Source organism: Leptosomus discolor, chromosome 3 (assembly GCF_034619465.1).
Source record: "Leptosomus discolor isolate bLepDis1 chromosome 3, bLepDis1.hap2, whole genome shotgun sequence".
Taxonomy (NCBI): Eukaryota; Metazoa; Chordata; class Aves; order Leptosomiformes; family Leptosomidae; genus Leptosomus; species Leptosomus discolor.
This window is the reverse complement of record NC_141393.1, coordinates 80,344,412-80,555,421: the sequence shown is the minus strand read 5'-3', so window position 1 is coordinate 80,555,421 and position 211,010 is coordinate 80,344,412. Positions and strand designations below refer to the sequence as shown.

The following is a 211,010-nucleotide window of genomic DNA, read 5'->3' as shown; positions in this document are numbered from 1 at the left end:
AATAATACGTTTATTCCAATGCATGGTTGTGGGATTTTTTTCTAAGTAAACTGACATTCGTCTTCTAAAGAAATGCTATCAAAAGTACAGGCCCAAAGTTTGAACAAATTGCAACTGTGGTATGAAGAGAGAGACAGATGATCTTTAAAAGTCCCTTCCAACCCCAACCATCCTACGACTCCTGGGATTCACGGACAGAAAGTCCTGTGTTCCCCCTGCTGGTTTAGCAATTAACTTCGAAACACTGTTCCTAGAGGTAGGCACCAAGGCGCTAGGGTATTAAAAGATGTTTTGCACGCCAGAGAACAAAAATTGAAACTTACTTATTAAAAGAAATCACATCCGCAGTAGGTGCCCTTTACATACTCTGACTAGATGAGGCTCTGGACACACCAAGACGTGCACCAGAATCAACGACCAAACAAGACGTCCCCAGAGAGAGAAAGCGTGGTAGAAGAGAAAAATTTGAAGTGTCACTTTAAACTTAACAAGGTTGGACTATAGCAAACAATTGGGGGAAGCAAGTTTCAGAGTAAAGGACTCTTCACCGAAGGAAGCCAACAACCTGCCCCCCCTCCAACACCCGTCCCTCCCTTCCTCCCCCAGCTAGCCGGGGATGCCAAGCATCGGCTGCAGCGGCTGCTGTCGGCCCAGGTCTGCGTCCTAACAAGGGCAGCTCCTCCTCAGCTAGAATTCAAGCCCTGTAAGGGGTTAAACGGGAGCTCTTCAAACGAGTAGGCATCTTCCACTAACATTTTGCTAACGCTCTTGTTGAAAACCCTTTGACGGGACACCTGTGCAGCGCTAAAACCCAGCTACCAACTCAGGTTGTCCCTGGCACCTGTGGAAAAACTGTGGGCTGTAAGGGAAATAAAGTATTCCTAGCAAGAAGTGATAAACAAATAGATTTTGTCTTTGGAAGAAGTTGCATTTACACGTGTGGTTTTAAAGTCCTCTGTGTGTGAGACTACGGCAGCGACAGTGCTCCGGGTCGCTGGGAGCAGAACTTAATGGGACTCGCGGCTGGAGAGGAGGCGGCGCTCTCACTTTGAGTTTTCTCCCCAGAACGGGTCTAATATCAGCCTGGCCTCATCCAGAAAAAAAAGTAAATAAATACTTAGTTTGGTGTAAATACAAACCCAACTAGGAAAATTCCTTTCTTAGGGCAAAACCGTGGCACTCTTTCATCCAAGTTTTTCTCTAGCAGGCTATAAACCCTACCAAGAGGTTTCTGTTGAAACTGAACTGTGTTGGTGATCATATATGTGAGAAGAATAAATGACGGCAATTAAACTGTAACAGCTACAGCTTAATAGAGCCGTGATAAGTAGCTTTACATCTGGTTACACCCGCAGCAAGTGCGAAAGGCAGAACCACGCACACAGCCATACCTGAACTCCTTTCTTTTGAAAAAGACAAGAAGTGTCACCTCCCACACTGCTTGACTTCAGTGACAATAACTTTGGAATTACAAGTGTATCTGAAACTGGGGAAAGTTGAAGGAGTTACTTAAGTGTAAGTTAACTTTAATGGCACTGCTATCGCTGGGAGAGACGTACTCGGAAACAAATCGACCCCGGTACGTCCCCTGCAAAATACATCACCGGCAGATCCCAGAGGCCAGGGACTCCTCAGAGAAACTGTAACGAAGGGACACGACACCGGCCTTTGTGTCCTTCTCACACACGCCGAATTCCCCGCCCCCCCCCCCCCGCCAGCACCTCGCCGGGCTCCCGGCTGGCCCCGTTAACCGGCCCCGATCCGCACAGCGCCGCTAGCCAAGGAGCTCCCCGGCTGCCAGGGGCGCTCGCCCAGTGACAGCCCGGCCCGAGCGGGCTCGGCCGGGACACCTGCCGCTCGCCCTCGCCACACGCCCGCCCCGCGGCTCCCCGCTCTCACCCGCAGCCGGCACGGCTGCACGGCCCGGACGGCCGAGCCGCTCCCAGCCTTCCCCACCTGCGGCCCCGCGGGGACGCTGCCCCGCCCGCCCCCTCGCAGGTCCCGCACCCCGGAGGCCAGCGGCGACCCCCGGGGACCCTCCCGCCGCGCCCACCGCCGCCGCTGCCCCCGCGCACTGGGACATGTCGCCGGGCGTACACCCCGCGCCCGACCCAAGCGACGGCGCATCCCCGCGGGGCTCCCGGCGGCCCGGCCCGGCCCGACCGCCCACGGGATGGGGGTCGCGGATCCGCCGCACCTACCTGGCAGCGGCTCTGGCCACGCCGCGTCCCGCGGGGCGGGGGCAGGCGCGCAGCAGCGCGGCTACGCCATGGGCACCGCGGCGCCGGCCGGGACGGGACGGGACGGGACGGGACGGGACGGGACGGGACGGGAGCGCAGCCCTCGCCGAGGCCGCCCAGCGCCGGCCACTGCCGCCCGGCCCGCGGTGCGCGGGAGGAGGCGGAGGAGGCGGAGGCGGAGGAGGCGCGCGGCCGCCCGCCCGGCCCCCAGCCCGCCAGGAACCCCATGGCGCGGCAGCGCCGCGCGGGCGGAGGGCGGGGCCGGGCGGGAGGAGGGCGGGGCCGCGCCGCCATTGGGCGCGGGGCGGAGACGGCGCCGTGACGCCCGCCCCCAAGCGCGCGGCCCCGGTAGCGGCGGCCGGTACCTGAGCACGGGGGCGCGGGGAGGGGCGGGAATCCGGGCCCGGCGCACACGCGCCCTTCTCCCGCCGTTCACTGGCGACGGCGTGAGGTCACCGGCGAACCGCGGGCTCCTGCGTAACGCCGGAGGGTGAAGGCGTGATGCGGGACGAGCTCTGACCTCAGCACCCACGTAACGCCGAGGCACCGGCCGCTGAGCCGGGTGGGCGAGAGCCCCCGGGCCCGGCTCAGCCCGCACCGCACACCCCCCCCCCCCCGAGTCTGGGTCATCCCGGGGTGATCGCGTCGTGACAGTGAATGACAGAAAGCGATCGCGCAATGTACGGGTGTCCCTCAAACAGGTATCAAAAACAAACGTATAAACACACCAAAACCGCCTTTCTCCCTCCTTCAAAAGTCAGGGTCGGCCTCAGCACCGCGGCCGCAGACACCAACGCACCGCAGCTCCCGCCACCGCCCTGAGCCCCGACCCCGCTGTTACCCAAACGAGCCAATACCCCTGGCACCACCCGGCTGGGGGGGGGCTCTGCCGACACCCACTGCAGAGAAATGCAGAGTTTTGGAAGGATTCCACAAAATTTCACCAGTTTATTCTGCTTTCTTACAGCTGGGAGTGGCGATTTTTTCAGAGCGCCGTTTGACCTCACCAGCACTCAGGCCGTTTGTCCCCCACTTGCCGACGCTGGGCTCTTAGACCTACCCAAGAGGTGTGCTCAGAGAGTTCGGACACAAGTTCAGCCGCTCTTCAAATGCCAGTTTGCAACCTAGAATGACCCATTGCCACTTAATTTCGGTCTCTACCTATTTGCACGAGTCTTACTCGTGCTGCACGTACCATCCACCTGTAAATCGTGGGGTCCTGGGAAGTGCTGAGCACCCCCAAAGACGAGGCGTCAAAACTTGGATATTACCTGCACGTAAGAGACCTCTAGGAAGTAAATCAAAGGTTGCTTGTAATAAGCATTTATTCTACATTAAATATTTCATGGACGAGGCGTATAAAACCTGCAGAAACAGGTCAGATACAAGTTCAGACTGTTTGTTGGCAGCCTAAGCCCTCTTACACCATTTTTGATTTATTTTTAGTCTTTGAAAAGCTGTGCATGTTGGAGCATGACATACTCCTCTCTTATCACTCTCAGTCTATATGTAGGATGCAAAGCCTGCAAGAGCGATGTGGAGGTGGGGGAAGTCCCTTCAACAAAGAAGAAAATTAATATTCGACAGCACTAAATGCAACGTATGTATTTCAAGGCATATTGTGTGTCTACTATATTTCCGCCAGCTGAAATTCCAGAGCGCTGATTAAAAATGGGATTGAAACTTCAGCAAACCAATGATTTTTATTTTAAGTACTCATTTAGGTCCCATTCCCACCGAGATTAAATTAAACAGATTAGGTTCATTCAAATGAGCAGCCTTGAGAGCTGTGCAAGTGTGGGAAGTCAAACGTGTGCACAAGCCTTGGCAAAATCAAATTCTTTCTACAAAGGTCTGGCCCCAGACAAATTCTTTTTGCTTCAGAGTTGATTCTTGTCCTCGGAGCCAGCTCTGTTGGGTACCGAGCATCCTCGACCATAATTCAGACCTTACACTGCTTCCCCTGGTGCCTGAAAAAGTTCCAAGACTTTCCAAGACAAGCTCAACACTGATTTTCAGTTATAAACGAATGCATAGCTCAGCTGAGAGTCGATGTATCTGAAGTTCAAGGGCTGAAGACGTGAAAAATTGCCACATAAAAGTACAGTTAGGTGCATGGGTTGGCTCACCCAGGTACACAACGATTTACAGTTGGCTTTGGCAAGCTTTTTCTTTTACATTTCATGGCAGAATAAACAGAAAGCACCTCATTTCCTATTAAACCCAAGGAAAATTGCTGTAATCTTAGCTATAGTGTCCAATCTTTGCCGCTGTGAAACACAATTATATATATAATTTATAATTTTACTTACTTTTGAAGTATTTGCTGATCTAGTAATTAACTTCTTGTCCAGGACAGGATCATTTCACTCAGCAGGCACTGGCCCAATCCAGCCATGTAATGCATTATCCTCACCAAGATGTATAAAAGCTGTGACAGTTCATTTTTGCAAGAGGTTTAGAGGTTTTCAGAGTGCTATAGAATTAAGCCTAAGTAAAAGTGAATTCTTACCTTAAAAACTATCCACCAAGTTAAAACTATTAACAACACTTGGCAGTTTTAATTTCTTTTTTTCCTCTTTTTTTTTTTTTTTTTTCCGGACAGCATCAGTTCTGAGTCAGTAGCACCAAGGCTTTTACGTGCACAGGCCCGTGACATTCAGTAGGGATACTTCTGGTGGTAACCACTACTCGTTCACTACTCGCACAAAATTAATGGCCAACTTCAATTGCTAGCTTCACATTATGGTCACAAAGCTCTAACCTGCACTGAGGAGTCAGCTGAGTTCACATCACCCAAGCCAGAAGCCGTGTCAATCCATTAAAATGGCATCCAGGCCAAAATAACTAATCCTTCCCGGGGAGAGGGCTTATTAGTTCGGATATTCCTCCATATTCATAGAATAGTTTGGGTTGGGAGGGACCTTTAAAGGCCATCTAGTCCAACTGCCCTGCAGGGAGCAGGGACATCTTTAGCTGGATCAGGTTGCTCAAAGCCCTGTCCAACCTGACCTGGAATGTTTCCAGGGATGGGGCTTCTGCCACCCCTGGGCAGCCTGTGCCAGTGTTTCACCATCCTCATCATAAAAATTTTCTTCCTTACATCCAGTCTGAATCTCCCCCCCGTTTCAGTCTGAAACCATTACTTTTTGTCCTATTGCTACAGGCCCTGCAAAAAGATTGCCCCCACCTTTCTCACAGGCCCCCTTTCAGCACTGGGAGGCCGCTCTAAGGTCTCCCCGGAGCCTTCTCTTCTCCAGGCTGAACAACCCCCAACTCCCTCAGCCTGTCCTCATATTCTTTTAGACCTTTACAGAAATAAGCAGCATACATACACCAGCCTTCATCAGTCCTAAGCCAAAGGTCTCCACATCCCACTCTGTTACAAGGGGCAGACACGTCCCACATGACTCTGGGTCTACATGAGCCTACCGGCCTTGGCATCAGCCAGGTGAGTGCCCAGCATGCTGGATATCCAGCAAGGAGCTCAGCTTAGCACATTTACCACTGATTCGACCGATAACTTCAAGCACATCATTTTAAGCAGACGCTAGTGAAGATCCTACAGTGCTATTTGTAGTTAAACAACGCCGATTTATTGAACCAAAGCCACAGCCATCAACTTCTTGTGAAATCAAATTTCACAGAAACTAACTTTTTTTAATACATTGCAGTTTAACAACAGAATTAGAGTTCATTTGTTCCCAAAACCTTACCATACTGAAAACATTACGGCTTGGGTAATTTCCAGAGTTTTAAGAAACACAGAAAGCTCTCTGTCTTCTGTAATGACACTAGACTGGGGCCCGGGGACTAAACATGGAACGAGGGTCTACGTGCCGTAGTTGGTACGGCATTGAATGTACTTCCTGCTAATGAACATACTCTTATGATGAATCCACTGCCACAAGTACAAGTGGGCTTTAAATAGTTGCTGCAGGATGCAGGCATCTGATGATCACTTGCCTATTTATAGCACTATTTAGAAGTACTTTACCCACCAAAAGAAAGGGAGAGTACAATAGCTCTACAAAATGTTTATTCTCAAATTGACTTGGAGATTCTAATCCTGAAAGCACAGGCTTCCATAAATGAGCAACTCGGTATGAAAATGTTTTCTTGTCGTAAGGTATTTCAAGATCACAGAAATTATTCTCAGACAGCAGTAAGGACTAATTCTCACAAAACTCTGTCTTACTTCATACAGCAGTTAGAATCTTTTCAAGGGTAAAAGAATGTCCCAGCCACATTAAAAAAAAAAAAATAAAATCAAAGATAGGAAGGACCACACTGTTCTAAGAACTGTTCGACTGTTTGCCTTCAAATTTATAGATCATGTTCTACATTAAGCCAATACAGGTTCTGTAACCCTGGATCCAGAAAACAGGCCAGCAGCCACGCTCTTGAAATGCTAAAGAAGCATTGGTAGTTTTGAAAGTCCAGAAAAAATTCCTAATTCAGAACAGGAATGGATGAATGGGCACCCTGCAAGGATATCTTATACAAAAGACTGGTTTGGAATTGGGATCAAGCACAAGGAGTATGTTCAGATGAGTGCGGTTATTGCCCAGGTCACTCATTCTGTCCCTCTCCGAGGTAAAATGCTATTATTTAAAATTAACTTTGCGATTTAAGCTGAAGTGTATTATTGTGCAGCTGGAGGCAGGGCAAGGGAAGGTCTAAAAAGCCTTAACCGTAGCTTGCTGACTGGGTATGGGTTGTTATGCTGCAGTAACTCCATCATTACAGTTATATGACTCTACCCATACAACCTCTAATATGAAGGTTCAGTTAATAAAATTAAACCATTAAAAGCTTCTTAGGAAATAACTCATTTATATAAATTAATGAGGTAAAATTCTACATTCCTTACTGACTGATCCTACATTCCTTGAACACCTAAAACTTTCGCCAAAGGTAAGTAAACGTTAGTTATGCTTGTCTACACTTGAAAATTACTTTGGATTAAGGCAGGGAATGAATTTCAAGTGCAGTAGCAGCAAATCTGGAATAATTCCAAGCACAGATAAGTCATATACGACCCAATCCTGGAAGGTACCATGCGTTTTTGAAATCAAAACTGATGCTACATATCCAATTCAAATAACACATTCTTAAAGATTTCAGATTAAAAAAAGGGAAGGAAAAAGACCAAAACCCCCCAGCATGATTAACCATCCCCTTCGTGGCTCCCATTCTTGCCTGCACATCTTGCACAGGCTCCCCTATACCCAGCACTTCTCTTTCCTGACTCCGATATGCCCCTTACCCTCCTTCCAACATTTTTCTGATAAGATGTTTATAGGCCCTCAACCTCACAAGTGCAAACACAATAGACCAGAAGAGGGAGGAAAAAAAAAAAAAGAGAGATTGTATGAGAGAAGGGAAAAAGATCAACAAAAGATCAAACAAGAAAAATGTGAAACTAGCATACCTTCACTGCTCAGTCACTTCGTTTTGGCTGGATCCCATTCCTCATATTGCATGTTGTCTGTTTAGAGCCCAATCCAAAATCTAATCAAATAGGCAGAAGTCAATAGGTGGCTTTAAAGTCTCCAGTTTGCTTTACGTTTGATCATAAGACACCTAGAACTTAGACATATTAAAAAAAAAAAAAAAAAAAATAACATACACACATACTTTCAGATTCAAGCCCACATATTAAATAAATTCACCCCCGTTAATACTCCAAGTACGGAATTATACGTATGACTAAAATTACACATGTGGTTTGCAGGATCGGGTCCCAAACTGCTGTACTCTGTCTTGAACTTTATCCTGCATGCTTGTGGTTGCAAGACTGTATTATGGGTGGAATTCTTTGCAGCCAAGATGTAAATATCACAGGCTAAAATCTTCTCATGTACACAATGGCCTAATTACTTTATTATTTTTTATTTATATAATATCCACAGGGTGCCAAATATTTTACTGAAAAACATCAAGGCAAAGCTGCTGCATAGAAGCGAACGACTTCAATTAGCAAAGGTGAGTGACAGAAAGGAATGCAAGACAAAGTAATTGAGCGCTCAAGTTTGACACACTGTATTAGTTACGTGGCTTGGATACTTTCTTTTAGCCCTTTTGGTCTTCTGTTGATTTGTTTTTCTCTTTTTCTTCGCTTCCCAATCTGATTCGATTGCAGGGACACAATCCACTGTGTCATGACATAGAAACAGAAGGAGATTCAAGTACAGCCTGCCTCAGAGATGAAGTGGAGCCAAAAATCAAGCAGCTAGATACATGGTCATTATCTTTTACAATGCAAATTTCATCCAGCACAGTAAAAATGCCTGAAATAAGACTGCTTAAGCTCTGTTTCTGTCCCAAAATAAATAACTTGGCTAGATGTTCAGGATCTAGCTATAAATCCCAGTGAAATTAGAAAATTTCATGTGAGGTAAATAAAAATGAAATAAAAAAGCCACACACAAGAAAAAAAAAGACGACAACCAAAAAACCCAGAAATTGCAAGCCCTTATTTTATTAAATAAAGGTACCATTTTGTATCAGCCTGTTTGCAAAGGGGCTTGAGGATGAGGAGGTTTATAAGGTGATACAGCATGATATTTTTGAAGCCAAATTTAGGTAATCACATTTTAAAGTGGAACCATAAAATTAGTCTCTCTTTAGTATACAGTTTGTTTCCAAAATTGCCCCCCTACAAGGAAAATTCACCCATTTAAACCTGCTAGCTACATGATACTGTGGCAAGATGTCTGGATTTGGGCACCACTGAGTAACGTATCGCCCAGGCTCCGATTTATTTCTTGTTTGAACTCCAAAAGTTTGAGGAGGGACTCCTGCACTGCTGCTCTGTGCTCAGGTTTAGAACTGCTCCTGGAGAACACACCTTTATTTTCCTGCTGCAATGGAAACTTAGAATACTACTACAAAATAAATGGGTAAAAATACTTTATTTTGTACTTTCCTATGTGATTTACAGTTTAGATCTAGCTGGAATTATGAATTAATGTAAAAGTTTTTCCTTCACATATACTGTGCAGCGTTAACTACTTCAGAGGACATATTCTTTTTTCTTTGTGTATATGCATAAGAATTAGAGTCTTTTTGCAAGCACTGGATCTCAGTTTCATCCCTCCAAGTGATCTATAATACGTTAAATTCCTTATTTTGCTTTAGACCGCTACTGATTAATGCCGTATGTTGGATATTTGTTTGTTTTTCCCACATGTTAGTTCATCGTCCTTGGAATTACAATAACACATGTGCCAGGGAATGTGACCTATCAGTCTTAACTGTCCTTCATTGAGTCGAGTGGAGATGTAAGACAAGTGCATACATACAATATTTGAAGGGTTTACACTTAAATTTGACACATAATATGCTGCTGGAAGACTTGCATGTCATACATAGATTCATAAAGTATCAATTATTTACGTGTAGATGCCTGTGAATTGCTATCAAAATCCATTCTTTCTTGCCATTCACACATTAAAAAAGCCAAACGCAAGTTTGTTTTTCCTTTGCACATACACAAAAGATCAAGAGAGGTCTTGAGAGAAGAGAAAGGGGAGGAAAACTAACTCAACCGCCTGTCTGCTCCTTTACCAAACCTTGAGTGAAAAGATTGGTCTTTCCAGTTCTTGGGTCTCTTGATTGCACTAGTGACAATGGGGCTTGTGGAGAAAGACAGTCTTTCACACCAAAGTCCACGCAGATACGTTGAAAGCAGCTGCAAGCACCTTGAAACAAGCTGACGGACACCAACAATCATAGAAGAGATCCAAGGACAAAAAATGTGAAATATCAGCTCCACAGCAGTCCAGAGTATATTCAACTAGCTGTATTTTCATTCATATTGCTCACTAAGGGCCCAAGCACGAGCTTGGTAATTCTCACAGCTGCTTCTTGTAACCCACCAACATTCCCTGCCTTGCACAATTTAACAAGAATTTTATGTATTTCTGAATTATTTGTTCCACAGAACTGGCAATGTCAAATAGGCAGGCGATAATGAGCTGAAGGACATCAGCAAACTAAGTACATCAGAGCCAGTGCCCTCAACGTTATCACATGGAAATTGCTTAAAAGCAGGGACAACCGAGGCTCCGCCATATCGCAGGGCCAAGAAGCTTTTGTACAGAACAGGTTGCTTACACTCGCCACGTGTCAGCTGTGCATCTGTTGAACCATCTGAAGTTTATCAGACAGACAACTAAATTCCACACTCCGTGCTGCTGAAGACCATGGACGAAAAGAAATACTCCAAGGCAAGTTATACTTTTAGCAGAGGTCATAAATTTATGTATCCAGTAAATTTGCTATTCAGGTCTTTCAATTTTGCTGTTGCCTTAAGGATAAATTTTATCTCAAGGACTAGGAGTTCCATCTGCACCAAAATCTTTTTTCTGAGGTATTTACAGGCTGGCATGGTAGGTGTCCACTGTGGCAATACAGATCTGCAGGAGGTTTCAAAGCTCATGCTGAAAAATTCATGCTTTTCTGTACTAGTCAAAATGTACATAAAAAATTCAACTCGCATAGGGTGTAAGAGACTAAACTTACTAACAAAGAAACACTATGTGCTTGCATTTTCTTTGTGATACTTCTTTCATTTCATTCAATTGCTCTTTGGGGGGAAAAAAAAAAAAAAGATAAAAACCACAAACCGTTTCTACACAACATATGCTTTTTAAAACATGGAAGGATAACATTTACCTGCTCTAGAAAATATACTGATACATCCAAGTATGCACAAAAAGACAGGAAAATCTATAAACCAGAGAGCTCTTTGTTATCTCACAGATAAAGAGAACGCATTTTTTCATGTTACTTAGATATCTATATATTCAGATGTCAAGATAGTTTGATATCAGGAGGCAACAGAAGCAGAATAGTTAACTACGTTGAAAATTGTTCCTAATGTGTGAGCCACAAAACTATCACTATGAGGGTGAGAAAGGCCTCATGCTAAAGAACATTGGCTGGCCTCCATCTGTCTCATCCTGTTTCTCCCATGAAATAGACCAACCACTTTGTTAATGAACAGTAATTAATTCCAGAAGGAACAGGAGACACAAGAACAGATTCCCATAATCATCTTTAAAAAGAGCAAGACGTGCTAATGATCAGACTGTGGGTATCTCTCCGTTAACAACGAGCGCAGTACAGCGGGAAGGAGTGTACAGAACAAAACCGTATGTGTTGAGGGTCTGATGTCGACACTACACACAGCTGATGAGGAGTTATTTCCAATCGGCCCCAGTGTGAACTGCACAACCATTAGTTACTAGGGCATGTTAGGTCCTGGGTCACAGTTTAATTTCACCCAGGAGGAATCCCCTTCATGTACTCTCAGACTGCAAACCATCTTGCGAACCGAAGCCCCACAGGTGGGAATGACCAGGGGGCTCATTTCCAAAGGCCACTCCTGATCCAACCTAACATGCTGAAGCAGGCACACCCCAAATACCTCGCAGGACACAATTTGAGTCTCACGGCTGTACAGGGACACACATGGGGCCAGAGAAACTTACAGACAAGACACTGCAGGGCACTGACAGCGCTAACACTTGCTGCCTGCCAAATAGATGCATCTAATACTGTTCTAAGATGTTCACACTCAAAGTGAATTCAAATTCATGGAAGGTTTTTAAAGCCCTGCTTCTAAGGGTTGAAATCTATGCCAATGCGGAGAAACAGCTTTCATGTTCCACGCTCTGCCCTTCTTTATTCCTATTTTGCCTCCATGTGGTGTCCAGGCTTTGTACTGGCCCTCTGCTAGGGAGAACTGTAGAATCCCTCTCCCCAGACCTCTTTCTCCTCTCAAGCAAAACACAATGGACTCTTCCGTTACACTTGGAACCTGACATATCCACACGTGTCTGTGCGAGGCAGACAGACCAGAGGAGATACTGTCTTGTGCTTGCCTTTGTTTCCTAAATGCTTTTACTTCTTCAGGGTAGAAATATTCAACCACGGTCCTGTTTCATTGTACAGGATGGAATTCAGATCCCTGAAGAGAAAGCAGCTGAATTCTTTGGGTCCAAAGTTTCAGTGTTAGAAATACAAAAGATAGCAAATTCTCTTCAATGCAGAAGGGATTACAGAGGTAATTTCTTAACAGCTGCATAATAAACTGACATACATTCATGATAAAACAGACTTATTTAGCATAGGTATGAGAACACCTTTTTCTTTTACCTTTTATGTAACAAAGTGTGATGGCAACAAACGAAACCATCCATCCAGCAGAACGGCTAAGCTAGTGACTCTTAGGTCAAGTTAGCAAAAAACAGCCAAAACATACGACCAGGCTGCTCTCTGTTGTAACTACAACAAACGTAGTTAATGTTTGAGAGTAATTCCCATCCCAGGTAGTAAAACTAAAGCCCATGTTATGTTTTGTGTATTTGTTGAATTTCTGTGGGTAAAAGAAAAGTCCGAACCAACACATTCAACCATTTAGTTGAATTTTCTTGTTCTACATGTAGTTTTTGAAATACAGGTTTGTTGTACTACTCAAAACTTAGTCCTTGGTAACTACTAGCATTTTATTAACAACGCCGATATGTACGTTTTTCACTGTAACCATATATATCTCTCATAGGGGCATAAGCTGGGGACCATTCTTAGCTCATACTTGTTTTCCCCGTGCAGCCACGCATGTGGCGAACAGCTGTAGGAGTTGTAAAACTGTCTTTACACATTGCACACGCTGTTGAATACGATACGCATACACGTTATGTATGAAGCAAGTCCTGAAGCAAAACAATGCATTGAAGATTTCTTTTTACTTGCTTTTGTAAATATTTGACTTTATTTAAAGACAAATGTTTCCTGCTTAAATTTTTTCAACAAACTAACAGTACTTAATTATTCAGAATTGCAGGTTTACCAGTTCTTACCACGAGCGAGCCCTTCAACCACCTCCACGATGGCAAAGGATCAAATGCTGTCAAAAGCGAATCTGCAAAGCAACTGTTACTATGGTATTGTGACCAGCTCCGCTGCAATAAAACATAGAAATGAAAATGTAAATTGTTACTTAGATATACATTTTTCTCCAGGGTGCTATAAGCAAAAATTGAAAACAGCTGACACTGAGTCACCCTTCTAGATAATAAATATTGCTAATAGGAATCTGATGTGTTAAAGGGTGGGAGGAAGCTCCAGAGAGTAACACTCCCCTTGTTAATATTCTACCACCGAATTGAAAGAAAGGTGGGGTGATTTCCCCGTCTCTGGTGAGAGCTTGGTTTTCTGAATGCAGCAAAATCAATCCCCACAGAGATATCTTATCTGCAAGGCTCATGAAAAATATCTGAAGAGTAAATGGTTAGCATTTGGAATGGACCACACTGCGCGAAGTAACAGTTATTTCATCAGAGATTTCCCATGGTAGATATTCCCAAACCCAACTATGAGGTCTTCACTCCCACACCCACCACAAGTGATATTATTTGAATGCTGAACTATACTATTAATACGCTCAGGGCAATTTTAAGCAACAAAATACATACAGTCAAGCACAGTAAAAGGATACCTTATTTCTTGGTTATTATTAAAAAAGAGAAAGCAGATCCATTTAAATGAGAAACACCTCCCTCTGCTCCCATCTTCCATCTGCCAACAAATACAGATATTGCACACGGGGCTTATCACACACCAGCAAGGAAAGCATTCTACAAGCCCGCTGTTAATTTAGCTGTGTAAATGTGAGCAATCTTTTTTTAGTTCACCCTTGCTTCTACTTTCTTACAGTCCTTGTAACATGTTCAAAAGAATAAACGTTATTTTGAAAACTTTTTAAATTATTTGTACTTTTTAAATTATATTTTGACCAACTATATAGTGTAGAAACGTACTATCACTTTGATTTTAAAGTTAGCACGGATGAAAAGAAAAGCAATCAACTGCACACACAAATTGTCTGCAAGTCTTTTGCACTTATCTACCACACATGTTTTCCGCATACACTAAAACTGGTCAGATTAAATTTAAATACTTATCCTTTCAAAAAGGCAAAAGTCAATTTAGTTTGATTTATGGATCTGACAAAAGAGCTTACAACAATGGTCAGCTAATTTGAGAAATTTCACAAAACATTTTCATTAAAATATCTAACTACATCGCGCTCTCCCTTTTCTGTACACTACATGTCAAAAAACCCCACCATCTTGTACAACGTGGGTCATTTTACTACTTTTAGTACTGACTGATGTTTGTTCTGCCTGCCAGAACCGCGCATGGAATATTCTGGTACTCTGATTTAGGGTACTGTCTTACCCACCTTTCCCAGTTAAGTTTTTAGAGAACTTTATCCATAACACACATCTTCGTCAAGCCCCAATTCAACTAATTACCAATGTGTTTACCAATAAGAGTTAATGAAAATGCTTGAGTGCCCAAGTTGCGTTGATTAAAGCTGTAATGAGGTCATCTGCCTGGAGAGATGCAAGTTGAAACTCCTCACTATTTCAGTTTACATGAGTTCAGATCTCCTAGTAGTACAAGCAAACAAGTACTAGCCAACAGCCAAGACTCAAAGGTGAGACTCAGGCCAAAATAAGCAAAGAAAAAAGTACATACTATTTTGTAGGATGCCGCGTTTTGTCCCTTGTAGGATACTGCATTACTCAGCCGAGGCCCCAATCCTGTTAGTTCCACTTACTAGGAAAATTCACACATTATTTGACACAAGGAAGAGTGACCAAATCAGGCCACTTCAGATTAAAGAGCCTGTGAACTTTACCATTTAGACATATGTCCACCAGACAGTTTGCTCTCCTAAAAGTTAGGTTTTTTCTGTTATCACAGTAATTGTCATGTAGTTAAGCCATTGTTGATACGAAGGAGAGAGACTGGACTTCTACCATAAGGATTATCTGCATAGCTACTATAAGAGATACCAGAACCAGTTTCTTCAAACATACAGGGTCTGGCTTTTTCTCCAGCAGAGATGAGGGAGAAGGGGAGGAGGGGAGGGTTGGAGAGATCCTTCAACCAGGAATGTAACTTCCAATAATGACTTACAGATGTCAGAGTAATGTTCTAGGATCTTCCTATTAGTCCAAAGCTATTATTTGTAACATATGCAGGAAAAAAAAAGCCCCTTGCATAAGACTGTAAACAAATTTCTCGACTGAACTAGCTGTGGCTAAGCCAATTTCAGCCCTGGGGGCAGGGAGGGGCAGACCGGGTAAAACGGGCCTAATTTTGCAGTATCACAGTTTTGCTTATGATTTTACCATTACTTTAGAGATGGAATATCTCTACTGTTTAGGGTCCAAATCACCACCACAAAACTATTGGAAATGCCAATGACAAAGCGAGTAAAACCACATCAGCGTTAAAAGAGAGATATTTGAATTCAGACACGCAACAGCAATGAGAAAAGGTGGGAGTTTTCACTTAGAATGTATGAAATTCGCTGCCAAAAAGAGAATGAAAAAGCATCCAAGTTGGGCAGCTCATACATATCGAGGAGAGTTTATGTTTAAGTGCATCCAGCTTTCGTAGTAAATATTATAAATAAATTCTAAATAAATAAATATATAATTAATCATATTTCAGCAGTAAATACTAAGATGCTGAATACCTCATTTACTGTAAAGCTCTTTCAAGGTTTCAAGTTCCAATAGTCTCATTCATTGAAGCTGTTTAATAGAACTTATTTGTGTAAATTAAAATTAACATTCGATCTTCATGCTAGTTTTAATTACCACATACAACTCTTAACAGTGTATCTTTGATGTAAAGCAGGGGCACATTGGAGGTGACACGTTTCCTTTACACACGAAAACATTTTACAGTGTGTGTCACCACAGAAGAGATTTGTCACCACATGCACTTCAGGATCAACAGGAGACAATTTGATTGCATCAATCAGGCTTTCACTAGGATGCCAATCAGCATTTTTATCAGCAAAAAGACACTAGACTGTGCCTGGAAGCATCACCTGTGTCTGTCACCAAGGTTTGCTGAAAGGGGAGGAGATAAGGAAAGAAAAGGCGCAGCTGGAGTCTCACAGACCCCCACAGTGGAGGTTAGCAGAAGGTGGCCCGATAATCCCAGCCCTAAGCAGTCACTACAGCAAGAGGTACCTGGCAGTGCCCTGCCTCTGCGGAGGGACATGGGCCTCCCAGCAGGAGGAACGGAAGCTCCTGCTCCCCAGCAGCTCCGCGGGAGTCAGCAGAGTCTGTCCAACTCATGTACCTGAGCTACATTTATGTCTCCAAAACTGCAGCAGCAGTTTTTAACACTTGGTGCTTCTACAAGGTAGTGCAACGTCGGAGGTTGGACTTCTCTTACCTGGTACGACCTGGGAAACTGCCCTCTTTGCAAACACGTCGATTCCCCCTAAAACTAGCAGGTGTCAGGGCACTGTGAGGGCCTCATTCTCCATCATGGGGGAATTACTGCCGTCGGAGCGGAGGCGTAACAATCGCTGTGCTGGATCAGGCCCGTGGTTCAGCTGGTGCAGAGCTTTGTCCTTGGCCACAGCTGTTTCATAAAGCTTGAAGGAGTTTTGCAAGAGGTAGTTAGATCACATCTGCCTCAGGTGAAGATCCCTCTAGACCCTGTGAGTCAGTGGCATAAGAATTTATCTCTTTTCTAAAATACTTAATCCTTTACTTAACAGTTCGTCAAATCTGAGTAAGCTTGGGGTTTACTTTTGTTTTGCTGAGTTTTTTGTCATTGTCAACTCCTTTTCCAGATCCCAATAAAGTCTAGATATCAGTGTCCTGAAATAACGACTCCCCCAAGGAAATTATGCATTGTATGAAAAAACTTCCTTTCAATTTTGCAGGCAAAATGTTTCAGTTTCATGAAGATCTCATTTACCGTTGTGTAAGATAAAGTGAATAGCCGTTCCTGCTCCAACTTACCAACGTTTCCTATTACCTGGTAAAAGTACACCATCGCACAGCTTATCTAAGGTATATCATTATCTTAATTGGAGTTTTTCACCTCTCTGAGTTTGAAAGCTTTTCTGTGTTTTTAATCACTTCTTTTGACCAAACTAATCTTGCTGTAGCCTGCTGCAGTTTGGGGTGAGTAAGATGTTGCGGCAGCAGCAGTCCTATAAACATGTGTGACAGGAACTGTCTTTTCCACTCCTGTTACATTCACAGTACACAACGATGTGATGCAGGGAAAGCCCCTCGCGTGAGTGGTCACACAGGGAACGGAGGATGCCTTGCAAGCAGCAGCACTGGCCTTTCTGTGTTCATAGATGTCAAATAGACGAGTAACAATATCGCTATAATTTTACTTAGGGGCAAAACGCGGTGCCCAACAGTCACAGAGGACTGTTTCCTTCTGTAGTAACAAGCAGCAGCAATGCAGGAAAGTGAAACATTTCCAGCACTGAGGTTAACCATCTCAGGACAAGTCCAACAGCCCTTGTTGGAAACTTTGCACAACTGAGGACTGGCATTTGACAAAATTTTCTTAATCAGAAGGCAACACTGAAAGAATTGAAAACTATTTCAAATTAATGCAAAAGTATGTGGCATGTTACAAATTTTACAGAATATCTCTTCAAAAGAGCTTCAGCAACACCATTCAATTTAGGTTTCCCATGAGCCCCCCCAAAAGAACATATTGAATAGGCTTAATTCATATTTCATGAACTATTAGAATTATTTATGTTGCTACATAATTTTGCTGGAAACTACAGCTAACTGAGCACCACCTGAGAAATGTACGTATTCTGTGTAAAATGATACAGACAAGGCAAGATTTCTTCATGCTGAAAAATCTGCTTTGGTCCTCAGATCCTCACTGCAGGACAGTAACACCTGAACATAAGCAGATCTTGCACAGAAAAACCAGTCGGAGATTTCTCTCGGTGTTTCATTTTTCTTGGTAGCACAGCCGGTGAGCAGGTGCTTATTCTGCAAGAATTCCTTAGTTTCGGCTTCTCTGAGCTGTCATAACCCTCATAGTTACAAACTGCTGCAGCTGTAATGAAGCTCATTCCCAGTTCTGTTCATCGCATCCATCAACACTTAAGACTTCTCAAAATTTACCATTAATGCATGCAGTACAAAGTGTTCACAGAATTATCTTAAGTATCCGGTAAGATTCCACTTCAGCTCCTCAAACTATCTGTTCAACAGCCTATAAATAAATTTGTTCAGAATTATGACTGTAGAGTTTACAATTACGTGGCTTTAAAATGAATGAGCTGCAATGTGAAACACTAAATCAGATTTTCACTTGTTCATATTTTCCCTAGATCATAATTTCTAATGAACAGAAACAGAGGGGACAGGATAGAAACCTCTATTACAGTTAGCAATACAAATACTTCTATTAAAAAACCCCAGCAATTGCATAAACATTATACATATGGATTTATACATGTATAATATTTTTTCTTCATTCTAAGCGTTGCCATGTCTCAGTTCTGTTAGGATTACACACACAGAAAGGAAGAATACTTGCTGTACTTCATATAAATAACTGCTGTCTCTGTTCCGTGGCAGCAACAAAGAAAGAAAAATCTCTGCCAATGCAAACAAACAAACAAACAAAAAATTCTGTCTCCTTTCCAGCAATTCATAAACTATGTTGCAACTGCAATTCAACCAAATATGTCTTTAAAAGGGCAGCAAATGATTTATTATTCTACTATAAACCTATTTGCACTGTCAGCCTGAGATTTTAGCTTGATACCTCCATCTCTGATTAACTTATTTTCATTTTAGACATAATTCTAAGATAAATAGTTTTATATTCCTGAACTGACCTTTGTCTTTGTTTCAGTCGTTCTCCTATAAGATGAAACAGGGTAGCAGGATCTGAAACAATGTAAGGTATTTGGTTAATTAAAAAAGGTTTAATAAAGCAAGTTTTACCATGTTAAATCTACCCAGGAGTTACTTCTTCTTCAGTGAATAGAAAGATATAGTTCATAATTATTCCATTTTAATTCTTGATTAGTGAAGTCAAGAGCTGTGGTGCCTCATGAGAGCTGTAAGTAATCCTAGTTTTGATCCAGCTTTTATTAACTCTAACAGCAGCTGAAGTGGGCTCCATTTTTCCCTTGATATCTCCACTGTACTACAAGCAAACAATCCTTTTTGATTTCTGTTCTTCTACCTTTTCACAGATAATATATTTGTTTATAATGAAGTAAAAAAAAATAATATTTCATGTTTCATATAGGGGTGTATTCTCAGCCACTTTTTGAGATTATTGATTCTTTTAAATAATTTTTAAGTTGATTAATCAAATACTTGAAGAAATACAGAGCACTTACACCTTCCACTGAATTACAGGGGTTTAGATCTATCTTAGGCCTGCAGCCTCAACACGTAACATTCTTTTACAATATGGCTGTAATTTTATCTGCCACTCACACAGCACAAGAACCTACACCAATAACCGAAAATATAGAAAGTACCTGGACATAATTTTTTCCTCCAATATGGACATTGTGCACATTGTATTCACAATGAGAAGTACACAAAGTACAGTGGGATTTGTCCCCTGCATGCAGCATTTTTTAGAACAGAGAATGCTGAAAGGTCACACTGTTAATGAGTCGCATCATTTCTCTGCATTCAGAATATTCCAGCGCTGGATAGATACAGAAGTGGATTCCTGTTTGCAGGAATCACCTGGAAAAGGTATAGGAAGAAACCAAAAATAAGTTGCACAGTTTTTGTTACTCAGAGGCAGAAAAGCTGTCCAGAACAATTTGCTTTTAATGGCTGTTTTAGCTCAAAAGAGGCCCTGAAGTGAAGAATAAACAAACTGTCATAGAAATAGAGAGTAAGTCTCTTAAGATCAGGGTTAAGGTTCATTGGTACAATTGCTCTAAGGCAAAACATTACCGCATCTTGGATTAATCTTGGCATGCAGATAAATAGAAAGGTACAGCAGTAATGCACATATAGGGCCTGTTTTGTAACCCTTGCACAGGCAATACAGCCGAACGCGTAACACAGAACGTGGTGTCTTGTGAAAATGAAATAGGAATTCTAAATGTGTTGAAACAGAGGTTTAGAAATTCAGAAAACGAGATAATAATAATAAGCAAATGTTAGATAAATATGCTCTGCTGCCGCAGTCTTACACAAATTGTATTGCCCTTGTTTAAGCTAAAACACGGACGCCAGCCAGCTATCACAAAAATAAAAATTAAAATGACAGTTTTCCCATCTACAACTCGCCTTCAGCTTCTTTCTCCCCCACAAAGCCTCAACATTGCATTTTTTCTTTTAAAAGACTGTTTTAACGTATTTTGACCCTCCCTTGAAGAAAACCAGATATGCCCAGTGCAATTCCGTGATGGAGGACCAAGTACAGGATTCAGAGAATCAGATCCGGAAGCTTCTGCACACACCCCGTGGAGGGGTTAATCCTCCACATTTATTTAATTATTATTATATCATGTTACCAAACAAACCTTCCATTTAGCACCAGTTAAAAGAAAGGTGGGACCAAAACCCTCTTCCCTCCTCTCTGCTCATTATTCATTGTCCACGAGGACCAGAGTCCAGAATTCAGCCACATCTCTCTAACCCCAGAAACACGCCTCTCCATACGCTCCCCTGCCCATTCCAGCTAAAGACATTTCAGCTCTCAGAGCTGGGTCAGAGCTACCAGCAGCCTGTTCTCCTTCGCCACCTTCAAAGCTGCCCCTGGATCAATTGCTTGGCTTCAGGCAGCAGCCAAGGACGTGCAGAAGTTGGGACAGTCCTAGCTGCAAGCGTGGGACTCAGCAAGGACCTCTCGTCTCCTCCCGTGAGACGTTCCCTCATTCCCTCGCTACGGACTGTAGTTTCGGTTAACACAACCCCTCACCCCGTGCAAAAGGCACATATTGCCACGCTGATATGGCGAGAAACATTTCTGACCAGCGAAGGACTGTTACTATTGCAAGAGCAGAGCTGTATAAAGCTGTCTGTCCACACTGCTTATCTTTCCTCGTTTATTTGCAGAACGTAGCTGAGGTAAGAGGATGAAGGGGGAGAAGCCATTCTTCCAAAAGCAAGCACCTGCATCCCAGCGCAGCATTGCGTTATCATTTCTCCCCCCGAATAAATAATACTGGCCAGCATTATTTATTAGAGCAAGAGCAGGAACAGATTTCTGGATAGGGCAAACTCCCGAGGACCGTGCTGGTCACTTACTAAGCCTCTCCGTTTGCTGATACACTGCTCCCTTCACAGGCTTCTTGGCACAGAGCGGTGGAATATTCCCACTGGTCTCAAATATTAGTTCTTTTTTCCATTATGATGTTTTAGCAACTGTTATACTCTCCAGGACTTCTCTGGCCCGAAACAAAGTTAGAACCAGCACTGGTAACTGATGATCTCCCAGGCCAAATTCTAACATTATTAAACTGTTCTTAACATAATGTCCCTGCAGACACTAATAGCAAGAGCTGCTGCTGACATGCACGGAGGAAGGAGTGTTTAGCGATGGAGGGAAGTCAAGCAGCCCTTGGATGGATTTTCCACAGAAGTGGATGCAGAATGCACAGGCAGCAACGGCAGGGCAGGTTCCTTGCAGACGGACAGACGCTTAGGAGCAGGACCTCGTGCTCATGAAATCACTCACCAGTCTGGGGCCAGGAGCTTGCATACGCAATTTCGTAGCAGCTCCTCTACCAGCTTCAACACCAGTGCCGCTGCTCTGAAGCACCAGCATCCCTATGCTCAGCTTCAGGCCACGTCATACAAGCAGTTACAGGAGCTGCTAAAGTCTGGGGACAGCCAAGAAGTGGAAGAGTTCTGCATTACCAATGAGACTGACCTTCAGCAATCTTGTCTGTGACTCAAATCATTTCACTATAATTATTTCAGACGTTTTGAGCACATAAACGTACAGATTTCAATTCACACTGCAGATGAGCTTTTTTCTCTGTATATGAACAAGCAGCTAGTAGGCTTAAAATGGTTTGGCTTTAATTGAATAGGTAATTATTTGGTTTGTTTTTAAAATACATTGCTACACGGGTTATGCACATGCAGAAGAGCCAAGGAACAGATTACTAAGATTTAAAAAAGTTTCAAAATGTCACAATCACCTAAAAGCTAAAGCCATATTAAGCCCATAAAACACGTGGTCACTTAACACTTGAAAATCTCACTAAACCTATAATCCCGTAAAGCCTGTGACAAATTAACTGACGGTTGTGTAGTAAAATCTAATCACAAATTGATTAAAATGGTTCACACCATTATAGCCCCCGCTCAGAAACTCACATCCTATGTCACGTGGATGTGGGTATGTAGGGTGTCTCTTACTTCCCCACCTGCCTTGATCCAGCCCCAGGAACGAAGAGACTCTCTCTGGTTGCCCATATCAGCTCTGTAAACAAGAATGCTCCTGGAAACACCCCATAGAAAAATATCTCTGGGACTACAGAGGGGTTTGTTAACTCAGTCTAATGTCCCTGACCACACTGGTATCCAGATGGATTTTTGTCACCAGCATCAACCTTCACTCAGCTCAACAAAATCACCCTCTGGCCACTGACAAACATTTACAGACAGTGTTGCTGTGCCAGGTCCCCTGATGTTAAAGTACCACCATCTCTTGAGCAACGTCAACAGTGAGGAAGACCCCCCCCCTCAAAAAATAATGACACATGGTAAGCAGCAATGTCACCAGAGTCAAGACTTTAAGCAAACAGGCAGTTAATCTCCTAAAGACACTGCAACTGTGCAATTCGATTTTTCTGGATTTAAAATATTAGCATTCACAATTCTGCATTGAGCTAGGCCACAGTCTGCAAAAATAAGGAATAATATTCCCTTGGAACAGATGTATCCATTTTCTCTTTTCAGAGGACCACATGGAAGCAGATATGCCATCAATAAGACACTCATCAGTTCAAAAGGCCTAATCTCTGAAAATCATCTGTTCTTTCTTATCTTCAGGAATTTTGAGGAGACACATCATTAATCACTTGACAGACTCCATGGTACTAGCACAGAGAACTGAACTACCAACATAAGTCTAACTTTAACTTACACATGTATTTATAAATTATAATTTGTAATATACATAACATAAATCAGCCTGTGATAGCCACCCATCAGTAGCTGCAGGTTAGCACCAGGGAGCAGCAGGAGCTGGCTGCTCCACCAGGGAAGGTGACCATGGAGCCAACGGTGATGCTGGCCTCACCAGCAAGGTCCACATCCCAAAGTGCTCAAGCAAGGCAAGCAGAGCAGGTCTGACAAGATTAACGAGGGTCAGCCGATAGTCCAGTGATCATCAGACAAGTTCATGGTGACGAGGCAGGTCCAAGGCCATACTAGGAAGCCAGATGGAGGTCAGGACTAGCAGGGACATGGCCGGGCACAAGCACCACATAGTTCAGTCAAGGGCAAGGGCCTGAGCCAAAAGGGGCAGATCCCAAGGAGGCCCCTCAGCACCTTCTCACTCTGCTCCTTTCACAGCAGCCTCGTCCAAGGCTACACAGCTGGGTCAGGGCTGGCCTGGAACGCAGGCAGCCAAACCCACCGCCGGCAGAGGAGAAGGGGCTGCCCAGCCTGCTGGTGCACTCAGGGTCCTGACAGTCGGCGGGAAGCTCCTGGTTCAGCCCCATGCTCTAGTTCCTGGATGCCCCGCTGTTGGCTCTCCCAGCTGTGCACAACAATGTGGCTTCAGCCCATCCCAATGCCCCAGCCCCTCCACCGAACTGCAGGGTAACTGCAGGATTCACAGCCCTGTTGAGTCTGTGTCCTCGTCCTCCGTGCCCTGTGCCTTCTGCATTTCAAGGGGAGAAAACATTTCTGAATGCCACCGACTTCACCAAACCTCTACTCCCCAGTACAAACAACGTGCCTGCAAGCAGGAGCAACCAGTCCACTTTGGAAACACAGATTTGAGCAGGCAGGGCTCAGGAACACACACAGCAGGAAGAGCCTCGGTCAGATGTGATGGTGGGCCAAAGTCACGGCCTCACAGGGCACAGCAAGCTCTCCCAGTCACCACAGACCAACTCGGCGTAGCTCCATGGCACTAAGATCTCCGGGTAGGCCTCCAGAAGGCCTCAGGAGAGAGAGCTACAGCGGTATGGAAAGTGTGGGAATAAACTAACAGCATGCTTCTATCCCCAGAGCAGGAATTTCTGAACATAAGACTGTCCCACACATGCTTGCTCACAAAACACAGGAACACACTGAAGCAAGAACATGTCCCAAGAGCATGGCAGTAAGTCTTTCTGTCTGCCTGGAGAGCAGATACCATCAAGCAAGCAGAGACAGCACTACGGTAGCCATCTCCACAGAATATCAAGAAATATACCTCTTCCTGCTCCAGTGTGTGGTCGTACCGACGGTGCCATGCTACTCTGAAGACCAATGGTCAAATGTTTGCCTCTTTGGTGGTGTTCCAGCAACACATATAAGCTACAAATAGCCCTATAATTCTAAGAAAAAAAAGAAAAAAAAAAAAGAAAAAAAAAAACAACAGACCAGCACAGACCAAGCATATGGCCCCCTCACATTGTCTCACAGGGGTAACCAGTTCACTGGGGCAGAGACTCCTCCAAATGCTCCAGTAATTCTGCTTCTGGCAGCGCAGAGGCTGCCACAAATTACTACCGCCCTCTGCACCACAGCGGTTCCTTTGCCCTGGCTTATTAGCTTAATCTAGAAGTATGTGGACTTAAAACTAGAGTCTGATCTTAAAAAATCTTGCCTTCAATTTAATGAGTAACAGAATAACTATCTTGCTTTTTTCAATCACACATTTATTCAGTCTGAATTCTCCCTTCTTTACAAATGTCACAGGGTGTGCAAACGACACACGGGTCATACATTGAATGTCTGAAGAGTGGCATCACGCTTTCTGATGTTCTGAACAAGCAATCCAATATTAACAGGCAAGGCCAAAGCCACAGAACCACCAATTTAAACTACCTGGAAGCAAACAGAATAAACTTTCACCAGTTCTGAGCTGACATCTACTGGTAGAAGATTGCAACAGTGTAGGACACTGGACACAATCAGGAAACACACGGCAAGGTATTTTGTTAAGGATCTCCAGGTGGTACCTGGTGAATGATCTGGGACTGGAAAGGAGGAGAGCTCACAGAAGCATAAATTTCATGCAATTCTGCTGTGGGGCAGTAATCCCTTGCAGAGGGATCAGGCACATAGCTGGGGGATGTAACTCCTCAACCATCACCTCAAATTTTGCATTTGAAGCAGAACTTTGAGGCAAATTTATTAATGCAAACGATTGTGCTGACATTTGTTTTAGTCAGCTCTCTCTCTCTCTGAATCATAGAATTCATAAAATGTATTGGGTTGGAAGGGACCTCTAAAGGCCATCTAGTCCAACCCCCCTACAATAAGCAGGGACATCTCTAACTAGGTCAGGTTGCTCAGAGCCCCGTCAAGCCTGACCTTGAATGTCTCCAGGAATGGGGCTTCCACTACCTCTCCGGGAAACCTGTTCCAGGGATCCACCACCCTCATAGAAAAGAACTTTATCCTAAAGTCCGACCTAAATCTACCCTTTTCTAGCTTAAAACTGTTACCCCTCGTCCTGTCGCTACAAACCCTTGTGAACAGCTCTTCCCCTGCCTTCTTATAGGCCCCTTTCAGGTATTGGAAGGCCACTATAAGGTCTCCCCGGAGCCTTCTCTTTTCCAGGCTGAACAATCTGCTTTGGGTTAGCTCAGATCACGAAGGGTATGAACACATAACAGCTTGCAACTGTGCTAGAGCAGTTCAAAAAGTTCTGAGGTCTCAGCTGAGGCACAGTAATTAATAACATGCACATCCTCCTAGCCAGCTGCAGTGCAGAGTCAACCCAGCTTGCACAAAGCCACCACTGAAGGGCGTTTAAAAACACAACTTATGCTGAAATAAACCATAACTAAAGCAGAAAAAGATTGTTTTCTCAGGGACTAAGAACACTACTTCAACAAAACCAATTAGTATGAATGTAAGGCTGCAGATACATCTTCTCCACCCTCACATAGCATAAAGAGGAAGACTGGCAGCCTGGGGAGCATCCAAACCTTTCAATACACATGCAAGTGCAACTCAGATTCTCTGGAGTCAATCATAGGATGGCAGCACTGCCACACCATAGCTGCACTTGAAAATTACTGCCACACAGTCTGTCCAAACTACTATAAATTACATGATTTAACGTATTTTACAAAACAGAAATTAGATCCCAGATTTATGACTAAACACATAGGATTTTATCATGCACTGTTGCTGTAGGCAAACATTCGAGGACCTCCTAGAAAAGTACAGGTCCCTTTCTGCCATATTTGAAGAGGACATCCCATGAAGGAAAAGAAAAAGCTGAAATTCAGACTCAATACGCTGTTTTGTTTCTCCTGTTCTTTGCACCCTAGTTGGTTCTAATAACCACAAACTTTACACAGCTTTAGTGCTGATATAGAGTGTCAACATCCTGGGGAGTACAGAAATATACTGAACAACCTAGTGGTTTTCTCTTGGCAAGCTACTTAAATCTTTGCTTCTGAAAAGCATGCTGAGGAGTTGGTCCTGCTATGACAAGAGCCCCCTTTTCCATGTCAGGGGAGTTCGTATTTTTTTTCCCATTCTCTCTGTATGCCTGAAAGTCATGGGATGGAACAAAGAACTGATGTGTACTTGAACTCTTTGGAATAACGCACTGAAGTTGTATATAGGGAAGACAGCACACCAGTCTTAGAAGGCTTCTTTTCATGTCCAGAGGAACGGGCGCTTTCACGGGATACCCTCTGTCACGGATGCGTGTTTTAAATCACTTGTCACAGAATCCTGATTTACGATGCTGCCAACTACGGCAATTTGTCACGGATTAGTGTTTTCAGTCACTTCAACGATCACCATCAAAGGTATTAGCAAAAGTGGTTTTAATGTGAATTTGTAAAAGTGCAACTTAAAGTTCAATGGCAAGGTTCACTCTACGATTTACTATGTGGAAGAAATACACAAAGGAAAATCGACTTGCAGATTGGCCAGAACGGTTTTACACACAGACCGGGAACGCAAGGAGTAAGGGAAGCCCTCCCGTTGAGTCACAAGGTTCAGAATGGACTCTCTTGCTCTCTAAACACCTCAGAGAGGAGTCCAGGTGCAGTTAGATCCAAACTTAGTCCCAGACGTGGTCAATGGTTTATGTCCGAGAGAATTTGGGTGGAGGGATTTCAGAGGTGTTGATTCGACATGGCATTATGGGTCCTATGTAACTTTTAGGAAGCAGCAATTTAAAATTCATTAATGTGGTTATGGTAAATCATCAGATCAGGCTGTACGATTTTCTAGCAATACTTAATCAGTCAATAATCAATAATCAGTTACAATTAATGCAGTGATTCAGTTAAAGATTCAACAAAGTTCTCTAATCAAATCACGCACACAGATAGAGGTTAACTTATGATTAACATGTTTCCTTTTCTGCAGATTATAGTAAATCTTGGTACCTGATAATCTCTAGGATTTTACCAAATCTAATTATAGTTAATTACTCACTTTTCCCTTTGTCAGCCTTTACAAGCAGACAGTCTTTCCGTCTGTTGGCCTTACCAGTGGATGGTCAGTCTGCCCCAAGAGGCGTCCCTGCTTGGGGGGGGATGCCAAGTCACAGACTGCTGCGATCCTGGAGAGCTCAAAGGGCCTCACTTGGGATCAGTACTTACAGGGTCACAAGAGGATTGATTTTGGTCAGCACTTTTTTCACTGGGGCCATTATATTGTCAGTCAATCTTGGCACTCTTCAAAGCAGGCTGTGACCCAGGCAGGAGGAGTTGTGGGTATGTTTCTCAGTATGATGGGTTTGTGTCTGGTGGGGTTTTCGTAGCACGGGAGGGAGCTACAGGGGCAGCTCCTGTGACAAGCTTCTAGAAGCTTCCCCAGCTCCAATTTGGGCCTGCCTCTGGCCAATCAGTGAGTCTGCAATAAATGTATTTAAAAGGGATAAAACCTGTTGGGCAAGTCTCTTGTTTGAAGCAGAAAGAAACCCCTATGCAGACACCCAGGTCGGTGAGGAAGAAGGGGGGAGGTGTGCTGGAGCAGAGATTGCCCTGCAGCCCGTGGAAAGAGGGCAGGCTGAGCCCCCACAGCCCATGGAGGTCCACGGTGGAGCAGATTCCCACCTGCAGCCCACGGAGAACCCTAGGCCGGAGGAGGTGACTGCACCTGAAGCAGGCTGTGACTCCGAGGGAAGGCGACACTGGAGCAGCCCGTCGCTGGGAGAGCTGCACCCCATGGAGGGGACCCACGCTGGAGCAGTTTGTGAAGAGCTGCATCCCGGTGGGAAGGCCTCACGGTGGAGAAAGCTCATGGAGGACTGTTTCCTGGAGGAGGGACCTCACGCTGGAGCAGGGAAAGACATGAGGAGCCCTGCTCCGAGGAGGAAGGACCCACAGAGACAGCGTGTGATGAACTGACCACAACCCCCACTCCTGTCCCTCCCTGTGCCACTGCGGAGCAGCAGGGAGAGAAATCCGGAGCAGAGCTGAGCCCGGGAAGGAGGCAGGGGTGGAGGGAAGGTGTTTCTAAGGTCTGCTTGGATTTCCCGTCATCCTACTCCCATTTCATTGGCAAACCGGTGCCGGCGATCAAACCGGTGCTGCTGCCCCAGGTCGACGCTACTCTTTGCCCATGAGCAAGAACCGGCGAGAGAGCCTCAACCCCCCACCCCCCCGCCCCAGCCCCTGAGCCCCGGTTCCACCGCCTCCTCCCCGTCCCACCGCGGGCAGGAGCGAGCCAGCGGCTGGGCGGGTTCCCGCCCGGCTCCCGGGCTACAGGAGCTCCGGGGGGGGGGGGCGGCGGGGCAGGGCCCGTCCTCCCGGCTCCCCGCGCTGGGACACGCGGGGCAGGAAGGCACCGGCTCGCGCCAACGCACCGCCTCGGCACGCCACGTTACCCCCGCAACGCGTCCCGGCCCGTGGACTTCAGGGCGAGGCGTGAGGACTCTCCACCAGCGCCTCCTACCGGACAGAGCGGCGGAGCTCGCACGCCAGCGGTCAGGAGTGGCTTCGTGGAGCCCGGGAGCCGGCTGGGTACCGCGGGTGAGGGTCCGAGCGGAGAGCCCGGTCGTGCCGGGGCCGTGAGCAGAAGGAGCTCGGGAGCCCCAGGGAGCGAGGAGACAGCCCGGAGACCGGGACTGCAGGTGCTGGGACACCGCGTCATGAAATCCTCTTCAGAGCAGCCCTAGGGGGGGGCACAGATGCGGGAGTGACTGCATCAGCCCAGGCTGCGGGGAAGTACCTAGCGTTTTGGGAAAAGTAACCCCGAGAGGGAGGCTGCGGGGAGCTGCTGGTGTCTCAGCCGCGGCATCTCCTTGCCGTGTAAGTTAGGGAGAGCTGAGGGCTCTCAGTAGAGAGCACTGTGAAACACACAGCTCCCTGCTCTCCTTTTTCCATTTAGGATTTTCATGGTACTAGAAAGAACAGGGATGATTTTTAAGAACTTAGCTCTGACCTTAAGATGTAGCTTAAACACTTTACGAGGGACAGAAGACATGGTTGCTAGTGACAAGAGGAGACTGCAGTCAGTGAGGTCCTTCCAGTCGGAGTATAAAAAGCCAACAAGAGATTACAAACAAAACCACTCTAATTTTCAAACATAGTATTACCCCATTCACAGCACAGCCTAACAAATCCAGCAGACTTATATTTTCACAAGACAAAAACAGCCTCAAAAGAGGATTAAGCAGTTACAATCTGGAAGGCAGATTTAAAATGGAATAAAACAGCAAACCAGTATGCTTAACGGACAACAGCTTCTCTTTTGCCACTACTGGGATTTTTGCCAATACCCCTCCCATCTCACTGCCTGATCCCATCAATGGTAACAAAACCTCACGCTCCCCAAAACCAATCTTCTAGCAAGAGGATCGCTCAGTTTAGCAAACTTTGTGACTTACCTACAGAGGATGCCTCTCCCTTCCTTCGCTTTATTGAGCAAGGTTTCTAGCACTTGCTCTGCTTCAAATACAGGAATTGCTTGCATCCCAGTAAAAACATCCCCTTCCTGTCACCTGGGAAGAATAAACTTTGCATTACCTACTCCCAGCCCAGCAGAGGTGCCAGGGGAAGCAGCTGCTTGCTGCTTCTCCCAAGGACTTCATCCATGGGCTCCAAATAGATCAGGCTGCTTCAGGCAGAACATGGGCTGCATCTCCCTAGATATTTCAGACCCTATACAAGTACTTCATACTTTTGCCAGAAAAACAGTCATCCAAGTAAAGTTGGCCCAGTCACCAGGACATCTTGCTGAAAGAAAGAAAAGAAGGAAAGAAAAAGCATAAAAGCATGCAGATTAATCACTTGCATAGTAAGAGCCCAAGCGGGTTTTGGTCCCAAGTGGACACATGCACCTGAATGAATGACAAACCTGATTTTGCAGAACAACCTTGCACTACAGCATGCTGGGACTGCAGTTTTTAGGTGTACTGAGAGAAACAAAAGACTAGTGTCTTGGTTTGAAAGACAGGTGTCTGCGGAGGAAGGCAGAAGCCTCCCTTGAAATGGAAAGTGCAACCCCCTTCCCTCCAAATTATTATAATTTTGAAATTAACGGGCCTTCAGGCAAAGATATGGGGAATAGGAATAACAGTTCTCTACTAATATATATATATATATATATACATATAACACAAGGCAGGGAAAAACAACCCACTGGTTTACACTGACAGAGTCAGGAATACAACCTGACACCCTGTTAGGGGGGCAGTAGCAGTCCGATAAGGTGCTGGCTGCAGTCCTCCTGAAGCGATGGATGTAGTTCTGTGGAAGCAGCGATCAGGTAAAAGGGTCTGGTCTTCCTCCGAAGGTCCAGTGGTAGGTAGGTAGCTCCTGTCCTCTGGAACTCCAGTGGGGGGAAAAACTCCTCTAGGAATCCAGTGGAAGAAGGCTGCTAAGGTGTTCGAGATCTCAGTTTTTATTTGGCATGGACTGCTTGGCTCCTTCCCCCCCCCCTCGCCGGGCGGAGCATCTCACCATGGGATGGGGAGTCGTGAGGCAGTTCCTTGATGGGCCATGAACAGGAGATAGCCCAGGAGCGAGTTATCGATGGGTCAGGCGATAAGGCGTTGTTGTGCCCATTGACAGGAGATAGTCCAGAGGGGGGAGGCAGGGAGCACCGCCCCACCTGGTCTCAACAGCTCCTGAAGATGGTAATAGAATACTTTTTTTTTCCTTTTGGCACATTTTACACTGTAACCTAGGACACTAGTCAGTAGCCAAAATTCAAAGCAAGCTGGCTAAATCCCAAGCCTTCGTAGGTTTAATGACAACAAATCAAACCTATTAGGAAACAACCTAGACCTCATTTTTATCCTACTATGCATTTACTACAGATATTTGGGGTTTATTTTAAGTAATGGATCTGTAGAGCAAAGGAAGGTGAGTACTGTACAGCCCTTGACCAGACACACCATTCACATTTCCCTCTTAGGCCATAACACAGTATGACCCAGGATAATCAATAAAACATAAGCATTTCTATTACCCTAGTTAGGACTTTAAAGCTAAGAGAAGGAAATCAAACCAAAATTGATCTAAGTGGAATCACTCCCCTTTTTGCAGCCCTCCACCTTGTTTTATTGACCAACCAGAGAGCAGGTCTGGCATAAATAACCACATGGTGTCTCTTAGCCCTCAGCAGCTGTTCCTGTTTCACAGTGATACCTTCCCAGTAAGAACCACTGACAGCGCAGGGTTGAGTTAGGGTTGCAGCTGTGGGGCTGAGTTAGGGCTGGGGAGTAAAAGGAGGGAGGGAGTTCATTCATTGCAGAGAGGTCTCTGTGTCTCTTCTAAAGCTCTGCTCTCCCTCCACCCCTCAGGTGGGTAGGAAGTCTGGCTTTCCCCAAAACTCAGGTAAAAAAGCGTCTGGTCTGCTCTAAGGGGAGTCGTTCAGTTTTGAGTTGCCCAAGGCTGGTGGGTTATGGTAGGAGCTGTAAGCCAGGGGTTTCTCAGCATCTACTATTTATATGGCTTGTCTCTACACCAATGTTTGTTTGATCTATGCCAGGAGAGGTCCTAAACATCGTGAGATGCTGGTTTATGGCTCTCTGTAAGGGGGTAGCTGTCCTGCTGAAAGAAGAGATTGTGCTACTTGGAGTAAGAAGGCCATGCTCTGTTCTGGGTGGCCTTAATATATCAACTGAAGCGGGGGAGTCAATACTGTTTATAAAACTTCTATGTGATAATTAGCTATCAGCTTAAAAAAAAAAACTGTTCAAAAGGCCTTGCCGAATGAAAGGTTCTCAGAGCCTGGTAGACTGTATGTGTCTGTTCCGTATGTGGTATGCTCACATCTCCCGGAGCTGCTGTTCCTGGCTTGCAGGATGAGCTATACAGGTTCTATGCTGGCAGCTGTAAGGCTGAGCTAAAACCAGGGGAGAGAGCTGCTTTTCAGTAGGCTAGCTAAGGCGTGCTTTTGGAGAGCTAGCAGTGACAGCAAATAACCTTTTCTTTAAAAAAAAAAAAAAAAAAAAAAAAAGTAAAAAAAGGCTTGATGCTGACAACATGTGGTATTTTGCCAAAACCCTCGACACAGGTGACAGAGGATGATTATTCTCCAATTTAAAATTAACTCAGCTTGTTATTTGTATGACTCGAAGCTAAAACTTCATGCCTAAACTACTAAAATTGTCCTCTCAAGTGAAATCAGCACTATGAAAAATAACAGTAGCCTTGATACCTGCTTTACCATGGGCCTCAAAGCAACCCGGTCTTGTACTCAGTTGATTCCTGATGTCGTATGGTATGCTGGCTCGTAGCCCAGAACTGTTCCTGGTATTAACAACTCGGATTTGATACAACTTCCTTATTTAAGAAAAGGAAAACTTGTGCCTTGATGGCAGCACTGTTCAGTGACACATCTGCACTCTGTAAATGACCAGACTGAACACATGGGGGAGAAATGAGAACAGCTCTTTAGCTGAAGAGCTGCTTGAGAAGAGGCGTGCTTTGGAACGCTGAAATAAACAACAAGGATGAAAATGTACAATGTGGGATACGCAGTGTCGGATGGGATGGTGCAGTTGTTGTGAGAGTAGGGCACAGGCACTCTTCTAGTAGTGCGCTGATAACAGTAGCTGCCTAGCTTATTATAGCCTTTTCTGACAGTCAGGAAATACTATATGCCATGATGAAAAGCAGGCTGTCAGATTTATTTTTTTTTTAGCAGAAAGCAGGACAAATTGAGAATGGAATAAGTAATGCTTGATCGAATGAACACACAAATGAAACTGTTATGTTGGTAAACCAAGATACTAATGTTAGAATGAGGAAAACGTGGCACTTTTTTGTCTTAATGGGGAGAAGAAAGTGAGACTTGAGTGTTTGTAACTCAGTGATGAGCTAAGGAGGTGGGCAAGGACTGGAATTTCTGTAATCATGCTGGGCGATGGTCTTTGTTAAACCATGAAGGTGTATGCCTGTGACTGCAGTATTGGCACCCTACGAACAGAAGTGAACATGTAAACAAGATCAATCTAGATACCTTCACTGAATACTATTTGGTTTTTCTCTTCCCCACCCCCACCCCCTCCCCAAGGTTTGACATATAACGAAGATCTTTGAAGAAATGAGCATACAAACTTGGTAAAGATGTCTGTTCCAAGCCAACACCGTTCCGTTATCATCAACCCTCCTCCACCAGAATATAGAAATGACAAAAACAGTGGCTGTCAAACCAACCAACTTCAGTACTTACAGAAGGTGGTCATGAACGCCATGTGGAGACACCACCTTTCCTGGCCGTTTCAGCAGCCTGTAGATGCAGCAGCACTAAATCTTCCTGTAAGAACAATTTTGGAATTAGAGTATTAGTATGTGAAGTATGACAGGACCTGTGAAGTAATGTTAGTTTAAAACAGGGTTTTTTTGATGCAACAGATCATGAAGACTACTTTGGCATGCAAACTGCTTCCATTGATCCAAGTCTGCATCTTTGTTCACTTGCTTTCTGACCTGAGACTGCAGTAAATCAATATTTCTAAGGGACAGTAAGAATGCTTAGACAGGCCCCCTGGAGTTTTGGGATATTGGTATTCTATCTTGTCTTCTTTCCCCCTCCCTGATGGTTTAGCCCTTAACACTACACATGATGAATATTTTCTATTGCCTTTGATGTTTTTTTTATTTTTAATAGGAGGCAGCCAGCCTCTTGCAATGTCAAATACTTTACGATGGAAAAGCAGATCTGATTGCCCCTAAAGTACACTGACAAATTGGGAGCCAGTTTGAGGCACAGAAGCAATTACACCTGTAGTACTTCTTAATTTCAAACCAACTTGGGCATCTTGTTCTGAAGTTGCTAGAGGAATTAAATGTCCCTGCAAAAATGGGGAAGAAAGATATGATGATCTCATTGTACCACAGTAGTAGAACATTCTTCTAGGGGATAGAAGATCTGATGCTTAAATTCCTGTTCTGTATTGCCTTGTGGGTTTTATTCTACCAAGAGATACTGCTCTTGGTACATAAGTAGAAAGGGGTTAAAGAAAACCATGGTACGTTTCCTTTTATTTTTTTTTCTCCCTTCACCTGCATCTGTTTCTCAGGACAAACTCCTTTGGTCCGTTTGTTCAAAAGCACAGTCAAAGTGACTTTCCTTCTGTGTCTTTTCTTACCCTTTTTCCTCCTTGGAGGGAACTGTCACTTAAGGTTAATATTGAGGGTCATTCAATCAGAGTTGTAGCAACATTTGCAGATGGCCTCAGGCCAGTTCTGCCTCTCTGGATTTCTAAGGCAGCCGCTTGACTTCTAAAAGTACATGTTGGTTCAACTGTCGCACAGCTCTGGCCACATCTTGTTGCTGCATCTTCACTAGACTGACCCTGAGAGCAGAGTCAATATAACTCTGGGGATGAAGTATTCGATCAGTAACTGGGGAAACTTGCTGGCTTGTTTTTGTCAGTGACTGAGTCTTGGTCTTTGTCAAAGTCTGTCTTTGGCTTCTTTTCCCCTGTCCTGTAAACTGGAGTGCTACTTCAGGCAAATGGCTTTGAGACAACAAATGTACTGCTGTACATATACTTTTCTTAAGTGTTACTACCAGTGTAGCTCTGGATCTTATTGAAACAAATATCTGGGGGGCTTTGAACAGAGGATGTTGTATGAAAGAGCAAGGAGAAAATACGAGGTGAAGAGTTCCTGAACGCACTCTTCTGTGGGGCCTGTGACTATATAGGTGTGACTGTTTTCCTTTAAGTAAAATATTCCTGCCAACATAATGCAATTCTCCTCTCTTGCAATTTAACTTCCATAACTACGTGTGTAAGAATTTTCATGTCCTGACATTAACGATACCTGTTGTGTCACTCTGTCAAAACCACAGGATTATTACAGTATCATAAAGAAACCTATGGACTTAGGCACCATTAAAAAGCGCCTGGAACACAATTACTACACAAAAGCGGCGGAATGCATTGATGACTTTAAAACCATGTTCTTGAACTGCTACACCTATAACAAGGTATGTGAGCCACAGCCTCTTACCAGTAACCAATTCTAGTGCTCGATAGAAACAAGTCTAAAACAAGCCAATGGCGATTAGAGCCTGCACTGAATCAGTCAGTGTCCTCCTGAGCTGGTTTTTCTTTTGAAACTATTTTCTCTGAAAGCGGGGAGGGCTTTGTTGCCAGGATTGACTGAGAGCAGGTAAGCGAAGTCTAGCCTGCTGTTACAACACCTGAGTGCGTGGGCTTTTTTTGGCATGAGGATCCCACCCGCAAAAGCTCTGGGTTTTGGTTGCAGGGCTCATGAACAGAGTTTCAGGCTAGCAACCCTGAGCCATGCTCTGCTCCTCCAACAAGTTGAATGAACTTGAAGTGTGAGATCTCCCTGCGCTTGGATGTTTCTTGGCTGTGTCTTAGTACCTTTAAGCTCCAACAGCTTTCCTCAGAACACCGAGATGAATTAGGGGAGTTGCAGATCTGCCCCCTCTTCCCTCTGCTGTGGGAAGTATGTGGATATAAAGCAAGTGGGACTGTGCAATGGGACAGGGGGAGAAAGAGTATTTCAACAATGAAGCAACTTGTATTCAAGTGGGTTGGGGGGGCAGAGATGGCAAGGACTTACAGACCTCTCTGGTACTGGTGGCTGGATTCAATCTGCTAGAGTAGGGTTCTGTAGACTGTTCATTTTACAAGGTAGCCCTCCATTACTGCAGCCTCTCCTTTCCTCTGAATGTTACTCTCTTTTGCAGCCAGGTGATGACATTGTGATTATGGCCCAAGAACTAGAGAAAGTGTTTGTGCAGAAAACAGCCGAAATGCCACCAGAAGAAAGACTAGTGATTCTGAATAAAGAAAAGAAAAAAGAAAAGAAGCCAAAAGGTAAGGCCTGTATTCTATGTTGAATGGTTAACCTATTAAACAAGCAAAACCTGGAAATGGGGAATCCTCTGTAGCTTCAAGGCAGAATTCCAAATTGGCCTGGAGGTACTGCTGGCAGTTGTTGGGGAAATGTTAGCTGTCTTGAAAGAGCTGCAACACTTCTTCACCCTGATACCTCTTAACTATTTGTCTTCTGACGGCCGAAGAGCAGTGATCTTAGCTAGCTCAGTTCTTACTGGGTCACTCAACAGATTCTCTTAGGATTTAGCTATGCAAATTAGAGCTGTATGTTTTATTGTAGAGACTTATAGGTGTGAACCTCTGTGGGAACTAAACAGAATCCCAGAGCTGGAAAAGACACCAGTAATCCAACCTGCCAAATCACATACAGAAAAACACTGGTCTAAACTGTCCTCGGATGGGTGACGGAGATCTGTAATATCACTAAGCAATGTATGAAGGTCTTAACTCTCCTTAGGAAAACTGAACCTTCATGATGCAGTTTGATGCACCCTTTGCTGCTTGGTCTTTATGTGTATGTAGAAAACACCTAGATTCGCTGATCGACAAGAACATTGTTACAGTGTATGGGTTTAGTGGGATGTCTCTTTAATCTTCCCTCTGAGGTTAAGCCACGGCTTCCTTGAAGCCAAACAGGCGTACCTCGGTACGATACCCTAGCTGAGGTACGAACGGTGCTCCGTAGAGGAAGATACCAACGGTGCTCTAGGTAACAATGCTCCTGTTCGTACTGATTTGTAGAGTTTGGGTGGGAAACAGTGGTGCTGTTGACAACTGTTCAGTTCGATCATGAAAGAAATTAACGCAACATTTAAGACCGAACTGTACAACTTTCTGTTTTAAAATAACCAGAATCACAGCAGCCCATCCCTGGGACTTCAAATGAACAAAGCACAAAGCAGAAACAAGCTGAAAGCAGTGAGCAGCCTCCAGTGACGGCTCAGGAGCCACAGCAGGCTACACTACCTCCTCTGCCTGCAGCTCAGCTGACTGCTTTAATGCCAGGTGCACTGCCAATAACAAAAGTAAGTTTCCTCAAATAACTTTCAGAAAGAAAGGTACTGAAATTGCTCCTTCAGGCACTATCAGCAAAGCCATAGGAGCCATGCTTATTGCAGTACCTTTTCAAAACTTCTGTGGTGATAGAAGATACTAAGAGATCTCTCCCCAGTCTTCTAGGTCTCTGCTAAATAACTGGGCCAGTACTAATGCTAGAAACTAAGGAGAAATTGGGATGACTGCTTGGCGCATCTTTCCTTATAAATGTGGTTTTAAAACGTTGTTCTTGGAGAAACAAAGTGAACTTTAAGATGATCAAATCAAATGCTCGATTCCCCAACAATAGCCTGTTTGCTTAAACATTGTGGAACTAGCCTGGAAGGTGTTTGTAGCTCACAAAAGCAAGTTCTTGTTAACTGCAATCTGAATTGTAGGCGAACATCTGACACTTTCAGCAGACAAACACTGTGTGGCTTCCAAACCAAACACCACCCCGGCTACAGAAAAATGGATGTAAACCTTGTACATAAAGCCCGCAACCAGGCTTAAAATTATTGCAGTAATTTTTCCCCTTCTCGTGGCGGTCATCTTGTGGTACCTTCCTATCCTACCAGCTTCATGGAGTCTTCTCAAATGGCTAAGAACTGACCACAACCTGACCTGCAGGGCACCTTGTTCCTTCCTTTACACCTAAGACTGAGCCTGGCTCAAGTGCTGATCTTGTACCACCTTGTAGGTTTTCAGTCTCAACTTGTGGAAGTGCCCCATTCTGCTCTGACTTCCATAGCTGTAAACCTTTCTAGATATTTTGTGTGTGTAGTCTGAAAGCTGACCATTCTCTCCCTGTTCTTGACACCTGTATTTTAAACTGTAAAATGTTCTTTTCCTAGGCAAAAAAACATGTGAAAAAGAAGGCTGACACTACAACTACCATTTCATCAGTATTCACAGCAAGCGGTGAATCTTCTGCAACGCTTAATGAAAGAAAAGCTGTTAAAGCATGCAGAGGTGAAAAAAAAAGTACAACAGCAAATAAGCCTCTGAAGAGATGCTTGCCAGATTCCCAACAGTCACCTGGAATTCCTAAAAATATTCAGTTGTTGGAACAACTAAGACGTTGTCATGAAATACCCAAAGAAACGTTTTCAAAGAAACATGCAGCATATGTGTGGCCTCCCGTAAAACCTGTAGATGTTGCATCTTTCGCACTTGGCGAGAACCAAGGGACCACCAAATGTCCTACAAACCTGGAAACCATTAAAGTAAGTATGTTTCTGAGGGAATCGGACTATTTGTGCGCCTGCTTGAACAACCTGTGCAATGACTTGATTTTAATAGCATTAGCTGAAAAGGTGTCATGAAAGCTGCTTCTCCTTTGAAAGAAATCATGGGCATAGAAACCATATACACTTCTCTCTCAACAAACTAAGCCACAGCTTGCTGAAGAAAGTCCAAGTCCCATTGTGACTATGTGCATAGTGGCTAATCTCCTTAGATGATGCTTTCTACTTTTAAGCCCTAAATGTGCCTTAATTTTCTCTTCCTCTAGAAGAAAATGGACAATTTTGAATATAGAGATGAACAAGAATTTGCTACGGATGTTGCATCAATGCTCCTGACTTGCCACAAACAGAATTCTCCAGACCACGAAATATTTGCGATGGCAAGAAAACTTAAGGTGAGTAATCACTTAAGTCAGACTTGAAAAAGAGTAGGACTATAAGATTCCTTTGTGGTCATCTTGTGCCCTGATGTAGCATCTACTAACGTTACCGACTCCTGTGTGGCTGTGTAGTTCTTGAAAACAAGCAGCAACTTCATACCACTTTTAGAATACTGTAAAGCTGACCTCTCTGCTGTCCCCAAACTTAACTCTTTAGGATGTTTTTGAGATGCGCTTTGCCAAAATTCCCAATGAACCCGTCGCAAGTGTTCGTCCGGCACAGCCTACAAGAGAAATGACCAAAGCTCATTCCAGCGAGAGCAGTAGTGACGACTCTTCAGAAGAAAACTCCTCTGAAGACTCTGAACAGGAGATAAGAGTGCACCTTGCAAAAGTTCAGGAGCAAGTAAGCATTAGTACTCGACATGCACAACTTATCTCTCCGATAGTGCCATTTGCAATTGTCCATTCGGAGGCTTAGCCCCAAAACCAAGAATTTAAAAGATTCTGCAGTCATCTGTTTTTCTTAGTGCAGAACTTTATTTCTGTTGGTGCTGAGGTGGTAGGATGAGAGCATCCAGGAACTCTCCATGTAGCTTAGTGGCATATTCTTCTAACAGTGGCATTTCCTTCATATGTTTGCAAAGCTCTGTTTATAATCTCAGTCCCTCTTGAGCCACACAAAAGCAAGTCCTTCAATTCTACTTCAGAAAGCTCAGTATGAAGTAACACGGAAGGAATCTCATGCTAATGTGAACTGTGGCTTTGCTCCACAGGCAAAGAGTGGAATGGGTCTTGCTTTTGCTTGAACATAATGCTCTAACATGCTGCTGCTGTATCTATAAACTGTGGGGAAAATTAGCGTTTGTTCTGCGACTCAATGAGGGACAGTTTAGTGTTCAGTATGTGTCAGAGCAGCATATAGGTCATCAATTTATGAATATAGGCAAGAGGAACAACAAAGGTCTACAAGCCAGCCTTTGCAGCAGTCAGGTGTTTCGGTGTCTCTCTTCCAATTCTCATGGTCTGACTATCTTCCTTCTAATTCCTATGAGGTTTAAAAACTTGTCTTAGGTCTTTCTCTGAAGCTGTCGCTATGTCCCAACTAGTCATTTCGTATCACAAAATACCTGGGGTTAACAGGTTGGAGATGCCCAAGCCCAGTCCCACGAGCCTAATTCAGCACCACTGTAGAGGTCTAACCTAATAAGGCACTTAGGTGCTTCCCAAATGCTTAAAATTGAAGTGAGGCTGCTACAGTTATTTTTGCTTTTTTTTTTTTTAATTCCTCACAGGATGCTAGAAGACATATGTTGTTAGAAATGCCTGCATAAAAGAAGTAGCCTCACATCTTCTATAGCCATAGTCTGTGGCTAAGCTATAACATAGTAAGATGCTTGGAAAGGAAACCTCATTTGGAAAGCAAACAGCTTATTAATACCCACTCAGCTGTCACAAATTGCCTGTGATATTTAGGACCAGTTTATTGTTCTTCCTACATTGCCTAAGATTATCAGCGTTACTTTTTTTTTTTTTGCTTTTGACAGTTTAAAGCTGCCCAACAGCAGTTGCAGGTTTTGGCTAGAGCATGCCTACAGAGACCGAAAAAGAAAAAAGGGAAGGCTAAAGGGGAGAAAAGTCAGGACAAGGAAAGAGATAAAATAAAAAGCCCAATTCAAAAGAAGAAAAATCTGGAAGGGAACAAGGAATCCATGAAAAATTTGTCTTTAAACATGTAAGTGTGGGGGGACTTGCGTGGGTGTCCAATTATTTTAAACTGCTGTTACTGCAGCATGTGTTTTTCTTGCAGTCAATCAAAGAAAACCATGCAGCAGGTCTTGGCGTGTAAGTCAGAGGATGAAGATGGTGCTAAGCCTATGAATTATGATGAGAAACGACAGTTGAGTCTGGACATAAACAAACTCCCTGCCGATAGGCTTAGGAAAGTAGTCCATATACTACAGTCAAGAGAACCTGCACTGAGGAACTGTAACCCTCATGAGATGGAAATCGACTTTGAAACTTTAAAGGCTTCAACACTCAGAGAGCTACAGAAATATGTGGCAACCTGTTTAAGGAAGAGACCAAGAAAGCAGCAGCGTATGTAGTGCAAATGATCCTTTAAAAAAAATGAAACAAAACCCCCCTAGATTTGCTTTTTCTTTTGCTGCAATGTTAACTTCTGTTTCACCTGCAGCTAAAAAACCAACGAAGTCAAAAGAACAACTGAATTCCGAGAGGGAAGAAGAGCTAAAGAAGACTCTACTGGAAGTCAATTGTCGACTAAACCCATCTGGGCAAGCTCAGCAGATTCCCCCTCTCCGAGCTCAGCAGATTCCCCCTCTCCGAGCTCAGCAGATTCCCCCTCTCCGAGCTCAGCAGATTCCCCCTCTCCAGCAGTGGGAGCCGAAGAAGAAGGAGAACGTAAAGTGTAATGTGACTCTTCATTCATTTGCAACAGACAGAGCTTAAAGTGGGATTCTCCCCTGGGGCTGAGGCACTGTTATGCAGCAGGGGGGGCTTTCTCCTCAGAACAACTGAGGTCTTAAGCTTCCCATTGCTAGTTTCAAGGTTATTCCTGTGTTGAGTGAGCTGGAGGCCCAGCAACAGATCTGGTCAGTTACTTGTCCTGTCTAAAACATCTTCCTTAGGCTTGCACATAATCCTTTATTACAGGTAAAGATGAGAACAGCCTCAGAGCGTAAGGGACACTGAACACCTTCTCCCTTCACTGACATATGGAAACATGGGGCAGGGAGGAGTGTCCCGCAGTCTGCGGATTTGTTTGCAGTTTGCTTTCTGTGGCTTAGGGTTTCCAGAACGACAAACTCTAGTCTTGCTTGAGAGATTGCAGCCTCACTAATGCTGTCATGGCAGCAAAACTTCTGCATCAGTGCCAGGTGTGATGTGTTGCCTTAGTCTGAAGGAAGTGCCCTGGGAGAATCAATTCCCTTTTCCCGGCAATAATGCGTTTCAATATCCAAGGCAGAAATTCGGTCCATACTTGAGCACATCCGCACTTACTGGTGGTTCTCCTCGGGGACTGAGAACAGATCAATACAGTGGTGCTACTATGATAGGTCAAGTTGTTCCTCATTAAACTAGTGAGTGATATTATTGCCCTCTATTGGATATCTATCAATCAAGCTCCTCTGTAAAACCAGCTAGCTGAAATAATAGAAGCAGCCCTGCAAGACACAGGCTTGCACCCAGCATTAGCTCAGCCAACAGCCTTCCTGCCTGGTATATGTGATGGCTTGAAAACATCCCAGAAAGAAAAGCTGCAAGTAGCTGAAAGCAGTTGTGAAGAATATGTTGTGGGGAGAGGGAGGAGGCAGGCCAGGGAATCTTTACAACTGGCATCTGGCTTGTTTACAAGGCAGAGCTTAAGCTGGCGCTACAAGACTTGTGTCCAGGGAAACGAGCATCCATGTAGCTTCTCGTTTGCAAAGCCTCCATCAGAGCAACACGCTTTGAAACAGCTTTTGGACTGCAAAATCACTATAACCTGAGTTAAAGCAGCCCTGCAGATGCAAAACAGTCAGATGGTGGGGAGGCGGCAGAAGATGATAGTTCTGGGGTACCTATGGCTTGGGAAAGAGGAGACTTGGCTAGAGATAAAGACCTCAGCATGCAAGTCTGGCAGCAGCAACAAGCACAGAAACAGGCTCTTAACAGCAGGGAAACTTGAAATGTGTCTTAAGACAGGACAGCGTTAACATGCTTTAAGACTGCAAGTCGTGTGATTACGGCTTCTCCTTGGCTATTTCATTCAACCAGCTTGCTGCTGGTAAAGCTCCCTCCTCTCTAAAGGTCTCAAACCCACTGCTAAATGGACAGGGGACAAGGAAATGGCAGAAGATGAACTGTTATATGGGAGAAGAGACCTTACAAGACTGATCTTAGTCTTGCATATGAAGACTGCTCCACTGCAGGTTGCTCTAAACTCTTTCTTTTTCTCCTGCAGCCAAAAAGACCACCAAGTCCAGCCCTCGAGTAAGAAGACTGAGCGACAGCACCACCTCCTCAGAGTCCGACAGCAGCACTAGCTCCTCTGACACCACCAGCAGTAGCAGCAGTGGTTCCAGCTCCTCAGACAGCAGTGACTCTGAATTGGGTTAGAAAGCTTCCTTTTGTGTTTGTGTAGGCAAAACATCTGCCTTCTCAGTTACCACTGACTGTTCCATGTGCTTGCCAAGGATTTTGATTACCCTTGTAGGTTTCATCCACATTGAAGCCTCAATTCCAGTGCTATTCAATGAGTGTCTTAATACTGAGTTTTTAGGGTAAAATAACAAACAAAAAGAAAGAAAGAAACAAAAACCCACCCAAAAACACCACTACAACATCCACTCAACTTATCAGCTGAAAACTTTAGGGACCAAAATCAGCCAGCAAGAGGTCTGTGTATCTAACCTGGAGAGCTGACGAGGAGGCTATAGCTTGCTCTTGTGGTTTTGATTCCTTTCTGAAAGTGTGATTGACTTCATCTTCGGCTTCTGGCCTGCAGCATGAAGGGTACCTTACCTTGTTGGCAAGGCTTAGTCCCCAGGCTGAGGGCCAGAAGTGCCAACAGCACTGGCTGCAGAGCCAAAGTCTGCCCCGGTGCTGAAGTGCCTCAAGCTCCTTCAAGGGACGTTACAGCGCTGCAGCACCAGGGTATTGGAATGACGATTCTCTCTGGACACAGACCTCTCCCCAGTTTTCCAGGACAGAACAGCTCTGCCAAACTGGAGGTGTACAATGTAGATATCTGCACGAGGTAGTGCTGTAAGGGGAGGTGAATGCTCAAGCCTTTGCAGTGTGGGGAAGCAAGCGCAGTGAAGTCAGTGATGGCTGCAAAGACCTCGATCCTGCAGGAATCTTTGTGGTGGTTTTTATATCTTGCAGCAGTTCTCTAAACACATAGTCAAATATTCAAGATAATGTTCCTTTTGCTGTGAGGTTGGGCTCTCTATATACAACTGCAACTCACATCTTGTATGTGTAAATAGTGAAACAGATGTCAATGATTTTTTTTTTTTTTTTTTTAATTACTTTTCTCCTCTTTTTTCCCATCCCCATCTTTCTGCCTACCTCGCTGTTTTTATAGAAACCTGCTCAAAACGGGCTGGAGCCAGGCAGAACTGTCCAACTCCTAAGAAAAAGCGTAAGGTAATGAATTCAACTGACTGGAATGGATATAACACTTTTGCCCTGAACAAAGTTATTTATGTACAACGGTGCTGGAAATGACACAACTTTGTCAGGAGATAATGAATATGGCTTGAATGCTACATGTTCTGTAGGACAGATTTACATGGAGATGTTAAATCTGCTGTTTGTTAAAAGTAGCTTATGTATCTGTATAGAAACCGATGTACTGGGAGAACTCCTGAGGCTTTTACCTCTTACAGTCTGTGTGGTAATTCCACGTTGGGTGAAGGAGAAAGGAAGAGAAGAGAGGGGGATGCTCCACACACTCCACCCCACCCACACCCACACAAGTCAAATCCTCTCCAGCTTGGTCTTTGAGTATAGAATTGACCTCATAAACAGTGCAAACCCCACTTGAAGAAAGAATATTTATCTAGGAATCACCTCACTTCTACCCCTGATAATACATAAATTCTACAACGTACTAGTCACTTTCAGGATACTTTATATTATTTATTTCTATGGTGTTATGATGAGCAACAGCAGTTTCATCTAGAAATAGTTTTTTATGCCTCTAAGATTGAATTGCTCTATTCCTGTACATACAGTGGGTGTTAATTCTTGTCAGGGTTGGCTGCCTTTCACAATTTCCCTTGAAGCTACCAGAGACAGAGACCTCAGATTTCAAAGCATGATCACAGCAAAGCCTTCATTCTTCTTACAATAGACTTGCTTTCGCTGGAAGTGCTTAGTTGGATACAGGAAACCAGGCTGCCAATGTATTATTCAGCTGCTCCTTCTGCATCTTCATAAGCAAAGACTGAGGAGAGGAATTATGCAACACCTTCTTTTTTTTTTTTTCCTTTTTTTTTTTTTTTTCTTTTGTTGTTTAAAAATGGGAGGCTCTGCAGGGACAGAACGACAGCAATAAACTTGACAAAACAGGACCCAGGAATTAAGCTTCAGCTTGGTCAGTTATAACAGCCCCTAACTGACTTGCAAACATCATACTTCAAATCCTCACATTACCTTTTGTTCTCATGGCTTTTCTGTATCTGTCAGACCAAGGCAATGCACTTCCCCTCAGGGGTCTTTGTCATCTAAACTCTTGGAGAATGCCAGGTTAGTACCACGATACAGGGACTACTGAATCCTATCAACAGTGGAAATGGAGGCATTGTGGGGAAGGGCGATCAAATAGCTGTAAACTTTAAGATTTGGCTGTGTTAACTACTGCAATCTCTCTCTAGACCATACCACAGAAGACCTCCAGCAATGCTGTTCCGCAAGCACAGCCTTCATCTCTTACTAGTAGCTTGCAAAATCGTGAATCATTCAACCTGCAGCAGCCACCTCTCAGTGTACTGCAGGGGTTTCTGCCTTCACAGAATAGACTCCTTCCACTGTCAGAACTAGATGCCCAGTCTCCCTCAGGTAACATCTTTGCGGCAAGAACCCTGGCTCTGTGTGTGACAGCTGAGGAAAGAAGGGAGGGCAGGACGGACACTGTGTTGCCCAATAAGCTTATCTCGGAGCTTTGGGGGTTATCAAGTGGGTAACAGAAAAAGTTCTTGCAGGGTATGGATGGTAAAGAGAATGATGTAAATAAAACTGAGGTGGTGCTGAGGATCGGCTAGAGTTTCAGATGGATGGGGCGCTTGTGGTGGGGCAGAATAGTCTTAAACTGGGAGGAGGTGTTTGTGCCTCCCTCCAACAAGATGGAAAATGAGACTTTAATGAACCTAGGGCCACGGGCACTGCTGACCACCTTAAGGCAGGAGTTAGATGCCATCACCGCCACTCAAGTTCATGTCTGAAATCCCTGTTAGCTCAATGGAAGGCGTGGTGCCATAGGCTCTCCGAATCGATTGGGGTTGTCCAGCCACATCAACCATTAGGTTGCTTAGAAACTTGATCCAAGGAACTGTTCTTTTTCCTCCTTCACTTCAAAAGGTCTAAGAACTTCAGACGCTTCTGAAGTTTTGGTAAAAGACAACTTCAGCTGGTAGCTGATTAACTGAGAAATCAACTAAAAGCTAATTACAAATAACAGTCTCAAATAGTGTAGCTGGGCTACATATCTTCATAGCCAGTTAACCCACAGATCTAAACAGTGACCTAATTTTGAGATATACAACTGCACTTTGCTCATTAGTGGAAATCATGCGCCCCTTCTTTCTCAGGTATGATCTCAGCTGTATCTCCTCTGCCTGATACTCCAGACCAGCAAGCTTCTCCAAGGACAAATCAGTCTCCTGTCACCCAGTGCACACTTGCTCTTCCAGAGGTGAATACATCCTTCTCTCCAATGCATTATATTTCCAAGAACTTCTTTAAAGCACGTTCTTTAAAGAAGATCTAGTAGGATATTCCAGGCTTGAATTTGATGCAACAGAGGCCACTTAAGGTTTGCAACCAAAGTTGCCTAAAACCCCACTAACAAAGCCATTCTCCTTTACCAGGGCACTAATTCATTGCCTGTTGGCTGCCACACAAAAGGAAAGCGTTTGGCTGATCAATATATCCAGTTTATAATACGCTATAATGCATATTTTATTCCTTTTCAGTGCTATAGCTTCAACCGAAGTAACCCTTGCACAGGTTAAAAGTCCACCCTGTAAACCGACAGTTTCACCAAAGTGATGGGCAGCTCATACTCTGTGTTCCTGTTTTCTAGAAATATCAGTGCCATAAGCTCAGTAATACTCTGAAGACTCTAGGGGCTTTCCTGGAAAAGTGTGTGGGTTTTTCTTCCTGTTCCTAAAGCCATGGAAACTGCGTCTGTCAGGGTCATAGATGAGGTGGTGAAATATTTAGTCACCGCTGATTTCTGTCTTGGGATGTTCTTGGAGAGCATCTTGGTTAGAAGAGCCTCTGTGTTACAAAGGAAGTTATTGATGTTACTGCAGCAGCATGATGTCTTCCATCTGAAGATGTTTAACTACCTTTCTTAATATGCTTTCAAACATAGATGCTTTCGACAGGTTTTAATAGCTTTTCTTTTCCAAAAGGGGCAGAAACTACCTCCTGAGTCCCATAAGAAAGGAAGAAAAGCAACTCGCCCTTTCCCATCTGTGCCCGCTGTCCAAGGCAGCCAGTAGATATTGCGAGCCTCTGGTCTGTGCAACACCTTCCCCAGTTCGAGGGGATCACTACACAGTCTTGCACAGAGAAAAACTGCCACTGAACTGAAATCACACAGCTGCCCTTCACCCTGATCCATTAGCTAGAGGGGAGCAATTGGCTCTACAACAGTAAAAGCCAGCTCCTATTACGTTGTACCGTGTCGAGGGTTGAAGAGTTCATATCACTTCTTGTATTCTACCCACTCCATCGCTTGGGATCTCTGAGCAGTTCGTGTTCTAAATCCAAAGTGTTAATGTCAGAATTTGCTTTGACTACCATAACATGAATGAAATCTAATTCTTCCCTGGTGTTTACAGAAGCTAGAGCTGCAACAATTTACTGCTCTAAGCTTCTAAAGCTTTAATCCTGCTCCTGGATAGGAAGAATCCACATCTCGAGCACTTCAGAACATATTTTGAAGTCTAACTTCTCTTCTAGGTATCCAACACAACTTCCCAGGGTGACAGTGCTGACTGGAGCCAACAAGCTGAGAAGGCCGTACATCTAGACAGACCAAATACACCTCCAAACAAGGCCAGTGAGGGAACTGCTGCTGGCCATAAGTCAAGAATAAAATCTGTATTGTCATAATAAAAACTGTAACTAATATCTGCGGGGCAAAGTTAAGAATGTGTATGAACTTGGTTTAATGAAATAAAATGCTAAATACTCGTCCATTAATCAGTTTGCAGAATAATGCAAGGGGGGAGGTTTTCTCTTGCTCTTTCTTTTTCACTTTTTTCTTTCAAAACTGTTTGTTTGGGTGTTGGGGTTTTTTTTTTTAAAAAAAGGAAGTTAAGTTAAATGGATGTTTGGTTCTTGTTCTGTGTTAAAATATGTAAAGCAAAGAACATTTCGAAGCCCATGGCTGCAAGTACTCTTGACATAGCTGCATATTCCTGTGTTCTACCTAGAGCTTTAAGACAGACATGACTATAAATTAATTTTCAGTTTGCTTCAGGTAGATCTTGGCAGGTATAACAGGTTGATCAAATTGAGCTTAACAATGGGGTATGTGCAGCTCTCTTGGAGTATTCAGTGCTCAAGACTGTTGAGTTTCTTACATGAAGATTCAAGCTGCCTGTATGAGGATAAATGACTGATGAAAGAAAGATGCCTATTGTACTAAGAGGGACACCTTAACACACTAGTTCTCTGCTCTGGAGGAGAACAAGGCTCTGATAAGCAAAATCTACCTAGATCAAATGCCATTAACTGGACCTGGAATCCACGAGAATGGAGATACCAGGATTTGGAACCCCTTCAGTAGTACTTCAGAGCCTCCAGAGGGCTTTCTTCCTGTTCTGTTCCACTGTATAGTAAAAATGCTCCTGCTTGCTTTCAGTTATACCACCTCACAGGCAATGCATGGGGGCGTAGGGTAAAGGCCACGCAGTGTTCTTGTCTTGACTTTTGGAGGCTCTGAGGTCTTTCTGAAAAAACCCTTTAATGACAAACTGGCTGAGGGTTTACACAGGTATTTAAAACAAACAAAACCCACAGGCCTCATACAAAACTACTGTTAGGTAAGGATGATGTATAGAAACAAGAAGGATGTTCTCCATACTAAAATATTGTCAATGGACCTTCCTTAAGTTCCGTCTTGTGAATTTATATTTTCCAGAACCAAAAAATTGAGAGGCGGACGTAAAAGATTGGGTAAAAATAGCTACAAATAATAATGACTTTTAGTGCATTGCTGAAGAATCTCAAAATTGGTGAGAAAACATACTGAAGTCTGCTTGGACTGCTGGATTTGCACTCATAATCTGCCAAAATTAGGATAGTTTGTTGTAGATATTCCCAAACAGGTCCAGTCAAAACAGCGGTGTGCTAATGTAAGAACTAAGCAGGCAACGGGTGATTAGTGACTGTAGAGTGGTTTTGCCTCTTCCATGTTTTCCTTTTTCCAATAATTTCAGGATACAAGTGTGAAGAGTACAAATTCCTGGGGCAGTTTATGTAAAGCAACGACACATCCAGCTCCCGTAAAACCATCATCTGAGATCTTCAAGCAGTTCAGGGAAGCAGCATTAAAGAGGAAGGGAGAGGAAGAACAGCTGTCAAAAAGCCCTCTGGTGCAAGCAGAGAGGAAACTGCAAAACCTTCCTCAAGGAAAAAACAGGTTTGTAACCACATACGTTTCAATAGCATTCTGGTTTGTGCTGGCATGGTACTGGCTGGCTCAGTTATTCAGGAACAAATGGTTCGGATCAGATAATTGCCGTGTGTCCGATGAAGGGGGGGAGCCGTACCACTCTAAACACAACTGCACATCCAACATGCACAAAGCGGCTTTCTCCCTCGCAAATCAGTACCATTTCAGCAGCCAAAGAAACTTCTCAGGTGCTCTTTTATTTTCTGGGGGGTTTTTGGCTTTCTTTTGGTTTGGTTCTTTGCATTTTTTTGTCCCCTGGAGCATCCAGTTCCTCTGGCCATGACCAGAACTCACACCTGTCCTCAGTACCTTCCTTTCCTGTATCTGTGGCCAGGAAAATCCCCATCTCATTGCTATCCTGAGGGGAAGTAGGATAATCTAGTCTTCAAGAACTTGGTCTTACCGTAGCTAAAGGAGTTGCAGCGTGCACCACCTCAGCCAGCAGAATTCTTTGCGTTGCTGTAGAGAAACACAGTCAAGAAGCTACTGCTGTAGTATTCTTCCCCCGCTGTTGGCAGCCGCTGTTTCCGTGAGTGCCCACAGACGTATCCCAGTCTGAGGTCTATTACTATGCTGAGTGGGAGAGGTGCCTGCCTACTAATTACTGCATTGCAGTAATACCTTTTATTGCTGTTTGCCACCTTTTGGAAATTCTGCTGTCTGTAATATTTCCCTCTTCAGTAGTCTTGATTTTCTCTTCTCTCTTTGACCCTGGGAAAGATGTCAGAGCCCATTCCCAAGTTCTCCTGCTCCTGCCCGGCGCTGGCTGTATTGGAATAGGTCACTTGTTTGGAGCCTGTTATTTTAATAAACAGAGCATTTTGGAGACTTAAGAATATACTCCTTGTTCAGAACAAACAGTGAACAGTCCAGGCACCTTCAGGTTTCCACGAGGAGGAAACCAGGCACGTAGTGCTATGGAATAAGACATTACAGATGCTTGCACTGATTTAAATTGTCCGCAGAATTCTGTTCAGGTGCAAAGGCTGGTTATGAAGAAAAAGAAGAAACAACTTTTACCCTATACCGATCTCTTCTCCTGTCTTTAAAGGGGCCCTGAAGACAATGCAGTGGGTGCTACGGCAGGGACAGCCTGTAAGCAGGAAAAAGAAGAGGTTAAGAGCAAAAACCACGCTCTTGTTCAAGATCAGAAGTTGGCTAGAAAAATGGAAGAACAACGCAGGAGAAGAGAAGCAGTAAGCTGCTGGGTCTTGCCAGCTGACTTTGTTTCAACTTTAGTAGAGAATGAAAAATGTCAGCCCAGGTCCTTATTGTGAAGGGCCTGAGTGATTAAAAACAACAGAACTATGCTACCTGAAGAGTTAGTCCAGAAAATAAATAGGAAACTCAAAGGAGGTCTTCAAGTGACGTAATATGAAAAACTCTTTAGTTCTGTTACTCCCATAAGCTTAGAATAATTGCGTGATAAACTCAAATTTTCAGGAGGAGGCCCTGCCCTCTGAATAATTTCACACTTCAAGTCTTGCAAGCTGCCTACCATCTTTAACGTATTCCACGTCAACAAAAGCGCTAGACATACTGTCCTGGTCTGAAATACCAAAACTGAGCCTTTTTAAAACTAACTTACTGGTTTTATTGGTGTAGGTAATGAAAGTTTTTTTAATTGCCTTTTTTTTCCAATGAATTTTCTTTAAAAAAAATTCCTAATACAGTACAGTGGAATGTAAGAACTGCAGTGCGAGCTCATGCTGGACTCAGATAAGCTCTACTGAAGCTTTCATCCTGTTCAGGTCTTTTCAGAGAGGGCTTCAGCAACATGCCCACCCAACCTTGTAACAACAGAGGAAGCACAGACTTGTGGGGAAGAAGCTCTGTAGTGTTTTCTTAAACCTTTATTAAATATTTGACCTGCATAGTAGTCATTAATGTCTGACTCCCCTGAAAATACATCAATTTGCTTTTTTTGCAGACAGCCCATACAATTGATCTGAATCTGCAGCGTGACATCCTGGAAGCTTTTGAAGATTATCTCGAGTGAAAGCTGTAGTTAATATAGAACTGAACTTCGACACTACTACAAACCATACAACTCTGAAAATGTACTAGTTACAAACTTCCATGTTAAGACCACTGTAAATAGCATGTAAGCGCCTCTCAAATGTTTGATATTTAAAGCTTGTTCATTGGCACCTGAAGCACCACAACATCTTTTTGCTGCTTATTTATAACATACTTGTTCTTTTCGTATGTTGTGTATATATGTGACAAAACATCAGCTTCTTGATTTTTTTCTTATTTTATTAAACCAACTTCTTTCAGAAACGCTTGAGAATCTGTTATACTGAGTATAGCCAAATTCTTGTTTGACTGTATGAAATCAAAGTATACTAAATATGCACATACAGAAACTACTTTAAACCCAGGTCTTGCCAATTAGATGACGGCCATCAAAAAAATCACTTTACTACTATGACACACTTGCACAGAATCTGGGCTGTGACAAAAAGCCTCTGGAACAGTGATAATTTCTAAAGGGTGTGTAACATTATTTGTAATCATAAAAAATCCCGTTTGTCAGAACTCTGTAATTTCAGCAGCAAATCCTGTATACTTGCATGTCTTTTAAGGCCCAGACATGTTGATCTTCTGTTTAATGTATTTTTTGTTAACATAACATTTGGATAAGGGTGCAAGCATGTTTCCCAGACAGTTCTGGTTCTTCACAGAGAGGAATTATCTAAAATATTCCACTTCTGGCTCCAGTTTGAAAGGCTTTCTGATTAATGCAAGATTTTATTAATGTTGGGACACTTGTCTGAAGTAGGAACTAGAGCGTAAAACCCCTGCATTTTTGTTGATTACATATAGCTACCTCAAATTAAGTACAGGACTAATAACACATTGTTTTATAGAATTAGTACCAAAACACAATGTGTATTACAGAAATGTTGGGTGCAAGGGGCCCCCTCGAGATAATCTAGTTCAGTGGCCTCCAAACATTTTTCATCATGCACCCCATCATTAAAAAATTTTTAGTATGCACCCCAAGACATGTATATTTATTCATTTATAAATTATATACATGTTCTACTGTACTAATACATTATTTACATTATAAAAACATACACAAAAAAGGGAAACTAAAAATATTTTAAATAGTGTGAATTTAATTTTGCTTAGTTGTTTTCATTTTGTTTAATTTATTTCGTGATCTTTAAAAAAAGGTTTTGTATTCAGTATTTTCTTCCCACACTCCACTTTAGAGACCACTGATCTAGTTGAACCTCACCCTCAAAACTCTCTCTCCCTATGCAGACCTCTGGTCTGCCTAGTTCCTGGAACAAAGTTGGAACTGAAGGTAACACTGCCCATGTTATGGTGAGGGTCTGCCACAGACCACCCGACTAAGTACCCTAAGTGGACAAGACTCGACAAATAACTGAATTTTCAAGACGAGGGAAATAAATTGCATCTAAATCCATAAATGACAGCTAAACAGTTGCCTGGTCTCTCAGGTAACAGGCTGATGAGCTAGTGCTATCTACAAAATACCTATTCTGCCATAAAATCCTGCTCGATATCTTCTGCCATTGCTGGAACGGTAGTATTCCATTCAATAGCAGAAAGAGCATATATTGACAGATGCTTAGATTGGGGTATCACCCCTTGAGGTGTTTGAGGAAGTCCTCTTATGTGAGCCCTGCCCGGACGCCTGCTCAAGTGTATGCTGTTTGGGAGATTTGAGTACTTGGCTAGGAAGGGGATTTGGGGTGAAAGACGGGTCGTAATGTCAAGTGGTGCTGTTAGGATGTGTTGTTTCACATCCAGATCAAAAGTGATTCAGGCCTGCCTTCGCTTGTAGTTTATACATCATTAATAGCTATTTGTCCTGTGATAAAATATTGCAGTTCATTCAGGACTCCCTACCTTGCTGTCAAATGGACACACCTTTCTGACTGGGCTAATGCAAGCTCAAGATCTCTTGCTTTGGAAATAAGAGGTGAGGGAGGGAAGGGCGAGAATTTATTTTCTGCATTTCATCCATTCTGTACATGGGGATTGCTAATGGTATGAACTGGTAATTTCGCCCCTTCAAAAACTAATTCCAGCTTCCATGACTCTATAGTGTCACGATGACTTAAAGTCACAGTGTCAGTGATGCTAAGGCTAATCTGATAAACCCTTTATTTGCAACCTAGGATTCACTTAAAGAGGTGTCGTAGTCTAACCCCATCCGGCAACTAAGCACCGTGCAGCCGCTCGCTCACTCTTCCCCCCCGCCCAGTGGGATGAGGAGGAGAATATAAAACAAATAAAACTCACGGGTTGAGATAAGAACAGTCTAATAATCACAGAACATTATTCTCATACTAAATTAAAAACACACATTGTTGTAATAGCTCAAACAGAGTCCCTTGTATAGCATTAATAGAAAGACTCGCTAAAGCCTTAGGCCACAAGAAGTGAATTTGAGCTGAACTTACACTTAGTTACAGGAAGGGAGGGCCCGAAACCAGTGCATCCTGTGAAAAAAAAGGTAACCACATCCATTAGCAGAAGCTGCATCCCAGAGCTAAGAAAAGAAACAACCAGCCTGGAGACAGTGAAAGAATGCACTGAGGAACAAGAAGACCCCAGACCCAAATATTACTATTGGACTGAACCACCTTATGAGGGGAAGGGAACTTAGACTGTACGGGTGTAATTGCCCAGCGATTTCTCTCTTGGGGGTTCCTCTCCGGAGGCAGCCAGCTCGAGCTCTTTTGCCATTGTACCATCGGAATAAATTATTTTTATAAGATTCGATGCCTGAGATTCTGCTACAGGAAAACTAGGGTAGAGAAATTTCTTTAACCACTCTTTATCAGCAACTAGGAAGAAAATTAACTCTATCTCAGCTGAAACCAGGACAAGAGGATAATCAGTTCCTGCCTCCAGACAGAAGGCTGAGTTCAGAGGAAAGGGAGGTGGCTTCCAAACATAAATGAGTAGCAAGCCTATAATGATAGCCCAAAGCTATCACCACACTCAAGGAAGCAGGAATACCACTTGTGTAAGATATCCCCTGCAAATACGGAGCTGCTTAAACAGTTACCTACCAGTTAAAATCGGTATTAAGTTCTGTTACGCTGTGGATTTACCTTGATCATTTGTGAAAAGAGCTGCACTAACGCGTTATTTTTATACTTGAGTCTACACTGGTAGATTGTATCTACGTGTAAATGAAGGGTAAGATAGTTAAAAGCTTTAAAAAGTTCCTCTGTGATTAATAAATGGAATATGTTCATTTTTTTGCTATCAACTATGAGTTGGTCAGGCTGGAGGCAAGAGTCAGTGATGTGCAAAGTTGTCCTCTTTTGTCTCTCAGAGAAATGGGATTAGTTGAACTGACAAAAGATAAGCAGGCAGATGGCACATTATGGAGGGCAAAGCACACTGTCAAAGCACGTAAGACAATCTGCCCTGGGGCTGGTTTGGCTTGGCACCCATTAAAACAATAATTTACAGCAGAAGACGAGAAAATCAAAATATAAGGAAGACAGAAAACTAAGTGGCGAGGTTCTCCATTTTTCTTACTCAGATATGTAGAGCTTTCTAAGCTTTCTTCTGCAAAATGGTGGAAAATGCATGGAAGTATTTGCCTTGTACAACCCAGTTTGCCACACATACGTGCAGGCAGTGTGGTCCTAGAGTACAAAGAAAATGTTCCTCAATAAAAGAGGAATTCTACCGCTTCCTTGGCAAACAGGACAGCTGAGGTATCACAGCTGGAGGTGCCCAGAAATGCCGGGCCAAGGTGTGCAGCACGGTATGCAGCAATTTCACTGTGCAAAAGCCGCTCAGAACAGCTAGGTCCTCAGCCCTGTCGTCTTCCCAGCTCTGATACTGGATCTGTATCTAATCTCTGAAGATGATGCAGCTAAACTCCACAGGCAAAAGGTTTGAATAACTTAGAAATTTGACATAAAACCACCTAGGTAGTCAGTGATGTATAAACTAAAAACAGACTCAGCTCTGTTCCTGTGAAAAATTAGCTCTGCTGTTTGTACAAGAAATATGGCATAGCTTGGCTAAATACATGCTTATAATAAGGCACGTCCTGGTTCCCTCTGTAATCCTTCTTGTAGTCTAGATAGCTCCAATCACCTTCTGAACACTGCGTCCAACCCATTGCTGGGCTTTCATCAGCCTTTTTTAGAGGTAAGTGGAAGCTTGTGGTCAACTCCAGGATTTCCAACCTTGGTTTTCAAATTTTTCTTAGGGGATGTTTTCTACTAATTCATTCTGATTACTGGTTCATTAAGGAATTTGATGTCTACTGCGATATAAACAACAATGCTGGTTGCTTTGCTCCTGCCAAACTTTCTAATTTATCTCACCGGGTCACTGGTTTACTGAGGTTTACTTCAGGGAAAATCTGATATTGAGAAGCTACGAAGGCTTCTCCCTTACAAAAAAGGTTATTAGCACAGTCTGATGCATAAAGAAATCAGCTATATGCTAATCCTAGGGTTGGCGGTATGAGTAGTCTGAGCATGAACGGAAGGCTCAGGCTTGGTAGGCATGATTCATAGAATCCTACTGGAGTCTGCAGAGGTTAGTGTCTTAACTGAATCATCAGCTTCTGACGCTGTTCCTTCTCTTCTTGCCCAAGAGAAGGAAGGAGCCTTCAACAGCCCAGCACCTTTTTCCCCAGCAGCCTGATAAAGCTCCTGACCTTACGTTTGTAGGGCTCACGTTCAGACAACGAGCAGGGATCGTGAACAGCACGACTGAGCTTTGTCAGCTGATGTGGGTTGCTGATATTTCATTCCAGTTATTGATAAGAGGAAGCTAGGCAGCTTTTACAGCTACTTGAAGATGTTATCTTCACTACTAAAAAATACATTCAGATAATGGTTTTGTATCTTATTTAAACTTTCAAATGCATGAAAATGCAGTAATGGGCAATTCTTTACAACATTCTCTTCTGCTGCTCAAGTTTTCTATTCGATTTTTTAAAAAAGTAAAATTTTAAACTTGTTAAAAGCAGCATTAATTCTGTCACTGCCTTCAACGGGACTAGGATTCAACATCAGTGTCTATATTTGTAAGTCTGAATTTAGAACAAGTAGGAGAAAGCATTTGGTATGTTACAGACAAAAATTGGCTACAAGCTGTGTTCCATGTATCGTGAGAAATGATACATATTCCGTCAGCGTGCATGCTTATCCAATTCGGTTTTTTTAAAATAGCTCATTAAATTATATATCTTAGAGTCAACAGATGCATGGTTTATTTCTACCAGCTTCTACTTGCACTGCTGCACAGAGCAACAACAAAAAAAAATTCTTGGAAGTTAAGTTCTAATTCTCCAGACTCACCTGGACCAAAATCAAATTTTGGTCTTTGTCAAATTCTAGAAAAATTTGGCATCCCCCCACCCCCCAAAGGCAGGTAGCTGCACATAGGCCTACGTTATTAACTGTGGCTTCTACAAGTCTTGAACCCACCTGTACCCTCTGACCTGAGGGGGTTTAGATCGAGCGGTAAAGGTGAGCAGCCTGAGCAGTGAGTTGGGTGAGGACTTGCCAGGATTTGACACAATTCTACTTTTCTTGTAGTCAGCAACTACAATGTTCACATTTTATCATCTGCCAGAACTAATAAACTGTAATTTTTCATAACCTGCATTTTTATAACTTGTAAAATCATTTACTTAATATACTAATTTTTCTTAACATCGTTCTGATTCTCAACTACCCTTTACCCCACATATCAGTAGGTTTATACCAGATAAGTGCTGACTGGAGCCTTTCTTATCCCAGCAGCTGTGGCTTCTCACGTAACTGTGACTCCTTGGCTTGTGCTTGTAGCAGTGAACAACTAACGGGCAGGCATCGGGTGTTCAGCTTCTAACGTCTGCCTTGGGTGGCTGGGATCTCAGTACTAAATTAACTCTGTTGGAACAGAGTTAGTGACGATGATCCAACTTCTTCTACTGGCAAATTTCTCTATTATCATAGAATGGTTTGGGTCAGAAGGGGCCTTAAAGATCATTTGGTTCCAACCCCGCTGCCATGGGCAGGAACACCTCCCACCAGACCAGGTTGCTCCCAGCCCCATCCAACCTGGCCTTGAGCACTGCCAGGGAGGGGGCAGCCACGGCTGCTCTGGGCAACCTGTGCCAGCATCTCACCACCCTCACAGGGAAGAATTTCTCCTAATACCTAATCTAAATCTCCCCTCTTCCAGTTTGAAACCATTACCCCTTGTCCCATCACCACATCCCCTGATCAAGAGTCCCTCCCCACCTTTCCTGCAGCCCCCTTTCAGCACTGGAAGGCCACCGTAAGGTCTCTTTGGAGTCTCCTCTTCTCCAGGCTCAACAGCCCCAACTCTCTCAGCCTGTCCTCACAGGGGAGGTGCTCCAGCCCCCTGAGCATCTTCATGGCCTCCTCTGGACCCACTTGAGCAGGTCCGTGTCTCTCTTGTGCTGGGGGCCCCAAACTGAACAGCTTATTAGAAGAAGTTTTAAAAATGATAAATTTTGGCTCTGGAGCTCAAAATTTGTATGTTTTTAAGAACTATTCCTTAGTAACAGCATGCCATAACTAAAACACTTCAAAATCTTCTTTAAACGGGCAATAGTGAAGCAGCAGTGAGAGAATGCCCCGTCCTGAAAACCCCTACATTGCAGCCACGCACCGAAACGCGTCCTTTCCCACGTAAACAAGGCAGGCGCGATCGCGTACGTGCTCGGAGCAGGCGAAGCCGGCACCGGCGGTGAGCCCGTCCCGGGCGCACTTCTGGCAGTGCCATTTCGAGGGAGTTTCAGTGCCTCCGGCGGCTCTGCCGGAACGCGCAGCTCAGCGCCGCGCTCCTTTGCTCCGGGGACCGTTTCTCCTCATTTCCCTACGAAATATTTGGGACCGGGAGCGGGGTGGGGGTGTGGTGTGGAAAACCCCTCCGTGGCCCAGCTGGTGGGCGCACCCCCGGCCACAGCCCCGCCGCCCCGGTGCTGCCCGGGGCCTAGCGAGCCCGGGCGGCGGCAGCGAGGCGGGGCGGGCGGCGCGGCGCTGTGCCCGGCGGCGGCGCGGGGCGAGGGCCGCGGGGGGCCGCGGGGCGGGCGCGCCGCCGCCGCCGCTCCCGGTGCCTCCGCTCGGGCGGCTCCTGGCGGCGGCGGCGCTCCGAGCCCCTCCCGGCCGGCGGGGACGGCGGCGGCGGCGGCAGCGGCGGGGCCCGATGGCGAGACCCGGCGGTGCGTGCCCTCCGCCCGCCCGCCGGGTGATGGTGGCCGCCCGGGCGCTGCTCTTTTGGGCGCTGGTATACAGCTACTGCGGGGTGTGCGCCTGCATCGCCGGGCTGCGGCTGCTCTGGAGCATCGGCCGGCGGCCGGGCGAGACCTTCCGCTGGGTGGTGCGGGAGAACCCCCCCGCCTGCCTCAACGACCCCTCCCTGGGCACCCACTGCTACGTCCGGATCAAGGTGAGGGGGAGGGCGGGGGGGTGGGGTGGGGGGGTGGGGGGAGGCGGGGAGCGGGCCCCGCTGTGCGCACACGCACCCCTGCCCGCCCCGCCGTGCGTGTGCGGCGGCAGCGGGCGGGCTCTGCTCTCCGCGCCCGCACCCCTGCCCCTCGCTGCCCCCGGGGACCGGGGCGCCGTACCCCGCTCGGGCTCGCTGAGGGGTCGCAGGCCGGGCCCGGCCCGGCTGCCCTGGGCGGGAGCGGTGCCCAGCCGGCCGGGGTGCGGGGGGCTCGGGGGGGCGGGAGAGGCGCTCGCCGCCCGCGGGTCTCCGGCAGCAGGAGTGCGGGTACGTGCCCCCGTCTCTCCCCGCACCCTCCTCTGCTCCCCTCGCTCTGTTCTCTACGGTTTGCCCGGTTGCACCGGGGAGCTCCGTGCGGGCATCGGGGTCGCGGGGGAAAACGGCGAGGAGCGAGCTAAGCCCGGTCCCTACGGGCGTGCCGGTCCTTGGGGGCAGCAGGCAGGTTTTGTGCCCGTCTCGGGTCTCTACCCGCGGTTTTGCTCTCGGTGAGGTTGCGTTAGCCTGGTTTCTTTTGTCGTTCGAGGTGTGCGAAGGACGCACAGCAAATTTTGTCAAGTGTTATTTTTAATAAGCACGAAGGTCTCCGTTCTCGGGGGTCTGCGCAGCGGGGTTTGTGCCAGGCACTACTCATATAAATTACTGAGCCTCTCGGTTTCTCATGATCCGCTGCTTTTCTTTTTCTACCATCATTGGGAGGCACGTGCGTGCTTCTTCACTCCTGTGCCACATTCTTTCTTCCTCTGGCAGTAAATGAATGGGTTGCTGAGGAAGTGAGGGGTATGACAGTAATAAAAGAGCATTTGGGGGCAAATCGAATTGCTGTCAATATGACCCTCTTGCCGTTGGGTAACAGCAGGCTGATGTGTTGCTTTCCAAATGCATGTATCCTACTGATCTGTACGGATTTCAGCAAAACAGGCTGTTTCAGGGTAGATGGCAACATGCTATGTCTGTTGGGGGCGGGGGGGTGGGAGCAGAAAAAACGAGACAAAAAGGAAAAACTGAAAAGGTAGAGGATGGGCTTAATTTGGGGCATGTGACATTTAAACTGCTGCTGTACAAGTGGTGATTGAATTTGTATGAGTAAAGGGGATGTCCTTAAAAGCAATAAATAGATTAAAATAAAAACATTGAGGGTAAATCCCTAGAGGACACTAACTGAAAGAAGCAGGACGGAGGAGGGCTTCCCCACTGCTCACTACATCAAGAAGAGAAACTCTGGCAGGAAACTGAGAAACTTCTACTTTTTTAAAAAAATATAAAAGGATCAAAGGCAGTGATACGGAGAATGGTGAAGATGATGTAATGGCCCTAAAATTTACTAGGAATTTACTTTTACCTCCAGGGACTTCAACTTCTTTGGCATCCCAGAGGAGAAATATCAGTGTAATTTTGGGCAGAACTGAGCAAAAGTTCCTATTGTATCCATAGTGAGTATAAACCCCCCAGATGTTCCCTCTTCAGAGCCCTTTCAAGAATCAAGACGTGTAAGTTAATGGTTTTGAGGCTGGTTAGTGACTTAGCAGTGCCAAGGTACCTCAGTGGATTTGAAGCATCTCTGGCAAGAAAAATTTCTTGTATGCATTTGTGATCCTTGGCCTGATGTAAGCTCTTGATGTACAGTAAAGGCATGTTTTGTTTTGGGTTTTTTTTTTCCTTTTTAAAATAGCAGAGACAGTGCATGCTCTTTTGTTCAGGAGCTGTAGAACCTTTCTTCCTGCAGTTTCCTTCACATGACTTCTATACAGCATGCCGTATTTTGTAAGCTAACTCTTTCCCAACTTCTGTATCCACTTCTGTGCCAGAATTCAGTAAACCCTCTAGGTCGTAATTTCAGCTTATTTAAATTCTCCTGGATTTGACCTTGAGTCAGTGTAAGCTTGTGTACAGCCATTCATGTCAATGGCATTTCAGCGTCCAGCCTCTGCACTGCTAACAGTAAGTAACTTGCCTGCTGGTAATTCTCAGAAGACCCATTTTCTTAAAAGATGCATCAGAAATAATGACTGTAGACAGGGCAGAAAGAAAGAAGGTTATAATATTAAGACTTTTTTTTTTCTGAGGTGAGTCTGAACCCTTCAACTGTAAAAATGAGCAAACCCCACCTGCTTTGTAGTTAATTAATTTGGATTGCTTTTGCTTCTGAAGAATCCACGCAGCCCTTTATTGTGCCAGAATGCGATGTGATGGTTTGAACTAGTTGCATAATCTTACAAACTAACTGGAAGATTGAAAGTGCATTTGAAGTGTCTTAAACCTCTTCTGTAAAGCACATGACTGGTGTCCGTGTGAAAGCAAGGTGCGAGCTTCGACAGTGATCTGCATTTCCCAGTCACCGTGCCAGGCGGTGCTCTGTCAGAGACGTCAGCGTGCTGATGGCTGCGCTGGCACGTAGTCACCGTAGCCCGACGTATGTTAAAGATGGTCCTCCCTGGAAGAAGCTGTGGCAGCTGGGGTGGGGGATACTCAGCATTGCCAGGGTGTAGCAGATACCTGATCTCAGAATCGCAGAAGACTTGAGCTTCAAAACTTGACAATTTGATTTTTATTTTTTTTTTAGGGGCAATATATTGTTTCTTAGAATATTGTCTGAAACCGTATTCATTCTCAAATCCCAGCATAGCAGTTCTATGGAGTAATAAAAACACACTTCTTTTTCTCTCATTGTAGGATTCAGGGTTGAGATTCCACTATGTGGCTGCCGGAGAAAGGGGTAAACCACTCATGCTGCTGCTTCATGGCTTTCCAGAATTCTGGTAAAACTCCCTACACACTTTTCTTGTATAAAAGAGGCTGTTTAAGATACCCGAGAGTGATCAGCTCAGCTTAAGTATCCCCAGTGGGATCTGTTTTATGTATCTATGAGTACTAACTAATGGCATCAAGTTTTAGTAGGGAACAAACCATTGAAACATTTTTTAACTGCAGCATCCATGAAAAAATCCTGCAGGCTGATGCAAAGCAACCATCTTTTTTTTTTTTTTTTTTTTGTATTGTCAATCCATTTTTCCCTACTTTGTACACTTTTCTTCAAACTTTGGGGAGGAACTGCTCATTTTTAGTTAATTTCCTGTTTGGATGATGTTTGTACTATATGGGTAACCTTATGAATTGTAGCAGGGGGTGTTAAAATAAGGATCCATTATATGTTACGTGCCATATGGATTGCTGCATTTATTGAAAAGACTAGATATTAATTTTTAACTGGGGGAGGGGATGAAGAACTATGTGTTCTATAGGCTATTGTGCAGCCTAATTTCAGAGTGCTACTCAGGGAAAAAAGGTTCTATTATTAGTTCGTCACAAGATGAATGATGAATCAAACCCAATCCTAAATATTTGTTTGTAACACTGAAAAGCAGTCATGTGTCTAATGATTTAACCAAATTGCTCAGGCTGTCATTGCCAGGTTTATCTAGCGAAGCATGGCTTACGGAACTTGCACCGAAAAAACGGTAAGGGAATAGGGGACGTGGTAATGGCAGTAATTCAGCAAGATAAACGATCCTTTTCCTTTCTAAACTCAGATATGGAGCTAGGGTCCGCTGCTGGAACTGTGATCTTTCCAGCTGGACTCGGGTCATACCATGAATAACTGACCCAGGTAAAACAGAGGTCAGTTCTCTTCCGTCAGTAATTTCCTATAGATACTAACGGCCTTGAGGAGGATGGTAGAAAGTCATGTTCATTTTAAGATTAATTTTCAAAGTAGTAGGTTGTTCTAATACTAAATTGCTCTCTAAAAGGATTAAAATGTAAACTTTGATTAAAAGACAGTTAGATGGCAGGGTGCATATTCTATGCAAACATTATGCACACCTTGCATAACACTTGTTCTAACACAGTAAGACAGCTGAGACTACAGCTGATTCCCCCTACAGTGGGAATAATAATGGAAAACTTAGCATTTTATAGATGTATTCCACTGAAATCCGGTATATTATTTTCAAAAAGCAGAAAGCCGTTCTTTCAGTTTAGAACGGTGAGTCATGCTTTCAGCGACCGTTAATTCATTACGTTATCTGACCGTGCAAAAGGAATGAATAAGAAACTGTTATATAGGTCACTGGGACCACCAATAGCATAGTTTTATGTAACTGTTTTTAACAAGAAGACTGCATGCCAGTAGTCTATAAAATAGCCATGCTACTAATACTGATGTTGGTTTGTTAATTCAATCAGTGAAGAATTTTTTACCCAAGAACAGAGATTGTTCTGAGAGCACAAGACAAAATAATCACAATTTAAGAGATACTTAATGCAGCGTCAAATTTGTGTCATTTGGCTAGCAAAAAAAAAAACCCAACGGATATGATTCACAGTTACCATTCTTAATTGTAACAAATCCTCTGCCTTCAAATGTCTCAAGGATATAAGTAGGACAACTATAACCAGACAATACTGATCTTAGTGAGTGATTGAGAATGTCTGAGGATGCAAGATCGCTTAAGAATATAATGCACCAGAGCCATTAAGTGCTTTAGATGCGTAAGAAGTTGAAAATCAATACCGATGTTGTGGAAAGACAATAATAAAATATTTGAAATTGGGCATAATGTGTTGAGACAAGCTGCTAAATTTTGTACAAGCTGTCCTTTGGAAATAATGCAATCAGAAAGTCAGAAAATAGTTTCCATGATTCAACCTTATGAACAGGAAAGCATTCACCAACATTTCCAAATTGTGCTTGCAAAGCAGTTGTCCAATAGTTACATTTCATATGTGGTAACAGGATTTCTCTGAATATAAAACCTACCCATGTGGTAGGTCAGACATTTGGTGATTGATGAACTGTTGTGAAAACAGAAGATGAGGATAGCAAGTAGACATTTTCTGAAAACAAAAATAGTTTATGTATTTATTTATGGGCCTCGTCGTTCCTTCTTACTGAGGAATATAGGATAGCTACAACAGTTACCATGGCAAATTCAGCTTCCAAGTCATTGTGTAATGCCTTTAAAAACTTAATTCCTGGAGATCTCAGCTAAATCTTGTATTTGCATTATATGGCACTGAAGTGAAAAGGTTCTGACTGTTCTGTTTATATGAATACAAATTTCTATAATTAATGAGTGTAGTGTAATATTACTTATGTTCCAAGTCCCTAATAGTCTGGAGACGAAGCTAAAGTGGAAGATGGTCTGATACAGACAGTGTGTGAATTAAGGGAGAATTCTGTGCATCACTCTCATGATCGCTGACAATCCAAATGTTATATATTGTTTATCTGGGACTGTTGAAACACGAGCGGAAATAAAAGCTAGATCCGAGCACAGAGGGATGCAGCCATTATTATACATGCCTGGAAGGATCATGCTTTTCATCTATCTTTCTCTTACGGTATAAGATAACACCATGTCTGTCCTAGTACTGGCTATTCTGAAATCTGTTTGGTTTCAGTAACAGCTGAAGGGCAGATAGTTCTTGCAGGATGAAACCCACCATTTTCTTGTTATTTTTGTTTCGTAACGCATATCTAATCACTACGTCCTATTACAGAATGAGGAATAGCCCAGGCCTTTGCCCGAGTTCTTAATTTTGTATGTCTTTTAATCTGTGTAATGTTATCAGTCTCTTCCATAGAAACACAAGCAATGAAGTACTTTTGTGTAGTACCAACACACTGAGAGATTGTTCTGGAACGGTTCTGGTAGTATAGAGACGCAGATGAAAGTGTACATAACATAAATCATAGAAACTTCAAGTTCATTTGTTATTCATGGTATTTCTTTCTTTGGTTTATTTAATGTATGAATTACCTGACATGCCTTTTCTGAAAAGAAAAAAAAAAAAAACCAACCCATGCCTTGAGGCATGTTTCCCTACTCCATCAAAATGTGTGTGCGCACAAGCCAGGGAGAAGAGAAAGCTTTTCAGACCTTACTTTTTAATGATACTACGGCTCCAAGGATAAAACAGAATAAGCCTGGGTGTGCTCTGGTTTATGCCTGCTGGGACCATGCCAGGCGCCAGGAACTGCTGAAACACCCAGGCTCTGGCCATGCCCCCTTTCTGGCAGCCGCATTTCCTTACTGGGGAATTCAAGAGGGGAGCACAAAACTACTAGAGCCACAAAGGACCGTCGGTGTTACCACAGACAGAAAAAAGAAGCTCATTGCAAACAAAGCCGTGCTAATTTACCCTCAGCTCTCTGGGAGCAAAAGCATTGAGTGCATTTTGGTATCCTACTGCTTGACCTTATAACACCACCTCTTTTTTTTGTTTCCCCTTTGTTAGGTATTCTTGGCGCCATCAGTTGCGGGAATTTAAAAGTGAATATCGAGTGGTGGCCCTGGATTTGAGAGGTTATGGAGAAACAGATGCTCCTTCTCACAAAGAAAATTACAAGTTAGATTGCCTGATAACAGATATAAAGGATATTTTGGAATCTCTAGGTGCGTTAAGACAAACTACTAAGCTCATAGATGACTTGATTTTCTGGAAAAAAAAACCCATAAAGATCTAGCATTGATTTTTTTTAAAACCCCTGCATTTTCTTTAATATATACACATTATAGATATATATAGATAGAAATCTAAGGATACTCTTATTTTATGGACTGTTGTCAATGCAAAAGGTTTGTTTTCTTGTTATGATGTGTATGTCAGTATAAACAATATGTAAAGATGATTTTCCATCATGAGTTTAAAAAATAATCTTCCCTGTGTGCTGTGAAATCCAGCAGCACAAACCTATGGTCTTTTTCCCTAAGAAGGTCTTCGCTTACCCCTGACCATTGCACTTAGTGGATAATGTTCTGAATTGGAGTCTAATAGCACTTGCAGACCAAAGAATTTAAATCAGGTGACATTTTTCTTGCACAACCAAGACAGAATAAATATTGTGGGCTTTATAAAGATGATGACAGTACATCTGCTGTATTAAAAAAAAATAATCCCAAAATACTACTCCTGCACAGTAGTCAGTTCTCAAGAGCTGAATCACTCTGTCTTACACAACAGTGAGAAGAACAGAAGGGAGAACAAGGGACACATTGCTCCCTGTGGTAAATACACGGTGTAACGGTCTAGAGGTGAAGCGAGTCTGCAAAATTTGCCCCTCTAGTTCAGCTTGAGGTGTAGCTGTTCTAGGGGATAGACTGTAACCCCTAGTAAAGGGTATTTCCCCTCCATACCAATAGCAAGACAAGGGATTACACTCTGAATCATTCTCTGAATCATTTTAATTCCCTAGACACTCTAGGGATAATGAAAAATCTTACTGCATTTCACATGAAAAACAGTAGAGCAGTGATTCCAGTTCTAAGGTTTGAATTTAAGATTGCTTTGCTTGTGATGTTTGAATATTGTCAAAAGATTGGGCAGGCAGTCCCCACAGTGTGTTTACATTTTCCAACCCTTGCTGTTTGTGTTAATCTCCATGGTAATGCCATGGTTATGCTTGAGAAGTGCTCTCATCATAATTCAATTTCACAGGGATTTAAATTTTTTTTGAAAAAGTATTTCCGAGGCTTGTTACCTCTGTTAAGTTAAATTCTTTTGCAGAACCTGATAATATCAGAAGCGCTCCAAAAGATTTCTATTCAAGAGGGGTTCTAAGGTGCTTTGACAGCTCTGTCCAAATTTATGTCAGAATTCTGTTTACAGTTTGGCTTTTATACGTTTCATTTGTGGATGTGCTCAGCACTACAGTCCTCAGTGAGGAGGGTGATAGTATCTGACACTAATTCCAACGGTGCCTAAAGGAGGAATGGTTAGGCTTTCAAAAACTCTTGTCATGATTTTTCTCCCCCCCTTTTATCGGTGTTAAATTACCGTTTTTATCAATGCAAGAGTAAGTACGTGAATGCCAAGAACTTTAAAAATTGCCATCAAAACAGCACAGGGAGAAAAGCTACAGGCCTACTAACTACATAAATGTGTATATTTATGTGTGCATCTATATGCTATATATGTGGCTATTAAGCCTAATGCCCACATTCTGCATAATGATGATGTTCGCTGCTTAGGTAAGCTCCCATATTGAGAGACATTCATAAGGATTAGTTCTGTTCTGGAGGGGCTCAGGAGATTGCTCAGACTTTCTGTCTGCAGTTTCAGACTCCAAACTCTCAAAACACGACAAATGTACATGCATTATACTGACTGCGAGTTGAAATTTGTATCTGACCCTACATTGGGCAAGATATGAACAGGGTGGCCATTTGGATACCGAGTGACTTTAGTTTGACATTGAGGTAGTATAGTTAATTGAAGTCCAATTAAATAATTGTAATTATCTGTTATTTTTTTAACTATAACAGTGCACTATTTTTGCTGGCCATTAGTAATGGAAGGGGTACAGTATTAAATAGTTACATTTATTGATGTGCTGGACCACTTATTTTGCCCAATGCCAATTTTAATGTATACAATAATATGTATGGATACAAATTCCACTGAAATAAAAGCACAAATCTGTGTTTATGTGGTAGGATACAACAAGTGTGTGTTGATTGGCCATGACTGGGGAGGAATGATCGCTTGGTTAGTGGCTGTTTGTTACCCTGAAATGGTGACTAAGCTGATTGTGGTTAATTTCCCTCATCCTTCTGTGTTTACAGGTGAGTTCTCTAGTAGTCTCTGTTAATCCAGAGTATCTGCATTTTCATTATGATTGTGTTTGCTTTAAGGCTGATAAAGAAGAACCAACCACTTGCCCCTTTAGATGTTCTGTAGGTAAATTGTCAGTGCTCAGTGCCTCTCAGTCTAGAGGGTATTTTATAAAGCAGTAAGGTATCAAGTATTTGACTTTTGGAAATGATTTATGGTAGGAAGCAGGAGTGCTTGCAATGTTTTCCTTAATCCTTGAAGGTCCACAAACATAATTTTCATATACATTAACCTGTTTTACACCACTTTGGCAGGATAAAATTCCCTGAAGAGGGGTCTGTATTGCATTACACCTAGGTTAAGGCCTCACTGCATTCTTAAATCTGCATAAAACAGCCTCTGTATAACTGTGAATCAGACATTAGAATTTAATCCTGATTTAGGTGACAAGTGACAATTTATGATCTGGTACAATATTCATTGGAACAAGACAGCCTTTCCAGGCTACTTACTAGAGGCTCAGGAATGTGCTAGTAGTGAGCCAAAACAAGGATTTAGGTGCACTAGCTGCATTTGTGATGTGATAGGCTTTAAGCTTGTCTGCTGCCCAGAATTACAAAATATTTCATAAGGATTAAATGAACAGTCAGTAATTAAAATGAAAGTAGTATCTCACTAATTGCTGATCTTACCCTATTTCCATTTTAAAAGTCACCCCATTTCCCCAGAAATAGTTGTGAATATTCAGTGCAGCTTTAATTTTCACTTCAGCTGAATGTAAACCTGACCTTACACCACCGTGGAATCAGAACCATTCACACATGTTCTCACAGTGTTCTTGGGCACCTTTCTGAGATATTAAAGAACATTTTGCCAGGTAGTTAAGCCTCACTTACCCGAGGAAAGGTCTGTTCACCACCACCTGAGCAAGCAGGAGCTTTTTGCAGTATTTTCACTGAGAGAAGGAGACAGGCTGTAGAGAAGACAAATACATTTCATGTTAGTATTTGTTAAAGTACAAAATCTGTTCCGCAGCTTGATAAAGTCCCCCTGGATCAAATTTGCTCTACTATGGATTAAAAGGACAAAGGTTGGACTCCATGATCTTGAAGGTCTCTTCCAACCGAAACTGTTCTATGATTCTGTGATTCTATAAATGTAAATACACCGTTTATAAATTGTGGAGAAAAGTGAGCAATGTTGATGATGGTCCATCAAGGAAAAATGCAATGGCTGATGCAATTTAAGAATTTCTGTGTTATAAAAGCTTAGAAGATAGCTGCTACTTCCATTTACCTTGTTTGAAAACACATTTTTATTCACCGTCAGAATTAGTATTTCAGAGAAAGCTCCCATGTTGGGAGTACAATTTTACCTTCCTGAATTTGCATCTGCAAAGGGTAAGTTCTGTAGTTCCTAGTACCTGCGTACATTCTGCGCTTGCTTTGCGGAAGGTAGGTAGTTGAATGTCAGCGTTGGCTCTTGCAACACATTGGAGACACAAAATTACTTTTTTTTTTTTTTTAAAAAAATAATGCAAATTCAGCTGTATAATTTTGTTCTGTTACATATGCTTCAGTGTCTTTAAAAGTGACACTATGTAATCTTGATTACGGTTCTTGAAATTGCCAAGAAGCAACTGTTAGAAAAATTCTGTACTTTTGTGAACAGGATCAATGCTGTCTTTAGAATGTAAGTGGATTATCATCTACAGATTTCTGTGCATCACATCTTGGATGAGAGAAATACTTAAAGCCTTGTATTTATACCTCTTATTCCACAGCTGAAAAAATGCTTTGGACTAGCTACAGAAATAGATCTCTAATTGAAAACCTATCATGCGATTAAACGCCCCAGTGTCACTGCCCTCTCCTAGTCTTTGGCAGGCTTCTGGTTTGCTGACTGTTTCTATTAACACATATAAAAGAAGTATGTTTTAATGGCCACATCATATACTTACTCCTGAAATAATAATCATCTTTTGTCACATAGCATGCTCTAACGTAGTATTTTTAAAACATTCCTTTAAGTTTAAAAAATAGCAGTATTAACAGTAATTTTGTTTGAGTCATCAGTTTTCATTTTTAATTCATGGGCATTTTTGTTTCAGAATACATTCTACGACATCCATCACAATTGATTAAATCTGGTTACTACTTCTTTTTCCAAATGCCATGGTTTCCTGAATTCATGTTTACAGTAAATGATTTCAAGGTGAGCAAAATGAGTGCTCTTGTTTATATATTTAACTGTGAAGAATTGCCACCTACATTGATCCCTTCTGATGTAGTTATAATTACTGGAAAAAAACCCAGAGCTTTCTGATTTTTCTTCTTAAGCTTTATATATTTCTGTGTAGGATATAAGTATGTAGAGTCTCTGAGATTAACTCTTGCTTTTGCATTTCTGGGAGGCATTCAGGTACTTTTAACCTCCAGCACTATGGTGCATTACTCCACCTAGACAGTCAGCTGGTTTTACTTGTGCCCATGCCCGTGGGACACATCTTGTGCCTGGGGAGCTCCTGCTGATTTATCTGAAGCTCCTGGATGCAATGGGACATCCTCTTATCCCTCAGAGCCTGCTACAGGGCAGGCAGCCTGGGCATCAGATTCAGCCAGGTGATTAATCCTGCCTGGGGAACCAACAAGGCCAACACCTTGTATAACCTGAAAAAATAAGCACAAGCAAATAGGAAGGGAAAAAGCAGCTGCAGGCCTGCATCCTCCTACAGCCATACAGCCCAGTGCAGAGCTCCCAGTGCTGCACACCCACAGGGCACAGCAAGCTGGGGAGGTCCTGAAGCATTCTCCCTCCCACCCTGTCAGCTCCTGGGGTCCATCCCAAAGAAGAGTATGTGCCAGCACTTGCCTCCGCCTGTCACGGGTGGCAGGTCAGGGTGCAGAACCGAGTAACTTGGAAATACTGGTATTTCCCTGTACTTGATTCTTCCGAAGGAAGTAATACCAGAAATAAGTTTACCATGTGCTTTACACATAGCTCTCTGAAAAAGCATTTAAACCATTCATTAGACTCTAAACGAGGTATAGATTTTAGGAAGATGTGTCCTGTTGAAAAAGAGAAATCACATTTTCTATCTATCTTGTGTAGTGGCTTTTTATGCTTCCTTTTGTAGGTTCTGAAAAGTTTATTCACCAGCCAGGCCACTGGAATTGGAAGGAAAGGCTGCAGATTAACAGCAGAGGATATTGAAGCTTATCTCTATGTCTTTTCACAACCTGGAGCATTAACTGGACCCATTAACCACTACAGAAATATTTTCAGGTCAGTGTAACATTCTGAAAAAAAAAAAGGTAAAATATTCTAGAGGCCCCTGGAGGCCAAAAATGTGATTGCAGCTTCTGTTTCTGAAGTAGAAGGAAACACACCAATCTTTTTCTGAAGTCTCAACAGGTAACAGAATGCCTTTGGTGTCAGGCAGTGGGATGGGAAGTGAATTGTATGAGGTATCCACACAAAACAGTGAAACAAACAGGGCAAACAAGGGAAAAATCTATTTCAATCTAAAAGCAAGAGACCCATGTTCACAGAACCCATGGCAATCACAAAAATCGATTTCTAAATAATACTTGGAAAATTAGCATCAATTAATTGTTTGCATTACAGTTCATATTATCTAATAATAAGATCTATGAAAAAATTATTATTAGATAATATGGCATCCAAGTATGTTACCCTCACTTGTAACTTTATAAAACTGTCTACATTTAGCCCATATCTGGGTCTAAACTATAACAGCTGCTCTGTCACCCAACAACCCCTCACCAGCCAGGGAGGGGAATCAGGGAAAGGAGAGCAGACCCAGGGGTTGAAGTGAAAACAGACTTAATGAAACAGCACCAACACCACCAAAGGTGTACGGAGTTAGGCTCAGCCAAACGAGCATGCAGCTGTCACAGCCAACAGGAGAGCTGTCCCCAGGAACAGGGAGAAGCTGGAGGAAGAACCCCACAGGAGCTCCCTCTCCTCAGCAAACCTTCCCCCTTTATAATGACCATGACATTACGGGATGGGCTGCCCCTGTAGCTCACTCAGCTCAGCTGCCCTCGCTGGCTTGAGCCTGCCCAGCACGGCTGGGTTGGGATTCTCTCCCAGCCAAACCAGGACAAAAACTGTGTCTGACTTTAATTTTTTTGTGTCTGGGCTTTTTTTGGTTTTAAATGGTGGTGTGTTTTTTTTGTAACTAAGCCTAGAACTAATCTTAACTCTCTTTTTCTGTTCCTGCATTGGACTCAGCAGACACTGGCAGCAGTAAGCACGTATAGCAGGGAGCACGCATAGACTAAAACTGAAAGATAGTATTAAATAGGAAGTATTTTTGCAAGCTTAATATTTATTTTATTTCTCAAGCAGTTTTCTAATGGTTTTAACTTTCTTGGAAGCAGTTGGCTTGCCCTTAAGAGACTGAAACCCCCTTTTCATCTATCAAAATCTTAACAGGGCCAGAAGGTCTTTAACTCTGCAGATACACTACTTATGACTTACAGCCCTAACTTGAAGGATTATACCAAGAAAAGTGGGATTGAACTCTTTTTTTTTCCTTTACTGCCTCCAGCCTTCAACAGTGCTCAATCTCCTGCATGCCTCTAACACAACACCAACTTCCAATATTCTTTCAAAATTACCATTCTCTTCCTTCCCTAAACTCAGACAGTAGATGTTTGAATTAGATTAACTTTTCATTTTCCCTGGTCCAAATTTAGTGCCACCTTTACTGCTCTTTCTGTGCCTTCCATGCTGTCACTGTCAGGAGAGCAGTCAGCAGGGAAACGCTGGGAGGAAAAGGGGGATCTGAGCGGTGTGCTGTCTTGTGCAGGCTGAGACAAAACTGAAACGAGAAGGTAGAGAGATGCTGTATTTTCTTCTAAACAAGATAACACCAAGCACAGACACCAGTGGGGAATAAATGAGATGGCTGTGCTGGTAACAGTATACTTATTTAAAGCTATGCAGAGAGTGGTTGATGGCATCAGCAGGGACGTCCAAGGGCGATGGAGAGCTGTGCAGCTGCAGCTCCCTGGCCCTGCCACTGCGCTGCAGGAGCCCCCAGGGTAGGGCTAATGAGGAGCTGGAGAGGCTTGAGCACCCCGAGCCTTGTTCGTTACATTTGCCACAGCACCTCGCTTCAGTGGGTGTGCACATTAACCAGATGCTTCTCTGACAGGAACAGTGAAATATCTGTGATAGCTGAATTGCTGTGGGATTCGGATGAGACAAATCTAATCTAAGAATTGTGTATGTTTAAACTATTGTTTCAGGCCTTTTCAGGCTCAGAAAAAGCCTAGTATCAGTTATTAATCAGAGAGGATCTTCAAAGCTATTAATTCCTGTATGCTTGTGCGTTGTTTGCTTTACTTTTCTAACGACAGTATACCTGTACTGAATTCAGGGAGTGTTATTTTAGGTGCTGTCAGCCACAACGCAGCAGGCTTTCGACTGGAAGGAAAAGATTAAGCTTCAGCTTATTCAGTTCTTGCCACCAGTTCTGATGGTCACACCTTATGCGATGTGAATCATTACATATTAAAACCAGATTGAAATTTTCCCTTCCTCTCCTGTGAGCCACTAAGCAGCACGTAGATGCTAATGACTTGTTTTCACTGTAACTCCCAGTGGGCTGGCACTGGTGACCTACGTGTTAGAAGTTTCCAACTCATTACTGTCCACCTGGAGGTTCGTTCTTCAGAGCTTAATTTTTCTGGAAAGTTATTTCCAAAGGGATGATTGAATTCACCTACTTCCATCCAACACCAGTACATCCTTGTATAAATAGCACAGCAGTTGTTCCCTTCACTACGCTTCAGATACAAACTACAAACCACAAAGCTCTTGTGTCATGCTTCGTTGAGAGAGACGGGTAAGGAGTTGAAGCTTGAGTTTCTTCTGATACGTCCTTTTTTTAGAAAATGGGATTAGTTCTCTTATAGCAGTGAGGAAGTACTTCACTGTTTACAGAAGACCTGTGTAACAGTGCTGTATGAAGGTTTGAGGCTGTTTTTCAAAGACTTAAAATGCACAAGTGGGCCTTCCCTTTCTAAATGTGAATCTGCCTGTTAATCCTTGTTAAAGGAGATTTCTAGAAACTTCAGGCATGATATAATGTCCCATATTCCAGACTGAAAAGAAATACAGTGTAGCTCATAGGCAAGGAGAAAGAGCAGGTGGTTTATCTACGCAGCAGGTGTAAAAAGCCCAGCGGAGTTTTTCTGAGTGAGGCTACAAATCTTGCAAGGCACTTAGACACAAAAGAAAAATAGTAAAAAAATACACATACAAATAGTGAAGAGATCCAGGATACTGGATTTAAAAGGTAAAGAGATTAGTCTAAATGCACTGAATTAGATCATCAGATTATCAGTTTTTAAAACTGATACTATGAATAAGCTGTGGTTCAGAGGGTGAGGTCAGGTTGTTTGCAAAATGAGATTTTAAATCCACTGCTACAAAAGCCTTTTTAAGAATTTTCCTAGTTCATGAGTCAAAATGAAAGTAAATTACTGTTTCAAGTGGCCTTTTATTAATATTTCTTGACATTATGTATAAGTAGAGAGGAGGAATGTCTCTAAAATCTCCATTTCTTTGTCTTACTTTAAACTAATGCGTGCCATCTTCTTTGTCTTTCCCTTTTTATAGAGCATAGTCTCTTAACTAACTCCAAAGTTTCAACCTAGCACTTAAGTATGTCATAAAAGTTTGTTCAGAAAATCTTTTTCATACATTACTGGTTTAAAATAATCATGTTTACGCATTAATATAATAAAGATTTGTATCTGATCAGATGGAATCTGTTTTGAATTGTCACAGCTGGTCTGTTACGATATGTGGCTAAGATCAAGCAATTCAAGCATACATTTGATAAATTTTTCAGCATCTCTGAAATAGATGAGCTGGAATAAATTCTGGTGGGTCAATATGGTTTATGTTGATACAGTCTTTCATTTCTAGCTACTTTATCTTTCCTAATGTCTACTTTGAACGTGAGGAAATATTTATTAAATATTCCATTTTAAATAATTGCATTAAGAAGAAATAATACATTTTTACTGAAAGTTTAAATAGGTCACTGTGGTGGTATAATTTTTATTAACATTTTACTTTCTAAGGGCTTTTCTTCAAAGTATTCTTCAAACGTCTTATAATGTATTTATCTTTAAATGCTTTGTAGTCTGCCAAAGCTCTGGGTTGTGATGTTGCAATTGTAAAGAGATTATGACTCCATGAAAAGCAAATTTTAAGGAACAGTTTCCTTTCACTGCACACAGATGTTGGTATGTAAGTCCCAGGCCTTCAAAAATGTACTGTAGCTCTTTGTAAAGGGAACTCTGATGCACTTGGAATGTTAGCAGGAATTTCATAGATAAGTGAATGTACCTTGACTTCAGTTCAGCATTTCAGACATCCATGTTCTATGGAATATCTTTTTCTACAAATATTTTTATTCTTAGCCGTACTACACGATATTTAATTCTGAGTAGGACTGAAGCACTCTAGCTGGTGTCTTCCATAGTGTCTCCTGAGCTATGCATCATGCTGAAGCATCACTCATGTTCCAAAAATAAGACCTCTGTGGCAATCAGCTGCTCATTACAGACATGTCAGTCTCTTCTAACAATTTCACCATCCTTAAAAACCATTAAAGGACTTTGAGTCCACAGGAGTGTTTTCTCGGTATTGTAGAAGAGGTCTTGGGACCTAGAAAGCTTGCGATGAGATTCACTGTGTTGATTTAAAAAGCTAAGTTGACCAAAATCTGTCTTGGTGATTTTTTGTTAAAATAAGATGTAACTAAGTGTGTTTTATTTTTAAAGCTGCCTACCTCTGCAGCACCATGAAGTCATCATGCCAACCCTGCTGTTATGGGGAGAAAGAGATGCATTTATGGAAGTTGAGATGGCAGAAATTACACGGATTTATGTTAAAAATCATTTCAGATTAACTATTTTGTCCGAAGCCAGTCACTGGCTCCAGCAGGATCAACCTGACATAGTGAACAAGTTGATATGGACCTTTCTAAAGGAAGAGACAACAAGAAAAAGAGAATGACTGTTTGTACATGTTTTAAGGGGTCAACATAAAAGCTCTTCAGATTTAAAAACTAATTGTTATCAGGGCCATACTTCCAGCCTGCCTTCTATTTTGAGCTCTGTTAGAGAAAAGTGTTTTCAATGTACTGTACATTTGGACACCAATGTTACTACTAAAAGAAGAAGTGAGTATGAGAATATATGATACCAACATTGGTTTTACCTGTATACTTGTATTTTGCACATAAAAACACCTGCCTTAAGATATATATGTATTTGTACAGAAAGAAAATCATGGAAAGTTGCTTGGTTTTGTTTTCTCCTTTGCTTTACAGTTTTAATGTGTGGTGCCTTTTACAAATTTATAATGAAACAATAGAGCGGTGCCATACTGAAGGAAGTTATATGAGTTTTCATTCTAGATTCACCTGAATTTTTTTAATGTATTTTACCATTAAACAGTAACTAACTCTTTTTATTATCTATATTTTAGCATACTGAATGACTGAAAAATTTCTGGGCACATTTCTAGTCTTCAAGTGAATAATGATACGTATCTTGTTGTATTGTTGAATGCAGCTGCTTTGTGCAATGTGTTTTTCTTTCTTGACTAAAAAAATGGGAAACCTGTACACTCAACATGTCTGAACAAGAACAATGGAAAATTAAGGTATATCATGTATCAAATCCACCTCTGTCTAATAAAATGCAACTTACACTACTCCCTTTATCTGACTTCCTATGGAGAGTTTTCTTACTGAAGCTAAGACCTGGGTTTGGATAGCTGAAGCACCTGTCCACTGCACAGCCTTCCTCATGCTACGATTGTTGCAGTTTTTTGGAAATAATGCCTAATTGTTGGCATTATCCGTCCTATGTTAGCAACTACTGTTCTTGTCTCCAAGAACTGCTGCCAAGTTCCTGTGTTTATAGGAGAAAGAGACGCAGTGATTATGGAAACAGAGGGTAGAATTACCTTGCATGTGATGGCAGGGGAGAAGAAAACTGGATGCTAACTACAAAGAAAAAAGCAGCACGAAACGAGTCCCCAGAAGAGGTGAGTCACCTGCCTGTAGGGTTTCCAAAGGCTCCCTCCTCCACCTGCAGAGTAGGCACGGTGCCCTGGAACAGGTGAGGATAAACACGGACTCATCGGGGCCAGCTGAACTTGAACCAACTCTCCACACCAGAGCAGAAGAGAGCTGACGGTTACTGGGGAGCCCCAACAAGTCCCACATCGCCATGTGTGTCGTCTCTTTTGAGCCACGGTGTCCCACACAGGCACAATCCCTGGTGACATCTCGCTTGGTGTAACCCTCACAAGAAAGTGGACCCGGGGGGTGCTGTCAGGCGGTATTCGCCCATGGCTGGCGATCTCCTTCCTTCCATGCAAACTCCGAGGAAGAGTCCCCGCAGCATCGTGGTAACGCCATCGATCTCACCTTGTCCATCCACAGCTGGAACCTGCCTTTCAAGGATAATTTTCCCTGGAATATTTTCAGCATTTATCAACTTAAATGGTTCCATGCTTCTTTAATTCATGCTGGAAAGGCCTTTCCTTGTCCCAAAGGGTGTCGGAGAGCGACTTTTCCCCCCTACGCAGCACTTTAACGCCTTGGCAGGAAAGGCGGCGCTGGGAGGACGGTTTTCCCTGAGGAGCACGGGGTCGCTGGGACCCCGGGGGCCGCCAGCCCAGCCGCGGAGAGCTGCCCACCGGGGCGCCGGCCTGCGCCGTCCTGGTGCTCCTGTTCTCCGAGGGAAGAGCAGCAGGTGGGCACGTAACGGGCAGTACCCAAAAGCCAGACTCTGCCGGTAAAACAACGCCGCACGGATTACGTAGGATCGCGTTACCCTTCGGAAAGAGAGCGGCAGGGACAGGCGGGCCTGGATGAGGGCCGGGGCGGCGGCCGGCAGAGGGCGCCCTCCCTGCAGCAGCCGCGGCTCGGCGGGGCCGGGCCGGAAGGCCCCTCCTGGAGGCCCCGCCCCCCCCCCCCCCCCCCCCCCCCCCCCCGCAGGGAGGTACCGCCCCGGCCGCCGCGTTGGGAAGCGGGGGAGGGCGGGGCCCTCCCACCCCGCCGCGGGGAAGGGCGGGGGCTAGCGGAGCGCCGCCGGTCCTCATTGGCGGAGGGCATTGCTGGCCACGCCCCCCGAGAGGGCGCGGGGAAGGCGCTGCAGCCCGCACCGCGGGGCTCTCGCGTCTCGGTGGGAGACGGTCCCTCGGCTGGCGGCGGGGCTGGCGTTGGCGGGCGGGGAGGCGCCACCCGCGGCGGCGAGCGCAGTCCCGGTGGTTTTCGTGATAGACGGCGGGCCGCCCCTTCGGCGGCGTCGCTAAGAGACCGTCTGTCAATCCTCGCCCCGCGCTCCCGCCGTCGGGCGCGGAGCGGAGCGGCTGGTGGCACATGGCGCGCTGCGGCGGCGGCGGCGGCGGCGCTGCGCCGAAGGGTCCCGGCCCGGCGGCGGTGGAGAGGCAGCGGCTGAAGGAGGCGGTGGCCGAGCAGCTCCGGCAGGACCTGGGCAGGTAGGCAGGGGGGGCGGCGACTCCAGGCGGGCCGGGCCGGGCCGGGCGGGGAGGCGGCTGTTAACGGTGCGCTCCCGCAGGCTGCTGGCGGAGGGGACGCGCTCCGACGTGACCATCCGTGCGGGCGAGGCGGAGCTGCGGGTGCATCGGGCCGTGCTGCTGGCGCGGGCGCCGCGGCTCTTCGCCGGGCTGGCCGGGGGGCGGCCGTCCCGGGAGGTGCTGCGGCTGGACGGCGTGGGGCCCGCCGAGCTCCGGCGCTTCCTGCGGTGAGTGCGCGGCCGCGGCGGCGGGCGGGGGCGGCGGGGCACCGGGCGGCAGCCCCGGGCCCGGGCACGACCTCTCCTGGGCCCTTCCTCTTCTTTTTTTTTTTTTTCCCAGTACTAACACCTGTCTTAAAGCTTTCCCCTGCAAGGTGGTATCTTCACAGCCCTCCTGCAGCGCCTGCAGAGGACTTTCCTGTAACTCACTTATTTTCCTCTGCTTTCGTCCCTCTGCTGACAGCGCGTGGGGACGCTCTCTGCCGCCGTAGCGTGGTTTTTGTGGTATGTAAAGGCTTTGTAATAGAAAAAGCAGCAAAAATCCTGAATGTGTCCTTTAAAATGGTCTGTGCCTGCTAACACCCCTGTTAGCGAGCTTGCCTAATGAAAGCAAAGAAAGAACCGCTCCACTGTCATGTTCAAGTTATGGATTTGAAAGTCTAGGGGGACTTCATCCAGTTAGAGGATGATGCGTGAAGTTAGAAACGGTGTGGTCATCACTGAAGTCCTAGTGGTCCATGGCCTAGGCCAAACCCAGCACAGCCTTCCCTCCCAGCCGGGATCCCGGAGCGAGGCACGCCGCGCCGTCGGCGCAGGGTGCGGGCTGGCTGCTCCCCAGGCACTGGTGTTTCCCCGCTGCCAGCTGTTCGCTCTGTCTGACGGCTTGCTCCAGACCTCAGGTGAGTACATCAGGGGCGTTGGCTGGTGCCACCAGCAGAGCTGGCAACCCTCCTTGCCTGCAAGTCCCTCTAATCCTCCTTTCAAAGAACTGGGCAGCGCTTGCTTCTCTCGAACAAAGCTGAGGTGGTGCCACCTACCTCCTAGAAGAGAAGGGGTGGTGTTAGAGCCGACTGGGGCTTCGGGGCATGCCCAGGAGCAGTGGCAGGGCACTCTGGGATTTCGGATGAAGTCAGGATGTGCCTAGGAAACGTATGCGCTTGCAAGCTCCTGAGATAGTTGACGAGAGGAAGGGGAAGGTGTTGCAGTTCTAAAGTTTAGTCCGAAAATATAACCTAGGCTGACCTCTCCCTATTGGTTTTACAAATTCTCCCCTGAAATTCTCCCCTGAAATTCTCCCCTGAAATTCTCCCCTGAAATTCTCCCCTGAAATTCTCCCCTGAAATTCTCCCCTGAAATTCTCCCCTGAAATTCTCCCCTGAAATTCTCCCCTGAAATTCTCCCCTGAAATTCTCCCCTGAAATTCTCCCCTGAAATTCTCCCCTGAAATTCTCCCCTGAAATTCTCCCCTGAAATTCTCCCCTGAAATTCTCCCCTGAAATTCTCCCCTGAAATTCTCCCCTGAAATTCTCCCCTGAAATTCTCCCCTGAAATTCTCCCCTGAAATTCTCCCCTGAAATTCTCCCCTGAAATTCTCCCCTGAAATTCTCCCCTGAAATTCTCCCCTGAAATTCTCCCCTGAAATTCTCCCCTGAAATTCTCCCCTGAAATTCTCCCCTGAAATTCTCCCCTGAAATTCTCCCCTGAAATTCTCCCCTGAAATTCTCCCCTGAAATTCTCCCCTGAAATTCTCCCCTGAAATTCTCCCCTGAAATTCTCCCCTGAAATTCTCCCCTGAAATTCTCCCCTGAAATTCTCCCCTGAAATTCTCCCCTGAAATTCTCCCCTGAAATTCTCCCCTGAAATTCTCCCCTGAAATTCTCCCCTGAAATTCTCCCCTGAAATTCTCCCCTGAAATTCTCCCCTGAAATTCTCCCCTGAAATTCTCCCCTGAAATTCTCCCCTGAAATTCTCCCCTGAAATTCTCCCCTGAAATTCTCCCCTGAAATTCTCCCCTGAAATTCTCCCCTGAAATTCTCCCCTGAAATTCTCCCCTGAAATTCTCCCCTGAAATTCTCCCCTGAAATTCTCCCCTGAAATTCTCCCCTGAAATTCTCCCCTGAAATTCTCCCCTGAAATTCTCCCCTGAAATTCTCCCCTGAAATTCTCCCCTGAAATTCTCCCCTGAAATTCTCCCCTGAAATTCTCGGAGCAGATGGCTAAAAATGTATATTTAGTGTACTAAAGTTACAGTAAGTATGAAAGAAAACCTTTTGAGCTGAGAGTACTGTCTACAACACAGAGCCATTGTGGTGGAACAGGCTGATAAACTGGCATTTGTTAGGTGACTGTCAAAGTCCGGCAGGAGCATTAGCAAAACAAGTGGTAAGAAGCAGAACAGCGTGGGTTTTGTCTCGTATTTTTCTTAACGCCATTATTACTTTGATTTCATTAATTCACTTCACGCTCATGGAAGCAGTGGTACAGAAGACTCGTGCAGAAGCAGGATAACGCAAATTAAAAAAATATAAATTATTTTCATTTGGACATTGGGGAAATAATTATTTGGAATCATTTTAATTATTTATGTATTTTAATATCACTCCTTTTGTTTTCCTAATGGTAAGCACTCAGTATGTCTACGGTTCACCAATACTTGCTGTCAGTTTTGTCTATGTTTGCTGGAAGGCGAGTAATGATCTCTGGAGTCCTGCATGTTCTCCAAGAAGCATGGTATTGAAAAACACCTTTAAACTCCCAACAGTTCATCTAACTGTAAACCTTTTATCTTTTCACTGCGAGTTTAAGATTCTTCAAATGAACCTCCCGATGTAGTCTGTGCATAAAGTGCATTTTTCGAGATGGTTGTTTTTTCCTTAACTTAGTCTTCAGTGCTGTTTGATACTTCAGCTTTGAATCCTCTAACCTAGCACATTCTGCGAAAATTCGCGTCACAGAATGCATCAGAGTTTGACCACAGTGAACTGCTTTGAACCAAGGAAAGGAAGTGGCTTTGGCTGAAAAGAGCCCAATTTCATTTTTCAAATGACAGCTTCTGCTAGTATTGGTGGCTGTTGAATCTCAGTCGTTTCTTAACGAAAGATGCAAATTAATTACATCTTCTCAAATCCAAAATAGAGCCTTAAATTACAGCTTGAGGTTTCCTGGAAGCTAGTGTAGTTCTTGGAGCATGAGAATCGCCATGATGAGTTGTAGCAAAGACCTGTAGCTGCAGTTGAGCTCCTGAGAGAAAGTTGTCGTTTTCTACAGAAGTTCTAGGTTTTCTGGTTATAAGTAGTTTCCCTGTGGAACAGAAGTGGAGTACTAGTGGGAGAGTTCATCAAAGCTATAACAAAATCTCATTCCTTTTCCTGTTTGTATTCAGCTTTTCTTTTATCTTCCCAAGTGAAAATGATCTCTCCTTGGGGATTTGGGGATTTTTTTTTTCCTCACAAGCTATATCTGGCCTGTATCTCAGTGAGACGTACTTCCTTTGGGCCTCTGTCTCTCTTCATCAGGAGAGACGTGGGCTGCGTGTCACTTGTGTGCTGAAGGCTGTGCGGCTCGTCTTGCCAAACTTCTGAGCGTTTTTGAGGAGGATGGGGGACATGGTGAACTTGGGGCTGATCTTTCTGCGTAGCCTTAGCGTGAAATAGATGAGCAACTGAGCGCTGCTTTGGTTCCCTCTCTATACTGGCGCTGTCTGAGGACACCAGCAAGAAACTGCTGGTCACCAGGAAGTGCAGCATCCGTACCATAGACACCGTTCACCCTATGGTTTTGCCCGATGAAGGTCACGTAATATTGACTCTGCCCTCCAGTAGCCTTCCGTCCCTCTTCATAAGGGTCTGCAATTGCAAGTACATCACTGGCAGGAGTTGACTGCTCAAGCAGGGTTCCGCAGTCTGACTGAAGAAGAGAGAAACTTGCCGTCCCTGAAGCACGGCAGTCTGTCACAGATCGTTAGATCATTAATACCTTGCCCATTGAGAGGCAAACTGCTTTTTACCCTTTCAGTCGGAAAAAAATAGAAATAAAAATCTGGTTGTTATTCTCATTGTGTCCCGATATTTGTATTAAAGGGATCTGATTGAAGGAAGGACAGAGGAGGACCTAATGACAGTCAGAGCCAGTTAAAAAGCAATCATTACAGATCAAAGACAAAGGAATACAATTGTCATTGTGACGTTTACTGCCATGGGGGTTAATTTGCAGTGCCAGCAGTTGATTCAAAGTAGACCAGCAAAGGCTTCAGCCGTGTTATGTTCACATAGTTCTGTATCCTGATATGGATGGTATCCTGATAAGGATGCTACATCAAGCTTAAGTGCAGGCACAAACATTCCTGAAGGAAAACTGCTAGACAGCGTGACAACAATAACTCCTTTCTGTAGACTCTATGCACCCCTTTCCTTTATAGAGAAAATCTTAGGCTGTAGCAACTTCTGTTAATACAACAGATTCCCTATAGCTCTGTGCCAGTTTCATCTGTCACTTGGTCACACCTCTTGCAATCTCATTGTTGCTCATGTCTGTCAGAATCTTTTCTGTGTGCCGGGGGGGGGGGGTGGGGGGGTGAGGAACAAGCCAGAAGGTGGGGTACCTGTTAAAATTACATGACATCAGACTGACAGTGCAGAAGATGATGGTTTAGTTGTGTTTTCTTGGCCTTCTCCTGCGTGTGAGGTTTTCCTAAGGCAGTTGCCCCAAATACAACACAACTTGTTTGTGAGTATTTGTTCTTTAAATACAATTGCCAGTTACAGTTCCATATCATTGGATTACAATGTAGTGAAAAAGGGAAATGCTCCTTTAAAATAACTTGTGCATGGGATTATTCTATCTGTCGCTAGATTGTCGTCGTCCCCATGGGATACTGGCTATTTTGGAGGAAACGAATGTGACCTCTGCTCACGTACGCTGAATTCCTGCACGCTTACGCCTCAGCAATCTCACCCTGAATATCTAGGCTTGTGTATTTGCCTCTAGTGGGTTATGGCTGCAGAGCATTCTTATTTCAGAAGAACAGCATGCCTCCCATGTTCTGGAAATTCTGCAGGTTATACCGTTTATTCTGATAACGGTCTGTCCCTTTTATCCTGTTGTCACTCATGCCTGTCGATGTGGTGTATCCTACCATCCGAGGAGTATGTTCTCTGAGTGGCTGATGGATGACTTGAAAACAAGCTAACTGCAAAAACGGCTTTCTGTGGCACTTGCAGGTGCATTTTTTCGGCTCCACAACAATTCTTTTATTTGCATTAAGACATAAGGGAATTGGCAATACAGCTAAAAAAAAAATCATCCCTCCCAAAACAAACAGAATTAACAAACCCTGCCCTGTAAATATGGGCAACGTGGGGAATTCGATATGACTGTCTTAAACTTTGTGAAATGATAAATCCTTAATTGTGGAATTTAAAATGCTCTGTAAAGGCTTATCTCTAGTGAACAGTGGGAAGTGAGAAAGTTGAGAACAAATTATTGTGAATCAAAACGTTTATTTCCCAAGTTAAGGGATTAAGGAATTTGCTTCTCTGAGTAGCTAAGCTCTCCTAACTTAGTGGCTTTCATTCACACTGCTATATTCTCTGGTCCGAGTTTGTTACTACAGCACCATGTTAGTTTGTTGTGGTTATAAATATGAGCTAAGCGAGTCATTGGGGATAGTTAGACTTTGCTAAGCGAGGAAGGAGGGAAAGAAGATGGAGTTTGGGAGAGGGGAAGAAAGCCTTCATCACAATGACTTGCTTCTTTTGATGAAAACGGTCTTTAAACACACCAAACAATGGCAACTTTATCTCCTTTCCACATGCATAGAAACAGTGAGATTGTATTTTTTTCTTATTGGGTGGTGGGTTTGCAGTTTTTTTATTCATCTTTAAATCTAATCTCAGTCTCTCTGAGGAAGTCGAGAGGCTAAACTGTCAAGTCACAGTATATTCCGTACGTGTGTGACACTAAGATCTCACTTTGCAAAACACAGTATCTTAATGCCATGGATTTATGCCCCAAGGAAAAAAAAAATAAATTTGTGAGAAATGGGTAGAAACCTTTCACTGGGACCATGACTGCTTAAGGGCCAGATTATTCTTCTGAAATGCTTAGCTTTCACAAGAAATTGGAACTTAATCGGCATCTGTGCGAGGCAGTGAAGCAGTTGATACTGCGTCTCGTGAGAAGAAATGTACTGAAATACTTGTCTCAAGAAATCAATTAAATTAAAATAACCATCTTAGCTGAAAAAGTCAAGCAGACAGTGCTTTTAGCAAATCTAAAGGGAAATGGAAGAATCTGGAGTAAGGTAGTTTGAAGTTGTGCCTATGCCATGCTGAACTTGCACTAACAAAGATTCGCTGCTCTAGGTGTATTGCTGAAATATTTTTGCAAGTCCACCAAGATTAAATGCAGTGCATGAGAGTGTTTGCTGCCGTTGGGTTTGCTAAAGACATCAGCACATTAAAACCTGGGGGCAGGGAGTGGTTCAGAGACTTCCTACATTCTCGGTGTTATTTTTATTAACAAAAGTTAATAGATCTTGGTTTTATTTGTCATTTAATTGTGATAGCACATAGCTTTGTTTAAGTAGAACTGTATAATATGGTATTTTATGTGTGTACAGAAGATATTTGAGTGCTACTCTAGTTACTACATGAAGTTCTGGTATGTGCTATGCCAAGTTCCTATTGAAAACAACACACAGCATCTGTACAACTTATAAATAAAAGAAAAACATAATTTCTATTGGCTATTTTCATTAATTTTATTATCCCCTACACTACCAAGTAAGTATCCTGTTTTGGGCATCTGTACTTGTCCCTCCATTCTAAAGTTACTGTAGTTTCTTTTCTTCAGGGCAATTAAACTGATGCACTGTCAAACAGCAGAATTTTCCCTTTTCTTATGTGTTGGACTTTTGTGCTGACAGCTTCTTGCTATCCATAGTATTTACGCTGGAGAAGCTTCTGATTTTCTGATAGACTTTAGCATTAACAATCAGTTTGCGTTGCTAGCTGATAGAAAACAAACAAACATCAAGATAGGGAAAAAAAAAAATCCTCTTCCCTGGCATTAACAGCTTTTGTTCAAGCGTGCTCTGTATGTAACCTCTTTACTGATGCTCTGCAAATCTGGGCATATATGCAGCATATCCATAACAACATGTACAAGATCCTGTCTGTTTAAGTGTCTCTAAGTGTCTAAGAACTCAAAAGCACTTCTCTGGTGACATAAATGACGTGTGTGCACATGTATGTATAACTTTGAGGAGAAGATGGCAGGTAACTCTTCTCCAGATGGGCTCTCAGTGAAGAACTGTCACTAGGAGCAAGTGGAAGCTGCTGCAGGGAACATTTGAAAGGTGAATGCCTACTTAGTTGAGCACTTTCTTTTTATTTATTTATTTGTTTAGCAACTACCTTGGGACAATAGGAGAGGCTGTCCTGACAGCCTTCAGTAAAGTTTGGTGATGATGGTGTTAATTCCAGTGACTTTCAGCGTTCTCGGAAATTAAAACAAAAATGGGTTCATCTTGCATGCAAATGTGGTATTTCTTGAAAATAAAACCTGCCCTTTCTCACTTCTTGTGTTGTCTCCATGGTCACTAGTGGCCCACAACATTTCTGTTTGGGATTTTGTCAGTCTTGCAGACAGTGAGTGTGGCCCCTACTGAGGAAATGCACCTCCTGACTCGAAGGACCAAAGAAGTGGATCAAAATTCATTTTCGACCCAATTATCTTAGGATTTTTTTGTGATCATGTTTTTTATATATTCAGTGAGCATTAAAATGCCTTACTGATTCTTGTCACTATTAGCTTTGTGGCTGTTCTGAGAAGGGAATTGCATGATAGTTCTTCTAATGAGACTGTATGGTTTTCAAGACCATGTGGAGTCATGCAGCTATAATTAACAGAAATAGGTGGGCCTTAAAGAGAGCTCTAATGCCGACAGACTTCCTAAAGAATTTAGCCTAAGTGATTTGGAACCAGAGGAGATACAACTTCAGGACATCTTTAAAAACAAAACTGTGAATTAAATCGTTAGATGCACAAAAGTTTGGTTGGGCTACTTAGTGTTTTCCTAGTACCACCCACAAAGTACATGCTTTTCTTTAACATGCGTTTTGAGATGTCTGTGTAGGCCGTGTGTTGTTATAAAAATAACTCTGTACTGCTTGTATGTTCAAGGAAGCTGTTTGATCACAGTGAGTATAATCTAGTACTTTCCTCATCATCATTAGGGATGTTGGAAGGACTGGAACATTTTTATGCTGCCTTAGATTGTTCAGATAACTGCTTTCTTGTACATACTTCACTCAGTTCAAAACTGGTCAAGCTCTAAGACGTCCTGATGATACCTCTATCCGGTTTAAAGAAATCTGTAACTTTATAGAACTGTAATCTGCACTATAGCTTACTAAACTAAGGTGTCACATCAAAGGATGCATGTCTCATACGAGGAACAGCTGAGGGGTCTGGGGCTGTTTAGCCTGGAGAAGAGAAGGCTGTGGGGAGACCTTATCGCTCTCTACAACTCCTTGAAAGGAAGCTGTAATGAGGTGGTGTCGGTCTCTTCTCCCTAGTAACAAGCGATAGAACAAGGGGAAATGGCCTTAAGCTGCACCAGGGGAGGCTCAGGCTGGATATTTAGAAGAATTTCTTTACTGAAAGGGTTGTCAGGCATTGGAACAGCCTGCCCAGGGAGGTGGTGGAGTCACCATCCCTGGAGGCGTTCAAGAGATGTGTAGATGTACTTAGGGACATGGTTTAGTGGTGTTGGTAGAGCTGGGGCAAAGGTTGGACTGGATTATCTTGAAGGGCTCTTCCAACTGAAACTTCTGTGATTCTATGCCTACTCAAGAGGTTTGGAACAGTAAAAACTATTCATATCATAATTCTGCAGTAAGGGTCCTGGTTTCTTACAGCAGCTGTGTTTTTAAAGAGATGGTTTTACATTATCACTAAAACATCTGAGTTCCAAGGTCTGAGCTATGCGTTTTGCTGTGGATGAAAGATTTCCCTAGCTTTTATTTATGCAGGAAGGCACCATGTGATACTCTGTAGAAGACAGTCTAGAAAACTTCACTCTGCCTTTAGAAATGAGCCTATGTAATACAGAGTGTTGCCAAGTAAAGTTCTATATAACTGATTTTAGAAAACTGCAGAATCTTCCATGCTGGAAAGAACATCTAACGGGATTTAACTGAGATAGAGGAAAATTTCTAAAAGATATGCCAAAATCATTATTGCTGTCTGTGAAGCAGAATAATGGATGCCTCCCTGAGTCTTTCAAAGTATCAATTTTACAGTCTGTATTAAGCAGGACCCTAATACACAGATGCTTTGCTGAGTTTCTGAAGTAATAAATCCAGGACTATGGCTGGATTTTAAACGTTAATCAAGGTTCTTTGACTTTGTACAGGAAAAACTTATTTCAAATAGAATAACTTTTTCAGATCTAGAAACGAGTTACTTAGTTCTGGTTTAACAACATGCCACTTGTTTTATTTACAGAGTTCCTAGTTGAGGTAAGGGTGCCATTTTCATTGACTTAAGCCTGCTGAAAATAGAATTGCATTCCTGAGGTTTCTTATGTAGATTATCTGAAAATGCCCTGGGGATTCCCAAGAGGTTGTAGCCTCATTGCTTATCTTATCAGATTCCCTAGGGATATGTTTTTCAGGTACTGGCAGAAAGTAAGCAAGAATATTAAAATAATTAATTTATGGGGTATCTGTTGCCGCTAATTTTCTTTCTCCCTCAAAGGCAATTTGTCTTTACATCTTGAATATGCAATAGTTCCGCAGCAACAGAAGGGTGAATAAGTAAAGTTCCAGTGCAAATTTAACCTAACTTGTTATGAATGGCAATTTTCTTTCAACGAACCCTTACTAGGGATCTTCCTGCAGTTTTTCACATTCAGTATGTGTCACCAGCTTACTTTTGTAATTGTGGTATTTGCTTACATCTGGTGAAGACTCAGAGGTAAAGTAGGAATGACTGGATTTTGTCTAGTAGTGGCGTTGTCTTTGTGACTTCAAGTGACATTTGTTGGAAGATCTAATGTGGAGAAACATCTTGAAGACAAAAATCTCAGAATACTTCTGTGGAATTTTGAAAGCTCTAGGTTAATTTGGTTTCCACTCCAAATTTCTGTTCGGGAGTCCTACTGCCATAGAGCTGTAAAACACAGATGTCAAGTACTGAGAAGCATAGTGAACGGAGGGGAAAGTGTGGGAGTCATGGTCTTGAATTTTCTAAAGAATTGCAAAGTCTTCCTGCTCCAGCAAACTATCTGTGGTTCTGTTCTCGGTAATATGGCGTGTTATTACTTGTCTTTCCCTCATGCTATTGTTACACTGGGTTGGAAAGCACTGTAAATATGAAACACAATAGATGGTCAGGCCAAGCTCACAGTTTAGGAGTTCTGAAGGCCCATACAGGTACAACAACCTTAAAAACGGTGTAAAGAGGGTCCGCAGGTCTTACTCTTTCAATGTGAACTTTTGTTACTCCTGTCACACGTTTTCCTGGCCTTTGCTTTCAAAATCTAACAAAATATTAAAATTCCCATTCCCTACATTCCTGTTTCTTGTCATTCTCTCTTGGTGAGAACCTGTACCATGCAGACAAAAAAAACCCCACTACCTAACTCGGTCCTTCAAATCCAGGACTTAAGAAGGAAGATGATTTCTTTGTATGATTTTCTCTGCCCCTTTAGAGGACAGTGTTCAAATAGCATATTGAAATTACTATGTTCCCAGTATTAACAATAAAGCCTCTTTGCCGTGGAATGAGTGACTAAATGCAGATCTGTAAGTACACATCTGCTAAACCCAAAGTAACTGTAGCTCTTCTGTTAAACTTTGCTAACTTCATCTATATGGTATGAAACCACTGATAAAGCGTGTTATCTGTTCACATTGACTCTTTAAGCCTCCATTAAGTTGCTGGAGTGCAGTATCTTTCTATAAATACAAGATCTTTTCAGTCACAGACTGTGGGCTTTGTCAGCCTTTCCAGATCTTGAGCCCAAAATAAGCTGGTGAAACAGATGGAAAGTGGGAAGCTGGAATTACTATATGGGCAAAGTGAAAGCTCTTGGGTAATCTTAACTGCAAATTTTCATGCTTTCAAGTGCTTCCTTTGAAATTAGAATTTGATGGTATTAAAGAACAATCAAATGCCTTTTCTCGGTCATACTAAGATTTATAAGTCAGTCATCCATCATTACTGATACAGCTTGCTTCTGCTTTTGCCAGTAGATGATTATAGTAGATGAGCTATAAAGAGCAAACAAAAGTTTCTTTAATTAAAAAAGCAAAGTGAGGAAGAGAAACCTTCGTTCCTTTTAGCCTGATACTACGTTTTACTTGTAATGCTTGTTTATGCTTTTTCAAGCATTACACAAATAAGTTTTCTAGAGATACAGTTTTTAAAAAGTTTTGTGTTGTTTTTTTTTTTTTTTATTACAGCACTGTAGAGTCTAGCTTTTGGTTTTGGTCATGAACTTTGTTACCTAGAAAAAATGGCATTTTTTATTTGTTTGTTTTGATCAATTAAAAAATTACAGGAATAAATGTAGTGTCATCTTCTAGGCTTGTATATTCATCTGATAAAAATATTAAAGAAGCTGAGGAGCTGGCTATGATGAAAAAAGTACTGGAACCCAAATTAATACAGGAAAACAACATTGATACTCTTCAGAACACTCAAACAAATGTAAATTGTCTTGGAGATGGCAAAAGAACACCTGTTGATCCGAATACTCCAAGTGGAGCTGTACAGAAAGAAGTTGTTTCTTCATCTTGTATTGAAGAGGAACTTCCAGAAGGAGTTGGTGATGCAGAAAGCGACCAAGCCACTGCAGGTAGGTTTGGAATTACACTTTTGTTTGTTTAATTTTTTTTTTTGTGTTTTGAATAATTATCCAAAGACTTATACAGATGTAAAAATGCAGGCAAAGATTAAAGCTATTGTTAAAGCACAGCTTACATGGATGTTCTTTGTTGTGGTCTCATTCTCTCACACCTTGAAAATGAATTGCTGCGGGAGTGGTTCCCAGCCAACATGTAGCATAATAAATCTGACAGGACTTGCCAGGCATTGGGCATGTTCATCGGCATTGTGTCCCGTCTTTTCTCTGTAATACAGCAAACCTGAGCCCTCGTCACGTGGGACCTCCCACAGAGCAGAATCTCTCCATTCCTTTCTTTTTCTAGCAAATTACGCTACTTCCACTGTTGTTTTACAAGGATTCTGGAATCTTTCAGAATCTTTCCTACTGCAACTGTGAATGAAATAAGTAGCACAAGTCTAACTGCATCTACACCAGAGGTGTTGGCTGCTACAGCTGTGTCAGTAAGATAGGATCAAGCGACTAATCTGTTCAGGCAGAAGCTTGTAGCAGTACATGACCCTGAACTTATTCAGAGTCTACTTTCCTTTAATGCAGAGGTACCAGATCTCTGTAGAAAACGTGAACTGGCCACATAATCTTATGGAAGAGTAACTGTAGCACTTCTGTAGATATCAAATACGAAGCATTGGTCAAATTTCTGATATCTCAAGTCAAAACAAGTAAAATCCAAGGTCTAGAAAGCCTTTCAAGGAAAATTCTAGCTTGAATAGGCAATATTAAAAAATACATTATGTCAGATTCTTTTCAAATATTTTAAGTTGGCTGTGTACTGTCAATAGTCTAGCCTACACCAGACACAGTGAAAATAGCTATTTCTCTCTATCTACAGGTAATTCCAAGCTAGAAACTGCATCTGTCTTAGGAGAAGACTTAATGATGCTCTACAGGAAGTGCTGTTGCCCAGATATTAACATTTGCATAGAAGGCAAAGATTTTCAAGCTCACAGGTACATAAGTATTTACTGTGAAGTTTTCCATCCAAAATTCTTCTCGTATTAAACACTGCTGGTACTGTATACCTATAGTAAGTTATTGCTGGGGCAGTTATCCAGCTGGGAACCGTTATAGTACTATATATTATATATTAAGTAATCTGTGCTCTCTGAAGAAAATGAAAAATCCATTAATAAACTACTCAGGTATTAATGCTGAATAACATTACCATACACGTAGAGAATTTCTGGAGTAGTAATTATATGGTTTTTTTCCTTCTCTTCAGAATCTGTGTGTATAGAATCTGATTTTACTTTCATTACATCAGTCGCGTAGCTGTAAAGATTGTCAGCAGCCTTTGTCAGATCTAAAGTCCAAGACCATTTAAGAACCTTAGCTTAGTGGACTTCTGTAGCTTCAGAAAGCAAATTAAAGCGTCAGCACCATTCCTTCTACCTTTGATACGAGTCTGTTTGCATTTGAGATAGCAAACGAGACAGCCTGTATTTTGTTCCCTTTGAGTATATAACTAACTGAGAGAGATTATAAAAAACCCTCCACTACTTTTAGTATTTTCTCAACACAAAACCAGTGTGTGGGGAGTTATATTACTGACATTACAAATATCTTTACAGAAAATAGGTCATAATAGTGTGTGGGGGGGGTATTTTATCTTTTTAAATAATAGAATTAGGATAGATACTAAATTTTCGGAATGTCTTGTAGTTAGGCATGTTTGTTTCTTCTGATCTACACTATAAGAAGACATGTTCTAGTGTCCGTAACTTTGAGCAACAAATACTTTAATGCAAAAAGAAAGTCAACAAAAAGATTCCACGATCAGAGCTTCTTTAATTTAGGCCACTTACTGCCTGGAGCAACGTATCTAGTCTAACCAGCATCAAAAAAATACGGCAGTAAATCATAAAGAAAACAAGGATGTTCTGAAACAGTCACAAGACTTGCTTATTTTAGTACTGCATCATGTGAGTGGTAGGAGTCAGTAAGGGAAATCTAACTTTGGGTATAACTGTGGTGAAAGTATGATTTACTTATGTTAAGGGATTTTTTTGAAGTTCTCAAACAGGAGATGGTTTAAGCCCCCACCCTCTTCCAGCTACTTATCTCAGTATTCCTTACTTTCTCATGAAGTCCTGTGAACTCCCAGTAGACATTGCCCTGTGAGCAGCAGTGCTCTGAGGGTCGTCAAGTTGTGTCTTCCTAGTGCTGTGTTGTATTCTGAGAGGGCCCTGAGTGGAGCAAGTCAAAATTTGTTCAGTAATAAACTTGTGACACAAACCATGACAGTAGGAAAGCACAGATAAAGATAAATTTACATCAAATTCATTTGGTATCTCCATGTATTCCAGAAGTTAAAATGTTATCAGTGTGTATTTAGGTAGCACATACTTGTCCGTATTCTACTGAGGAGCTGTCGTATTTAAAATGAGTCTTCGAAATACCCACTTCAGCTACGCCCTTGGAGTTGATTTAGCCCTGTTCATCACTGAAGTTTATTTGGAAGAGAATGACAAAACTGGAAATAGTGTATTTCATAGCTCCATGATACTGTGTTATTGTATCTTATAAAAACAAGATCGTGCATGTGTTTAGCATTTCACATACACAAAGTTGTGATGTAATACTCATTTATGTGTGGACTCATTTCACCGAGATATAAAACGTTCTGTAAAACCTTCATTATTATTATTGCTGGATGAATCACAGGAGGAATCTGCGAGAAGTTCCTAATTTAAACTGCTGAGACTTCTGAAGCAGGAGGAGGGAAGAAAGATGAGAGATTCCAGAATATGTAATGACTAGAAAAGAGACCATAAATAGCATTCTTCTTGCTTCTTCCTACGCAAAATGAAACATTTTAAGAGCCAACAAATATATGTAAAAGAAAGGATTCTCATGCCTAATATAACACTTTGCTTTTTCTGCCACGGGAAATACATGACATAAAGTAATTTTATAAATAATAGGAAGCTTAGTAAGTGTCAGGAAAAAACTGTATACATATGAGAATATTATCTACGGCTGCAATAGCCCAGATAAGATACATAAAGGCGAACGCTGTAATGTGTAAATCTGGAAGGCTGACATCGTAAAGCAGTTTTTATCCACTAGGTTCTCTTCCTTTCCGCCCTTCCACTTCCACCTTAAGAAGCTCCTGTTGCAAAGGTTTTCTCATCTGGTTTTCTGAAGACCGTGATACTGGTGGAGATACTGAGCTACACAGACTACTGGTCTGGCGTTTCTTTATTGTGTGACAGAAGTAGTGGTAAATTGAATTAGCCCCTTTATGCCTTTTAAATATACAAGGGTACTAAGTCTAAACAGAAGTAATTGGTAGCTCTTCTTAAACAGTGCTGGAAACACACATCACATTGTTGTATCGTATGTTAGTATCAAATTTGTTTGACTTTTAGGATGTGCTGGTAGGTGGCCAGCTAATTTCAAATAAGAGAAGTTTTATACTCGTCTTTTCATTTTAATAAATACACATTTTGTAGTATAAAAAGAATTTCAGAGATTCAGGATATAATTATTTGGCTAGAATGGGGCTGTAGAAACAAGGTTACTTACTGTTATTTGGTAAAAAACCCAGAAGAAATAAATTGTAATTTTATGTCATATAAAAGGAAAATGCTTGTGATAACATATTTCCTCTGTGTGAATGTCAAAGTCATACTAGGAACAAGCTTTTACTGAGAAATTTAGAGTACTGTTTGGGTTTTTTTTTCCTCTAGCATATTTTGAAATTCCAAACATACTGGAAGGAAAGGCATGCAGTGTGCCGATGACACCCTAATGCGTAAAGGGCAAAGATTTAAGTCAGTGTTATCAAAGAGTCTCATAATAAATATTTGTATCTAGTGGAATAATGTTTACTTTTTCTCTCTCAGGGCCATTTTATGTGCCAGATCTAGTTACTTTGCTGCTATGCTGAGTGGAAGTTGGGCTGAAAGCTCCCAAGAGCACATCACTCTTCAAGGGTAAGTGTTGTCTTTGCAAGTCGAGTGGGAGCAAAGGTAGGCAATTTAAAATCACTGCGAATATGTAACGACTGTGCTGCCTATAGAGCACTGAAGATTAATCTGCCTTGACACTTTTCTTCAACCTGATACATTTCCCGAGTACTGTTTTGACTTCAGGATGAAACAGCCTGTGCAGTCTATTTGTTAATATTGCCAGACGGTTCAGGGAAGCAGTCTTTTTCATCAGCAGAAGGGTACTAATCCTTTTTTGCAGAGTTTTAGTATTCAGAGTCTATTTTGCAATTCTCTTCTTTCACTTCGTGTTGTACGTGTCATGAAAAGTATTATGAATGTCTGAACAGTGTAATTTGGTTTTCATACCTAGGTGGACAATAAGAGTATGTTTACAATGTAAAGATAAATAAACTATTAGGTTCCTTAAAGAGTGTTTAATAATGATATTTCAGCATCATACACTAAACCAATTTTGACTAGGGTGCTGGTTCACAATGGCTTTCTGTTGACAGCTGAAAGTAATGGAGCTGTTGGTGTAGGATGAATCCTTAAGACTTCATAAATAAACTAGGGACTGCCAGGTTAGTTCTTTTCAGTATCAGAAAAATCAGTTGAAATATATTACATCTTTAAAAGCAAACTAGCGCTGATACTTGTACGTGTTAGCTTTTTTGTTCAGGCATGATGTTGGCTGACTCAGCTTTCTTCAGAAAGAACTGTGCACCTTACAGGGCTGCAGAATGTCATTCCTTTGTGTTAACATCAAGTTGCTTGGCCAAGTGATACTTTCTCACATTTTCATAATTTTAGTTTTCTGTCAGTGTAATAATATTGCTGCAAAACCAGGAAGGTTATCTGTTGGTTTGGTTGCCACTTCCTAATTTTTATAAAACAATACACTTCTAATTTAACGGATTCTTTAGCTTTTATGCTATACATAGTATGTTTTGGAGGCTAATAGTCAACTCTGTTTTGTAATACTCTGGTATTTACACTTCTTTCCCTGGGATTGATTTCTACATGGCTAAGAAATTTTCATCCTTGTTTTTCAGTAGAGGCTTTCTCCTGGGAAGTACTTAATCTTTATATGAGTATATTCTCATGCCAGTGCCTCATAATTTCTGTTATTAAGAATCTTAACCATAATTTTACCCTTTCTAGTTCAGTTTTCCGCTTGGTGCAGATTTCCATGCTGTCTTTTTAAACACTTATAAATAAAGTACATATGGCTTACTCTGAAATAATGAAAATTCTGCATGAGATAACAGCTGTCAAGACTGTGGGGAAACTTCTTCTTGCTGATTTTATGGCTATCATGTGTACTAACATACAGAGAGACAACTGTGCTGATTTTGCTTCTTAGCACGATGCAACGTGGGGTTTTTTCCTTTTATTTTTAGTCATCAATGTCTGTTGCTTAAACACGTCTAATGTTTCAAGGAGTCTTAGCAAAATCTGCATGACTATATTCCACTTACACTAATGTACACAGCACTCGTGGGTTCTGAAGGTTGCACACCGAGACAGACGTGCATAAGTACAATAATGTATTGTTCAGGAGATCGTGTCCACCGTTTAAAATAGGTATTCTGTGCCTTTCTGCATTATGGTGTTGGGACGATGCAAGGCTGCAAACACTACTGTGTGCAGGAATTCCCTGTTTCTTAATTTGAACCGAGGCATAAAGACTTTTTCTAAATATTTTGAGATGCAATGTTCCTACTTAGAACTTGGTGTACTAAAACTATTAGATGTATTTTTGTTGGGGGGAAAACTTAAAGGTATCATAAAATCAAGAATAAAAAATAGTTGTTATGAAACAATTTTAAAATACATAGTTGCTTCATAATTACTTACTACTTACTACTTAGTAAAGAGCTTGGAGATGATGAAAAAAATCCTTTCTGCATATTACCCATGTAAATAATCTAGATACTAGTATTAGTCTGCTTATGACTTACTTTCAAAGACTTAAAGTATTACAAAGTTTCAGCAAGACTATTGTGTAGCAAAATTCACCCAAAATGTAGTCCATGTAGATACTTTTGAATTGCAGTTATCTTGAAAATAGCTTTAATTTTATCAGATCTTTTGCCTTCCATTCACAGAACAGCTGGATGGTGTATCATCAGCCTTTTGACCAACTTCCTTTGGCTAAGAAATGTGTGTTTTATTCTGGACACGTCTTTTTATTTGCATTTTTTTTCTTTCTTTTTTTGCAGCATAAGCCATGTAGAAATGAGTGTCATCTTGCATTTTATCTATGGAGGTATTCTGGACTTCCCAGACAAAGTTGATGTTGGGTATATGTCACCTTTTACTATTTTTTAATTGTAGTTTGTGCTTTTGCTGTATTTTCTCAGTTAAAAGTCAAAAGGAAAATTCTTCATGTAGTATAAATAAGACAAAGATGTCAAATACAATGATCGTTACACCTAAACATACTTGAGGAAATTCCAAAAATAAAGCTTTTTTTAGAAATATTGTTTATTTGACATCTGGAAAAGGTGTGCCAGCCCTGTTTGGAAAATTATATGAGAGTGAAAAACAGGAGGGTGTTTTATACCAAGACAATTCAATTTGCCTGTACTTTCCTTTTAGTTTTCAGAATGATATATACAATGTGTGGTAATATATATTTGGAATTTATTTTTAAACAATCGTTTGAGTTGATGTGAAGACTAAGTATTAGTTCTTAGATCCCTAAAAGATGATATATAGCAACTAATGTAAATGTTGGCATTTTGTTCTGGGATAGTTTTTAATCCAGTTTTATACATACTCCTGTGTTAGTGAAGTAAGTTCTGAAATGTGTGAATTATTCCCTGAAACCATTTATATGTCAGCTGTTGAACTCTGCCACTAAACAATAAAATGCTACCATTTCTTAATGTTAGAAATCACTGTTCAAAGCTTATCTATCTAAAATTAAAATATGGAATTGTTGATAATATGCCCCCATGTCAATGTTTAGGTAATGAATTGATACAGAAAATAAAACTATGTTATTGGTTATTATACAAAATAATTAATAGTTTGCTCATTGTGCTTTTTAGTATTTTGAAGGGACATAATTCTCGGATACGACGTCATCAGTAACATTTTATGGAATCCATAGGAAAAAACTTACAAAATGCCAAAACTCTGCTGGCCCAAGTATCTTTCTCACTCACTACCCTTAGAATAGAGAAACTGAGAGTCTTCTAAACAGTTTCTCAGCCTGTGGCTAAAGCTTCCTTTTGTATAGACTGAACTCGGTGGTTGGGAGATTATTATTAGGTCAATACATCTTTCTGTTCAAAGATTATTCTTTGGCAAGTTTCACACTGGTTTTCAGTCTATTTCTGCAGTAAATTCTGACTGAACAAAGAGGTGAAATTAGCATGTAAGTTGTTTTGCAAGCGAAGATGCGTATATCAAAATGATTTTTGATTCCTGTCGTTGCTGCTTTCTCTTTAGTCGCATGTTGGGCATTGCAGATATGTATGGGCTAGATGGGCTGAAAGAAGTAGCTATCTACATTTTGAAAAGAGATTACTGCAATTTTTTCCAAAAGGTACGTCAGTTCTCGTGCTAGTCTGTGTAGACACAAAACCTAAGAATTTTGATTCTATTATTACCCATCATATTCAGGAGATATATAACAACTGTGCGGCCAAGATGTTAGCTTAAGTCAACAGACCCTATTCTTATGTGCAAGTCTGCTAAATTCTGGGGTTTGATCATGGGATCATCGATGGGATTGATGGTGGGAGTAAGGCCTGTGGTATCATCCACCTATTTATAGAAACGTGTAAACCAGAACTGATGAAAAGCAGTATTCCACACGATTAATTCGATATATTAAATTACATGGAATAGAATTTAATATATTCTATTGTATATGTAGTTGTTCTTAATAGGAATATGGATATACTATATATTTGCATATCAGATTTCATGGGCATATATTTAGAAAATATTTCTGTTCGATTAAAATTAGTTGAAAAGCAAGTACTTAGAGTTGAGTGTTTTCATGCATTAGGCTCACTAGGCTGAATACTACTTTACTGACATGTAAGCAGATGACTTCCGTATTCTGCGTAAAGGCAAACAAATTTAAATACCGTGGTATCTAACAATACTTCTGTCTGAACTGAAGATGTTGTACTTCTGTACAGTTTCTGTAAGTCAGAATGTACAATAATTGTGATAATTTGCTAACAACTCTAGCCTCTTCCTGGAAAACAGCAACCTGTACTAGAATGCATGGCTATTGCTCATTCATTGGGAGTGGAAAACTTATATGCTGCTTGCATGAAGTAAGTAAAATAAAATACAGTTTGTTTTTCATTTCTCTACTTTCTGTTGAAATGATTTTACTTTGTAAGATTTGGTTTATTTTGGTGTATAAAATGTTCACATTTTAAACATTTTTTTTCTTCACAATATTTTAGAGGTATCACTTATACTAACAAGCGAAGATAAAACATTTTTCATCTTCCTTACCTAAGAAAGGTTCTCTTTTCAACAGATGGGTAGGAAAACATTTTGCAAAATGTTTGTCAGAGAGAAGCTTTGCCAGTTTACCTACTGAACTTCAGAACAACTGTCTTGTTATGTTGATTAATTCTTTGGTAAGTAGTATGTAGTGTGCTTTATAAAAAATAGAGCAATGTAAATTTTTCCTTGTTTAGCTGTACAACGTAATTTGAGAGATAATAGAGTATTTTAAATCTGTAGTACACTTATACTGTGTAAAAGTTCCCATTAAAATAACAATTTAAAAACAGGTTTTGATGTGCAGATGTCGTTGTTATGTTTCATGGCACACAGTTCGGTGATAATCACATCAGAGTCCAGCATAATAACACAAAATAAGTTTATGAAACACAGCTGTGACATCACAGCGCCGCACTATGGATTTGGATAGTGAGGAACGGCAAATTGCTGTATTAGTTTCTATGTTAGGTGGCAGCATACGTCGTTTGTGATTGCCTTTTGCTCTTTGCCTGTATTCTAATTTGGAAAAAAATGCACTTTTTTTCAGACTTCAGGTAATCACTGGCTCTCAGTGATCAGAAGCCATTTTTTTACAGGCAAGCTGACTTTTCAAAAATAGAGTAACAGTATAGTATACATATCTTCTGCTTCTCAGACAGCAGTACTGAACTGGTCCCCTCAAAGCTCAGCATTCATTTTCTGTGGCACATACTTACATTGTTCCAATTCAGATCTGCCTAAACTTAAGTACTTTCTAATTGTGTTTAGTATAAAACTACGCTCAGAGCTGACATAAAGTAGCTGATTTGAACTAGACCTGTTAACAGGACTTTGGTCCAGTAATTAGCCTGTAAAGGCACTGAATTGTAACAGATATGAAGAGTACGTGGAGGAGCTAAGGGTAAACCGGTACATCTGCTGCCAGGCATGACTCTGTGTGTTTGTGGCTGTAAAGTGGATTGGCATACGCAAAGTTTAATCTAACTAGCTCAGATACCGTTCACAGGATGATTTTGGTTCTAGCACACACCAGACAGATAAGTATGTGGCATCTCGTGTATCTCATGCTGAAGTCCTCCTCCCCGTGTCTCTCTTACTGCTGTTCTCCAAATACCCCTAGTTCAAGAGATGCACTTTTAAATGGTTCTGGCCTAGAACTGCCCCTCACTGAAAGGGCTGTGAAGGCTTCTTGGGACTGTTTTTTCTCAGGGCTTATTTGATGAAGTACTTACCCCATCAAGTGCTGAGGCCAGCAGGTCAGCTGTGAGTGGCGGCTGCTACGGCATATTCAGGTGAAAGCCTGAAAAACAAGAGATTTCAGAGCTATGTGGCTGTACCAAGAGAAGCTTGAGGGTGTCCACAGTTATAAAACCCGAGCAGTCCTTCTGCCAGAATGCATAATTTCTAACAGAATAAAGATAGTAGCTGTAGCTCGTAAGAGCTGTTCTTTTAGATCAGCATACTCAGTTGTTCCTAGACTATAGACATAGCTCTGTATGTCATATGTTGTACAAATATTTGAGTTTTAAGTCATGTTTTCAGGCTTATACATCAGTTCATTCTGATCTACAGGTGTTCATAGTTACACCACGACCCATCTCCAAACTAGCTCAGGTGTGTACTGTAGCCAGGAGCGTATGTAGACACAGTTCTAAGCTCCTCTCCCGGCAGCCTTGTGCAACGTTATCAGGACAGCTTAAAGGTAAACCTAAGCCCCTTCAGGCCTTCCTTCCCCTCTGTGCCTACTATAATATATCAAGATGCTGTGGTCACAGTTTGTGTTGAAACACACGAGCTGCCTTTAAGCTATGAGCATTTGCGGAGCCGTCGTGGCGCTGTGCTCCTTGGTGCCGCGCCAGCTCTGTACCCGGCTTCTCTGGAAGATTTTGCAGTCTGGACTAAAGTGTGTTTTGGTTCCGATTTTACCGATTTAAAATTTTTGTTGGTGTGCCTTTGCGAGGTTCACAGGTATTTTATGGACTGAAGCCTAGAAAGCTTTTAAAATTGCAAAATTAAAAACTAAAGCATACACCTTTTCTGCCCACAGAACAGTTCTGGTGAGTGATCGTTTAACTCTGAGCTCTTCAGACACCCAGTCCAAAAACTTGTGGAGTTTTTCACAATCTGCAAAAACGCTTAAGGCTGCTTCAGGGAGAAAAAACAAAAGGTCTGACTTTAATTTTGCAGAGGCTAACATATGTTTTACGATCCTCTGCTGCTACAGTTCTCCACTGTAAAACTTTTTTACAGTTACACTCAGTTAAACCTTGCATTTACCAATCTTGGAAATGTAAAACCTAGTTAATGTGGGGCAGCCTTTTAGAAAAAGAAAAGGTGCAAAGAAAGGAGATTCTGATTGGGAAGCCACAATGATGGACACAGAAACATGAAAATAGGAGTGCAGTTTAAAACACTGTTCGGGTACTTATCCCTGGTGTCTCAACTACGTGCAAGAAAATTACTGGTTTTTTAGATAAGTGAACACCACTTTAGAATGGTTAGGAAAAAAATATAACAAGAAAAGTAACATTCAGTTAGAGCCACTCCTACCATGTGCTGATTTAATTAGAAGTCAGTGGAGGCATTTTATATTTCACTGAGAGCATCTGATGGGAGTAAATGCTTATTGCCTTGTGAGCAGGGGCTGAATTTTGGACAATTCAAAAAGCTTGTAATTGAGTCCAGTGGGAACAAGATCAAACCATAAGCATATACTTAATCCTTAATTTGCCTTCTATGCAAACTGGTTTTGCCCACAGATGAGTAAAATAATAAAAATTTATAGTTGAAAAATGGCTGGCCAGATTTTGTGTTTTAACTGTAATATGCACAAAGAAAATCCTCCCTGCTTTCTACTTTGCATGGGACAAACATGATTATAATCTGAATTTACAGTAGGGGGTTTTGTGTCAAATATTTATCTGAATTGTTGCTTTCTCCAGTGTTACTGATCTTACTGCATAATTTATCAGTGACCTGCTAGGTCATGTTGAGTAGAGCTTTCAGTTCATTCTAATGTGGATAACAATAAATTGCAAGTTCCTTTTAAGTGATATCTTAGCCCTGAGGTACCATGCTGATGCAGTGCACAGAAGAACCGAAGGCAGAGACCAGGGGAATAAATATTAGCAAGTCTATTTGCTTGTTTTAAATATAACTAGAAATGTAACAGTTATGTTTCTTAAAGAAACATTAGACAACAAAGAGGGTAAGTTCAGTTAAAACTCCATCTGGGAAGACAAATATTTTATGTCTGACTCTTTTAAATAAAGCAAAAGGATTCACAACTATGAAAATGCTTGGGTGTTTATGTATCCCGAATGCTAGGCCATCCACACTGGCCTAAAACTTTCACTTACTACCCATTTTATCTGGGAATTTATTACATCTTTCAGTGACCTGAAAGGTTTTTTTCTATTCAGTTTCTCCAGTTAACGCTTGCCTTACTTGGTTCAGGACTGCAGTACGTAATGATACACGGTTGAAAAAATACAATAAAAGCTACTGAAAACTTCACTGCCTAACTTGAGCAGGCGAAACAGAAGCAGTAGAGACTTCTGTTTCTGCTTTAGCTTCAAATGTAGGTATAATGTTCAGAATTACCAAAATCCAAATGTATTTAAAGCAGGGAAATTGAATACATGATTGGATCCTTGTGTAAGTGTTCAGTAACTGAACAGAAGCTATTTTACGAGCAGCAATTCTTTAGGTGATTACCTGGCAACCGGCTAATTTCTGTTTTTATTTTAAGAACCACAAGAATGCCGCTTTCCTTTTGATGGAGAGTGACCGGCTGATCAATAGTCTTCCCCAAGTGAAGTGGACAGAGGCAGCTGTGGCCTTGGCATCGAGGCTACAAGAAGAATGCCTAACATTTATTGTGGCAAACTTCCTACACGTAGTACAAAGCGAAGGCTTCGCTAGTTTGCTGCAGGTAAAAGTGCCTTCGAGTTATTGTGCGCTTCTAAAGAAATTGAATTCTATCACACTTTGGGTAGTTCAGGCTGCTAAATAATCAAAATAGTTTCAACTTTTGCTTTAAAGTACAATTCTGAGGAAATTTAAAAAAAAAAAATCAGGCAGTGCTAAGGTTTTTTGGGGGTGGCTTTTTTTTTTTTTCAGTGTTGTTTTGAAGCACATTAATACTTTGATACGCGGGGCTGATACTGCGTTCGGGCTTTGTGCCTCAGTTAAGCAAAAGTTCCAGTGAATTTAGTGGGGCAGTTTCTGTGTTGGGAAGAGATAAGTATAGCATAAGCTTTGAAAAAGCTTTCAGACCCCTAGAACAACAGCATGTCCTTACAAGAATGAGGATGACTCTGAGCAGATTACTCAAACTTCTACTGATTTTCGTTGTCAGTTGCAAGAATGCAGCAATGCTGCAGGTCCCGGTGAGAGCATCCCCAGTCATCTACCTGGTTTGTTTCTCCCATGATGGTTTGGGTTTTTTTTTTTAATATGTATACAGGGTTAAAAAAAAAAATAAATAGGGAGAAGTAGAAACATTTTGTCTTTGAATCTAGAGTGGCACGTGGCTGTAAATTCATCACAGTGTGCTTGTTCCTAAAACCGGGGTTAGCGAGAGGCCGCGGGATGATTTGCTGGAGGCCTGGAGAGGGACGGGGTTATGGAATGGATGCAAAGGAAGGTGCTCAGCTTTGGAATACCTCCTGCACAGCGTGATAGCAGGTCCGCTCTGCTCAGTAATGTTTTTGCATAGGAAGTACACTCCGGTTTTAAATGGCTGCCTTTTGTTGTTTCCTCAGGCACAGGCAATGAGCAGCAAACCTGACCTTCTAGAACTAATTTTTAATGCAATTGAAAAAAGTCTTAATAATGAAAATAGCTGCTTTCTTCTTGTAGCTGTGGATACGTTGTTGGACTCCACAGATGTGAAAGAGATGGTAGGTTTTTTGATGTGCAGCGTTTGTAGGCAAAAACTGTTCTGGTATTGTTGCATGTAATGGTTCAACTCGGATGATGTGGTTTGAGCTCAAGTGGCTGTCCTGCAATTGGGGTCACACAGAAAAGCATCTGCATAAATGGTTGGCATTTATTTACTGGATATTAACACTTTTTTTCCCTTTCAAGAGAAACCCTGCCTATGGCAATAAAAAAATTACTGTGTGCTACTGACAGCATAAGTCCCATGGACGCCACTGCTCTGGTGATCTTTACTATCACTTTAAATTTGTGATGAGAAAAAAACTTACCAAAAGGTGGCATTACCTTAAACTTGCAGGGGAAGAGAGCTTATTCTCTTTCTCTCTCCGTGTCCTTGCTCCCCTTTTTGCAGAAGTCACAGCTACATTTGCTTTTGTTTAAGACTGTCCTCTGAAGCAAGGACGGCCTCTCAATCTAGTGTGTGTGTTTTGGGCTGGGGGGAGGTGTCAGTCTGCATGTGTGTAACACACCGTGTATATCCACACAACCTAAATAATGACATTTAAGCTGTGGTTGGCTGTAATGCTGGGGATAATTCATGAGTAGTATGACATACTGATTAAAATCCAGAATGATGCTACAAGCAAAGAATGAAAAATAAATGCAAAATGAATGACTGCAATCTGGTGCTATTGTAGATCTTCTTAGTAAAAGCAATGAAAATTTAATCAGATACATTATTTTTCCCCAGAGTATTTGACCTTGTTGTGACACAGCTGACAGTAAAGAGCTATTATGGGGTTGATTTGAAAAAAAAAAAAAATAAAAGGAAGGAAAAAAAGAGCAATGGGGTGTTTTCTAGTGCTGTAGTATGCCTTGGTTTTAAAGTATTGTAAAAATTACTGTGGTGGGCAATAATCCTTCAAAACCAGCATCTCCATCTACCAGACCATTATAAAATATAAGTGATGACATCATTGATCTAGCTTAGGGAGTAAGTAGATTCTGAAAGGAATAATGACTGGTTGCTATGACAATATGCCCCTCGCCAGCTGCTGATTTGTTACTTGAACACAGGGTTTTACGTGCAAGATCCAGGCTCTGCGTGATAAGCTCTGGGTCTTCCTGGTTCAGTCTTTTTATGCTGTTCGTCACACAGAAGGCTGGAAGCTGATGAGGCCAGACCATCAACACAAAATACAAGCAGGTATGTCTGGCATCAAATGGCATTAGAATTTTTCAGCAATCTGTTTAGTTAGATAAAATGTAGGTGGTATTGTGTAGCCAGATATAAAGTAAAGCAAAATTTGTAATTCTCTAGGTTTTTGAAGTGGTATTTTAGAGCAGAAGCACGCTAGCATGCCTAGCTGGTTTCAAACATGGAAATCAGCAAGTCGTTTTCTGTGAAAAGTCTCCTCTGCTTTTCTTTTTAGGAGTATATGTAATAGGAACCAAAACCACGTAGATTGATTTTGTTCTTATTTACAGCAACTCTAAATTATTGAAAAGGCTGCAGCAGGATTAAAAACCTTATCTGTCTCATTTTTAAGGAGATAAGCGCTGTGGATGAATTAAATTTGCCCAAAGCAGATTATCCGTTCTATGAATTCCGTTTCTACCCTTTATCGTTTTCTCCATAATGTATAAATATTGCTTGTCTCTTGCATAATGCTTATCTCGTGCGCTGGGTAAATGCAGACAGCTTGACTTCACAGTTGATTGGCATTGTGATATTGTGTGTGCTACTGCAGAGAGCCCCTAAGGAGCTGCAGAGGGTTCTCTCAAAATTTTAACAGGCAGCACTTCCAATAAAAAGGAGGTTTTGTTCTGAACGTTTCTTTGTTTTGAAGTACACGAGTATTGCAGGGATGCGGAACGGATGATGGAGTTCGGGTTGTGGTTGAGTATGAGCTTTGACAGTGCAGTGTTAGAAAAGAAAAGAATGTGTTGAAGACTTCTCTAAAATCAAATCACTTTTGATTCAAAGGAGAAATAAACATTTTGGTGTGCTTTTTGTGAAGGACATTGTTAAGGACATTAGTAGCTAGGATACGATAGTTATAAAATTGTTTACATCTATAGGTAGATGAGAATTTTATTCTGCAGTTACATGCTGAGAGAAAGATGCAGTGACAGTCTTTCTAAGCATGATTTAGGGATGTAGTCAAATAACATCTCACTGCTACTGTATGAAACAAGTTCTGTGATTTCTTTCTGGATTATAAAAATCCTTCAGAAGCTGAGGAGCTGGCTTTAGAAACAAGGGCGGGTATTTTTGTTTTGGGATGCTTTATTTTTAGGATAATCGTGTCCTTATTGTAAATAATGTTTAGGCTGCTTTGCACTTGTGCTTTCAATACAGAAAAATGCTGAAGACCGAGGTGTGCCTTGGTCGTCTGAACTCCATCTTGCCAGAAATTGTTTCGTTTTCTTTTAGATTAAATTATAACTCAGAGCTAGCATGCATTTTATAGGTAAACAGACAGGCTGAAATGTTTGCATAAATTATCTGGTTTTAGTTACAGGCAAAGAGATCACACAATACTGGTAGACAAATTCTAATCTTCAGGTGAAATATGTCTAGAATAACTTAAATCAACTTTCATCTTCAAGATTTCTAGTGGTGGTTTATCTTCTAGAGATTTAACCTATATAGAATTAGAAGGCTATAATACAGGAGAAAAATGCCAAGACAGGTGTTATTGTGGGTTTTTTCATTCACAACATGTCTTGTGTTTTCTTAGGCACAAGTTTATATGGATTTTGTCTTATTATATTGGTATGTATTAATGTGCAGAGTCATTGCTAGAAAAAGGATTAGATCCCTGGGGTGCCATTTTCAGCATACCTTTTGTGTGATTTTTACAGAGCTATACCAAAATTATTTTCAGTATCGCTAATAAGAATTCAGCAGAAATTTTGTTTGTTATACATACAAAAAATGTATCAGTCTTTAAATAGTATGTCAGAACATGAGGCACTGAATGCTTAAATTTTTTTTAAGACATATTTTGCAAAACCTTTTTTCAGCTGAAATACTAATACAAAGAAAAAAGAAACCTTATCGATTCTGGGTCTGTACAGTGTCTATAAATATCCTTTTTGTATTCTACAAGCGCAATTGATTTAAAGGCTTTATTGAAAAATGCTTCCCTCCCAGAGCAGACCAGTCAAAGAAAAAAAAAAAAAAAAAAGGCATTCACTGCCTGAAAATTCCACATGACAATCACAGGGATAACTCTCATGACATTATGCTGCATGCTATCTATAGAGGCACTATGATCTTACTGTGTACATTTAGGTATTTTGGCTTTACCACTTTTGAAAAGTAATATAATTGACTTTAATGTAGTTAATCTCTTCTTTAAACAGTACAAATAAATATTCTCTGAATTACAGTTTATCGCTTAAAAGTCATTAGTAGTCTAAATTTGAAAGTCTCTTTTTTTTGTAAATGGTGTACACTTCCAAAGGTCTCAGTGCACTGCAAGCTTGAAGTGAGCTAAGCTTGGATAAACAAAAGTCTGTCTTGCTATGGAAATGGGGAGACAGAGTTAACTTGCTTCTGGCCATGTGACCTTGTTACAGACGCCACATTTTTGTTCTGAGCATAAAACCGTGTATTTCCACTTAACATTTGCCACATCATGAAAATTAGCCTTCCTAGAATAACTACAGGGCCTGAAGAAGTGCTTTCTGAATTCAGATATGTTAATTGAGTAGGCTGGGTTGGTTTCTGTCTCCCTTCTTTCCTGCGAAATAGTAAAGCAACTGCTTGTTCCTTTTACAGCTGCATTTGACAAGGGTGATGACCGGAGACTTGGCAAAAAACCTGTATTCACTAGTTCTCAGGTAAACATTTACATCCAAACATTAAAAATACTCAGAAGCTTGCAAACAAAACACTTTCATTGTGTGTTTTAAATTAAATATTGATTTGTTATATTATTTAATGGAATCTTGCTTTTGAAAAAATTGTCTTTTTTGATGAACTGTTATTTCTGCAGAATCAGTAATGTCCATTACTGGAAACATCTTAGGATTCAACCTATGCTCTGCTACATTTTCAAACAGATAAGCTCAAATAAAAGACAGGAATTTGTTTTCAGAATCTCACATTCCCCGGTTGCTATGTAATGAAACTGATCCGTTTCCCAGAGCAAATGGTTTGCTACTGAGCTAATGAATCTCTGCTATTATCACAAGCCACCACAGCACTGACTCTGTCACACTCCCTGCCCTGCAAAAATACTTTTTGGTGCCCTCAACAACTTTTCTGTTGAGATTCACACTCAAAACTACATTATTATTTGGGATGGGTTTCACAGGATTTGATGGTCTTGGGTACACTGCAATGAGACTGGTAGCACAAAGATTCCATTTCATGTGCTTGGTTCTCCATGTGTCAGTATATATCTTTACCTGAGAGGGAGAAGGAATGTTGTTGCTTCCCTGGTGGATACACTGTTGGTAATGGTTAAAAACATCACATGTATTATGAATTAATTTTTCGTGTTTGTAATAATTCATAGTTGTTATTCCTCTTTGGAAAATACGCACATCTAACAAAAAATAGAAGTTTTCTTACTTCAGCAGACGCTAATAATATAAATAAGTATTACAGATTAATTTGTCCAAAGTAAAAGTGAAACTCTCCTTAGATATTTCTGTATCCTCTATGTAGAGCAGTATTTCACATGAGATTTACTAGGCACTGTAGTTATTTCGGGTACTTTTGTATCTTTGAAAGCCAGCAATCTGAGATAAAATATCATTTTTTAAAAAATTATTTCTATGCTGGATCTTGTTGCTTTAGATTCATGTGGTACTTAAAAAGTAGCTGTGTTTCAGAAATGAAACATTATGGATAATTTTGTGTTCTAAATGTCTTCTGGTTTTTTGGTTTGGTTTGGTTTTTTTTTTTTTTCCTTGATGTTTTTTTTCCTAGCTAAACAAATCTGTTACTGAATCTGTTGGTATAAGGAATACTTCCTGGACAGAACACGGCAAGAAAGATTGCTGGGGAGGTTCTTCCACTAATCAGGATAAAATGAAATCTGATGGATTAGGAGCATCTGGACATACATCCAGCACCAATAGAAACACTGTTAATAAGGCTTCAAAGCATGAGGATGTAAAGGGGAAAGATGGAAAAAAACTAGTTTCCAAGATTACTAAGGATTCAAAACCTGGGGAAAAAGCTGCTTCACCAAAGGCTAGAGCTGTTATAAAGACAAAAATAGAAAATAATGGAAATGTGAAGGCTGAAAGCATGCTTACCAAGCAAGATACAGAAAAGACATCATCTACAAGTGGGCAAAAAAATTCAGGAAGTGGCAAAGGACTAAAGAACCATGAAGGAAAAATTGCAGGTGCCAGACCTAAAGTGCTGACAGTAACCTCAAGCGTGCAGGTCAAAACAAAACCATTGAAAAAAACCACAGGGAAGGAATCGCCCTCCTCAGTGACTGTGGCAGGAACTTCCAGCAAGTCAGCAAACTCAAACACAGATATCCAGACTGCCAGTGAACAGACAGAGGAACCCAAAGAGGATAAATTGGTAGAGGAAGGGAAAAAACAGACTGGTAATTTTTATTATTTTTGGTTTTTTAAAGTCCCCTTCCTATTTGTCCCAGGCTGGTCATACACTGAAAATTAGCCTGGGAAGCTTTAAAAAAAATCTGCTATCGGTTGATAAGAATCACCTGCTTCCCTTGTAAGTTAATATTAACTTGAGATAAGAGTATTAAATTTCTCCTCTAACTGATTTTATGCTCAACTGATAGATATATAAAATGGTAAAAGTTTTACAGTATCTATGCTGTTTTCAATAGCTGATCTTCATATCTTAGAATTTTTCCAGTACTTACATGCAATGCATTTCCCTCTATAATTAACTTTGAATTTACTTTATAATAGTGAAAACAAAGTCATCTGTGAAGACATCGAATGGAGTCACCAACAAAAAAAAAAAGGCTGAGGTTGAGGCTAATGTCACAACAAGCAGGTATGTGGCTGCTTTACGTATTTGTGTGTGTGTCTGTGTGTGTATGTTTGTGGAAAAAAGTTTCAGGTGAACTATTGAACTTGCTGTTACGTCACCACGGGTTTTTTTTTAATCTGAGAGTGGTTGTGTCGCAAAACAGTTTGAGTTGGCTATTGGAAACATTGCTGTAGAGATAATATTGGCTTGGTCTTTGCGTTGGATTGTTTCATGCTAATATTTTTTAAATTGTTATAGGTCATTCAGAATTCTGCATACTGGAACAGTTAATGACTACACCAGGTGTCGTAAACATATTGTTTCTGGGACAGCTTAGGTTAAACTGCACGGGAAGACAGCTGAAGCACTGTGAAATTGTGAAATGGGTCATATATATATATAAAATACATACATCTATAGGTTTTAGACATATAGGTTTTGTTTTCCAAAAGTATACCTTATAGGTTGCATTTTCAATGTTTATATATGTCTGTATATTAAAACACATCTGTTGCTTGTTTAAATATAATTAAACATTGCTAGATCTTAAGCTTGGAAATAATTGATATAATAATTTCTTTGCAGTCTGACCAAAAAATCAACTGGAAAAGGGTGTAATGACCAAAACGTACAAGCTGTTCTAAAGAAAAAGGGGAATGCGAGTAGCAATTCTGCAGCACAGCCAAAGGCTCAAAACACACCTACCAATTCTCCCAAGAGCCAAGGTAAAGTTTCATGCAGCAATGAAACCGTCTGCCATTATTATGCAAAGCTTTGTCTTTTTTTCTAGCGCAAGTATTTGGCAAAATCTTCTGAACAATTCTGTTTATTTTCCATATTTCACTTTTGGTGACAATCCTAAACTGTAAAATGCAAATGAATGTGATGTCAACTTCAAAATAGTTAAAAGATGGTCTTCACTCCCCGTTGGTGTTTTCTTCTGCTTGTTTAGTCTGCTTTGCAGAGTCTTTTATTTCCTGATCCCCTGCACTTCTGCACTCGGAACCATGACTGAGTTCAGCAGGAATTCTGTAGGTCAAGCATTTATAATGTGCATCAAAGGTCTGGACTGCAGACTCCTTTACAAACCATAGTTTATGCCTCCCTTTTTTCTGTGTGATCCCCGTAGCAGTAGCACTAGTGATACTGACCCACCCCCAAACCAACAGGCGATTCCAACAGCTATTTGTATCAAGGGTGGGGAATGACATTGCAGACCACAGAGAGGAAACTCTGCTTTAGAAAGACACAAAGTGTTAAGGATGGAGCTCTTCTTAACTCCTTTTGGACTTGGCACTTGCTCGGGGGGTGGGGGGATGGATGAATATATAAGTTATATTCTCTTAAATGCATTGTGATGTAGAAAACACAGGTCCTGTCAATTTGTGGTCATTAAAGATCTTGCAGTATTTTCTGACTGAGCAGGGACAGTAATTCTGGTATTCTAATCACATTATAAGTAATGTAATTATTTTCTGCCTGCTTTCATTTCCTCTACAATATTAATTGAATACAGTACTCATCGCTTCCTGTGCTAAGCTGCTGTGCAGTGTTTCTGTGCACTATTAGATAGCTGCTGCTTCCTACTCCAGTGATGACTGCTTCAGTTACAGGTTGAAGTAATTCCTTTATGTATAGTCTATGAAGTGCCTTAGTTTTAAAGATAGCATGTAAATGCAAGGCAATATTTTGGTCTACTGTTTAAGACCTCAATTCTTAATTCTTTAACAAGCCTTAAATTCGTTAAGTTATATAAAAACTTGAGTAACTTGCTTCTCAACATAAACACTAACATAAATTTGGTGAATACTTTGACTGGTGTATACAATCTTTATAGTACTTTTTTTTACTGTTTGTTAGGACCTCAAGGAGAATCACCAAATTCCCTGAAATCAGGAATGTCTCCAAAACATAACGAAGAAAAAAATGTGTTACAACATCTGGTTCAGACACCACTCCCAGAAAAACATCCTTCAGCCAAGAAGAAGAGTGTTAAGCAGTCGCAAACACCTGTAGCAAAAGCCACTGCAAAAATAACACCTAAAACTGTGGCTCCATCAAAGCATGCTGAGACTATGAATAATAAAGACCCAAAACAGAAAACAGCTGGGCAATCTGTATTAAAATCTCAGTCCTCTGCCCAAAAACATTCAAGGAGTGAATCTCCCGTTGTCCAGAAGAATATGCAAACCTCTGAGCACAGAAGTTCAGGACAGAAACTTGACAAAACCACGGCTGATGCTCTGGCAGGTCAGCTCCATGACAATAATGTATGCAGTTCTGCAAAGCCAAGTGAACCTTTAAAATCTGTGATGGAAAGTAGCAGCGAAGATAAACCGCTGGCATCCTGTCAACCCAATAAACAAAAATTATCAGATCCTTCTGAAAATGTGGAATACAAAATACAATCAAAATCTTTTCTAATTACAGAAGAAACTATTTCTAAACCGCATGTTTCACTGCAAAATGAAACGGAAGCAAAACAAATCTGTGGGGATCAGACTGGAATTAAACAGATTGAAGATACAAAGAAAGATGATAATACAGCTGAATTTTCTTCCAGTGATGGATACTCAGACTCTTCCAAGGAAACCAGTCAAAAGGCTACTGCTTCAGGAGAACTGGTGAAACATTCAAAAGCAACAGAAGTCTGTAGTGCACAAATTGATAAATTAAACTCTGAAACAGGTCTTAACTATGGTGAAAATGCTTTACCAAGCTTTTCCAGAACGATAACCAATAAAGAGGATGAGGCATCATCTCCTCAGATTCACACGGAGGGATTTCTTACAGCTGATGAGTTGTGTGATACATCAACCTTGACTGAACACAAATCAATTACAGCAGATTTAGATGATGTTTCAGAATGTTCCACAGAACAAATAACAGAAAAATGTTCACCTAGTTACACAGAGTCTATAGATCCTACAGAAATGCCAGAAAACCACGAAAATGCAGAAACTCCCTTCGTGGACCACTGGAGTACTGGCGCACTAGATCCAAAGGAGAGTCCCGAGTCAGATACTGGTAGTGCAACCACATCCTCTGATGATATAAAACCAAGATCAGAAGATTACGATGCTGGAGGCTCTCAGGATGATGAAGGATCCAATGAACGAGGGATTTCTAAATGCAGCACTATGTTATGCCATGATTTTCTTGGAAGAAGCAGCAGTGACACAAGTACACCTGAGGAATTAAAGATTTACGACAGCAGCCTAAGAATAGAAGTGAAAATGAAAAAAGAGAGTTCTGATCTCTTCCGTGTGAATTCAACGAGTGATGATGAAATACCAAGAAAAAGACCTGAAATTTGGTCCCATCAGGAAAGTGCAAGGACCAACACCAGAGAAAGCAAAAGTTCTACTTTTGGTAACGCACAGTTTACTCAGGAAGCAGACCAAGTTTCTTCTTCTGCTGATGAAACAGAAGATGACAGGTCTGAAGCAGAGAATGTGGCAGAAAACTTTCCTCCACCCAATGTTCCTACTCAGCAGTTCCAAGGAATAGATAATTTAGCTTTTGAAGATGCAACAGAAAATGATACTGCAAGTCAAGAGTTTTCTAAAACTAAAAATTTCAAACGATCTGTTTTACTTTCAGTAGACGAATGCGAAGAATTGGGATCTGATGACAGAGTGGAAACTCATACTTCACGTCAGCATTCAATAGATTCTCTTACTCCTTCAGAAGTATTTGACAGTGTTTCTCAAGAGCACCAAGGAAAGACTTTTTATTCAGGATACTCACTGGAAATTGAAGATGGATTCCTGGACTGCAAACAGCGTAAGGATAGAGACAATAGATCAGATAAAAGTGGAGGCTCTCTCCTACATCTTCATGGCACTGAAATCCCAGGGAAGGAGAATCAGGGTGCTTCAATGACTGAACAAAATTGCTCAGAGAAAGTATATTCAGCAGCTAGTCCGTGTCCAGGAGAAAAACAAAAAGTAAATATGAAGAATGAGGTGGCCAGTGAATTTCACCAGTGCAATAAATCCTTAGACAATGATGCAAAATCTCAAGAAAGGCCGTGTCATTTGGATCTTCATCAGAGAGAAACTAATTCTGATGTGCAAAAGAGCAGCTCTGCAAAACCTGTAGAAGCCGGTAAGGATCAGATACTGACTCAGGAAGGTCAAGTGAGAGACAGTCAACCAGCAACTACTGAATGCGCTAATACTGATTTACTTCCAGGTAATGTACAGAAATAGAAACGTTCAGTCATTCAAAAACAAATTAATAGGGAAAGCTTTGACAATTTGTCTGGGATTGAATCCTGAACTGAAGTAATTTTGGCTGAAACTATATTAAATTTAAATATTTTTAAGTATTTCACTTGGGTAGAGAATGCTTGTCTGTTTGAAATATCCGTCAATATCCTGCTGTTCAATGAGAAACTTGACTACAAGGAAAGAGATTTTATGTAATGCTAAAAGAAAGATTGGATGCAGCTGTCTGTACTTCAGTTATTTTTGATCCAATCTAACATTGACAGCATCAACTTTTGATGGAATCTTAGCATTTGTTTTGTCTGCTTGACAACATATAGTATGTCTGAATGGGATGTGCAATAACTACAGTAATAACCTTAACTAAAGCGCACTGAACTGTTTACCTGAACAGCTATATGCATTATTGTTGTAATTTATTTATTTATATATTATACACAAATTTGGATCCTTCTCCCACTGAATATAACTGAATATTTGCCATATACATCAGTGGGAGCAGGTTTGAACTCTGATTTAGAGCTTATGAGATGTCGAAAGTTCAAAATTTTACCAGTAAAAGCTTATTTCCTAAAATAGAGATATTATACTTAGAACTAATGCTTATATACAGAAAAGTTCTAACTTGTTTCACGTAGCTAGATGAATACTTGTCTAGTTTTGTGTTTTGTCTTCTTTATACCAATAATTCAGTCTGTTTATCCCATCAAAAATATACAATAGTGTTGATTACAGCTATTGTGTATTCAAGAGTAATGAAACGCTGATGATGATCTATGTTTTGCCAGACCACAGAACAAGAAGACATTAAAAGCTGTACTATTTCTTTTTTTTAATTTTGCTTGCCCTTGCCTGCAGCTGCCCTTGCATGTGCAGTGTAGAAATAAGCCTGTGGATAAACAATTTTGGTTTTAATTCTCTTCTAAGCTGACATGGCTTAAGTCACCATTCAGTAATCATTCTCTATTAATCCCCTCCATGCACCTCCTGGTCTAAATTTAATTTATGTAGTAAATGAGAAATTTCATGTGCATTAAGTGTATATTTACATTGTCATTTTCTGTATCAGAAACTTAATTATGGAGGTTATTGTTAATTACCAGTGGTGATTGCTGCTTTAACTTAATTTATAAATCATACTTTGGTTTTTATATAGGAAATAAATGCCTCAAATTTTGTCAATTTTGTACAACCCTCCATCCCCCCTTTTTTAACCTGGTTGGATTGTCCTTCCTGAATGAGTTAAATTTTGCTCTACACAGCCCTGAGGGGAGGATCATCTGCAATTTTTACATTGTACAGTATTGTGAATTATTTCAGGAGACATAGATGATTATGACACAATGGCACAAACCTGCATGTATGAGCATCGGCCTGCAAAAACCCTTTCTCCAATATATGAGATGGATGTTGGAGAAGCAATTGAGCAGAGGATGGATTCAGAAACAGCAGTTCTAGATGTGGATTTTGAAGATCAGCAGTTTGCAGAACAGGACTGGACTCTTCTCAGGCAATTGTTATCTGAGCAGGACTCAAATATAGGTTTCAAAAACTCTGTTCCTGAAGACCTTAACTTAGCACAATGTCTTATCAATCAGACACTGTTTCTGGCACGAGATGGTTCGAATCCTCAGGGTACATCACAAGTTGACACATTCAGTAGGTGGACTGAACTAATGTCTCCGCTTGATGACTCTTCAGCGAGCATTACAGTGGCAAGCTTTTCATCTGAAGACTGTTCGTCCCCTCAAGGGGAATGGACAATTCTTGAACTGGAAACCCATCATTAAGGTGACCAACTGTTTGCAACTGAACCCCAACCCATTCCCCAAATCTATTTTTGATGAGTTGTTTCCATACAATAATGAAATACTGCGTCAGTCAAGAACAAGCAATTCTTGATACTGAGGCAATCTTTCTGGTATAATGAGGTAAATATGTTAATTTATAATCTAGATTTAACCACAAGTACAGTAATTTTTCAAGACTTAAATGTATGTCTTTTCTAAAAATGAACTTTGAGCATGTATTTTCTAGGATTGTTAGAAAAATTAGATGACATGAAAGAAAAATCTTGGTTTCCACCCTCCCTTTTATCTTCCTTTCTGACATTTAATATTCTCATTGAGCAAGAATTTAAAGATGACTGCACAATTAGTAGAGCTATTCCCCTCCTTTTTTTTCCCCCCTCTCTATATGGTGACTACATTTTACAACAATAAAGATTCAGAATGGTTGTGTCAAAAGGTGATGTGTGCCAACACTGCTTTAAATGACAGAAACATATACTTATGTTTAAAGAAAATGTTTCAATATGAATCTGCCTTGGGCCTTATTAATATCAGCAGCTTGTTTCATTTGTTTCTTCCAGATTTGATTTTTGTATTTTTGTTTTGTTTAGAAGTTTCCAATAAATTTTTTAAATTGTCTTTCCTTTAAATATAAGAATTCAGAGGGTCTGTGCTACAGGAAGAGCACTGTTTCTTTCTTGGAAATGCACATATTTCAGTAAATATTTTTAATGACATAGTGCATGAATTCAGAGGAGTTGGTGGAACGCTGCTCCTGCTCTAAAAACCGGCGTGTCTGATATCTCCGAAAGTATATCTCAGTCTGAAGTCATGGTCGGTGTTACACCAGGAGTCTGGCGTTGACTAGAATTACCTTCAGGCTTCAATTCATTACACCTACACCCTTCTGATGCTGCCCAAGGCACAGCAAGATTCTCAGGAATTTGGTTTTGTTTGTTCTCATAGATGCTACACTTTTGGAGAAGTAACAGGATTTTTGCATCTTCATTAATACCTCTAGTGTAGCTTTTGTATTGAGACTAAATGTCAACCATTCTTCTGACTAAGAGTGAAATAGGATGTACTTCTCGGTACTGCTCATTCTGCTGCTTTTGGCTATTTATTTGGGTGTGGATAGGGCTGTTTATTGTCTTTTCTGATTTGATGGGGGAGGAAGGGAGTGAGAAACTATTTGTAATTCTTACTAAGTCCAAACTCCTCCTGAAACATGCAGCATTTTTTCCCTGGAAAGGTTAGACTCGCCAAGATATCTGCATTAGGGAAGCAGTAGGGCTTGTCTTTCACGTAGCTTAAAATCTAAAAAGGAAGTATTTTACCTCCTCTTAGTCATTAACAGAAGTGCCTTCAGAAGTGGGTGCCATATGGCAGTAAAAGGCTACTGACTTTGGGGTTTTTTGTTAAAACTATTTAAGATAAGTGCACAACTTAAGCTGTCTGTGACTACAGGTAATATGGTTAGTTTTGCAAGCTTTTGCACAATTCCAACAGTGCACCTTAATTTTCTTCAGAAACTTCATTTCTTTTTGGTCATAGGCAGAAACTCTCACTTCTCTGGAAATACAAAGTTTCCCCAGCATATGACTAAAGAAGTTGTGGCTTGTCTTTGGACTTAACGTAATTAAGACCTCTGAGGCAAAATAATTTATCTAGAAAGCCACTTTGTTGAATTTCTGATACAGAAGTAAAAGTGATGTTTTATTTTCCCCAAAACAAATGGAGGAAGAATTTTATCTCATTCTTTAATATCAAGGCAGGGGAAAAAAAAAGGAAAGTCTTCCTTTCTCTTTCTGTGAACTCAGGGAAAGAAGATGTTAAATAAAGATCTCTCCCCTACTCTTTTAGCAACATAGTCTGAGATACTATAATTTAAAGTAGTTTAAACATAATATGCTGTAGTTACCCCAGTCTTCATCTTGAGGGAGTTAGAAGAACCTTTAGAAGTGCAAATCATCAAGAAAACCTGTTTTTCACCTTCAAGGTTACAAGGTATATCAATAGTGGATAATCTTTTGGATACACGAAAGAACTATAGTATTAGCCATAGTAAAAGATGAAACTCAAGAGAAGCTCTTACAGAAGGCTGAGGAATGGCGTTTTCTCAATTTCTGTGTAAAAGACTAAAGTAAAAGTTATTTACAATAAAGTTTAATCAACTTTAAAATCCTGATGATATTCTGGTAGTGGGCATTCACATGTTAAACAAAATGAAATGATGGAAAGGAGAAGAAAAAGGATTACGAAAAGCAACAGAAAATGAAAGAAAAGTTATTTTATTTGTTGCTTTACCCATATTTTTAACTTCTTACTGAATTGAAAAAGTAACACTGAGAAGTGGCACACAAAGTTCACGTTTGTCATACAAAATACAATGACGTACAGAGGGGTTTTAATTGTTTTTTTTCTTTGCATTTACTTTTCCAGTTGTATGAAAATTACATTAGCTTCTCTCCTCAAGTCCTCAGTGATGTTGTTGCAATTCCTTTAATAGTTTTGCAGTAGACTAGTGAGTAGAATTTGGTGTATTGTTGAGTCGGTACATATGCAGCCACAGAATTCAGCTTCCCACAGCCAGATAGTCTCTGTAGAACTAGCAGGAATAGAAAGCAGTATTGTTTTTAATTCGCGTTACTAAAGTGCCTGTGAGGCTTCATCAGACCAGCATCCCACTGGCTAGACATTGTACAAACACAGAACAAAAACAAAGACTTCCCACAGAGTGGTTATAATCCAAGTTAAGACAAAAGACAAAAAAACCCCATGGATGGAAAAGTAAAATGAGAGTGTCAAGTGTCTAGTGTCAGCTAGACGATTAGCAATGGTTTCAGCACATCATCAGCTTAAATATTGTCATTTTTTTCTTCTGTATGCATTAAGAGAAGGGGAAGGCGGAGGGTGAGATTTGGAGGCTGGATGCTGAGGGAGCTGTAAGAATCTATACTCCCGACCAGCCCTGTGTGCCATCTAAATTCTTCCTCTTTGACCTTGTTTAGTAGTCCCTCCTCATTCAGGAGGTTGTTCAAGCTTTAAGCAGGTGTAGATGGCTATCTGTTTACTAGTATTAGTTACTACAATAGTAGTAGTTACTGCAGTATCAGTTACTACAGTAGTATAGTATGAGTTTTCTGGAGTCCTGCTCATGCCTCCTGATTTTGCCACTGTATTGGCCTCTTCTCCAAAACATGAGAGAACGGACAAAAGTTTGTTTAAAAACTTGATATAGGAACACTCAAAGCTAGTGTCATGGGCTCCAAGTGAACAACGATCAAGAGGTCCTAAATGACCTCCAAAGTAAAGACAACGTATGTACGTCTGACCAAACGGTGAAAGGGCATCAGTGAAGAAACTAAAGAAAAAGATATCAGAGCCAAAATAACATTTAAGAATTTACCTTTGCAGTAGTATTTTGAATGCATAAGAGCAGTGAAAGTGCTTTGTCAAAGCCTGAGAAGACACTATGGCAGTCAACATGGTACTGACAGCTCTCATGAGATTGTTATGTGAATGGGTCAAGATGTCTACGAGTAGCAACAAGAAATGTAGTGAAATACCAGTGAAATTTAGAGGAGAGGACTCAGAAATCAGGGTTTAAGATGATTACCCTGGTTTTGCCTACCCTGAATGGAAAGTGAAAAATAAGGAAGGATGTTTTATATTATGGATGTATTAAGTTTTAAATAGGCTAGACCGCCAAAAAGTGATGTCAAAGGCATAATTTTTTTTTTTTGCTTAGAAAATTAGAGTCTCGTCTGGACTGGAGAAGCAGCTCTGCAGGTTTTTCCCATAGAGATACTAGCTAAAATAGTATTTGTGCAATAAGTCACCGACAGCCATATTGCAGAGTGAGAAGAGAAGGAAAAGGAGGCCCAGAAATTTGGAACCCTACAGGGAACTGAGGAAAGTGGAGATCATTCTTCCAAATGATCTGCTCAAAAAAAAAAAAAAAAAAAGCCAACTAGGGAAGCAAAGGAAATAATAAAAAAAAAGATGGTGACAGGAGTCAAATAAGAATGACAGGATACAAGGAAAAATGCACCGTTGGCTTCACTGAAGAGGGTCTGCAAGACAGACGAATATAAAATAGCAGTTTTGAGGCTGGTTAAGAACATGTTCTTAGGGACTGTGATCAAAATGTGATACTGGCTTCCTCAGAATGAAAGGCAGGCAGGTGCCAGTTTGGTAGCTTGTGTCAGAATTGCAGGAAAGAAACTGAGCTTAACCATTAAGAGAGGCAACAGTTAGAAAAGCACATCAGTTAATAATATGTTTTGTTTGGGTTTTTAAAGGCATGAGATTGTACCATCTTTATATAGTGTAGCAAAAGAAATGAGGAGACTGAGACCTGAAGTGAAGATTGGGAGAGATAAGTATAACACGAAATGAGACTAGCAGGCAGTCTGGACTGCTACCACAAGTGATCAGATAAGAGCATAAGACGACTGATTTTGTGGTGGGGCAATAGAAAGGATACTCCATCATTCTTTCTCTTAGAAAAAACTTGCTGTAGAATCATAGAATTACAGAAAAATTGCAGGAAAGTCACAGAACTACAGAAAAACACAGGCTCATTGAAGGGACTTCCAAAGGTCTCTAGTCCAACCTCCCGCTAAAAGCAGGGGTAACTTCAAAGTTAGATCAGGTTGCCAGGGCCTCATCAAGGTCCACAGCTTGTAAAGTGGTGATAAAGTCAGCAGGCAGGAACACGGTGCTCACAGGAAATAGTTAGTTGAAATAAAAATATTCTCATTATAATTGGAAAATATTGGTAATGAAGTACAAGAAAGACTGCTTGCTTGCAATATTTTTAAGTTCTGGATGATACGCGACTGAACCGTAGACGTGTAACAACCTTATTCCACACTTTACTTTCTAAGGTTTTCAATTATTTCAAGGTTACACTGACTTTTTGATTTTGCAAATTTTATTATTATTTTGGAGGAACTAGTGGGCAAGAGAACTTCCCATGTTTATCACAGACTGCCCATAGGATCTGTTCCCCTAGCACTGTCTATCTGTTTCTTTCAGGGAATATGTACAGAAAAAATTATTAAGGCATCTGTTCTAGGTACAGATTGTAGGAGAGTTATTTTAAAATTTTGAGTATATATTATTGCTATCTGGAAAACAATTAGTAGCATGCTCCTTCTACTTTGCTACAGAAAACCTAAACCTTTGCATGAAGGAATTAAGAACTGCTATTATGTTGTTCATGTGTTGCTCAGAACCACGACATTTAAGAAGCCAATATTTTGCTTCCACTAATGTCAAAGGAAAAACTGGTCACTTCAGCTGAAGCAGGTTCAGGGCTTGCCTATATTAAATGCATGTACTAGAAATGCTATTTTTCCAATAGATCTATTTCATAGTTTTCTAGTTTTACTCTACTAATAACATTGTACGATTGTAGATGTGACAAATTGCAGCTAGAAAGACCTCAATTTAGGAGTCATAATTGTATGTATTCTGTTAATATTTCATGACTGGGGTGATTTAACATTTGTACGTTGATAGATGACGTTCTTGCCAGGACTACCTAGGAACTGAGGACAAAAGACAGAATGAGAAGTAGCAGCTTTGTTACAACACGATTCCATGGAAATGAGCTTTTAGATTTGAAATCCAATATAATTAGAAGCTTTCATCTCTTGCAGAAAATCCATACTGATTTTCAGCTCTCTTTCTTGAACACAAGCTATATAGGCTGGTTTTGAAAAATAAGCTTTGATGTGTTCAATTTTGGAAAAATCACAAATCTATTCTTTGGCTAATTTAAACCCAAGCTTCCTATTGACAACTACTACGTGTCTTTAAGGAAACTAAACCTGTAACAGAGGAAAGTGATTTATAGAAGTGGATCTCAATTGGGAAAAAATACCGGGTTTGATAATCTTTTTTTTTTTTTTTTAACCTCTGGAAGCGAATAACTGAAGAAGATACACAGTGCATGCGTGCACACACGCCTGCTTATCTCTTGCATTTGACCTTCCTGTTTTACTCTGCTTTGCAACCTACGCTGTATAGTCCATTAGGCCACAGTCGTGCAAACGTGGGAGCGAATCCACTTAAACAGATTGGCTTTCAGGTGAACATTCATTTTTCAGAAAGGGTAATGGAACTGGCCCTGGGGGCAGGCACTGTGCATACCTGTGTTTTTACATGGTACTCAGTGAGGCTCTAATCCTGATGAACCATCTGGACGCAGTTAAAGCATGAAATAATTAATAATGGAATTCCGTTAAATTGCTTCCCTGTGCTCCTTGATGCATTGCTGAAGTTCCCAGTTCAGAAGACTGTTCTATTACAGAAAACACAGTCCTGAGAAATGTAGCTTTTTGCATTGCTTGCAACAAAAAAAATCTTTCGCTACTGCACAGTAAAATTTGAATACTGATCTGATCTTCAGTAACTGAAGCCTCGATATTTGGGGAGGGTTGACTACAACTCCGTAACTAGATATGTTTAATAAGGACATTGATGGTCAAAATAGTTTTTGCATGTTAACAGAAAATGACTGTTAACTGGATTAGAGTGAGCACATTGTCTGGTAAACCTGAACAGATGCTCACACGTACAAATCTGGGGACTGAGCCCACTTACCCGGGTAGTCCATCAGGTTTTATATTTATTCATGCAAGTAGAAGTGACTCTGACTTTTTCTCAGCTCCCACTGAAGTTAGTGTGAGTGCTGTCAGATCCACATTCATAAAAATCAGGATATTTTTAAGCATCTGAACAGAAAGACTGGTAACCCAAGTAAAAATCTTGGCTCATGTAACTTACTAACTGTATAAGCCAGTTTTGAGACTGATCTCACCAAATGACTTAAATCTACAGCATCCTCGTTTATGCAATCCTTATTTAGTCATTTGTATGAATTTCTTACGGTTGTGTTTAATTAAATAATTTTAGTTCTTCACTTCTTTTTTATAACCCTCTCTTGATGGTGGCATGGCATCCTGCCTCTCAGTGGAATTATATCAATGTGCTTAAGATCAGTATAAATAGGACAAACCATATGTACATGCCAGATTCAGTGTAGGCAGTGTAAAAGCTTTTTGTTACCTTCATAGAGTGAGGTAATTTTCATGTCCATGGACATGAGACCCACCTATAAGTCAAACTTCCTACCCGCAGCAAGATGTCCTCCTGTATCTTTGTGGTAGAAAAGGGAAATCAATCTCTACTTTCTGGATTATGGTGTTCTAGTAATCAAGATTAATCCCATCTCTGTTGTAGGATGCATTTGGAGAAAAGTTTGAGTCACTACCTGTAGTCCATGGCTTTATGGTCCTAGAATATTTTGACCACTCAGTCTTTGGGAGGGTGAGGGGAGGCTGTTAAGGTCTCAAACTGAATGCTTGCCTGTTTCCCACCCACTTCCTTTTCAAACCTAGATAATTAGCTGAGGCCTAAGTAACCACATTTCCAAATGACTCCTTGTGAACACGGTCGTCTCTTTCCACAATCTCTGTACGGTTGCATAGTCCCACAAGCTTTCTTCCCCATGCTACATACTGAAGATTCTGTATGACAGAAAAATAATAAATCCTATGTTTAACTAACTTAAATGCTGACTCATTGTACTTCATTGAATTTGTGGACTGCTGCCATCAATTTTTTATTTGTGCTCTGTAAATCACAAAAAAAAAAGTGTTAATTTCTTCTTCTCTCTGTTTAGTGGACCTTTACCCCTCTTTTCTCTTCTCTAAATGGAAAAAAACTGTTTCTTGGATCATGTCATTGGAGAACAAGACAGGTGACGTGTGTGAAGATGAACAATCAGTTCTCATATAAAACTCTATAGAGAAAGATGATACCTATGTCACTGCCCTACAAAATCAAAAAATGGTGCTGATTTAGAACATACAGGATATGGCCCAGGAGAGCGCAGAGAAACACTAATTTGATGAAAGATTTTGCCTTGTCATAAATTACTTATTCATCCAAATGCTTAAGCCATTATCTTCATCATATGGGATTTCTAATCCCAAGATCCTTCTATTCCTGCCTAAATGGGCTTCTCTGCTCTGCTCCCAGGAGTTACTTGATGTGCTGCCAGATACAGCCCTATTCTTCCTCTCTCTCTCGCAGCTTCACCTGTATGTGAAATGCACCATGTATGTGGAACAGGAATGCTTTTGAGATTTAAAGCTAAGACTAGCAAAATGGCAGAAACTGTCACAGCAGAGGTAACCTTAAGCAGTAAAATAAATTTAGCCTGTAATAATATCAGGTAGCACAGGATCGCTCAAAGTCACTTTTTGGAAGGGAAAATACTGGGGAGGAGAATGCTCTGAAGAATACGCAATCCAGAAAAACCTATTTTCTTCGAGTCCAAGCTCTGTTTAACTAGCCTGCTGACAAGAGGCTCACAAAAAGAAAAAGCCAAGTCATATGGTAAGATTCAGACTCAAAGGGCGTTGCAAAACAAACTGCTACCGGAATTGTCCCTTGAGCAGTTCCTAGCTCAGGGGATCTGCACATCCCATTGCATAAGACTTGGACCAGACGAGTGTTAGGCCAGGTGGCTCTTACACAGGAGGCAGTGGAGTCCATTCCCCTCCGAACCTTCTAACTCAGAGAGAGCCTTAATTTTATTGCAAATGTGAACTATTGTCAAATGTAATGATAGGCAGAAATATATTCAGTTAAGTTTCCAGTATAAGTCTTTGCCAACTGAAATTAAGATACACAGAATTTACACAAGTTAAAATACAACAACTGGAGTCAAAATACTAACAGGAAGCAGTTTCTGTTAAGGTTTTGGTCTTTCTCATTGTCCCATGCTTATCCATATTGCACTTTGATGCCTCTCGAGTGAGTATTTTGAGTTGGGGGGTGGGAGGTGTCCAACTTCATGTTAATGAATGGCTATTGGGGAAAAAGGTATCTGCTGGTATCTCAGGAGCCTGAATTCAGTGTTTAAATTTCTTTGTGGATTTTTTTAAAATGTAATGATTTATCCTTTCTTTTATGTACCATACATTTCTAACAGTATTACACTGAAGGAAACAAAAATCTACTCTCCTGTTATTTACACTGTGGATTGTCTTTTCATTCCGTTCTATTCCCTCCTATTTTTTTCCCTCCATCTGAATTGTTGTAATTCAATTAATGCGTGTACATATTAGACATATTCCAAAATATGAATTCAGATACACTATAGTGTTAGAAATCAAGTATAGCTGCTACAACAAAACAGCTCCTACTCTTTACCCCTGGGATTTCTCTCATACCGAAACACAAATTCATTCATGGGGCACGTGAATTCAAACTTCACGTTAGCAGATGTCAGCAGGATCATCAATCCTCATCATAAAACTGCCTTATTATTTTATAATTGTATTTTAAAATAATTCCTGATGTTCTGAACTCCCTGATTTTTGTACGCAGTCAGAGCACGTCGCTCCACTGTGTTACAGGAAACGGCTTCACAGTTTGTTGGTCCTGTCACAGCCCTCCAGAACACTGCAGTCAGGACACCTCACACATCTGTTATTTTCCTTTAATTTGCGGACTCTCACGTTTATACTCCACAGAAATTTAAAAATTCGGTATTAGAAATATTTGACTTACTATCAAAAGCAGAATGTCGTTTCCATACCCTTGCAGTGCGGGTTAACTGTAACTGAGGTGCATGGGACCAACAGAACCAGGAAATCAGATGTGAATCCACTTCTTGTCTGAAACAAAAAGAAGAGTCATTTTTAAATCACGAAGGTGTTTAATTCTTTCTAAGCAAGCTAGACAATTTGCTACTTAAATATATTATTTTTGAGATATAAATAAGGTCATTTTCTTCTGTTTTAAAATACTCTAAAAAGAGTTGAAAATGGAAAAGCTTTTACTACATTCTCATATTTTCAGTAAAAATACTGGTTTCAGTAGATTGGCACAAGTCTAATTCACATACTATGTGAAGAGCAGAGCTGGAAATCGATGCTCTTCTTCAGTACTTGTAATGACTCTGCACTCCCAGCTCTTCTCTACCATGTAAAAGAAGTACTGTTTCCTCTTACATGATGAAAAAAGAAGCTCCAACATTCTCAGTATTTCTCTTTCACTGCAAGTGGTGCTGTTTCTTGCTTTCACAGTTTTGTACTGTCTAACTTCTATATTTAGAGTATCATAAAAAATAATTTGGAATATTCTTCCCCGGAAATAGCTGCAGAATTAGCTCTCCATTAAACACATTCCCTCAAGTCTTTTTCCTATGCAAAAGTAAACTTATTACCATCGTCGTTTGTATCACCCACTTGTTCTGCCTGGTGTCCTTCCACATTTTTGTCCTTTCAGTCCTTTTTGTCATCTAAAAATGTCGCACAGTCTATACTTGTACAGCCTCTCAGGCCAAGGCCAAGTTTGGGGAGGACTTTCATGGGGACGCTGACAAGATGGCAGGGGTTTCAGCAGCATCCCAGCAGAAGCCAGTACCCGTACACTGCAAGGCAATGCGGAGCAGCAGACAGGAGTCAAGCAGGCCACAGGAAAGGCAACGGCTTCGGTCCTTCCTCACTTCCCGCCAAGGCCTGAGTTCCCTTCTTAGCAGTAAGCTGCGTGCGCTTCATTCAGGTGCTGGGAGCTTTTGGTCGACATCTCTCAGTTCCTCAGACCTGGGAGGCAAGGTCGACCTCCACAGCTGCATGTCCCGAACCGCCGTTCCTCCTGAGGGCTGAGGAGAGGAGACGGGGCCCCCACAGAGGCCCGGCCACCAGCCCTGCCGAGGGCGGCCATGCTCCACCGCCTTGCCTCCGCGCCCAGCCGAGAGACACGGCGGCACCGGAGGGGGGGAAGCACAGGGAGGTCGGTCCCTGCCTTCCAGGAGGGGCCACGGGGATTTCATTTTAGCACCTTACCAGGTTTTTAACACGAGGGGAGGCCCGGTTAAACCTTTTATTTAGGCATAAAGGTTTCGTGGGAAGCAGCTCTCCCAACCGCCGTGCTCCAGGCGAGCGCCTCAGGGGTGCGAGGCGAGACCCAGCCGGGCCCGGCCTCCAGACCATACCAGGGAGCTTCGGTGTCCCCAGCTGCCCCGAGTGAGCCTTACTGAAACAGAAATGCCTGCCAAGCCAGAGATCCAGCCATATTTTCAGAAGAATTAAATGCACACAGACATGAAAGGAGCGAGTGCTCAGGCCTGCAGCGTGGTGGGCCACTCCAGGCTGGGCATGAGGCCCCAGGCAGTCTTCCCGAAAGTGTCTTGGTGTAAAAGGCACACAGTGACAAACGTGCCCTTGGAAAACAGGGCAAATGCTCCTTAATCGTTTTAAGTGCTTTTAGGAGTGTTTTTCTGAAGTCATTTGAATTCATTATGGGGCTCTCCTGTTATGCCTTTTAGAGGAAGCCCTCTCAGAAGCAGCTTCTTTAAAGCCATTTAGGTGCCTAATTGCCCTCTTAAAGTAGTTCAGTGGTGGTGGGCACCTGTGTGCCTTTTGGAGAATTGGGTAGTGCCCTGGTTTTTAATCAGATCTTTAATGGATCTGTGTGCCTTAAACATTTCACTCCTCTAATTGGCAGGTAATTGTCATCTTTCTTTTTCCAAGCTTTTCAGAAGGGGGCACCTGAGGTTTCACTGCGGAGTCATTAAACCCTTGAAAAAAATGTCAGAAAGTGGTGGGCAGGAACAGTCGAGATGGATAACAACAGTTATTATGAGTACAGCTCTGCAGGTACAATACCGCTTGTTACAAGTAGCGTCTGACTCAATAAGAAACGCTGAAAGAAGTGGTTCCTATATTCCATACATGGAAATATTTTATGTGATGTCAATGAATATAATATTTTGAGGATAAAACAATTATACTAATCAGAAGTTCCTTCTACTATAGTACTGGTTCTTTTTTTTTGTCTGTGTGGGTTTTTCCTAGCTACTATTTAGTATTCTTGCCACCTGCTATTCTGAGTTACACTGCTTTGTCCTCCTGACTCATCATTTTTGCACTGCACTGATGCTGCTTTTAATTAGCACTATAAATAATTCTATCAGAAATGTTTTTAATTTTCTGAATATCTCCCTAAACACTTCATTTTCTACTATACAGTATCAACATTGAGGTAGACTATTACTCAGTAAGCTTGCAATTGAGTTTAAAATAGTGAGTCTTACTGATACTGATGGATATTTTTATCTGTTAATATCAGAAGCCTTAGACTGTGTTCCCCAGTAAAGTGAAAGGGCATGTCAAGGAGCTGGTAATTAGTTTCTGCAGCTGAGGCCAATTTCATGCCAGCTGGAGAGAATTTAGAAGCAAGAGGGCTTTGATTCACAAGCAAGGATATCTTATACTAGCTTGGCTGACAAGGTTATCACCCCATCTCTGCTATATAAATGGGTGAGTGGCATGGAAGTAATTCCTGAATCACCTCAGTTTAAAGCCTGTTCTTATTTGCCTGCTTGTCTTGGAATGACAGCCTGTAAGCTGTTCTAGTTTGGGAACCACTTGAAGAGCAACTTAATCCATAATGTGGTGAGAGCTATGGGAGGGCAGTGATCTCATCAGCTATACCAGCATAACTCACTCGATTAATAAAGAGCCCCAGCTCTAACTACTGCTGTTAGTAAGGACTCCCAGCGAGCAGAGGTATGGAAACAGCTGAATACAAATCTAAGATGGCCTTTCTTTTACAAAGGTAGCGCTTTGCACTGGTTTTGGTTATGAGCTTTCTCTTTTCCCTCTGCAGCTATCCTTTTCTTATGGCTGTTATTTATATTTGTGCATTAAATAATTCACTGTCAGCCGTGGCTTTGAAGCAGAGAGTTTTTCCAAAATTGTAGTTATACCTCTCAAGTAGCTGTCACTGAGCGTTCCCTTTCCAGGCCAATTGAAAGCATAACATTTCTGGTTACTGCCTCCTTCAGGGTTCACTTGCTATCCTGATTTCATTTTGTCCTCTTCCACTAAATCACAACGCTTCCCTACATAGGCAGGTTGCCCAGGCTTTAAGCGAGTAGGTTAAAGAACGTGTTATTAGCTAAGAAGGATTCAGTGATTTAACCTTTAAAATGTGTTTGAGCAGCTTCTGTAGAACATACTGCAGAAATGCTTTTCGCAGGCTGAAAAATACATCCAACCCCCCTCCATTCTGTAGGTGATTATGCTGCACAGGGCAATGTTCTAGTTTTCCTGAGTGGATTGCATTCTGTCAGAGAGCTTTAAAGAAAATCACGTCCCATACAGATTTTTCTGAACTATCTTCCAAAGGAAATGCTGACATCTGTGGAAAATAATGCAGTCTAATTAGCTGGAGTCGTAGAAACACAGCGCTGTATGTTCCTCACTTCTGCAAATCCTCCTTTAGCACATCATACAAAAATAGACTGTAAAATGTTTGAGCTTCTTTATGTATTATGCAAGAGTTTCCTGAGGCAAACTGAATGTACGCATATGAAATTGTCATTCAATGTTTGATAACTTCCAATGCAAATATTTCAAAATTTCATTAGCTGAAAAAGTTTAATTAACATTTTACAACTTTTTTATTGCAAGTGGAGTAAAAAATCTTTTTCAAACAGCGATGCTAAAGTTCTGTCTATAGTGGTTCAGACAATGCTTTAAGAATATTTTTATCTATGTTGTTGGCTGAAAACATGTTTTAAAAATAACCTTTTAAAATCTATTTAGAATCATGAAATTTCTACAGTTCTACAGAGGCAACACCACCGAGTTCGATATTCAGAATCAGTGGAAACTGGATCCGTGATTTTTTCTCTTTCTGGTACAGTATTTTGAAGTTTATGCTTTTGAACTCATGAACTCTAAGGGGGTACGAGGTCAGTTACACCAAACTGAATAAAAGCTGCCGTGTTGCAATGACTGGTAGTAGTGAAAGGAGCTGGGCTGTGAACATGAGGAAAAGCTTCTGTACCCTGAGGGTGACAGAGCACTGGAACAGGCTGCCCAGGGAGGGTGTGGAGTCTCCTTCCTTGGAGATTTTCAATATCCGCCTGGACGTGGTCCTGTGTGACCTGCTCTGGGTGAACCTGCTCTGGCAGGGGGGTTGGACTAGACGATCTCCAGAGGTCCCTTCCAACCCGCCCCCGCTGTGATGCTGTGATTGCATGTAAATCAGAGGATGGAGCAGAGAACTATGGGGATGAAACATTTTCCTTGGGTTTTACTTTTTTTGGACGTATTGTAGAACAGCTACATCAGATTTGGTGATCGTCAGCTCAACTGTTTAGTAAATTCTTGTTATAACTGAGCAAACACGTTGGGTGCCACTACCATGTAAGACAGCCGTCAATATCTTCAGTGTTCATGGCTGTAAACGCAAGAGTGAACCAAGACTCTTGGCTTTCATCTTCCAAGTTGAGTTTGCAGACCTGGTGGCAGCAGAGGAGGTATGGAAAGGATTCTTTGAGCAGGTTTGATTAGGAAATCACTGAATCTGCACACGTGAAATATCTATCCTTCCTTTTCAGAGCAAAAGATGCTTTAGACAAGTAGACAACATCCTTTGTCCAACGTTTTCCTGAACTGTAAGGACTAACAAGGCACACATTGGCCTAGTCTTTTGTATCCTCGATTGTTAAGCCTCCTAAACTTCAGCTTTCTTAACTTTCCCTTTCAGAACAACTTAGTTGACAGAGTTATAATTTCATTTTTCCCGGTAGACAGTTTAGCTAACTTTTGAGAAGTTACAGGCGTGTTTATCTCACTTAGGAAGGGGGCTCGCTGAGCTCCTCAACCAGCCGTTTGCCCTCAGTTCATTCCACTAGAGCAGTTGCTTGTTCCTCAAGCAGGTGCTTTCAAAGGCGTTTCCACGTCTGTGCTTGGAGCGGGTTAAACACTTGGGGGGTTTTTTGATGTTATGGTAGAAAATAACCTGTGAGTTATCTGTAGTTTTATCTTAACAGTACTGGTCCTCACTGGCCAAATCTCATGATTGCATTTCACTGTCAAGATGTATAAATTCATTCACGTGTTTTGTTCCATCGCCTTGAAAACTGATGGTCAAATAAGAATTCTGCGTCCTGGTTTGTGGGCAGAACTTAATTGTGTTGCTGCCATGACGCGTGCATTTACATCGATTTCTTCGGTAGGTGTTGCATTTATACTGTCAGACTCTCAGGACTTCCTTACGACAGGGGAAGAAGAGTTTTCCAAAAGAATTCAGAAGTTCATAAACATTCATCGGAATGGTTTTCTGGTTTTGTCGGCTGCTCTCCATGGACCAGAAGAATGGGATGTCATGTTCAGGATTCAGAGAAGGTACGATTTCAACATCAAACCAAACTTTTTATTGCTGGGAAGAAATGAAGGAGCAGTCCTAATCCAGGAATATTATTTTAGGAATTATTTTCAGGAATATTAATTTTATTTTGCTAATGCACTGGAAAACTGTTTAAAGCGTATGTTTATTAATGGCAAGCGAACAGAATACGAAGGGAGTCAATCTGATATGTCCTAGATAACAAAAGAGGACATTCCTCAAAACATAGCAAATGCCATCCCTTTCAGTCACTTTAGGGCTACATCGTATAATTCCTTTTAAAGTTTTGAACTGGAAAATTTGGCCGTTTTCTTAGCTCTGTCAGCATCTTTTCGTGGTCATTTTCGAAACAGAACGGGCAAGTTTTCTTCATGAGAAAAGGCTTTATTGTAAAGTGCAGATTCTTTACCAGCTTACTTGGAACAGCGTCTATTATACAGACCTAGACAGCTTGAAATAATCACTGTTATTTTACACCAAAAGTATAAAACTGGGCACTAAAACTGGTTTGTTTAAAACTTTGCCTGTGATTTCTAATGAAGCCTGAAAACTCGCGTGTTTCAGTACGTACCTGCTGGCAAGAGTTACCAGACTGCGCTCTGTACTTGCAGTCAGAACTCTTTTCTGGTAGGTACTGTAGTCCTAACTGCAGTCGATTTTGACTCTTGACATCAAAGAAGTGCCTGTTCTAATGGTGTCTTTGATCTTCACCCCTGTGAAATTAGCACCAGTTCCGTTAAACCCTGGGCACGCTGCCAAACGCTGATGAGCAGCAGAGGGTATGGGATGAGATGTAGGAAAACTATTACCATTTGTGAAAATTCCATACATTTTCATGAGAGGTCTTAAAGCTCTGCCACCATTCAGCAAGAGCACGTCCTTCAGCTGATGGCAGTGCTATTTCTCGAGCTGCTGTGTGGTTATGTACAACAGATTTCGTGCATGTGTTGATCACTAACGAACGTGATGTTTTGAAACTGTTCTGTTTGGAAAGTCAGTAATTTTATTACAATCAGAAGAATAGTTTTGTCATTGCCGGCCATTCCAAACTGATGTTGATGAGGCGCAGTTCTATTTCAGATGCATGTGCTTTTTTTACTACCTGGCAACTTGGAGTTCTGCTACTGGTTGTAAATCACTGACTGGGCTTTTGCATTGGTGGGGTTGAAACTTGTGCCATGTTCTCTCAAACAACCAGTGACCTGTTGGATTTCTTAAAACAACAAAGTCCCCTGGTATTTTCAGGTCTTCCTGTATTACCGTTTCTTTCTCCTGTCGATGGTTTTGTTGCAATTGGGGAAGGATTTTTTTGTTTTATGTTTTATTATCAACAAGAACATTATAGGAGCACGAACGCTTTATGTAGGGTTGTGTGTGTCCCAGGGGAAGGGGAGAAAAGCGATCTTTACCATCGCAGCTCAAAGGAGGCTTCCACGAATTCCTGGGTAAATCTGTATGTTCATTTTCAAACACCTTGGAGCAAAGCCCAGCGCTCTGTTGTAACAGCCAGTATTCTGCCCACCAATCAAACCAATAAAATACAAACTAAATTAGACCTGCTGTGACTGGAAGCAAAACTATTGACAGAAATGGATTTTCATGGATCTCGGTAAGTACGTGTAACTTTGCTCTTTCATGCTTTGCTTGGCCCACTGTTACCATTAGCCATGTTGCAGCTATTTATTTCCCTAAATGCAAATCAAACCACAGTTTTTTGCATCAGATTTTTAGCAAAACTCAACAGTGTCCCAAGTACCAACCCTTAGGGAAGGACACTGCCTGTAACATGTGCGTTTGCTAACGAGAAGGGGCAGCCAAGCTCAGATCTAACCAGCGGGGGGGTCTTGGTGGGAACAAGCCCAAGGCATCGAACAGCCTGAGGGGAGGAACAGGTGGTGGTCACAGGGGGAGGGCACAGGGCAGAACACAGTTGAGCAGCTGGGCACTTGGTTGGGATTAAATATTTGATTATTTAAAATTCCTCCTTCTTCTGTCCCTGTTTTCGCTCTACAGCAGCGAACAGCAGCAACGCTCCCTTTGCTGTCGTTACTGCAACACGCTGCAGATAGGAGCGTTAAGGAGAGGCTCTGTGCTCGCCTCAGCTTGGCTCTCTCTCCCTTCCGTGCCTGCACTGGATGACAACTGACGCTGGCATTTTGAATCTTCAGATTCCCTTCTCAAGAATGGATGCCTACGAATAACATTATTTATAGAAAAGAAAATTAATTTTAGATGGAATTATTTGAATGAACGAGTCTTTACACGAAATTCTTAGCAGAATTATCACATTATCTTATCTGATGCCCTGATTGCTATATTTAGATAGCACACGGCAAAGATCTAGTTCAAATTCTGAAGTATTTTTAGCACAGTGTTTTTAGATGCTTTCCTGTGTTCTTCCAAAGCCATAAAAAAAAAACAACAAACAAACATTTTTTTACTGGCACTGAGAATGGACAGTCTTCAACAACACAGCAGAAAAAAACAGGGTTTCGTTCTCCCTGAGCGCACACATGCTTAAGAAGTGTTGATTGATTGTCAAAGGGCCCTAAAAAAAAATAAGCCCTTCCAAATCCCACCTAAAGGGACGGGACAGATGGCTCTACGAACAGCACGGACTCTCCAGTTGCCTTTAGAAGTAAAAACAATCTTCTGTTTACTTGTGGTGAAGGCACAGGAAGAAGTTGTTTATGTCATGTGGGAATGTTTTTTGAGTATAACAAACTAAATGTGCCTTCTAAAAGTAACCATACCCCTCATTTATTTCGATGTGCAGGTTCCTGGGCAGTAATTTACGTATCATACCAGTTCATAATACTGCTGAAGCTGTGAAGTTAATGCTAACTATAGCTAAGGTGAGTCTGGTTGCGTGTACATAAAGATATTAGTTCTTCAGAAGTATATGAGCCAGGAAAAGCCAAAACCAGTAAAGTATTTATTTTTCCTTAATGGAACTTTTTGGGTCATATTGACCACAATCTATGTAATCCACTGAGGTAGGACTGTTGCTCTGGTGCTTTAGCTGAGTCTTTAAACTACTGTTAAAGGTAACTTTAAAAGCTCTTAACAGCACCTGTGAAGACAAATTAGGTATGTAAGAGCTAATCCAGCTCTTCTCTACCACGGTTAAGTTAGGACGTCTTCATTTACTAGTGCAGAACCAGCACGAGATCTAAATCTGTAACGACTTCAACTCAAAGTAAAAATGCCCAGCTGAAAACTCCAGCTCCTTGTGGATACAAACTAGTATATTATTTCTACAGCTTCATCAGTGTAATTTATCTGTTTATCTGCAACGTATCTCATATGCATCGACACTTTATTGATTATTTACTGAACCTCTTTAAAGAATATTTTTCTTTGGCAATTCTTACTTAGATACTAACTGTAACAGTACTAGCAGCATCCCATGCCCAAAAATAAAAAGAGCAGCACGTTAGGAATCACGTGTGAATTTACACTTTATCCTTTCCTGAAGTGGGCATCTCAAAACAACGAGCATTAACTTATTTGGAGCATTCATAATTTTAAAAGTGTGTAAGCCACATCTCACTTATTAGATGGCAAAAGTTGTTAAATACTTATTTCAATGTTGAACATTGTACTTAAAACTTTTTATGGAATCTACTGGTGTTGGGCCTCGTCTCCTAATACAGCATTAACCCAAGAGCTGTTGAGATTGCTGCTGACCCTACAGACTTGAATGCGCTTTTCTGCTTTTTCAGACCGTTTACCGCAAGCTCCAACAGGAGAGCCCCGTGAGAAGCGGTGACAATACACACCACAAACCTGTTGGTTGCCGTGACATTATTTCTCACTGATGCCGTGCAAAGCCAGTTTAAGGAGCTCCTCTTTTGCCAGAGAATCCCTCACTGGGATGGTGAAAAATGAACAGTTTTGCCCCATGTGAACAGGCCCGGCCAAGGGAGCAGCACCATCCGACTAATCCCGAGCTACCCTACCCAACCCCTGCTGAAATGCTGCCCAGACAGCCAGCTGCAATGCTGACAGGGCTGCTTCTCTTAGCGCTGGTCTTGCATCTAAAGGATACCTCAAATCGCCTCTGGGTACATCATTCCTGAGTAGCTACTTCAGAAAACATGATTCTGATTACACTGCTGAATAATTTTACATTTGTGCCATTTGAAAAAATCGTTGAATATTCTATTACCTTCAAGAGCTACTGTGTCGTACTCATGATATTTCTCTTTCCTTTAAGGTAACTTCCAAGCCACGAGCAGATGATATTCGTTACCAAATGGCAATGACAAAAGCCCAAATAATAGAAAACAGTCCAGTTTGGAAGATGCTTCAGGAGTACCAGTGGCACTGTAATTAATTTAGTATTTGGGATTTTTATTCATAAATAGAGTGGCTACATTTTAAACAATATAGCATGTTCTTAAAAATATAGTTACATTTCAAAAGACTATATACAACTTATGCATTTGGAATGAAAATTGATATTAAATTACTACACAGTGAAAAATAGGACACATTCTACCAAGTGGGCATTCTAAGAAAAATAAAAGTGGTTTAATGGCACTATTGAAAGCCATCCTTATTTTTAACTTTATTCTGAACTTATGAGCTCATCTGTTTATACTAATTTCCCCAAATATTTAATATATCTTAAGGAAAACTTTAAAGATGATCAAAACAATTCCAAAATACAGGTTTCTCATACATCAACAGGTATCTGTATGAAATATTAAACAGTGCGTTTCTTAAACACAAGTGTTACCTGTTGTGTTACGAAGTTTTAACATCTTATTTGGCTCAAAGTTGATGTATTTTTCTTTAAACCTGGTTTCTTTTGCCATGGTGTTTCTATTATTCACCTATAGCTTATAGCCCTGTTTGTAAATATAGAAGCTTGTTTGTCCCCATTAAAAAGTGCTAATAAAAATAACTTGTGCTTAAACAGTGCTTTTTAATTAATGCTTCTCCAGTCACCTTATAAAAATCTCGTAATTCACCACACAGTCAACAACTATTATCTAACAAATGCTGAAAAACAGAAACATAAATGCCCAACCATACCTCCTTGCCCCAGCATGAGAACAAAAAAACCCCCTTGTTTTCAGTTTCTAAACTGAAGAAAAAGCATCACGTTCTGAAAAGGAGCACTCCAGTGAAGAGGCCATCTCTGTGAGTCGCACACAACAACAGCAAAAGAAAATAAACACAGGACAGCAACAAGACGTAGGAAGCATTCGCAGTTCCAGAGGCCACTCTAAGTTGCTCTCATTTAAAGGCTGGTAGCCTCCTTTTCGACAAAAGTCTCATAGTCAAAATGGTCTTGTAAGAAGTGCGTTAATTCAAACACTGCAGCTGACCTAACTGTTCTCATCCGTTACAGCTTTTATTTTCACTTCAATGAGTTCTTCTACTCGAGCTAGAACACTTTCTATTAAATCAAATGTGAAGAGAGCCGACTGTAAAACCTGAAATGACAGAAGAGATTAATGTTATTTTTATTAGAATAATTTTTATCTTTTTTTTTACCCACTGTACGTGTAGATTTGTCTCCAGACTGAAAAAAAATTCCGCTACTTCTGAGTAACGCTGAAGGAAACACAAACTCACCTGAAGCTGCATTTCGGTTGTCATGGCAGGCATCTTTTCCCCACCAACAGTTACAGAACAAACTGCGTTAGAACTGTGTGCCTCTGGAGAAAAGAAATAACCAACCAGAGATCAGGCTGCTGTTTCACACCACTTTTAGAATGAAAAGAGCATTTAATAATTAGCATTTCTAGACAGTAATGGTTAAAAACCACACACCTCGGGATTGCCCAGAGGCCAGAAGGTGCTGAGCCACAGTTTGAGCTGGGTGCTGTCTCTACACCTTCTGTAACACGTAATGACTACAGGACTAAACAGGCAACCTCTGCAACTCAAAACAACTTTATAAAGCTAAAATGCTCCTTAAAAGGAAAAAAAATACTAAACCTGCTTATTTTTTGAAACATTTTTTAATATTTCTACATCCAAAGAGATAGTAGGAGGTTCTTTAGCCTGACTCAACGAATCCAGACATGAAGCATTTATTTTATGAAGAAAAGGCTGCAGGGTTCTCTGTTTCAGGGAGATAACTCGCAGCAGGCAAAAGACATCTGAAAACTGAGGGGAAAACCCTCTTGTATTCAGACCACGTATCTGAAATTCAACATAATGCTCACAAAGATTATGCACTGGGGAGAAAGGGTAAGCCATTTACTGTTCCGAGTTAGATGTTCTCTCCTGAACTCAAATCTCTTTACGCTTTGTCAAAGGCTGGAGAAACGTAACGGGGACTTCAAGAAAAAGCTTCCCGATTCATTTTAAAGGATTCCCTTTAGAAAGACACCCAGGGGTTACTTCAGAAAAATTCCCCTTCTCTGCCTCATGCTTACAGAGTTTACAACAACAGAAGAGAACAGGACTAGGGGCAAAAAGCTGTACTGACGTTTTCGGCAGCAGAAGCAAGTTCCTTGGGCTGTCTTAATTATACTGGCGACCACAAAGGAACAGAGGAGCTGACATACACAGAGATCGCCTAAAGCAGCGACAGCTCTCAGGCCCTGTGGAATGTGTCTGCTTAACCCAGAGCACAATCTGATTCTGTGTGTCAGATTAAAAAAAAAAAAAAAAAAAGAAAAAACCAAACAAATCCAGAACGTAATCCTTCAGGCTTTAAGAGAGCACTTAGTTGCTGCTTCTCTTGTTCACCGCCCCACACCTAGCATGAAACCTAAGGGCTATATATTCAGAGCCTGAGATGCTCCTGTGTAACCTTAAAATCAAAAGTGTAAATGCAGAACAAGATTTGAAGGTCTTCGTGTGACATTCCCATCGGGTTTCCATAAGGTTTACAAATGTGATGGGAGATAAACAAGTTCAGATTTTCCTGACCAATTATGGAAATTATTAATATCAAATACAGCAACTACTGAATTATTATTTGAAATTCGGAATAGTGTCAACAGTCAAACAAACATGATCTACACAGCACTCACCAATTCTTTGTTTCCAAAGGGTTTCCAGAGTTTCTAAGTATGAACAAAGCTGAGGAAAGAAGAAAACAACTAACCTCTTCTGTTCTCTTTCTTATTCTTTATTTCTGCTTCATAGTGCGCTTTTGACATATTGAGTCCTACGTGCAGTGGTTTTAAAAAATTTTGCTCGATCTTGGCAAGTGCGGTCCATACACCAGCCTGTTCAAACAGAACCGAGAAGGTTACACATTAGTTTCAGTGAAGCTTGGCAACGCTAAGTTTTCGAGCACAAGGTTTGGGAGTAGTCTTTGTAACCTACACTTCTGCGCTGGGAAGAAGAAAGAAAACAAAAAAGAATTTAGACTCCTGCCTTTAAGCATGAATAGCATTGTGATGGATGTTCAAGCTCCTCTCCTTCTCTCTTACGTTATTTGTTGAATATTGGGAGGATGAAGCAGTCAAAAAAAATAGGGGCAAACTTAGTATGTAGGCTGACAACTACACCAATGGAAACGCCCACTTTCGACTTGTTCTTATAAGCAAAGCTGAAAGGATCTTGGTATGTGGGAGGGGGGTACTAGCCACTTTCTCAGGGCAGAATCTCTAGAGTGAGGAAACAGCAGTTGTAGATTCCTCTAAGATAATTCAGCAGCAAAATGGAACAAACATTTCGATTCATGTTCCTGAATTAACACCGTATTGTGATGCCAAATGAAAGCTCTGATAAATGTCATGCTCCCAAATACACGAGGGTCTTGTCTATATTGCATCCAGTTTAAAAAACACTGCAGGAATGTTACTGGATACGCTACTCCCCCATCCTTTGGCACGGTTGCCCAAGTGACCATGAACACGGGTGAAAGAAGGAGGTTACAGTGATGGCACTCAGGAAGCAAGAGATACAAGGAAAAGATGCTCAAAAGCAAGGCACAAGAGGAAAACTCCTCTGCCTTGGCACCTGGTAAGCTTGCAGTTACAAAACTGCTGTAGAAGGAATCAAATACAAAAGCAGTCTTTGTGTCTTCAGATACGGGAGCCATTTACAGGACTCCTTTCCTCAGGCAGTATCCTCAAAGGGCAGAGTCAGGACGATAAAAATAAGAATCCTCAATGTTAAATGGTATTGTTGATTACAGCGGAAATTTCACCAAATTTTAATGCGAAATGGCACCAAGTTAACCGGTCAAATAAGAAAACCAGTAATTACTTCCAGTAGAATGGGACTAAAAATGAAGAAATAACTTTCCAGAAAAATACTGATTTTTAAACTTGATTAATGAAAGTGCTTGTTATGCAGCAATCGAAACATCTGAACTGACATGAAAAGAGGCAATTTCTTTCTGCCCCGCTTGCACTATATGAAGGGAGACAGGGAGGAAGTCAAGAAGAACTGGCAGGGCTTAAATTTAAAGGAAAACTTCAGAAGAGGTGATGCTATTTTCTCCTCAAACTGTAGGGGCATTCTTTACGCCAGGTACTAGACAGCACGGTTACCGCAAGGCTGTGCTACTATGTATACATTTTTAATAATAATAAAAGAGGAATTCTCTCTTTTCTTTCAAAGCTACGCATTTACATGAAACTGAGTGAACCATAATGAGCACTTAAATAGTAATCACTCCTTAAATCTGAGAAACAGGTACAGTCTATCAATACTAACTAATTACAGAGTAAATTAAAAAAGCCCCAGCTGAAAGCTATTTGTGCTATTCATTTTCGTTACAGTTTTGGTAATCAGTGCAAGCTGTATTATTACTGTTCTCCTTAGACCAATAACCTCACTAGGCACTTACAAGACTCGTATTCACAGATCTCAAAGTGCTCTAAAGTAGATCAGAATTTTGTCTGTATTTTAGAAAACAGAAAATGATACGCTGAAATCCGTGACTCCAAATCATAAAGCCAAGCAACTGGGGGACAAAACACCTTAGGTTACTTATCTGCTGGTTAGAATACTCACCTGACCATGATACTGCTTATTCAAGAAAGGCTTTACTCTACTTTAAAACTGAAAAGCAAATTTTTCTTTAAACTGTCACTAATTTAAACAAACATTTTAATGCAAAAATCAAAGCATTTAGTACTAAGGAGACAGGTGATACTTGTTCACTACACGATGCAGTGGGTAAAAAGCTCCTGGATCGCCTAAATTAGAGGAACAGCGGAACACAGTGATTTGAAAGAGTCAACAGAAGCTGCATTTAGTATTAGAATAAGCAGCCGTTTGGTAGCGGAATGTAACCGGAAAACTAAACACAAATAATTCCACTGGCTCCTCAGCGCTGTAGCGACACAGTCCAAGTCAGAGCACTTACGAATCGGCTGCTAGAATATGAAATCCACCTATCGACCCAGCTATGAAATTCAAACAAGCTCCCCCTTGAGTCTCCAGGAACACATTTCCACCAGCCGCAGGCGGACAGGACCGACTGTACGCACAACCAGCAGGTCCACCACAACATACTACATTGAACAGCCACACAGCAGTGAGCAACAAACACACTTTGCACTCATCTACCAGTAACCGGGGTTGCTGACTGCTTCAGACAGGAAAGAGCTGAACAAAACAGAGAAGGAAGAGGTGGGGATTACAACTAAAGCTCTAAAATCCTGCTTTAAACTGAGGCAGCCTAATATTATACGGGTAAAATACGTAAGGGCGGTTTTGATTTTTTAAATATTCCGTAAAGTTTAAATATGCGGAGTATTTCTGAAACAGCTACATTCAAACATCCACAGACAGGAGGAATGAGGGTAAATGGGTTTCCCTGTAATAACCACAGAGGTAAACTGCAGGGCTGGGCAGTTAACTTTGTGCATCAAGCGTTCCAGGCTCTTTCTGGAAAAGCAACAGAAAATGGGAGAGGGCTGGCCGTTCCTTTTGGTACTTCTGCAGGTGGATCTTACAGACAAGAATTTTTTGATGCTAATACCTAGAGAAGCTTTTAACGTGTACCTCCCATGCACCTGCACAGTTGCTGTAAATGCATTGTTTTGCACAGCTAAAAACTATTTAAATACAATTATTAAACACTTCCTGAGAAATCTTAATACTACCAACGTTTACCACACTGCACAAAAAGTATTTTGCCTAAAGATGAATAAAATGGATCTCTTGAACTGCAAAGATTTGTATTACTATTATAAAGAAATCCACTTGGGGGCTTGAGCGATACCATCTAATAAATAAGCAAGAGTAACAAATATTTTTTCCTCATGGGAATACTTGATAGAGATGTGACTTTAGGTGACATACTCTAAAACTATGGGCTCGGACCAGAGTTCATCAGGTGGAGAAAAAGGATTAGCTTGTTTACAGTCAGAGTTCAGTACAAATGCCATCAAATTTCATCAGAATAAAGTAACACATCACATATCTCCCAATGCAGTTAATAAAAGCATCACTTCTGGATTACTGACCACTGCAAAGAAAAATGCAAAAACCCATGGTTTTGTATCAAGGATAACAAGTGCTCACACGAATCCAGCTCTCCACCCTCAGCTAATCAATCATTTTCAAATCAATTAGTACTTACTTGATTATCACTTTCACAGTCCTTAATGACTAAGTATCTCAGTAGATTTAGTGACGCCATAATCCTGCAAATTAAAAAGGTACTAGTCATCATTTAGATTTATATTTCAGGGGTAATAATTGAAATTGCCCATTAGCTGGACATCCTAAAAACATCTATTTGTACAAAATGCAACCACCCATCTGTTGAGCAACACAGCTTAGTCTAGAGCACCAGTGTGCAGTTAATGTCCAGGTAAAATTAAAACTGTCAGCAGATTGGAGAAAGCTGGTGATCGTGAGGGAAAGTTTTCTCTGATGAGATAGAACCTTATAGAATGTGTAATGTGCACCACTGCTGATCCAAAGCTGATTTGAAACTAGTGTGACAGCTTGCTTTATTCTGTGTTGAATTTTTACTTTTGAGTGCTTTTTAAAATACGCTTTTTGCCTGTGTTTTGCTGTACCTTTTAGCAGGAACTGTTTGTTGTTTTTTTCCAGATCAACAGTACAATTACAGATCCTACATCTGGGTTCTTAAGTAGTGACGTGTCCATCGGGACACTATCACCCTACTGATTTACAAGCCCAACCTTTACTCAACCTACTGGAAAAGACTTGTCCCACACAGGAGATTTTCAGAGACGTTCCGGTTTTATTTTTATATTACTTAATGCAAGCATTTGCTGTTCAGGTGGCTCTGTATCCCCACTGCTGAGATACTGCATGCCCAGCAGCAATCTGGGAAACAGCCTTGAAAAGGCTGGGTGCTGCAAGTTCTATCCGATAGTTGTTATTCCCCTCGATCACGTAAGAGAACATACCACATTTCTTTTGTTCCTCCAATTTTGTTCCTCTCCAATTGTCTGCAGAAAGCTGACAAACCATACATTCCTGAAGAAATAATGCTTGACCAATTAGTTCTGTCATTTGACATCTGAGCCTTATACCCTCAGGGAATGGAGGAGGAATTCCTTTCTTTTTGTTAAAAATCAATGTAACAGCATTGCGACATTCTTCTATACAGAGTTAGTTGAAAGGATGGTTGAAATAAGTGATCATTTCCATTCCTAGTTCCAAAAACTTAAGATACATTGATGCTGTCACCTCATTAATTACATGACAGCCTACCTCCCACTGCAGTAAGGGTGTTTGAAGTCTTTTTAAATGATTAAAGAAGGAGAAAAGCCTCTAACTGCGGTTACGACTCACCTATCGGAGTGTTGCAGAAGATCTGTCTCAGCACCTTCTGGAAGCAACAGCACTAAATCTAGAAGGGAGATCAGGTGATGTCCCGTAAACCAAATGTTGTCACGTGCCTTCTGAAAAAACGATGCAGAAAGTTTAGCTGAGTGCAAAATTTAAATCTTAAAGCTGTCTTAAACAAATTTTAAATAATTTAACAATAATTTGGGGAAAATGGAAATAGAAAAAAAAAGAACAAACACTGGAAGCAATATTTTCCAATTATTTCATGTGACAGAAGTATACAAACTAGTCTTTTCACAGTCCTCCCTACTTTGTCTCTCCGTGCCAAGCTGTTCTTTACATTTTCATCAGAATAGATCCTCCACCTCTTGTGGAGCATCAATATAGTTAATACTTGTTTACATAAACTTCACAAATTGTAGTAGGCACTCTCTTTTTTTTTTTTTTTTTTTAATATTGAGGTATGGAACAATTAGCTGTCTTTACCAGAGACACTACGAATTTCGTAACAGTAATGTCACAATTTTATTTTTCTTATTAAAGATGATCAGGTGTTTAAAGTTTTCTTTGCATATTCTAAACCCAGAAAGGGACTGGAAGGAAAACTGAGATTAGATAAGGAGACAAGAAGGGTAACTGTCTGTTAAGTCAGATCAGATGAGGGACCTGGAAAGATTAAGACTAGCTGGGCACAAAACCTAAGATGAAATAAATAGGTAGCGATAGGGCATTGTTATTGTTATGTCTACAGCAGAATTCTTTGCAACGAATCTAGAACACTCAAATTCATATGATGAAATTTTAAAGTTATTTGTCTTTTTGACAGCCAGGGAACTCTTCATGGTAGAAACGTATTAAGAAAAATCTGAAGCAGAATAGTCAAAAAAATAATCCGTAAGGAAATTTTGGGCTATACTTTTACCTGTTCCATTTTAGTGCAAGCCCTCCTGGGAACAGTTATCACCTTGTGCACCCCTGTTCATTCAATGTACAGGACAGATCTAATAAGTAGTAGTTCACTGTTTTCTAACATAATTTTGCTAGCATAAAACATGTGTAAATTTACTATATATTGTCCTATCTGACAAAAGGCAGCATCCTTGAGAAGCAAATTAGGTTTGGAAAAGGCCCTAAGGAGTTTAAAAAAAAAAAAAAGAAGTGAGAGTCAGAGAAAGGAGTTAATAATTTATTTTTAATTAATTTTTCCAACTTGCTGGTATAAATGATTATAAAATATGAGATTTAAATGGCTTTGATCTAGCTCAACCCTTTCTGATGAATTTAAGGTTTGTGAAGCACTCATAATATAGTGCTGACTGTCATCATAAAAACCAAGAATAAATTAATAATTCTGCCTGGACTGTAGCATTTGAATTATATTCAAGAAGTGAGGAACTGTGAGGATAAAACAAAAGACTGAGTAGTTCCTCTTTAAGAAAGAAGTATGTATTTTCAAGCACAGAAAAGGTAATAATAACTTCTTAAAAAAATACAGTAAGATTATGCAATTAAAAATACAACTGTAAAATTATAATGTAAAAATACACACGCAGAAAAAAGCCAAATTAATATTTTAATCATATAATTTCCCAATTCTATGTTTCTTTTCAAAGTGGATGTCTTGAATGCATCACTCAAAGCTTAAACTGTACGCATTTTCTCTATGTGATACTGATAAAATTTTGAGATGGCAACTTGTTTTTTAGTGGTAATAGCCTCACCGTTAATGATAAGTGAACCTGATCTTTTATATTTTTAATAATGTATCCTTCCACGCCAGCGTGGTTGCTTGTCTTCAGTAAACACCTTCAAACAAAACAAAACAAAACAAAAGGTATTATCTCTTCAAAGCTGCCTATATAGTTGGCTCGAAACTTAGACAACATTATGGCCTTATTCACTAAAAATAAGATGACTGTGTAACTGTTAAACACCGGCTTACATGACAGCTGACTTTATGTGAGGCACGTGAAACTCATTACTTATCCAAAAATTAACATAGTAAAATTAATTAAAAATAAATTACCAATTAGAAACTCTGTCAGAAATCATTGTATCTATGCAATTAAGCTGCAATAAGGCTGGTATTACACAATCTACAGTAACGTGGATGCATACCTGAATAATGTATATTTTCCCTCTGCATCAAACTTGTCTATGAACAACTGCAAAATACTTAAACTCTTCTTTCTCTAAAGAAAAAAAAAAAAGATGTTATCAGATTAATTCTAATTAAATAAATTCAGCCCTTAACTGATTCTGTACGTCACATTACATACCACATGCTCTATGGGACAAAGGGTCATAACTTTCACCAAATCCTGCAGTAGGACAAAAACATAATTCCTAATTAAATACCGATTATTACGTTACACCAACACTGACTAAAATCTACTCAACACATTAAAAAGCAAACAAACCCAAAACCCCACAGCCCACAAAACCACGCCCATGAAAGATTCTCATCAGAGAAATTCACATTAGCTTCAGTGGCTGAAATCCCCAGGCTGACACACAAGAATATTGTTCTCGTACTGTTGGGTCCAACTAAGAACGTAGTCGAGCAGCAGATTTGCAAGGAAAAGACAAAAATGAGCAAGTATCACCTTTCAGCGAAGATCAGTGCCCACTCGCTTCAGTGGCCTGTACATGCACTAAGTGTATTTTAATTGTCACTGAAACTTCATGCTGCAGTGGGTAGAACAGACTGTAAATTCTGTACAGCAAGACACTGAAGGTTTCAATTTAACGACACAAGTGCATCAAGATTCAGTGGTATGCCCCCCCCCAAACACCTAGAAATTACTTACAATAAACTTTAAAGGCTTCTGTATGTTACTTCTTATTACCTGAGGTACGTTAATAAAAACTCTGAATTCTAAATACTGATGGAGAAGGCTATTATCTTCCATTCTCAATAAACAGCTCTCAAACAGATCCTGCAGGTGGGTAGGGAAAGAAAAAAGCTGCCAACATTTTGCACATATATGATGTTACAATAGAAGACATTACATTACGTATGCTTAACGCTTCAGAGCTAAAACCACCCTCACTGTAATCGCTCATTCGGATAGCCAAAGCTCCTAGGGGCTACAAATAGAAGTGCTAAAGGTAATTTAAACGTTTATGCATGTGTGTAAAGTTCAATAAGTTCAAGTGTATGTAAGACTGAAGAATATCTAACTAAATCTCAAAATATTTCTGAAATCTTATCTGATCTATCATTTGTACCTTTCTTAGAAAGGGAAACTAAAGTTTCCAATTTACTTAAATTGGAAAAAATAAACATTCTAACATTGAAAATTTGATTAAAAGAAAACTTACAAGTCCTTTAGATAACACAGATTCTTCTGTTCTAGGAAAAAAAAAAAAGAAACATTATCAAATTTAAGTTGTTAATTAAAAAGATACTGTTGGTATTTCAGAAGAAATACTGCCACAGAGATCAAAAAGAACTTGTCCTTCAACAACTTCCATTCTGTTTTCTAAATGTAACATCTTCGTTATTCCCCTGAAAGACTTTTAGAATAAACTGGCTGACAAAAAGTTGAAAACTGGAATGCTCTCTTCAGGGTCAAACCCGACTTTTTTTCCCCCTCAATTTTTAGAAACACTCAAAAGCAGCATCTCACACCTACGGGTATCAAGACACCGATAAACAAAGAAACTGAAACTTTTCCCAGATGATCCCATTTGCACACTTCTGCAAGCCTAAGAAAAACACAAGCAGATCCTAAACCGAAGAGAGCAGGAAGGTTTGTTTAAATTTCACCAGCAAATGGTGAGCAGTCATAATGGGAAACTTCCCTTCTCTAGCAGTGCTAGAAACTATTTGGTCAACACTGCTGCTTATGGAGGGTGAAATAATCATAGTATATAGAAAAGTCTGGTTTCCTTTAGACAGCCTGACCTCTAATGGGATTGCCTATCGTATGGCAATACATTCACATAAATACTACCACAACAGTCTCTAGTAGTAAACTAATCGTTACAGAAGTGCAAGTAAATGTACACTCTAATTATTCTGCATGTGTTTAAAAGACCTTAGTTTTGCACTTTCAGAATAAAGGTTCTAAAAACGATACCACAATACATGCCAAAAACAATAAATAAAAGGGTTTAGATGATTTTTTATACTTGTTTGTAAAAGAAGCCATCTTGTTGTGGAACTTGCTATTTTTTAACTCTCAGGTTTAAAAAATTCCTCTGAAGTTCTCTGGAATATTCAAAACTTGATTCTATGAATTACTACAAAAGATCACACCCACTATCTAGAACTCCAAATACCATAAACTACCTTTTCAGTAGCACTTCAATATGCATCATATTGCACTGCAGAAGGTATGATGGACTAGAAGAGAAAAATTAGGTTTACGTTAAACTGCATAAGCCAGATAGATCTGCACATAGTTAACATATTTTTCAAGATTAGTCTTTTTTGAAAATTAAAATATCTTTATGAAAATAATATTTTTAAATAGATACAAAATATTAAGCCAAATCGCTGTTAAGAACTCTTACGTGAAAACTATCTAAAAAATTTGATACATGTTAATTTTCAGCATGTGACTAACCCTACCAGTTTCTTCAATAGGACAGCTCGTCTAAAATTAAATCATAACAGAGTAATCTGCAGGACTGGAGGATGTTCTTACGTATACACTATAAGCTATACAAAATACCAACGTATAAAGGTTGCCATGAAACAAAACTAGTGAAAGGCACAGATTTCATTCACAACTATTCACAAATAAAGTTTTCTGCTCAGAAAGAATCTTCAAAGTACAGACCTAGGATGAATGAGGAAGAATAGTTCTTACCTAAATACCACTGGAAAGCAATCCATACCAAAATGCTGAACAAACATCAGATATGACAGACATGCCAAAGAATCTGCAGAATCCTTTCGCTCTATGTCTGCAAACTCCTCATTCTCCCAGTGTGGACTTTTGCCTTTACGATGTAAAAACACTAATGGTATCAATTCTCTTATATCCCACAAAATGTTCTAAAAAAGAAAGACAGATTGCCTATAGGTGCCTTTAGAAGACCTGTATACCAATTAAGTTTCAAAGCTTTCACTATATTTACAGTAACTCTCTTAGATAGCATAAGCATCAATTAATATAAATATTTTGTGAGCATTTATGATAAATACACATACACAAAAAAGACCCTGCAGAAAAAAATAACTACTATTAGAAGAATGTTACCAAGACAGCAAAGTCAAGCACCCAAAAGTTAGCAAAAGACAAACCAAAGTCACCCTGCAAAACCCCAGTTCGGCTCCCTTACCCACACGGCTAGGAATACGGTAGCTTCATGACCACGTTACGCCACAGGACCCCTGTGTTCTTCAGATCACAGACCACTCCGTATTTTGTTTTCTGCTCAGTAACCAATATGCAACATGGTGTTCATCAGCTAAAGGCAAGCTCTGCCTTAACGTCAGAATCGCTCTGTATGGCCTTTCTTCCCCGTGATGGACAACACAATGACACCGGAGGACTTGGCAGATAACTAGTGTGGTTACACACACACACACACACACACACACACACACATCCACGTGGATCAGGAGGCAGCGTGACTCCTATCGTACATATTATGAAGAAACTGCAAAATCGAGGTCAACTCACTATTCCGGGGTTGTCCAAACTGAACATTTGGGATCTCACATTTTGGAAAATTAGGCTTACACAAGATGTCACATAGTCAAAGCATGACTTTACTGGCCTCAGCTGCAGCTCTCATTACCCAATTCCACAAACAGCAGAAGTGAATTTCTTGAGAAAATGAAGAAAAGGTAATTCACAATTAGGACAAAAACCATGATTTTAGACTGTGCCCAACAGGAAAGGCAGGATAAAAAGCCAGTTTTTCAGAGCACCCTTCCACTATCTTAACCATGAGATCTGGTAATCCCTGCTTCACTGCACACCCTCAAAGTCCTGCAATAAATCCTGTCCCAGAGACAAGATTCTCTTTCATTGCACAACCCCTGATCGATTCACACAGCAGTTCCATCCTATGCTGAGACATGCTGTGGAAAAAAAAGGAAAGTGATCATGACAGAAAACCTTAACTATTGTTGAAAAACAACCAAAAGTTTCGCTAACCGCTTGGTGTGCTTCACTTTACAATCTTAACATTTGGATATAGAATTCTGTGTGCAAAAATGCTTAGATTTTTTAACACAAATTGGAAAAGAAAGAGTTTAATCACACAGCAACTTCCAGATTTCCTCTACGTGTATGCACATTTGCATACATATAGTACATTTAGGTGTGCTTTCCTCATTCCAGCTGGCTCCAAGTCTTCCTTTTGAGACTCATCAAGTCTTAGTGTGCCATTCCCTCCCCCAAAATGACACACTGACCCAGTCTCTCTGCTCTTCTAGGACTAGTTCCTCTGTTGTATCATACAAAAAGCTGTCTGTCTTTAACTCGCTAGTTCATAGTTCACAGCCATTTTAGTGATCTTCCTCCAACAGCTAGATGTCCTCAGTCCTTCAGCCAGCTTCACCCCCACTCCACCTTCTTGGTAATTTCCATTTCCCTCTTACATAGCTCCAGGCATTCTTCGGAATGACTTTTGTCTTTCTATATTTGACTTGTGAATTCTTCTCCTCTAACCAGGGATAACAAGGTAGAACAAAGTCCAAAGCTCAAACTTAACTATTCTTTCATACAGTCGACATTAAGATGAAAACCAAGCGTATCCATAGTTAAGAAAACAACTTACAGAAAAAAAGCCAATATTGTATTTTTGTTAACTGTAAATATTAATAACCAGCTAATGGTCACTTAATGCTCAGTTCTCCTATACTGCTCAAAACGCCAGCTTGGTTTAGAAGAGTTGAAGACTTAGCTGCAATCTTGATACAAATGAGCTGCTACTGCCTATGCAGCATCACCCAACTAGGGGCCCTCTGGCTACCCTGAGGGAAGACTCCACTTAGTAGTGAGAATATTTTCCACTCTTCTATTTCATTACAAGATTTACCAGCCTGCTTCTGAATAAACTGTTATAAAATAATCCAGCACCTGGCTGTCAAGGTTCCTTCATTTCATCAGCCCAACACAAACCACTGTATAACCATGCATTTGAAAATTAGAAACAACTGATGTTTACAGATATTTTAACCTTGGTGGTACTGGGTCTGGCTGGCACGGAATTGGTTTTCTTCACGGCAGCCCACACGGTGCTGTGTTTCAGATTTGTGACCAGAACAGTGTTGGTAACACCCCAGCACCAGCTATTGCTGGAAAGTGCTTGTACGGTGTCAAGGCCTTCTGCTTCTCACTCTGCCCCAGAGAAGCTGGGAGGGACCACAGCAGCGACACAGCTGCCCCAAACTGACCAGAGAGTTATTCCATACCGTATAACATCATGCTCAGCAACAAACTGGGGGGGGTGTGCACAGGAGGGAGGAGAGGGAAGTAATATTTTTCAGATTAACTGCTGTTCAGAGACTGGCTGGGCACCAGTCTGCTGGTGGGAGGTGGCGAGTGACTGCCGTTGTATCACTCGGGGTTTTTTCCCTTCACTTATTAAATGGTCTTTTTCTCAACCCAGGAGTTTTTTTTGCTTTTGCCCTTCAGATTCTCACCCTCATTCCACTGGGGAGCCGAAGTGAGTGACTGGGTGGGGGCTTAGCTGCCAGCTGGGGTCAAGCCACTACATTTGGTTATGTGCAAGAGAGGAAATACTCTTTACCACATTCAAAACAAGAACAAAGCACAGCTCTACTTGCTGTGACTTTATTAATCACACCTAATCCTATTTGTGAAAACATACATGCACGTGTGTTCCAACACAAGCATGGACTGTACCCGACTATCTCCTTATAAGGCTTGGTTTTGATGCAAATTTAGATAAAATTATCTATAGCCACAATAATCTTGCTCTAATAAAACGCAGCTGCTATGTCAAACATCCAAAACTAGAGTAACTGCACTGGTGGCATGGAGCGGACACATTCCCGCTGAATATCCAGCTACAGCATCAGCAGCAGTCAAGCATCAATTTATGTTCTTTCATAGTCAGCTGGCACTGCACTAAGCATATTAAAAGATTTCTCTCTGTGCCAACGCTTGGATTATAGGTAACATGTAGATTCTACCTTGACATAATAATGCAGCAAAGATGATCCTTTAGATATTCTAATAAATTCATACGTCACCAAGAAAAAGAAGCAGCTACAGCAAAGTAGCAGCTGCTGATTCAGAAAGCAGTTCATACTGGTTTATCATGGAGCAAAACTGGGTCTGCAAGATTTGTAATTTCCAGAGACGGGACCTTGAACTGTTCTAGACCTTTACCTACCTGCATTATCTTGCAAGGCCTATCAAGTCATCCCACTAACCAACAAAGGAAGCAAAACAAGCTCTAGAACGAATTCTAGGCAATGCTGAACTAGAACACTGGTTTTGTAAACAACGTAATTGATTTTGACTGCACTTACTACAATTTCAGTTGCAAAATGACGAAAGGGATGTTCTTCAATGCCTTCAAGTTGTTCAAGCTGAGCTGTCAATAATGGGTATTTCAGGCTTTTCATACAGCTGAAATAAAAAGGGGTGAAACCAAATCACCAACACGGTCACAAACACAGACTGTAGTAGTGTCACTGATGACCAAGAATAAAGTCTATACGCATTTTAGCTGCTGCTACACCTGGTACTCCAAGGAGAATGGGAAAAAAAAAAAAAAAGTCTCCTTAGATTTCACCTCCAGAACGTGATTATCCTCACTGCTGTAAATCTGAGAAGCAGAGGAATACCCAATCAGCACCACAGCACAGAGACTAATATTTCTTTACCACTAAAAAAAAAAAAAAAATTATTTTTACCCTTCTTCTCTCACTTCATAAATATACAAGGCATATTTAGGGGTGGGTTTTTTCTTTTGTGAAATACCATATTAGCTAATATAAACTATCAGCATTATAAAACACTAACACGATGATTTATTTACTGCCTATGTAACAAATGCCTACTATTCATTTTGTTATGCTATAGGAATGTATTACGCTGACATAAAATGCTCACAATTTTAATAACTCTTCTTTCAGCTCCATGTCATTGTACTCTGATGATTTTTCCATGTTTTTAACGACTTCATTCACAAAAGGTTTAGCGAAGTCCACCACTGCATTACAACATTGACAGAGACCAAGTTTATCTTCTTGTATTTGTTGTTTTGTATAAGGTACAGGTAAGGGAGTAAGCTGATTCATAATCATGGCCAAAGATAAACCCACTGAGTAGGCCTTCTTGTTCTGAAGTTTCAAAAGCACTGGGGGAAAGGAAAAAAAAAAAAAAAAGAGAGATAACATTTTGAGACATTATTGCCAACTTAGTAGAAAACATGAAGAAAAACAATGTGACTACATAAGAAAGCCTTTAGTTTCTGGGAAGGAGAGGGACTGATAGTTGAAGTCCCATGAGCAAACCCAGCGAGACTGAAGATCATCAGCTAGTTTAGGTTGCTGTAGTTAAGATGACTATACACGTGAGAATGACAAATATTAAAGCTGTCGTGACTTTCAACACATTTTTCCTTTCTCTGTACCACCATGATGAGGCCTGAAAAACTTTGTCTTTCTACAACCAGTCTAAATGAAATAACACTCATTTTTCTGACCTGGACAACTCATTTATTGCTTGAGTCCTCCTGTGCTTGGCAAAACCTGAGACAACGGCCCAGCCTTTCTGCTGAGATGTGACTCTACCCAAAGCAGCTCAGAACTGTCCTCTACTCGATGGTAGAACCAACAGAGGGGCTCCCAGACTGAGGAAGCAGCACAAGTGGCTCTCCACTTAAACTGCTCTCAGCGCAGGCTAACTGCATGTTGGCTATCCAAAAACCCACATACTTCTAATTACCAAAACGCTTCTCTTGTTAAATTCTAGCATAATTCAAGAACACATCCCAGAGACTTCTACAATCAGACTTAAACTTGATACACAAGACTTGATTTCATCTCACATATCAAAACACCACTTGTTACCCACTTAGTGGGTGTCCAAAATCAACATTGTTAGTTTTTATAGGTGAGCCAGAAAAAGGCTTCCCCCCCCACCAATCAAATACTTCTGCCTGCTTCAATCTTAGCTATACCTACACTATGAGAACATGGAATTGCATGTTTTAAAAGTTAAATAATGAAGAATTTCACAAATCCATGTAATTCTCAGTTTCTGTAACAACAGCATGAATGGTTTACACCTCTAAATGTAACAGTCATAGGACCACATTCTTGTAAATGATGAAAAAATGATGAAAAATAGCTGAATATCGCTTTTTCAACTGATGCTATTAATCCCATCTAAAATCTTTTTCTAAGAGGACAATATAAGCATGAAAGTTATACCCTGTGTTACTTTGCAGAATATAGTAAGACTCTAAAGCCTGTCAGGACAGACATATTCTGAAACGATTCCAGCAAAGGCTAAACCAAATTGATAAATAAATGAGAAAAGAATTTAATTCAGAAATCACATAAGAAAATGAATCTTACCTGTCTGCAACGGCTGAAGCAATAGCATGACAGTTTGGCACACTCGCTCTCCAGAGGTCTGCTCAATCTGCTCAAGTAAACCCAAAAAAAGTTCCTTCGGATTGCATAGCTGCAAGAGAGGAACAAGGCGTATTTTTTTAATAACCATGACCATGAGCTAAAAAAATCAATCACCAGCAAACTTCCAATACAGAAGTTCCTGAATGTCAAGAAAGAAGATCTGAACATCCAAGATAATCTTTAAGGGAACAAATAGGAAACACTAAGTACTTCCCTTCAATGAATGTCTTCTGTAGAGTGCATATGTGTGTACACTTTCATATAAGCTGAAAACATATAATAATAAATAATTAGGCTAAACTTGACTTCTATGGTCTACCTCATGGTACCTTAGCCAAGTAACCCTTAGGAGTAGAGAGAAAAGAAAAACTTCAGTGGAATTTAACTCAAGCTATAAAGTTTGCAGTTGTTCTTCAAGTACCTGAATGAAAGGGAACTAGTTTTCTAACGGATTACAACTTTTTCCCCTATTACGCCATCAGAACCACCACGTAATCACTGTCGTACTATACCTGCAGTAGACAAGAGGCCGTATCGCTGCGGCTGCTCTGACTGCAGCAGCTGGCTATCAAAAACTTTATGAGTTCTATCTGCCTTTTTCTTCTAGGTAGTGCTCGGTCTCTGTTTTGCCCAGGTACTAATTTCACAAGATTTGTAAGAGGTAAATTATCTCAGAACACTAAACCTGCATCTACTTCAGATGAAACTGGTTTAAAAGTGACAGCAAATGGACAGAAGAACCCAGAACTATTCATGCCTTGTTTTCTTTGGAAATCAGGGGGGAAATTAGGACCTCTCCCTTCGCTACAATTATTGTATTATAACCATATATTCCAAAAACATACCTGTGCCAACTGATACAGTATCTTCAGGCAGTGTTCATACTTATCATCTTCCTGTTTATACATGAAAATACATCTAACAAGAGGAGAAATGAGATTCCAACCCATATTCTTGATGATAACCTAAAAACCAGATTTTCAGAGAATAAACCAAAACTGGATATCTTCTAAACCCAGAAAGATTGTATATATGAAGGCTAAAAAAGACAACAGACCAACGTCCTGGCTGTAACCAACACTATAACGTCATTGAAAATTTAACAACTATTACCATGAAGTTCTGTACTTCACATACATTGTACTCTCTCCCTGTAACTGCAAACACAGCTGCATATTTTGTAGTTTTCTTCAATGTATCAATTCTAACACATCAATATACATTTCTGGGAATTTATATAACAATAAATTTAAAGCAGGACTGAGCAGAGGAGTTTTGCTGAAAGAATGAACACTTAGATAAATTATGTTTAACCTGAGGGGATCAAGATCTTCAGTTATTAGTCCAAACTCACAAAATTCAAAACCAGACTGCAAACCCCACGTAACATGGCCAAAACACTCCATCCTCCACTTCCTTTCTGAACTTCCCATTTATCTGTGTACAATTTAGCACATTCTCCCAGCTCCTCAAAGTGCCAACAGACATTGGCACCTCCTACATTAGCATCAGCCTAGCTGACTTTTAGTTTTGCCAATATTATTATATCTATCTGTGGTGGGTTGACCCCAGACAGCAGCTAAGCACCCACCAGCTGCTCGCTCGCTCGCTCTCCTCTCCCCAGCGGGATGGGGGAGAGATTCAGAGCAGCAAAACAGAGAATAACTCATGGGTCGAGATAAGGACAATTTAATAAGTGAAGGACAAAAGAGAGCAGGGGAGGGAATGATGCAAACCAACTCCCACTGGCAGACCAATGCCCAGCCAGTCTCCAAGCAACAGCTACTTTGGAATGGGTCCCCATCCCCATGTGTTTTTATCGCTGAGCGTGATGTTACATGGTACGGAATATCTCGTGCATTCATTCGAGTCAGCTGGCTCAGCGGTGTCTCCTCCCAACTTCCCTCCTTACTGAGGGGGCAGAGTGAGAAACGGAGGAGGCCTTGGCACTGGATAAGCACCGATAAGCAATAGCTGAAACACTGGCATGTTACCAACGCTGTTTAGATCACAAACCTAAAACACAGCACCACGCTGGGCTGCCGTGAAGAAAATCAACCCCATGGCAGCTAGACCCAGTACACCATCTGAAACCCTGTCCTGCAAAAGAGGGCCACTGTCACTTTCTCTATGTTATGCTTTTGCCTTCTCTTTGCTCAACCCACTGAAAAACAGTTATTAATGGTTTTAAGATTACCATGACTTGGTTTCTGTGAGCTACCTGAAGTTACACAAGAATATGCACTGAATACAGAGCAACTTATTAACTATTTGTATGTACAACCTTGCTCTACAGTGAAAGTTTTCCCTTTTAAACAAGCAGTTTTACCTATTTAACCATGTTGGTATACAACTAACATACAGTGCGAACTCAAACTCACCTTATTTTTCTCATTTTGAATTACTTCCAATAACTGAGCTGCATACCCATCTTCTAAACATTTCTGACCTGCTACCTGAAACAGATTAAAATCTTCTCCTTTGAAATCAGCTTCTTCCAGAATTTGCTAGAAAAAAAAATATGCACGTTAAACTCCATACTTATAAAAGGCAAAGAAAATAAAAAAGAAAATCCAAGCTTTCATTTCAAAATTAAATGTAGCGTCATTGTAGCTTTTCTTATACATACCTTTCACATATTAAAAAAGCTACCAAGAGCTACTACAGAAGACAAAGCAGTATTTCAATAGCACTTTTTAAGTCTAGACTACAGCATGCTGTGTGGAAGATGTATTTTCTACAACACCCTGCTAGGGGTTTGTTCCTTCAGACAGGTACAAGAAGTTGAGTACCAGAACACTTCTTTCTCCAAGAAGCAGAAGTCATCAAGCATCTTGGGATAAACACCACACAGAAGCAGATGAAACATGGAGGCTGAACTTAGCTGCCAATGAGGAGTTCCGCTAACAACTGTCTTGTGTTTTAGGATCATTTTGGGTTTAATTATAATGTATGACGAGAAACACGTGCTGCTTACACGTGTTACTTTTAGGGAAAGAAAACTACTTACACATCTTTGTATTATGGCTTGAAGTTCATCAACTGCCATGGTAGTTTGACTTTGTTCTTCCGGCATTGAAAACTATTCTACATTAAAGAGTGCAGTATTAAACACACATAAAAATAACAACATTATAAAAAACAATGCCAATAGAAGGAAGAGAACAACCTAAACAGATATTATGAAGACCACATGATTAAAAAAAACAGGAAAAATACATTTTCAAGAAGTACACACTATACTATTCTCCTCCCCATATTTGCAGGATACAGTATGACAGGCAGGAAACAACCTGCATTCTATGTATAAGGAAGCACTTTTTCAAGTAGCGTCACAGACATCTTCAGAAGTTAGGAGGCCTCAGCTACTATTTGGGCACTGTTTGAAAACTGCAGCTAGTACAGAGCAAGTCTGGGCTCGCTGCATACCAAGCGCAGATGCCCATGCTACACTGCATTTTCTGTGACTACCCTCACACCAGATGAGCTCCTGCCCAGCCCTGACTGGAACACTCTAACCTGATGCCCAGTATGCCCACAGCTGATCCAACCACCAATTTATATCAACTGCCCAATCACAAATACATACGCAATATCATTTATTTCTTTCTAGTGTCTAGGTCGGGCTAGTTCAGTCGCCTTTTATATCTAGATGCTATAATTTAAACCTTTCTTGTTAAAACCAATGAAGTTAAACATCTGAGTAATGTTAAATAAGTATAAAGTTTTACATAGTCAGGACCATGAATTACAAAAAAAAAAAAAAAAATCAAGCTTGGTTATCCCATGTGATATCTCATACCAGCAGTCATTATCTTTATAGTTTTAGGCAACACCAAGTGCCTAAACCTGGTTATAGAATCACTATGAGTGTCAATTACCCTTACACCTGGATAATTAGTTAACTACTCACCAGAGCACCCAAGTTCTGTATTTATACAGTCATTTCAAAGTAATGTCCTCAACCTTTCCCCTTATGTTTGACCTCAGCTATGTCACACAACATCTAGATAACTAAGCTGCCTGGATGTTTACAAAAAACAGGCAACTCAGAAAAGCTTAAAAAGAATCTGCATGTGAATTTTATTACACAAAGAATAAACAACTCACTTTCTATTCTCGACAGGACTATTTTAACAGTTATACATCACTACAACCTACCAACGCATCTCGACTACCGTTTTAATTTGGTCATCATTATTACATACTTTATTACTATTATTACATTGTACTATTTGAGCTTTCCATTTTACAGGATGTTACTAATCCTCCCAAAACCATTTATATGTGCTGATATTAAATAATATTCTTGCGTTTACAGCCCTCAGTAACTTTAGAATGTACTTACAGCCTCAAAACATGCCCTGAGCACCCACCGTGCTGTTCCAGGGATTTACCAGCTGACCTCGCAGCCCGTCTCAGGCCTTAATACTTAACCCAGTTTCTAATGAAGTCTTTTCAGAGGTTTCAGCGGCGAGTGGACAGCACCTGAATCATGCGAAGCCTTCTCCTATGCACGCTCACCAGCCTCCCTCCTCTCTAACAAACACACCCCTCAGCCCCTTCCCCAGGCGGGGTACAACACCCAGGCCAGCCCAGAGGCTGCCAACGGAACCCTTTAACACGCGGCTGAATTAAAAACCACAAGGCCACCCCTCCGGTCCCCCTCAACCTCAGCAGGCCGCCGCTAGAGGCCCGCTGCGCCCCGCTCCCCGCCGTAGCCCCTCAGCCCCGATCTCGGCCGTACCCCCTCCACAGGACCGCGCCGCCACCGCCGCCTCTCCCCGCTCCCGGCCCGGGCCACGCCGCGACGGCGACTCCGCCTCCCGGTGAGAGGTCAGAGGGAGGGAGCGGGCAGCCACGATGATGGCGGCCGGGAAGCCGCAGGGCGGCGCGAAGGGGAAGAAGCCGAGCCGCCGCCGCGCAGGTAGGCTCCGGCCTCCGCTCCCCCCACACACACAACCCCCCCACACCCCCCCCGCCGGACGCTTTGGGCTCTGCCTGTGCCCTCCGGCCGGCACAGCGGAATCGCCCAACTCTCGCTGTACCGGGGGGGGGGGAGCGGCGGGACTACCGCGGTCGGCGGTGCAGGGACGCTACCGCCAGCTCGGGGGTCCTCGGCCAGGCCAGGTTGTCGGCGGCGGTTGCAGGCAGCCCGCCCTGCTCTGGGCGTCAGGCGGTCGTGTAACTGGTCAGAAAGCCGCGTCCTCATGTTTTAAGCACCAAGAGCCCTGATTTTCCTTCCCTGATGCCCTTGTCGTCAGGGAGAGGCTGCCCTCCATGCCGGTAGCCCGGTCGGGGCGGGCAGAGCCCCGGCGCACTGCGCGGGGGCGGCCGGGAGGGCGGCAAACGCGGCCCTGTGGGGAGGGCGCCGGGGTCGGGGCCGTGTCGTTGAGTCCTGCCTGCGGCAAAACCCAGCGGCGGGGCGGTGGGAAGGGACAGCGTTTGCCTGCCGCGGGGTGCAGGGGTACAGCTGGGCAGGAGAGCCAGGGCGGGTGCGGTTGGCACGAAATTAGTGTCACAATTACTTTTCCCCTGGGCTTTTTGACTGTACGGAACATGGCGAATGAGAGTGTTCAGAGAGCTGGGCCTGTCTGTCCTCACGCTTGTGAAAAGCGTGTCTAACTAGCTGCCGAATGGTTACTAGCTTGCTGGAGTCACTCTCGACACCAAAAGGAAGTTTCTAAGCAAGTCTCTTGATTATGCTTGCAGCTTAGAGGTTTTAATATTTTTCAGGTTCCCATATCTTCCACTGTTAAAGTCTCTCTGTTTCTACATATGTTTATTTGATTTCCAGGAAATAAGCATTCAGCTGCTCTGAAGAATGAAGATGCTGCTCAAAGGTATAATATGTTCTAACTAACACTGTGTGGCATTCTTGTTGTTTTGCCTCACTTTGAAATTGCATTCTCTGCCTCGCCTGCTGTTTGGCTTTCTCAGAGTACCAAGACTAACTTTGGGAGATTGCCAGCATCAGCATCATGTGGGCTTGTTTGGAGTGATGCTGTGTAACTTCTAAGAGCATGCATTTATGTGTGTTGTATAATATGCTTAAAGTTTGTGAATCTTAACCTCCACAGTTGTATTTTCTTACTCTGTAGTGCGTGCTTTTTGCCATCTTAATTTCTTTGCATACCTGCCATTCTCTTTATTCACTTTAAAAATGAAACTTGAGAGGAAAAAACACTTTCTGCCGTGGAGAATTACCTGAATATTCATTAGATTCTGTAATAGGGCTAGACCTGGTAAGGTGAATAGTGTAGACCTCTATCGGTTAAGAGACACCAGAATGACTGTACATTGACAGCCTCTATGGAATGTGCTGCCAGATGGAGATTGAGGACACCTAGATGGTTCTCTCTGGGTATCTGCTGACAGTAGGATAGTGACAACTCTTCTCAGGAACACTTGGGAAATCTACTGTAGTGGGATTTATTTGCTTTATTCCTTCCTTTACTTTTTAGCTTCACACTCAGTTTTGTCCCAGGCCTTTTTTCTTCCCACTCTTCATGTCTCATCCAGCTCCCATTCTCCTGGCAACACTCCATAAGTTGTTTGTCCAGGCAGTTCTGGCTTTCCCTCTCTTGCAAAAAGCGTTGAGTAACCTTGTATGGGAGAGTCAATACTTCTCCTGACCGAGGTGGAGATAAAGCAAACCAAGGTTGGAAACTCCTTTGCGGTTATTACGGAACTACTAGTCCAGTTACTTGTTGCTTGCTTTGGCCAACATGGTGTGATGCAGGAAACTGTAAGCTTCTGTATTTCAGAAAAAAGATAAAGACACGATTGGAGAATTGTTTATGGAAGTCTGCCCTCTGTGTCATTCATCCTGTTCTGTTACAGGAAAGCAGCTCTGGAGGCTGCTATGAAAAAGAAGATTGAATGTGAGAAAAAAGCATTGTATATTGTTGAACAACTCCTGGAAGAGAACATTACTGAAGAGTTCCTTCTGAATTCTGTAGGTGTTGCAAGTTTTTAATGCTGTTTTGTATCTCTGTGTTCAACTTTAAAAAAAAAAAAAAAAAAGTTCTTGGAACAGTTTGCTGCAGTTTAAAGTAGGCAAACCATTTATTCCCTCTTTCGTCAGCTCTGATGGGAATTGCCTTATTTTCAAGGGTTTGTGGTGAAAACGTGCCCTAGTTTTGCAGAACTGTGTACGTTTATGAATCCTTACTTCATTACCACAGCCTTTGTTTATGCCTCTGTGGGTCTGGACTGAAAGCTGAACTATAAAAATGTACGTCTACATGACATCATCTGTGAATTTAGACAAAGTCTCTGTAAGACACCACGGTTTATCTGGCAGCCCAGTTTTGCTGGAAGGGTGTGATGATTACTCCTGTTAAGGTTGTAAATAGGCTGGCAAACAGATGTACAAAACATGTACATAGAGGAAACTTGTGCAAATAGGTGCCACGCTAGAGGCAAAATTATGAAGCTCTTGTATATGTCAAAAGAAGTGCCCGTGTCTCTCTTCATTCCCTGTTTACCCTTTTACCATTTTTACTGTCTAGGTTCTAAATGTTGTTTATTAAGCTTACCAGATCTCTGTTACAAAATTAAAAATACTTATTTGCTTATGAGGTGTTTTGAGTACAAAAAATGACAGATTTTACGGTACCTGTTGTTGAACTATTTTCTTGTCATTTTAGGGGAAATTTATTACTCCCTCTCACTATAAAGACATTGTTGATGAACGGTCTATCATCAAACTATGTGGTTATCCTCTATGTCAAAATAAGCTGGAAAATGTAAGTTGCTTTTATTAATGCTGTTATAAGAATCTCTGCACAATTTTTATTCTGTTGCATTTTCTTTTTCATTTTAAACTTACAATATTAAACATAGATTAAAATACTGTCACGTAATGGGCCAGGCATCGTGTCATTCCATTTCAGTATAATCCTTCTGAAGTACAAGGTAGCATTTGATCAGATGACAACCGTTGCTGTGTGTCAGAATCAGTTAGCATCTGCTCTGACAGTAATACAGCTGAATGAGGTTGTGGCTTCGTGGCCTGCCTTTGTGCGTGCAGAAACTTTCTAATCATGTTCCTTCTTCAGTGGAACCACATATCTCTGTGAGAAGGATTGAAATGAAAAAATAATAGAATGCAAGGATATTACTATGTGAATGCATATACATCTGCTCTAAAAGCGTGCGTTACCTGTGTCAAAATCGTAGTCACAATTATGTAGGCGTGGTATGTCAGAGCTTAAGCAGAACTCAAGAGTTCAGTTGGATAACCTGTGATGTAGTACCAGTTGTGGTACACTGGGTTACCTGAAAAAAATCTACTCCAGTACAAAAAGTGTTACTGTTTTGGATTTCATATGTCCCCACAGAAGCTCACTCAGAAACTGTATTATATTTTATATATATCTCTGGGTTTGTCTAGGTGGTGGCGGGGGTCTCTTGACAGTACAGTCTCACGTGCATATACATGGATATGGATTAAAGAAGGACCTGTCTGTAATTGCCCAACACTTATACATGAGTATCAGGTTTCCACCGTACCAGCTCCGTTATTTTATGTTCAGCACTGGCTTTCTTGTCTTCTACTGGTAGTGAGATGTAAATGATTAAAGATAAATTGCCGTTCTTACATGTGAGAAGGTGCGGTATCAAAATGGTTGAGAGACAAGGTGGTTGTAGCATGCAATTCAGTTAGAACGTATTACACATATTAACATATGTGAATTAAGAATGAAGTTTTCTGTAAAGTCGTGATGACAGTAACAGTCTTGCCGATGAAAGCATGTTGTTCTAGGTGCCAAAACAGAAGTACAGAATTTCAACAAAAACGAACAGAGTTTATGATATCACCGAAAGAAAGGTATGGTAACAAGTCTGTCTCTCTAAAATGTATCTAGTATTGTTTTGACATCAGAAATGCATTTTGTAACAGCATTCATATCGTGGCTTGATTTGGAGCCAATACATTTGGTTCTTATGAAAATAATTTTCATGAACTGTTAGAATATGAAGCTTTTAATGTGTTTCAGTTTCTAGATGCTCTCTTTGGAAAGACAAAAACCCACTTATTTTCTTTGCTAAATTTAGACATAGCATGGAAAGTTTGTTTCTTTCTTGAAGGATATTCATGTGTGTGGTTGCATAAAAGTCGTCTTTGCCTGCTCACAGGATACACAATCACCTACAGGTGCTTGGGTGCTAAATTGTAGGATAAATGTTTCTGGTTCCAGAACAAGTTTCTTCAGTGTCACTAGCCTACATTCCTTTCCTCTGGTTACAACTCTGGGATACACAAAATTCTGGGAATTGTTTTCTCAAGTTACCAGGCCAGACTCCAAGAAGTGGTGGGATGTTTTGTCTTGTTCCCTGATGCAAGTGTGCAAGTTAATTTTTCAAAGATGCAGCAAAATTTTAGGTGTTGTCCGATTATTGCGAAATAGCCCAGTTCCGTTGCTAACCAAAATTTTCATTATTAAACAGCTGAATTTTATTGCATGTGTATTAAACTGTATGACCATCTTGTTGAGTTAGGGATTGCTCTTTGAGCAGTTTAGGGTTGTGGTTTTTTAAATTATTGTTTTGTAGAGTCTGACCCTGGTTTGCTTTTCATTAGGTAATAAAAGTGCAAAACCAGAAAAGTGGGGAAAAAAGAAGCAGCTAAAAGTGGCTTATGGGGAATGGGATAGACCTGCTTGATAGGTTTGGTTTCTCAGGTGAATTAAAAACCTGGTCATAGGCTTAAAAAGAAATGTGAATTAGTATTTAATTTTACTGGCATAAAAAGCAATTACTTTTATACCTTTCTATGACTATTAAAGTTGTCTTTAGTCATATTTTCTCGCTTTCTCTCTTATTTCCAGTGCTTTTGCAGCAACTTTTGCTATAGAGCATCTAAATATTTTGAAGCTCAGATTTCCAAAAGTCCAGTATGGATGCGAGAAGAAGAAAAGTAAGTCTGATCTTCTACGTTCATTGCTCCTTTTAAGAATAGTATTGTCTTTATCCAAGCTGCAATGCTAGTTAATTAGCTGCAGTGCATCAAAATGGTTTGGCTGAAGCAGAGGTGACTGGTATTAACATGTTAGCTTAGCATGGTGTTCCTTTTGAAACTGTTGTTGCCATACTGATTACAATAATTGACGTGACTTAGTGCTACTCATGACTACTTGGTAGACATGACCATGTTAGTTTAGAGAGCAGACTAGTCATAAATGATAGTCAGCTCCTATTAACTTTAAAATGTATTTATGAGGATTGGGTTTTTACAAACCATATAATGGACAGGGTTAATTCATCATATCCTGTTACAAGAGATTTTCTGATTTCAGCACAGCGCTTGGCATTGGACTTAAGGTTAGGCAGAGAATGCTTGCACCTGAAAGCAGACTGTAACGTGAGGAGGTTCTTTACCCAGTCTAAATTCCAGATTGCCCCTTTCCTGTTGTTACTGCAGTACACGTTTTGGAAGAGTGTGATGCAGTCCGTGTTCCTGGCTTAGGAAACACAGGCTTGCAAGTAGTGAATTGAGCCAATGGGTGTCACTGTTCAACAGTGAATACTTGCCGAGGGACTGTTCAGCTGAATTTGTTCAGCTTTTGTTCTCCAGGACGCTGCTTTTTGTAGTCTCCTGGTTTTCAACAGAAGAAACGAGCTGAAATTATATTTGTGAGCTCGTTTTCACGGTTCAGCTTTGTCACATGAAATACCTGATCAATGAGGGAAGAGGTTTAGAGCAGCTTGATCTGCTCTGAGGGATTCTACCAGGTAAAACTAGCATCTTCATTAGATGTTTAAGTGAGTTTACTGGTATTTTTGTGCTATTGTTTTGCTGTCTTTAAAGAAAGTATTTCTAAAATTTCTCTTTACTCCTGACATCGAAAGTGTATAGTTCTGGTGTGCCTGACAGTTATATTTTTTTTATGCTGTGTGGTGGGAGGGAGGCGGTATTTTCAAAAAGCAAGCAAACAAAACCCTAGATAGTTCATGGGTGGGTATATCTGTTTGCACAACCACATACGTGTGCACACACTAATGCACGTTAGGGTATCTGAAATTCTTTTGACAGAAAACACTACAACCTCCACTTGAAACGATGAAGAAGAGTTATATGGAGATAATAATTTAAATAACTGTATGTTATCACCTTTAGTTTCCAAACTCAGTTCATTCATAAGAGTGGTGCAGCTTTCATATTTTAAAACTTGTGGGGTTTTTTATATATGGTCTGAGTTAGTGCATTGGCTTGCATTTAATGCATGCTTAAAAGCTTTTCTTTCATTCATAGGATGGGTGGGTGAGTATTTCGACATTTAGTGATGGCTACAATGAATAGCACTGTGATGCTGCCCCATAACTGAATTGAAGCAGATTAACTGCAAGTAGAGCTTTGGAAAGAAACACATCAGAATTTGTTTAGTAATGTTTCTTAGAGTTTCTGGAAACCTTTGAACTGCATTTTCTTAAAGCAGGATAACTTGATAGCCTAATTTTTAACAAGATGAAATTTTAAATAAGTAAAGGTATCCCAAATATTCATATTTTTTGCATTAATTTGGAGTATTTTTCTATAAACAGCCCAGGGTTGTTTTTACTATAGGATCTTTGTGACCTATGAGGATCTTGGCATGTTTACTTTGTAGAAGAGGAGACCAAAGGGTGATCTGAAAGCAGTCTGCAACTATTTGGGAAAAAATTACAAAGATTACGGAGCCAAGCTATTTTTGGTTGATGGCAGAAAACGGGGTGATGGCCACAAGTTATCACGTGGATGGTTCAGGCTGGACATTGGAGGAAAAAATTGCACTAAGGTTATGGTGGAATGAAACAGGATACTCGACAATGTTTTGAAATCTCCATCTCTGGAGGTTTTGCAGATTTAAACTTCAAGAATTTGTGGCTGACCTAGTCTAGTGCTGGTGACAATTGCGTTACAAGCAGGAGGTCAGACTAGAGACTTCCAGAGGTCCGTTCTGGCTAACGTTTGTCTGACTTGCTGGTTCTGTTAATTGTTGTTAAGTGTAACAGCATCATGCTGCAGGCACGTGAGCCACATTCTGAACACGTGTGTATAAACCTGCTCTCGCTAGCCCTGCTTTGAACAGAGAGTGTCGGACTAGAATATCCTCAGATGTCCCTTCCAACCTCAACTATGTATTTTATGTGTTAATGTGTATTTCAAGAGGATTGATTTAGCAGGAAAATCTTCATTCTGTGTCTTCTTTTTGCAGACCACCAGACATAGAGCTGCTGAAGGAGGGTCAGAGGTACACTGAACAACAATTTTTTTTCATTATATGCACTTATAGTTAGAAATATTAGCATCATATCAGGTGAAAGAGGAATCTTTGATTTCCTGTATTATAGAAAGGCCTTATTAGAACCTACACAAAGGATTATTTGTCTTGTTTCGTCTTTTCCTTTGTGATTCTAAAACAGCGTGTTTGATCTGTATGATTTAGTGTACAGCTGCTCTTGTCCTGTGTGTCTTAATAGAGCCTGTTGAAATCTGAAACAAATACACTGTTTGTACTTTGCATATTTTATACCGTCTATTTTTTATAAAGAAAGTGGTACCAATTATATGTGATGAAAGCTTCTGTACTTCATAATCTAAACCATCTATATCGGATAAAATTAAATCGTACTACTCTGTCATCTCTCTGTACCTTGCTGTGTATTGTGACTTGTTTGTTTTCTTGTGCAACACATGGCCGTTAGGTGGCAAACTTACATATGGTAAAAAAGCTCTGCTGGCCCCCTGATTTTAGGGTGCTCTATTCCTGTGGTTGTTAAGATGCCTATCTTCATTTTAAAATTGCACTATTCATCATGCTAAGGCTGACATTATTCTGTTGTCTTGAATAGTATTTTGTTTACTATTGTTTTCTAACTGCCAATGAGCAACTGAGAACTCGCTTATATTGTCTGCGCTTGTCATCTTGATTGCAGAATGTTACAATTCTCTGAGTTCAAGAAGACTTTTAAGAAGAGCAGCTATGATTCTTAAAGCAAAAAACTTTCCCTTCTACTATAAGGGAAAAATGCTTTATTTATCTTTCTTACACAAGAATGAAAAGCCATTACAGGTAACATCCATTTCTTATTTCATTGATGGCTTGTGTTCTCTGTTACAGTGGGCAGTCTGGAGAAGAGGTGAAACTACGTGATGAAGTAATTAAAGCATCTGACATTGAAAATCCTAGGATATCTTCAAATCCATGTGAATCGGGTTCTCATGACCCAGCTAGTGACAGCAGTAGTGATACTGAACAAGAATTTGTTTCTTCTGTCCTACCAGGAAGTCAGTCGAGTTCAGCCCATTTTACACAGCAATTGCCCAGAAAGAGCATCCTCAAAAAGAAGCACGCTCAGAAAGTCTATTCCAGCCCTAAAACTGAAGACTCAGATGTGGTAGAAGCCACCGAACAACTATCTAATTGTAAATTAGATGCTCAGGAAGAAATGCACGCTTGCCCTGTTCATAATAAAATAACTGCAATGCCTTCAAAAAATACTGCTCTAGGGAAATCAAGTGCTTCAGAAAACTATGAAAATACCTGTGGTTCACAGATAGTTTTTCTACATGTGAGCGAAAGAGGGGCAGAACATCTTAAAAGAGCGCTAGCTAACTCAGAAAAACATAAAAAACCTGAACTGAGGCATCCAGTTAATTCCAAAGGCAGTTTATTAGAAGTGCTGAAGCAAACACTTACAGAATGGAGAACTGAGGAAACTTTAAAATTTCTATATGGCCCAAACTATACTACTTTGAGTTCATCAGAGTGCATGTCGTCTGCCAACCAGGAGAGCGAAGAACTTGATGAGGATGACTTGGATACGGCTGATGATCTTAACACTGTTGCTGCAGGGGAGTCTGGAAACAGTTTGAACTGCTCTTTGCCTTTCGTAGGCCCAGGTGGAATAGTTAAACCTGTGCCTAGTTACGAAAAGTTAAAAGAAGAAACAGAGTTCCTGGAACTCCGAGTAAAAGAGTTCTATAAAGGGAAGTGCATCTTGGCTGAAGAGGCGGTGACACGTGCACAAGCAGAAGAACATCCAAGCAAAGACAAAGTAAGTGTCCAGTGGAATAGTGTCGAGGCTGTATAAATCCTGCCTTCAGAGAATTGTTATGTGCTGTGTGTTTCTGTCATCGTAAGTGGATAAGTATCTGGTGTAGGGAAGGGGAAAAGGAGGTTAGCTGCACACTGTATGTTGGGTCAGATTGAGCAGGCTTCTGTCCATTAAATTACTGTTTTGTTGGGTTTTTTTGTATTCAGAGGTAAGAGTTTTCTTATGCTTACACATTTATTGATAAGCTGGGACTGTTTTGATGCATTGACTTTAATTAAATACTAGGTTATAGCTGTTGGCGTTTTTTGTCTAATACAGGATGATCCACAGGAAGACCTCACCTTCCCACTTGTTGATTCAAATGCACAAATGCAGATTAGAAAGCGAATCGTCCTTGAAAAACTGAGAAAAGTGTAAGTATCCTTTACTTCAGTAAATGTCAAGCTGAAGTTGGTGCTCATTCATCACCATTTTAAGTAACAAACACACTATCGAGGACATTCTGCCTTTTCCTGGGTGGCCTTAATCATAACTTAAACCCGTTACTGCCCTAAAGAACTTGTTTCTGAGACAGACATCTGTGGTACAGTTGCAGACGTCGATTTGTGCAGCCTGCTGAGGTGGATGTCAGAATCTCGCTGCTAAGGTGTTCTCTACAAGAAGCCTGTCCCTTCCTACAAGCATTGGAGCTCGTAGCTGGCAGCATTCCAGGCTGGCCTGACAGCATATTCCCACTCTTCAGTGGCTGGCAGAAGGCAGTGCAATTATGCCATTACACGGAAATTGGATCTAAATGCTGGTATAACAATGGAGCTTAAAATGAGAACGTGTGCTTCAAAAAAAAAAAAATTCCACAGCAAACTCTTTATTTATCATCCTCCTTTCCCCTCAGTTACCTGGAAATAATCAAAACTATTTAGATTCTTTTAAGTTGTTTAAAAGCAGATTCTGATGGACATAAAATAGGAAATATTTAAATAGCTGTATGTACCAACTGCTCAAGTCTAAACTGAAAAACCTGAAGTTGATTGGGAGGAGTGCAAATATTTGTCCTGTACGTTAAGCATACTGTTACTGGTAAACAGATCTCCACAGAAGGAAGCGGTGATTTCCAACCTCTTAATAGTTTAAGCAAAGGTCTTTCTAAAAGAGTTTCTAGTCCATATTTGGATGGCTGGTATCAGTGTGCCTCTAGCTACAACCATTAAAGGCCCTCAGAGCTGAATCTTAAAACTTTCCAAACACCAGACCTTTTTCACATACATAAAAGGTCTTTGGAGTCCCAGAAAAGAGCCTAAAGGCTTTTCAGCTGTAGCTGTTTAAATTATTAAATTGTGAAAGTTGAGAGGACCTTGAAAATACTCCCCTTGTCGAGGCAGTGCAGATAAATGAGTGTGTAAAGGCCATAATTGTGGTGGATTTGTTAGGGGCATTTTGCTTTTCTGTGGTTGTTGTTTGTATTAGGCAGCCAAACTAGATTTTGCAGAAGCTTTTTTTAACTAAAATAAAACCCCACGACCAAAGCTCCCCCCTAAAAACTTAGTTCTGTTTCTCTCTACCTGCAACAAGTGTGGGCAGGCCACAAACATGGAATCAAACCATGCTGCAGAAAGGTCGTGCTCTCTGATATTCCTCTAAGTGTCAATGTCGCGTAGGTTCCAAGGACTACTACCGAACAGTAAAGCAGTTACTCTGCTCCTTCGAATTTTTCTACAAGTTTGTCAGTAATTTTCAGCTTCTAGCAAAATTTATGTTGAACTTTAAAGTCTGGTGCTCCATGAATAGAGGATAAGAAAGACAGAAGGGGTTTTTTTTATTAAATTCTTCGAAGGTTTGATTCTTGACTATCCCCTTCTTTAGTCGATCATTTTAAATTTCATGTGCTGATGCAATAGTCCTGTCACACTCGAGTGTGAGAGTCAATGTTCATTGTGATAAAGCAGTGATTTCGCGGCGTGTTCAGATGAAGTCAGTGGGAATCTGAGTGTGCCCAGCGTCGTGAGAGTCTTGTGCTCGGTTTTTGTGAAATGTGTGGTGCTGTGAAGGAGAGTAGAAATCTTGATTCTTCCAGCAATGTTGATGCACCGTGCACATATCTGCATATAAACGTAAATAACTGGCTATTCAAATGCAAGAGGATGTTAACTGTTAAACAAGCAAATAGAGGCAAAAGTTTCATCCTAAATGTGGGAAACAACGCATGTTATTTCCAGCATTTCGAGATACTCACAACTAGTTAAAGAGTATGTGCTGTTCGTTGTCTGCTCTGTCGATTTTTGCGCACAGTCAAGTAGGGAGGCAATCTGTCTTTTTCTTTCGAAATTTTCTGATTACCCTACTATCGTTTTGATTCCACCTATCTGGCTTACCATGGAATATTATTTCTGTTGCATCTCTATGTGAGTCTGAAGTTAGCAGATGTATTCTTTGTGCAAACCTCATTTAGATGTGTAGTTTCCTTTTGTAATGTTATTATTGAACCAAGTAAATATAAATACTTCGAACATTTGAGGCCTGTAATTCTAATCCTCATAATGTAAACACTGATTTTTTTGGCAAGAATGTCTTGTCAGAGCAGAAATGCAAAGTTAATAAGAGCATGCGTGTAAAACTGTATTTAATTTCTTCTTCACGTTCAGACTGAACTAGAGCTTCTTAATTTTAAAAACAAGCTGTTGTGAAGTGGAGGTGTTGCCCAAACACCACTCAGAGGAATCTGAAATGTAAACTACAGGCATGATCTGCTGCACAATAGTCAATCTCTTTTTCTTTTTAATAACTTCCATGAGCTCTGGTGGAAGTTCTACTTGAGAAGAAATGAGAAAGAGAGGAAAACGTACATTGACCAGTGTCTTTTGCCTTCCAGATTACCTGCAGTTTTGGGCCCTCTTCAGGTTACTCCAGGTGATGTTTACACAGAGCTAAAAAATCTTGTCAAAACTTTCCGGTGAGTATTTGTCTTTATTTAGAGATTCTTCTTGATTGATTAATTAAAGATGCTGTTGAATGATTTGTGATTTGGGCACAGAGAGGGCCCCATTTCAGATTTGCCCTTTTCTAGCGGTGTGTTCATGTAGGTAATGTCACGTTCCCTGTGGACTAACAAGTCGACCCTTTCCCTGCTCCTGACAGTGGCTGGGTCACCAGGAGTATTTGTAGATTTTTAAAAACTAGGCCAGTGGTCTCTGGAGGATGATGGTGAGTCTTTTAAAGGTTCTGCTACCTCGTCACCTCCTATTAAGCATGAGTTTCTGAGATCTGTCACTTTCTTTTGCTCTGGTTCCCTACAGCCAGACTGAATGGTTTTAATGTGATTACTGGTTGTTACTACTAACTTCTAGAGCCAGGAAGAAGGTCCAGTTTGACCTGTCTTGTTTCTGGTTTCAAGGGGAAGTAGATCTAGTGGACACTTTATCACCACAGATGAGGCTTCTGCTTTGGTCAGAAGCACTGAAGACGTTATTTGGAAACACTGGGATAAAGAAGAATGGAAAACAGAGTGGTGATAACTTCTCTGAACGTTTTTAGGTTTCCTTTGGGACACAGCTCTCATAACTTGGACCTAGGTCATGTCCTGCAGCTTGGAAGTATTGTCAGGAAAAGGCGCAGCAACGGTTGTTAACTCTGTGTGTACGTTATCACTCCTGAAACTTTCCCCCCACATCCCCAACCTGCATGAGGTTTACATGTAAATTTTCCAAAACTCGTTCATGTGGCGTTTGCCGCAAGGAATCTAGGCTTTGGTGGACAGAAACCCAGCTCTGATTCCTTATGATTTGTCTGAGGTCTGGAAGGACACCTCTAAAACACAGATCTCTCTGTCGTTTCTTACTATGAAAGATGCTCTTTCCCTTTCTGGTTGCTCTGTGCGTGATCTCTTTTATTTAAAAGAATTGGTAGTGTTTGAACTTGATTCTGTAATTGCAGTCTTTTAAGTTGTGATGAACCTTGTTATTTTAACACCACCGCCGAATCCAGGGAAGGTATTTTTGGTTATATTGGAGCAGTGCATATAAGCTGTATATATACCTACTGTTTGAGTAGATCTTTGTGTCTTAAAACTTAAAACAGGTTTTTTGCTCTGCAGTCTGAGTGCTTAATAGTCACTTCAGCTTATAGATTGATAGAACTGGAAAAACTACATTTGGTTTCTTTCAATCTAGTTTTGGATGATTGATTATGTAAGAAGTCCTGGAGGTTCTCAAAAGCAAAACTTCTATGTTAAATCATTTTTGCTGTTCAAAGACAATGTGGGCTGAATATGAAGTTTTAAAAGTGGTTTATAGCAAAGGAGTCTTGAAGCCAAAATGGACTTCTAAAACCATAGGAATATACATCTGTGGATTTATAGAATGAACTGAACCTGATTAATTAGGACTTTGATCTCAATACCTGGCTCATGTAGCAATAAGCACTGAGTTATCACATTTTAAAAGTCTCCCCTGCTCCATTTCTGATCCCTCAGATAACACTTCGTGAGTTTATTTTTAAGCCTTTTTTTGTTAGGAAGTTCAGTTGTAGGTAAGGGTAGCAAGTTCTTAGGGCTCTCTTACTGTGAAGATTCCAGATAAATTGCTTAGAAATTCAGCATTTTGGGTGGGGGATGGTTGAAGACAGTTGTGGGCACTACACAAGACTTTGTAAGTGCCTTTATATTTTTTTATATATATTAAAAAAAATGGAGTTTTATTGTCACTGATAGTAAAATAATACACAAATACAGGAAATAGGGAAGCAATAAAAACCTTTGGGCCCTTTCTCCTTCTTGCATTTCTAATATAGAAGGGTCTGTCGAAACACAGAAGCTGGCTGATGGATGTTAAGATGAAGGCATAGGTTTGAATCTCCAGTTCTGTACATTGGTTAACATTTACTTAATAGGGGTGGTCTCTCTGACCTTAGGTTGACTACTTTGGTGAGGGGACCTGGCATAAATTTTATACAGTATTTATGTTTGCAGAGTATAGAAATTGAAACGTTACTTTCTTTGTTAATGTGGTTAAAATGCTTAATGACTGTGGACAGAGCACTGACAAATGCTAGTGCTCTTTCCTGCTTTTTGTACTGGAAATATTTTAAGCTGAAGAACTTGCCAAAGAGGATAGGAGATAAAACACGTGGCTGTAGTAGAGCTTAGCTGAAGAAGGGTAAAAGAGCATGTGGTGAACTAAGCAACAACAATTTTCAGCTCCATTGGTTTTTAAAGGAACACTTGCAGTTCAGCCTCCTTTGGGCAGCATTTTATTCAATCACCACTGCTGGGAAACGCACTAGAGGGATCTCAAGAGACATTTTAGAATGGTTAGAGCTCTTCCCAAACAAAGTCCCTCAGTGCCTGTAAGCTTTTGTTACAAAAAACTGAGATGTCAAATAACTCTCCAGAGTGTGTAAGGGCACTTTGTTAACAGATCAAGAGAAAATTACCTATTTATATATAAATTGAGGCTAAATGATTGTTTGTGAATGTGTGGTTCATTTCATATAGTATATAGAATTTTTTCTGTATCTTATGGTTGCAAGTATTTTAATTCCTTTCATGGAGCTTGTCATTGATATTGAACTCTGTCAATGAATATGATAGAGTTGTTCCCTAAAGATGTGTTCAAGACTCGTTATTACAGCTTTGTCTTATCTCATTTCCAAGACAATATTTTAGCTTTTAAATATGTATCATGAGTGTATGTTATCTAGTTGTGTACACTCACTGATAGGCTTTTACCTATTACCCTCGTTAAGTGGAATTTTAAGTTCTGGGTTTCAAGGCAATCAGCAATGCTTTGTCATAGACACTAAGGTTCTATATGGAAATGTGAAAGTACCAGAACGTTAGTGACCTTTTGTCAAGTCAATGGGCTTCTCTTGAAGAGAATGTAAAGTTGCAGTAGTAGCTCGTTTTTGCTGGTTGTCATCAAACTGAATTATACTACAGTACAAAAATATGTTGCTCTTTTTCAGGGGGTAGAAGAGCTTTCTTTTATGGTTAAATGGGTCTAGTTGACGCTTAAAGAAAACAATCTATGCTTTAGTATTTGCCTGTGCTGACCTGGGTTAGTTAAAGTTCGCTCATCGTAGTGCAAGTTTTGGAAAAATTATAGATAGCTGAGGTTCCATAAAGTCACAACTTTATGTCCTAATCCCATGAAGTCAGCCTGCTGCCTTACAGAATAGGCAAACGGCCAAACAAACAGGTCAGATTCTTGAACTGAAGTTACGTGTGCCTGCGCCTGGGAATCTGGATGGGTGAACAAAAAGCAGCTTCATTTGCAAAGATGCTGAGGACTTCACTTCACAACAAGGCTAAATTGTAAAGCGACAGAAAGAAAGAAAATCTTCTCCGTTTGGGGCACGGTTTTTTTTCTTTTTCTCACAGTGTACCACCACGAATGTACTGGGTAAAACTGAAAGACAGCAAGCTTGGACCTGTTCAAAGGAATGTTTTTTTCCCCAAATGTACATTTAGTACCAATAACTCATTGCTACTAGCCAGCAGTCAAATTCATAGCAACATGTTAAAAATTGAGCTCATAGATTCATAGATGACAAGTATGTTCTTATTGTAAGGATAAACAGGCTTCTCGAAAAGGAAATAACACTCAAGACTAGAATTTATGAATAGGTATAAAGAAAAATGTACTTTAAAAAGATGGTTTTATATTAATCAGTTACATTTTCTTGCGTCTTGTTCGTAATAACCTGATGGTAGGGGCCTGCTAGGGGATAATTATTTAGCGTAGTAATCCTGGTGTCCATCTGCTGTTCCCAATTGGACAGTGTTCCTGTTATGAAATTGTTTCCTAGAAATCACAGGAAATGTAATCCTGCTGAGGAAAGGGTGGTGAGCTCCTGCATTGCTGCATTTCTTTCCTGTAACTTCAAGTTCGTTGTGGTCCCTGTCCAAGGTCTTGCACAGGGCACTCGGGGATGTGCTTAAACCTGCCGCCACAGCAGGCACTGTTTGCAAATCGGGCCATCGTTTGGTAATGGAGTTCTGCTAGCAAAATTTGCAGCTGACAGTAATGAAATGGGAAGAGAACTAAAAGAAAATAAGTAAAATCAACTGTGTATGCTCTTTCTGTCATTTTTGGGTTTACTTTTTTTTTATTTACTGGTTACTTTACCCTTGGACTCCCCTGTATTCCTACAGCTTCCATATCAAAGTTCACTTTCTTTCCAGGTTGGGCGCTAATCAGTTACTGGGAGGCCATTTGGGATGGAATTTTTGTGCATCTTACTCTTCAGTCCTTTATACTGTCAGCTTCTGCCACTCAGATTGCTCAGTCTAGCTCCTTCATGGAGTATTAGAACTGCTGCACGGGTCCTGCTGACTGCTGGATGGTGGAAGCGGTCGAGTCCAGCTGCAGTGCATCTTGCTAGGGTGAACCACAACACCCACCAATGAGCAACTAAGCGACCCACACAGCTATTTGGGATCATCCAACTTTCTTGGCTTACCTGTCCTGCGCTACAGAGGCCAAGTAGAGACGTCCTGTTTTGAAAAGTTGCACGTTGTTTTCTTTGGGTAGGTGAGGGAGAATTTAGCCAGAAATGTTTCACTGCAAAACTCAAGTCATGTACGCAAAGTTTTGTACGGTTTTAACATTTCCACATTATATGTTTATGACAGCAATCTAGTGACCTCCTTCATGGGTTGTTCTGAAGTAACAGTTTTGGCTAGAGGCAAGACAAAGAATTAATGAACCATTGCTACAGAGGACTTGCACTTCCCTGTTTTCTGAAAGCTTTGCTCTTCAGAGGCCTTGGTGTTGACACACAGCTTGTTTTTGAAAGTGACTGCCCTTCCACTGCTCCTTATTATTTAAGGCTTCACACCTGTAGGTTGCCAGCTTTAGTCTGATCTGCCTGAAATGGTTTTTTTTTTTAGCTGCACAAGTGTTTTAGGACAGGTGTTGTACTGAGAGGTTACTCATTGTGGAAGCCTGGCTGTTCATCCAGTCCGGTGACAGTAGTGCATCAGCAAATCCATATTGCCGTATCCTGCTGGTTATCTGTGTCTTTTGACTACCTCCTTCATAAATAGCATATTGATGGCAATGACTAGTGTTCAGACCTTGCCAATCAATACTAACATTGAATAAGAGTTAATTGACACAAATAACTGCATCTCTCAGTTTGTGTACAAGAATGACACCTTCCTGTGCTCTAATCAATAATAACTCCTTGTAGAGCATTGAAATAAAGCTGCTTTCTCTATTTGACAGAGTTTTCCCAGGTGGCTTGGAGCTGTCTCTTCCATTGTGTCTCGTCATAGCAGATTAACTGGAGTGTTACATATGAATTGCCTGTCAAGATGATTCCATCAGGCATTTCTTGGTAGTGTTTACCACTGTCATCAGTATTGAGTCAAGACGTTCAAGCCTTTGTTTTGTCTCTTGTTCTATAGCCAGAAAAATGTAACAGTTTACCAGATATAAGCTTTGTGGTTTGTTTCAAGTAGTAATTGGTAAACATGTTAATAACAAAAATAATCTGTATTTGCCAGAACTATTGGCTGTAGTTTGACTTGACAGTTGCTGTACATGTAGTACAAAACATGGCTTTTCTTTTCATCATTTAACAAAACTCAGCCTGTTGAGACAGTACTTGAGTAATTGTTGCTTCAAAATCTTACTTTGGCTGGAAGAGTTGGAGATTCAAGGAGGAAAATGGGATAATGTTGCTTTGATCATTACTATGTTTAAATAAAAATGAAGTTTATTAGATTTTAATATCTTTCTGAAATAGGGAAATGCAAAGTGATCCTATAAACCATCTTATTCATAACTGCGTTTTTAATAACCATTTCGAATATAGTTTTGGGGGATTAGTTAAAGAATTTGAATGTTAACAATGGCAAGTAAAATACTTGTATTTTTCCCCTTTTTAACACTTTTTTGGGGTAACTGTATACTTGCCCAAAGAAATTAAAAATAAACAAACAAATTTGCTGGGGAAGAAAGCCCTGGATTTGAATTCGTTGTCAGGTGTTTAATTTTAAGCAACCTCCGATCTTCACCAGTGCCTGTAGAAGTGGGTTTGAATGACAGGGTGGCTTCACTCTGGATCTGAATTTATACAAGGCTGCACAGAAGGGAAGCTGAGAGCAAGAAGGAAGCCAACGTAGGGAGGCACTTGCCCCTCAGTATTTCTGTTGGATAATGCCATTTGTCTGAATGAAATTAGTTCTGCTGGCCTTGCTGGGTGCCTGCATTGCCACAGCTTCGTTTTTACCTGTGACTGTTCCATGAAATTGCTTGTCTTCAACACCACGGGTCATGCCTAAATTCCACCATAGCAATTCACACGCGAATTGTTTCAAGTCAGATTAACATTTGACTTGAAGCAGATCCGTCTTATAATGAAGTTCAGCCAGATGGGTCAGCGGGTATGAAATGCAGCAGCACTTTTGTTGAGCACCCATGTGGTTCTTGATTCACACCTCATTTTCTTGCTCTTGGGTCTGCGCTGGCTCTCATTGCGTAAGTTAAAACTCTGGGTTTCCATTTTAAAAACAAGAATCATCAGAGGATTGTCTCCGGTATCTTAAAATCCAGTCTGTTTCCGCAACATTAGCTTTTACAGCAAATCTGGACCTGAAGCCAACAGGGGGGAAGCTAAGTGGAAGAAGGCTCGTCTTTTCAGAGACGCACGTGCGGTTCCTGAGAATTTCCCAGCGGTATGAGTGAGAGCTGAGCCCTCGCAGCAGCCAGGACTACTTGTGAATTAATTCAAAGAATTGGCTTCAGTTCAGTCTTGTCCATCCCACTTTTGTATAGAAAAAGAGAGACATATTGGGAATTGGGCAATTCCTCCGTTACAGGTTAAGATGAGAGAGAAGCCTGAAAGTTGGCGAATTGCTCAGATGCACCTGTAATTCCTACATTGTAACTCAGTGTATTAAGTCTTTTAATGGTAGACTTAAAATCAAAATTCAGCAGTTAAAATCTGTTTACTTTCATTCTGAAATGTGCTGATTTTTTTTGTTTGTTTGTTTTTCAGGTTAACAAACAGAAATATTATTCACAAAATGCCTGAATGGACTCTAATTGCTATTGTTTTGTTATCTGTGTAAGTACCCTTTAATGTCAAATATTCTCATACACAGCTCTCTTAACTAGGCTATCAAGAGAAGATTTAGTTTTCAGATAAAAGGAGTTCCTTAAATTAACTGGGGAACCGACAGAAATATTTTTTTCATGTAAATGAACTAAGTTCTCTTGACAAAACAGGATTGTCCCACCTGCAGCAACATATTCTCAATGGATGTACTTAATGTTATGTTAAAAAAAAAAAAAAAGTAGTTAAGCTTTAGGGGTTTTTTAAGAGGGCTGATGGGGTCAAGGAGGAGTATACTTCACTCTTCCATTTGCTGCTGACAGATATTCTTCTCTGCTCTGACGATAGGACAAAATGACATGTGATTGTGTTACTTGGATTTGGCATAACTGTTACACTTTTCATTTCTCATTTTACTTCTAATTTCTTAAAAGATTTCCCTTTCACAATTAAAATCAAATTATTTCCATAAAAATATGGTGTGCTTCCAAGTATGTTTGTTTGAATGTTCTAGCAAACGTGTGTGAGAGGGGAAAGCTTTTTGAGCAACTTCAGTAATTTCTGAAAGGAATACTGGCACCCAGTACTTTATTTTTACGAGGATTAGCTTTATTACTTAAGATTATGATACTGCAGTGGCTGCAGTCCTCCTCAGCTTTGTTCTACTCACTGGAGAATGAAATTCTTTCTAAGGGTTTTCCTAGAGGGACATCTTATTTTATTGTAGTGTCTCTCAGTAAACTTCTACACAGAGGCGTGATCTGTGAAAGCTGTAGTCATGCATCAAGTAACTTCCTTAATTTATGTTTTCCAAATTTGTGTACATTTCTGAAGTTAAAGACACGAACTTTGCACTGTAAAACAGATGGTTCTCTCACCAGATCATATTAAACATTTAACATTAGTTCACCTTTTAAGAAATCACTGGTGGTTTCACACCGTGTCAGGCCCTGCCTTTCAGCAGGGTTAAACCATCAAGCAATCTTTGTACGTCTTTCAGCTTGAATTACAAGATTGCAGAAATCTCATTCCAGAGGCTGTTTATTACCGCGCTCCTGCTGCTTCTTTTGGGCTTCCTGGGTCACTGGAGCCTGTAGGACAGAGAAGTACTTACAGACATTCACAGGTCAAGAAGTGTTGTGGGCCAACCTCATAGCATCCCCAGTACTGCACTTACTTTCCTTGATATTACTTCAGTCTGACACATTGTTCTGCCGTTACTGTCCCAAGGAAGACTGCACCAGCAGGCATTAGAGTAGGCTTCAGCGAGCCTTACATCTGTGTCACCCAGCCAGATACCGCTCAAATGATTCATTAAATCAGAACACAGAAAGTAACTTTACTTGAATGCCTTGGCATGAATTTTTTATCAACTATAAGAACAAATCTTTTGTCATTTTTACTATATATTCTTATGGTTGAATTAGTAATTTGTGAAACAGATCTTATGAATTTTTCAAGTAGTTTCTGTACATTTAAGGAAACGGTGACTCTTGTGATCAGAAGTTAAAATGTGTTGCTGATCTCTCCGCATATGATGAGCTCTAGATGTTCACATACCTAATGATTGTTTTACAGTTGCTTTAAAATGTTATACACGTAGCAGGCAGTCTTGGTAGCAATTGGCAGAAGCAGAGAATCAAGTCTCTTTACTTTTGCTTTCTAGGGGTCCACCCCTAAACAAATTGATTATATTTTATCCTGAAATAGAGTAGATTTTACTTCTAATACTATTCTAGTAAAATCATGAACAAACCTTCTGTTGACTTCAGCTTATTGTAAGGTTCTTGCAAGCTCATCATCTTCAGATTTTGAACAACTTCTCTTAGCCCCCTCTTAGGAGAAGATGTGGAAGAATGTAGATGGGGTAGAATGAGTGGTCAGATTGCTCTAAGAAGATGATGAGTGTGGTGTCGTTTCCAGAAAGATTAAAACAGAACATGTAATTATTTGGGATTTCTAGTCAAACTTGAACATTTAATGCAAACCAGAAGTGTGCAGGGAAGGGCTACGGAGGAACTGGGCAACGCCTCGTGGGCAGGTCCTCAGATTGTGGCCGTTTCTCACCTCCTGCAATCTGCCAAAGAATCTGTCCTGTCTTACTAATATTGCTCACAGAAAGAATTACGCTTTATTTAATGTCTTTAATTTATTTTATTTAATGGCTTCCCCTTAGCTATACTGAGAGGTGATGCGTGTTGCAGCACATGTAGTGTCATTTAGATCGCAGAGTGGTCCATGGGGCCTGACTCAGTGGCTCTTTACTACCTGCTGTCACTGAAAGAGGAGAACATTTTCAGGACATGTATTCATAGGTCTTGACACGGTCCCAGCATGGTCATTTTGCTCCTAACACTAGACAGTGAAGTAGCGTAAGCAACACCCTGGAAGAGCATAATACTTCCTCTTCCCAGGAGGATGGAAGGCCGGATCACAGGTACCCTGGGGTGCAGGAGGTATAAGAACAGAGACCGCAGACAGCAGAGTGAGCGTGAGATTTCGGGATATACCTCAAAAGGAGCTTCCAAGACCTCAAGTATTTTTTCTTTGGTTTGGAAGGGGGCAGGGTAGTTTTCTTTGAAGCAGCAACTGTTGGACTTTGCCTGCACCCCGTTTTGTGCATCGATGCTGTGGCTCACCACTTCCTTCTCGTATATGGCTAGTGTGAGCTGAGGACTCGGTGTACTGAACTTCACAGTGCACTTTGAGTGCCCCGACCCTTTTTGTGATACACTGCTGGGCAGAGTAACTGTTATCATTGCTGCTGTGTTGAATTCAAGAGTCATCACTGCTTAATACTCTGTATTGTGTTATGATGATGCTGTCCTCTCTTCATTGGAGTGTGCATGTTAACTCTTAGTAGGATACAGCATGTTGGATAGTCTTAACACCTAATTTTGGTGCTTAAGGTAGACCTCGGCTCCCTTTATAGTCTCCAGGTCCTCGAGAAGCTATTAAAAGTACTTGTGTGCCCTTGAGTCTACTGACTGTTAAGGAAATCTGGGCTTCTACTTCATTCCTCTGAAATAAAGTGCCTGAAACCAGACGGTGTGACTATCTTTCTTAAAGTATGAAATGTTGGAGACCGCAACAGTGGAGCATTTCCTGCTTCTAGTGAACAGCTGGATTTATTCAATCAAATTGTCGTATAAAATACGAACAGCCAGTGTCAGCCTTTATTGAAAATCTAGCCTGAGGCACTCCTGTCTTTGACCAGCACATTCAGCAGTGCTGTATCGACCTTCTTAGAGTACACTTTGACAGCCAGAGAATTGTGTTCAAATAATTGCCTTCATGCCTGTCACAGAGTGGGTGACTCTCTAAAATGATCTGTAGATCAAATTTCTTATTTATTTGTCATTTGGCAGTGGTAGGTGTCTGTGTCTTCCTTTTGCAGTGTTTAGTGTGTTAAGCAGAATTTCTTGTTCTAGTAATAGCTGCTTTATAATGTACTGTAAACTAGAATACAGAAGTTGCCTCTTTTTCCCCTCAAAGAACTTTGCAAGATATCAAATGAAGCAGATAATTAGCTACCAATACAGTAGTTCAAGACAGAATGGAGAAAGCAGTGGGAAGATTGGTTGCTATACAAGCATGGGCACTTGCTGTTTTTAGTGTATACCCCTGGTACAGTCTAATGGAAAGCTTTCAAGATATTTTCAGGAAATGTCTGCTTTCATCTTACTTATCTGAGCTGGCTGGTTCCAGTGAACTGTGGTCAGCTTCATCTACAAAGCCTATGCAAGAGGTTTCCCCGCTAAAAGCTTTGAAGCATTTCAAAATGTTCTGGGATTAGTTTATAAGCATTCGGCTGCAGTATTTAAACAAACTCAAAATGACCATGATCACTAAACAAAAGCCATCATTATATGTGTGCAGCCACTTTAGATAAATGTGTCATGTGGAGATGTACTCTAGAGGTTTACTCTCTTGGAGATAACAACAGTTCAGGAACTGGAGAATCTTGGGTTCAAGTATGCGTTTTTACTTCTTTGCACACGGGAGCACATCTATTGCTCCACATTGACATTTCTGAGTTATTTTAAGAGGAATTCAGATGTTTGTGGTATCGCTGCTGTGTTTTTTTTTTTTTTGTCTGAAAATATCTGAATGTTTGAAAAGTACAAATCTGATGTACAGATAGATATTGGATATGAATCAGACTTGCAAAGTGACTCTCTTTTCCTACAGAAACCACATATGAGTCAGCTGGACAATCTTTTATTTAGCAGGGCTGATGATAGAAGATTGGTTCCAGGTTTCAGCTGAGAAAAATCATTTATTGTTAAGCTAGAAATACAATTATTTCCCGTTTTGAAACAGAGTTTGCAGGACCAAAAATCCAAAAAGTCGTTCTTTTATAGAGGTATTTGAATGTGGTCATAGTATTGTTTCTACTCTTGGACTTTATCTGTAGACATATTATGGTGTGAAATAGAGAAAAGGCAAGTTTGTCTTAACATGTTACAGAATTTAAAAGTATATTTTTCCCTTTTTCTCTCTTAATAATTTTAGGTTGTTATTTGGCGAGAGAGAACTCAAATAGGTTTTCTGTTCCGCAGTTCTTACTTATCAGCACTTTCTGAGCAAACTCAAATCTGCTTGTTTGGCATATTGTGGAGGAGATCAGTATTACTTTACTTCCTCCTAGCATGTTCCAGCATTACTGAGGAAACTTATATAGAACAGCATTTTGAGGGATTTGCAGTGTTGTTAATTGGGACATTGATCAGTGTCAGCTTTAAAATTTGTTAAATAACCTCATCATTTATGAGGAAGGAAACAGAAGAAGAAACCCTGGCAGTTTCAAAGAAGGTGTTTCTCCTTATACGAAGTTCTCCTCTGTGTTGCTGTAGTGCTGTTACACAGGAAAGTGACGCTGGATTTCGTGGCAGCACACACAGCTGCAGTCTTTTTCCATTCGAGTGTTTCTCATGGAGAGCCTTCTGACTGGGAGATTCAGATGGGCTGAGTCACTGTCATGCATGCCCAGCACAAACTCTCTGAGGTGAGTCCAGGATAGTTCGTTCCCCTTTACAGTTCTGGTCCTTGACCTCATCAGCAGGAGCGGAGCCTTAGCACACGCCGTCTCCTGGACTTCTGTTCCGTGGAGTTAGGGGGCCTGGCTCCAAAAGCTGTCTTCTCTGCACCTGCCAGTTTTGCTGCCCAGTGCAAGGGAAGAGCAGGGTCGTGGCTTTCTGCCAAGTGTCGTGGAAATCCCTCCAAGAGATAGCAACCTGCGGGTTCGCAGCAGCTGTACGTGTGGGCGCTCAGGCTGAAGTCATGCCCGACTGTGCAAAGCTGGTGTGCAAAGTGCATCACCAGTTATAAACTGTCCTTCACGGTGGTGGCGTTCTGACTGGTCTTTTTGTTAGAATCTAGAAATACTTTTATGTTGGACGTAATTTTGGATCTTCTGCTTCGGTCAGCCTTAGGAACTTTATGTTCCAAGTGTACTTGTGAGTTAAGAACATGGTGGTAGGGAAAGTGCTTTCCTCTGCCACTTCGTTTTTGCCTTTGGTGTGAGTAAATGAGAGTTTTCTGCTGCAGCTCCTGTTTCAGCTCTCTGAAAGATAGCATGGTAGATTTCGGCGGGCTGCTTTATCACGTTGTCTCTTTGGGGAGCTGACTCGGTCAGTGGAGTTCATGTCCTATTGAACTCTGTGCCACAACTATGTGCTGATCAAGCAGATGAAAAAATTGCCCAGCCCTGTTAGAGGGAGAACTGTTTTAAATTTGTGTTTCTTGCAAAGGTGTATATTTAGAAGATTTCCTTTGTAATGTCATGGTTTTCCTCCTTCCTTAATTGCTGCATGTAGCTTTGCTTGTTGGAAGTCGTGTCCTAGCGCAGAATAAGTTGTACGGTTACACGGTAATATAGACAGTTCTGAACTGATGCTGCGAGTAGGACGTGAGTAATCCATACTGTTAACACCTGCCCTGAACTTAGTTTTAAACTAAATGTATTTTAAATTCATCCACTGAGTAAACTGAACTGTTAATTTTGCAACTGGATCCTGAAGCTGTAGCCCTATGAAAATATACTTGCTTCCTTATTAATAATTAATCTTAATACATTCAATGCAAACATTTTTTTTGTTGTGAAACATTACCCATCTGTTAAAAGAAAAGCACGACTTTGACACACTTGCATCTTTTATTCTCAGAGTTTTAACTTTTATCTCAGTAAACTTTCTAAAGAACAGCCTGCATTAATGGGGACATGACACATAGGCAGTGCTTTTGACTTACAGGAAACTTCATCATAAGACGAAAATCAGAGTTGATTTGGCTTGTTGTTTCTGAACCAAAAAAAGAGTAGAGCTGCACATCGTTGGAAAGGTTACTACGGGTTCCTAGTGTGTGACCCCAGGTACTTTGTACCAGCAGAATTTTTAGGTTTAATTTGTTTGGGTTTATGCAGAGTCATAATGGTACCTCTGCTAGGCTAAGTGGTGTGTCCTGTGCTTCTCCAGCACTGAAATAAATTGTGCCCAAAGTAGTAGCAGTGTCTTCCTTAACTCTTCTGGAACCACTGTAACAGAAAAGCTTTGATTGTAGAAAGTCCCTGAAAGAGCATTCTCTTTTGAAGGTCTACTCATTCCTCTCCTTACGGTGTTTGGCACAGGTTGCGGGATATAAAACCTTACAACGCTAGACAGCAAGACAGGGGGGTCTAGAAAGACAATGCTTCATTCTGGAGAGTCTAGTTTCCTTTGTTAGGTTGCTGTCAAAAGTGTCAGATCCGATGTGGCAGGCCATATGTTTGCTGTGAAGTGTATAATGGTTTTTATAGAGGAAGAATCCTGAAACCGATTAAAACCCATGAAGATCTTAATCTTGCTTGATGAATCAATGATGTCTTAGAAAACAAAATTAGTTGAGTAATTGAGCTAAGTTGTCATTTGCATGAATGCATGGTGGTCCACAGACCTACTTAAAGACCCATGTGTCAAAGATCTATGTCGGGGGAAACAGACCTGCATTTTATTAGCTTTCATATCGAAAATGCTATGTTGGGAGAATGTTGGTGTTCTTACAATGTTCTACAGTGACCAGGGATCAACTAAAAGTTACTCAGAGGCATGAAAAGTTTGGAGGAGGGAGGAGAAGATTACAACTAATTAATTCAGAAAGGAGGAAAATTATCTTTAATGCGGTAATTGAGAGTGGGCAGTACACTGACGGAGACTTGGTTTCGTTTCCCAATACTGTAGGAATCGAGAGCAAAGGGAGTTTGTACTTCTCCTCGTCAGTTTGTTACTTCTTGAGATATAAAAATGTTTTGACACTCAGTGGTCTCATCCAGTCTGGCATCAAGTTCTGATCCTGATGTGGGATGTTGACAGTGAAGGCAAAAGATGTACAGTATCTTCCAAAATGTGTTACTTTCATATTTATGGAAACAGAAGGTACAGCCTCTTTGGGGAAGGAAGGAAATACATATCACTGACAAGAAGATGATGTATAAAGTGTACCTCTAGGTGTGGGTTCTGAAGGGCTCCCACAGAATTCACAGACGATCCAAGCCAGCGGATTTAGCATCAGGGTGCAGGTGGCTCTTTTGATGTGAAGTGTATAATTAACATAAATACTTGGGATAAGATGGCAACCATCACCTAACCAGAATGTTGTATAAATGAGTATAAAATAAGTATACATTCATGGCATAATACAAAAAAAAACTAGAACAATCATGCCCACAACAGTACGTGTTCTTCTTTTCCCATTCCTTCCCAAAAGTAAGTGGGCTTTAATTCGTAGCAAACAGCTAACCAGTAGTGGGAGCTTAGTCCAGAAACTGCAAAGTGTGTGTGTGTGTAGTTACATACTACTAGGTGCAAATCCAGCACTGGTGCAAAAACCGTACAGATGCTTGATCGTTTAGAGGCTTGGGATCTCAGTGGGTTTCGTTTCAGTTTGCTGTATCCCACGCTTGTATCCCGTGTTCCACAGAAATGCACGTATCGCTCTGTCTCTTCCGCCCTCTCTGTCCATCTGGACATTTTAAGGTAAGATGCAACTCATTCATCGTAAAACTGGGTATGTCTGAGGTGAGGTATTCAGTTTTTTAAAAGGATAGAGAATAGTTGACGTTCACGTGGCTCCTCATATTTGTTTCGAACCTCATCACCTATGTTGCTTTTTTAGATGCATGTTTACATCAGCGTGCTTTCACAAAGCAGCGTTAATGGTGTTCTTCTGCTATAGAGATGGTAAAATTGAGAGGAAGAGTAGAACAGTGATTTACTGGAGATTATCAAGTCAGGAATAGATCTGGAAATAAAACCGTTAAATAGGAAAAAGATTTGGGGTTTTTTGTTGTTGGTTTGGGGTTTTTTTAAACCTACCGTGAGCTGGCATGTCTGGGGAGAGGTGCTTAAGGATCCTTAACTTTGGGGGATTTTTAAGAATCTCATTTTGAGAGGTCCAAAAGTGCACTGGCATTTGTTTTCGAAACTGGAAAAGGCAAATAGAAAAATACCGAGGTCCTTATGTTTAACTTGTGAAGAAAAAAAAATTTGGATGCAGTGGAAGCAAATCTATTCCTAGCACGTTTCTTTACTCAGCTGCATTATTCCAGGTGTTTGATCTGTATATTGGACTGAAAGGCAGATAATCAAGTTACAATGTTAGAAAGTTGTGAAACTAAACTACGATCGATTTTATGATCATTGTTTCCGTAGTAACTGAGTGCAGGTGAGTACGTTTCATAAAGTCGAGTATTGACAAATTATTTACCTAAGCATATCGCATGGTTGCTGGTTTAACTGTATTTAATCTTTATTGAAATTTTTTTTTTATATCACTGAGATAATGAGTTGATAGAAATAGATTACCAGTACGTGGCAGCAAAAAAGTCCAGCAATTGCAGAAGTGGATGCGTATGAAACAATGTTTAATTCATAAAATGTACCAGGTTTGTACATAAAGGCATCTTTTAGGTATTACATTGTCCCACTATATGTGCACAATAATTTATGCAACAGTGTATATTTGACGAAGTACTTAACAGGTTCAGGCTCTCAAAAGTGTACATCTTAGCATTTTTTAATCTTAATTAATCAGAGACTTATACCTGTGCTTAGTTTCATGTAGCTAAATAACCCAAAGGCTTCGGTGGCGTAGGTTCCAGTGTTTGAGAGCTGTCACAGGAAAACTTTGTGGAAAGTGAAAAGTGAGGAGTAGGAGACTGAAAAGGATGAAAGGGTCAGTTTTAAAATAAATTTTAAATTTGTTAAATTTAAATTTTTGACTAAGCTGAAAAAAAGGGAAAAACGGGAACAAAATGGGACTGAGAAGTACCTTTGATCTGTCAGCTGGTTAGCAGGAAACAGACTTCAAATAAAGGGAGCTCTTTAAACAAAGCCTGTCCTTGAAATGTGTACCTAGGAAACTTAGATTTGTTAGAGAGAAACAGCTGATAGTGATTTCTTCTGGGTTTGTATTGTGAACGTTTTTTGCCTTGGCTTTATGCAGATAAGTAAGCTAAACTGAAACCTTCTGCAACAAATCCCTGTGTGCATGTAAGTGCTTTACATGGCACACAGTGTTACAGAAGTTCTGGTGTTTCATGTCTGTGAACTAATGTTGTAGTAATAACTTGGAATATGGGAACGCAGAGGTGGGCACCATAATCCATTTGGGTTTTTTAAAAATTTTGTCCTGCAGTCATGTCTGTTAACACAAAATGATGAGACACTCTCTGATCGAGCTAAACTTTGTATGAAGAGTACTCTGGACAAGAAACCTTAGGTGTCGTTGAGCTGGTTTTGGTACTTCCTTCGTCTTGTCTGGCTAGAGGTGTTTCCAGTCCCCCGTTAAATAAAACTGGAAACTCTGCTTTGCATCTGATAGCCCAAGTAATTGTTTTTTTGCCAGACCTATGTGGTGTTTGTGTTGATGGCAGTCTCGGTAGTAGTTTTAAAATAAAGAGTTCCTAAATAACACTGTGACAGGAGGCAAATAGAACCATTACATATTATTACTGCAGCTTTAAAGGAGTCATGGGTCCCTGAATTTTTGTCACTGGCATCATAACATCAAAGTATTTCCAGTGTTGGCTGCCGCCTTTCTCATTAGACAGGCTAAGCCTGGGTTAAATCCAGTGATCCACGAGCGCTTCATGAAGCCAACTGCTTAGTGTTACAGGATCAGCGTAACGCTGGCAAATGCTTGCGGGGAATGTGACGTCATTTTCCACCTGCTGAATGTTCTGAAATGTGTAATTCCTTTCCTGGACGATTGCCGAGGGAACTGACTTCGGTTCATGTGTGCGTGTAGGAGGTCAGGAAACTTGCTCGGAAGGAACTTGGTGGGAGTGACGCTGTGTGAGAGGCAACAGTGTTGATGCTTGCATTGCGAAGGTTAAAGTAGTTGTAGAAAGCAATGGACTTGTAATCTCAGCTGAATAGAAATCGTTGCTGTATGGGCATAGTGAGAAATGCCATTTGCTAATTACTTTCCGAGAAGCATTGTATTATATAATTAATTGTGTTGTGGTAAAATACATGAGTTACATGAACTGAGAGTTTCAGATGTTTATTTTTGAGGCGTTTTTAATTTAATTTTTTCAGTTATTTGTATCTACAGTGCACATTCTAAGGCATGTGGTCTTCAAGCACACCACGTACAGAACTGACACAAATAGCACTAAATGGCTGTACTGAATTGTTACACCGTTTGAAGAAATGTCTCACCATGGTTTCTTTGAACTCATTCTGTGTTTTCAGACTTATTTTGGAGGTCCCTTTGCATTAGGCTTTTACTTTGCCTGTAAAATTAATTACTGATCTAATGATTTAAAATAGAATTTTTTATATATATGTAAGAAAGTGGTTTACTTGTCGTTTGTTAAAAGTCAAAGGTCATCTGTCTTACAGAAGTTAATATTTTGAGGACAGTCTAAACTTGCTTGAGTTTTTTTTGTTTTCTGTATCTTCTTGTACCAGTGCAGCATGATTATAAAGTCTTTTTCATTGCAGGATCTTTGAATTTATACAGCTGGCTGTTATAAATAACAGCTGGCAGCTGATGCAGTGATCCTTAACTTTCAGGGGAGAGGAAAAAAGTGGCATAAACAATACATCCTGCTATTCATGCAAATAGTTTGTTCGTTAGGTTAAAAAAAAAAGTACAAGGATCCAGAACATCTGCATTTTATTAAATCCACTTTAAGTAAACAGTTTCTGCACCTGACAAGGTAGCTACAGGCCTGTTGCCTCGACACGTCTCCCCTGCAATAGCAGAGTGAAAACAGCGGAGTGCCTTTCCAAAAATGCCCTGGTGCAGCTTCATGGAACAACAAAGAATGAGCTCTGGTGTGGTCTGTTAGAGTAGAACCAGCGAAGTATTTTGCAAACGGTCACTCGGCCTCCAGAGCCCCTGCGAGGAGAGGGTGGTACGACACGAGGGAACTCGGCCGCACGGGCTGGTCCCGTGGGCCTGACCCAGCTCCTGGCACGCGGTGGCGTTGGGGCTGGTGCAGCTTTGGGTGCGCCCCGGATTGTGTTCTGAATTGCCAGTTGTCTGTTTGGATACAAGTAAGTGATTGGGGGGGGGAAAAAGGAAGAAAAAAGGGGGCTGGGAAGCAAGTTGGTTGTCTCTTTTGGTGGTGTTAAGCGTTTTTATCGAGTGGTTAGATAAACCCTTGTTGCTGTAGGCGGGCTTTCCTTTTACTGTTACCTGTGTCCATCCAGCTCACCACAAGTGGAATTTTGGCCCCATTAAAAGGGAATGGAAGTTGACTTATGACTGGACACCAACTATATGAAAAGCGTGTGAGGAAGTTGAACTTTAAAGGAAGAAAAATAGGTATTTTGTGTAAGTATATACATCAGCATGTACGAAAGAGAACATTTTGCTTGAACAGTCTTGTAGAAGATGCATAGGGGAAAATGAAGGTAGTGGAAACAATTAACAAAGTTAACTTTGGAATGAACCTCAAGTTTTGCCGTATACTTGGATTATGTAGGAATTCCAGTCGTTGATTTTGAATCAGTGTTTGTGGCATTGATTTAGATGTAGTGGACAAAAATTTTAAACTATGAATAATTTAGTTTCTGTTGCCATCAGGGGATTAAAGTGCCTGTGCTGGATTCTGTGGACAAGTCAGTACACAATAATGAAAGGAAGTTAAATAAATAAAACATAAGTTGCACTTTAGCTACAAAATTCTTGTCTTTACGATGAGAATAGGATCTTCAGGCTATATTTAAAACTAGACCAAAGCAGCTTTTTTTTTCCTTAGTTAGAAAATTGCCTGTTTATTTCTGTCAGTTGTTATCATTCAACACTGTGGGCTTTAGGGTGTTTTATCTTTCATTAAGAAAATAGAATATAGGCATAAATTTGGGGAGAGTCAAGAAAACTGCCCCCGAATGCTGACTTCCCTCTTTGCCTGATAGGGTATGCTGACAAAGGGCCCCAAGTTAGAGGTTGCTTTAATTTCAGAGTTGCAAATGACACTGATCATCATTATTTTTTTTGGCACTAGGATCGTTTAATTTAAAAGAAGACTTAATTCCAGAGATTTATTTAAATGCTTCTACATCTTGTTTGTAAGTTAGACGCTTCCAGTTCAATATTGTCTGTCAAATATTAATGTCTTCTAATGGAAAACATTCACTCTAGAGACAGCCTTTTGCTTTTAAGCGTTTTTTTAAATGTTGAGCTTTTTAAATCGTGCTCAAACTAAAGTTATAAGAAACAAGTGGGGGGTTTTAGGTGAAACTGTGAGCGTAACAGCTGAACTACATAAGTTGAGGCTGTAATGTTTTCTAATTTCTGGGTGTACCTTAAAACAGTATGGTTGTGTAACCACTTAATTATACCAAAGGTTATAATTTTTTTGAAGCCTCCTGGTGTTGCGTCTTTAACTGACAACTACACTCATGTTGTGCTGCAGGCCAGCTTTCTGTCCGATACTAACTTTTGCCTGATCGTTGTGCTTTAAGGACTGTGGAAATCCCTGCTGTGATTTAGGACACTTTACTGACCAAAAAGCTGTCCCAAGACAAGTGTTCTGTACCTGGCGATGCACTGTCAGTGAGGGACTCTACCTCGAATTAAGGTAGAGTTACATGTGCAGGCAGATGGTCTCCGGGCTGCAGTGCACATCTATTTCAATGAGTTTTATTGCTGAGCTGTCACACTTGTGGTATTGACTCAGTCTAGCCATTTGTCTTAAAACAGTTGCTTTGGTTTCATCAGTTGTATTGGAGACTTCCTTCATAGGAACTCAATTAAAATGAAAGCTAAGACTGTATTCTATAAAACTGCTATATTAAAAGAATGGCATTTCTGATTAATAACATTTTTATTGCATTGCTAAGTCCATCAAATCTGTAACATAAGAGTAGTGCAAATATATTTGAACTATTAAAAAAGGCAAACAAACAAACCCACAGAACCAAAACACCCCAGTCCTTGTTTGTTGATTCAGTAGAACACCTTATACCGGCATGGTTGTCCCCATTCATTCACTTAACATGGCTTTGTGTCTTTCTAGAGGGTTTTTAACACTAAATAAGATGAAATATTACTGAGAATGACCTGCAGGGTGATACTCAAAAGGTTATTTAGGTTATATATTTATATATATATATATATATAATATAAAGGTTATATATAATATAAAGGTTATATTATTGAGGTATGCTCAAAAGGTTATTTAAATCCGTGGGTGAGGTTTTGTACTCTCTCGTCTACTGGCAGTGCAAGGAGTAGGAAATTTACTGTAGGAGTAAATCCGCTGCTGAAGGAGTCTTGGGCTGTTGATGAAATTAAAGTACCTTGTGTTACTGAAGCACCCTCAGGGGCTCCTGTCTAAGTCACGGCATCCTCTTTGGTGCCGTCCTATAACTTGCCTTTGGTGCAGGAAGGAGTACGATGTGCTCAGCTTGGCCATCCACGTGTCCGGTGCAGAAGGGCTTGTTCAGGGCTCCTCGGGCGAGCGAGCGCCTTTTCACCAGCTTTCCACTGGGTCAGTTTGACAAACAATCCCTCTCCTGCAACTTGCCAATGGGCATTGCTGCACATGGCTTGTTTTGATCCACACGGTACCATTCCAGTCCTTCATGCCCTACAGAAGCCATCAGAGATGATTTCCCTCATGATTTTGTCTCAAAAAGGTGGGTACAGAGCTGGGAAGAAGAGCATGTTAATACTTTTTGTAAATCTCAAAAGCAGTTGATATTTAGGTAATGCTGCCCCAAATGTTTACAAAAAAATACGTGGAGGGGGGAAAGCTGGAAATCATGTGTGTTTCTGGCCTTGTAAGTTAATTCTTCCAAGTACCAATTAATGATTCATTCATGACTTCATTTTTCCAAATCCAGAATTGACTCGTAATAGCCTTGCAAGTGTGAGTTTTGAATGGAAATTTGACAGGCTTCCAAATGAATTTTCACTTTCTGTGACCCACGCGATGGTGGTGTTCCCTGCTTTGAGTTAAAGACGTAGACTTCCGTAAGCTGTCTGCTCTCCGAGCCATGTGATCACAGGCACAAAAAGAGCGCTGGATCGCTAACCAGCCCTTGCCAGATCCCAGCAACACGCTTCGATCTAGTAGAGTTTCCGTTAAAATATTGTTCATTTGTGTCTGAATATTGGCAATACCCTGGAAGACTTGTAGTATCAAGGGGTTTTGTATTCAGATAGGGGTCTGTTCAATGCTTTCTGGGAGTAGTTGACAGGTGATGATCAGAGGCGCTCCACGGAGTGTCTCCTGCATGGTTTAGCATTGTTTCTCCTAAGCCATTCCTTGTTACCAGCGTGACGTGACTTTGTCGTAGCAGCGGAGCAGACGTGCTTCAGCGCAGTGCTAACGGCACGTGGCTGGCATGGCTGATGGATCTCTCAGAACCTCTAGTAGCTACGTCAGCTCGCCTGAACCGATGGTAGAGGCTCGTGAGCACTTTCACTCTTCGTTAAGCGTGCGTAGCGCGTGCTTCCAGACCTTCGGCTGAAACGCTTGTGGGATGGGAGGACTCGATTGCTCGGAGCCATAGTCCAGTTTGCGACCGTCCAAAGACAGCGAAAAAACGCGTTGGACTTCTTGCAGGTAGGGACCCTTAGCAAGAGCCTGTGGGTGGCACCTCGATCAGAGGCGCGCTGGCACCCTCCCTGTAGCACATACACGACAGTCTGTGTCTGTGCTTTTGTTGGGGAAGGGCAAAAAAAAGGTGCTGCCTATGGCTGCTGCCAGCTCTTGCTTCGTTTCTGTATTCTGAAATGAGCATTCAAGAAGCTTTTGTGATCGTTAGTGCAACTCCGTCGTTCTGGTGGAGCAATGGGTGTCAGTCATCCTGGTTACGATCTTCAAAAAATTAAGTCTTAAGTGCGTAAAACAAAAGGTAGAAAGAAATGGAGAGAACTCAAAAGAAAAACCTTTTATGTTGTGATGGTTATGTTAAGAGACTTATTCACAGTTCTCAAATGCCTGTAACCGGCAAAAATTTATATCCTATTTTCCAAAGCTTTCTTCGGAAGGGCAGGTTGTGCTTGTCTGTCTGACGCTCTGCTTCATAATTCTGTTCTTGTTCAAGATCCAAGCACGCGGAACAAGGTAAGGGACTGAAATCACTGTGTTCAGATCCATGGCTTCTGCCACGATCGTTGGCTTTTACGTTTTTAAGCTTCTGCTGTTAGAAAAAGTTAGGAAGACTGGCAATACTTGTCTTTTTTAGGAGAAGTTTGTTTTTACTCTTTTTGAGAACAGGCATGTGGCTTTTCTTCATAAGCATACAAGTGCTTTGTATGAAATTGGGTAAATTTATGTGCGCTCAAATTCTCAGTGCTTTTCATGTAAATTCAAGCGACGAATTTTGGGGAATGAAAAGAAACCCAGCTCTTGGGTGATTGTGTTCTCACACCCCTGCTTTCAGGCGTCTATTTCAGAGAGCTGTTAGTGACTGATATTACAGTGGTGGCTTTGAAAATTTAACTTTTTTTAGAGAGAATCACAGAATTCATCTTAAACAAAAAGTCCAGAAAGGTTTTCCTGAGTTTTAGTATCTGAGGAGAGGATGGTGCTATACAATTAGGACTTTTTCTTTTTTAGAAAGGATATTCACACCTTTGGATAGAAAGTGCTAATTAGTGCTTTTAACTACATAAAAATAATACTCCGCCCTTGTCTTTCTGAATGTGTTCAGCTGTCTTGGTTAAGGGATGCATAGATGTAAGAATGTGCACATTACCATACCGGCTAATGGAATTTACTCCATATAATGTTACTGACTCCTAAAATTAATTTTCATTTAGGTTAAACTCCTAAATATACTTGTCCAATGTTTTTGTAAGGCGACTAATTCATAGAAAGCTTGAGTCGTGAGTTGAAGCGCTGAAACTACGTAAACATTTTGCAGTAGCCAGATGTCATTTAATAGCTTGATAATAATAGTTTGGTCTTCACATGGATTTCAGGTTTGGTTTTTTTGTTTTTTTTCTTGAACATGTAACATGTGTGGAATAGCCAGCAAATATGAATTTTATCAATCAGATACAGTTTGACATTTTTAACACTTTTTAAACTTTACAAAGAACTGTTTACCATATGGTGTAAGTGGGTGTGCAGGAAACGACACTGTTTCATGAAGTCTGATAGATACTGTCCTCTTTTCCATGAGCTGAGCATGAACATTGCCTTTTAACGGGCATGCTGAAGGCAAGCCTTTGAAGCAGGGGCTTGTAACCTCGGACAGTAACACTTACGTTCGTGTGCTTCTGTAGGTGATTGTTTTAAAATCACTTAATCCTTTAGCTTTTCTTATTTTTATTTGACTTTATTCCCAAAAGTTTATTCCACACGAATGCTGCAACATCTGAAAGAAGTAACAGAAAAGCAGAATTTGTATTATTCTTTCCATTGTTGCCTTAGCCAGTTGTTATGAGTGTGGTGCCACGTATCCTATTTCCTGTTTATATTCTACGTCTTTTGAAGATGCTGCAGAGTTTCGAAGCAATTCCATGATCCTCGAACTGAAATCCTGTATATCATTAAATGGAATTAGTCATGGTAGTTTCCTCAGAGATAGAGTCATTGCAGCTTTCCATGACTTGAAGACACTGCTTCCAAATACTGCTCTGGCTTATTTGCATACAATTACGGCTTAATTCAGTTAGCATTTCATGCAGGGATGAGAGCACAGCCCTTAGTGCTCTGTTGTGCAGTGCCTTGGATATACCTGGGACCAGTGTTACTCAGCGTGGAACTTAGCACTCGGTGCAAATAACTTGTGCTTGCTCCTCTTGCAGACAAAAGCTGCTGCTTCTGTTCCAACAGCCACTGAAAAGCAGAAAGGTACTCGATGATAACAGCTTTTCAAATGGCAACTTAAAGCATCATTTCAGTGCCAAAAGGACGCAGTTTTCCAAGATTAAGGTGTTTGTACATATATTCATAAATGTTTAACACATCCCATCTAGATGCAATTTTTGACTAATTGCTAGAAACTTACACATGCCTCTCTGAAATGACTTTTTGATTTAGTCTCCTGCTTATCAGCTTAATTAGTTTTTAAACAAAGTTCAGGTAAGGAAAAAAAATTGATCCATAGCTAAAACATCTTGTCTTTTTTTAACTTTGTTTCTGAATATTTAATGCCTGGCAGTTTTGCTGGCAATAGCAATAGCTTTTTCTTGCTTGGTGTGGGCTCTAATAGCTACCCTTTAAACAGTGTCTTAAACAGGGCCTGATAGTTAGGACATGTTTGTAATTCATGAAACTGTGTCATATCACAGTTCCGTATATATATAAAAAGCCAGATTTCTTAACACGTGAGCTTCATGGTATAAAGATGTTAGTTTTAGAATATTACTTAAAACTGTGCAGGTTTTCTGTCCTTAGTAACATCCTCTTAAGCCCAAGGAGGAGGAAAATTCAGCTAAAAATGCGTGTAAACCTACAGCATTGCCAAGCGAGTGTTCCGCAGCACAACAGCCGCCCGGCAGCAGCCAGGGGGGAGTCATGGCTGTTCGTGCCACCGGTCACTCTTCATACATAACCCGCTGAATCCTGAGGAGAAGGGCGAATCGAAGCCTCGTGACAGCGCACCTCCAGGCCGTTCTCCCGCTGTCCTTGTCTCCAGGCTAGTGCTCTGATCCTCTGTCAGCCCTTCCTCTGCTCCCCCGCTGATAAAGCCTCCTAATGCAAAGATCAACCTCCAGATTGTCAACCCCGGGCAGCAGCACCAGTTCAAATAGTCGCTGCTATACTTGCCACCAGGAGAGAAACAACTCAGTCCTGTCTGTCGTGAAGTACATCGCCAAACCTAGCGGCCTCAGTCCAAAAATGGCAAATCCAACTTCTCTTTGGTGGCAGGTCTATATAGCAGCGTTTGTGCTTAGGTCTGATTCTTTCCACACCAGGTCCGTCCTTGGAGCATCTCGTAAAGTCCTTTGCACCAAGTGTCAGTGTTCGATGGTTGAAATATTTAGCTAGGTGTACGTACTGAAATGGAATCCAAAAAGAAATGGAAAATAATTTAACTCATTAAAAGTCTGTTTATTAATCAAAATTTTTTGTAAATTTATTTTTGTATTCAGGGACTATTTACTATGTCTTATAAGATCCCTTGTTCGTCTTCTGTCACTATTTTTGCTTAATTTAAAAGAATCTTTTTTAATATGCAGCTTCCTACCAGTGGAGATGGTCTTGATACCAATGACTGCAGGGAGATCGGCCTCAGTAGTGACTCACTTAAAGGCTGAGCTGGGAATTTTTTAGGAAGCTATACAATACTTTGAGTTCTTTATTAAAAGTCCATTAATTCACAAACATTCTAAAATAACTCTTTCCTATGTGGTGTCAACGGTACTATTTAACTAAATACAGTATTGGAGATGAAGTAGCTGTGGCTGCGATATCCGTTCTTGTTACGTGATCTTGCCCATAACGTTTGGTGTTGAAGTTACTTAACATTGAGCATAAGCTTTAATGCTTGCTTTCGTTCGCTAAAGATTTTTTTTTTAACATTTGTGCTTGGGAAGTAGATTCAGCTGTTACTACCTTCGCAATATTTTGACATAGAATTATGAGAAAAAGAAGGGGCTTCAGGATAAAAATAGATTCAGATAACATTAAAGCACAAGTGAAAACAGCCAGCTCAACATTTCGCCTCGTCTCCATACAGATCTCATGTGTGTAGCTGATCTGCGTGGTGATAGCTCCTTCCAAAGCGAGGAGCGCGTTTTAGCAGCAGCACTACGCGTGTTTGGCTTTGGATCCTTTGAAGGTTGTGCCTTCTGCTGCCGTTCTTGTTGATTCTGGAACTAAATGCAATCTACAGTAATGTGTGCCTTGCAGTTTCCGTGATTTCAGATGAGATAACGCTCTCTGTGGGGATGTGCGCTAATGCCCTGCTTATTTCCATTGTCTGTTCTCATGTATATACTTTATTCTCCCAGTTGGCAACTACTTTCAGCTTCCTCTGACTGTAATTTGTAAAAACGATGGAAACTGGATGATCTCCATCTCCTCATCAGTTCAGAAAATCAGGCCCAAATGGAAGATTTTTCTGTAAAATGGTGTTGCTAAATAGCGAATTTTGAAAGGCCAAGTATTGTTTGAATTTTAAAGCTAAACTTCATGAGCTGAATTCAGAAATACAATTTCCTCCCTCTCACCCCCCGCTTTGATTCTCTTGTTTTTCTGAAGCACTCTAAGGCTGCAGGCACTTGGAGACTTTAAGCACTTAATTTTGTTACCAAACCAGAAAATAGTTTCACTATAGCAAATCTTGGCTACTGTATCAGCTTTTAAACTGAAGTTTAATATCCCCTATAAAAACTTCTCAAGATTGAGTTAGCTTTGCTCTAGTTTCGTCCAGCTTTCTTAAAGGCACTTATTTGTGAAAAGTTCACTGTGTAAGAAGTATAATTTAAACTGCTTTAAGGTACAGTCTGTCAAAACAAAGAAATCAGATTGCTCTGATTTACTCCAGTTGCGCCTCGATTTGAGAATTTAATTGGTGTCTCATGTGCCCGTGTGCGTCAAGTGAAATTAATGATAATGCGGGATGCCTCTGTGAGAGGCTTCTCTGTGTTGGGAGAAATCTCAGCTTAAAGCAAAACGAGTTTGCTGGCTGGACGTACTGGGTGGTTTATGGCACACAGAGCAGGGGAGAATCGTCCAAGTCAGCGACCCTCTTGAATGTCTTTGAGGTCTGACAGCGTGTGACTTACCAGTTACGTGCATCTGCTGTCAAGGAGGCCTGTTAGTAATTTGTAGTTAAAATATTCTTCTTGGTTACTTTAAGATAGAATTTTATAGCTTTCTTCTATTTTACTCCTACAAAGAACTAGACAACTTTTACAGTATGAATGTTCGGGAGCTTTTTGTTAAGAAAATGATGACTGATATCTTTCCTTTTTTTATGTGTAATTGTATAACCTTTTGCACTTTGTTCTGAATTTTGTTTTTCTGTATTATATAGCATCAATATACAACTGATGAGAGGCATACAAACTACTAGCCGTTTTTTTTTTTCTAATTATATTTTTTAAGAATTAATTTTACTACGTCTTAATAAAAATTCCTGTTTTGGTACAGGTCATTTTGCCTGTAATACATACAGTCGTATGTACCGTAATGAGTCAGGTGTGACGGTATAAACTGCCTTTCATCAGTACGGTTGTTCGAATGCACCAACTTTGCTTTTTTACATCTGACAGTGAAAAGTCATTTTTCTGTATCAAATGTGTTTGTTTGACGCTTTTTTGCCAGGTTGTCACGAGTTACCCCACTTTTCAAGAATATTCAGACGAGCCCAGTGTACACACAGTTCCTGACGACGTTACTGGAAGAGCTGCGTTTCAAAAAAGAAGATCTGGAAAGTTTAACAAGGATATTTATAAAGGACAGCCTGCTTGAGTGGTCAGTCAATTTTAAGCCATTTTGCATGTCTTAGAAGTAAGCCAGCTAACAACAGTTTTAATTTTCAGCATTTTCTAACTATGCACAGTAACTACAGATCGTATCAGCCGGAGTAGAAAACGCGTACAGTACATTTTAAAGTAAAGAAATATATATGGTATGGAAATGAGTGTCATCGTTCTGTCACTTACAGTAAATGCCAACTGCTTACTTATCACTTTCATCTTTTGAGAATATATAGTTGGTTAACTGCAGTTTTGGGAGGAATTTTTACTCGAGCTCTACTACGACTATAAAAAAAAAATTCCATGTGGCTACAATGCCCAAGTCTCAGCAGGGTTTTTTTTAATTATTAAAATGAAATTGTTATGTTCAGTCTTTGTGATAAAAAATTGAGCTGAAAGCCATGTATTTTTTGCATAATTCTGAGATTACATTTTGCATTCTGGGTAGACTGAAAAGTTTAAGAGCAAATACTGTATTTATGCTGACCATATTCAGCTGGTTCAATGAATATATCGTTATAGTAGTGAAGTAATTAGTGTTTTAACATTACTGATCTCACCTCTTTATTCCCTACAGAACAAGGTGATCATCTTAACATCTCCTGCTATCTGAAATAGTGCCACAGAGAAAAAAAGAACACCTTCGATTGTCAGAACATTTTTAAAAGTGAAAAATGAAATTTAGTATTAATTACACTTTTTTCACTTCTGCTTTTTCATTTCCTTCCTATGAACAAGATTTTGGAAGTCTTGTGGAGAAGCTGCCTGTAACAGCAGCTGTTCGAGGTACGCGTGAAGACTAGAGAAAAGGTGGATCGTCTGAAAACTGTCTATTTAAAAGCAGTAGAAAGGAATTTGGATTGGTTTCTTTTTTTCTTGCCTTAGAAATTTTCAGCCAAAATTTATATACAGGAATTGGTGAAGGAGAGGGGGGAAAAAAAAACCATATTAGCCTAGAGTGTGAAGAACACTGCTGCTGGCATTTTTCCTGTTGACCCAAGTCATGGAGCAGTAATCTTTCAGAATGGTGACAGCGGTACACAAAGGTGGCTGATCGACAGCCTGTTGATCTTGCTGCCCCTAAGGAAAGGGCTGGTCTGTTTTTAAACAGCCTCTGGTTGTTACTAATGTGGACTTGATATTTGAAGAACGAAAGACTGACTTTTTGGCTTTCAGTGGTCATTTCATTTAAAACAGTTGTGTTGTTTAGACTGGGTGTGTTTAGAATTGCTTCCGTCACTGATTATAAAATGCAATTTAAAACTAATCCACTGGTAATTCTTAATGACTCCATGATAGGGTTTATTGCGTAGTTCTCAGTTCATGGGACACTGTCCTTTGAGAGACTTGAGAGGAAAGTCATAACCGACAGTGCTTGGTCTGCAGCAGATGCCAGCACTGGTTAAGGCTGAAGCAAGACTGACCAGGGCTGCTACGCAGCAACTCTGTGTAAAAAAAAAAACCCAGGGTTTCTGGAATTGGACACCAAAAGGGAACTCTGCATTTCATTAGTTTATTGCCATGTAGTTCCTTCATGATAATCAGGATAAATACGATGATTGCCCCTGACATGCAGAAGCCCATGCAGCTTTTCCCTGGAAGCTTTGTTTTGTAGTAGAGTTTATTTAGGTGATGCTTGACATTTCCGAACTTACCTCGTAGTGGGTATTTTACCTTGTTCAGTATAACTTGAAAAAGCAACAATTTAGAATGAGGGAAACCTTAACGCAGAGTTAAAGCTGTGCATTTTTCTAGGTGTGCAATAGGAAAAAAATACCCGTCGTGCTCAGAGCGTGTCTGATGTCAAATTCACAAGAATGCATGATGTAATCTGGATAGAAGGTTCATTGGTTTTGTACCATGATGGAAAACTTTTTACTTGATACGTATGCAAAGAAGGGACAAGACCTCGCCAGAAGATAAGCTTGTAGAAGACTGAGTAATAGGTACGATACTCTGAGCAAAACTTAAACCTTGAATTTATATCTCTCAGCTTCTGATTTTGGAAGTTAAACAGATTTCTGGTTTTAGGTGGTACGTCACTGTAGATTCTGAGCAAGCCGTGGTTCTGTTCCATGTACATTTACCTTGGGGCATCAAAGATTTCAACTGCCCCCTGACAATGCTGCTCTTCTGAGTTCACCTAGAAGGCATGGCACACGTCCATCATACCGGGAATGTGACTGTGTTTCATCAGGTTCGAAGGCTCTCATTTGGAAAGTTTTTACACTTCCTGTCAGTTTAGTGGTGTGATTTTTTTTTTTTGTTAGTTATTTTTAGGCTTGGTCTTCAGCACTTAACTGTGTAAGAAATGTCTGATCTTGTAATAAGAATAGGTTCAGGCCCAAAGACCTCTTTGTCAGGGTTCACTGTCGCTGCTTTTGCTCTCTGCCTTAGCAGCTCAAAAAAGTAAGCTTCCAGGATTTTTGCATCTCCTCCTTGGCTGCTCCGTAGTAAGCTCACTCGTTCTTTTCCTTGCCCTAAAAGAACAGAGTAATCTTTCTCCTTCCATCACCTTTGTCACCAGTCCAGAAGCAAGACTTCTATAATATGCTGGAAATTCCCTGAAGGGATATTCTTCACCTAACTTTAATGATTTCATCTCCCTTAGATACGAGTAAAACACATGTAAATAAATGTAGAAAGTATACATATACCCATTACTTTTGAGTAGGAGAAAGGCTGTAGACTCATCTCAAAAGGATCTTTCGTACTATCAGCTTTAACTGGTTGTACAAAGAGCACAACTGAAGCAAGAAAATTAAGTTCATCTATGTAGTTCTCTTATGACCATGTTTTGTAACAGTTTAGCTCTTAGAAACGTTCAAATCTAGACCTCATTTATGAGCTGAAAGCTAATTTCTGCCACAGCTATCTTTAACAGACTTTACTCTTTCTCAGCTCACTTCCCCCCCCTCCCCGCCCTTCTCATTTTGGTTATGTTTGCAGGCGGATTGTTTCCTTGTGGCCTTACTGCTGCGCTCACTGTTTTTCCTGCCTGTGTTAGCTGAGCGGATGAGAACAGCTGACGCTCGGCGTCAGCGGTGGGTTTGAGCCTTATCTCGGGCTAAATTATCGCGACTGACTCGGGAGCTGCAGGCCTGTAGGGACATGGTGGATCTGGGGCTTAGGGTAGGTGGGACATAAGCCTCTATTTCTGAACAGCTCAATGAAAGGGGCGTGAGCTTGGAAAAGCCATCGGCTGCTTGGAACCATGAGGATCATCGAGTTATAGGAGTCCACTGCCGTGACGGTGTAAAGCACCGACGCCTGTCTGGCAGTGGACCTGCAGCAGGGCCAATACGGTGTGATGCATTTCTTTTGATGGCAAGGGGGAAACCAGACTTCTACGGTGATTTTATTATTTTTTTCTGACTTATATCATGGATGTAGTAAAGACTAGAAGAACACTTTAGTTTAAACAGCCCTCTTCGTGCTTCTCAGCGTCAAAGGAGGAATGTGGGACATACACCTGCATAGTGCAGATAGGGGTTTCTTACCGAGTTTACTTCATTACATCCCTAGAACTAAACTTGCTAAGAAAACAGCATTAATAAAACCAGAGAAGGTCGAATTGTTCAAAGTTATTCAAAGCAGTCTTTGTACTGGCCAAAAAAGGATGGAGGAAACGCTTTTGTGTCTTATTTTCACACCAAAGTTCATTTCACAGTCCTGTAAATACTGGCAGTGTAAGTACCGCGCTCTGTACTACTGAATTTCCTAGCGCAGAGCCCTTCACTGCTGCTGTTCGATTCTTTGTGCCCATTGACCAAGCTGGCTGACTTTTCTTGGGTTTTGGAGGGAAGAAGGGGATTCAGAATGGTTCGCCTGATGGTCACTGTTTCAGTGGTCGAGTCATAATGTAACCTGTAAATTGTCAGGTATTCAGAGAGATTACCTTGCGTCTTCGTAAAGTTTGCAAATCGTGTTATGCTTATATATGGTAATGCAGAATTCTACGTTAAAAGGAGCAGAAGAGAGCTTGATTTATTTCATTGAAGACCATCAAAACGAAAAAGTGCCGTAGTAAACCTGGAGCAGCATAGCTGAGATGGCTGGGCTGCTGTTTAAACCCCGGACTGGAAAGTTACATCTGCCCTGTCTTTATTTAAAGAGCGACGCAGGGAGTGACAAAGAGCAGGGCGCACACATCTGGGGCCTCAAAGGCTGCGTCCAAACAACACGTACAAGATTCACCTGTATTTTCACTCTTCAGTCTCAGTGAGTAGTTTCAAGGTGAGGCACCTGTTGTGGTTTGGCAGGGGGGGGGAAATAACAGTCCTGTGAATCTTGGTGGTGAACCTGCGTGTCCTACCCTTCCCTCCCTGGTCTGAGAGAATCTGGACGGTACAAAATGCAAGAGGGGATGAGCAGCTCAGGTGGACGTTACGTCTCATCTGACCTTTAACTGCTGCAGAGAAAAGGACCGATGCATCAGAGAGAAGGAGAAGGAAGAGAGAAGAGGAAGGTGGTATTCACGCCTTCTAAATTTAGGCATCCAGCCATAGGTACCTGCCTGTCTCCATTTACTTTGGAGAGAACCAATGCTCTTAAATTTAGGTTCTTCAAATTGTACCTTAGTGCCCTGTGTGAAGTGGGTGGTGTTGATGCCTCTGCCCCTACTCCCTGGAGACAGAAAGCAAGCAGAAGTCAGCTGAGAACTTTGGCCCTAGTAGACTGGCTGTCCCTGGAGTAATTTATTTAGTAGTAAAGGGTGGTACAAAACTGAATGGGGACCTGCCCCTGCAAAGCGGGAAGTTTCTACGCCATCTGATGCTGCTGTTGGGTTATTTTGATGGCCACTGGTTCACACAGAATTTGCTCTTAACCTGTGAGAGTTCAAAGCAAAAGAATTAAAGCGGATGGCAGTCTTTAGGAATCAAAATAATGCCAGTGTGTTGAAAGTACGTCCAGGAGGTTACACTCTAGTGCTACAGTTTGCCTCTAAGCTTTCCATACTTACTGTTTACTTCTGCAGTTGTTTATGAACAGCCGGTGCTGCGGGTGGGGTTTAGCTTGATCTCACTGGGGTAGCAGGTAACGCTGAACTGTCATTTCCAATGAGCATTAAATATTGAAAACACAGAATCAGCCTCTCTTAAGTTTCCATAAGCAGCAGATGGTACACAAGGCAGGGCCAGGCACCTATAAAGACCTCTGTTTCTCAACTGCATTTCTCTACCACCTGACAGCCAGTCGTCCTCCGATTAGAGTCAGAGGAAGTGGGTGTGCCTTCCATTAGCAAAGGCAGAAAGTAGTATTGCTGGAGACTTCTCTTGTGAGCCTTCTTTTTGCGACTCTTCAGCTCAGAACCACTTCTGTGCGCAGGCTGCAGACGGTGCGTTGGGAGGTGGGCTGCCTGAAAGACGCTGTAGAACGTGAACTGTGGCATTTGTGGTGCTAAACAGGATTTGCTGAGGTGCGGGGGGCAGAGCTGGAAACCTTTGTCTTCAGAGAGCTCTCGTTTGAGCGCTCTGGCTTCGAAAAAGCAAGTGAAATCATACATTGCCTCGGTGGCTGATCTGGACACGTGTGATGAATGTTAGTCATTCCCCCTTGGTTGCTTGCAGCTGTAGAGCAAGGAGCAAGGCAACCTGGAGTTGTGAAAAAAAATCGGCAAGACTAGCCAAAAAGAGTAATAATTAGCGAGAAGAAAAGTGAGGGGAAAATCACAAGGTGTTTTAAACTGTTCTTGCCCTGGCAAATGGGCAATATTGTGAGATACCTTTTGGGCATCCTCCTCAAAATTGTCTCCTCGTCACGCCTGGGGCAGCACTAACAATAGCGGCAGGGCTGGAAAGGAGCAAAGGCCACCAACTTTCTGTGTTCCTGAGGTCTGTGAGCCAAGTTTTGTTCCCACTGACTTTGCCGCCGCGGTTGAACGTGCAGACTTAAGTCCTGGGCTCAGGAAGGCTTATCAATCAGCAGAACGCGCTCAGCGTGGCCCCTGCCACGCTTCAGCTGTCCGCCCGTGTGTTGCTTTTGCCGTGCTATCCTGCAGTTACCCCAAGACAACAGCTCCCTGAGGAGTCCCGTCGCCAAGGACAGGCTGGAGCTGACACGCTGGTGATAAGGCAGCCCTGTCTTGCCGCTACGAGCGCTGCCCCCTCAGCAGTCGCTCCCTACAGTGCCTTGGTAGCCTGTGCTTTAAAGGCGCAAAGTCTTCAGCGCATTTTTGCGTGCTGGGATGACCTGCAGGAGCTGCATGCAAAGCTCCGAGAACAAAGCCGGTGGGGCTACTGACTGGTACCTCCTGCAGCATTGCAAGCCCCGTCAATACCATTTCTGGCACTTTTTAGCCTCTTAAATTTCCTGGGGTGTGTAACTGGATTGAACACGTAGTGGGACAGCGGCAGCTTCCTGGAGAGTCCTGCAATTTGTTTAGAATTAGTCATCGCTACGGAGAGTTTGAAGGACTTTGGATGCAGCTTTAATAAGCTGCAAACACTTAGATCAGGATTTACATCGTAAATCTTGCCTTTTTGTTCTACTCAAATGGGAGTGTCTACAAATCAGGTTAATATAATTTAACAGTACAGTAGTTAAGTAACAAAAAAGATCATAATTGGTAGTATTATCTAAGAAGCCAGAACAACCCTGCTTACAGCTGCCAGCTAAGATCTGACTCATCTAAGATCTTTTATAGCAACCATATGTTAGGCATGTCTATCTCGCCTAGTATGGAAAAAAATGATAACGTTTCCTATCAGGATTTGCCACTGAGCAGGATTTTCCGTAAACATCTCAGTATTGCAGGCGCTATCCACAGGCAGGAGAAAGCCTTTTGCAGACACTTCCGATCTGTTAATTTAACAAATGGCTACAAATCTGGGGCTAGTACTGATTCAGCAAGGCTGGCAGTAGTTCAAAGTATAGCTATGTTACTTTGGCAGTCGACATGTTAAAACATCACTAAGGAATTCTGTGTTTGAAGGTAACTTCAGAATACCTGCCCTTCTCGTGTGGAAAAAAAACCCAAAACCCGGGTGTTTCAAATTGATGACAGGGTCTTGAAGCAGGAACAGCCCTGCAATATATTAAAAATACTTCACTGAGACCGTGCAAGCAAAGTGGTGTTGGTGGAGTACCTGCATAGCCTGAAAAGAGAGGGTGAATTCATATCGGTACAGGAGAGAAAGATTAAAAAATAAGTTTGAAAATATTACTGTCTTTTGGTAACAATGCAGTTGGTTAAGCTAGAATAATCCTTGCATTTTAACAGAGAGGCACTGTTGTAAACCCCGTTGGCTGCTGATTTTTGAGCAAGTTTTACATCCAGTTCACTTTTAGGCAGAAACCTGCCTAAGCCTTACACCCCTCTGCGGTCTGACGTTAGTCCTTCTTGCCCAGAGACTGGTTAAACATCCATCAGCCTTAGCTGTTCCTCGGCTCTTGCCACAGTATCCGAGTGGTCTAAAGAAGTGATGTGGGGGATGAAGCTGCAGTCCCGACGCTCCCTTCTGTTCCGAGAAGGGCGGTAGTTTCGCTGCTTACAGCTCTGACGACAAAGCTCCTGTTGATGCAAGTGAGAGCGAACTGTTGCCTCGGTCGTTATGTACCTTGTTTAGGAGTCACAATCTCGTTTTTTGAAGAGAAAACTGCTACTTTAAAGTATTTTTAATATATTCTTTTTTTTCTGAACTGTGGGCTCTCAGTAAAAAAAAAAAAAAAAAAAGGAAAGTAGATATTTTTGCTGCTTAAAATCCTTGGCTTATTATAAAATTTCACAATGAGAAACGTAGTTAAAATGTGTCTTCCTTATTAAGGTAATTTCTCCAGGGGGCATTTGAAAACTTGGAAAATAAGTGATTTTACAGATACTACATTACCCCTCAACAGCTCTGGGTCAAATACATGTCATCTCTGCTAACTATTCATTTCTGAGATCCTCCCAAGCTCTGCTTTTTTGTGCACTGAACATCTGATGCTTCTTGTTTTTCTTCTATAACCACAGATGTGCCCTCTTCAAAAAACTCACAATCTCAAAATACTAAACTGACAAGCTGAGTGTCAAACCACACACCCCAAGCGGCAAGCAGTGCTGAAGAAAAACAGAATCACGCTTGAAGAAAAACAGAAGAAATCACACAAATTGTTTCCAAAGAATGAATCTGAAACGTTTTCAACTCGGTGCAGGCATTGTTTTCGTGAGAATGCAAATGCCATTTGATGCTTTTAGATTTTATGCTCGCTTGCTGTATCAGCAGAGGCTGCTCCCAGAAAGGAGAGATTAATTTGAACAAGGCTTTTTATTTATTTGTTGAGTTTTGTCTCTCTTTGAGCTAAACTGGAGCCTTGCTACGGGACCGCGATGGGTCTCCTTGTTTGCCAAAAAGCGGCGCAGGGGTTCCTGTGCTGATTGAGGTACCCACGAGGGTAAGCGAGGCCTCTTCGCTGGGCCCGTGTGGTTTGTGCGCGCCACGGAGCCGCTCTGCCTCGGAGCGGCTCTGCCTTGGAGCCCCCCATGTGTTGCTCGCTGAGAGCAGGCAGGAGAGCGGGCCAGGAGCCGGGCGAAGCTCCCCTCGCCAGCCAGCAGGCCCCCGGCTGCCGGTTTGCTGGAGCAGGTCCCCACGTCACGGAAGGCTGCTCGAGCACCGGGGAGCGAAGTGGTCTGCCCGGGTCTTCAGGGACAGGCTGGAGCAGGACCCACAGCTCTTTCCGCTCTAGCGCCTCTCTGCAAGCCCTCCCTCCTCCCGCTGCAGGGGCTGGTGTGGGACAAGATTTGGTCCACAATGCCATTAATAATTCTGCTTGGCAGTAGCGCTGTGAGTTATCTAAAAGGCCTCGTGGTGCTGTCCTGCAAAGAATGACCTGCAGAAGTAGTAGAAGGGGTCATTTTAATGGTGGAAAAAAAATAATATGTAAGACCAGCTAGCTAGTTTCTTAGTTAAACCGTCAAGCACACTTCACACTTTGCAGGGTGCTGTCACCTTATCTCTGCAGTTCAAAATTTGTCATAGTGTTAAAAAAAAAAAAAAAAAAAGTAAAAGCATAGCTACACATGTGTATTTAGCTGCCTTGAAAGCTCTCTGTCGGTCTGCAACTGTAAGATAATGCTGTTGTGCAGGTTTTGCTGAAAGAAACATGCTTTTTTTAACCCGGTGATTCAAAGGTAACACATTGACCTCCGGTTTTGACTGCTGATCTTCTGTAAAGATCTGTGCAAGAGTAATGCTGAATTCTGGGTTACATCATTTATACTTGTAAGAGTTTGAGTCAAAAGCTGGATTTCTTTTTTTTCCTAGTTCACCTCTATCTGATAACCTTGACTACAAGAGAGATGATGCCTGAAGCAGAGCTGATAAAGTCACCAGTACTAAGCAGCCTGCGTGTTGGGGGGGGGGGGTGGGGAAGCACAATAGCAGAGATACATATCTTCACATCCTTATTTCCTCTACAAACTGAGGAAGGAAGTTCCCTGCAGGTTAGCCCAAGAGCTAGCGAAGTAGCATTTCCAAGAGCCACAGACTTTTAAATTCAGTATTTCACAGAGAGCACTCCATTGAGGTTATTTTGTCTGTACCTAGTGCTACTGAAAACCATTTACTAAAAATTCACACCCGGGTATCGCCACCATCAGAGTTACAGACACCCCACCCTGTTTCGTATCTCTACTCTGTTGCTGCCTCTTCCCTTTTCTTCCAAATCTTTCCTATTCTTCCCGTCCCAGTGCCTGGCCATTCCTTTCCGCTTTACCCCTTCGGCGATTCCAACGGCCGGCGCTCACCCTCCTGCCTGCTCCCTGTCCGCCCCTGTAAAGATCCCACCCAACAGCCCAGACACCCCCCACCGGGCTTCCCACCCCTCCCGCTGGCTCCCTGCACCCCAAACTGGGACGAGGAAGGGACGGCACTGCCCGACGAGGGCCGCCTTGCACCTCCTGCCCACACACCGAGCTGCTGCGGGGCTCAGCTTTTCGGCACAGGACAGCAAACGGGCCGGCTCTTCCCTCGCTCCTCGAGAGAGGCTCACGCCCAGCCTTGGGCTGGTGCCCGTTGGCGCGGGCGGCCGCACCAAAGGCGGGAGGACGCTGCCCCAGGGCCAGACGGCTGTTGCTGGACCGACAAAGATGCTCGTGTAATGATTCTTACAACAGCATCTATAGGTTGTTACGAAACTTGTCGCTGAAGTAGATAGGAATCGCCCAACAGCTACAGCAGGGCTCCTGTGCAGAGATGATTAAGAATTTTTATGCAACTTCTTTAATCAGAAGAGGCCTGCTTGGTTGAAAATGAAACCTCTGCAGGAAAAGGTTGGTTTTGATTAATTTCTCAACTTGAAAAAGTGTCCGAATTGTCAGTGTGTTTCACTTCAACATTTCTAAACACGCAGAAAAAAGAATTTTTAAAAAAATAAAAAAGAAAAAAAGAAAAATTAGGATTAAAGTCACTTCTCATTTTAAGATGGGTTAAATTTCATTATGACCAACTGGTACCCAGAGATTTTAACACACTTTACACCATTAATTTTTTGTTTGAAAAAAAAAAAAATATATCTACATTTTCACTTGTCTTCCCAAATTGTTCATAGTAGGTTAGACTATGTGAACACAAGAATATGTTTTTCCTTAGTAGAAGTACAGTATTTCTTTTTAAAACTAATGTGATGGGGCGTAGTAACAGCTTTGTTCAGAATTCTTGCTACATAGGAATCCCCAAATAACAGCCCCTGTATCTCTGTAGGCTGTTGCCTATCAAAAGTCATTATCGTTCAACCTCGGGGAAGATTTTCTTGCTGAAAGACAGGATGCTTTCCTACTTTTAGCTAATTGTTGTAAGAAATTGTCTAGTTTCAGAACTCAGACCAAGATTATAAATTCACTGCTGGAGGTGGATCAAAGTGATCAGTGATTACACAGGATTGTGCTTAATTTTAGTTGCTAATTTTTTTGTCTGAGCTAATGGTCTTCTGATGGCACAGTTGCATGTGGTGAGGTGAGCTCTTCAGCATTTGAGGACTCCTTTAGGAGGATTATCAATTAGCAGTTTCATCATCCATTTCAAAGCGTTTTCCAAAGGTAGGTAACCCCTTTTCACAGAAAAGGAAAGTGAAAGGGGAGCAGAGTGACTCATCCAGGCACGTGGACTATGTCAGACGCGGAGCCAGAAATAGACTCTGAGCTTCTGGTACCCACACTCGCGGCCTGGGGACTAACATGGCTTTCACCGAAAGTGACGGCAGACATCCCACCGTTTTGCAAAGAAACAGCTCTTTCTGGTAGAACATGCGTTTGAATTTCACAATACGTTTACTTTCTTCTTGGTGATACGTGCTTTAATACCTCCCTTACTGGTTTGCCTAACCCTACCCAGAGCTGAAGGAGAAAAATAAAAGTTCATTGAGCATATTTTCCTGTATCAGTTGCTCTGCCTTGATGTTGCTGATACTGTAAATTTGGCTCCACACCAAACAAATGTTGCAGCTGAACTGGGTCAGATTTTTATGAGTAGTCACCACCAGATTTGGGTCACATCTGTAGATATGTACCCACTGCAACCTTTAGACTTGATTTTGAACATGGTTAAGTATGTTGAGCCCAGGCACTTTAAAATAAAAAGAGACTAAAAGCAGGCCGTTTGCTCTGGCCTCAACTGTGAACGCTGAGGTCTTCCAGGAATCTGGGCCACTTCGTCTGTCTCCTTAGACATCTATTTATAGCCTTCCCGCCCATCGAAGGAGACACGATGAGGCTACAGATGTAAAGGGGAGCCGATGGTTGGGACAGAGCTACCCAGGAGGTGTTGGGAGAGCACAGCACAGGAGCACTGCGGGGACGGCGAGTTTGAGATCCTCTGGCTCAGCGCTGCTCAGCGCAGCCCCCTAACGATAAACTCACCGGGTTAGCCCAGGGGCTTTAAGCTGACCTCGGGGAGAAGAGAATGTGACCTCTCTGGTACAGTGAAATATTCTCAGCTGTATGAGAAAGGAGCCAGGAGGATGTTGTCCTTTCCTGTGACCCTGTGGATGGATTAGACCAACTGACAGGGTTTTTTTTAAAGTCTTGCAGAACTGGAGCGTGTTTGAAAGCAGCAATGAACGTCAGTATGCTTCCAGTAGCAAAAGATGAAAGGGGGTGTGAGAGACAGTCCAAGGAAGCCTAAGCCAAGCGGTCTGACTAGTTCTGGGTTAATTTGGGACCACGAAGGAAGACATAGATGCATGGGGTTTGGGTGTGGGTGGAAGCTGTTCTTACAAACTAGTAGAACTGCAAATCTTGCGTGTCTTTTACCAGGCATGCTTGTTAAAAATAAACCCTTCTATAGGAACATGCATTAAGTGATTGAAAACCAGCTTGCTGCTGAGTCTCAGACTGGAATCCGGTAGTAAATGGGGCTGCCAGTGAGCAAAGGTGGTGTTAGTTCTTGGTGAAAATGCTTCTCAGTAGGTGGGTTGTCCTGGGGGCGCTGTTGGGGTTTTTTTGTATTTTTTCTTTTTTAAATCCAGACCATCAGCATGGAGGCATTTCTCTTTTGGTGGATTGCATCGGCACAACAGGCGAGGTACGTACAGCACGTGACGGCAGACCAACAGCTTCTGCTGACCTTGCCAGCTTAGAGCCCCTGACTGGCACTGGTTCAGAGAGAGGGACAAGGAAGTGCCAGCACCAGGTGCTGTGTGGAGACTTCAGCAGCACGAGCGTAAGAGGAGCGAAATCATCAGCAGAGGTTTAGGGATGAGAAGGAAGATGACAACAGAGGTTTGGTAGGTAAGGAGGGAGCAGCAACGAGCTCACGGTGAGGGGGAAAGAAGCTGCAACGCTAGAAGTCTGTGACAGTAGGACTGGCAGAGAACGTTAGAGCGTGTGGGGCCGTAGGGTGGTGGGTCAGTGTTACAGAGTGATCTGAATCACGCAGTCACATAATGTGTCTTAATGCAACCAGATGCAAGAGAACCCACCTGGGAGAAAAGAAAGCAAGCTCCTGTGGTAGGGTGAGAATCTGCCTCTGAAAGCCATGATGGGTACTAGGGTGTGAAGTCTAAACAGCTAGATGCTCAGCACAAAAGCCTAATTACATTTTTAGCATCTGCATCTACATGTC

At 41.3% G+C, this 211,010-nt stretch overlaps 6 protein-coding genes across 8 annotated transcripts; 5 read left to right on the top strand and 1 right to left on the bottom strand.

The window, feature by feature from the left end:
• Window positions 1–33,774: 33,774 nt before the first annotated feature.
• On the top strand, window positions 33,775–51,608 carry BRDT (bromodomain testis associated). Its single transcript, XM_086463060.1, has 19 exons — window positions 33,775–33,966; window positions 35,507–35,644; window positions 36,377–36,506; window positions 37,380–37,552; window positions 38,417–38,788; window positions 39,076–39,204; window positions 39,407–39,595; window positions 40,737–40,924; window positions 41,000–41,289; window positions 41,387–41,490; window positions 41,602–41,625; window positions 43,165–43,306; window positions 44,282–44,343; window positions 45,576–45,759; window positions 46,509–46,612; window positions 47,890–48,030; window positions 49,374–49,576; window positions 50,661–50,805; window positions 51,540–51,608. The coding sequence occupies exons 1-19, from the start codon at window positions 33,775–33,777 to the stop codon at window positions 51,606–51,608; spliced, it is 2,979 nt and encodes a 992-aa protein (XP_086319186.1).
• Window positions 51,609–58,795: 7,187 nt separating this feature from the next.
• On the top strand, window positions 58,796–75,712 carry EPHX4 (epoxide hydrolase 4). The gene is made up of 7 exons (XM_086463157.1): window positions 58,796–59,038; window positions 61,766–61,851; window positions 65,333–65,490; window positions 67,531–67,659; window positions 69,759–69,862; window positions 70,785–70,933; window positions 75,478–75,712. The coding sequence occupies exons 1-7, from the start codon at window positions 58,796–58,798 to the stop codon at window positions 75,710–75,712; spliced, it is 1,104 nt and encodes a 367-aa protein (XP_086319283.1).
• Window positions 75,713–78,092: 2,380 nt separating this feature from the next.
• BTBD8 (BTB domain containing 8) lies at window positions 78,093–115,469 on the top strand. Its single transcript, XM_086463230.1, has 18 exons — window positions 78,093–78,211; window positions 78,292–78,477; window positions 89,844–90,115; window positions 90,996–91,113; window positions 94,012–94,101; window positions 96,321–96,401; window positions 97,558–97,654; window positions 98,311–98,399; window positions 98,612–98,714; window positions 102,332–102,514; window positions 103,347–103,484; window positions 104,542–104,671; window positions 107,255–107,316; window positions 108,413–109,049; window positions 109,384–109,471; window positions 110,033–110,172; window positions 111,308–113,644; window positions 115,000–115,469. The coding sequence occupies exons 1-18, from the start codon at window positions 78,093–78,095 to the stop codon at window positions 115,467–115,469; spliced, it is 5,340 nt and encodes a 1,779-aa protein (XP_086319356.1).
• Window positions 115,470–127,087: 11,618 nt separating this feature from the next.
• C3H1orf146 (chromosome 3 C1orf146 homolog) lies at window positions 127,088–135,039 on the top strand. The gene is made up of 5 exons (XM_009962170.2): window positions 127,088–127,156; window positions 129,110–129,203; window positions 130,531–130,699; window positions 133,477–133,555; window positions 134,920–135,039. Exons 1-5 carry the CDS (start codon window positions 127,088–127,090, stop codon window positions 135,037–135,039), a joined length of 531 nt encoding a protein of 176 aa, XP_009960472.1.
• On the bottom strand, window positions 135,036–157,772 carry GLMN (glomulin, FKBP associated protein). Of its 3 annotated transcripts, XM_086462777.1 has the most exons (21): window positions 155,999–156,065; window positions 155,370–155,495; window positions 155,032–155,088; window positions 154,675–154,727; window positions 154,046–154,052; window positions 153,834–153,953; window positions 152,929–153,037; window positions 151,457–151,703; window positions 150,871–150,970; window positions 147,224–147,411; window positions 146,701–146,754; window positions 145,728–145,758; window positions 145,253–145,342; window positions 144,683–144,724; window positions 144,522–144,595; window positions 144,125–144,209; window positions 142,407–142,516; window positions 141,217–141,280; window positions 137,776–137,899; window positions 136,290–136,372; window positions 135,036–136,147 (listed from the first exon to the last, which is right to left on the bottom strand). In XM_086462777.1, the coding sequence occupies exons 1-21, from the start codon at window positions 156,062–156,064 to the stop codon at window positions 136,040–136,042; spliced, it is 1,938 nt and encodes a 645-aa protein (XP_086318903.1). In that variant the 5' UTR covers window position 156,065; the 3' UTR covers window positions 135,036–136,039. The 3 variants fall into 3 exon arrangements, with proteins under 3 accessions (XP_086318903.1, XP_086318900.1, XP_086318901.1); XM_086462774.1 differs by lacking the exons at window positions 154,046–154,052; window positions 154,675–154,727; window positions 155,032–155,088 and adding an exon at window positions 157,736–157,772 and having other exon boundaries at window positions 155,999–156,075; XM_086462775.1 differs by lacking the exons at window positions 154,046–154,052; window positions 154,675–154,727; window positions 155,032–155,088 and adding an exon at window positions 157,736–157,772 and having other exon boundaries at window positions 142,407–142,513; window positions 155,999–156,075.
• A 79-nt stretch (window positions 157,773–157,851) lies between these two features.
• Window positions 157,852–200,107, top strand: RPAP2 (RNA polymerase II associated protein 2). The gene is made up of 13 exons (XM_086463059.1): window positions 157,852–157,915; window positions 158,786–158,831; window positions 159,832–159,946; window positions 160,641–160,739; window positions 161,759–161,824; window positions 162,825–162,913; window positions 165,192–165,227; window positions 166,098–167,034; window positions 167,353–167,447; window positions 169,901–169,981; window positions 177,031–177,099; window positions 197,816–197,965; window positions 200,002–200,107. Exons 1-13 carry the CDS (start codon window positions 157,852–157,854, stop codon window positions 200,105–200,107), a joined length of 1,953 nt encoding a protein of 650 aa, XP_086319185.1.
• Window positions 200,108–211,010: the final 10,903 nt, after the last annotated feature.

Coding starts and splice junctions, on each gene's coding strand:
- BTBD8 (XM_086463230.1), top strand. CDS start 78,093: ATGGCGCGCTGCGGCGGCGGCGGCGGCGGCGCTGCGCCGAAGGGTCCC. Junction 98,400..98,611: donor TTATATGCTGCTTGCATGAA/GTAAGTAAAATA, acceptor TCTTTTCAACAG/ATGGGTAGGAAAACATTTTG. Junction 110,173..111,307: donor CAATTCTCCCAAGAGCCAAG/GTAAAGTTTCAT, acceptor ACTGTTTGTTAG/GACCTCAAGGAGAATCACCA.
- RPAP2 (XM_086463059.1), top strand. CDS start 157,852: ATGATGGCGGCCGGGAAGCCGCAGGGCGGCGCGAAGGGGAAGAAGCCG. Junction 159,947..160,640: donor AAGAGTTCCTTCTGAATTCT/GTAGGTGTTGCA, acceptor TTGTCATTTTAG/GGGAAATTTATTACTCCCTC. Junction 167,035..167,352: donor AACATCCAAGCAAAGACAAA/GTAAGTGTCCAG, acceptor TGTCTAATACAG/GATGATCCACAGGAAGACCT.
- BRDT (XM_086463060.1), top strand. CDS start 33,775: ATGTCTGTTCCAAGCCAACACCGTTCCGTTATCATCAACCCTCCTCCA. Junction 39,205..39,406: donor CGATGGCAAGAAAACTTAAG/GTGAGTAATCAC, acceptor TTAACTCTTTAG/GATGTTTTTGAGATGCGCTT. Junction 41,290..41,386: donor GAGACCAAGAAAGCAGCAGC/GTATGTAGTGCA, acceptor TTTCACCTGCAG/CTAAAAAACCAACGAAGTCA.
- GLMN (XM_086462777.1), bottom strand. CDS start 156,064: ATGCCGGAAGAACAAAGTCAAACTACCATGGCAGTTGATGAACTTCAA. Junction 155,089..155,369: donor TTCAAAATGAGAAAAATAAG/GTGAGTTTGAGT, acceptor CCTCTTTTGCAG/GACAGGGTTTCAGATGGTGT. Junction 144,725..145,252: donor TTTTTATTAACGTACCTCAG/GTAATAAGAAGT, acceptor GTCCTACTGCAG/GATTTGGTGAAAGTTATGAC.
- C3H1orf146 (XM_009962170.2), top strand. CDS start 127,088: ATGTCAGAAAGTGGTGGGCAGGAACAGTCGAGATGGATAACAACAGTT. Junction 129,204..130,530: donor CGTGATTTTTTCTCTTTCTG/GTACAGTATTTT, acceptor TTTCTTCGGTAG/GTGTTGCATTTATACTGTCA. Junction 130,700..133,476: donor ATGTTCAGGATTCAGAGAAG/GTACGATTTCAA, acceptor TTCGATGTGCAG/GTTCCTGGGCAGTAATTTAC.
- EPHX4 (XM_086463157.1), top strand. CDS start 58,796: ATGGCGAGACCCGGCGGTGCGTGCCCTCCGCCCGCCCGCCGGGTGATG. Junction 59,039..61,765: donor ACTGCTACGTCCGGATCAAG/GTGAGGGGGAGG, acceptor CTCTCATTGTAG/GATTCAGGGTTGAGATTCCA. Junction 70,934..75,477: donor CACTACAGAAATATTTTCAG/GTCAGTGTAACA, acceptor TTATTTTTAAAG/CTGCCTACCTCTGCAGCACC.